We start from the raw sequence: 239,719 nt of genomic DNA on the forward strand, positions 1-239,719 counted from the left end.
CTAAAGACAACCCAATCACTGTGAGGTGGTTTTCTGGGGTTCTGTTTGTTTCAGGGGGGGTTGTTGTTGCTTTTTGGGGTTTTGGTTGCTTGTTTTGGTAGGTTTTTTGCTTGCATGGTTGGTGGGGGTTTTTGAGTAAAACATTCTGAGCCTGTTCTCAGAAGACTCTACTTGTTCTCTTCCTTTATCCTACTTGAAAGAAGGCTCCTATCTAAGGAATTAAAATGCAAACCCAGGAATACATACTTGGCATTTCTTCATGGAGACCAATGCTAGACTGGGTTTTTTTAATGTTCTGCAGGTAGGCAGTACCAGGGCATCAATCTCTGTGTCACTTTCTATATATAGCAACTCCCCAAGTGTGAAACTGTACATGGAATTGTACATGCATTTGGGGGGTGGCAGTATTTATTTGATCTAACACAAATGTCTGCTGTCAATGATGCCAGATTCATACAGTTGCTCCATTAAAAGAAAAGACAACATGTGCTGTTTTCACCTATGGATCTGGCACTATGGAATACTGGAGGAAAAAAAAAAACAAAAACAACAAAACACCCAACCATTTGATGCGGGATACCTCAAAAATTTAGCTAGGATTGGAAGGAATACCTTTCATTATTATTAACTTTAACAGTTTGATTTTGACCATGATTCTTCCAGAACACTGGATGAAGAGGCACCTGGTTAGTAATTCTTCACTTTACCAGGGAAATAAAAGGACACAGTAACATAAAACAGGCCACAGCCAGATAACCAAGATTTCAGAGCACTGGATTCTGTGCAGCACGAGAACAGTAAGCCGAGAGTGTAAGGTACATCCTGCACTTTGATTCAAGTTTTACTTACCCATCAATAATGAGATGTTCATAGGGAGCCTTCTTGTCGCAGACAGGACAAACCCAAGTTGGTTTCTTTTCATTCATTTGAATATACAGAGTGGCATCAAAACACTGCAGGTGTGAACAAGTCAGGGCCCTACATGGTATAGTTAGCCGCATTTTACCCAGCTTTAAGAGAAAAAAAATAAAACAAGATTACATCATCTTGGTAGCCAATTAACAAACAGGGCTTTTCTGTCTGAAAAGAAACAAAGACAGGTTGAGTTTTACCCCAGAAAGAACTGTCACTAATCCGAGTCTTGATTAAGATACATGCCACATACATTGTTCTCTCCTCTGTCATGTGTAGGTTTGATTAGAGAAAAGAGTTACTTAAAAAAAAAAAATCACATTTTTAACTACATTTGATCAAGGAAACTGAAGGCTACACCCTTTCATATTCCTGTAACATGATACAGAGTCCACCTGTAACATACCAGTGTCCTGGAGGAAACATGAAAAGTAATTTTTCTCCTGCCTTAGGATTTAAAAAGTTGATAAACGTGGGTCAGTCTTCTCCTATTCACTCACAGTTAAACTGTGTATTCAAACTGCTGTCCACATTTCAGTCATCAGGGCACTACTAGAACTACTTGCTCAACTTCACAGTCACAGAAGCAAGCATACAGAAATGCGGTTGCAGGATTACAGCTGATTTCCTGACATGTTTCTTTAATTCCACAATTTTCACTTATTTCTTCAAAGAACTGTCAGAAAGTGACCACGCACAAACTAAGTCACACGTGTTAACTATTAAGAAACTATTTTATTCTACTCCTGCTGTGTGTATATACACACACACACACATATAACTACACTATGAATACAGTTGTGAGCTAACCTGGAATGTCACCACCTTTTTCTCACGTAAAATACAAATAGCTGACTACCCCCTGTAATACCATCACATCTTTTCAAGAGCCTGCAAATGTTAATGGAAGATGAGACAGGAGAAAATGAGTTCTAAAGCACACTTTCAGATGGGGACCATCCTTTCCTTCAAGTTTGCAGAAAGGCTAGGACAGCAAGGTCTCGCAGGCTAGTGCAAAGTTCCCACAAGTTTAATACACAAAGCACAGCTGAGTGCTTCAGTGGAGCAGATAACACAAGAGTGCTACACACAGAAGGCATTTAGGCTAAATAGTGGAACAGCAATATCTTGACTTGGATAGATAGATCAACACTAACCCAGACCACACAACATTATCATAGGATTGCATTGAATGCAAAATTGATTTGACAGTGAAAGGCATTTCGTATTAATCTGAAATAAAAAAATTTTCTCTCCTCAAAAAAAACCAAGCAGGTTTTTTCTGGCAAAATGCTTACACTGCAGTTTAGGAGGGGCTTTAACTGACCACACTAAAGGTAAAAAGCAGGAATCTCTCCAAGTCTTGTTTAGACTATTCCCACATTAAAAAACAACAAACCAATTATTTATTAAGAACAACTTACACTGAGCATTTTGAAGATACATATATTTGACTAAAATATACACAATGACTTCATTTGAAAACCTTCAGCCAATTCTACCAGTGCATAGTAGGAGGAACTGTTTTTAGTACGGCTTAAGCAAGCATCGTGGTCATGCATACTGATTCTGAGCAATACAAGATGAGTGCCACAGGATGGCACTCAATCTCAGAGTATCAGAAAACTAAAAACACTATCAAGAACAAAGGCTCTACTCACAAGCCACTACTTCCTCCATGATGCTTGGGGTTTTTTTGTGGGATTTTTTTTTTTTTTTTGCATCCCCCGTAAGCTGAAATCCCTGTGCCCCACTCCCAGCAAATTCAGCTAGACTGTAGGATCTTGCTTGTTTTTCTTCCCTCTGGCTCTCAGTCACTGTCACAAAACTCACCACCAGATGGGAGGGGAGCAGAGAACCCCCAGGGGAGCCCGCAGTAATGGTGGCGGAGAGCTTGGACTGCAGGAGGTGCTGTATATGCCATGTGTTTGGCACCCCCTCCCCCCAAATCCATGACCAAGCACATTATTTCTATCACATAATCAACCCCCAACAAAGCAAGGCCCCCTGATCCATGTGTTATGAATTCTTATCTCCCAGATGGCAGGTCAATGGCTCATCTGTCTTTTGGGCACAATAAGAGTCTCCTAGCTCAGCAAGGATCAAGAGTAAGGGTACCACAGATAAAACCTTCTGTGTGATGCAAAATAAAAATAAGGAAGGTCAAAGACACGTGCTGCCGGAAGACCATAAATACCCACCTCCTGAGTAAAAAAAAAGCATATTTAAACCAGAAACATTTTCACAATCTTTTGGCATAAAAACTGGCCTCTAACTTCTAAGCAGCAGTCAAATTTAACCACAGCCATACGCATGCAGATAGAACCAGCGCACTCAGTGTTAATAAGTTGATGTCTCCTTTCCCATTTTTGGCATTGAACATCTTGGATCAGCTCGGCCATACTGGCCAAGCTGTGTCAGAACTGACAAAGGAGAAGGTCATAAAAGCAGGGATGCATCCCAACTTCTGAGAAACTGTGTTTCCCAGCACTGTTACTGTTTTGATTCCTGCTTGTCGGCAGCCAAAAAAACACTGCATTAATTTCTTTTACAAGCGTACAAAACACTGCTATCTTTTTGTGATAGAAAATACAACCAAAACAAGAGTTAAGGATTTGTAAACAAAGCTGCAAAATCTACAGTAAAATGCGATATTTTGAATTTTTGTTCAGTTACATATTTGGTCCGGCTGCAGAGCCTGAGGATTTATTTGTTTTTATTTCAAGGGAAAAAAAGAACATGAATTCAAGTGTCTTCCTGAAATACAGGCTCAGTCCAGCCCATTTGCCTGCTGTATCTTGGACAGATTCAGCCAATAGTTAAGGACAGCTTTTTCTCTGTACTCCACAGTCTCGGAGGGAGAGCAGGCCTCTGTGCTAAAAAAAGCTCAGCAGCAATCCAAAACAAATTCAGAGGAAGCAGCCTCGCTCTGCACTTTTTTCCAGGGCAAAATAAAGGTTATAAAGTCTAAACCTGCCAACCCCATCCAGATATGCAATTCCATTTATTTTATTGAGGTAGACACACGAGAGAATCACACCCGTAACAAATGAGATGGGAGAACAGCACCCTTACATTAGCAGAGCTAAAGATACATCATTCTTTAATTTTTGGTTCTGCTGTTGGGACACCAAATCAGCATTTTCAATGTGTACTTTGAAAGCATACGCTGTCCACTCAAGCATTAGAAAAGCACAAAATATTTACAAATAAATTCTCCCTGAGCCAAATGTTTACAAATTAGCAAGTAAAAATATGGAGGCTGTAATAAAATTACATTCAGACCCAAGGACAGTCTGAATCATGCTAATAACTTTTCTATTCACAGGACAGGTTGAAAGGTGCAGTCTCTGTCCCAACAAGCTTTTGCAATGATGGATTATTCCAAGAGCTACAGTGAAATCAGCACTGAATGAGGAACATACTCGCAAAGAAGTTAAGTACCTATGTTTTGTAGACATCATTAAAATGCAATAGAAACAAATATGCTCAAAATAATCTGCTATAGTCTTTGCTTTGTATGCCTATCAGAAAAATAGTAAATTTTAAAGAGGAAATATGGACAAAGGTAGGACTTCTGAAGAGCTGCATGCTAATGTCCAATTGTTGTTTTGTTTTTAACCCTGGCAGAACTATGAGAAAGCAAAACAGAATTTGACATCTTTAGGTATTAGCAAACTTGCAGTCCTAAAAGCAATACTGTAGAGGCTATTCTCCTCTAATACTAACTCATCTGAATCGCAGTCATCAAGAAAAAAAAAAATGCATCTACAAGCACTGCAGAAGAACTTTTATCAGTAGTGGAGGCAATCAGGACAAACAGAAGTGTGTTGGAAAACTCCCATGGAATGATCTATAAAGCAGCGTAACTGCCTGAAGTGGCAGTTTTGACAAATCAAGTATGACTGAAGTAAAAATCTGTAATTGCAGAAGATGCATGAAGATTAATTTAAGATAATGAATTACTGCATAGGCATTTCTAAACTCTTACAGCCATTCAATTCCTACTAACGGATTATTATTTTTGTCTGTATTTAAGTGGTAAGAATACCGTGCCTAAAGAATGACAAAAAAACCCAACTGGACTATCATTGTGCTTTCCAGAATAACAAAGTACTAACAGCACAACAAATATTCAACTGTAACAACTCAGCAAAATAAGCTGCCAGGTGTGGATCTGAAATACTTCTGCATTCCATATCTGCAGCAGTTTCGATGTGACATGTAAGTTCATAGGTTTGTAAGATTATAGGTTATGAGGTTCTACGTTTACAGAGCAATTTTATTTTGTAAATGCAATCCCCGTGTCTTTGTTACAGATGAGTTTTATCTTCCTTATAAATGCGTTATTATTTAGTTAGCATCAACACTGATATGGAGAAAGCCTTAAGATTGACGATCATGATAATACCGCATTTAAAAGATTTACAATTATCTAATACATATATAAAAAGGAACCACAATGACAATTGTGCTTTTTATGAAGCAAAGCTTATATATCTAGAAGTCTATCTTTACATTGGTAGAATTTAAGAAGATACGGAATAAGCTTCAATTTTGCAAGAATAAAGTAAGTCAGTTTTCTTAGTCAGATTTCAAAACTGAAAATTCTATGTCAAGCTTGAGCAGACTGAACCAAACCAGGAAAGAGATGTACCCTTAATCTTGAAAAGAAGTTAAGAAGTTATACTGCAATAAAGATAATGTGTCAATCGATACAGACAGGAAGTATTCTGAAGGTGCACAGTACTTGAAACAACAGCACTGAGTCACAAAGATAAAGTGCACACAATATTACTACTGTGCAGTTCAGCCAATGATAACAAAAACCCAGGTATAAACCACTGCTTATCCCTGCAACAAAGTGGTTAAAAACCAATAGGCCAAGATACAGCATGTCTCTGCCACTTCCACATTCACTGGAACTCCATTCTCCCACTTCAAATTTGGAACAAATTCTATTTGAACCACCTCTAGAACACTGCTTCATTTTTAATCTAAGATTATTAAATACTCAAAGTGCACACATGCATATAATCAATTTCAGTTAAAAGACATTCAATTCTTTGGCTGCAGACACTGGCTGAAGAGCTATTTTTAATAGTCAGATTCACCCACCTTACCACTGACGGTGGTTGTATCACAATCAAGGACCCAAACCGCCCACTCAGGTGATCTAGTGACAGATTTAAATGTATGCTTAGGTATAATTTTGAAGAGCGTTTTCAAGTTAATGGAATGCTTGTTTTCTCAGGGGTATATCACATGCTTAAGCACAGTGATGGCTAACTTCAGCACTGGATCCTATCCCCACAAAGTTAACACACAGGTGAACACAAGCTAACCTATACCAAATACATGTCCCAGAACAGCCACATTTTGATCAGAATCAGTTTTGAGGGAATTAAAAAAAAAAACAAAAAAAACCAAAAAAAACTTACTGGACAAAGAAGAGAAACTCTTAAGCTTGTTGTTGCTATTTCACTGTCTGGATCGGCAGTCAGCTTCTCTTTAACTGTTTTTTGAAAGAAAAAAAGGTTTATTTTACAGCTGATTTAACACACAAATGGGATGATAGAGAAATAAAACAAGTCTGAAACTGTGTACTAAACTTTCAGTTTGCCATATCTACTGGAAGGAAGCAGCAGTAACTATTGTTTCAGACTCACACAATGAACATGTAATGTAAGCAGTCTTTACTCTCTAGAAAGACCATAAATGACAAGATTTAAGAATGAGAAAAGCAGGAAAAACTCATATTAAACCAAGATCCCTAGAAAATCTATTTATACAGAGATGATTCTTTTCATATACATGCAACTTTGTACTTGAAAGTTATTTAAAATCTACCAACAAGATGAGCCACATTGACTTGACTGGTAACTTCAAGCACATTAAAAAAAAAACAACAAAAAAAAACCAAGAGGACACATGGACAAGCACCACTGTAAACCTCCGAAATACTCATCAAGCAATCCTGTGATTTAAAATTGAAAAGCAAATTGAGAAATATGAAATCAAAAGTACTCTGACAAAATTCGGGGCTTAAATAGCTGCAGTGAAATATCAGCGCTAGAGAAGTCTTTCATCTCTACCCATCCTCTTCTTTTACTTACAAGGACCGTTCATAAGCAGTCATTGGTTAAAGGAACAAGCCAGTTCCATGTTCTTCCTGCTCTATGAACCATACCTACACACCCTCATTCTCACCTTGTATACAAAGAGCAGTAAGCCACCTGGAAACTCTCTAGATTTTTGTGCATTTAAATCACCACACTGCATTAGCACAAGCTAATGCCCAGCACTATATACCACTGGCTTTGTAGCATTTACTGGTGGACTAATTTCTTCCCTTTGGAGAAGGTCCTGTGCTGCGTACAACACATGTTATCTGAGCATTAAAGAGTATGACCAACAGCTGTCAGGTGTTGGTATTTTCACCCGCTCCCTGAAAAAGAAACATGCAGCAGGTTTTGCTTGCATTTTTATTACACAAACTTATACCAACATCTACTTGTCAGAGAAAAGAATAAAGCAGAAAACCTCACACTTAAATTCGGAAGGGGGCTGGGAGGAGTAGACACTCTCTCTCCAGGAGCTCACTCCACAATACCGTGCCAAAAGAATAAAAAACCGTGTTGATGGAGACTTTCCTCCAGCATGTCAGCATCAAGGTTCAGCATCAGGCACTTAGTTCAGCTTGCTTGAGGTACTGAATTACCAGTTAAGTATATAAATACAGTTGTTCTATTCTGAAGAAACAAAGCCAGTATGGCTGAACTGAAAGAGATTCTCTTGCATTTTTCCCTTCACAGTGTCAACAGGGTTCCTGGACTGGCTCCTAGTACAAACAAAGGCCTCTGAGTCTTTGAATTGGAACTGAATACAAAGAACACCACTATCAGATTCTCAAAACCCAGAGAATTGTAGGAAGTCCAAACCTCGGTTAGTACAGTCCTATTTCAAATCTCCTCTTACAAAAGCTATTTTTCCTTTTTAAACAAGTAGTACATCAGACATACTTAGTGCTCTAGAATGATCAGGGTTCCGTATTCCTTTTGCTCGCAACCTCTGCAGTAACACCGTAGAGGACAGCTGCTTTACAAGATAGACTGCCATGGAATAGTTCTAGAAAACACAACAAAAGATCAAAGTAAAAACTGTTTTAATCAAAAGATAGCTTGTATGTTATACAATGCTTAAGCAATTCTTTATGTGATTACAGGGCACTGTGTTTCTAAAGCAGTTACAAGAGTTTAGATGGCAAAGCTTTCAGACTAGAGAAAACCCATCGTGCTTCAGAAAACTCACAGGGCTGGAGCTTTAGAGGTGCAACAAAAGTGACTTCACGCTTCACTGAGATTAGATTTAGCTGCAAAACGAGCTATTAAAACAGCATTTAGGACACTTCTGGAGTTTTACATCTAACTCGGGGCATGCAGTCTACAGCCCATTTCAGAAAGGCAATTTTACATCAATGTTAGGTACTACAGTTGTGTCAATACATTTAAGGGAAGCTGTCAGGTCAAATATGATCAAAACTTTTTTTTTTTTTTAATAAAAGCTTATTTTGTTTTCAAAATAGGAAAATCAGCAGTGATGCCGCTTCAAAAGCAATACATAAAGAGATACATCACCTGCGGTATTTCTTACTCTGGAAGAACTGTTCAACTTTCTTTTTCTTACCTTCCTTCACTTGCTGTCTATGAAGTGATAACGCTACTTCACTGCCAAAGCTTAAAAGGTGGCAGTTAAAGAGTTCAAGAGTTCAGCGGGACCAAGATGTACTCTAGTGAATCTAGGCGGAATGGGCAAGAAGGCACCGCTCCCAACTGTCTGTCCTTCCCTTCTGGAAGAGGTTGGGTCATTTCCCTGCACCGGTCTCCACAGAACAGACCATGCAAATGTTACTTATGTGACAGCAAAAGTGTCAGCAAAAAGCCAGGGATGCTCACTTCTGCCACTACAGAAGATAATTTGGCACACAAGCAGGTCAGATGCCGACCGAACACCTACCCTGCCAGCTCCCCTGTGAGCAGGGTAAGCCTTCCCTAGAGGGACAGAGCAGGAGTGGCAGGAGGAACGGCTCCTTCTGGCATCGCTAGCTGATTTCAAACCACAGTTTGAGATTCCTGAAGCTCTCATTTTTCTTGTAAACTACTAACAACAGAAGGTAATAACTGTCTTGGTAAAAATGTGATATTGTACTATGCATTCATCAGCAACACCCCTTTCTCCCCCCCGCCCCCCAAAATGGAAAGGACAAAATTTGTGTTCTCATGTTAGGGTACATCAATTACTTTTTGATATAAGCAGCATTTGCTAAACCTGTAGCTGCACACATACACTTTAAATTGAAAAATGAAAGGCTTCCCCCAGCAACTGCCATGTATGTTTCCACTAACAAAACAAAAAAATCCATACAATTATGACATCTACCATCCTTTATTTAGGATGCCACCAGAATCCAAAGATGGGATTTCAGTAATATATCTTACCATAAAATTACACAAATTGAAATAGCATCAGAAACACCACATTTAGAATATTTTATTCTTACAATGAATGCCTCTCACATCGTTAAAAATCACTACTGCTTTAACTTGTTTGTTTAATGCCTCAATTACTATAGAAGTTAGAAAAATGCTAATTAACATCGAGAAATTATTTACCGACAGCTTGAATCTACAAAGCTACGAACTTGCCCAAGGCATCTTGTACAGAAGGCTCTTGAAACAGATTGTGTAAAAATCACAATTATGACTTCAGGAAAGGTAGAGTACACCAGTTGAGACATGCAACTGACTCTTAAGGGAAAGGGAGGAGAGGAATTCAATTTTTGTACTATACAGGCACATCCAAATATAAAATAATTCCTAGCATTTAATTGTCAAGGTTTCAAACAACCACTCTAGGAAGCTTTACATCTCATGAGTGGGGAAGTTCTGACTGGCATCTAATTCTCATGAAATACACTAAGAATTTGCCACTCCAGTTTTGTATTCTATGCTAGAAGTTAGCCAATATGTTTTTTATAACTGAAATACCTACAGAGCCTGAGAAACTAGCCAGTTCACAAGAGACGAGCTTAGAGTTCACACAGACTTGTCACATTTCTTTTCCCTAAATCCTCACTGGTATTCTTAAGCAAAAGTGCAGCACTGTATTCAGAGCAATAACCAGGATTCATCAACTTGCATGCAGGCACTTCTGCAATGTAAACCAAAACAGGTTCATTTTTAAATGCTTATTTCAGATACCTGCAGTTCTCATTAGATAAGAGGAGGTTTTAAAAAAATCATTCAGCCATCATTTATTCTATACTCTGAATGGAGACTGTTTTACGCTCCACAAGAAATCCATCACGAAATACCATCACGATGTTTTATAACTGGCTATTGTGCACGATTGGGCTGTAAGCATTTTTCCATGCTGGTTCAGAAATCCTGGGCTTTGCGCACTGACAAATTCTTGGACAAGGTTTCATCTCAGGACAATTCTCGGGACTTCTAAAAACAGGATGGTTGCAATGGCAAAGCCACCATTTTTCAAGTACATGTTGACTCTGTAATGTGTATCTAGCAGGCTTTTTGCCATCACTGAAAGCAGTACACTAATTCACGGGCTAGTTTATTGAAGTAACTTTTTGCAGCATGTTCCAGATTTAATTAGTCCAGTGGAACATCAGCAATTTTATAATACCAATTGTAACATTCTCCCACAGACACAAAAAAAGTTATAAAAGCATGACGTTTTAAATATTAAGTATAAAGATAGCAGTTGCAAGAACAGAAGTGTAACAAAGACAAATTGAATCTCCTGGGCCGTGCTGAGTTGCTATGCTTTGTGTCCACACAGTTCTAAAAGACCACTCTGTACTGAATGTCACATGTTAGTTACCAGTGGAAGCCAAGGCAAGGTTTGTCAAGTCCCTAAAATAAGGAAGAACTTGCAGTCTGAAGTTAAGACAAATAAACAAAACGGTTTTCTAGGATGTCTTGATCTTATTGTCTAGGCTCTCAATGAGTCACAAAGACAGGTGAGCGGGGGGTGAAGACTGAGAGACCACACCGAAAAATTTGAGGGCTACTGATCTAAGGCAGCATGTCATAGCTGCCTAGCATAAAGCAATGAAATCACAAGAAGGAACAGTCTACTGCTAAACCATGAAGTATTTTCTGCACAATTAAGCTTGCTTATCTTTCAAGTCTTTCAAACAGAGGCCAAAGCAGAAACTAATAAGCTTTAGACAGCATTATGTACCAAAGTTACTTACTCTTCCAATTTCTGCAGTCCATGAAACAACGATTGTGTTTGGTACCGTCGTAGATAATCTGACGAGTGAGGTAATGTTGATTGGTCGGCTAGGTCGCTTTGGTTCAACACCATTTTTGGTTGGTGGAAGATAGCCCTAGAAATCAAAGTATTTTTTCCCCTCAGAAAAAAAAAAATACTGCTTTTGCCTTCTTCCCCTCTCACCACAACTCTGCCCCAATAAAAGCTGTGTATCGCCTGAACCAGGCTCCCTCTCCCATTTAAAGATATATATAGATATATAGAGAGATATATGTATCAGACAATGAAGTATCAGGAGTTTTACAAGCCCTTTCTCCTTACACAGAGCCTCGTACTTTCCGCATCCTAACCCTGCCCACCGGAATATTAAAAGGCACCTTTGCCATCTCTCCTTTCTCAGCAGTCCTATTCAACCTGCCTGGCTAACATTGCCCAGTCTAACCCCGTGCGCTACCCCAGTACTGTAAATAACATCTTACTTACTGGAAGGCTGCATGGTTTCCCATTTACTTTCACACACAGATTGGGTGGGAAGTGATCTTCTTGTGGACAACTGGTTTCTGATAAACAAAACCTAAAAGCAAAGAGCGTCCATCATCTTTCACTTCTAAAGTGATTTAAAGATCACCTCTTCCTAAGAAGGAATTTTTTCTCCCACAGAGTTATGAAAGTATGACAAATCTTGCTAAACACAAATTAGCTGTACAGATCATTAAGCAGGAAAGCCCCCCAAAATTAAAAGTTTGGATCAATGTGGCTGTAGGTTCCTCCTCAGATTTCTTAAATTCCTCAGACTGACTCATTCAGATATGCAGGTTCCTGTTACAAAAGACAGATATCCGAATTTCTTTCCTACCATTTCTCCAGCCTGACCTTTTGATACAAGACCAGGGTTTCACAAAGGACAAAACATACAGTCTCTTCAAGTGTCCCTCCTCCAACTTCAATAAACCAGCTAGCTGCGTAGCCACAGCATCAAACACTAACCTCATGCCTCTGTCAAGCCTCTTACTTAACTTCAGACAGTTTTATTTACTTATGTTCAGATGGGCTTATTTGCTGCTGGCACCAAAATAAGACACACCCTTCCTTGTCCTACGAAATACGTGTAGGCCAAGATCAAGGACAATAGGAATTCAAAGGACCAAAAAGAGCCTCTCAACTCCACTAGCTTTCTTCCAGGGGACCTGCCCCATCCATGCAAATGTACCATCACATCAGGGTACAGTTATTCAACGCAGCTGAGCCAAACAGGCTGCTGCTCTCAAAAAGGGGAAGCTTTCAATCCCAGTTTTCCCTCATGCCCTCCTCATCCTGTTGTCCATTTGACCCCACACCAAGCCAACCGGAGTTGCTGATCAGCAGACTGTATCCTAACAAGTAAGACCCAAAAGCAATCACTTGCTCTCTTGCAAGTTAGCAGCTCACCATGCAAACATGGCCAGGGGGACAAAAGGCAAGAGAGCCATTTTTGACAGCAGCAAGCTCTGCTCACAGCCCTCTGCAGAATTCCAGGGATACACAGGATTTAATCAACTTACAATACATTTGTCAAAACCTCTAAAATAACCAACAGGTTAAGACTCAGTCTGGTGAATCCCGAAGTCTTGCCTCCCATTGCCTAAAGAAAAGTAGACTTTGGGTTGCCATGCCCAGCAAATACTGTGTTTGACATCTCTGCCAGGAAAAATAACCCTCCCTGCATGTATGTTTTGAAGGCCCAGACACTTGGAATCTGACAGATGTGGAGTTAAAGAAAGGAGCCTACGCACAATCTAAAATAACGAATTGAAGAAATCAGCTGGCTATAGCTAAGTACATGCAGTGTTCTGACATGTCAGGTATCGAGCCACCAGCAACTTCAGGAAAACTGCATGTAATAAGGACAAGTCGTTAAGTCTCCCCTTTTCAAAGCAGCCAACGGCAGGCTTTTCTCAAGAAAACAACAGGATAAGACTCTTCTCCACAAAGGAAAGTCTGACCTGCTGGGGAGCATATATCTGATGTATTTAAAAAAACACCAGCATCAAGAGCAGGCAATACAGACACATACCTTAGCTGGACCTGTACTGTGAAGTCACATTTGGTCCCAGAAATATCCCTAGAAACAACAGAACAGAGGTTAAAACATATCGTTTACACAACAGGTTCATCAATATTTTCTCAGAGTTTGCGGTAAGTTCAATGTATGTAAACCACACTTCCCATTATCTATAGCATATACCACACTTCCGTTCTGGTCAGTCAAACCACCACTCTCAATGAGACACACTAAAAGGTACATTTTTTTATTTTTTAAGGTAAATAAACCAACTACAGACTCATCTGACATCTACCATTTCCTTTTTTTCTTCTGCTATAGAGGAAATTCTAATGTATCACTATGAAGCACCATCTTTATATAGTGAATAAACATAGAACTCCACAAAGCATCTGACTGATGGTGAGAAATGGCTGCCAGAAGGAGAGTTATGTATTTGTACAGCACTTAGTACAAGAGAAGACAGCCCAATACTCGCTGGACAGTGGTGGTATTTAATTTTTTCTTCCTCACCCTTTCCCTCTCCATCAGCATATATACAAAGGAGAAAAGAATTCCCCAGAAGAGTATTCTCTGAGGCACTACACACACATCTGTGTTCTTTAAGATCACATTTCAAATGAAAGGTATGGTAAGCCAGTTCCCTTTTTTTTTTTACTTTTATTTATAAATACTGTATTACTGATCAAACTCACTCACATTGAACTGCTGATTTGCTGCACTTGTTGTGGCGTCAGTGCAAATGCAAAGCAGGTTTCTCGAAATCGCTGACTGTTATCTGATGCTAGAAGAAAACAAGAGATCATCACTTTAAAAACAGCAAGTAGAGAATAATTAACAGAACGATCTCCTTTCATTGTTGTGTCCACATATATATACGCACACATTTTTATAGGAAGCCAAAGAGTGTGACACACATCTGTTTCTGTAAACAATTTTAGAGCCAACAAGAAAGTTGCCATTTAAACACTCCTGTAAAGAAAAATACAATAAACAAACTTTATATGCATATAAAGTATACATAAAAAAAGTGATATAGATAACAGCAAAGCTGAGACAAATCAGCTTAAGACTTTCTATCAGTCATGGTAACTTACCACTAAATATTCTTTGATATGAAATTAAAAAAAATTCTTAGGAATTCTCACCAATCACTTTTTTATTTCCTTAACGCACAAGATCATGAATTAGCCTGTGAAAGTATACAGAGTGACTGAAGTACAACACATGCAACTTCTCACATTTCAGTAAGATGCTTTATGGCATTAAATGCACCAAATACATAACATGCAAACAACTCGTGAAAGTATGAAATCTGGTTTTAAAGTCCTTCAACTCTGTGCCATAGTGCTCCATAACAAAATAAACTGTACGTAAGAATTAATGCACCTGCTGAAAAATCAAATAAATGTTAATCGCCTCCAAAACAATGCTTATATCTAAAACACATCCCTTCCCCGGGGCTACAGGCACCACTGCAGTACAGAACTATACATAATGGCAATGAAAACGGCATTTTTAAAAAAAAAAAAAAAAAAAAAGAGAGAAGCCTCTCCCCCAAGAACTGCTCAACATGCTCATCAACACATGTATTGAAGTGAAAGTTGTAAGAAGCTTGCCATTCAATTTTACTATTCTTAATAATTTTATAAGGTTATGAATAACTATATTGTGTATTAAACAGTCGATAAATTTACCATTTTTTGTTTTACTATAAACACTTCCTGACTCATCCTTGAGTGACAGATGAGTGAATACTTCAGATATTTTGTTAAAAACAGCATGTGGTAGGTTGGAACCAACAATAGAATAGACATTGACTTAGTATAAATATTAACAGCAGCAATCTCTCAAAATTACATTTCTATCTTTCTTGTATGACAATGCTGCAAGATTTGTACATTTTATTACATTATATGCAACAACCACCTGCAGTTCATTATCAGTTGCTCTAAAGCTAGATGGGCAAGAATAGGTAATACATACCAAACAGCAACTTCTGTGAAAATACTAGCAACAGCAAATATTTTTAAAAGCATTAAGTTATACAAATAACTTTTTATATTTTTATATGCATATATTTCCTTTTTTGTCAATAATAAGTTCTACAGTAATGTCCGAAAACACCATCTGGGCTAGGTGCAGCACGCAGCCTCAAGTTCATGTTTAGTTAGATGCTCATGCCTACAGTATCCAGCATCTGCTTTTATTTTAATACATTTGCAATTACATTTCTTCAAATGAGAAGCACGCAGGGCTTCAGATGACAGCCAGTCATGTTATCACAATGTAAGAATTTGCCCTAAATATAAACACAATGTACACAATTACCAATGAAAATCAATTACAGAATCACAGAATCACTAGGTTGGAAAGGACCTTCAAGATCATCAAGTCCAACCATTAATCCAGCGCCACCACGTTCCCTAAACCATGTCCTAAAGCGCCACATCCACACGTTTTTTGAACACTTCCAGAGATGGCGACTCCACCACCTCCCTGGGCAGCCTGTTCCAATGCCTGACCACCCTCTCAGTGAAGAAATTTTTCCTAATATCCAATCTAAACCGCCCCTGGCGCAACTTGAGGCCATTTCCTCTTGTCCTATCACTAGTTACTTGGGAGAAAAGGCCAACGCCCTCGTCGCCACAACCCCCTTTCAGGTAGTTGCAGAGAGCGATAAGGTCTCCTCTCAGCCTCCTCTTCTCCAGACTGAACAACCCCAGTTCCCTCAGCTGCTCCTCATAAGACTTGTGCTCCAGACCCCTCACCAGCTTCGTTGCCCTTCTCTGGACACGCTCCAGCACCTCAACATCTTTCTTGTAGTGAGGGGCCCAACACTGAACATAGTATTCAAGCTGCGGCCTCACCAGTGCCGAGTACAGGGGCACGATCACTTCCCTACTCCTGCTGGCCACACTATTCCTGATACAGGCCAGGACGCTGTTGGCCTTCTTGGCCACCTGGGCACACTGCCGGCTCATGTTCAGCCGGCTGTCAACCAGTACCCCCTGGTCCCTTTCCGCCGGGCAGCTCTCCAGCCACTCCTCCCCAAGCCTGGAGCGTTGCATGGGGTTGTTGTGACCCAAGTGCAGGACCCGGCACTTGGCCTTATTAAACCTCATACAGTTGACCTCTGCCCATCGATCCAGCCTGTTCAGATCCCTCTGCAGAGCCCTCCTACCCTCCAGCAGATCAACACTCCCACCCAACTTGGTGTCATCTGCAAACTTACTGAGGGAGCACTCGATTCCCTCATCCAGATCATCGATAAAGATATTGAACAAGACCGGCCCCAGAACCGAGCCCTGAGGAACACCGCTTGTGACCAGCCGCCTTCAATATCATTTTATACCTATTTTTAGTTATAAATGGAAAGATCAGAATTATACACTGTAATCAACAAAAGATGAATTAGCAAAGTTAATGCACTGCACACAAGAGAACTGAATGAACTCAAGTTATTATTTCATATTTTTACATAGTTAAATGTGGCCTTAATCTGTTGGGTTTATTTTCCTCCTGTGTATTATTTGGCTTTGCCCTAGAAATTGTCAGCTCTGGCTTTGTTAGAAAAGTTCTGGAAGGTCTTTGTGAACTTTTGTTGTGAATTCTACACCTTTAATTAAAGGACAAGATGGCTGAACATTTCATTAATGCTACTTTCATTTAAAACTTAATTATCCAAAGAAGTTAAACAGCAGTTACCGAAAGAAAACATCTAAACCCAAATTTCCCAAGCAATCAGAAGATTTTCAAATGCTCCTCTTTTCCCTTGTTTTGGTTTTGCAGCATCCTCAATGTAAAGATAAGAAGCAAGCAGGTAACATGTATTTTTGCAAGCGTTAGAAAGAAGAGGAAAATAACTGTTAGCAAAACAGCCAAGGTTCCAAAATTCAATCCTTTTCCTCTGTCCGTTACTGGCTGGTATTAATGCAAGACTCATTTTTGCTAAACAGTGATATGTGATCTGTGAAAAGTGGGCTTCTAACTTCTATATTCAGTTTCATCATGCTCTTGCATTGGCCAAATTAAAGCATTACAGATTAAAATGGCAGAAAATGAAAAAGCACATTCTTCAGTGCTGACATGGGAGCTTTCATAATGCCAGTTTTCCTCACAAGCTATAGTTCTAGCACATTTCTAAGACAGTAAATAACCTCTGCTTGAATCAATTTTTTTTGCAACAGAAATAGCCACTTCAAACTCATAACCATTACAATATCACAGGAACGTAAGCATTAGGAATAACTGTGTTCTGCACATTGCAGTTAATGAATTTACTCTTAACTAGAATCCACTTGAAATGAAAAAGGCAAGGAGGAAGGCTTTGGGGCTGGTGGGAGGCTCTTAGGTTGGTTTTAACACCGTCAGTTTAGACCAAGAACAAAAAGGCCTCCAACATTTCTTCTTATGCTGGCTATTAACTTCACATGCACTTGCCTTAATAACCGTAAGCAAAAGTCTATGAGCTGATAGATCAATGGTCCCCAGGGACTGGAGATGTACTTCATCACATGCTGCTTGATCTTTTCTTAGCTGTAAAACAGCATTTAATATACACATGCCATGTTTTCAATACATGGCTTTTGTGTACAAGCAATCGTTGTGATTACTGCGGGAGCATGGCCAAATTGCAAAGAAGGAAGAAACAACTTGTTAATTAGGCAAAGATGATCCAAAAGCCAATCAAAAGATTTCAAAACTCTTGACAGATTGAGCAGTACAGACAGAGGAAGACAGACAAGAAGCTATGTTACTGTAAACTAAGAGAGCTACGGTCAGGCTCTTGAACTAGTGTTAGGATACAGCTCTGCCCCTTGGGCTTGTAACTACCAACTGGAAAACAAGCAAATTTAAACACCAGTTGCCCAATTCAGTATGTGCTACCATAAGTGAGTCCAACCTTTAGGAACAGGCACATTTCAGCGAATTATAAAGACAGAATTTGAATCTTTACATTCAGCACAGTATCAGAAAAAAAACCACAATCCGTTCAACCCAGACACAAAAGGACCTGTAAGAGGCCAGGAACGACAGTGAAAATACTGCGCTATCGCATTTGAAAGCACAGTTAAGTTTTACAAGGGCTGTGGAGGTTAAAAGAATTACTTCCATTTTCTAGCTTTCAGTTAAGAACCCACCGTTGCCACTAACACCAACACAACGGGACAACCTCCCGCCCGCCCATGCTGCCGGGAACCCGGCCCCCCGTGCCATAATGGCCTTTGCAGCCAAGGCCACGGAAAGGAAGGTAGGGCAAAATATACCCTCCGGTCACAAAATCATGGGAATTAATGCAACCGCTCGTTTATTTTGCTGCCTCACGTGCTATTGCAAACCAAGGCCGTGAAGAGGATTGTCCTGGAGGGGATGGGGGACACAGAAGGGGCAGGTTAGGGAGCAGGACCTCGTTTGCTGGTCTGGGGCTTGCCTAGGAGGAAGGGGCATATGCAGCAAACAAAACCAAAAACATCCTCTGGAAGGGAGATTAAATACATTTTTTCTTTGTGGTTTTCTCTAATCTTCTCCCATATGTTTTCACGCAGTCTTTTTATATTCATATCTATTATTTCTAGATCTACTTACCCTACCAACAATGCATGAAAATTTCAACAAAGACATTAAATAGAGCTAATTTAGCAGTTTTACTGTTAAATACTAAGTTTCCAAGCTTATCTATAACTGTACAAACTCCTCTATTTCTAATGACTTCAGATTTCTCAAGGAAGAGACATTGGAAATTGGGAATTTAAGAGTGTAAAAAGCTAACAGATTTCTATTAATTCATCTGGTGTATCTGCTGTCTATAGGAACACCAAACAGATCCTGGCAAGTCAAGCACATAATTTACTTTTAAAGTTCTGGAGTATGATTAAAAGCAGAAATATGCAAATACATAGTTTTATACAAGAAAATCATTTTGATGGCTAGAAACATGCCCTGCAAACAACTATTATTATTTAACAAAAGAAAGGCAAAAATAGATCTTCAATTGAAAACCTATGGATTAAAATAGAATTTATAATCTAATAAAGCTGGAATTTAGCCAGGACAACAGAGTTAATAGCAACATTCTTAAGAAAGTTGCCAGAAATTTATTTGGAAGGGTTTTGGGTTGTTTTGTGTGTTTTTTTCATAACTATGGATTATTAAATTTTATAATCTTTTCTTTAGCACTCTTTGAATGGTACAGAGCTTGGAGGATTAGTCAAGAGTGGTTTACAGGCCACATCTCCTTTAAGTCTCAGAAAGGAGGTACAATGCACAACTAATTGACTTTTTTTTATTTTTTACATATAAAGAACAAAGGCACAGTAATTTTAAAAAAATACCATGAATCACAAGCATCGCTCTACCTTGCTGCTAAAAAATTTCCTGAATAATTCAGAAATCTGAAAGGGCAGGTTTTGAAAGTATAATATAAAGCTCTTCAAGCAGACTTATGTAATTAAATGGGTGACAACATGAACAGCTTCAGTCAACCCATATAAAAATCCACTTCTCATCTTAGCAGAATCTCACCATTTTTGAGGGGGTGCTGAAGGGGGTGGGTGGAAGGAAGTATTTACTACTTCTTCATTCATCCATCTTAAATCCATAAAAGACAATGAAAAAATCCACACTTTCTTGTAAACAAGTACACACACTTACGAAGCAGCACAAGCTCAGGTCCCTTGCCTCTGGAAGGTTCCCAACGTTAGTATAACACACTCTAAAATACCTGAAATGTTGCAAAAACATTACAGAGCAGAGCTGCTTCTTCAAAGCTATTCTTTTTACCAATTCACTATCACCACAGTTTCCTGAATTGTTTCATGCTTGCCTCGTTCAAGTAATGATCCAAGCAGCATATGGGACTGGTATGTACTAAGTGAGAGTGACCCAATTATGCCTTGCTGGTTGTATATTTTGTTAAACATTTCACTTGAGTAAAAAGTTCTCAAAATTTGAGCAAAAAATATTTTAATACATGGCAGTATCATTCACAGGACCAAAACTCTTTAAAATTCTGTATGAATGTATATATACGTGTGTATATATATATAGACAAAGAATATATTCATTAAATAAGTAATAATAATGATAAATTTTAAAAAAAATTTTTATTCTTTACTTTGGAAAAAACCCTACCGTGCTAGAGTGAAAAAAAGAACCCAGTCTGAGTGGCTGCATTTTCTACAGCTCTAAAAATATTCTGTTCCACCTCACCAGTACCCACGGCTAAAAATAGCCACACAATCTTTCTGCAGTAAAATACCTCTTGCTGTCTTGAGAAAAAGTCAGTCTCTAAATTACCATTCAAGAACAGATACCTTAAAATCTTTAATGAATCTTATGTTATCACATTGTTGAGGTGGTGATGCTTCCTAATGCAACTGCAGCTAACCATCATACTGCCAACATACTAAGGTTAATCTTTTCCATCTATCATCACCAAGTGCAGCTTATTAAATAGTGAAGGGAATATATTACCTTCTAATACAGAAAGATACTTGGACTAAAATTAAACTTGCACTTTACACTGCATTAATTACCTAAGTTCAGGCCACAAGAAAAGCTATCATTGAATTGGCCTACTAGCAATGATTTCCAATAATAGCCCGTTTATTTCAGAAGGCAAAAATAGTTACGCTAAGTAAGAGTATCAGGACTATAGCAAATTTTTGCTGCATGCTGTAAGATAAACAAGAGATGTCTAATTGATTATTCACTAACCTAATACAGTACAGAATTTTGATCAGTTAAATTTGTCAAAATATTAGCCAGAAACACCTAAACATTGTAGAAGTTGTCAACAAAACACACAAATAATTCTTGCTTATCTTCCCCAGATAGGTAAGATACCTCACTTTGTTGCAGCACAAGCATTTTACTTTTTCTTTTAAGCAACAGAAGGCATTGTATCAATTTATGTTCAATCCTCTTTCAAATATCACTGCTGAAAATTGAAAACACTGCCTCCAAGCAACTCCGAAATTACTGCATTTAGATTAAGGCACAGGAAACGTTTACTTTTTAAAAAGGTAAAATTCAGACAGGCTTTGAATTATGTTCAATTGCAGCAGAAGCCGGGGAAGCCATAACACAATACTACGTACACACAGCTCCTCATGATGTAGTTTGTCCAAAACCTCTTGTATCAATCCTGAACGGAGTTCGTTTATACAGCTGCTTTTGGAGGTGAGATCAAATGCCTGGGCACAGTACATTGCAGTATCTCTAAGTAAGCAGAAACCACGCAGCTACACAGGAGAGAAACGATGAGAGGATACACCTGAATGAGGGATCTACAACACCTCGGGATGCATCATTAGCCCTTTTAAGCCCACCACGATTTATGAAGTTCCTGGGTAACGCAAGTGTTTATACATAAACACTTCCCTTCTATTAACCACAACCTCTTAGCACCAAGCTCCTGCCATCCTCTGGAATCAGACTGCAGTACCTTTTAAACAACTACCCACCATACCCTTAATTTCCTACTCCCCATTAAATGCATTCGTAGCGTGCAACAGCAGGCGTGTCCCAGCTAGCCGCCTCCTCGGACAGCCACGCTCTCCCTGGGAAGGCAGGAAAAGCCTCTTGCTAATCGCTAGAGCCATGTCAGACCGGGCCAAAGCCGGACCCCACGCCCTGACCAGCTGCGTGCCGGGCACCTAAGAGCAGGGCCGAGGGTGGTGCGGAAGCAGGCTTCAGGAGCTCGGCTCACATCCGGCACCAAGAGCAATCCCAGATTCCCCTGTCGGTTTTGTCACTTGCTCGCTGTGACATCTTGGCCATTTTGCTTCATTTCAACCACGTATCACAATGGAGGTTGCGTAACCTTAACATTTCAAAACACTTCAAAACTACTTGGAGGGAAGCATTTTAGTAAATTTACAAATCATTCTTTCCCTGACAGCGGTGACCAGCTCTTAACCCACTTCCACAGGTTACAGTCGCACTACGCGCACGAGTACAGCTGCGTTACTGCAAAGTGACCATGCCACGTTCTTCAGCTTAAAGCAGATGAAAAACCGAACTAGGTTCTGATTAGTCTGCTGCATTTATCATTTATGACCATTTTTAGATTCTGTTTGACTTCAGCTTTTAACAGCTAATACTCTGAAGGAATAGGCAGAGCTACACTGGGGCAGGGAGTAAAGAGACGTGAAGGAACTTATTTGAAATAGTGCCTAAATGTATATATGAAAATAGCCTGGAAATACTCCAAGGGCCACAATTAATTCATAAATATTACGTACTTTGTAACTCTGTGATACGTTGTATAAACAGAATAGATCAGATGGAAACTGTGTGCAATTGGACAGATATTTATGTTTTATTATTTTTTTTAAATCAGTCATGTATTAGAGCATTTCTGAGCAATGAGGACTTCTGAAGACCTACAGTACTTGTTAAGGGACAACTTCAAGCCAACCTTCAGCGCCAGAACTCTCTGCCCTCCCAACCTCCCACTGTGGAGTAAATACCCACCTACTCCAGCCCTCCTCTCGCCACTGCCCCTCCTGGGCCCACAGATCTCCACTGCACATCTGTTCCACCATTTTGCCAGACGGAAGGAACATCACTGGATCCTCCATACTCAAATTAAGTCGCTTGATTTCTTTAGACACCCAAACATATGCCCCAGAACTCAACTGGGACACATTTGGGCTTGCAAATTTTAGCTTGTATTCCTAAGAGCACCGACAGCAGTTAAGCACTTCAAATGAGCGGTACCAAGAAGCAAGCACTGCCACGTCCTTACACAGGCTGTCCTGCTTCTAGTGCATTTTTACTCTCACTGAGAAAGTAGCAAGTTTTATAAACCTTACAGGAAAGGCAAAAATTAAGTTTAAAGTTCACAATTAGATAACAGAGTCCCTAGTAAGCTCTCTACCAGGATTAGAATAACCTGTTATCATCTTTTTCTAAAAGCCATCGCAAGGGGAGATTAAAGTATCTCTAAACGATTCCAAGTCACTGAAGACTTCCAAGTCCCAGCAGCAGTTCCAACAACTAAGTGATCTCAACATCTTGGTTGCAAGGAGGAAATCTTAAAAAATACATATTGCAATAGCACGGCTTCCTCTCTCCTGACAGGCGAGCACCACTGCTAGGCCTCAAGCTCTCCAAGCACTTAAAGGGGATACCACTCCAAGCTTAGATTGGTTCACTGATTATTAATGGATTACTCACATGCTTTGAGTCAACCACGTGGTTTGCCGTAATTCCTTCTATTAAAAGCTTTAATTAGAATCATAGAATATCCTGAGTTGGAAGGAACCCACAAGGATCATCGAGCCCAACTCCTTATCAAATTAACAATTACCAAAAACATATCATCATGGGATCTCGAGGAGCAAAGTGGCTTCCTAGATCCGTTCAAACCAGAGCAGCAGTGTGTGAAAACACCCATATCCTGCAAGGTCTTGGAATTTGGGTGATCTCAGTTCCACACATGAGGAGATTGAGCAATCAGCTAAAGTGAGCAATAATAAATTATAATCCTTCTCTTGTAGCACCAGAGTGGATTGTAACAACCTACCCGGTTGGTTAAAGCTCTCTCATACTTAAAACGAAACATGCTCTAGAGTACGGAAAGATTCTCTATACATGAACTTGAGGCATACCATATGCAAATACAAGTTGAAGCCAAAAAAAGAAACTTAAGTGCTCTGTAGTTCTAGTTCAGCTACAGCACATGAACAAGAGAGAGCTAATATTTCAGCTTGTTCTTGCACAATTAAAAGCTGTAGAGCCGGAAGTCAGAAAGCTCAAGCCCCAGTTGAGAATATAGTGTTTTGTTGAACTTCCTCCCACAAGTATATTTAAAAAAGTAACAAACACAGAACACAGTAAAAGCGTGACTTTCACATAAACCATGATGCTGACTGCACAGAGCAACAGATCAGCTTGCTGATATATGAAAGAGAGAAATACCTGCCAAACAAAACTTACACAGTTTCCAACCTAGATTTCTAAGTGCACTGAATTGTTTCATAGCTGTACCTTGAACTACAGTCACCCTAAAGATTTTAGTCAGATCAGTTGCAAGATCTGTCTTCACGAACACAGCACGTCCAAGTAACCATGATCAATCACAATCAAAAAGAAAATTTCAAGGTAAATGCAAGTCAGAAACACGAACACTGGTTAGTAAGCACATAATTCTTGAGGGCAGGCACCAGGGGTAAAATTCTGTTTATTGGAGAAACCCTATTATTAGAGTCAACAAATTAAGAAATTAAACTAAGACCTAAGCAAATCAAGACAAGCCTCAGTAGAGCCACTGGAAGATCATTTCACCCAATGGAGCCAGTATCTGCAGTCTGGCAGGCAGCATGCAATGCTTTTTGTAAGTGACACTCTGTCTCCGCAAAAACCCTGACGTTTGTCTCCTCCTTCCAGAAGGGTGAGACCTGTAGGTAAAAATCCTGATTTCCATGGCTCAGATCCGAGTTTCAATATTGTGTTCCACATCGCTTAAACCTGAAGCATAGCAAATAAATTGTAGGGTGATCATCCATATGCCATTCATACAGCTTTTAAAAGGGTAGCATAGCCTACAGCCTCTTTAACCCTTTACATCAAGAAGAAAAGGTTAACTTCCCCTTACAGGTCAGTAAAGACCCATAACCTAGTTAAAATGTTTTTTGGAACAAATACACAGCTAAAGCAATTAGGAATTACATATGCTGTAACAAGAAGTATTTTTAAGATGTTGTTTAACTATCTAATGTCCCTTCCATAATAATTTGGCAGAATTTTGGTACTCATTACTCATCTCATAGTAAACACATTTCACCACACAAAAAAGAGATCTTATCTGTGTGTTAGAATTTACTTTTAGAAAATTGGCTCTATGCTTAAAAACTAACCAATTAGCAGTGTCTGTGCACTGGCAGCTGAAAACAAGGAAAAATTAAGTGAAAGCTGCAGCTTCACTTGAGAAACCAGCAACCAAAACTCTCCTATTTAATGGAGTTCGTATAAAAAAAAAAAAACCCAAGAGAGGAGTCACAATAATAAGGCAACTTCCATACATTCCATCAAGGCCAAGTTGGATAGCTTTTCCTCCAAAAAAAACCCCTCATATAATCACATCAAATTGTGGTTAACCATGGGGCAGAGTGCTCAGACTTCTCACTAGCGCTGCAAGAGCTCAGTGTACAGATTCATCCACCAACATACATTCTCAGAATATGGAGCATTCCTGGTTGGAATGTTGTACACAAAAACATCCAATATAGATGCTTTCTCAATTTTGCAATGAGGATGACTAATACAACATGGATAAAATTCAACAGCTCCACTGAACATGGAGAGATATCTCTTCGTCTCAGATAAACAAGCCCACTGACAGTCTTCTTGGGATTGAAGACAATGCTGTCATCCTCCAACAGCACAGCCAGCATAACCGTAATTGTCAGTCTTAGCCACACAGCTCTGAAAGAGCTACGCAGGAGCTACCTACTTCAAACACTCAGAAGGAAGTGAGGGACTCTGCAATCTGAGCAGAGTAACAGCAGAAGAGTCCCACCGCCAGCAGGGCCTAGCTGCCATTTTCAGTTCTTCAAACAAGAGCAGGTTGAGGTAGCATAGGCTGAGTTTACAAGTTCAACTAGCTAGGCGAGTCTGCTCTTCTGCAAGCGTCCTACTCACTACTACAAGTTGTATGGGGGGCTGTAAGCCAGAGAAAGTTAAAAAAAGTTAGCCAACAGCCTTCTAACCTTAGCTTGTCACACATGCTTCAGCCAGCCACACTCACGTAATAGCTGTTGGTGAGAAGGGTACGGATGGATAAAGCACTGCAGTTTTCCCCCTTAGCACGAATCCAGCCCAGCACGCAGTCAGCATGTCGATTTTAATCACAGTTCAGAGCTACATTTTGAGGAAGCAAGTCTAAGAAGGTAACATCCATTTCCTCCTTTTGTTCTTGACATTAAAAATAATAGTTAGCAAAATTAATTTCCTTATCTGTTATTCACATTAGCTTGTGTACTACCCACCTACGTAAAATATTTGGGTACAGAATGCATGTTCAAGTGCGCTGCTGTGCAACTCCCTTCCCTGAGGCTTTGTCAAATTATTGTTTTTCAAATTTATTAATCAAGTCTTGATGGGACAGAAGACTACTATAGCAAACCTTCTGAGCAATTCCACCTAGACTTGGGAAAAAACAGGGAGAATCGCATCTAAAGATGTGCCTTCCCCAACTTCTACGTAATGACTCTCATTTCAGAAGAATCTAAAGATCCTCAAATCAGTGGAGATGGCACGCATTCTCTCTCTTTCTCTCACATGCACATTTTTTTTCTATTCCAGTAGGTTCCATTTTAAGCAGGGACATAGTTACTCAAAACCCCGCATCTGGTCATCAGTTAGTTCTTGTGGTGAAGGGAAACAAGAGTAAATGCAAAAGTTTCTTATCCCTACACCCCATGAGGAATGTGATGGGGAAAAGCAAGCAGGAGATGCTGAAACGCTGGCCAAATGCCAAGGAAAAGTTCTGAGTGTTTGTAATACGTATCTGCTATTTGAAAACAAAGCCAGGGAACCTAGAAATTTGACATTTGAGGAAATCCACATTGTTTGCAGCAGTGAGAAGGATGTCCAAACCATTTGGGGCAAATATTCAACAAATCATTTCAGACTTTTTAGAGTATCAGTAACTGCATAAATGGGGAAAATTAATACAAGTCTGCTCCATGCTTGCATTTAAAACTGCTGAGCTGTATGCACAATTGCTCCAAGTTGTTTTGAAAGTGTATGAAGCTGCATATCACTGGTTATTAATCCAATAGGTTTTGTCATTAACATATGTATTTATTACTCTAAAATACCTTCATGACATTTATAGTTAGCAATTTTACGACCTATAGCAACAATACTTTCCACTACAAAAGGAAACAACCAATCATTTCTCATAGGCATGGACACTGAAGCACTCTCTTCCCCCAAAAGCACAAGAAAAAAAAAGCTTTTTTTAAGCGTATTGCTTCAGACAAACAGGAAGACATCTGCAGACAGGATTCACATGCAAAACAAAAACCCCAAACATACCTTTTTAATTGGAAGGACAGAGGTTGGTTAACTTAAGGGTATCTGGTTGGAATTTTGCCCACTTCCATTTTCTTATCCTGACACTCCACAAAGTCCACAAAGGGGAAAAAAAAAATCCTGTCGTATATAAACTCCTCAAGCAATAAGACATGACAGAGTGTGAATTATGATCTCTTCATTTGGGGTCGGTTTGTCAGACACGAAGCTGACAGAAAAGTGTTCTTACCTCATCAAGGAATAAATGCATACCATAATTCCTGCATTGGAATGTCTTATTGAAATTATAGCATTATTTTTAAGTACTTATAATGTAAAAGTGATGAGACACATACTGAGTACCTAATTATCCTCTACCACCAGCCTTGTCTGGAATGCTTATTCATCAATTAGGTTTTAGATTACAGCTAAATAGATGCAGTATACATCTTAAAAGAATACCTGAACAAGAAGATGAGATTATCAAAAGCTATGTTTTTCCCCTCAATGTCTCAGTTATAACAATTAAAACAAAAAAAAAAAAAGCAAACAACTGTGCAACATACTTTAGAAATCTGCAAACCACCATCACCACTCCCATATCAGGCCTCCTCCTACATCCCTGCAGCTGTTCAGACTGTTAATGTGAAGTACCTGCTCGTTTCTGTTTCAAGGAATCTCCTTCACAAAGGACTCTGGGTTTTTTGGGTGTTTGTTTTTTTTTTTTTACTCACCCAACATCTCCTCATATCTAGTCTCACAAATCTCATCCTTCTACCAGCTATTCTCACAGTAGATCTTTTCCAGGGTTTCAAGACAGCAGAAGGTTCCAATGTGTGAGCAGCCAACATGACTACTGTATTTAAGGACTATTTAAGAATATTAAAAGTTAACGATGCTGTTAAGTGCTACGTGGAGTCAGAGCCAGAAAAATCACACATTGTTATATAATGCTCTGTAAGCATCAGATTATTCTCAGCAGCTACACAAGTGATTTATACCTTAATACAAAAGACAGTTTAAAGAAAAGTAGCCTCAACTGCAAAAGAACCACAAGCTTCCTAAACTCAGACATTCAGGCCGTGATGGATCACAGCAAATATCTATCCTCACATTCTTTCCCAGCACAGATGAGAAGATTTTGTGGGCTTGATGGATCCAGGGGTGTTTTTGGTTTGTTTGGTTTTTTAAATAATTAACCTCTGTGGTTTATAAGAACTACTGAGCACAGGCAAGTTTTTTCCTTTTTCTAAGGTTTTAGTTTGTTTCTTGTCAAACTTACCCCTTAAATATAACGGATCTTTGAACGGTATTTAGTGGCTCAGCTAAAGCAACTAATGAGTGTTACGTAAGAATGTCTCTCCATGTAGAACAATCTGTTCCAAAAGTTACCAAAAATAGCGATTCTCTAAACACTGGTGTGATGCAATGTTTAACCAGTTACTGCATTAGCAGCTGAATTCACCCATTACTATTTTAAAAAAAAAAAAGATACTTCAACTATTATTTGAACATTTGCAACCTTACCTAGGCTGGTAGGTTTTATCAGCTCATCCAACAAGTCATAAAAAGGTAATTTCTGAAGTTTTATGTCAGGATGGACAGGGTGGAGCGCAGATGTAAGATGGGGGAGTTCCAGTTCATGTTTAGGTCCCAGAAGCGAAACGGGAAGCAATGGTGACGTGGCAGGGTGGCCATCATAACTGAGCTGTGGAATGGTAGACGGAGACAAAGTTGCTGGCATGGAGCTCGAGTGTACGCTGGGGATAGATAAGTCTGCAGGTGTCATGATTTTCTGAGGGAACCTTCGCCTATAGAGTTCTTTGATTTTCATTTGTACAGCAGGACTGCAGCCAGCCTTTAACAAATGCAGTGCTTTTGTGAGAAGTTCGTGTTTTCGTCCGTGCTTGTTCCTCCCTGCGTAACCCAGAAGTACTTGCAGTTCAGAAACTCTAAGGCTCATAACCATTTGCTTAAAAGAAACAAAACAAAAAATTAGTATTCAGGTTACATCATCTTAAACACGAAACATTAGAATGTGGCTTAATCCCATTAAGCATACAGTTTTTAAAGGTACACCACCACTGTTCCTCCCCCACTGATTATCCAAAATATAATGTAAAACAGTACTTGTATACATATTTTTCTACTTTGAAAGTCTGTTATAAGCATTTTTTAAAGGGATTGCCATTCGCCAAACACAACTCAGGACAGCAATAACTGTGGGGAAAAAAAGACTGAGAGAAGGACAAGTTGCCAGTACAAAATTTTCTAATCACTGTTCTGCTAGCATCGATAATGTTAACGAACTTTTTGACTTCCAGCTAGATAAATAAGTCACACATTGACAATATCCAAGTCTCCAGTACTTATACTTAAAAGCTGTGCCAGTCCTTAATTCTGGAACCCTACTTCACTTTCAGGTACCTGCCCACTTTTTGCCATGCAGCATAACTAATCCACACAGGTTCAAAGTAAAGAAGTGAGTGATGTTAAAAAGAGAGCAAGGAATTATAATATGTGTTGTGTTCAACTCCATATGACGATTACTGAGTTAAAGGAAACTTCTTCCAATTCAATTTCGTTACTTCTCACGTCACAGCTGCATATTCTGTTCTGGATGGGGGAGTAGGGCTCTGACTTCTATTAATTAGCATCTTCATTTACATAGTCTTTTACTGTCTCCCAATATGGTCTAATGAATCAAACTAGCAAGACTTGTAAACTGTTTTACTTCTTCAGGAACCGAGAAAAACATTATGGAAAGCAGCGAAAACCAGCAATCGCCTGTGCACACTAAGTACTTCCCCGTTGGTCAATCAGAAGTCAGAAAGTCAATTTACGAGCCTACTTTCTATTTAAAAACTTATTTCAGTGCTTGACAGTGGCCTGTTTGTCACCACAAGGCCTGTGACACCAGCTGAAACTATATTGCCGCAGAATTCTGAATTCCCAAGAAATCACAAGAAAGTGAAATGCCTAGAACCCATTGCCATGACTGGCTATCTGGATCTTCTGTATGAAACCACTAAATAACCTGAGTATTTTGTAGTCAATGCCAAAAGATCAAATTTAAAATAATACTTGAAGTATATCTTTGGGACTAAAACAGCTAATTCAGCATATCAAGGTTCTGCAATTTCCCAGACACTGAAGGCTGAATAACCAAACTAGCACTTGCGTTTGCAAACAACAGTTGAAATATGTTCCCAAGTGCTCCCATCCTCTCTAGTTCTTCAAACTGTGCGAAGTATTCAGACACAAACATTACTCAAGCTATTTTCACGTTAATTCTTAAACCTAAAGTGCTAATATTAGAAAGTATGCTATCCCTAGCTCTAGCAAAACCAGCCCAAAACTCCTATCAGTTCCTCAAAGCTCCAGCACCTGCAAGAGATCTTCAATGCACAGGTGTCCACAAGAGGTATTTCCCTATACTGAAATAGGTCGTGTTATTTAAAAGCCCTAAATTAGATGACTCATGTACTTAATGAGGTAAGCACCCAGATAGATTTAACTAAATTTGCCACAAAATTTCTGCTCTGTTGAACCTTGCTGCAAATCTTAGATAAACCTTGCTGGAGATCACCACAAACACTTCGGATATAACAGGAGTTTGCTGGCAATTTTTTCTCTGAATACCCTGAGAACCTACCTCACACTTTTAACTATGGAACTGTCATGGAGCTACAACAGATGAGGTACTTTCTAAGAAACAGACATGTCTTAAAAGAATAAGGCATTTCAGTTACAATCTGAAGTGTTGACAGCTGAAAGGAAAGTGAAACAAATAGATTTGAAACATGGAAAAACACTATTTATAATGCTTTACAAACATTTCTTCAACACAATGAGTAGTTACAGCTGAAGAGGTTTAATGTCTGCTACCATCACCATTAAAAGTCACTTCCTGAAGAGCCAGAACCTCTCAGAGCTTTACTCTGTGCTTGTTCTGAATAAACTCATAGGCCCAGCTTGCAAAAAACACAGAGGATTAAGAAATAATAGAGCTAACAGAGATGCTCCTGCTACATGTTGGATGTTTTCCATTTTTTAAGGTATAGACAAGTTAGAAATAAATATACAGAAAGCAGGGTCCATCCTGTAGCCAGACTCACGAACCAAAACAAATAAAACTCCCCAGATCTTCCCCACCCTGGTGCATTCCTTACAAAGGAGGACAAGTACAATTTTCTTTGCAACGTTAGAAGTACTAACAGATACATCGATTAAAAATGCAGTCACAAAAACAGCAGCAATAAAGGCTTGTGGGTTTATTACAGTTTCATATGTCACAGGAACCTTTCTTACACAAGAAAGAGGAAATGCCTTAAAAGAACCCCCCCCACACACACACACATATCCACAGAGTTTTGCCTGTGGATTGTGTAAATCAGTGGCACAGGGAAGCAGAGCCCGACAGACAGCCGTGCTGGCAAAAGTCTCTCACGTCTCTGCAATATGAATGTGAAAATTCCTCTCCCCTCCTCCAACACAGTTGTGTTTTATTTGAGGACACAACCCAGCTCTACCAGCAGCAGTGCCACTGCCCATACAAGCACTATCCATGCTACAAGCCCTTGGCCCCCACTGGTACCCTAATCTTAGAACAGGCAGGATAATTATAGCAGGGAAACAAACCAAGTGCTGTCAAATGCACAAAGTAAATAGACGCAAAAGCTGCATTTTTTTTTTTTTTTTCTTCCGCTGTCACATCTCACCTCATCACAATTCAAACTCCTTGCTGGCTTAGTCACACCAGCAAAGCTGAAGGGCAAAGACACAAAGCGCTTTGCTTCAGGAAATCTTGCTTTTTTCCCCTGTTGCCTGAAGTAGAGTAGTAAAAAGATCACTCACAGCAGTACAGCTGCATCTGCAGCAAGCTACAAAACCCACCACAAAGAGTCTGTGACAGAAAATATCCACAACACAAATAACTGTCCCTACCTCTGGCTGTTTATCAAAACTGGCAAAATGTTTGGTTTTTTCTTTCCTAACACAAAAGAAAGTAACAAAACAAACAAAAAAGGATATACACAGCTATCAAGGACAGACTGAAGGATAGCTTGCAAACTGCAATTACAGATAACTAGGTGTTTCATTATGTGTTCACGTATAGGTAAACACATGTTCCTGCAAACATCACACTAGTGCACAAGAAATTGATGCTATTTAGCTACAAAAAGGTTGAGCTACTTACCACTTGCCTAACTTCAGCGTGAGAAACACAGCAAGCTGACTGCAAGCCAGTTTCAGATGCAACAAATCCCAGTATCAAACAAACTAGGTGTTCTGATGATGTTGTGCACTTTGGTAGCTGTCATACCTAGACAATATCTAAAATTCAAAGAGAGGGCAAGGACAGTAGAAAAACTGTTCAAAGTGTAAAAGAGTAAGAACAAGCTTTACAGAAACTCGACTTACCTCAGTTTAACAGAGAGTATTTCTATTTTGACTCACTGTGAAGACCTTCACAGAGTTTAGAAGGTAACTCTAATCTATAAACATACATCTGACATTTCCTGCTCGACAACACAACACAAACATGTGTTCCTCCGCAAAAGCTGCATTAGTCATGGGGATTGCCTGGCTCATTATGTATGTTCCCCCTTCAGCCCACGTCCCCTCACCCAAGCCTTGTGACCACAGTCCATCCCTCCCAAAGCCATCAGGGCATTTTTTTGTTTTAAGACAAGTCACCTAATTGTATCAGTCAGGCAGGAAGTCCACAGAAGCAAAGAGGCCAGTTTATTTTCCCACCTCCCAGTTGCTCATTTCCAAGTCTGTGCCACTTTTTTCCTGCCAGATTCCGTGAACCCAACCATTCAATGCAGTTCATGCTGCAGCCACATGAGCAGGTGCATCTCCCTGTTTCTGCATGTTGAGGAAAGATTCTCAAGCTACTCATCCGGAAACAAGGGTGTTTCCTGCTCCACACCTCCTTCAGATAACCAATAAGGTTTGGAAGAAAATAGCTTAAGGATGCAAAAGCAATCCATGGGCGGCATCCTACGTCATCTGCCTACTTCTCTCCTGTGACTATCAACAGGAAAGGATGTTCTACCTCCAGCGTTCTCTCTCAAAAGAGTTACTACGTTTTTTAAAAAGCTATCATATAGTAAAATTATTTAAGTCCCCCAAACCAAAAATTGCATGTAGATACTTACGCAGTAAGGAGGAACAAGGATTTTGTCCAAGACACCCACAAAAGGACTACAAAATAAAAAGCATCAGGCTGCAACATCAGTGCATGTTTTGTAGCTCCTGACTCACCAAGCTCTCTCAGTAACAAGCATGTCTGGTTGAAGAAACACGTCTGTGTCACACAACAGGACCATTTTGCTCTGTGAATGCTGTTTAGGCATTCAGAATAATGACTTTACCAGGAACCTTAACTTCCAACAGAGCAGTCAACGTTAAGAGTCATTTACTTTGATTTCTCTCTGCAAAGAAAATAACTGAGGGAAATTTTTATTTTTAAAGAATGGTTTTCCACATAAGCCCAGTCATCCCACTCATTGAGGAAAGATGCCCAGGCCAGGCAGGTCCCTGACTAGAGAAATCCAACCATTAGCACAGGTTAATAGGTCAGACCAAAGAAAACTGCTTTGAGGAACTTTCCCACTGATCTATGAAGGTTGGGAATTAAGTTTAAAGAAAATAAAATCTAAGTGTTGGTGCTTCTGGATAAGAAATTCCTATGATAACCCTGTGTGGCTGGTCTCACCGGCATGTGATTCAGAGAACTGCAACTAAAAAGACAAGTGGATTCTGGCAGAGAACACTCTTTCTAGACTGGAAAACACACAGGGGCTGAAACATTGGTTTGAAATGCAGGAAGACAAGCTGCAAGTCCTGCTGCTCAAGAAAGGATCAGATATAAGTTATCTGCTGAGATCCAACGCCACAGACTGTGAGCCTTCACATTTTTTCCCTATTTTTTGAAGGGAGGGACTTGCCCAAGAGTTAAAAACCAGGCAACAGTAATTTTTTTTTTTTAATAAATTAAGCAGCGTGCATAAGAAAGCATGATGGACAATGCTGAAAACTGGTCACAAACACCAGCACCACAAGATACTGTCTTGAAAGCAGCATACTCATCCACCAACAGCAGCATTGAGAGTCTCAGCAATTTGATGAATGCTTTCTAGAAAGGGTATTTCTAAGTCTCCAGTAATCAGCCCCGGGATCTATCTGCAGAATTTAACAAGTTATTTCCGGATGTTTATGATAACTAGAAGCTGTGAATAAGCTCCAAAACACATTCAAAAGATTTGCCAGCACAACAAGAAGCATTTGGCTAGGCACCACACCGCATTTTGTGCCTAAAGCTGTACAACAGGACCTCCACATTTCTCTATTAACATGAAAGTTAAAGGGGAAAAAATGAAAGAAAAAAATCACCTCAAACACTAGTCAGAAGATGATAGAAGTAGTAAAAGAAGAAGAAACTAAAAAAAAGGATACCAAATGGGAAGTCACCCATTTATAACCGGCAATTTAAGACAATGACAGTAAGTTTCTTGTGTTACTAGAAACACAGTCATTAACAATAGTTTACGAACAGTCTCTGAAATTAAGAATCATTATTGCAGAGGAGGGCAAGCACTGCAATAAGTCACTGCAAAGGCGAAGTGTAAGACAGAAAACCCTTCTGACTACAGCCCTGTACTCTTCTGAGCACTTCGGCAAAGAAGCCTCCACACTGACACCCCACACAGCACCTTCAGCCCCAGCCCCCAGAGGGGTCAGCTCCGGCTGCACTTTGCACGAACAGCGTGGACACATTCACACTGGCAAAGTTCTAACGCTGCTTTCAAGGCCAAGGCAAAGGGAAATCTCCCCCTTACGAAACAAGGAAACTACTATTCAAGCAATTCTACAAGGCACTTCCAAAAGACAGTTTAAAAAAAAAAAAAAAGTCAAATCAAAATTGTTCTTTTTTCTAATGAAAGCAACTAGGAAGCATTAGATTAGTATGGAAATGGTTTTGAATTAATCTCAGTATGCCTCCAACACCCAGCTGTAAAAACACAGGAGAGTTCGTGCATGCTATGAACAGGCTCTTTAACCCCCGATATAAATCTTCTGGAGAATAAAGCTATACCTGAGCTACATGAGTGCTCTACAGTTACACAGACTAAGCTCTTGGGTTTTTTAACATCTAAGATTTGTGAAAATGGGAGATCATGAAGATAAAAATATTCCCGTCTTTCATGAAGGTACATTCCCTAGTCCTAAATTCTATCTGCAAGACTCACACAAGGAACCTATAGAGGCTAAACTATAAAAATTGAAAACAGTCTACTGAAAATCTGCAAGAGGGAGTGAAACAACCAATTCATGGAAGCTCAAGCACCTCAATGACAGGCTGTAACTTCCTGCATTTGTCTAATGCAACCAAAACACTAAAAGGTTGAAGTCACCGTAATTCAAAATGGAGGGGAGGCAAAAGCACAGAAGAACAGTCATAAATATGCAACATACTACAACTTTTAAGGAGGCTACTGGCTTTCATTATGAAAAACTCAGCTGTCTCCTAGAGCAGTATGTACAATGTTTTGTCAAGCAGGGCAGCACTAAAATAATAGGCACAAACCAATGTCAGGTACAAATATTATTTGCCTTTTGTTACACATGCAAGGAGATAGAATATTTAATCAAAGAAACCCTATATTTACACAGTATATCAGTGCTCATAAAGAACATTTTGCAGTTGTATGACCAAATCTATGCATTCGTCTAGCTGGCGATAAAAATAAATTTTAATCCATTAAAAATGCATCAACAAAATTATGTCCATATATTGTAAATGCCAAAAATAGCCTGGACTGCCCTACTGCTGGTGTCTCCACAGATGTGGGCTTCCTTAAGGTCAAACATCGTATTCATGACTTTCACCAGGTAATGTATTTCTTCCCATGCTACCAGAGAAAGTACACTATAAAGCTTACTTCGTCAGGTGTTATTTACTTTAGCACGCTCACAAACAAGATGCTTCCTTGCAAATGATGTGGTTGCACATCTGTTAATATAAACATTACAAATCTTGAACCAACTCACCTCAATGATGAAGCTCAGATTCAAGCGCCTGCTAACACGAGGAATCTCTGGCAGTGAAGAGAGAATCTAAAAACTGTAGCAGTTCAGCCTGAAGTGCTTCTGGACAGGGAGGTCCTGCAATTTTCTACTGTTATCAGTTCGTAATAATCTATCAAGTACACCATAACCACCTAACTCTTAATTTCACAGATCAAATAGTACAAGGAACATTTTTCTTACCTGCTCCTAGCAAACATTCCTTGTTTGTATCTGTCGTGCTGGAAAAACTTGACTATCTTCAAATTTAGTAAGTTTTAGTAAGGTCAGAGCAATGCTGTTTCGTACACGAACACCAATAAATCTAAGCTCTCCTTCCGGCCCACAGTTCAGAGGCCTCCATCTAATCCTGCATCAGTGACGCTACCAAGTTCTTAGAGATGTCTGTCGCTTACTGGAGCCACGAAAACCCACAGTGATAAAAGCAGCAAAATTCACGGAAGAGTGAAAGGATATTGCAAAAGAAAACAGTAAGACAGATCTAGCCCCACTGAACTGGCTGCTAGTAACAACAAGCAGGCAGAGTTTGGAATTTTTAATATAATCTCCATGTGTTAAAAGTTGCCTTATGTTTTCTGCAGATGCCTGTGGCATTTTGCTATGCTATCATGTAAGTGAAACATCTTTTAAAAGCCTTGACACATATACCCTAGTAAATTAGTCGGGGTGATTGCCCCCCTAAACCTCCACTCCACCCCTTTTCCTATAGGTTTTTTCCTTGGAAAGAGACACTCAGCAGAACAGTGTGTCCATGTCCCCAAAATGCCATTTCAGTGCTTGAGTGCTTAAATCTGGGGGAAATTTTTTTTTTTTTTTAATATGATGGCTTGCAAACCACATCATGCCTTGCCCTGCCTCCCCGGCTGCGCATTAACACTGCCGTAGCAGAGAAATGGGGTGGGCAGCTGGGGCAGTAATTTGCTCAAACTGCAAAAGCTAGATTTGTTGGAGAAAGTCTGCCAAGACTTTAGTCATGTCTAAATTGTAGTTGATTTAAAGTAAGTCACATTTTATCTTAATCCATAACAAAAGTTTTACCATTCTCAATGGATTTTATTCACTAGGTGAACTATATTATTACTTTTGGTATTAAATAAGGTTGCTGACACAGTAGTAATCTTCATTTCAGTTCTTGGAGACTCAAGTTTTTTTCAGCCACACTCAAACTTAATTGTCCTTAGTGTATTTATCTTTGCAGATGGGAATTATTTTTACAGAGCTATGCACTAGCATGATTTTCATGACAAGTAATTGCAGAAATACTAGTTTAGACAGTCTCTAGATACAAAACAATGTGTCTCTCTAAAGACAAACAGCTTACACCTAAGGCTAATAATGAAGACAATTATTTTCAGCTATTTGGGAGAGGGTCATTGCCAGACAAATTTACTTTTTATTAAGAACATTTTTATCCTTAACTAAGCCTTTCAACTGGCTGACAGAGAGCTAATTCCTATGCAATAAGCTTCAGTGGAGCCCAAGCCAGCCGCAGACACAGCTGTCCAAAGAGCTTGCTAAACACAGTATGTCCTATTATAATCCCTCTAACAAATAACACAAAAGGGCTACGTCTGTGTAATGAAAATATAACAACTTATACAGCATTCAATAATAGTCTAAAAGATTGTCCCTTTGTATTTAAAAGGAAAAAAAAAAAAGGACCAAGAAGTCTCAGCTTCTGGAAGCCATACAGCAGGTCACAAACACACATTTATTCCCCCTCGCCCAGTGATTTTAAAAAAGAAAACAGACGTGTATTTTAAAATATGCAACTAAAACACAAAAACATTGGTTATGTAAACAATTCGAGTGATTTGGGATTTACAGGTAGGGAGTCTACTAAATGAGAATCTTTTTAGTGATTATTTTTCAGCAGAACACTAGAGAATGAAGCTCTAGTTACTTTCTAAATATTTAAAATACCTGCATGAAGTACATGTAGCTTTTGGAATCAATTTTGAAGGAAAGCTGGAGAAGAATGTACCTGGAATTCAATGAATGTACTCACATTGCAACATGGATAAAGAGGCAGCTTCCACTAGCAGCTTACAGAACCTCTTAATAGCAAGACCTACAACAATTTCAAGACCTACATTCTTACATTGTGTTTGATGTTTGCTTGCAACAGTTATTTAAATCTCTACTGCATCGATAGACATTATTTCTTTGTGTCAGCCAACTTAAGCATCACTGGATTACAACAAATTATTGCAATAATAGATGCGTATTTTCCTCCAAGATATATATAAAAAAAAATTTTTTATCTCTGTACCTTACAGAACTGCAAAGTGATCTATCCTCCACATGCCATAAGTTCTCACCCAGTGCTGAAGAGTTAGTTGTCCACCATAAACAAACAAACTTTTGCTATTTCATTAGCTTCAGGATATGAGATTATATAGTCAAATATACCCAAACACTTCTAGATAAACTATCAACTTTTTTCCCCCTCATTTGTCCCATTTTCTAGGATGCAGCACAGGAGACAGACTATGTCATCACTGACTACTATTCTGGTACCTCAAAAAGTTTTAATTAACAATCATATTAAATTTGGATACCGACTTGCACAGTACTGAACAGCAGACTGAAGCCAGTATGTAATTGATTCTCATTTCCCTTAAAAGTAACCAATTGCTACGTTAATGCCCCAAGAGAAGAAAAACGAGAAAACTGGAGTTATCTGTTCACAATTCTCACTTAAAAAAAAAAAAAAAAAAAGGCTACAAAATGGCACATGAGAAAATTAGTATTTTCTTGTAGACTTTGAAGTAACCCTTCTCACAAAATTCCATCCTGAGAAGTGTATTCCCAGGCTTTCTGAGTTACACCTAAAAAGAGTGATTCTGAGACACTGAGCTCCGTCACATGAGCAGGATCCGACCACAGAGCTAAGGACAGCGACAGCCATCTCAGGGCCCCAGCCGCCATCGGCCTTGTCACTGGGTACCACGTACCGGTATCACCTTGTTCATTCACCGTCTCACAAGATGCACGAGAATGTTTGGTAGTGCTTTTATCTGTAACCACGGGAATATACAAAAGGCCGCAATAATAGTTAATAACATCTAGAACAAAAACTGGTGAGGAAGGAAGGGAGAAGAATAGGAAAATTGAGGGGTCAGATAAAACGTCAGGTATGGGAAATACTCAGTAATTTATCATTAAAAGATTTCTCTTTCCAAAGGAAGAAACGGAAAACAAACGAAATAAATCTGCTGACAACAAATACGTATGAAATCCACTGGCCAAATACCCCATTCCCTTCTAATACCAGTCCACTGAGAACAATAATTTATTACCACTAACAGTCTTAATTGTTATCGGAGAAATAAGCAAAGGAGCCAAAAGTTCCCACTATGTCAATAAGCCGAAAACAAATATTCCATCAAGCAATCATATTGGCATCTGTATAGTCTTTTTTAACAACAAAAAAAGCTAATCATGCTGCACATAATTTCTTTATTTCATAAGATCTTCAATTCACATATAGAAATTACATAAGGAAGCCAAAGTACACGCTTCTTTTTAAGCGGTTATATAAGCAGTGTGGTGGGTTGACCCTGGCTGGAGGCCAGGTGCCCCCAAAGCTGTTCCGTCACCCCCTCCTCAGCTGGACAGGGGAGAGAAAGTATAACGAGAAGCTCGTGGGTCGAGATAAGGACAGGGAGATCACTCAGCAATTACCATCACAGGCAAAGTAGACTCGACTTGGGGAAAATTAATTTGATTTATTGCCAACCGAATCAGAGTAGGATAATAAGAAATAGAAACTAAATCTTAAAACACCTTCCCCCCACCCCTCCCTTCTTCCCCAGCTCAGCTTCACTCCCCATTTTCTCTCCCTCCTCCCCCGAGCGGTGCAGCGGGACGGGGAATCTCTGCCGCTCCTTCCTCCTCTGGAGAGGACTCCTCACACCCTTCCCCTGCTCCAGCGTGGGGTCCTCCCACACGAGACAGCCCTCCACCAACTTCTCCAACGTGAGTCCTTCCCACGGGCTGCAGTTCTTCACCAACTGCCCCAGCCTGGGTCCCCTGCAGGGTCACAAGTCCTGCCAGCAAACCTGCTCCAGCGTGGAGCTCCGTGGGCTGCAGGGGCACAGCCGGCCTCACCGTGGGCTTCCCCACGGGCTGCCGGGGACCCTCTGCCCTGGCGCCTGGAGCATCTCCTCCCCTCCTTCTGCACTGACCTTGGTGTCTGCAGGGCTGCTCCTCTCACACGTTCTCACTCCTGCCTCTGGCTGCAGTTCCACAGTTGTTGTTTTTCCCCCCCTTCTTAACTCTGCTCTCCCAGAGGTGCTGCCACCGTTGCTGATGGGCTCGTCCTTGGCCAGCGGCAGGTCCATCTCGGAGCCGGCTGGCACTGCCTCTGTCGGACATGGGAGAAGCTTCTGGCAGCTTCTCACAGAAGACACCCCTGTATCCTGCCCCGCTACCAAAACCTTGCCACTCAAACCCAATACAAGCATTAAGTCATCAAGATGAATTAAAAGCTTGAACACTAAGAAATTTTACTTTTATTTTACAGTTCCTCATGAACTGTTCAAATATCTTTGAAATACATCTCCAAATGAAGTATCTTCTCACCAGTTCCACAGAGACTGTCTAACACAGCATGAAACCAGGGGAAGCCCTAAGTTTCATGTATCATTCTCATAAGCACAGATTATTGTACACTGTCCTCTACTTTGATCAAGTATTGATTTCAAGCGTGTTCTAGTGAAGCTCTTCAAAATCATTCCTCTAGTGCATTTCTTCTAAGTCTTCACACAATGCAGACAAGAGAAGCGTTTTCTCTGCTCACGTTTCCTCCTCTTTCACGAGGAGACACCCACTCTCTTGACCTTCCTCTACTTACTTCTGAAGCAAAGCCATCATTATGAAGCAGATGAGATGATCAAAGTTCTTTTCACTCTTCTTGCTTAGCACCCTAGTCCTTCCTAGAAAAAGCTTGTCCTAGATGTTTGCTGGAGACCAAAACAGGACTAACAGTCCATTCTCTGTTCCTTACCTATTAAATATTTTCTTGTTTAAGCATCACCATTTATCTGGGAGCCACTTCTCTATCAATAGTGCAGTGGCCATAAATAATGCAATGATGTAAGAGACACAAGGCTTGAAGAAAAGTAATTCTTTTTATTATATTTAGAGAAAGGACTTGCACATCTGAGATGTTTTTCAACCATACCAGTTAGTCTAAGAATTACTATTCCTTTATATTTTATAGAAACATCTACCTGTGAACTGACTCCAGCACCAGTCTAAAAGCAAGACCAAGAAATAGCACTCACATGTTTACTTTATTCTTCTAGTCCATGACCACTTTCAGCAAGCTAAGAGATAATTGCATATGAAATTCAAAGTTACTAAATGTAAAGTAGTCAAAATTGGAGGAAAACCTGAACTTCTCATGTGTTTTTCTCATTACATAACCAATGGTTCAGGAGAGGAACTTGGGCATCACTACAGACCGCTCTTCATGCAGCTACAAGCCAAATAAGCAGATTTGCAGGGAACTAATAAGCTAGACAACATTGGAAGGTTCTTTCCAACCTCAGATTCTGTGGATGACAGTATTTTTCAGAACTGAAGAAGTCGTCAAAGACGGGAATCAATCCTACCTCATCTTCCCTCTCAACAGGGTATCTAGAATAGATAGTAACCACATAACAGCAAACTGCTAGCAAGAGAACTATGCGTGAACCACTATGCATGTGGCCACCCAGTAATTCAAGAAAAGTCAGTTTTTCAAACTCTGAACAGCTATTGTCTGTCACAGCACAATAGGAAACTGAAATTGTAGGTCTGACTATTTATAGAGCAGTTAAAATGTACACTAAAGCCTAATTCATTCCTAACTGTACAGATGCATGAAAAAATTGATTTATTGCATGCAACAATATGACATAGAATTAATATTTATATCACATATCGAGACAGATCAATTTTTAAGTGCCAAAATACATTTATTTTTATAGAAGAGAAATCAGTAGTTGAATGAAAAAACCTTCTCGTATATCACTTGTCCAAACCCAGGTGAGAATACTGACAGTCAAAAGCTCATCTCCCGTTTCAAAAATCTTACTATGTCAGTACTCAACCTAGTTCCCACCGAGGAGGATTCAGGATCCTAGGTCAAAGTTAATGAGACATGGATGACTTCTTTGGCAGCTACTCATAACACTAAAGCATCAGTAAGACTGTCAAGAGTCACACTGAAGTCATTCCAAGTACCAGCACAGCTTGGAAGGAGAGCTATGGGGCAGCAGCAGTGCCAAACACCGAATTCGTATCCTGGGGAAGGCATCTAAAAGGGGCATGGGGACAAAGAAAGAGAAAGCAGGAAGCTCAGTTTTTCACATCACCCACAACGACTGGTTTCTTCCCACTATGTTAAAATGCAAAAAGATGACAGAATAATAAGAGAGGAAGCAGACCTTCCTGCTTTTCTTGAGCATTCAAAAGAGGATAAAGAAAACAGTTTCAAATGACAACATGCAGCCAGAGACAGACTGAGAAGATGCGTCTTAGGCAAGGCCTAGACTCCGGACAAAGGTGATCCTAAGCCCACAATCCTAGTTCACCCCTCAGAATCTGAGCTACTCTGTCATTCCATCTTCCAGTGCTGTCCACACCAGAGAAATGTATTTTTACATGTATTAAGTGCATCATGTTACCTATAGGCTTGAATTGCTTAAGCATGCAGTACTTAAGAACTCATTCGGTCACAATGATTAATCCCAGGACAAAACATTCAACAGTGCGTTAGAAAGCTAAGAACACATTCTCTATGCGATATTTTCCTGGTCCACATATAGCACAGACAAGACCTATAGAAACATTTCATTCACAGTCACACTGGTGCCTGTTAAGGAGCGATACTAAGGACGCTTGCTCAGGGGGAAAAGGGATATTTCATTTCCCAGTGCCATCAGTCTGACACACTGTCCCCCTCCCCACCACCTCATCCTTCAAGCATTGTATTTTTCTCAGGATCAAAGCAAGACTGAATTCAATTAACCTATTCACACAATAACCCCTGCCCTGCATGGAAACAAACTGCTTGACAGAGGTTTTTATAAGCCAAGTTTCAGCCACACCTATGATTTAAAATACATGAAAACTATTGCAAGTAAACTCCAAAAATGATACTGCATTTAAGTTGGCTTCAGCCACAAGAACAACGAGAATTGAAAGGGCTGCCTAAGAAAACTTTGATAGCAAAGTTAAAACTTTCATGGAAATCCTGACCAAGTGAAAACAGAAAATATGCGGTGTTTCTGCAGTACTGACTGCAGATAAAAAACACTCACTTACTGTTCCTACCCTGCGGTGAGCCGACTCTCCCCGAACTCCCCCCCCACTCGCGGGACAGAGGGAGGATGCTCCCGTCACTGCTCCTTTTCATCTTTACTGTCTAAACTATTGCCCCACCTCATTAACCGCACTCATCCAAATCCCACTCTGAATAGGAATTTGCATATATACAAGCCTTTTGCAACTCATTAATGTAATCTGAATGACTCTCACATGTTCACAAATTTGTAACGCCGCCTGTCCCTTTTTACATTTGTGGGCCAAAGGCATGGGGCAGGGGGGTACATTATTTAGGATCTCAAGACGAAACAAAGCATTTTCTGGGTTTCAGCCTAGCATTTTAGTATGAAGTGTCTTCACCCTTTTGCCTCCTGATACACTCACAGATAACACATAGCTTCTACTTCCAGGTAAGGATGTTGTAAGCATCATAGTACTTCACAGCCTTGCTCAGCCCCTACGTCAAAAGCAAAGGACAGTCTAGTATTGGGGAAAAAATAAAAACAGAAGCATCAAGACATCAGTCATGCACAGGCCCAAAGAACGAAGAAGTCAATGCAGTTAATCAATTAATATTTAGCTCAAACCCTTTACTAAGCTATGTGAATGTACTCTGAAAAACAAAGGCACATTTAAAAAAAAACTTTTCCAGTTAACTGAATGTAGGAAACAAGTTTCAACACATCTCTGCTTCCCCTTAAAACAGCTTGGCACCACTTCAGACTTCTACATATGTTTAAAAACAACAGAATAGTACAGGTCAAAGGAAACTACGAAAATCGTCATACACACAAGCTGGGTATTCTTACAGCATTAATAGTATTTAAAAAAAAAAAAAACAACAAGCAGGTCATAGATCCTTAGGTTGCTATTGAAAGTTCTTCTATTACCAATGTGTCCAAGTTGTTCCAAGATCAAACAATAGAGGAAGGTCATGTGTGGAGTTTTGCAAGGGCCTATGCTGGCACATGTAGCTTAACCTATTAGTTAACGACCTAGAAAATGAAGTGATCAGTGAGGTGACAAAGTTGCTGGCGATACGACCTGGATGTAAGGATGAAGGCAAACTGAGGAATCACTGAAAGATCTCAGTGACAAAGCAATTCAATGTACATAAATGTGAAGTGATGCCCATGGGGAAAAGCAGTCCAGACAGACCTAGCTTTACATACAGTGATGGGCTCTGGGATGACCTTGACCACACTAGAGCAAGCTCCTGGGCCCAAGATAAACAGACATATGAAAACATCAGCTCAGTAGCCATCAGACACACAAATCACTAAAAAAGGAAAAGAGAGCAAATGAAAAATCATTACACACTATATAAAGCCCCGGTTCACCCAGATCTCAAAGTGCGGGTGGTTTTGGTGGTCAAAAAGAAAAAGAGAAGATACATTAGAAGTGGAAATGCTCACAGAAAGATGGCAGAACTCCAGCATGACTTCCTTAAGGAATAACAAAAGCTAAGACTTTTCAACCTAAAAAAATAGAGAACACGGGGACAGATATGATAGCAATCCAGAAAACCATGAGCAGCACAAGGAGAGTGGACACGGATCAGCTGTTCAGTCTCTTTCATTACACAATATAGTAACCAGTCTATTGAGCTCAAAACAAAATGAGAAGGGTCCTCACACAGCAAGCAGCAGAAAAACCGAAATCCCCAGCAAAATACTGTGAGAAAAAGAAATTCATGTAAGTTCAAGAGAAACCTGGACAGGTACTTGGAAAACAGGTTTATTATGGCTTGTCCAGCAAGTAGCCCCCATCGGGTTCAGGGGATTGAGCTGAAAATAGCTGGAGACTAAGAGAATATTGCAGGGAGGCGACATTTATTTCTCATACTTTGTCCTGGATTTGCTTTTCCCTACACACTCACTTCTGGAAGCTGTAGGAGACAATACCAGGCCAGATGGACTCTTGATCTGAACCAGTACTGTTACTTCTACATTCTTAAGATTCAGTTTACAACACATGTTTATTTTTAGCCATTTCCTCAGAAATCCAAGCGACATTGTCAGGGCCTCTAGTAAAAATGTTACTTCTCAACTGAAAGAGTCAAATTTTAAGACCAAAGAGGTAAAAGTGGAAATTAACTGAATGAAAACCTGGGTGTACACCCTTCAGAAAAATATTATCTAAAATACTTGTAATTCAAACCGACAACAGTTCTGACACTTGATTAAAAAAATTTGAAACCCTGCCATCAAGTGGCCTCAGCAGATTCACTGATGAGATACTCCTAAATCCACACGGAACCTATGAAAAACAACAGCTTTGTTTCTGCACAGCTAAAGTTTCATTTCAGTGCAGTACATTTATAGGTGCACTAACAACTCTGTAGATCGTCTGAGCAGAGCTGTCTCTTAATAGATTTTTCAATAAGCTGAAAATATACACAAATACTTGGACTGTTTCAAAGACTCTTATTTTGCACCAGGGGAACAAGATATAACATCTGCACGAAAGTGAGATCATTTTGTCAAGGGAGTCTCGAGAAACAATATGAGGAATGAATGTATCAGAAAACATTCTCTTCTACACAACGTTTCATGACACACTCCCGCAGCTCAGATTATAGATTTTACCTGAACCAAACGCATTATCCCTATTGTATTTGGCCCCTTCTTTTTAAAAAAATATGTAATAGCAAGTTGCACCTACGCTAAATTGCCAAGCAAAACCAGGTTCACTGCTATTTCCATCCTATATTCTATTTTGCACGCTAATGCTAACTAATCACATTTTCAGTTGAAAAGCTGAACAGAGCAGCCTTATTAAGTCCAAACCCTGCTCTACAAAGAGGGCAGGAGAAACATCTTGCAGAAGACTGTAAATGAAGGTAAGCAAGAAGTTTCAGCTCTGAATGAATCTCAACCAACTGTCCCACTTTAAGGGACAGTAAATTTCTTCGTGTGGCTGGGCAGCGAAAGTAAGCTATCTGCTTATACAGCGAACAAGTTGAGAAGCTCTTAAGAAGGAAAACATACTTTCTCAGGAGACAGCTCTGGCACTCTCACATACAACACAAAGCTGGAGGCACCTCGCATAGACAGTAGGCAGGTACACTGATCAGACTACAAATTGCAGAAGGACCAAGATTGGACTAGACCAGTGAAATGACTCTCAGAATTACCAGTCGTTCTGCAGAGATACACAGAGCCAATTTTAATCCCAGAAGCAACTAGGGATAAAATCGCTAAACTCTGTGTTTTGCCTCAGCTGCCAATCTGCTCCCCTTGGTGAGCCTCAAGAACAGAGTAGCAACATCAAGCAAATATATGGTCAGGAGGGCCAAGGCTGAAATCTGATAGACCGAAGGCACTCTACTGCACACCACAGCCCCTGAAAATGTTGCAGATGACAGATCCTACAGCTGCTCAATAGTGAGTTGTACAGTAGGGAAAGGTAAAGCCACAATACTGGCTGGCAGCTTGAGTACGTGCCCAGGGGAAGAACCACTGTGAATACAAACCCCTACAGCTTCAACATAAAATTCTAGTGTACCTAAAGCACTCTGTAGTTTTATACTATGTCACCTCTTTGGAAGAGAACTGATTTTTTTTTCCTAGTATAAATCTAGCTTAGAAAACCCGGCCTTTATTCTCAGCTCTGCCCAAAGACTATGACTTAACTCCTGCCCAACACAAATTTCTGAGAACATTTATCACATACGTTTGCATGCTCAAATGGCTGTGGCCACAAAAGATGAATCTTCAGGAAGTGGAGCCAATGCTGCAACCAAGCAGCAAGGAGACTGAGCTCAGTTTTCCATCTCCTTTATAACCATGCATTTAATGGGAGGGGAGGAAAGACTGGAGAACTTGGTATACCAATTTTCAAAATGGACAAGAATCCTATGGAGCCTCCTGGTGAAGACATGCCTACCTACTGCCTGTCATCTGTCACCATCTCCCCTCAGAAGGTTCACTGCTTTTGAAATCTAATTTTTTGAAGCAACTTCCACCTTTTCCAGCAATACCAGTGGACAGTCTCAGAACTGCTTTTGCACATTTCTGAGATTGTTAAGAATTTTGTAATACATCTCCATTAACAGAAATCCATAGGAGTAAAAACTCCTCAAGAACTACATCTGTGGCATGAAATCATCTGCACAACTCCCATCCCCTAACAAGTCCCTGGTATCTTACTGTCAAAGATGTGAGGTACAGCAAGATGGTCTGGCAACAGGCTGGGGGAACTGGGCTTATTCAGACTGGTGAAGAGAAGGCTTTGGAGGAACCTAATGGCAACCTTCCAACATGTAAAGGAGGTCATCAAGAAAGCAGAGCCATGATCTTCACAGAGGTACACAGCAGAAGAACGTGAGACAGTAGGCACAAGCTGAAATAAGAGGTTCAGGCTGGACATTAAAAAAAAAAAACAAAACTGTTTTCACCATGAGAACAGTTAGGCAGTGGAAGAGGTTGCCCACAGAGGTTGTGCAGTCTCCATTCTTGGAGGTTTTAAAGACCAGACTGGATAAAGTCCCGAGTAACCTGTTCTGGCCTCTTAGCTGATTCTGCTTTGAGCAGGAGGTTGCACTGGAGATTTCCCAAGGTCCTGCCAACCAAAATTACCAAATAACCTATGGTCAGGATCAAGGGAGCAACTAGGTGTCAAACTGAAAACAACACCAAGAAGAGCTAAAAGGAGAGTCCTACTGAACTCTTGGTTTGAAGAATCTAGCATGACAAATCATATCTGGGATGGAAACTGGGGAAAAAGCACTTTTACTTCCACTATAAACATGCAAGGCATAGGAAAGAAAATATGTACAGAGATAAAGGGATGTTTCACAGCTTACTACTCTGGAAAACTACTCTTTGGCTGTGTATCAGCCCCAAAGCAGGGTAGAGACTGAAACTCTTCCTTTCTCACTCTCTCCTCCTGTTAGACAGACGTACTTCTAGGATGGAAACTGGCAACTGAAGCCCATGCAGTCCTGTCAGAAGCAGAAAGGAGGCAGAACTCATACATGTTTATTAGCATGTATCCAGAAAGCTCATTACCATTTCCTAAACAAAACAAGGGAAGTTCACTACAGAGCAATCTTCAGTGATGCACAAGAAGTCAATAACACTTATCTTTCTGTCCTCCATGCTAAATAAACTTTAGCATATCCACAGAGTCTTTGCTCTGCTGCAGAGCCTAGGACTCCATCCTTACCAGGCAAGGGTTTTGAAAGGCTCCTTTCACTTCTCCATTAATTAACATGCCACTTCCTGTATAAACCTCTTCTATATCATTTCCTATAGACATAAAGGTCAAGCTTAGGTTGACCTTTGGTCTAATTGTATACTAGCTTTTCATTTCTTTGTTTCACATATTCTAGACAAGCTCCATAATACCCACCTTCTGCTCATTCCTACTCTCCCCTAGTCTTAGAATACAATGCTTGCTTACAGGGCACTCTGGTATCCCTCCAGTATACGCTAAAGGACAGAATGTAAGAGCAGAGACATGGCAGTACATCTACAGCCATCCCTAATCCCAACAGGAGAATAAGATTAAGCAAATTGCTGACAAACTCCTGGATCAATACAGCTGCCACAGACAGGAATCTCAGCAAAACAATAAGAAAAGAAACAACAATAGAAAGGTCTGTACCATTGCACACAGAGAACAGTAATATAATGTTACTCGGTTTAATTTGGCTCTGGCTGCTATTGAAAATTTGGAAGATCAGAACAAGGCTAGATAAACTAACATCTCCCGTCCCCATCCTGAACTCCATATATTCTCATTTGCAAAGGTTTAACACCATCTACTTTTTGTTGTAGCCCCAAAGCTTCTAATTCACTTTGAAATAACCACATTTTACAGCAGTGACTAGTTGTTCAAAATGGCTTTGATAGCACTGAGTAAAATTACAGAAATAAGCACCCTTTTGTAAGCTACTGGAGCTCCTTTCTTCTCCTCATCCTCCCCCCCCCCCCTTTAACTAGTACAAGAATCTACTTTCAAGAAAGGCATTTGTTTTCATAAACAGACTACTGTTGAAGGTACTACATGCAATTTTTGCATCATAAAATCCAATCATCTTCATTTTAAAAAGTCCAAACCAACACTCTTAGCATTTATTGGCCTACACAGAGCTGGAATAGTGACAGAGCAATGAGACAATCAATACCTGAGCTCGATCAAGAGGATTCCAAAATTTAGCTGTCCGAGCATGTGTCACAGCAGTCACCCAAACAATACATTTCCCCTTTTCTCCCCCCTTAAGGACAGGACAAACGTTTCTCTGCGATTCTTGCAGGCACATTTGTGCATTAACCAGAGGTGAAGTTCCCACTTACAGGGGACAGCACAAGCTGAAGCAGATGGATTGCAAAAGACACAGAAGGTATATACTGACAAGTTTTTACCGTAAAAACCATATTTGCATTCTTCACTGCAACCACGGCTTTCAGAAGGCTTTTGCTACTTTTTATGGAGGGTGATAAAGCAGAGTCTTCCATTAGAAGGGCACCTGTAACATCTTTCATCAAACTACAAGTTTCTAAAGCACAGCAGCAAAAGTCTCAGATGTTTCTGAGACAAGGTTTGTCGGTAGAATTCTTTCCTTGTGGAGCCAAAAGGGCCAAACACCAATATCACCATGGAAGAGAAAAGCTGCAAGAGACACAATCCATTTCCCAACCACAAATCCAAAGCCACAACCCACAGGACACTGGGTGATCCCAAGGCCCCAGAAAGTAACCCTTTCAAAATGTCGATTCCCAGAAAGAAAGGCACTATTACTTCAAATTCAAGTTTCAGCAGAGACCAATGAACCCCATGTTGATGGAGTCCACCAGCCGACTAACCCTGGGGTTCGGCTCCAAACTCACTCATAAGCATTACTACAATCAACACAGGGATTACAAGACACTTCAGAGAAACGACGCAGCTAAGCACTCAGAGGATCAGAGAGGGCAGTGTTGGGAAGTTCTGTTTTGTTTTTCATTATAATGGCACTAAAGAGAAAAATGATCAGATGTTGACTTCTACGAGAATGGATTACAGGAACTAAAACCCACCGTGCCAAACACGTTAGTGGCAAGTCTGCACTTATCTTGGTGCTCTATATGAATGCAAGTCAGTATAAACCATACCAGTCATCTACGCCATAGAATCATTTAGGTTGGAAAAGACCTTTAAGATCATCGAGTCCGACCATAAACCTAACACTGCCAAGTCCACCACTAAACCATGTCCCCAAGTGCCCATCTGCACATCTTTTAAAAACATCCCTATACATAACTTCAGTATCTGAAGATATCTTAACTGCCTACACTCTGCTTCATGGGATGCTTTTAAATACGTCTTGTGTGTCTGATCCATAAACTTTCTTTTCAATGGCCAAGCAGTCCTCAGCCCTTCCCCTCGCTAAAGGTAACACTTTTCTCTTATTCTCACAGAATAAAGCTAAATAAGATGCATCTTCTGCCTGCCTCTTAGCTTCTAAGCCTTTTAACTGTAATTTCTAAATACCTTTATAACCAAAAGAGAAATGAACTGTAAATCCATTAAAAATAACTACTATGAACAACTGGTTCTTATACCATCCTTCCTTCTCAGAAGTGGCAACGAGTAAGAATTTCACTTGCACAGGCCTACAAATACTTCCAGGATGGCCCCTAACGTTTGTGAGGGGTTTATACCAGAACTCTGCCGATGCTGTATTTACGTGTACACAATATGCAATCTGCTTTTTATTGACAATAAAGAAGTGTTATGGATTGGGGCTTTGACAGTTAAGCAGTGATGCACAGCTTCCAGTTTTACTCATCTGATATCTGCAATTCCAGTGGAAGACCAAAAGCTCAAAAAAGATAACTAGACCAAAATACAGTTAAAAATACTATCAGTCTGACATATACCAAATTACAGGCATGAAAATAACGTAATCCGTAGACTCAGATAACAATGAAAAGTGGATTATATTGACTTTAATCACAAAAGCATGCAACCCCAGCAACTTATAAAAGGATTAGGCAAAAATAGCTCATAATACAGAAGAGCAAAATTCTAATTGAACACTGAAATAGGTAGCTTACGCTTATTAGCATTGACAATGCAATTTAACACAACTGCGTTTCCATACCAGAGATCTATTTGTCACTATTACCACCACCACCTGGAAGCCATGCTACTAGCCTCTCCCCCTCAAAAAACTGCTTCACTGTATTCAGGGGAGGGGTATTTCCCAACTGAGTATTTTTAAATGGTTTGTTTTCATCACTATTGTGTGGAAATGCTATTATGAATTTTCATTCAAACTCTTGGCTCACTTTTTTTTTTTTTTTTTTAAGTATAAATTGCGTCTAACAAGAAACACACCAGGGATCTCTTCAATCCCCAAAGGCACTTTCTTAAAAGGAGAGAGAACAAAGGAGAAAACCTCCCAGCATGTGCTTTCCAAACCAGCTTCTTAGGACAGTATCAAGAATGACAATACTAGAACATAAGCTTTTCTTTTTCATTCTTTGATCCATGTATAATTGAATTGATTATTGCAAACTGTGTAATGATTTCCAAAAGACTTGAGTAGAAGGCAAAGATCACGACAATCTAATAACCAATTTAAAGAGATGTAAGAAATATTGAAAGAAAGATTTAATCACTCAAGTATACTCCTTCCAATTAGAAAGAGCTTTAAATAGCTTACCTTGAGATAAATTAAGAGTCTGTATGCAATTATACAGCAATAGTAATTAAGATCAGGAAAATTCACATATGCCTCAGCCTATAGAGTTAGGGAGGTAATCCACAGAACAGACTTTTCAGTTACCTTGTTTCATCAACAGAAGTGAAAGCATACTGGTTCAATTTATCCAAACCTTTGAGAGTACCAAAGAATTCAGTAACCTTACAAGTCTCGGATCTGCAAAGTATGTTTGATCATATCTGATTTTTTTTTTTTTCCCCAATAGGACAAACATTCTCAAATGGGGCAAGAGACTGAAACACTCTTGATCGTGGTAAGAAAATACATTACAGGAAACACTATTCCATGATTTAGAGCTCTGTGAAAAATTATGGCAAGTAAGAATGACCACTGTTTTTCTGCAGGAAGCAAGACCTTTAATTTTACTTTGTGCATTTGGCAATACCACCCATCATACCCCAGTTTACATGTGTGTACATTACCCATGGGTACCCCTATGGCTCTTCACACAGGAAGGCAAGAAAGTTTTAGAAACCTGACTAAGTTTTTCTGGCAAACTTTATCTGACAAGGCAAGTGAGTTACTGCACAACTATGACATTTGATTTTAGTTTTTAAAGGTCACTAAATCTTAAATCAATGCCATTTGCTAATTAATCAGAGGAGAAAGATGAAAAGACTTTACCTAAGAAAATTAAAATAATGAAAGGAGTTCACTGTTCATTCTTCAAATAGCAGTGTCTTAATCACAAACCCTCCCTTAGTTATGTCTCTTTTCAACTTTAAAAGAAAAGAAGGAATTTAAAAGCACGTTTTCTGGGGATGTATTCCTGCTTAAAAATACCCACTGCACCCAGCTACGATATAACAGCTTTCCATTAGCCACATTTTTCCAAGGAGCATTCACCTCATCCAGTACCTAATAACTGAGCTGCACTACTTTTGAAAAACCGCTATGCAACAGCTACAATTCTAAGCAGAAATTTCATGCCCCCCTGTCTTTCCCTCTCCTTCTTGACAGAAGGGACACACCCACACACCTCTTTTTCTTTGTACAGTCTAGAGAGAAAAAAAAAAGTATTGAAAGTCTTCAAAGTAACTTTTTTTCCTTATGTAAACTGCCAAGTCCCCATAGCTACTGAAAAAAAAAACCCAACAACTTTTCACAGAATGCAGTGCTACCATCCTGCAGTCCCAGCTTGCAAGTACCACTCCATATCCTGAGCAGCAAAGTGAAATTGAAAATAAACTAGTCAGTTTGACATTTACCCTTCAGACCCCTGAGGTAGCAGCAGTACTTTTTTTATTAAAAAAAAAAAAAAAAAGTAAAAAAGTCATAATTTCTCTCTACTGGTTCTCAAGAAGCAGGTTTCAGAAAGAGATCAATAAAGAAGTCCGGGATGACAAGCAGACTCAAATATGCTTCTACAAAAGCTCCACCTGCAAAGCTGCAGAGAAAGAAAAAAGGACAGGCCTCTACACTATGCTCACGCAGACCAACGGCACTCCAACACGTGTGTACGTACCCAGAGCCCAGAGGCTCTGCGATGGACAGAGGAGAGGCTTCAGGTTTCAAAGCTCCCAAGATCAATAAATTGTCGATTTTCATAGTAAAATCATGCCTTTTAGCGCTATCCTTGACCACCATCCCACCATCTTAATATACATCAAAAAAAACTTTATTCCCTAGCTCTTGCTTCTTTTCACTCCATTTGAGGCAGTTTTGTTTATAAAGGCATCACATAAACCCAAGCCAGCTACTGTGCACCAAAACCTCCAGAGTCCGTTACCAAAACGCACCACTCCATTTACCATGCTAAGATTAACAGAAGTTTAGCACTGTAATCACATCTTTATCTCATTATCTGGCAGACACAATTTAAAAAAAAAAGGCTTAGGGACAACACAGCTGCAGTAATATACTCTGCAAGATACCCAGAAAAACAAAGGACAGAGGAAGATTTAAAGGAGGATCTATTTATCCTGACCTGGCAGACAGAGACCACCAGCAGACAGAGACCACCAAAAGTGGGAACATGCACAAGGTTTTATACTTCTTTACACCCTGACAGCTCTTTTAAGCATCTAAAAAATTGAAGTGCAAGAAACCTTTGACACACAGAAAACAGACCTACCAAAGCTCTAGCAAAGGACAAAATATTTCCCTACTCGTACTTTAGACACTCTGTAGCTTATGTTATGCGTTTAATATACTTCTGATTTGTCTTTCACTGTATTAACTTTAAAGTACGAGGCAGAAGACCCCCTGATGAATACCGAGCCTGTGACAACCGCAATGAAATTCCCAAACTTTTAAATACACTGCCGTGTGCGCAAGGCAGAGATCGCACCCCACACACACCTCGGCAAAGCGATTAGAAAGTTTTTTTGAGTCTTTTTTTGTCGGATTTCGTGTGTGAGTGTGGTACACTGCGTGGATTCCCCGCCACCCACTTCCACCACTACTATTCCTCAAAATACCCGATGGGAACGCGCTACGCGGAGCTGCTCCCTCTCCTTCAACGCAGGCAGAGTCCCACCTAAGCCCCCCGCCCAGCTCCACCCCCTCGGGGAGCTGTAACTTCGCTCGGGGGTGCCTCAGAGCACCAGGTTTCGATGCGTTTGCAGGATGACAGGGACAACCGCAAGCTTCACCGCTTGTAACTCCTCAACATCTGCTTCTGACGTCCTTTATTTACCGGGCTGGGAGCGGGGCGAGGCAAGCGGGGCTCCCCCGGCGGTGGTGTGTGTGTGTCCCCCGCCCGGCGCCGGGCGGCGAGGGCGCTCCTTCGGAGCCGGCCGCCTGTCAACGGCGGACAGAACCGTTCCTCAGGGCTCCCTCCCCGCCCGCCGCCGCTGGCGGAGTCCCCTGGAAACTTTGCGAGGAGGCCAGGGAACCGTACCCCGCCTCAGGGGCGGCCCAGCCATGCTGCCCAGCGCCGGCAACTCCCGGAGGATCCCCCGGCCGTCGCCGCCGCCCTCACCCCCACGACGGCCCGGCCCGAGCCCAACCGCCCCCTCCGTCGGCGCTGAGGGGAGCCCTCCCCGCTCGTCCCCGCTGCCGTCCCCCGGGCCCGCCGGGGCTGCCCGGCGGCGAGCGGTCGGTCGGGAGGCGAGGGGAGGACAGCTCCGCTCCCCGCCCCGCTCCGTCCCTCAGCCCCCGCTGCCGGCGGGGCGCCGCAGCAGCCGCCCCGGTGAGGCAGCGCCGCGGGACGCCGCGGGGCGCCGGCAGCGGCTCGGCTCGCCCCCAGCGCCGGGGGGAAGCACAGCCCCAGCGGCCCCGAGCACGGCAGCGAGGGGCATCGCGAAGGGAATTGAAGCTGCGCTTTACCTTTAGTTCCGCACTGTCCGCCATCTTGCAACTCCGGGCGCAGGCGCAGTGAACCCCGCCGGGACACCGCCCCCCCCGCAGCCCCCCCGCCGGCACGCAGCGCGCAGCGTTTGAATCGAGGCGCCATTTTGTCCCTTCTCTGCGCTCCGCCGGGCGGGGGGTCTCCGGTGCGGAGCAGTCCGGAGGCTTCTTCCCGAGGGTTTGTGGGGAGCCCCGAGCCATCGGCGGGGGAAATCTCCGATCCGCCTGGGGAGCAACGTGTCGCCGCCGCCCTGCCTGGAAAGTTTCCCCCCTGACAGCGCGGCCCCTTTGGTTCCGCCTTCCCCGCTGCTCACTCCGTGTGAGGGAACGGGGCGCTGAGGGGAGAGCGGGCAGCGCTCCCGAGGCCCGGCCGCTGAGGGTGCCCGTGTCCCGGCTCCCCTCGGCCGCGCCGGCCAGAGCCCCCGGGGTGCCGGGGGCCCTCTCGAATAGGATCGCCAGAGGGAAGAGGTGGATGCGCATTCCTGTAGTAATAAGTTGATTAAAACTGGAATTTGCAGCTCCGCTTCCTGCTGCTTAATCCGCAGCTTTTAAGTGCCTTAGGAGTAAAACAGCACGGGACTAGGCTGGGGTCCCTCAGCGGCTGCCAGGGCTCTCCGCTCTCCCGGCGGCAGTGCCGGCGGTGCGTGCTGGCCGGGCTCCGCCGAGGCCGGGGCGGGCGCCCGCCTCCGGCCGAAGCGCTCTGCAGGGCCGCGGCGGTGGCACCGCGGCTGCGGGAGTAGCTGGGAGAAGGTCCTGCCGTCGGCCGTCCCCTGGCTCCCGAGTTGTACGAACTGGGAAATTATACTTTTATTTCCCTGAGCTACTGGCAGAGGAAGTTCAGGGAATCGACGTGAGCTTGCCCGGGTCTTCCTCTTTCTTAGGAAAAGTGATACAAGCGTTTTTAGGAGGGCCTACAGAACCAGAGCAGAGCTTTTACATCTAAACTTGCTTGTGTCACTTCATTTTTGAGTAAAATGTGGGTTCTTGCCACAGCAGATCAGGTAATGCAGAGGGGAGAAGTACACACCAAAAATGCGACCTGGCAAGATGACTGCATCAGTCGTGAAGTCGGTCAGCTTAAATACCGGCATTTAAGTCACACACCTTAGCTTGATTCAGCTTCCTTTTACCTATGTGTCACTCTGTGATGACAGATCACCACGACACTTTCTCCGCTTGGCCTTTACCTCAGTGCGTGGGATGGAAAAATACTGTTGAACATGGCCGATATTGTACCTCCTTTTAAGTAAGTGAGAGAGGGATAGAAAACTTGCTATTTTTCCACAGCTGCTATAAAATTCACCATCGTACATTCAGAAAGCACTTATATTATCTGCATTGCAAGACAAAAAAGGCATTAATGTCTCCACTCTACAGATTAAAGAAAGCGTGCTTGAGGCCACACAGGGAATTGTCGGTAAAGAGATTACCGCTCATGATTATTACTGAATTATAACTTATGTCTCCCATATGACCTGAATAGTTAGCCACAATTTAAAATTAGGTAGTTTCCATTGAGGGAAAAATGTGATAGCGGTATCAAATATCTTTCTAGTAAGTAGCATTTTGATACCATCCTGTTCATTGGTAAGAGTATATTTGAAGTCCTGATTCTCTGAACAATGGAAAACAACCCATATCTCTTTCCAAACATTTCATTTCAAAGCATTTCACCCAGAAACATTCCCCAGCTTGGTCTCAAAGACTGGATTAACCCAAAACCCAGGTGCATCTTTTGACTCCTCACTGGTACCCCTCTTTCTTCTCCAGGTCATGTGTACACCCCATTTCCATTGCAGATATGCCAAGTAGCCACTGTTCTCACTGATTTCTTTTACAGTTCTCAGCATTCAGCGTCAGCATATCAAATGAAGCATTCAGAAAATGAGGAGCAATTAGAAAAGGCTGATAAGCCGTACTCCGATACTCCGGCTTAATACTGCATGTAATGAAGACTTATCAAAGTGTCTAAAATGCTGGTTTGGGGAGGGGGCAGGGCACTAGGCGAGATATCTAAAAAAATAAAAGTCAGATGACTACCCAGTAACACCCACGTGTACCATAATTAGCTGATCTATTTCAGTGGTCTGAACCAGACCAGTTTAGAATACTTCATTTTAAATGATTGAATATGTTTAATAATCATGATCTAATATGATCTATGAGTTTGTGTCTAGTTTAAAGAATTGGCAAAAAGAGCTATAATCGCATAAAGACAAATCCTTTTTTTAGCTGCTTTTTTTTTTTCCCTCCTGAAAGAGGCTAGTTGCACAGCAAACAGTTTTTCCTCTGCTGCTTCACTTCCTACCAAATTCAGTGGGATGTGGACATGTGCTTAAGTGCTTTGCTAAATCATGGCATAACACTATCAAACCTGACACATGGCCATAAACCACAATGTTCTCTTTCAAAACTTGCTTTAAATAAAACAGGCTGAGAATGTCTTCTGCTATATTAAAATAAGGAAGCAAACTAAGAGGATACTAAGAGAATATGCAATTCAAAACGGTTCACCCTAAATAAGTATTTTTACAGACAAAGCTAGTACAGACCCTTCATTTTTAAGTTTGGACTTCTGATAGTGACTTCTTTCTTAATGCAGTATTTACTTTAGTATGAAGGAGGAACTTAATGTGAAAAGCAATCTGTGCTTCTATTTTTAGACAATTATTTACATGTAATGAAATTTTGTTCCTTTCTATTCCTGAGACTTAGATGATGGTTTCTTTGCCAAGAAAAGACTTTGTCAACACGCAGTAATTTTCAAAGGTGTACTCCATTGCTCCAGCTCTGCTGCAGCTCTGTCAATGATGGCAACACTCAGTTCTGTCACAATTCTGTCTTCATTTCAAAAGGACATGCCCATCAAGTAGTGCAACTGGGGTGCAGGGCCGGTAAGAACAACTTCCAGTTGTCAGCCACCTCTGTTTCTGAGCCAAAATGACAGTATTTTTCTTTTAACCTTTGGAGGGGGGAAGAGAGAAAAATAAAGATCAGGGTTTTCCTCAACCATTCAAAGTTTTCATATTTTCAATTCCCAATTTTCAGAAGTTCATTTCCCCCCTTTTGCCATACTGCAGTAAAATTGCTTCCAGAATCTACCTTCCACTCCCATTTCTTCTATTTTCCTATTCTGTAACCTCCCCAAAAATGTATCATATCACGTAACTCACTTGCTTAAAACAATGTTCAGGCACAATAACATTTTTTAAACAGATATGCATTTTTTCTACTAACATATTGTTTTCATTAGTCCAAGTCTCCAAGACTTTTTCCTCTTTGTCTAATAGTTCAAACTTACTCCCTGCTCAAAAGTGGGGGTGTGTGCATTTTTGATCCTGAATATAACTTTTAAAGTTCCTTAAAGATAGATTCTGAATTACTCTGTTTCTTGATAGAAAAATGTGACCAAGCCATTAAAACCATCTTTTATCCCTGAGATTGTTGGAGGCATACAAAACGTTTAGATGTGTCCCTGAAATAGCCTTTTCTGGGGAAAAAAAAGCCACAGAGGTACATTTTAGTGACATTTACTTGGATGTGTGTGAAGAAAACGGAGTAGCCAGTATATCAGATAAAATAAGCCCATTTAATTCTTTATAAGCAATGTACATGGCATTGCTCAATATGCTGTATAGTAAATTCAGCAATGTTGAGTGATTGAGTCTTGGCTGGTGTACACATCTCCCCCTAAATTCACATCTAAGTGTAATATTATATCATATTATGTTACCATCATCTCTCAAATTTGGCCCAAAACAAGGGCAGCTACTTAGAAAAGAAAGATTCATTACATCTCTGCTGCCTGTGTTATTAATATTTACAGAGGGGGATTTATTCACCCCAAATCCTAAATTAGGGAAAGATACTGGGCCATTTTCTTAATGTCACCTCTTTTGTATCCTTAGATCTCCTGGTACGACAATGTTATTGCAATATGGAAAGCATATGTAAATGAGTTACAATAATCTTTCATTACATATGCAGCGTTGCAGCGTGACACATCCCGGCTTCACTTGCGTATTTCTTGTTTTTTCGGTTCTTAAATATCAACTTGCCTTGTTGCTGTACACGTATGATTGCAGTTTACAAAACCCGAGTACTCAAAGCCTACCATGGCCATGATACAAACTCTTTCCCCATTGCAATTTTTGGAAATCTTTAAAAATTTTAATTGCACCCCCTGATATTTGAATGCCCCGTATATTGTGTTCCCCGCCTGGAATTACGCATTCCAAGTCAAGCTCAGCTCCCTATGTACTTTACTGCTATACAAAGTGTTGCAGCTGCAAGACAATAGTAATGGGCACAACAATTAGCCCATTCTTTAAAACTATTTGCTTAGCCTTTTCCGCTCCAATATCAATGGATGATATGTGCTTGCTCATAGCACTCCGCTAATGTTCTTAAGGCCTGTCCTGCATAATTAAGCTATTCTATATTTGTCATACGTCTTCATTTGTCAAATGAAGTATCGGTCACGTCAAATGGAGACTACATTTTAAGGTGAGGACGAACATAATGCGGTCTCCCAGCGTGGCTCCCCCGGGGATCAGCCCGCCGTGGCTGTCCAACCTCACTGCACTCAGCCTGCAGGTCGCAGCGACTCTTTGCTTTCTGCCCGGTGCCTTTCAGGTTTTGCACCTTTATAGAGCACAGGTGCAGGAAAAGAAAAGTGCCTGAATTACCTCCTAAACAGCCACAGAGGTTTCATGCAAAATGCACTCATACATCCTCATTTAATTTGATACGCAACGACAATAGTCTCAACAGCAAAACTCGTTTACACGAGAGGAGTTTTATGTATAGGGGACTGCTTGCTGTATTGAAATGAGGCGTACATGTTACAGGCACTCCGAGCTACGAAGGTAACAGCATCCTACTGGCCTTGCAGCATTTAGTTTAACTTACCTAAAATTAACTTCTGTAAGTTGTATCCCAGGAAAACTGCCACTGTTGAGCGGATCTAGTTCTGTATGTACTTCTGTTCACTTTTCTCTGGGCTTTTATTTGAATTGTTATCCTTTTTTTTTTTTTTAATTAAACCTATTATAGGTTTTTTCTCTGAGAAGAAATGGTCATTCCTGAGATACTCATCCACACTTGTAAAAGCATTTCCTTTGGCTGAGTTGAATCCATATTTTTTGTCAACAAAATTCCACTTGGCTGAATCACAATCGGGATTTTTTTGTCATTAGCACCCATTTTCATAATGTGTGGATGCACTACAAGAAGAAAGAGGAAAAAGCAACTGCCACAGGCTGTCGCCGATCCACAGTGAGCTGCGAAGAACACGGCGCTGTACCAAAGCCAAGTAATACCTAGAGTGTCAGATTCTTCAGAAGCTTGAAATTGGCCAAGAACTATTCAAACACGAGGACAGAAAACTACAGAAAGCTATATCTGTTTCCAAAACATCTTCAGAGAGGTGAGGCAGACTTTTAATTAAGCTGTACAGACTTAACAACAGCATCAACAAAACCAGGTTTTAACTGCGACAAACTCATTCGAATTAAAAGTGATTTTATGCAAGACTGCAGGGTCCCAGTGCTTAAGAAGTTACCTTCTACAGAAAATAAACAATTCCTAATAATTTCAGTCTCTTTCCTCCTCCCTGTCCTACAATTTCCGTGATGGACTATGCACAGAAGTAACGTAGACAGTATAGGAGTAGATTATGACACATGGAAATAATGTAGACAGTACAGGAGTAGATTATGCTTGTCTTCTCCAGTTCTTTAGCTCTCATCTTTCCTAAAGTGGTTCAGTGTAGAGATAGATAAAATGCTGAATAAAATGTCAGCAGCTAGGCTATGCCCGCTGGCACGGAGACGGTATCTGGCATGAAGTACTCACATCTTTATTTTTTACCTAATCGCTAATTCTAAAGAATCACTTCAGTCATGGGAACGCGGTAAATAAAGCTGAGTTCTAGTAGCAAGTAGAGTTCATTTCAGATGGCTCATATGAAAACAACAGAGCTAATTATACTGTAGTAATTACCTGAAAATTATATGTATGTTGTTTTTCCACCAGTCAATACTGCTATTTTTGAACTTTGCATTGTTCTCATGGATTGCTGGAGTCATGCTGTCTCGAAATGGTCTTCTCGTCCCATCGTTGACTTAGCCTCTGGTTTGGGGAGAGCGTTTTAGAAGTTTCAGCTGCAGCATGTGCTGTTTAGCTCAGATCTTTCGTGCTAACTTGCACTCTCCACCACAATACATCCTCACCTGTGCTGCATTTGAGAAAGCGTTTTCATTTTAATACTCTTTTTGAGTATGGGTTATAAGATTCTAACTCTACAATAGGACTCTAAAACAGCACTCAGTTAAGATTTACTCTTTCACATTAAAAGATACTGAAAATTCACCCTATCCTACTCAGTATGATTAATAACCGTGATGATTCTGATTTTGAAGAGTTTCATTTCCTCACCTGTCCTGGGTGTGGCATGTTATCGTTGCCTTTTTTTTTTGTTTTAAGGGCAACCAATAAAAGCATCTGATGAAGGCGGGCAAGCACCGCACAGGTGAGTGTCACACCCCACTCCCAAGAAGGGAATGCTGTCTAGCAGCAAGAACGGGAGAATGGGAGTCAGGCATTTTTGGATCAGTCCCAAATAGTCTCCTGCCATATTCCCTGATTTTGACCAACTCATGGGGTAAAATGCACTCAGAATGACTCTTTTGTGAAATGGGGATGATAATAATAGGTATCATCTCCCTGGACTGTTGAGAGGAAATTAATTAACATTTGGAAAGTGCTTTGAGATTCTTGGATGAAAGATGATGGAGCTGGAATGCCGGCAACATTAAAATAAGTTGGAATAATCTTAATATTTATTGCATACAGTGCTTTCATCTTCAAAGCTCTTTACTAACATCAATGAATTAACAAAGACAATATTAATAAAGCTCGTATTTACCCATAAAATTATTCTCCCAAAGCATATATAAATAGGTCTGCCTCCAGTTAAAAATATTATTAAAAGAAAATCTAAGCACCAACACCACTATCATGCACTAAATCCCTAGTGGTGCAGTCCATAGCAAACGTACTTTGAACTATGAATTATTAGTTTATAGGTTTAATGAGGATAATTGGACCCTAAGCCTAATCCAGCAGCACTGAAGTCACTGGGAGTGTATCACGGACTATGAGGGGTGAAAAAACCAAGATGGCCAAGGAAGAAGGAAGAGCAATGGTTAGAAAATACCTCTGCTTTGCCAGAGAGGCTGTGCCAGGCCATAGCGAGCAGGAGACGGCATTTCTCTCTGCGGGAGGGTATTGCGTTTAAGTACGGTTTATTGTGTCTTTGGAATAAGCTACAGCAAACTGAGAAACACATTGTACCACCAGGAGAGATACGCAGCAGCCCTAGATATCTCTCGGTCAACGTACAGAATTCAGGGCATCCCAGACTAAACTATCCGAACACTGCTTGCAAGGAATTGCACGCTTCTTTTTTTTTTTCTAAAGTATATTCTTACTGGCACAGACATGACTATCACATTATCGCTGGGAAGCACAGCCCGGCAATTTACTGAAAACCAGTAAACGAGACAGTCCTTCCAAGTGCATTATCTGCATTGATTTCAAACCAGTGCTTAAAGAACAGCAAGGCACCTTCCCCTTTGCGTTTCATTTGCCAGTCACCTTCCCTGTCGCAGTCCCTTCAGCTGTAGAGATAAATAAAACAGAGAAAAAGCATTCTGTTGTTATTTACACACACACCTCCTTTATTTTGAACTAAAACCGTCTCCATAGGTCTGCCTCACTACAGCAAATGCAGAGGGTTGCTGGCACTCTCTACAATGATGGACTCGGATACAGTCCAGAACATAATGGGCTATAATAGACTTTTTAAAAATCTATGGTGCACTTCATAGACTCTGGAGGTCATTTTGGGCAGCCCATCAATGTTCAATATAAATATTTCTGTTCAGCATGTTCTTTGCACACGGATCAGAAATATGCACTTGCCAGATGTGCGTGCCACAAAAACCAAAGCCGTTCTCTATTTTCTCCAGACTTACTGTGAAAAAAACACATTATCTGTGAAGAGTTTTGTAGCCCAGTCTTGTCAAGACTGTTGCTGTTTCTTCAGAGTTGGCTGAAGGCTTTACAAAGTTATTCACAGATTAGACTCTCCCAGTTAATCTGCTATACAACAACGTTCAGGCAGAGCTTCAAATATGTTTGGTTTTGGATGGAAATCAAATGTTACCTTTGGGAAATATGCTTATTATTAGCATTAGACATAGCTTTTGGTTTACTTCCAATAACTTTGTTGAATTATAGGGGGTTTGTTATTGGGTTTTCTTTGTGTCCTGTATTTATGTAACATGGTTGGACATTCTTTTTTAGCATTTACTGTTTCTACTTCACCCAGTGCTACCAGATAGATTTGCAGACATGAATTATTCTGCGTAACGCCCAAAGCATGGCGAGGATCCAGTTAGGAGCATACCACCTCTCTGATGTGGTCTCATGAGGGTGGCACGTTTAGGCACAGGTAGCGTTTCGTAGGCTAGAAAAACACACGTGAGCAGGAGGCAGTATTTCTACTAACAAATATGCCGTAGCTGCAGAAAGCATTTTAATGACAGGCAAGACTGACATCCAGACAAACAGCCAAGGTCTTTTTCTCACCATGTGATCTTTTCATAATCCTCCATTTCTCTCCTAGATCAACAGGTTCCTCTTTATTTGTCATTGTCAGCTCTTAGCACAAAGAGCCTTTTGTCTGTAGCTCTGACCCAAACACACAAGACTTTTTTTTGTCCGTTCTTGGCCATATGCTTTCAAATGACTACTAGGTTTCTAAGCTATAAAGCAGAACCTTGACCCCAGAAGGGGAGATGGTTGTGTGACAACATCTCTCTGTTTTGACATCATAATTTATCCCCACTGCAGCTCTACTGGCAGCACGAACTAGCAAGTAGACAGCACAACCCAGCAAAAATACTTGAACCTGATCCGCTCTGAAGATCGTGCTGCGGATACCGATGCTGGGATCGCAGCAGCAGCAGCCCTGACACCCAGGCTCAGAGCAGAGAAGACCCAAGCCAGTCAATAGCTGTCTCTTGATGTCCTACTTCATTAGCACTGGTGTGATGAAGCTATCATGCCTCCTTCGTAAGGCAGCACAAATCACGCTAGCCATAAAGCCCAGGGGATTCCTGCCAGAGCTCTGCCACAGTTTCCTTGCGTTCTGTTATTTAAAGTCCCGTTATGGATGCAATGCTGCATCCATGGCTGGCATTCTAAAAATGCATTGCTGAGGGAGAAGCTGACAAGAAAACAATAAGAAAAAGTTATCATCTGCCCTGTTTTCTCTATTTACTGGACTACATCACCACCTTGCACAAAGCCTGTCTAATTAAGAAGGGTGGAAAAAGCGACTGATGGCTTGTATGAATCTGGCTGGCAATGTTCTGCAGTAGAACATGGTATGAAAAGAGTTCATACCCTTTAACTGGCACTTGTTCCCAACTATCACAGAAACTCTTTTGTTTTCCAGTAGAAATCGCTCCAGAGCCAAATTCCTACCTGTCTCTTAGAGGGTGTGTCTTTGCCATATCACATAATACAGATTTGCTCAAGGTAAACCTATCCTGGAGCTTCAAGGGTGGCTTCTTAAGAGACGCGGTGGGGTGCTGAGCAGAAGGGGAACCTGCGTTCTAATTTTTTTTTTTTCCCTTATGTCACATCTTTCACCAAAGATTTGTATTTGATGGATCCATCTTCCAGAGACTAGGGCGGGTGTGCGACCCATTTCATTTGGGAGCCACTTTCCCATGTATTTAACAGAGCCTGTGGGATTTTGGGAGCGGAGCCTCACCATTTGCTGGTGCTTCAGATGAGGGAGGAGAAAGAAAAGAACTTCTTATCTCCCCATTCCCTTATCTGAGCCTGCCTGCTGGGTCAGGCTGGGGTGGCGGCAAGGGGGAGGACGGACGACGTCTGCAGGGAAGCAAGCACAAAGCTTACGTGCACATAAAAGAAGGGGGAAACCCGCACCCAAAAGCGCCTCTTATGTTACGAACCGCTCCAGACCCAGCGCTGAGGGGGGAAGAAAGCAGCACTACGTGGCCTAGAGCTGCCGTCGCCTGCGCACAGTCAGCACCAGCAAGCCCTGCAAGGGCGAGAGCCCACCAACGTGGTTTTAAACGACGTATCGGCGACCGAAGTCAGTAGCGTTGTTCGCTGGAGTACGGCCTGGGAGGGTCAAGCCCAAGACAAACAGCGTTGTACCACGCGCTGTCTGGCAGGCTGGGAAACAACAAAGACCAGCCTGTGCTCAGCCGTCCTCCGCAGGGCAGAACGGAGCACGCAGCATCGCCACGCGCTCGCGGCCCGCCAGCTTTGCACGAGCAGAGCAATCTCTCCGAAGCCCCCGGGTTGCAGTTTGCCCTTACCGACACCTCTAACCGCCCTTGACGTTCAGCATCGGCTCCCCCGACGTTCGGGCTTTGACGTTGCGATGTGCATTACCTTGGGCCAGCGCGAGCCAAGGTTACCGAAGATAGAGCCACCATCTCCAAGTTACAAAAACAAGACTTCCATGATTCGTAATAGGTTTTAAAAAAAATTTCAGCCAGAAACGTGATGACAGAATTTCCTTCAGAACCTCCGTTACATGAAAATGAACACTAAAGCTTTTAATTTACCTAAGATTTCCCTCTAAAGAGAAAGATGTACAATTTGTTCAGGACTGGTTGACAGATGGGGAAATTAAGTCCTCCGTTATTGTTCCGTTTGCTGGGTGCGAAAATACTTAATGCTTACAGAGGACTTGGAGGATGGGAAGAGCTACAGAAATAGCAGCTCTCCGGACAAAAATTAGAGACACAAATGTCAGGATCTGATCCTGGAAGATGCTACGTGCTTTCGGCTAGTACAGAAATCAGTCTTTTCCTTAGCAATCCTCAGCGATTTTCCTGTGTAAAGCAAAGGAATAAATGGGTGAATTTAGCATCAGACCTAAAAAGCAGAGTTGCACAAGATCCTTTCAGTTTGATTTCTCCACCCAGCAAACTCTTTCAAAACAGTACGTTCTCTCTTTCAGTTGAAAATTCTTTTTTTTGAAGTTGGAAGCCTTTAACTGAAAGGTCTTTCTTTTCTCTACTAATAAAAATAGGCTATTAATACTATTTTCCCCCTTTTCATTGAAGATGTCCTGCAGTTTTCTTCCATCTGGGAACAAAAATTCTTTAAAATGATACCAAGAAATAATTGGCACCTCTTAGCTAAATCGCTGAGAAACGACCGAGCTGTCAGTCCTGCGCTCACATCTGGGCTCTCTCGATCAATGAATAATGAATTAATGGGACATTACGGAACAGACTTAAGGCCAAACTCAGTGCTGGGAAGCACGGTTATTACAGAGCTGTCGTACCAGGGATGGTCCCGTGTGCCAGCCGAGGCGGGGGCGTGAGCCAATGTAGAAATCAACTGTATAAAAGACTAAGAGCCAGAAAGGGAATTAAAAAAAAAAAAGAAAAAGAAAAAGAAAAAACACAACTATCAGCAATATCCTATTTCTTCTTCCATGCACAGCAGCATGCATTGCCTCACGGTGTAAAGCTCTGGGTCTGGTTTTAAGCGCGCCAAGCTGCGGACTGCCCGTGTTCAGGACACCGTGTACCACAGCAAACAGGAGTGAATTGTCGGTGTTTAATTGGAGCCTGTTCCTCTTTATCAGCCCAGTGGAGTTACAGAGCCTTCGCTTGTGTGCAGATTCTGCTCTGATTACAGGCTGTGAGCGGCAAAGCCTGTTATCAGCAACGCAGCTTCACAAAAGCACGGGAAAAGCCACGTTCCCAGTGCCCGAGACCTCTCCCGTGGAGCAGTGCAAACCCCTCTCTCGTGTGCCGATACCCTGGAAAACTCTGGGGACGGCGAAAGGCTGGAGGGGACGGCCAGGCGCCCGCCTAGATGTTCCCTTGCAGAGGTCCTCACGCATTCACGGTTCTTCTCGGGCTTCCCTTTGGGTGTTGCTGAGGAGTGGTCCTAGAAAGGCAATGGCAATACCCTGTTCTTAATCAGGATGCTGCTTTACCGTCATTCCCTCGGGACACATGTCAGGACAAGACCTCGCTGGCCTGGCTGACGAGAAAAGTCCTGCTGAAGGCAGCAAGAGCCACAGAAGCAGGGCTTGACCCTCCGTCCCCTCCCACACCCTTTGCTGCGCTGCCCTGGAGTTAACGGCCGCTTGCAGATTTCTTTGAGAGAAACCCTCTTTGCACTTTTAGCCTTTTTACTGTTCTTTCAAATACTTCTTTGCCCATGGACATTTTTTTTTGGGGGGGGGGGGAAATCCCAATTTAAATCAACTCCATTGTTTTCACTGAACTGAACTACAAAAAGATTTCAGAATGTGGTTGTGATTTGCCACATCTGTTATTTTTATGCATTGTTTTCATGCCAAGAGTTTCATAAAAGGTGTTATATAACCACGTCGTATCACATAATTCAACATGTTTCCACAATTAGGAGCCCACGTGAGCATTTAAGCAGCGATCTTGCCCGGGTTTTTTATGTTTCTGTACGTCTCTGAGCCCAGCCAGCCTGAGATACAAAGATGAACTGTGACTGTGGTTTCTCATTCCTCCTACAGACTCTGCTGTTGTTTACTGATGGCCAAGTTCATCTGTGATCCGTGCTGCATGGATCACTGCTGCATTTGCATTTAAAAAATAAACATATATCGCCTGAATCCTGTGCACTGTGTAACAGAACAAGCAGAGATTTATCCTATGGTTACATGTAACTGGATCATCTCTCTTCAAGACACTAATAGGTTCATTGTTTTCCGAATATTGCGAGATGATCATTTATCACATGAAAAGAAAAATACATTTGCACTGAAAGCTACTGATGGACAGTTGGATCTAAGACTGGAAAAACAATGGGAGAAAACAATTAACGTGATTAAATATAACACTGCTTTTGCTGTTCACTTGACGAGCGGTTCTCTTATAACACTTAGCGCTGAACCCCAGCTGACTGCACAAACCCAGCCGTCGGGCCTCGTAACGCTCCCGGGGCAGGCAGGGCTCAGCACAGAACCCGCCGCTGCTCTGGATGCCCACTCAGCAATATGGGTTCAGCCCCATTGCCCCCTTTCCCCACCACTTTTCCAGTTAAAAAAAAAAAACGATAATTAATGGTTGGCCACGAAATCAATCCAGAAATATCTGCAAGTCTGTGAAGAGAGATGCCATTTCTGGGAGAATCCCCCAAAGGAGACCCTTCCGTCTGTGAGCGGGGACCAGGAGCTTGGGTCTGATGGAGCTTTGCCACCGAAGGGACGGGTTTATTAGGACGTACTCCACGGTTTTGCCATAGGTGAACCACTGAGAACTTTGGAAATTTCCAGCCTGGCACTGCTTAAAATGAAAAGCTCCATCTTGTTCTCCTGGGTCAGATATTCTACATGCAGTTTCTAATTTGGACCACAGCTCTGGAAAACTTGATTAGAGCTGTGAAAACGGAATTTTTATTAGGGAGAACTGAGCTTTTGCCAAGGTTTATTTTTCAAGGGAGTAGGGCCTAATCCTAGAAGTAGTTCCAGGGCTGTGCTATTCTGGATGCCCTTGCAATGGTTTATGGCAATTATGCAGCCAAACCTGGACCGACTGGTAATGTTTGCTTTGGACAAGTTGCTACAGATGGCAAGCAACTGCAAATGTACTTCTCAGCCTGGTGCAGGCATCCCTGAAAATGCATTTTCTCCAAGTTGCTCTTTTTTTCCCCTTCTCTTTTTTATTTTTCTTCATTTCTACACAATTAATATGTTCCTAAATCCATACTACCTAAAAAAACCTTGAGCATTTAAGGGCACGCAGAGAATAGAGAGTAACGTATCTGTGTTCCAACAGAAACCCGTTAGATATAATCACTGGGCAGATAAATCTCCTTGCCAGCTTTCAAAGCTCAAATTTCTGCAAAATCAAATCCAAACCCCCTCTTTTTAGGTGGGTGCATTTCGGGGAATAGCACATCAGTTTCCTTGAGGGAACCCACAAAGCTTATGGCGTGGAGTGACCCTCTGGAGGGAGTTTTACATCTACCGAGCAAGCAGTAACCAGGCTGAACTGAGCCGTAAATCCAGGAATGCATGGGAAAAGAGCAAATTAAAATGTGCTATACTTGGCAGGTTCCTTTGCAAGCGCAGGACTTGTGAAAGGTGACGTTAATGGTCCTAGCAGCTGAAGGCTGCTCGTTCTTCCAGCGCTGGGGTAGCACAAGCAGGAGCAGCAAAGGCTTCCCAAAACGGCCCTCCCGTCCTCTCCCAAAAGGCCTTTGCCCCGGGTGCGAGAGCTGCTGCGGCGCTGCCCGCCCGCGTCCCGCCGGCTGGCACAGCCGCCCAGAGCTCACCGGTGGCAATTCGGGATGGGGCCGGGATGAGGAACCCACCACCAAGACCCTCCCGTAGGGCACCTCGAGGAGCACGGAGCGGAGCGGGACCAGCGCTCCTGCAGCTCTGCGTGCAAGCGCCGCGCAACGCATCGTGCCCCCGCTCCCCTCCTACGCTACCAATTAACTTAATTGCAATACAGGAGAAGCGGCTCTGGGCAGTCAGACCGCTGGGGCGAGGCTCTTGGGGACCCGTCATCCCATCGCTGCCTCCAACACACGATGGACTGGAAAACGTCCCCTTCTCCAGCACAGGCACCCCCCCACACCCCCCTTCCCAGTTAATCCACAAGCACTGTGGCAATAGCAGCTTAATTCCTCCACAGAAAAATAGTGAGAATTAATTTGTTAGTGTCAAATTATACCTTTGGATGTGCACATTCAGCTCTTACGGACTTCAATGGAAGCCTGGCCTTCACGCAGGCAGACGCGGGCCTTCCGTGTTTGTAGCGCGCTTTGAAGCTGGGCTGGTGCGAGGAGGTGCGAAACACTCGGGAGAGGCGATCGCACCCCACTCGCCGGCTCCGCCACGGTCAGGCAGCGAAGCGAAGCGAAAACAACAGGCGCGATGCGGGAAGTCGGATCCCACAACTTCATTAAGAGTCAGAAAGGAGATCAAAGGAAAGAATTTTCAGCTTTAAAAAAAAAAATAAATAAACAAAACAAAACAAATGGGGGAAAATATGTTTTAAGTTTCCAAGAAAACCACAGCGCTCACTTTGTTACATGAACATAAATAAGTGATTTTGTAAGCCAGGCAGAGCTACCCTGCCGTACGCCCTTCTTTCATCCACGCAGCGCAGAAAGTCTTGTTTGCACCCAAACCTCCATCAATTTAATTAAACCCATGCCTCCTTGCATGCGGACACTCCAGCCTGTTTACAGGACACTCCTGTCCTGTTCACACTTGTCCCTAACACACTCGAATTAAACCCAAAGGAGACCGGCCGTACGCTTCGTTGCACAAATGAAACTAAACTGACTTGCAGAAAACGCTGGGGACGAAGGCAGCCGGAGCCTCCAGCCAGGCAGGGACTGGACACGCACCTCGTCCCCAGCCCCTCGCAGCCGGCCGGATCCCGAAACAGCCGGGACTTTCCCCCTGAGGAAAACCTTTTTGAATTTTCTGAGGTGAGGCCGAGGCCACCAGCAGCTCACGGCACATTTCAGTCACGACTGCAAGTTTCGGGTCCGCTTCAGCCACCGGGACAGACAGATGTCTGTGAGGCCCCGGCAGGCAGCACCCAAGGGACCAGCCAGGGTCACTGTGGGGCCACTCTCGTGATGATGAGACACTCTGATGACCAGGAAAAAGCAAATTATGACACCCAGCGTTGGTCTGGGCAAGGAGGAGGGTCCGGAACGGTGCCGAACAGTTGGCCTCACCAGCATCACCCTGGGAAGGTGACGGAGCAAATCCTGCTGGAAAGTATTTCCAAGAGGCAAAGATGACGGCGGCTGGGAACAGCCAGCGCAGGGTCCCCAGGCACAAACCGTTCCTGGATGCCCTCTGTGACGAAAGGGCTGGCTCTGCGGATGAGGGGAAAGCAAGGGGGTTTGTTTACCTTGACTTTAGCAAGGCCTTTGGCACAGCTTCCCTCAGCATCCTCACAGACAAACTGGCGAGATATGAACTCATCCCTGATAAGCAGACTAGTAGGAAAATTGGCCAGACTGCCAAACGCTGTTTTCGGGGTACAAAGTCCAACTGGCAGCAAATTAGCAGTGCCGTCCCTCAGGATCAATATTGTCCTTATTAACCACCTGGATGGTGGGACAGAGCGTTGGCAGATGACACCAAACTGGAGAGAACATGACTGGGATTCAGAGAGACTGGAGAAAGGACCTTGTGAGGGCAAGTGCCATGTCCTGCCCCTGGGCTGGGATAAGCCCACCCACCAGTGCACGGTGGGGGTGACCAGCCGGAGAGCAGCTTCGCAGGTCCCGATTGACAAAGATGTTTGGGGGCTGGAGCACACGACATATGGGGAGATGCAGACGGAGCTGCATTTGTCCAGCCTGGAGAGAAGGCAAAGGGGATGTCTCGCTGCTGCCTGCAAATCCCAGATGGGAGGGCACAGAGGAGATGGATCCAGGCTCTTCTCAGAGGAGCACAGTGAGAGGCGACGGGAAATATGAGAAATTCTGAGTAGAAGACAGGGAAAACCTTTCTTCTTTTTATCATGAGAGAGGTCAAGCACTGGAAGTGGAGGGAGATCATAGAGCTCCTTCAGATACTCAAGTCCCAGCTGAACACAGCCCTGAGCAACCTGGTGTAGGCGGCCGTGCCTTGAGCAGGGCTTGGGCTAGAGCTCTCTGCAGGTCCCTTCTAGCCTGGATGTGACCTGCTGGTTTCCAGACCCAACCTGGGCTTGGACAGTTCTTGGAAAAGGGAACGTGTTTTTCTCTCTGTCTCTGCACAGTATTCACCAGCCCGCAGTCTGAGATAACACTCACTAGAGAGATAAAACAGCACTCAAAGAGCATGCTCAATGTCAGATGAATCCTACAAACGTTATCTTAGGCAAAGCATGCCATGCTAGCCCAAGACAAGACAACCCGGTTTTCAAAAAGGTTGATCGGGCGATAATTTTTCCTCCCTGTCACTGACAGCAAATAGTCCCTTGAAATCAAAGGGCCATATGAAAAAGTCAACACTTTTTAGATGCTTGCTGGCAAGTTCTTTGTACTTAATGATTAGACCTTCCAAGAAAATGCATCTTTTGATGATACAGTTGGTGGTACCTAAATGATCCTCAAGGAGACAAATTAACGACCACTTTCTTCACTTTTAACTAGACTGTTAGCCTTCCTGTTAGCTTTCCTTGACTGTTACGCACCTGAGTACAGCACTATTTCTCTGATACCTCTACAGAAATCTGGTGAGAGCCTTATGCATTCGCTGAAGAAGAGTCTGTCCTCGCTTTGGGACAGAGAAGCTTGGATTACGTGTAGTGGTACCACTGGTCTAGTCCCCAGAACCAGGTCTGTGGTGACATCCTGTTCAGCCTGGCTTTCTCCTGACACTAGGATTTCATAGGAAAGCTGCTTTACCCCCCTCTCCTGGGTCGTGGGGGTCAGCGAACCTGCAAGGGACACAGGAGCATCGCAGGGCTGCTCCCCACCCAGGGCACCACGCTCCCCGAGCACCCCAGCCCTGCAGCGACGGGACTGACACCCACCCGTTGCTCATTTTCTTCCCCTTAAGTCCTCCAGCAGAATACTGTGCAAGCACATTTGCGCTCGCTGGTGGCCACCGTCCCCCATCGTAGCAGCAACACCCATCGCCCTAAAGCCCACGCGACAGTAAGACCCTTTGCTCTCCCGTCCCCGAAGCGGCAGCTTCAGGAGGGGCTCGAGAGCTTCCCCACTGAGGCGACGGCCCACCGCTGCCCGGCTGGGCTGCTCTGCCTGTGCCCCCCGCCCCAGGCTCGGACTTGCTTTCCCGAGGGGTAAGTTTGGTGGTTTGCGTGGAAGTTGCACCGAACCTCTGTTCAAAACCAGCCAAGCTCCGGCGAGGAGCGCTGCGCAGAGCGGCGCTGGGAACGCCATCTCCTGGCGTCCTCTGAACCTGAGGCAACCCGCAGCCCAGCCGACCCCGCTCCGCAACGGGGTCAACGTCGAAGCTTTGGGGCCTGCCATGCGCCGAGCGAGCGGGTCCCCGCCGTGCCCGGGGCCCGGCGCGTGCCATAGCGGCGCAGTCCCACGCATCCACCCCACAGCGCAAATACCGTGCCTAAACCTGGCAGCTGACGGGTCGGGCGCTTTGCATCGCTGCTCAGGACCCGCCAAAGAGCATCGACCAGCCCCGTGCCCACCCGCGCCCCAGGGCGAGACCCTTCCCGCGGGAGAAGCGCCCGCAATTCAACCCCAACTTCAGCGCGGTGGCTCGAAGCACTTCGCAAAACGGGAGGCCAGGCTCCACCCGGTCGCTGCAATTTTAACGCCCGGGTCTCTGATGTTTGCACCCCCGTGCAGAGGCGAGTTGCTCTGCGAAGGGGACTTTCGGCTCAGAGGCAGCGCGGCAGCGAAACCCAGAGCAGACGCCGCTCCGTCACCGGGAGCCATCACGTCTGCTCGCCTCCAAATAAACAGCCTTGTGTACAAGAGGAAAATAGCATATGGGGAGAAGCCTTGGCAAGGCTGGAGGTCTGGTGATCAGCTCCTTGGAGCTGCTCTGCCACTGGCCTGAAAGAACAACTCCATCAGCTACAGCAAACAGACCTTCTGCTTCCCCCGATTCAGAATTCATCACAGGCTCAAATATAGACACTCCAGGCTTTTTCCTGCTTTAATTATTTAAAAATCCTAACTCTGGTTGTTTATTTTCAGGGGCTATTACCACATTCAACTATTTTAAGACTTAAAAAAAAAAAAAGAAAAAATTTGAAGCCTTTCCCTCATTCTGCTGGTGAAGTTTAATTCACTCTAATTATTTCATATTACTTAGACTATAATAGTTTCATAATTTCTAGTATATTAAGCACTTAATACGTTGTGTCATTTGAAGTCGCATATTAAATTCAGCAAAGTACATTTTAATGAGAGCTAAGTAGTGTGAAAATATTAATACAAGATAATAATTCATCTTTGCACCCGCGCTGGTAAGCGCCGCCACCACGCACGGTGTGCCCGGGCAGGTGAGCGCAGCGGAGGCTGGATGAGCTCGTGGGCCGGAGAGCTGCTGGGGAGAGCACGGCTCCGGCAGCCAGGCACAAGGAAGCAGGAGCTGAGAGCACACCAGAGCCCGGCTGCGGGTCCAGACCAGGGACTGGGGTCAGGAGCAGAGCCCCTCCGAGGTGCGGCAGTGCCAGCGCCCAGGCCAAGCTCCTCCGTGGTTCTCCACAGGGTCACCACTGGCCCACGAGGTGCCAGCAACGACCCCGCCGGAGAGGCACAGAGGAACGTGCGGGGAACGTTGAGCCTCTGCTCAGCTGCTCCCCTACAAGCTCCAAAGAGACCCAACTATTTAATTCCTGCAAGCCACCCACCTCTCACCTTGGAGCCCTCGGCACAGGAGAGACATGGACCTGTTGGAGCGGGGCCAGAGGAGGCCCCAGCAATGCTCTGAGAGCTGGAACAGCTCTGCTGGGAGGACAGGCTGGGAGAGCTGGGGGGGCTCAGCCTGGAGCAGAGAAGGCTCCGGGGAGACCTTCCTGCAGCTGCCGGGGCTGAGAGGGGCTGAGGAGAAAGATGGGGACAGGCTTTTCAGCAGGGCCTGTAGCAATAGGACAAGGGGTAACAGTTTTAAACTAAAAGAGGGGAGATTTAGACTAGGTCTAAGGAAGAAACTCTTCACAATGAAGTTGGTGGAACCCTGGCCCAGGTTGCCCAGAGAGGTGATGGATGCCCGATCCCTGGGTACATCCCAGGCCAGGTTGGACGGGGCTCTGAGCACCCTGCTCTGGTTGAAGGTGTCCCTGCTAATGGTGGGGAGGTTGGACTAGATGGCCTTGAAAGGTCCCTTCCCACCCAACCTGTTCTGTGATTCAGCTCGCAGAACTTTACCTTTTTATTCACCTCTTTGCTATCGCCTCCCTGGTCTATGCACCCCTTCCACGTCCCAGCAAGATGATCCCCCTTCCCCCAGGGCTTACCCGCAGAGAGGTGCCACCAGCAACCCCAGCCCCACGGCTCCCACTCAGGGTCCCGTAGCGCAGACGCCTTCCGCGGCGCTCATGGCACAGAAGGCCGGCCGGCCCCACACAAGCGGCAAGAGCTTTGCCTGGTGCTCCGAGAAGCGAGGGAGAGCCCAGGAGCATGAGCTGCACTTCCACCTCAGGGGTTTTGTAACCCACAGCCCAGAGAGCCGTGTCCACCCGCCCCAGCTCTGGCTCTGATGGTCTTCCTCACCCACAGGTGATGAAGGACTCTGCTCCCACTCCCACACAGCTGACCCACACTGCCTGCCCCGTCCCTGCCGAGGGGAAAAACACGGGCGAGGTGCTGAGGGGGGTGATGGCTAAGGAGACCCACGGGGGGATTTGGGCTGGGAGGCACCTCTGGAGACCCCCCGGCCTGACCAGGCCTCGGTGCGGAGGGGTGCGTGGGGCTGCACCACCGCCTGCGCCCACGCGGTGGCGGCCCAGGCCGCGGAACGGCCGCTGCTCCGCTTAATGAGAAGTCCCCGAAACTAATTACGACAGCTCCCGGGGACGGCTCCCAGCGGGATGGGCAACGCGCAGCCCCTCCAGTGCATCCCCCCCACCTCGATCCCGGTCCCCGGGATGCTCCCGGTGCCCCGAGGGAGCCGCAGAACCCCGGTGCAAGGTGCACCCCACCACCCCCCGCAGCCCCGCCGGTGCGACCTGCGTGTCCCCCCGCCCCCGGTGCATCCCTCCCCCCCGCTCCCCGCAGCCCGCCGAGGTGCCGTGTTAGGTTAATCCTGGGCTGAAACCAGGTATTTAGGGCTAATAGGTGTGCGAGCACCTCCACACCCGCTCTCAGAGCTCATTAGTGCGGTACCTTCATGTGTGAAAGCAGCATAGAAATGGGCATTAATGAGCTCCCGGCTGCGGCGCGGAGGAGGAGGAGGAAGAGGAAGAACAGGGAACTTCGCGGGGAAACGGGCAGCCCCACCCTCACCCGCGGCGTGCCCAGGGGTGGGACCCCCGGGACAGCCCCACGGACCAAGGCGGCTTTCTTAAAGTCGGTTTTTATTAAAGAACCAAAATCACGTACAGAGGGGTCTGTCCCCGGAGCGGGCGAGCGCTTGTTCTGCCTCCGGAGCCGCCCGTTAAAGTGCCGTTACATCCATGAATTTACCGGGGGAGCTGTGAAGGGAGGAGGGGAGCCCGGGGGGGGGGGTGGAGGGAATAAATATACATCAAAAATAAATAAAAATCCAACAAATACTGTACCAAGAGAATCACAGTACATTTATATCCATTGCACATAGCCACTTTTGTTTCCAGTCTGGACGAGGGATGAAGAAGCGGACACACACCGGGGGGGGGGGGGGGCGGAGTGGGGGGCGCGGGGGGCCCCGGGGGCGCGGGAGGGCCCGGGGCCGCTCCCCGCCCTATTGCCGGTCCGAGGAAAGCCGGGCTCCGAGTCCTCTATGTACAAGTGTCTCCTCGTGGAAATGGCTTGTGTGGGCTCTGCCCGCATGGCTTCGGGGGAACTGGGGGGTCCGGGGGGCGCGGGAGGGGCTCACTGGGGCAGCAGCGGCGGTTTGAAGGAGCAGTTCCCCGTGCAGTGCCGCGGGGTCAGCATTTTGCAGGAGAAGTGGTGCAGCGCGTCGTGGGCTTCTGCAAAGCGACGGAGCCGTCACCCCTCCGGCTCCCCTCCACGCGTGTTGGTCCCTCCACCCACCCACCCACGTCCTGCCCCGGTACCTTTCAACTTCTGCTGGATGGCGTAGCGCGCTTTCCTCTCCTGGTCCAGCTCGTTGCACAGCGTGTCTGGGATGAGGGGAGAGCATCACGCCGTGCCGGGGGTCCGGAGAGCATCGCGCTCCTCCGCAGCGTGGGGGGGCACGGGACACACACACACACGGGGGTCGGGTATGGCTTCCCAGGCTTTTTTTTTTTTTTTTTTTTTTTTTTTTTAACGGCTCAGTTTTTAATTTAGCCCGGGTGGAAACTGCTGCGAGAGGGGGAAGGCTGGTTCGCTGCCGGGTAATGATGCCTCGCGATCCCCAGGCTAAGCGGAGTGCGTTAAAGTATCGATTAAACAAACAAAAAGAAAACAAAACAAAAAAAAAGGAACGATATTAAAAAAAAGGGGGGGGGAGAAGAAGAAAAAAAAAACAAAGAAAAAAAAAAAAGGAGACCAAAAAAGAGATGAAAAATAAAAGCTGCGGGCGGGCCGTACCTCGGACGATCTGGAGCTGCTGCACCATCTCCTCCCGGTACGCCAGCTCCCGCTTCATCTGGTCCTGGAAGTTATCTGGGGGGGCAGGGGGGGTCAGCACCGCTCCGCGGCGGGGCCCGCTCCCCGGCGGGGGGACAGCCGGTACCTTTCAGGCTCTGGAAGTCCCTCTCCAGCTTTTTCCTGAGCTCCATTTGCTCCAGGACCAGTTTTTGTAACTCATCTGTTTAAAAATACACGGCGGGGTTGAGGGGAGCCGGCGCTTTTCCATCTGGAGCCGGCTCAGCGCGGCGCTAATCGCATTACCTTACATTAATCACAGGAGTTAATCACTCCTGCAGAAAACACAAATACCTCCCGCCGCGGGGAGAAGCCGGGGGGTCCTGACAGCCTGCCCCCCCCCCCCCCACCGGCGGGGTGCCGACCCCCGCAGCCCCCCGCCTCACCTCGGGCCAAATTTTCGATGTCTTTTTCCAGCAGCTGCGTCCCGGCGACATCCACGCCGAGGCCGTCTTCTGCTGCGGGGGCACAGAGGGCGTCAGCCCCGCCGCGGGGGGCTCCGCGGCCCGCGCATCGCCCAGCGCCCCGCGCCCCGCCCCGCGGAGGGCCCGCAGCGGAGCGCGCAGCGCCGCTTACCTCTGTCGGTATTTACAGGGCTGGGATGCGAGACATTCCTTTGGTCCTGATAGGATTTTCTGGTCTCTAAATCCTCTGCCGCGGAGTGATTGTCTTCTTTATCTTGCTCTTAAAGGTAATAAACCGATTTTCGACCATAAGCAATGAAAGTATAGTCCTGATATATCCTTAATTACATAATTACGGACAAAGCCCTCGTTAAAACCTTCTTAGCGGACATCCTAATCGCTTTGCTATTGGAAAGTAGCTTTGCCCCGCCGTGCCGTGCGCGGCCCCGCCGCACCGGCCCCGTCCGACGGCGGCGTCCCCGGGCGCGGGGGCTCCTGGCTCCGTCCCCCATCCGGAAACCGTTTGCGTTTCTTTCTCTCCCCAAAGCCCCCAAACGAAAGCGGCGGCCCGGTTGCCCTCCTGGGGCTGAGCAGCCGGCGGGGGCGGCGCCCAGGGCCGCACCCTCGATGCGCACCGGCCTCCCGCCGCCTGGCTCCCCCCGGCCCGAGTTACCCTTAGCCTCGGGGGTGCAGAGGTACGCGGCCGGGGCTCCCAGGGAGGCGGCAGTCTTCAGCGGCTGCAGGTGCTCCCCCCGCTCCGGCGCGAACACCTACAAAAGAGCGAGTCAGGGCGGCGGCGGGGACCCCCGAGGGCAGGGCATCCCCCCGCGGGACACCCGAGAGCAGGGCATCCCCTCCCCGGCCCTGCGGGCACCCTTAAGGGCAGAGCATCCCCCCCCCCCGCGCCCAGGACTCCCAAGGGCAGAGCACCCCCCCGGCAGGACCCCCGAGGGCAGGGCATCCCCCCCTGGCCCTGCGGGGACCCCCAAGGGGAGAGCATCCCCCACGCGGGACCCCCGAGGGCAGAGCATCCTCGCCCGGGGCCCCCGAGGGCAGAGCATCCCCCCGCGGGACCCCCGGGCGTAGAGCGTCCGCCAGCCCCGCACCTCGTAAGCGCCCCTGCTGCTGCTCCGTTCAGGGCTGCCGTCGGGCGGCTGCCCGCCCTCCTCCGCTGCTGGCTCGCCCGCCTTCTCCTCGGGCCCGTCCGCCCCGGCGTGCAGCGGCGGCTCCTCGGCACCGGCCAGCAGCCGAGGCGGCGGTGGCTCCCGTCCCTCGGGGGGGGCGGCGGCGTCCTCCTCCTCGTCCTCCGGGAAGCGGTTGGACTCCACGTCCACCTCAGGCTCCTCGGCCGTGTCCCCGCCGGGGGAGAGCGAGCGGTAGCTGGAGCTGCCCTCGCTGAGGAAGTCCGGGGAGAGGTAGCCGGGGCCGCGGGGGGCCGCGCCGCCGAAGGCCTCCCGGGTGCCGTAGAGCTTGGCGATGCTCTCGGCGTCCTTCACCACGGGGCGGAAGGCGGAGAGGTAGCTGCCCTTCCTGGGCAGGGGCAGCGGCGGGAGCAGCGCCTCGTCCCCGGAGCGCTCCTCCTCGCCCGCCGCCCTGGACAGCGCGCTGGGGCAGCGCTCGCCCTCCGCCCCGGCGCCCTCCTGGGGGGTAGCGCTGCTCCTCCCGCTGCCCGACGGCTCCGAGCCCTCCGGCTCGCCGTGCCGGCCCGGCAAGCCCGGCGGCTCGGCCGCCGCCGCCGCGGCCGCCGCGGCCGCTGCCACCACCACGGCAGTGGCCGCCGCCTTGGCCGGGCTCTGCGCCGGGTAGGGCGGCACAGGCAGGCTGCCGGCGGCCGGCCAGAAGACGGGGAAGGAGGGGTAAACGCCGGTGTCCTTGGCGGCCCCGGGCTGGTGGGGCGGCTGGGCCGGCTGGTGCGGGTGAGGGTGCGGGGGTCCCCAGAACATGCCGGGGGGCAGCGCGCCGCCCTTGCCCGCCTCGCCGCCCCCCGCGCCGCCCAGCGCGTCCTCCTGCTTTTTGGGGCAGAGTCCGAAAGCGGCGGCGGGGAAGCCGTAGGGGTGGGGGAAGAGGGGCGGCGGCAGCTTCTGCAGCACCCCGAAGCCTTTGCTGGGCACCGGGATCACCGGGTAGCTGCGCACCGCGCCCGCCCCGCCGTGCGCGCCCGCCGCCCCGCCGTGCGCCGCCGGTAGCCCCCCCAGCGCCCCGCGATCGCCCGCCGGCTCCTGCCCGCTGCAGCGCAGGCTCTTGTGCGCCGGGGCCAGCTCGGGGCCGGCGGGCGGCGGCGGGTGCAGCGCGGCCTTGGCGGCCGGGGAACCGGCGGCGGGCCCGCCGGCGGCCGCCCCTTGCAGAGAGAAGGTCCGCTTGCGGGTGCCGCCGTTGAACATGGCCTTGACATCCTCCCAGGCGTGCGACAGCTCCTCCGTGGCCGTCTTGTCGCTGAGCTTGAGGTGGCGGCGCCAGGAGTTGAAGTTGGCGGCGTCGGGCTGGGTGTACTTGGAGTCCGGGGTGCGGTGGGAGTGGAAGATGAACTTGTTGGGGGAGAAGTACATGCTGCAGTAGCTGCACTTGATGCACTTGGCGCGGGAGCTGTTGTAACGGGCCGGGATGAAGCTGCCCCGGGAGCCCCAGGCGCACTCGTGCACCACGTCGAAGGCGAAGTTCTCGGGTAGCTTGGGCGGCTTGTGCTCGCCCAGGAAGGACTTGCAGAGCCGCTCCGCCTCCCGCTTGGTGATCATGCCGCAGCGGCGGGAGGAGATGGGCATGGCCCCGGCCCGCCGCAGGATCTCCAGCTGCACCGGCGTGCACTGCACGCAGGTGATGCCCAGGGCCACCCGCCGGTTGTGGATCTCATTGTAGCTGTAGTTCTTGAGCAGCGTGTTGGAGATCTGCGCCAGGCACAGCCGCTCCTGCCCGTCGATGACCAGGGACACGATGGGCACGCCGTACAGAGAGGTCTCACCCACTTGGTTGGGCTTGAGGGTATTGGAGCCCTGGTACGGCTGCAGCTCCTGCTTTGAATTTGGGGAGGAGCTTGCATCTCTCCCATTTCCCATCTGACTGGCGATCGCCTCCATTCCCCCTCAAAACGCACCCTGCAAAACAGAACCGGGGAGAGGCGCGGGTGAGGGCCGCTCCCGGGACCCCGCCGCCGCCCGCGGCTCCCCTCTCGGCCCGGAGCCCCCCGGCCGCTGCCGCAGCCCCCCCGCGGCCGGAGGGCTCTGGCCGAGCCTATAGCGCATCCCCCGCGCCGCGGCCGCCGGTACCGAGCCCCGCCGCCGGTAGCGGCGCCGGGCGGCCCCGGGAGCCCGGCGGCAGCGGCCCGGCCCGGTTGACGGCGGGTGTGGGGGATGTGAGGGGGGGACACCCCGCCCGCCCCGGGGGGTGCCGCGTCCCTTCCCTTTGTGCCGGCTCGCCCAGCCGTGCCGGGCCACCCGGGCGGGCTCCAACGAAAGGCACCGGAGGATGCGACCGGCGCGTCCCGCGGCGGCGGGGTCGGGGACAGGGGTCGACGAGCCCCGGGCCGCGGCCGGGCGGACCAAAACTTGCCGGGCGGGGCGGCGCGGGGGGTGGCCGGGAGCCCCTTGTGCCGTGTCCCCGGGAGGCAATCGGGAGCGGGCGGATTAGGGGCTGGGGCGGGCAGGACCCGCAGCACGTAGCAGCAGAAGGGCAGCAGCGAGCCAGGCAAATTGGCTTAGCGGGGAGGGCTGGCGGCAGTAAGCCGCTTCCCTGGCAATTACACGAAATAACGGGGAGCCCCTCCCGAAAACGCGCCCCGACACCCCCCACCCCCGCCCGCCCGCTCCGCACTCACCGCTCGGCGGAGCCCGGCTGGACGTGGAGGCTCTCCCCGGGGCTAAGGGCCGCAGCCCGGGGCCGGGGTCGCCATCAGATGGAGGTGGGGGGCTCGTCCCCACCGACCGCCTTCACGGCGGGCAGCTGCCGGGGCGGGCGGGCAGCGCCGTGCCCTTCACCGACGCCTCGGGGCCGCCGCCCGCCCCGTTGCCGCTTCGTCCTCCCGGGCGAGATGCAACAAGAGCGAGTGACCAACCGCTCCACCGAGGGAGGATCCGGATCCGGACTTGGGAGACGCCGCACGTTGATCCGGTGACAGCTAAAATAACGGGAAGACACACCCACCGGGCGCCCGCGGATTTACATTAACTGCCGCCGGGACCCGCCGCCGTCAATCACCGCCGCGCTCCAGTCAATCACGGCGCGGCTTTAAGGCACGGCAGAACGGGGGAGGGGGCGTGGGGGGGGCGTGGGGGGCCGCCACCCAGCGTGGACCCGCCCGGGCTACCCGAGGTAAGAAGGGGGATCAACCCCGGGCTGCAACTTGCGCGGGGCTGCGCGCCTCTCCGCGCACCCCCCCCCCCCCCCAACATCCCCCCCACACACACCGTGGTGTGGGCATCCCCGCAGGGAGCAATGCTCGTTGAAAGTTTGCGTGGGGAGCGGGTGGCAACGAAAAAAAGAGCTCGGGGGGGGAAGGTGGAGGGACCCCATCGAAATCGGGGGTGGGCTGCTACCGCGCATCGCCCCCCCGCACCTCCACCGGGATGCGCGTTCCGCCGGCGGGAGCGGCACCGGAGCTGGGGGCGGGGGGGCATCGGGGCGGCAACGAAATCGCCGGGAGGCGAAGGCGCGGGGGGGCGCGCCCGTGTTTTTTCGTTTCCCACGGGGGCCCACTCCACGCCGGCAGGACCGCCGGACGCCGGAGCGGGGGGGAACCGGAACGCTCCGGTGTCCGCCGGTCCTGCCGGCGTGGAGTGGGCCCATAGCCGCGTCCCTGCCCTGGTTGGGTTCCCGCATGCAGCGCTCGTCACGGCCACGTTAATTAAACTGTAATTAATCATCGCGTCCGACCGCGATCGGCGCAATTACACTGATCAAACAGAAGTTAATAACGGCGCGGATCGCCCCCAGCTATTACTTTTGTGCGTGTCGTGTGTGTCGTCGTCCCCCCCCCGCCATCTTCCCCGCCATCACCCGCGGCACCGGGAGAATGCGGCTGACCCGGCGCGGAGAGAAACGCAGGTGCGGAGCCACCCATCTCTTCCGCGCTCGCCGGGCCGCCGCGGTAGAACCGCCTTCGGTCCACGCTCCCACGCGGGAAAGCGGCCGCGGTTCCCCCCGGGACGTCCCGTCGAGGCGGACCCCCCCACACACACCCCCCACATCCACCCCCCCATACCGGGTGCTGCTGGCCGGGCCTTGCGGCGCGGCCTTCCCGCAATGATCGCAACCCGAGCCGGTAATTATTGTTCGCCTTTTAATTATTTATCTGCGCCCCCCTCCCCGCTCCCCATCCTCCAGCCGGGCGGGCGCAGCAGCGCGGTCGGATGCGCCCGCCGTGGGGCCAAGCCCCGCTGCCCCTCTCGCCGCCGGGTTTTGGGTGATCCCACGGCGTTAAACGCCTACAAGCGGCTGCGGAACCGGCTGCGAGGCCACGCCGCGCGCCGAGGCACCGGCAGCGGCGCGGACCGAGCCGGTACCCCCCCCACCCCCCCCCGAGGCGGCTCCTGCGGTGGGGCCGGGGAGGGGGCGACTCCGGGAGGGTACGGCTCTGCCCCGGCCCCCTCCGCCGCCCCTTCCCCGGGCCCTGCGGCCGTGCCGGCGCCCGCGGAGCCCCTCCGGAGCGGTGGAGCCGGCCCGCGGCTCGCCCCGACGGCGGTGTCCCGGGGTGGGGACCCGCCGCTCCGGCCCCGCCGCTCCGGCCCCGCCGCCGCCCCGCTCCTCGCAGCCGCCGTTATCTTTTAACAGTCGAATTGACTGCAGTTTTTGTCAGTTAATTAGGTTTAATTTACATAATTAGTACAGTATAAAGAGTATTGGGGATAATCAGGAGGTACGTCTCGCTTACTGTGTAAACACGGATTCGGAATTAAAAATCAGATGTAATTAAGGCGTGTGCGCGCGGCTTTTAATTGTAATGAATTTCTAATTAACGCTCAACGATCGCCGCACGCGAGAGCCGGGACGTTTGCGGGCGCCACCGCCGCCCCGGGAGCCCCCCGGGGGCCGCCGAGCGGACCGGGGTGCGCGGCCGCGGAAGGGGCGCGGGGGGGCGCGGAGCGGCCGCCGGGGAAGGAGGTGGGCAGGACGGTGCGCCCCGACGGGACCCCCGCTCCCTCCCCCCACCCCCGGCCGGTGCCGCCGGCAGGAGAGGCCGGCGGATAATTTAGGTTAAAACTTAGGGAGCCGTGTCACGGGTGTATAAATAAATAATCACGCGGGGACGACGGCGAAAGGCCCCTCTCTCCTGGAGGGCTGTGCCGAGATTGCCACATAAATCACGGCGGTCTAATTCAGTGGAAGTTTAATAAACGCCTCCTATTGGAAATGAATGTTCCCCATTTAAGAGTTGTATCAGCACCATATAAAACCATGACCCCAATAAATTTAATTTTAGAGGCCGATCAATCCGGGCTTCTCTCTATCGATCTGCAGCGGCTCTGCGCCTTTGCAGCCCCTTCCCTTCCTGGGGAGGCGGGGGAAGGAGCCTTTCGATTAGGCTCTTTATTAGGAAAAGATTGCTCCGAGAGGCCTGAAAATTAAACGCTGACATTTTAATTACTGGACATTGACAAAGGGAGCGGGCGGCTGCGCTCTGCAGGCCGGGCACACGCCGCCTGACCCGCCACGCTGAGCGCCCGCGGAGGACGGGCAGGGGCACGGCGGTGGGAGGAGGATCGGGACCCCGGGGCTCCTGCCATGTGACCCCTGGGGAGCCCCCGGGGACCTCTCGGTGCACCCTGGGGCCCTTTCCGAGTGCCCGGGCTGTGCACACCTGCCCTGCACCCCCAGACACCCCCATGTGCCCCCCGGCTCTCCCACTGTGCCCCCAGCACACCCTTGGTCCCCCCAGCACACGCCCTGGCCCTCCCCAACATGCACCCAACTTGATGCACCTCAGGTTCCCCACTGTCCAACGCCCCACAGCTGCTGTCACCTTGGCCCCCGGCCCCCCCTGTGGCAGTGCTGCCCCTCACCTTTCTGGCCGTGCAAGCGCTCCCCGCGCCGTCCCTGCCGGCTCTAAATCTGCCTAATTTCCCTCGGCCGGAGCGGCTGCGGAGGAACGCAACGTACACGATCGATAGACGCGACTTTATTGATGAGGTTAAACCAGCGCCTTCGCGGAGATGGAGCGGGATGAGCCCAGGGCAGCAACCCCCGCTGCCTTCGCCCTGCCAGGACGCGTCGTGCCAGGGACAGCCGGGCACCGCGGCCCTCCAGGACCGAGCCGCACTCACCCATGTGCGCGGCCCGGCCGGCAGCTCTGTCTCGGCTGCAGAGAAGTTTTTTTCCTCCTGCCTGTAAAAACCCCAGACATCCATTTGCCATTAAACATTTCCCGGGCTGACCGGCTACTTATAAACCTTGAACTTTCACTGCAGGACTTGGCGGTGAGAGCAGCCGCAGTGGGGTACCGGCGAAGCAGCGGCCGCTCCTGTAGCCGGTAAGGCTCAATCTATAAATCCTGTCCTTAGTGCACACTTGTAGTTTATGGCCATACCCTTTACTGAAGGTAAAGCAGCCCCGGGTCAGCGCCGCTCCTCGGCAGCCGCACCGCAGCGCTCCCGCTGCAGCTTCCCGCAGGGGAAGGCACAGACCTCTGAGCTTTGCTTTTCTTAAAGCACAACCTTCTTTTTATTCAATGTGACCAAAATACTCTCACATAGTTAGAGATTTTTCTTTTTTTTTTTTCCCTAGTAGGCTTTCCCAGAGCATGCCGGGCAGCCCGGCGGTGCGGTGCTGGTTTTGCTGGGGGAGCAGGGTGAGGCCAGCAAGTTCAGGGGGCAGTCTGATTTCTGCCCCATGGTGCCTGTAAGCCCCCATCCCAGCCTGAGGGGTGCCCCAGGGGAGGCTGAAGATGGGTCACCCTAAAATAACTGCTATAGCTTGGGACCTCACCGTCACGCAATGGGCCCCGGCTGCTGCTCCCCGCCGGGGAAGCCCCTCTGCTCCCCGGGGCCTGGTGCCCACTGCAGGGACATGGCACCCACCGAGCTGTAGCATCCGGGGCTTGGGCTCGTTACTGTCCTCCACAGGGAGCAGCGCGGGGGCTGCCTGCTTCCAACCCCCACGAAGGCGAAGGATTTGCTGCTCCCATTCACTGCCTGAAGAGGCCAAGGGTGTTTCCATGTGCCTGGGACCCCCGCGCTGTGGGGAGCAGCAGAGCAGCCACCGACGGCTTCTCCTTCTGTGCTGGGGACCCCCCTGCAGAGTGGAGCCCCAGCTTGGGGCATCTTGGCTCTTGTAGCCCCCTGACCTGCCTCCTCCCTCTTCTTCCTCACCAGCCAAGGCTGCAGGCTCCCGAGGGGGTCCCAGGTGCAGTTCCCGTGGGGCTGGATGCCGACAGCCGTGCCTGGAGGCAGCGCTGGGCAGAGGGAGCGCAGCCGGAGCCAGAAAGCTGCGTGAAGTGTGTGTCTGCCCCGGAGGCATCGCACCCCTCCCCACCCGCAGCCAAAGTCCCGCTGTCACCAAGCCGCGGCCTTGGCCGTGGGCTCCCAGGGCCGTTGCTCTTCATCAGCGAGTTTTGCTCCCTGCAGCATTAGGGATTTTTTTCCCAGCTAAGACTCAAATTCCTAGGTTTTGCTTCAGATGTTGCCCACGTGCTCCCTGCATCGTAGAGGTGGAGGGTCCTTGCAGGCCATCCCTTTTCCGCTGATGCCTCCAAGTAAACTTTCCTGGCAGGACCACAAAGCTCTGCGAGGCAGGAGAACACACACCCAACTCCCAGATTCAACCCTCCGGTTTGCGTACGCTCTCGGATGTCAAAGGGACGAAACGAAGCTCCTAAGAACTGTTTCTAGTGATTGTTCAATTACTAACATTAGCCCATCGCTGGCCGCTGCCGTCTCTGCTCGACAGACATTAAGCCCGGGGCGGGGGACGGGGCGGGGGACAGGGCGGGGACCCCTCATAGCTCTTGAAGCCGCAGCCCGCTGCAATTCCCCATCTCTGGTTTCGCTGCAATTCCCCATTCCTGGTTTCACCGAATTTCCCCATTTCTGGTTTCTCTGCCAGATTGTGTGCCTGTGGACAGACATGCAGACACATACATGCAGCTTTTCAGGCTGTTATCTGGAAAACAAAGACTGACACTTTGCCTTTGGAAAGCCGACAGCAGGATGCATTTGGCCATGGGATACAAGAAACAAAGTATTTTCTAATTCTGTGCTGCGTTTAAGGGCAAACTACCCTGGGCTCATCTCACAGGATGAGCTTCGCCTGGCAAGGATCACAGGCAGGGATAAGCTGAAAACATGGGAAGTTTTGGCACAGATGGGACAGAGGCAGTTTTTGCCAGAGCCTGCGAGCTCCCGCGTGCACACTCCCATAGGAGACTGGGTCTATCGGTACCACCACGACTGAGGTTACAGGGAGAGGAGCCAGAGAGGTGAGACTGGTGTGGGGCTGCTGGTGGAGTCCCTAAACAAGCTGGCGGGGTGAGAAGTGGGACTGGGGGAAATGGGGGGGTCACTCAGCGCACCTATAGCATCCACTGCTGAATTAACATGCGTGTTATGCACCCCCCTGCCCCATGCCGTCTTCTGAGCAGGACTCAGCTGTAGGGTATAATATTGCTGCGTCTTCTGCAAGTTTTTCAGCCAAGAAACCCCTTGTTTGACTCCGAAAAGTTGCAGCAGGAGAGAGGAAAGAGGGACAATGCTCCCAGGCAGCCCTGGCTCTGGCGCAGCTCCTGCCTGCGGGGAGGGCAGCGCTGCCCGGCCCCTTCGCAGCACCCAGCGCTTCGAGCCCTGCCTGGCAGCCAGGACAATCTCCCTGCCCGTTCGTTTCCCATCCCCGGAGCGGGTTTGGGGGCCGGGATGATGTTACAGGCAAGGCTGGTGGCAGAGCCGGGGCTGGGCTCGCGGTGGCACGCTTCACGTTCCTTGGCGATCTCAAAGTCACCTCTGCGCGCTCACAGCCCCCGTGCCGAGCCAGGATTTCCGTAGCCCAAATGCGGCACGGCAAGACCCCGCTTCACCACGCCACAATCTGGGCGGCACCCCAGGGGACCCCTTCAGCTGGCTTTGGGGGGGACCCTGCACCGCATCGGGGTGCCCCAGGCCAGGCTTGCCCCGGCTCCTGCTGCCCTGCACGGCGCAGGCCTGGGGTCGACACGCACTTGCCGCGGGGCGAGGAGCCCGGGCTGGGTGCAGACCTGCCGGGGAGCTGCTTACTGTGGGTGGGGGCACCCAGCGGCGCTAAATCTGCCCACATCCCGGCCCAATTTTATTGGCTTCCCCCACTCCCTCTTACTTTTGCCCCTTGGTGCTGATGGGTGGTGGCGAGAATCGGGCAGAAGTGCTTGAACTGGGCTGTGCGGGCTCCGGGGCTCTGCACACGCGCGTGCAAAGCAGGGCGAGGACGTGGGTTGGGAGAGCGAGGTGCTGTGGCGGGGGGTCCCAGGAGCCCCCATGCAGCAATGCAGTCTGGGCTGTGGGGTCCAGACCTCCCATGGGGACCCACCACCCAGAGACACCATATCCAAGGCGGGGGGTGGCAGTTTGGGGAGGCGCGACCTCGCTGCCGCTCGACACTCGGCGTGGCACCAAGGCTGCCCCCGCTAAAGAGGAGCCAGGTTTTCCCCAGGCTGCCCGCTCCACTACCCCACCCAGCCCTAATCCTCCCCAAAACGGCGTTAGCCCGGCGCTGGGCACGGAGCGGGGTGGCAGGGGTGCCGCTGAGCAGACCCCTGGCCCCTCGCCCTCCTCCCGTCCCCCGGCTGCGCCGAATTCAAGGACTTGGGGAAGGGAAGGTAAGAGAGGCCCCAAACCTGCCCCCATAGAGCGCTGGATTGATTAAGTATACTGATGAAGACAGCAAGGTTAATACGCATGCCAGTGAATTATAACGCTGTCAGCCTGTTAGCCCGGAGATTTTTCACGTTTCCATCAGCTGGCATCCCACACAGATTTTCAGGGTGACGTCTTCCCCTCCCACCTACCTGCCAGGGAAAGCGAGAGGAAAAGCCTTGGTTCTACTGACTTCTTAACTAAATCCGAGGGAGAGACTTTTTATCCAGAGAAAGCTAATGCAAACTGTTAGAGATAAATAAATGGACGAGCTGCCTATAGTCTGGTTGGCTCACAGGGAAGAAATTTGTCTCACTTTAGAAAAAGGACCTGAAGGTATGGGGGCCGTTGACTCATTCATTGTACTGTTATCTGCCAGGGAGGTTGTGACATCAGAGCAATTAAGACAAACTTTAGTCTATAAGTTCATGCCTGCAACCTCTATACTTCAAAAGAAGACAAATGATCCCTCCAAGGAAGGAAACAAAGTCCTTTCCAGACTACTTCTAAAGTAACATTTCAGATTTGCAGTGGTTCAGGAAGAATTTTTCACCGTGTGGGGTTTTTGTTTTGGGTTTTTTTTTTTTTTTAAGCTGCTGGTATACAATAAATTACCTGAGCTTTTTTTTTTAGCAAAAGTTTATTTCTAATGCAAAAACAAGCAAACAAAAGCCCCAATCTCCTCCCTTGCCCAAATCACATCAGTGCTCAATTCGTTAACCTAAAACTCAGCCCTGCCTTTCATGGCCCTCCTCTCTTCTGTGCTTTTTTAATAAGCGTCTTAACACAAGGACTGATTAAATCTGTGTCAGTCTGTTGTGGAATCGTACACAGAAATTGCAGGAGTAACAAATACACAGCAGAGACATTGCAATCATTCTTCTGTAAACGGTAACAGCAAACCTGGGAGCCTTTGCTTGACCCAGCTGCACCCCTCGTGCAGCGATGCCGACGTGAGAAAAGAAGCGATCGAGGCAGAGCTGAGAAAGGCAAGAGGCTTCCAAGCAAGCCAGGAGCTGCTGTGGTAAGAAGCAAAACCCTGCAGCCTGTTCTCTGGCCGTGAGGGCGAGCGGCACACAGCACGGCCTGAGCCCCCCTGCGCAGGCTCTCTCCCCCCCGAAGCTCGTGGGGTGCTGTGCAAGCCCATGCCGTGGCCCCCAGCTTCCTCGCGTGGCACGGGCAGCACCGCGCACCCTCTGTGCCGCTGCGAACTCCCCGTGCCCACGGCTGCTCTCCCTTTGCGGCCAGAGGCCACCAGCCCACGTCGGCCGTGCGTGGCGCTGGGGCCACCAGCTCTGCCCCGCGCTCTCCCGGCGGCACCTCTCCTCCCCGTTTCGGAGCGCGCTGTCCTCTTCCGCCTCCCTCTCCGCCTCGGCAAAACCTTTCTGCGCTTACGGGCCAGCCCGCGGCGCGCGGGCGTTCGCAGGGAGCGCGTTGCAGATGCTGGCGCGTCGTCTCTGCTGCTTGGCCTTTCCCGAGCCGCGGCAGCGGAGAGGCACCACCGGTCATTTGACGGTACGATGCTGATCTGCCTCCCATGCTTTTACTCTGGAAGGGCAATCCCTCGCCTCCCTGGAGGATGGGCAAGACCAGACACTTCTCTTTTTGTTGGTTGGTTTGTTTGTTTTTGTTTTACATTTAGAACAAGCATTTTGTGGATGTCTGCACTCAAAAGACAGCCAACAACTCCTCAGGACATCCTCTGAACACTCAGCGTGCCATTCCTACGATAGCAAAAGGCTAACAGTTAAAAAATACTCTGGAGCCAGGAAATATACAATACATTCAATAACAAAAAATATAGATATAAAATACTTGCTTTAAGGCTGCGTACAGCTTAACTGTAGATAATCTGAGGACATTAAATTGCTCAGCAACAAAAATGTGGGAAGAAAATTCCTTAATGTGGTGGTAAGGGAAAGGCAGCAACAAAAATCCTGAAAGATTTTGTTGATGCTGCTAGAAAATATTTTTAGTAAAATATGATCCAGAGAGACTGAGAGTCCGAAGCGCGGGGCTGGTGCTGCTAGACCAGGGTGAGCTGCTGTCTTGCGCGGTGCTGTGAGCCAGTCCAGCTCACTGTGGTCCTTGGGTCGACCGCCGCTCCTCAAGCATCCTGCACACCCACATGGACACGACTTCTGCATTCCCATCGTTGTACTGCACGATGAACGGGTGGCCCTGGAAAGCAGGACAGGCAGCGTCAGCCAGGATAAACAGAACCCTTCCCAAGAAAACCCTGAAAGGATTGGTTTTTTTTAATTTTTTTTTTTTTTTAAGTATACTGGAACACCCTGTGGTTACAGTCATAAAAATGCAATAAACCAGCGACTCAAACCCGTGATCTTTCTCTTGGATCTGTATTATCCACGTACATTGTTCATACCAAGAAGGGAGGGTTGGAGGAACCCAGACTCTTCCTGAGGCCTTAGCCTAGCCCTCCTTGAAAACAGATTTTTTTTTTTATGTTTGATTAGCTCATTGCGTTTTGAACCAGCTCCCTCCTAGGACGGCCTGCCAGGCTGCTCAACTTCTCAGTGATGTGTTGGTAAAGAGATATTCTGACAAAACCACTGATCTACTATAGCCTGCTTGTAAAGGTCTGTGATCTGTTAATTTTAAAGTTTCTCTCTTTTATAGCTCCCTTGAGCACCTGTTTCACAATATCCCCGCAAGCGTTAAATTCCTTTTGTTACTTGGTCATGGAGCTCTGTGCCTGCAGATGCAGCAGGACCAGACGCCGCAGCGCTCGCAGCGTCCGCACCGAGAGGCGTTTGTTCATGCACACACACGCTCGTGCATGTCGTTCGGCGTGATCAGTTGATACAGGAATGAAAATACCACCTAAGTATATCTGAAATGGGTCTTCGTGAGAAGCTACCGTGGGAATGAAGTACGAGGGAAAGAGGGATAACTAACGGAATATTCTCGGCCATGAATTATACGGCTACTGCAGACACTGGAAGACTCTCTCTTAGATGCCTTGGAAAATCAGAACAGCATCTCAGGATGAAGCAAAAATATGGCCTGCAATTTCCGCAGCCAGCTTAGGCAGCTCATGTCTCAATCTGGCCACATTCCTAGAGATGGGAACATGCCATCTTCAGATGAATCTCAAATGATGTATAAAAATCCACAGGAAACCAAGTACCGCAATTACATAAATGACTGAAAGAAAGCAATCGCCAGGAGAAACCATCACAGATGATGAAAACCTCCACTCCAAATCACTCAAAAGCAGCTCAGTTTTTGTGCAACACTAAACTTCACAGCTCTTGCAAACAATGCCTGAAAGTAATCAGAGGAGATCTGCCGGGGAGCCTTGGAGGAGGGTGACGTATGTGTGGGAATTACCGGCGCACGCGCAGCCCGACGCCAGCCACAGCAGTGAACGACGGCAATCGGCACACGGAGAGCCAGTGCGGGTCTGACACGGGGCTCGGGAAGCCTGGCGGTCGGCTGGGCTAGGATGGCACCGAGTGGAGCAATGAAACAGCACCGGGCTAAATAGAGCACAATAAATCCTCGCAGCATCACCTCGAAGCAATAAAACGCTCTGCGGGGCCAGGGCCAGCGAACGCAGGAGCCACAGGAGTAAGATACGCATCTACAAGAATTATGGAGGACGTGTGAGATGCTGTTGCTTCAACCCTTCGGGATGGCTGGAATCTCAGCCTAAACCTTTTAGGAAGAAGTCTGAGAGGCGGAGAGCCCTTCTTCAGACCTCCCTTGGACCAGCTCAGTTGCTTTCCCAGTTAACCTCGTAGAGGGAAGATGGAAGGAATATGCTGGCGGAGTGACTTAGTAGAACAAGAGGTCCACCACGAGGAGAACATGACACATCCATGAAGAGCAACAAATGTCTCAAGTGTTTTATTCCACCACACTGGCTTTAGGTGTCTCGAAAGCTGCCTAACAGCCCTGGGCCTGAGTTGCTTCGCAGCACGGGCCCCAGCCTGCCTCAAGCCCAGGATCTGGCAGAGCGGCAGCTTTCCCTCTGGGTGCGTGCATCTGTGGGACACCGGCCGCACCTCCACAGGCTTTTGGGAAAAGGCAACACAGGGAAGGGGCAACGCAAGAGCCATCATGACCCAAGCCTGCACACACGGAGCAGAGCCCATCCCAGATCTTTCCTCCATCTCAGCAACTTCCGAGCACCCAACACCTCAGCTTGAAAAGTTCTGCTGTACTCGCCTGGTGGGGTAAACTGCGGATGTGGCTCCTTCACCATAAAGACGGAGGAAAACCACCATAGCGAAAGGCAAGACAGAGCTAATAAACACGTAAAGGTGAATTCATCAATAGTTGTTGGGAGCCAGTTCTCATTTCCATTCATCTCAAAGGACTAATTCCCACAATAAAACAAGTGAGAGTTGAGGTGATACAGCCCACAGACTTGAGACAAGAAGTGTATTAAGAGGAAAGGATAAGATTAAAACAGAATCACAGAATCATTAAGGTTGGGGGTGGGGAAAGGCCGCAGAAGTGAGAAAAAAGGAAAAAGAAGTTTGCCTGTAAGCTAATAAAGAGGTGGGAGGTGGTAGGAGACACAGCTATACCAGTCAGGATATTTAGAGGCTTAACCTCTCAGTTATGAAACTGATCTTCCTTGGGAACAACTTAAATGAAACCTTTTCCCATCCATTCATCAGAGCGGAAGAGACTGCACAGGCTTATGCTGTGAACCCCACCGCAAGCATGGCCAGGCCTTGGTGGAGAAAAGATCATTTAATGTAAACACAGAATCACAGAATCGTTAAGCTTGGAAAAGACCTTTAAGATCATCAAGTCCAACCATCAATCCAACACCCCCATGCCCTCTGAACCGTGTCCCCAGGTGCCACGTCCACACGTTTTTTGAACACTTCAGTGATGGTGACTCCACCACCTCCCTGGGCAGCCTGTGCCAATGCCTGACACCACTCTCTTGGTAAAGAAATTTTTCCTAATATCCAGGCCAAACCTCACCTGGTACAACTGGAGGCCGTTTCCTCTCGTGCTATTGCTGGTTACTTGGGAGCAGAGACCAACCCCCACCTCACCACAACCCCCTTTCAGGCAGTTGCAGAGAGCGATGAGGGCTCCCCTCAGCCTCCTCTTCTCCAGACTGAACACCCCCAGTTCCCTCAGCCGCTCCCCATCAGACTTGTGCTCCAGACTCCTCCCCAGCTCCGTTGCCCTTCTCTGGACACGCTCCAGCACCTCAATGTCCTTCTTGTTGTGAGGGACCCAAAACTTGGACTTCTTTGTTTACCGGGTGCACACAATACACAGCCTCGGGAACGCCTCACATGCGCACTGCGGGCTCCAACCCGATGGCTGCCCTGCTGCCCCCCGGCCCAAGGAAAGCTTCAGCCTGCTCAGTCAAAAACTCAGATTCGAAATAGTGGGCAAAAAAACAAACCCATGCCAAAAGTCTACAGACTCTACAAGACACCAGAGTGACTAGGGTGAAGCTACAACGGAAATGGCACGGTTGCAGTCTGAAGAAAGCCCATGAGCCCCTTTTTATGAAGGGCCTTTGTGTGAAAGCCCACGTACGTGTGGATGTGCACACCCCACAGAAAACCACCACCGAGATGCCCAAGTCTCCAGATACAAGATCATCCGACTCCTGCAAACTGGAGGCCGCAGCGCGACTTTTGTGTGATTACAGGTTTCCAAAGCAAAGCCAGTTCAAAGAACTCACTTTCCCCTTCTCAGATTTGTCAGTGCTTCCCACCAGGCTCGAGCTGCAAGCCCTTAATTTTATCTCCAGGCCTTTGAAATTGTGGGCAGCTGCTACCTGGCATTGCAATCGACCTTTCTGAGTTTGCTCTTTGCAACTGCTACAGAAATAGATGTTTTCCCCCAATATTCAATTTTTTTAAGCAAATTGCTTCCTTTCAGCCATTTTTAGATCTAGACAGCAACTTTAAATTTGTCAGCAAGCTCTGAATTTCCCATCCAGGCAGACACATGCGTGTTCACACCCAGTTGTTGCTTGGAAAATGGTCCAAGAAGGAAGAACGTAACCAGAGGTACCAGAGTCCATTTGAGAGCTTTGAGGACAGCGGCAGACAGTTCAAAGCTACCAAGAGAAGATGGATGATCTTAAAATGATGCACTTAAGTACACAGATGCTTGTGGCATTAAGCATATGGACAAAGCCTTTTTTCTTTCAACATCTGGCTATTAGAAATCTTTAACTTTGGTCTTGAAAGAAGAAAAGAAAAGACTGCACCCTTTTTTTATCTCCTACTCCAGACGTACCGCATATGTTTGGGTTTCACCATTTTAGTAAAGAAATTCAATCTGAAATATTCCTGTTTCTACCTGATTTCTACCCATGAAAACAGTTCAGGAGAGGGCATGACCAGGAATCCAGAGACAGGGTCCTGCAGGTAATTCTCAAGCTGCCACATACTTTCCAGCGTGACCTTCACAAAGTTGCTTAATCTCTCTCAGCCTCATGGTTAAAAAATGGAATAAATGATTTTGCTCTCTCATGAGAGTGCCGTGAGAATCACTGCTAGGGTGTTTTCTCCAGCACTTCAGTAGTTTTGGGTGCAAATGGTGCAAGAGGTGGTGGTAAATGCTTCTCCTAAGCAAGGTAGCCTAGCAGTAGCTGTTTCGCCTCTTTAAACAAAACAGCAGTCAAGGACAGTAGTCAGAACTAGGCAAAAACAATCAAGAGCCCACAGACAAGGAAGAGCAGATGCATTGGGGCAATTAAAAAGCAGCTATTAAAGCCAGTCCGCTTCTCCCATGAATCTCCTTTACAACAGAGAGACTCCCTGCAGAGGAAGACATCTCACACCCAGTATATCCTTGCATTTAAGCTACTCGCAACATGCAAAAGGAAATTGCAGGCCATGCAAGGCTGAAAATGTCAGCTAGCCATGCTGTTCACCCTATTTGCTTTGTTTTGTGAGGCTATTCCACTGAAGCCTGGGGTTTTACACACTCACTTTTCTCCCTGGGAGTAAGTTTAACTTGAAACTACTGTTTAGCCTTTCCCGGGTTTTAGACTATATCGCTCGAGGAAAGATTCTTCTCAGGCTGAAGAGATGTTTTTACCAGAAGCTGGTTTTCAGAATCTGGTGGTTGTGGTTGTTTGGGTTTTTTAATTATTTTCAGTTTTGTGGGTTTTTTTTTTTTTCCATTTATTTCTTTTTTAATAGAGAATGGGAGAACAGAGATTTCCACCAAAGCTAAGACTACACTGTCAATGAGACCTGTCTTTGCAAACCTTGGTGGACAGCTCATGGCACGTTCAGGTCTGGCACCGAGAGCAAGGAGGTCACAAGTGGACAAGGATCTACAACATTCACAGCTGAAGTCTACGCCAAAGCCACTCTGCTGCTTCTAATACCTGACCTCGCTAGACCACACCTTGCTCAGCACATCTTGCCTGCTGCAGTCATGCCTGCAACTGCAATAAAAACATGCATCAAAAAGCAATATAGAATTGTGGACAATGCAGAGCTCACCAAACTTGCCCTTGGCCTGCTTACAGCAACATTTGAAGTGAAAATGCAGCACAAACTATGTAAGAGGGACTTGCGGTTGGCTTAGCAGCCAGAAATGTCTCAGGGAAAACGCTGAAGACTTCCTCCGTGGTCTCCAGCCACCGCGATTACACCAGCAGCAGTCTCCTCTGCTCTTAGCAACTTCTTCACAAAGTCACCCTGACGGGTTCTCTGCGTTTTGCCACTGTTTGGCATCCAGTCCCCCATTCCCCTCTCTTCAGGCACCCAGAGTACTGCAACCATTAACTCCTGCAGTCCAAAACACACACACCTCAGAAACCCGTGCCTTAAACTGGAGACATCTGTGGAGAGAAGGGGCAGGGAGACTGGACAGGGAGGGAAGGAAGGAACAAGGGAAAAAAAAACAGGTAAAAATGAAAACTGCTAAAGGAGAAATGCAGTTGCACCCTCCAGGTCTAGCGCATGCCCAAGGCTGCAGGATGCAGCTGGGATAAACTGTAACCTTCAAGGAAGAAAAAGATGAAAGTCACAACAGCTTGGACACTGTAAATAAATACCTGTCACTGAGTGCCACAGCCACAAATGAAAGTCCCAGCCCTGACTTCAACGGTGAGCAATACATTCTAAAATCAACACAAGCAACCTGCGGTACTTAAATATTCCCGTATAGATTTATTTTGCTTTGTGAGGTAACACTGGAAAAAAGTTAAACGTGTGGAAGCTTGAAATGCGTTTTCTGTCGCAGCAGCTGGGTTCTCATTGCCCTGGTGAGACGACACTCTCTGCTTGCTGTGGCATGCACACCTTTTTTGCAGCATCCATCCACCCGTTTTTTTGATGGGGGGAAGCGAGCTGGCTTCCAGCAGAGATAGGTCCCACAGGCACAACCCTGGGCGGCAGCAGAGTCCGGGTGCTGCGCTGTACCACGCTAGCGTCAGCGGAGAGCACAGCTCTCTTACACTGGCGCTTGCGGCCATTGACGTGAACTGGCAAATAAAAGGTTGGTATTAAACCTTCCTTAGTAAAACCACTGTGACGGAGACTGTTCATGCCCTACCAGCGATGGTTCAGCCAGCATTTGTGTCTCAGTAACGTGCGAGAGCTCACCACGGCACCGACAGGCGCAGTCACGGAGGGAAGCGCGAAACCGAGGAGAGATGGTCATGAGAGGAGCCCGAAGGTATCACAGGACGTCCCCGTGACAGAGCCGACCCCATCCCTTCGCATTTCACGTTTGCTCAGACTTCTACGCACGTTCGCTATGAAGTGGTAACTGCCTCATGCCAACTCTTAAATACCTGGCCTTAAAAATATGTGGCAACCAGTACGTCCAGCAGACCCAAGCAGCAGAAAATAGGCTGCAAAGTCACCACCAAACCGCTTCCCCGTACTGGCCAGGCACTGGTCTGCCTCACTCCGGGCAGGGGTTCGGCTCAGTAGGGTGCATGGCTGCAGAGTGATTTCTGCAGCCGAGGGGAAGCGGCCGCCAGCGAGCGTGCGGCAGCTTGGAGCCGAAAAGGTCAGGCAGGACAGGGCCAGGGATAGCCCCAGAGTGAGTGTCAGCCAGCCTAATTTTGTGTGTCAACTCCGAAAATTAGATAAACAATGACAAACCAGGCTTTTTAAATGAACTTGTCTTATCTCGTTCTCTTGATAAAGGGTACATTTCTCAAGTTGCGGTGTCCCACCAGACAGGTTAACTCTTTCAAAGGGGAGCGCCTCGCCGAGGGTGATGTAAATGATTTAAATATCTGACATGAAATTAAAAGGGCAGTGCCCCCCTGAACACACAGCCCTGGTAATTCAAACTCATTGCTCACAAACCATCAATCATTTAGCCCAGTCAATTAAATTGCCATTATTCAAGGGTAAAAGTTCCATAATTTTACCCACCCTTAAAATCCAGCAATTTGCTTTCATGGCCTTCTCCTCCAGCCTGAGGAAGCTTCGTTTCTGTTATTAACCCACCCAGAGCTTATCGCAGCAGACTTTACATCGCAGCCTCGGCAGGACTGTGGACCCACGGGCTTTTTCCAGCACCACGTGCCCACACGCAGCTCTGCTCCGGATCTGCTCGCCAGCATCGCTGGTAGGAGTGAGGGTGAACTGTGCAGGGGAGATGAAAGTCGCGCTGGGACACGGCCCTAATACAAGGCCTGTGCATCACCCACAGCCCCAGATCTGGGCTACCCGAATCCTTTCCTCTGTTTAGGCTAACGCATATGTAACAGTTCACACTGCCTCTCCTACACAAGTCCAAGGAAGATGGAAGCTTCACTGCGCTACGAGAGACTACCCCATAAATAGGCTCCTCTGCTACCGACTCAAAAATGCTTGTTTTTGGATTGCACCAAGGAGGTTTAGGCCAACACTGAAGCTCCTAAACACTGCCAAAGGACAGGCAGACAATAAATACCATCCCTGAAGCAATGCTGCTGTAATTTCAGAGGACTTTCCAGGTACAAAACAAATGAGTGTTTATTGTGAGACTGGTTTAAAGAGTCCATGAAATAGGCAGCTACCAACCCTAGCCAGGACGGCGACCAAGTACATTCCCAACATGAAATACTGGTCAGTCACCGATTTCATTGTAAATCTGTGAAAATTACAAGGTAGTGTTTCCTGGGGCAGAGAACAAGAAGGGGACGAGGAGAACGTGGACCGGAACCTTCATCCCAAATGGTGCTCAACGATATTGCTCTTTTTTTGACAGTACATTCAGATGTAACCCACATCTCCTTGTATTTTTTTCACTGGGGCAGCAAGAGGTTAACCAGGGAGGGCAGCACGACCTGGTCCCAGCTCTGCTGGAGAACCTGCCAGGGTGAGTGCTGCCTCACTGCACTGCCCTGGTGGGAAGTGCCCCGGCGCACCTGAGCCTACAGACCAGCATGGAGAGCCGCGTCACTGCAGGAGGACATGAAGGTTAAGGGGAGGAACCTGGGAACCCCATCCCACATCTAAGGGGTGGCTGTGGCCCGAGCAGCAGATGGCACAGGGAGACGAGCAGCGCCGTGGCCTTCCTAGCCGTGCCGCAGCCAGGCTGGAGGGGCTGTGCTTAGGGCCAGGTGCCCCGACGGCACCACCTCGGCACCTCCTGCTACGCTGGCGGCTGCAAAACGCAGCCGTGAGTTCCTGAGGCACTCTTTGCTCCTCTGTGGCAAGAAGAGCCAAGCCCTGACTTTCAATCCCGCACGGCCAAGGCCAGCGTCGGCTGCACCACCGAGGCACCATGTGCCGTACTGTTCACAACGTCTAGTGGAGTGCTACCGCTGCTCCGCCGCCGCGGGCAGGCACAGCCAACACAGGCTACGGCCGCCGCCACCGCACACGCTTGGGGGCTGCCTGTCAACAGGCTGAAAGCCCGTCTCCCCTGCGGCCAGGAGCGAGCTGCAAAGACAGACAGACGTTAGCGTAAACCCTATGAATACAGAGGAGGAAGGAGGGACACCGTTAGAGGGACCAAGGTCTTATGTTAACGACTACATGGCACCCAAATGTAACCGCAACACCCAGCAAATTAGAAATGACAATAAAAGACTTCAGGCTTACGCAGGGTACGTTAGGAAATAAGCAGCGTTGCTGCTGGTTGCAACAGTGCCATCCTTTTAATGTTCTCTTTTACAGGAATCCTCCCAGACTGCGCAGTTAAAGCACTGTGCTCCATTTGTTACAAAGCAGCACAGACAAATTATGCATTTCATTTAAAAATCTGAATTCAGCATAACAAAAACCATAATAAAAAAGATACCAACTGTTGCAGACACAGACTATCAAGACGATGGCAGTGCCCTCAGACAGCATTTCAAATACAGTTTATTAGCGTGTGATATGAAAAGGGTATTTTTATTGCATGATATAATGCAATGGGACCTTGGGCGCTCTGCAGAAGGACCTTGCACTCAGAAGTGTAATGAACCCATAGTCCAAAAAACATTATACTGTACATTAACCTATCATTAATGGCACATTAGGGCTAGGGGCATTGCACGCTTGCTGGTCAGGGCTCCATCAGGACAGTATGGAGGAAACCACAGCCTTCACAGGCTTAAAACAAATAGAGAAAATAAATATTACTGATGGCTAAGGGCTGCTTTAAGGGAAGCTCACTCTCTGCTTAACATGCAATTTTGATGCCATTTTTTAAAGCGGGGAGGGATAAGACAATGTAGCAGTCTATTAGGAAATATTAGAAATGGCACGTCACTGCTTTGCAGCACTGAATGTCTCCGGGGTGCATCAGATGCAACAACACAGAGCTTCTCCTGCACAAAACGCGGCACCTCTGAGCCCTGGGGCACCTTCTAAAAACAAAATGAAAAGTGGAAACCTGCTCCCCTTCCCTGCCATTCCCCAATCCCTGACAACACTGGTAAGGCATCCCTGGCAGCAGGAGCCGAGATCTAGGAAGAGCATCCCCTGATCCAGCTCAGCACAGCCCTGTCGCAGGACACCTGGGACCCGACTGTTTGCATCTGCACCCATTTCCACCCTACCCCTCCACATCTGAGAGCCATTCGGCAGAAGTCCAGCCTGCGTCTGCAGTAACTTGGTGTAAAACGTGACCAAATCACGCCACCTCCTATGCTCCTGAATCGGCTGAGATGCCTCATGCCTTCCTCCACTGGACGTGCTCTCTTTGTTCACAGGCAAGCTTGATCAGAGGGCCGCAGTGCAGATGTTAAATCAGAAAAGCCTGGTTGTAACTCCTCCCTAGCTGGCTGAAGGAGCGCAAGCCCTGCGATTTTGGAAAATAAGAACTTGGCTGTAGAGCAGCGCAACACAGTTATCAGCCCGGCTAATTCTCCCATTGCTACCGATGCGTCTACGTTATTTACAGCTCTTGTAATTAACTGAGGGCACATACTCGAGGGGAACTTCCTGCCCATTCACATGTTTAATGGGAACACAAGTCGGACCTCCAAAAGGACAAATACAAATCTCGGCTCTGAAGCTATACTATCTTGCCAGGACGCCTGGAAACACCGAGTGCTGAGTAACCCAAACTACCCTGGACGGACCCTGCATCCCCCTCTAGTGACCTCAGCACATATAAGGTTTCATCACCCTACCGCTGCCTCCAGTAGTGGAGGATTTTACATCTAGAGCTCCTGCCTCCAAGGACAAGCCAAACTAAATGCTGTTCTAATTATCTGTGCTAGCTATCCACAAGGCCGATTTCTGCTCCCACAGCCAGGAATAGCAGCGAGGAATCCTCAGGCCAATACTCTATTGCTGACTCCCAAAACATTGTTAATTCACAGGCACAGAAGGTGTCAAGAGTCCTCCTCGGGGGCTGCTCCATGCAGCAGGCTTCCCTCCACCGCTCACTTCTAAGGCTTCAGTGGGGTAAAAAAATCTGAAAGGCATCAAACGCTCACATGGATCCACGGAGACACAGAATATACACATGGGTGAAAAGACCCTGCAAGACGCTATTTAAGTGTGATCTGGCAGTTGCATCTCTTGTTTTACTTTTGCAGTTTTAGGATGTGTTTTGACCATGGGAAGTAACCCTTTAAAGAAAAGAGTGAGTGTCTGAAGGGCTTGAAACAGCAGTGACCAGGAGGTTAGCACGTGTGTCTGGAACGCAAGCCCCCAGCGTCCCAAAGCCCCAGCAAGGTCACCCCTTGCTTTGAGAGACACTCTCCTCCAGAAATGAAGCCACCTTGTCTTTTCCATGTGGTACCTGCAGCGATGGGAGTGCGTCTGTCAAATCACAGCAGTTTAACCATTAAGCACCAACTTTTCCTATGTACTTGCATGGCCGTATTTGATCTGCGACCGAGTGTTTACTGGCCCAGTTCTCTCTCCCAGTTCCTACCCTCAGAACAGCGACTATTCAGGGCGAGGACCGCCTCTTGCTGTGCTTGGTGCGGAATTCAGCATCCCCGAGAGCCCGTTCTTAGCTGGCTGCTAGAATGAAGTCTCTGATAGCAGAGGCCAAAGACACAGCACTTCAATAGCCTGCAAAGCTGCGGGTGGCACAGGCAGGCTGAGGGCACAGGAGTCAGAGGACAAAAGCACCCAGAAGATAGTGTTTTCACAGAATTCCCCACCTCCGTGAGGACATCACCTGTAGCCTCTGCCAGCTCAGAGGGCAGAAAGGACCAATTTGTCTCAAGAACGGTGAGGGTAGCAAAGAAGCCAGAAAGCCGCATCGATCGGTGGCGATTCCTGGGCAGAGATGAAGCAGGGACAAGAACACACCCGTAAGCAAAATCAAGTATCATTAGGCTTCGTGAAGGTCCTGCTCTCTTTCCTCGTCCCTTATTCTGCGCAGCTAACAGCACAGCCCCAGTCAGCTGAACAGTTCCACCGGAGTGTGGGGAAGTGCCGAGTTTTGTTTGTTGCGTGGCCTCCCTAACATACACTGTAATTAAAGTGTTGATTACTAAACAGTTTAAATATATGACAGACAATGCAGTTAAAGCCTACAGTTAGGTCAATATGTGATTTAGATTTGCCATTTAAAAACTCTCATTTAAATTTTGCATACATTAATCACTACCATACTTCAATGTTCTGATATCCACCTGACTACACTATTAAAATAAAACTTGCTGCCCCAGGGAAATCCTACTTATTCTTAATTGTTTCGAGGCTTTGATGGGCTTTTAATCTAAGATTAATTTATGCAATTTTAAATAACTCTTCTTATGATTAATAAGCTTGAAAATTAAAAGGAGTCTAAAGCAATTATAATGAGCATTTGGTCATAACCTCATTAGGAGAAGGAGTGAAGGATACAGCTCTGGAATTCTTACAAGACTACAATTTAAGGTTACTTTCAGAGGAGTCAAACATAGTTCTTGAAATTGCAAAGGCAGATTAGCCTAGGTCAGTGTTAGAACTATGGCCATCTAGATTAGCACACTAATGATTTTAGACCTCTGATGATATTTAAGATCGTGAAAAGATTATATCAAAGAAAGATAAACAGATAACACTATTAAGCGGTGAAGTCTTGGAGCTCTAGTTCTTGTTTATCTTTCTTTTGAGAGTTTTTTTTTCCCCCTATTATTCATCTATTCGTAGATTAACTTTTAGCAATGCACCTTTACTTTTTATATGATAAAATTAATTGCAAGTGATTTTCGGCTGGTTTAGTAGTTTTGTGGAGGCACCAAAATTCTGCTGAAATTTACAGAATTTGGCTTTAAAATACTGGCAGTCCCCAAGCATAATGGGTGGACCAAGAGGAAGAACAGCTCAACTTAAACCTGAAAACCTTAACCTGAAGAGGAACTGTCCGCACATCACACCTGAATTTCCATTTTTAAACAGCAATACAGACCCTCCCATTACGATTAAAATCCTTTTTTCAACTTTCTTCTGAAGCTTTGGACATTGGCCATAGCCAAACGATGTGCTGGTGGCCCTAAGAACAGTCCTCAGAGACCCCCTGTGCACCTGACTGATGCGTCCAGGCTGCCAACTCATCACCAGACTCAGGGTCAAGAGGGACTTTTTTTTCAGGTCAGATTAGCAGGAACTAGTGCAGCTCCTCAGACTTCTATAGCGTGGACTTGACTTCAAACAACTCAGCCCCCTCCTCTATTGCAGGACCCCAGGGTGTGCACGGGTGCATACGTGGATGGGTCTGATTTTTTCTATTCTCCTTCTGTGGCACGTACTAGTCTTAAATTTACTACAGAGTTTTGGTTTTGGCTGTGGCGCAGAGGAGTCTACTTGCCCATCTGCAGATCATTCTTTCCACAGCAATTTTGCTTTTGATATTTGCTGTTAAACCAATAACTGTGCTTGGCATGCCTCTTGGTGCTCAGCTAACAAAACGAGCTAACTCCCAGCAAAGGTATTTTTTGTGTGATGACTCTTAAAAAAAACTAAGGCAACCGAAATATAATTGGAGTGTGCTTTTGCAAGTGCTGCCGAGGTTAAGAAGAGCTGTAGAAGAGGAATAGAGAGAGTGGCCCAAGGCTGATAGACTATGTCAACATTAGCAAGCTGTCGACAACAGAAGCAGATCCGCAGAGTGAAACGGTCGGTGCAATGTTTCAGGGATGGAAGAGGTTTTACTTTTGACCAGCTCTGGTCTGGTCTGCGGATATAGTGCCCATTAGTAGCCGGAGCTCATTAGGTGTGTGCCTGGAGCACATCTTCTGGTCTGGTTTCATCTGAAATCGATGCAATACATGAGCTTCAAGACCTGCCTGTGATGAGAATGAAAGAGTGGTAGCTCTGAAAGAGCATGAGATTCACACCGAAAAGGCACGTCTGACCTGAACTCTAGTGTTAACGTAGATGCACCTGCAGAAGTGTCTTCAGCTCATGACTCACCACGAGCACAGGAACGGTCTCGTTGACACCAAACAGAGCGAGTCAGGCATTAAAAGCTGATAGAGTATTTCCTTCAAATGGGGACTAAGTGTTCCCTTGGACTGGGAAAGAAGGGTGGAAAAAACAGGTTTTTTTCTCCAAGTGTTAAGAAACTGGCTTCTACTGACAGGTAAAAAAAGCTGGAGTAAACCGAGACAATCTCCTAATTGTTTTGCACTCAAACCTTAAGAGTAAAAAAATGCTGTGTGCATACACACATGTGCACACACATATACTCTAACAACCACCACCAACAAAACAAACAAAAAAAACACAGAAAATGATCTGGCTGGAAGCAAAAAGGGAGAATGACAGCCCGCGCTTGGCTGGCATTTCTGTGATGAAGTTTCTGCAAATGAACAAGTTGCTTGAAAAAGTACTCCATACAATCCCATTGCATGACATGCCTGCACACCGTCTGCCTCCAGTGCAAAGTAACAGCCCCATGTTTGCCTGGTTTAGTAAAAAGGCTAAATAAAGCAGGTATTAAATCATCAAACATGAACGCACTGCCAAATCACCCGTCTCAGGAGCAGAAAAAGCACAGATATGAAACGCCGTCCAAATAAACGTGTGGTGCCCCGCTGAAAATACAGAGAAGAATGCAAAATATATCACCACTAGTTGGCTTGGGAAGGGGGAAAAAATAAAATTCCTCTGAATCTCTCACAAGGTCACTGAACAAACGACCGAGGCCACGAAAACCATTTCCATTCTCAGACTTGTATTTTAATGCCACCGTTCCCTACCGGGAGCCTTTCCCTGGTGGAAACGCCGGCTCCCTCCAGCCGTGCAGGCAGACGCCGGCAGAGCCATCCCGATTTACACCAGCCGAACGTTTACCCCGGCATCTCCCATTAAATCCGAACAGGCAGATGCACATTTATGGGACAATGAACTTTTCCACGGCTGCGGCTCGTCGTGCTTTGCTATTACGGCCTTAATAAACCTGCGTGTTCCCGTGCTGCGGCAGCTGCCTCGGGTGGGAGCGTGAGCAGCCGGCTCCGGAGAAGAGGCCGCAGCTTAAAAAAAAAAAAAAAAAAAAATCATGTTTAATTTAAAAATTAGAAACTGGAGCAGGCTGTGAGCACAGAGGTTGATTGAAACAAAATTTAAATTCCTGTCAAGCCCATTTAAACACAGGGGCCCTTCATAGACAATTAGCTGCTCCCTGTGAATGCTGAATAAACTCGGGCCTGGTCACTGTTAGAAGAGCGCAGGCCTACTGTGAGGAGCTGGAAAAAAATTAACTAAAATCAGGCTGTATGAAATATTTAGCCTCCCAGTTTATCACAGGGGTTTGGAAGTGTAAACAAGACAAAAATCGATTCCTCGGTGCCCTCCAATCAATCCCCCAAAATGGTTAGGGCATCTGTTTCTGCTAAATTTTGTTTACTCTGGCAGATTTGCCTTAATTGCAGTTGTTTATCTCCCATTGTCCCCGGGGCCCTAATCTCCCGATTACTAATACTTAACACTCATTTCACATCTAAAGCTACTTCTAATCCTCAACAGGTTTCTGGGGCTCTTAAAATTATTGAGACTGCGGAGACGGGAGATACAACCTCTTTGTGAAAGGCCCATTTTCTTATCTACTACCAGCTGGGCCCAATCGTCACCAGGGATGGCTGCAACAAAGGTGCTAAAAGGCTCTTTCACAGGCACTGCTGCTCCGCCGGGGATTCAGCGGATAAAAAAGAGCTTTAATGGAAAAAAAAACCCAACAAAACCCCCCTGAACAAGAGGGCTATAACGGTCCAGCCAAATAAAGTTACTGTCATAATCAAACGCTGTCAATCACAATGAAAATCCAATTAAAAATCTTTCAGCGCGGCCCTCTTAAGTAGAAAAATGTCGCCTATTTATATGCGTTTTTGTCAACCGCACAAATTAGAAAGTAGTATTAATTGATTTTTTACTACTTTAGGCCCTGATCCTCCAGCAGAATTTCTGCGGACGCAAGAATCAACCGGCACAAATCTGATTAAGGGATTTGAGGCATAATGCACCCCGGTCACTAAGAAGCCATATCTGTATCTCCTGCTTTATACTCCGCTTATTCATAGGCAATTACTACTCTTATTTAATACTGCAGGAGCATCTTGAGGTGCTAATCAGAATATGGACCCACAAGTAAGCTGGTACTACACAAATGCCAGCACTCTTAATCCATGTAGGGCCTCTGAATCAATTTAAAATTCCAGTTTTATTCTACAAATAAATATTGTACATGGCTTTCAACAGTTGCTTGTTAGAGCAAGCTCCTTTATGAATCTGGAGCAAACAGGAAGGACAATATTCTGGGAATTAGAGATATGGCTCTTCTTTTGGAACTGTTAAGAGACTTTTTTTTTTTTTTTAAATAAATATGTAGGGAAGACAGCTGACAATTGAAATATTTGCAATCCTGCTACCAAAATGAGCGAGATGTAAATATTTGTCTCTGTGTCTGGAGAACTACCAGAAGTGCCAAATGAAACATTTGCTCAAATTAAACTGCAAAGCCCAGGAGACTCAAGTAACCAAAAATATTAACTGTATCACTCTAAGCCGTTGCCAATTTGTTTTTGTCCAATTTCCTTAGATTTTCAATACTTCTTTGAGCCAACTCAAGTTATTTCTTTTCACATTTCACTGGAAAGTGCTACTGTATTGTGCAGCTTTAGGGCATGTTGGAAAGAGAAAGTCAGATGTTCGCGTTTTCTGTAAAAAGTCAGTGGTCGTATGAGGAATGGGCCTGCAGAAGACAGTGAATTAATCTAACACCTTAAAACTCTAATGCTCACAAGTTAACCTTGTCACAATCTTAGTCTTCTGTAATTGCTGGATTTAGTGACAGCGATAGAACGTATTTCTCCATTTCGATAGCTGATTTCTCAAGTGACACAGAAGAGCAAACCATACCCCTAAGGACAGAGACAGGTTTGGTTTTGGGGTTTTTTTTTTTTTTTTCTTTTTCTTTTTTGAAAGACAGAGGGAAAGAGAGAGGGGGAACGATCCATAACCCACCTTTCCCCATTTCAGCTGAGTGGGGAGTAAGTTGAGCAACACAGCCACCTGAAAGAATACGTATTTTTATTTTGCCAACTCTTGAGCTACCCTGACCAACAAAGATGATGAACACAAGAACATCCTGAGCCCTAGTGCGAAATCCTAGCATCAATGAAGTCGATATAAATGTTGACGTTGCCTCCAACGTATCTGGGATTTGATACAGAACTCCTTGTCTACTGTAATGTCTGAATTGATAGAATGAAGATACAGTTTAATATTTATCATACTTCCAACAGCTAAAATGCTTTTTTTTCCTTGGGAAATCAGGAGAGAGCCCTTTCCTTCACATTTGGCATGTGTTTTGGTGTCTGTCAGAATTTCTGCTTGTCATGGGGTGAATAACCAGGATCATTGCGACAGAGAAGAGCCTAAATGTTTGCAAGCAAAGCTATCCATCACAGGTTCAAGCACGGACAATTTCACGCTGGACAAATCATCGCTGATAGGAGATCCTGCACTGGCTCAGGAAAAAAACCCCTAATGCTTCTAAGTAGCCAAAGAGGGAAAATTCTTGGCTCACTGTGATCCAGCAATGATGTATAAACATCTAGATAGATGCAGACAGAAAACATTTATCTGTAAAGCTGTCTTGAAAAGATTTAGGGGATGCGTTTGTGAAACGCGAAGTGCAGACAGCCCTCTGGTCTTCCTCCAAAGTTAACACCGTCAAAAAACCCAACCTGTACAGCCGTCTCAGCCGCTCAGTGGTGCCGCTGCTGTAACGCAAAGCCAAATGAGCTACTCCTATTTACAAACCTAAGTGGCAGTATTTTATTGGCTTTATTCTGAAGGTTTATATGAAAATCCAGGTAGGATTATGCTGATCCTCCATTTGTTTTAAACCATAAACGTACTTCCTAAGAGCTACAAACAACGGTTTAACACAATGAGCTGCAAACAAGTTCAGCTCTACCTGGTAAAGAAGCGCTACTGTCCAGAGCCTCTAGAATACAGCTACTTAAAACCTAGCTACTTAAAAGGTTCGCCTTTTTAATTTCCTATACTTGTTGGAGATGGGGGATTGCATTTTTGAGAGTCTGTAATACCCTGACACGTATCTTAACACACTTAAATATAGAAACAAATGATCTATCTGGAAAAATGCCCATTGTAGCTAACGAGATCAGGGTGATTGGTCTAAACGCCATTCCTGAAACAGAGAGAGGGATTGCTGAATGCATAGGAATGGGAAATTTCAAAATGGCACTAGGCATTAAAATAAAAAAAAAAAAACAAACCAAAGAACATGTTTTCCAGCAGGTCAGTGGTTTTGACACAGATGATGCGCAATTTACCATACAACCTTCTAAATTAATAAAACACCAACAGAAAAAAGCATCAGTAATTTAAATTTTAAGGAAGGAGAAAAACTAGAAGTTGTGTTTAAAATTTGGAGATTTGAACAAAAATTATTAGACCTGTGCAAAAGTAATTAAGTGCAGAAGGTCACTGTATCCTCAGCCAAATGCACTGCCTCTCCCTGCCCAACACTCTCCTTAAAAAATCCAAGCAGCATCTTAAAGACTGTACTTTTATGCATCCATGGCAAAGCACAACGGAATAATTGCTACATGCCTGACTTTTGGTATTTCAAATACGATCAGTTTTGGCTTCAATAGCCGTACATAGCACGGTAGAGTTCAATGCTGTACTAACAAAAAACTCAACGAGGGACTTCAACAATTCCGCTGGCTTTCTGAAAAGCGCGCACGATCTGCAAAATAAAAGGCCAAGCTTCCAGCTAAAGAAGAGATTTTAAACAATTACCAAAGCGGGATAGTGATATCATAAAGGCAATTTCTGCGCTAGCTTGTTTTCTGAAACTCTCTTTGCCTCTGAACAGCTAGAACAGATAATAACTATTAGTAAATCAAACTCCTGCAATATCCAGCTGTGTCTCACACATTTACATACAGATAGAATGGGTATATGTTTTTAATATGTATGCGATACGTACTTTTACCACAGCTGAAGTGCATGCTACAAAGGAGGAGGAGAATGGGAATGGAATCAGCATGAGATAATAAAGTGGCCTAGATAAAGTATTAGCCAGCGATTGATCTCAAACAGGGGATGTTGCTTCTCTCTGACCTGATTACTTACTATGCATAGATTCCATTAAATAGAGCTTAGAATGGAAAGCTTCTGAAAAATACCGTAAATACAGTCAGATCTACAGCTTCCCGAGCCAAACCAGCCTGCGGATGCCTCCCCATCCATAGACGCGGCACGAGTAGGAGTTTAAACCTTACCCGTACCGCCACGTCCCACTCGTTAAATATACATGTATGTCTGCACTTCCCTGGGCACCAGGCTTGCGATGCCAGAAAACTCCACGTTTTAGATGAAAACAGGAAGTTCACGGGGGGAAAAAAAAAAATCTTTATACAGAAGAATCGTTGAGACTTTCCTTTTCTTGTTGGAAGGGGAGAGAAGAGAGACGGAGGAATACGCTAAGATGTAGTGCAGACTTCTCTGGTGCTGAAACAAGAGTATGTTCAATTTAATGGACTGTACACCTTTCTCTTTTTAAGAGGGAACAAACTCGAGACAAAAGAGCAGATGTTTTAAGAGCACGGTTCAGAATAACCACTGGTGAATTAAAACATTGTTCCTTCCCCAGGATGAACCATTTTGCCACTGCTTGGTGAAATTACAGGGTTTTTTTTTTTAACTCCTGTGGAAAAAGTCTGTTAATTTGAAATACTTCGAAACAATTAAATCGTTGACTACATACACACAGAGAAACTGATGTTATATCCTGTTTTGTGGATGGAAGTGTATAGGGACCGAGTGGAAACATGGGAACCTGATTTACGCCAGCTGTCATGGAAATTTGGTGTTCGCTTGCACAAGAGCATCTATGGTACTAGAAAGCCTGACTTTATCCAGGAATTTCATACAGCCTTGGCTTTGGCCCTATTTTCTGACAAAATGTGCATAGTGACTTTTATAAAAAAGGGCTTCTTGACATGACAGACAGGGCAAATCCATCCCTGATGTAACCCCGTGACTTCGCCGGAGTTGCCAATCTGGCACTCCAGGTATTGTTAGTTGGCTCTTAAAATGCATTTAACAATTCACTGATTATCAGGAGAGTAGAAAAAGATTGATGTTCCGCTCCCTTCATTTTGCTTTCAGTCTTTAATTATACTAAATTGGTTACAAAATAGTGACTTCCAGTACAGCTAATGTCCATAGGGGAGAAAGCCTGCACTCCACTGTTTTGTCTGAAGCTAACGACGATTACACGTTACACCTTTCATCCTTGCGAGTACATTTCTTCTAAATAATAATAATAAAAAACCCCAATGAACAAAGTGAAATCCTGCTCTCATTCACATCCACGGTAAGATGACCTTGGCGAGCCCAGGATTTCACCGACAGCACCTGCATCACTCTGCCCACTCGGATAGTTAACGGGGAGATACCCGTCAGAATTACCACCGAGGTTTGAGAAACGGGTGACCTGGAATTAGAAAGGACATTGCCGTCCGCAATTCTAGAATTCAGAGGATATTTAACAGCTTTTGTTGTTCTGGCCTTGTTTTCCAACAAAGCATGGTCATTTATGCACACACACATATATGTGTATGTACAGATACGCTTGTGGGTGTATAGATATATTACGTGCATGCGCATATGTATACGTGCATATGAGTTTTATAAATAAAGTGCTCCTTGACAAGACTGGTAAGTGCAAGAACGCAAAGGGCTTGATGGAGAGCGACTCCGGAGCTAGCAGCGAGCCTGTTACAGGAGAGCAGAGTACTCCGAGCCCGTCAGGCTGGAGGAGGGAATTTAGGGCAGCTTATGAGGGTCAGCCACGCTGCAGGCAAGGACTGGGTCACTTCTTTATTTCAGCAGCAGTCTACCTCATGCTTTAGTACTTCTTGCAAGTTCGTTTATAATTGAATAGAAAGTAGCATGAGGGGGAAAAACGCATTAACCAAAAGATTTTGTTTAAAAAGTAGGAAGGCTTTTTTTCCCCCCCCTCTTTCCTGAGCTGCTATAATTTTAAAATTCTTTTACAAGATACCTCCTTAAAAGGGGACTAGCACACTCCAGGGCACGTAGTTGTAAAGATAAATCTGTGCACTTCCCTGGTACTGCAGGCACTCACCCTTTGGCCTCATTTTTATGACTCTACACCCTGGAGTGGTGTTATTGCTTACAAACATACATATATACTTATGGGGGTATGTGCGATCTGCAGATGTTTTATTTATAAGTGGCAGGCCTATTGCATCACTGAAACATGCATTTACAAACAGATATAGGTTTTATGAAACCCTATTCTGTTGTTTTAATAGCTAAGCTATCCAGCCATAGCATAATAGTGCACAAGGTAAATGTGTCTGCATCTCTAGAACCTGTTCCAAGTTTTCTCAGATGTGACTAACTGCAAGAATTTTCCAACCATCAAAAGTTAATAAAAAAGACAAAATAAGGCAGCGTAAGCTTTTCGTACGAGACGCACAGCACCACAAAGTGGAGGGGCTCTGATAAACTTTAAGGCCTCGTTTTACCAAGGTATTTAAGCAGGTGCCTAACTTCAAATGCAGATCTACTGAAGTTAATACCCTTAAAATTAGATTCACAGTTAAATACTTTACTAACCAGGATCTAAATTGAGACTAGTCTGGATTGTGAGATATCTGCCCCAGGGCATCTTCAGAGATTAGCCTTTAACTAGAGAACGCCTGCAGCAGCAACACTTGTTTATTCTCCTCGCCGTTCGCAGCATGCAAGCAAGAAATGAGACTATGCAAACGCGCCGTTATCTTGTTAAAATCTGTTAAAATTATTCCTAGATATTTAATGCACAGAAAATAAATGATGATCATTTTACATAAACCTCCAAGTTACAGGAAACACAGCACATAAAGAAAAGTAATGAAACATTTAAAAATCAAAGATACTTGATGGGAGTCAGAGGGGACTACAACTCTTATCTACAATGTAAGTTACTGTAAATATTTGTGATAATTGTTTGATACAGTATTTTTCTAGCTGCTTAAAAACAGTCAAAGCAGCATTCTGCACTCAACGCACAGCCACAAGGGACCAGCCCGAGAGCAGGTACCCTGCTATTGCCTTACTGACATAATGACAATTGCGAGCAAAAGAAGTGGTCAGTGAGCTCCGCTTCCAACACTGCGAGCCCTTCTACGGGCAAACCAAAGCTACATATTAACTCAACCTTCCGTAGCCAATCTAATTTCATTTTACATGAATATTAGTGAAAACAGTAGCTCCTGCATTTCATTAAAAATAATAATATTTTGACCATATCCTCTGTTTTCAATCTAGATTTTGAAAGGTTACGACTGGCAAAGGACGACAAAGACTGGCCTACATTAAGCTGTAATCCCTGGACATACAAACTGAAAAAAATGTGTATTAAGCAGCAAAATGGTTTTGATCGAAACTTGATACCAGCTGTGAAAGTTCTGTATTAACTCCCCAAACCACAACCGAAGCTTTGGCCACGATGAAGCAAAATACCCATTAACTTCAGCGGAATCGTTAATTCCACCTTCGGCTTGTGTGTTCTCCGTAAATACGTTAAGTGCTGCACAAGCCAGAAAGAGTTTAGATTATATTTGTACACATGGAAAAATGCACTAAAAAAAATGGATACACTTCTATATGCATGAGTTAAAAGTATTCACAGACAAATACATGCTGAGGGGCTCTGAAGTTTCACTTACCATTAGATCTTCAGGTGCTGGCCTTTCCTTTGGTTGTTTTTTCATGCTATGTGTCATAAAACAAAACGTTCATATATAAATAACCGCTCATTTATTCTACTTGCTTAAATATTGAAGATACGCTCTTTCAACCCAGACGGAGTGAGGATTTTCAGTGTATTTCTTAACTTTATCATGCGCAGATGGAAGACAGGGTTCCGAACACTGGCCAACGTCTTAATGGATTTCTCCCTTCCCTCCCATCCCTCCCTTACGGGATTTAGTGGTTTACACTGTTTGTAACCGTGCGAGTGTGTAAATACAGAGATCACTGAGAACCGGTCAGCTCAGAAGGCACAGTAAGTTAATTCTCATTTTGCTAGGGATTATTACGTAGCTCTACACAAAGTATTATACAAACAGGTGGGAAATTTAACTGTAACGCTAAACAGCTTCAGGAGAACGCATAATACCCTGGGGTTTCTACCTTAATTTTTTCCCATTTATTTCCATTACACTGCAGGGTGATAGTTCATTACACAGCATTAACCTGTTTATAAGATCATGTTTCTCATCTAAATAGTCCTAGTTTTCTGTGCAACAGGTGCAATTAGCTATTGAAGGCTGTGCTTAGCTGCATGAAGGAACACAATAACATGGCACAGAGGTGACCATCAGGAGCTGCCTACTGACTAATTGGATTACATCCAAACAGCCAGTGTTTATGGCGTAACTGGCATAAAGTCATAAAGTCTGATATGCCGTTTGCTTGACATCTCTCATACTTATCGGGAACCGATTGCTTAAAGAGTACGTAGTTTCTTCTTATTTGCCTTTTTTTTGGCCAGTAACGCCTCCCACTAAAAAACACAGCCAATGTAACACTATATCTAAAATACTAGATGATCTGTGCTGTAAATCGGAGGTATTAACGGTACCGTCTACCTTCCCCACAAATAACTACAAGCCCCTCAAATAACGCAGGCATTTGCAAGTAATGCACGCTTGCCCGACGAGTAGCTTGGTGGCAGTTCTAATCTGACACTCCAAAGTAGCTGCATCCCCAGGGAAAACGAGGCTATTAGCCACCATCAGTTATGCTTCAGTTTGACATCTGTGAAATTTTAACACAGGTTATCCCTCCCTCTGCCTCAATGAGAATCTTTTTAAAACGGTCTGTCATCGGCTTTTTTTGGCAGGGATAAAAAGCACAGACCTCCATGCATGTCCGTTAGTTGCGCTGCCGAATCCTCCAAATAGCACTGCTCTTTGTAAGCTGAAACTATTGAAAACGGAGGCCTATGTCACACAAACTTTAATTATTTAGTTACTTTAATTAACCGATAATCAGACTGCTTTTTGTGCCGGTATCATTTCTTACACGCTACGTCAGTCCTGACAGGTACTGTCTCCTACATTACGTATTCAGAATTCAATTTTATTAGGCAGCGGCGGCCCTGGCATACAGCAGGGACCCTGGAAGCGCTGCGAAGCTCGACCTAAAGACCCGCGCGGGGCCCTGGGCTTCGAGCACCTTGTTTTCGCCGAGGCCGCACCCCTGGGGCAGGACCCCCTCTCGGCCCCGCGGCCGCAGCTCGCGGCGGCGCACGCTGCGATGGCTCCGTCTGCTCTAGCACAGCTGAGCATCCAGCCCGGGAAGCGCGCGTTCGCAGAAGGGATGCTTCTCCGCCAAACACATCGTATTGGTGCAAAATTCAAGCTTGTTTTTTTTCTGCCATACATAAATGACTGCCCCTTTGGGGGTTTTGGGGGTTTTTTTGAGGGGGGGGGACAAGACAGTTAAAAAAAATATTTTCCTTTCGTTTCTTTACGATAGCTTACCCCCAAGATTTCTATTCTCCAGCCACTCAAGGACTGTATTCTTTATTCCACAAATTCCTCCTCTCCCCGATTCTCCTTTAATTTAAAAGGTTTCCAATGAACTATTCAGTTTTAAGGAAAGAAAATATACCCAGCGGTGTGTTTTAAAATACAACTCTCAGTAAAAATTACTTACTGAAAAGCCGATGAATTAATCAAGGCTGCTTGCCTTTCTAAATATTGAGGCAATTTAATAAGTAATATTTTAAAAAGCGCTGAATAATGATATTATCCACCCGAGTCTTTGTGGCCTCTTTACCCCCCAGATAAATTCTTAGGGGTCTCAGCGCGCAAGACCGCACCCACATTCAGGGCAGGTTTATTAAAACAGGAAAAACCCTTGTAAGTAGTTTTACGACCCTTTGTGTAAATAACGTTTACATAATTTAAACAGTTTGCTTAGCTTTGCTGCCCCATCTGCCCAAGGCCCCCAAGTCCCTCTTCTCTCAGAAAGGATGCAAGGAAAGCCATAAGGTCTCGCAGAGCCGCGGAGTTAATGGCATGTATCATTTACATCCAGGGCATGGCATGTTTGCAAACTGAGCTTACCATTGAGTGATGAAGTGTACAAATGGCTCAGAGAACTCCCCGGCTGGAAGGACGGGCGATTCCTGGGATTGGATTGAAACAAGAAGCAGAGTCAGAGGGAGAGAAGGTAATTTTTTTTTTTTTTTAGAGGGAGAGTAATATAACAGCAACAACAACAACAAAAAGGAAAGGGGGGGGAAAAAAAAAGGAAGCGACAAAGCCCCCTTTTCACACACAGAATTTGAGGGAGAAAGGTACAAATTCGTCTGAGAATGTGTTATAAAACACTGAATTTCAACTAATGAGTATTACACAATGGGTAAAAACATGTGGAAAGACACTGAGGGGAGGTGAAAAAAGGACAATGATAGCCACAGGGTAAAAAGGAAGGTAGGGAAAGTGTAAATGAGAAATTAATGATTATTTAAGTAACACACAAATGGTCTTGTAATTAACAAAGAGCTGTGAAATTATTCTTGTGTTGACCTTTGTTTCTTTCACTGCATTTGCTATTTATTTACACTCATGTTTATTTACACTTATTCATTTTAGAGGCTGTCCTCATATGCTGCTGTTCTAGATTTAAAAGGCAAAAGAATTTTTAAGAGGAAAACATGCAGGATTTACCAGTCTAGCGGTAGAAAACAACCACCCGGTATTTATGAAAGAATACAAAAAATAAAAAAAAATTAACAGCGCAAGGAAAAAAAAAATTACAAACAGGGAACAAACAACATCACCATTTGCAAAGAAGGGCTTTACGAATTTAGGAGTTTTTCCAAGAATGACAGAGAGCTCCACTGTGTTTATAGTGTAGCAGCTCAGGATGTAATGAAATTACACTGCAGAGTACTTTAACAGTGTCATCTCATTAGACCTACAGTTGGAACAAGAGAGCCACATAAAACAGGCAGCTGCAAATGACTCCATTCTCATCTATTCTCATTTGCTATTAAAAATACCTTTCGGCGGCTTTTTTCCTCCCTGACATCCCTACACAAAGTACCCTGCAAAGTATGATACATGCACCTATTTAAATTAACAAAGGAATGACTTATTTTAATCTCACTGTGCTTTGGAGTGCTTTGGCCATTTGGATGAGCAATATATCATTACATACAACCTTCCAGCGCTGCAGGCAAGAAACTCAGAGCGTGCAGCATTTGGTGGGAGCCAAACAATTTCTCTAGCACACAACTGTGTCAAATGCATGCATGTATTCATTATTGAGAACGCGAGGAAATAGCTTTGATGTAGTGGAAAAAAGAAGATGATAAAAGCACCTCTGCAATGTGTGTGCCATTATCAATGGTGGCAGATAGGCACAACTGCAGAGCCTCCTATGTGATTAGTAAATATACATATAATTGCTGTGGCCAATTATCAGAAAAATGAGATCGGTAATTACAAGACAGAAAATTAACTAGAACTCTTATTAAGGCTTTGTTTCCAATTCAAACAATTGGAAACTGCTGGAAAATACAATTAAATCAAAAGTAACTGAAGAGTAAAAGGAGAAGCCAAAATTGCTTTACAATTTTCAAAGACTTCTATTAAATACAAGGAGTGTTTGATATAACATGCCCAAATTCTCTTTGAACTTAGACCGGGTGAGGGAGAGGTTATTGTTTCCAAACTTATAAATGACATCAATATAGGAAGGTTTCCACTGGAGAGTGGAAGGAACACAAGGAAATAAGCAGTGCAATTAAACTTTCTCCACTTCAAAGAACTGCGCATGAAAATTATTCATATTAATCCAGAAAATGCAGAGCAAAGTGTCAGGCTTGCTCACACGGCGTGGAGCCCAGCAGGTTTTGCCTCTCCCCATCGTTTTCCCTCATCCAGCCTTCCTTGCACCCGAAGCGGCAAGCGCGGCTTTCCCCGCTGGGGCAGGTAGGAAATACTCCGGGCACACATTACAGATCATTCAAAACACTACCGGGCAAAGTGACCAGCGCCCGCTCCCCAGGGACCCGACTCTGCCCAGCAATCCCCCCGCTCCGCTCTTTATTTTAAGTAAAACGTAAGCGGGGCTGCCAGCTCGGATCAGTCCGTGCTGGGGAACGGGGCAGGCGAACGGCACTTCGCACTAATTCAGTAATCACCAAGAGAAGACGGACCTGTAAGAGAGTGAAACTTCGTTATGGGAGGGGAGGAGAAGGTGACGGACTGCTCTGAAGCCACCAGCGCTTCACTGTGGCCGTCCAAGCTAAGCCAGCATCAGGGCTCATGCAGGCAAGGGAAGAAGTTGCTCCATCAGTATCAACGCCTTGACCATGCGGCTCCTGCACGGCAGCGCAGCCAGAAGACAAGGTGCTCCTGCGCAAGCACGCAAGAAAATTTCACCTGGGTGAAAGTAAATGTTAAACGCTATTTTTTTTTTGGCACATCTTTCTGTACAATGCAGATATTTCATCCCCATCCAAGGCTACTCTCTTCTCTACAGACCTCTCTTGTCATGGCCATGCCTTGGTGGGTTTGCTCCCAGGAGCTCACGAGGAGATTGTGTGTGTGGGTGGAGATGAAGACAACTGGATCTCAGTATGGAAACTCGATGCTTTAACACAGTCTTCCCAAGGATTTTAGGCTGGGCGCCCCACAAATTTACCGGCTATTTGCCTGACAAAGCGCAAGCCTTTTGGGAGAGCACATCAATCTCAAGAAAATACTTGCTGGGAAAGGTGTTTGAGGACAAACAGATCAACGCGGATAAAAACTTTAATCTCGCTCCTGTGCGCATGAGCCAGCTTTTACTTTCCAGCGTAGGGAATATAGGGGAGAAGGAGGCAGGTTTTGGTTTTAACTGAACCAGGAAAGTACAGACCCTCAACTGCTTCCAAAGGTGAACACTGAAAAGCTGCCTCAAATGCTGCATTTTACCTTGGAAGGAGAAAGCACCCATTCGGTTATGGCATCTACCCAGGGAAACCAATGACCGAAATATTTCAATTTCTGATATTCTACGCAAGACCACTGGAGTAGTAGAAAGGTGAGAGTATTTTGTAGTTAGAGCTGTTTCTAATGAGAGAAAGTGTTGCTACTGCTACCTCTGTAACTTGAGCAATTGCAATATTGTTGTATAAAAGCAAAAATTTCCCAAACTACTCAAAATAAACACATCCTACATTGTATCCTGAAGTTCCCTGGACTTCGGCTGAGACTCAAACGGATGGGAATATGAGGAAATAAAGCAAAGCTACATAGGTCTCTACCAAGTCTACGCTGCCTGCGTGATGCAATATGGTCACATTTGATGCAACCACAGGGAATGGTCCAGCTGCACTCCAGCGGCCTGCCTTATTTTACCCACCTGCACACCGAAATCATACTATAGAGGCAAAAAAAAGTAGAAAAACAAGGTTTTAAAGGAGTGAGGAACAGTTATACTCATTTTAAACTAGGAAATGGTTCTTTCATTTTCGTTAAATACCGCATCTTTTAACCAATAGCACAAAGACCTATGTATTGGGGATGCTGCTAAAATGGCAGTAAAGACACAAATGGTTGTAAGGGTCAAGGTACCATGGGACTCTTGCATCCCCAGGCAGTTTATTCCCAAGACTGGCTATTTCCCTAAGCATCCACGCAACATTCCCATAACCGGGATCTGCTGCAGGAGAAGACAAGATCAGCCTCTGATTTCTCAAAACCAGCCGAATTGCGCACATACACTGAGAACGGGGAAGGGCAATAGGAAAAAAGTTTGAGTGATGCCTTTGCCTTGTGAGTAATGAACAGTTCAAGAAGGTCAACCCATTACAACTGAAACCGTTTAATTATTAATTATGCACAATCTATGAGCAAAAGGACAAGTTCAGAATGTTTAATGTGTGGTAACTCCGACTGGACCCTCTCTTGGCATTTTGTTATTAGCACTTGTCAGCAAGGTGCTCAGGCATAAAGAAAAAAGCACAGCAGCAGAAAATCTGAGCTAGCAGGAGGAGCGAGGGCTTTAAACTTCAAACACTGCTCCTAATATTTAATTTATAGAGTGCCAAGGCTCTGGTACAAACCTTATTGACTTCCCTGGAGCTAGGGGAAGTCACATTATCTAAATGAAGACCTGAGAACGAGAATACCTCCCTTTTGGAGGGATTGTCTCTCTTTTGAAGGGAGTGAGAACATCACTATGTGTATCTTCTTTTTTTCAATGATCTGAACAAAGGAAGAGTGAACCACCTAACAGTGTGTCCAGAAGCCAACCAATCCTTTGCAACCTATGCAATAAGAGCTTGAATTACAAGTCCGACCATTATCCTTAACTACTTCTCAAACCTATTATTCAAAATGTCTCCTGATCTGTTTGCACTCACTAAGCAGAGCAGTAGCAGAGATGCTACTGAGACTCCACAAATAAATAATGTCCTGCAAATGCAGAAATAAATATGGATGAGGCACCTTTCCCCTCTTTTCTGTCCAACTTGGAAGTTTACCTGGACGAATTCAAGAAGCAAATTCAAAGATACAGCTCTGAGTTGCTTATTTGCTTTGGAAACACTCCTATGTCAACGAAATTTGGGAATAGTTCTTGACTGGCAAGATAGACCAAAAGCATCCCATGCTTTACACACCTTCAGAGGTCTTAGCCCAACAGACAATTTATTGAGAGTGAAGTATTTTCTCAAAGCAACTGGAAGTCTGAGATTTACCACAAGAGAAAGCCCACAATCTCCCTGTAAGAGGAAAATCAGCAAATACAGCTTTCTACCTAAAACCTTCAGGAAGGCGGTGCCAGCGCCCCCAGCTACGTGTTAAGATCAAACCTGTGTTCCTCCTACGTCCTCCTTTGGGGGAGCAGCCCGAGGGACGGCAGAACGATAGCAGCCTGTTGTCAACACGTCCCCAGAAGAAAGCCAGGCTGCACAGACGTGCAGGCTCCAAGACAAGCTCATCTACATGCTGTGGGCAACAGAGGTTGGTATTCCCAGTGGATGCCCACACTCAGTGCAAATAGATTTTACCCCCCTCTTCTCATCTGTTAACTCCCTCTCTGTGAAGGGTTAAATTTTCCCAGTCCCCACAGCTACTGCTAGTTTGCAATACTCTCTCAGTGTGAACGCTTGTGCAGAAGGAAATGCCATGGTCCTATGGCTCTGTGGCCACAAGAGGGAAGTTAGCAGAGCCGAGCAAACCAAACTTCAGTTCCTCTCTCCTCTGGGTTTCGCCAGCACACCCCGGCTTTGAAATTACCATCTCCTCTGGGCACATACTCCTATTCTGCAACTCGCCCACTGACGCTGAAATGGCAGTATTTAATAAATAGTGCATGTGCTTTACAAAGCATTTTTGGCTTATCACTTCAGCCTAAAAAATCTCTAGGATTACAGAATTTTTATGCGCTCCAGCTTCTCTTTTACTAAAGCTTTCAAAGGATACACATATTTTTATATAGTAGCTGCATTCTACTTTGTGGCCAAATAGTGATTTTTTTTCTTTTTTTTTTTAGACAAACTTCAGTTTTAGATGCACCAGAAATGCTGCCAGGTGCAATTACATGTAATAAATGCACTGCAGGTACCGAGCTGTTTCAACGAGAGCAGCAAATTACAATATTGTACGCATTTAGATTTACTCCTACAAGGACAGCTTTCGTTCACAGCATTCCTAAAGAAAAAAAAAAGAAAAAAAATGCATTTCTGATTTTCTAGCCAATCTACTTCAAAAGCCTTGCACACAAACCTAACGGCAGGTGATCTCCTACAAGTAACAAGTTTGCAGAAGACAGTGATGTCTGGAGGTGGCTCAGGGGCCCCGACTTGAAAGCCTTTCTGGATTGTCCCCATCCCACTCCCACCCCCAGCAGGAAGGTGAAAGATGATTACATCTCTGCGCCAGGTCGCTTCTCGCTCTTTTCTTAGTAGCAGATGCCAAATGTGACAAATTGTACGTGGGGGCATTTTGGTGTGAAGCTTTGTCTGCTGGGATTGGAGTGTCAGCAGTAAACTCATTTATTTCCAGATCTCTGGCTGGACAGGAACCAAGGTCGAAAGGCCAGCGTTTTATCCACCAAAACACTCAGCCTACCTTTAACACCCCAAATCACGTGAGAACCAGCTACCCTCTCAGCAGTGCTACCTGCTCCCCAACTTCTTGAAAACATCAAGAGGTGTTGCCTGCACAACCTCCACTCGTACCGAATGCGTGGAGATGTTTCTGGTTAAATATGTCAGTAGATACTTGGGGCTATTCGGTTGTCACTTCTGCAGCATTTGCTACTGTGGGATATTTTTCAGAGCCCAGAAGAGGGACGGAAAGGAGCGGAAGAGTGTAATTAACATTAGGAATAATCTAGCGTGTACGACATGACATTTTCTACCTCTTGCCAAGCTTTGTACTTGTTAGTGTGGCTCTCTAAAGGGCCTTGCGGATAAGCGTACAGGTAGCTGGAAAAACAGGTTAATCCTTTAACCGTAACTGTAATTGCTTTCTCTCTAAAACAAACATAAGAATTTTTTCCTCTCATTGCTGGTCTCTTGTCGATCATAAGCTAGCAGAGCACAGCAGCGTTTTGGGTAGATACACACACACACGCACATTTCAAATAGCTAAGGCACAGCAGCATGAAACGTAGCCTCTACCTGTTCGCACCGAAGGGACTCAATTGAAAAACTAAAACCATTTATTGTTCCCTTTTTCCTCTGTACACTCCCAATGCATTTTTATTGCTTTTTCATAAAACACTGCTGCAAATAATCAAGCATGACCATTGACATCCACAAGATTGAGTTTTAGGAACCATTAAATGAGCTTGCCCTCTTGGGAAGGTTCTTGCTCAGGTTGGTCTAAAAGTAATTATTCAGCAATTCCTACCTGTGGTTTTACCTTGTTCCTATATAAGTCTCTGAATCTCATACACTAGTAAGGTCACAGTTTCTGTCTCAATAAAAGTATACCCTAAAACAACTTATCCACAGGACAAATTATGGTGGGTTTGTGTACACATGCACATGCACGTGTGTATATCCCAACACCAGCTTTTCTTGCATAGAAATCTTCACAGCTCCAGAAATTTTCAGGGTTAAATATAGCGGTTCATACATTTAAATCAATACATGAGACTCTAAAGAGAAATTCCCAATGAAAAAATAAAGTTTTCTTTAATTCTGAGCCTTTGGAGTTTTCTACTTCATTTATAGAAATAGCAAAATGTAGCACTGATGCAGAAGGTTAAGAAATTCAGCACTCGCAAAGCAACGGTCTTCATTGTGTTATTTGATCAAGCTGAACATCCCGTGAATTTTTAAGGCTATAAATAGAGGGATATATTTAACAAGGTGAAAAAAGAAGGGACTAGAAACAACTATATAGGATACACGTATTAAGTCCAAGTTACTGTTTTCCATGGGAAAATTTCAAACTTTATTGTCACTGAAATGCTTCAGAGCTCAACATTAACACTGCATTAGCATTAACCGATGCTGCTAAATGTTTCTAGAGTACTAATTTAAAAAGAAAAAAAAAAAAAAAAAAAGAGGTCTTTGATTTGTGGAGTTTGTAAAGTCCTTGAGCTAGATTAAACTGCAGTCTTGTGAGACCGAGTATCTCTGTGGGGGCACTTAACAGAAATGCTCAAGAAACTCACGGAAAGCTTCTCACTACTTACTCATGAAGCTATCAGAGTAAGGATTCATGAGTACGACTAATGAATTTTTCTTTCAAGTTTTTTGCCCGACTCGTCAAAATAGGCAGGTTTTTCAGTGCTGCCTCCTATTTGTAAAAATCAGATTTGCTCTCACAAGTCTTCACTCCTCAAGCTTCTAATGAACACGGAACAATATAGTAATGACGGACAATAATTGAGTTCTTTTTCTCCCTAATTCAATACAGTTTAAAAAAAAAACAAACCCAAACCCAACCCCTAAGTCACTATTACACCGAGACAAGCTATGGAAACTTTGAAACCAAAATTAATTTACTTCAGGTTACGAAGAAGAAAGGGTTAGAAACCAGAGCTGATGCTTAACTACAGAGCTTGTGACCACAACTGCTCCAGTACAGCAAAACCCGGTTTACAGCAACCACCCAAGGGGCTGGCAATAATTGCTTTCCTAGAAGGGATACTCCAACTAAATAAAGGTCAAACAAAAGAGCCCTGGAGAGCTTCAGGAAAATTTAAAGGAGTTGCTTAAGTCCGGAGGACTGTCTACTGGATGCATTCCACAGTGCAAGGTTCTACCCAACCTCCTCCGGATGCAGAGCAGGTACCTCCAAAGCCAAGAGCCACGGGATCAAAAGGATGGGAAGCTGACGTGCTGAAAAACTGAGAGCTGTCGGGTTTGGCCTTTTGGGATCTTCATCTACAAGCTGCAATCACCTGGGTGTTTTACTAAATGCTGATCTGACTAGCAATCAGGAAAAGTGACATTTTTAGAAGGTTTTAGAAATACTGCATCTGGAATACAGCCGAGGAAGTAACTAAACGTAATGTCCTACACAATACATTTTGACACCGAGATAACTTGGCAACAAGTAACTACAGGTTGGAAGAATCTTGAAAACAATGCCACTTCTCAACCAACGGCAAGGAATGCAAAAATACGCTGCGACCAGAGCTCTGATTTTCCTGAAAACCTAACCCCACATTTTGCTGCAGAGCTGCAGAGCCCAGTAACCCGCTGCTCACCAAACAGAACATTTAGAGCACCTTTACTTACCTTTTAAACTGAGAATTTTCTAATGTATTAAAAGGAAAATGCACAATTATAATCAAGGCTATGATTCTCATAATCTCTGCTTGGAAACGGAATTCGATTTGGTGAGTGACTCTTGCAGACATCAGCACAGAGAACACGTAACTGGACCATGTAGGTTGTCTGGGAGGTTGCTGGAGATTTGGAGGCTGAACAGGGAACAGTTAAGATTTTTTGTTCAGCTAAAAAAAAAAAACAAACCAATCAATCGTGGGAGGCATTCTGAGACTGTGAGCAGCAATAAAGGGTAAAAAGCACACTGATTTTACTGGCAATCTTTAGGTTTCAGAGTCAACCCACTAAGTGAAATTGGGTGGCCTGCATTTCTCCAATGCATCGTTTCTGGGGTCTGCAACATTAATGGTATTTTTCTGGGGCTCTGTTGTTTGTATTTCTGAATTATCACCTGGAATAGATTCTGATGACAAAACTTTTTTTTTTTTTTTTTTTTTTTTAAAATGCACCTAGCGCTTCCAAAGCACAATCCTGTTGCTGAGTAGACTGCATTGCTAATTCTTTGGCTGCACGATCACAAAACATGGGGCCACATCTAGGACATCTTCCAAGCCAGGCGACTTCCATCTTCCAGCAGGACTCCATTCTCCTTCATGTTGGAGTGTTTCTGGAAAGACTGCACACACAGCAAGCGATGCATGTCCTTCCCAATAGGGATTCATCTGCACTGCTCAGTGCTTTCCATATAACATTTTGGTGAGCTGGAGACAAACTATGTTGAATACTGGAATATTAAATTACTCTCAGCTCCCAAATAACAGCCGACTGCCTTTATTGCTGGCGGTGTTGCAGGATGAACGACATCAACAACTTGTCTAGCCTCATCTTTGGACCAGGAGTCTTACCACGGTGGGAGATGCTGCTACGATTAGGGCTGTTGTTTAAATGAGCATGTCTTATTTGTAGCTGGATCAGATTTCATTATAAGTTACCACATGTTACAAAATAAAGGTCCTGGCAGGCATGTGTCCTGCTCACACAATGCTCCTCGCTAATTTTGCCATTAAAAAAATAACCCCAGAACCAATGCCATTAAAAGCCCAATAACATAATTTAACAAAAAAAACCACCCCTGTCAGGCATAGATTACTGTGATTTGAGAAGAACCACTGTGCGTGATATTTTTTTGTTAAATTATCCTGCTTCTCAAATGACTTATTCATTCTGCAGAGTTTCTGCAAGTAAATTTAAGCCCTAGAAAATGAACAAACAGACTTTTAAAACTGCCAGAGTGACCTGCTCTGTCTCATATATCAACAGAACATTAACTTTTGGATTTCTGCTGTGTTTTGGTGGAACGTGAAACAGTTCTACAAAACCCAATGACTACCAATCTAATGAAGAGTCAGGGTCTCCATTTCGTAATTTTAAAGAACTTCTCCGCTCTCCCGTATCAGGCTTTGGAGTTTTCACCCGGCTCTGGGGGGAAAGACCGGGGTACGCACGCTGCCAGCAAAGACCCAGTTTCAAGAAACGCCCTCTTCCACAGAGGTCTTTAATCACAGCTTCAGGAGCCAGGAGCCCAAACCATTCTCTGTCACACAAAAAGACGTATTAAGGGACTTGAGGAAAAAAGACCCAGAGTTTCCAACGGCAACAACTTCAGGAAATTATTACTATGGCATGAAGCTACCTGGGGACCGAAGATCCTTGAGGCAGCTTGATCCCACCCTTGCAGATCCCATAGCCTATGAAGCTTCGGCTCATCCAGAAGCCGTGCCGTAACGGCAGCGCTGCTGTGCGCTGTTTGGAAGAAAAGACGAGCTACAGATCGTCACTCCTTGCTGTTCTGATCGTCATTAAGGTAGGTGGGGAATTCTGTACCAGCATCTGGGGGCTCCTGTGGGGACGGGCTGTGCGGCTCAGCTGCAGGAGAGGGGCTCTGCTCCTACCTCCTGTGAGTTTTAGGACCTCCTTACAGCCAAGGGGAAAATTTGACCCAAAACAATCAGTCTTACAACACTAAGCTTTTCTAATCCTTAATACTCATGGTAGTAACAGCAGCTGTACAGTACCAGACAGTAAAGAGACTTTCCCTCTCAAAAGGTCCTTGCGTAGAAGGAAAAGTGCGTATCAGCCAAACAAGCAGGTCCCCCTGTTATTCCCCAGGAGGCCCATCTTACAGCAGACAAAGTGAGGAGGAAAAAAAAAGTCACAAGTTAAACACATTTTGCTTTAGGTCTTTGTACGCAGAACAGGGCTGGGGGCAGCAGGAGGATCTGTTAAAGTCAACGCTACCCATGAGCTAGAACAGAAAACCCCTTAATACAAATGTTCTCCAAGACACCGTCATGCCAAGAATTTGCACTTCCAGGTATGGCAGCCACTGTCTAAACGCTATATATCTTATTAAATGACCCCCTAACAATACACATGCACCGAGCAAATAGCACTGTAGAGCCAATCCATTCTCCCCTTCCCCTCAGGCTCTGAACGTTATGACACGCAACTTCCATTTAGACATCGAGTGTGTCGCAGAACAACGGAAGCTGCACGTAGAGAACCTTCAGCCGAGCTATGCTCTGTAACCTGAAGTCTTTACGTGCCCACAGTGCACTGAGAACCACCACCTCAGGAGAATGATGGCTCCGTGGCATACTGTGGAACACAAAATAAGTTAAAAAAAGTAAATACCAAAGCTAGCTCGGCACTCAGATGTTTACAGTGGCACAAAGTTCGTTGGTTAAAGTTTTTGTGAGAAGACTGGAGCAATTCTAATTTTCAGGAAAAGACGGGAAAGCAGTAAGAAGGTCTAATAATACTAATAATCTGCAGCTCTCTAGGGCTGTGTTTTAGAATAGTGATTTTAGATTTAGGCACTAGTACCAGCCCATTTAGAAGTAATTTGGCTAGCAGTAGCAAAACACAGGTAAAAATATGGGCATCTCTAACCGACCTTCTTTAGGATAGAAATGGCCTTTTGCTGATCGTATATATAGCACTGGTGCTTTGGAATTCCCATGCCTCAGGAATAACAATGGACAAAAAAGACGGAATAAACAGGATTGCCCAGAAACCTCCCAAAGAACCAGAACACCGAAAAGAGCCAGGTAAAAGAGGAGAACTTCTTTCCTTCACGCAACGGATAATTGTTCATTTTAATTTAACTGCATCCCTTAAGGGCCAAATGTCACTTTTAAAAAGAAGTTCAGCTAAGCCACTAAGTCAGTCTCTAATAAAAGGACAAAAGTGTTCACCGCAGATAAGAGTGGTGGGTTTAGCAGTTCATACAAGTAGCAGTTACAGATGGAGCTACAACCGAGACAGAGTACTTTGGGCATCGCACTGGCTGTGAGCTTACATCAAGCTAAACAGACATGTTCCATGGGACAGGCTGGAAGTGGCGGAACAGTCTAAATGGACACGTCAACACCGAGCGACCCCAACCTGACGAGCCAGCAACGACGTTCTACTAGAGGCTGATGCAAGTCTTTAAAAAGTTATGGCTTTTTTCTCTCGTTCAAACTTTCTAATGATCATCATCATCGTGATCATATTAAACATTAAAAACAAAGCAAAACTGAGAGCACTCTGCCCTCGGCTATCGCCCTACTGCCAAGAGTTGGGACCCCTGCTTACACCTCAGTTTGGGAAGGGAGACTGGAGCTGCAAAGAAGTGTTCCAATCAAGAAACGCAACGTTAGCCACTGAAATTCAGTCTACTGTTCACACCTGGATCTCCCAGAGCTCGGCTTTTCATTTTTTGTCTTCTGATCAAATAGAAAAACAATTAGATGACTTTCAGATGCTTTCCTGCTTACACTTTGGTTTCCTCTCCTTGTCAAGACACCCTTTTGCCCATCTAAACTGCATTAAATACGCCCGCTATAAAGCGTGTCGCCGCTTGAACGTCTCTGTTCCAATTCATCCGGCAAACGCACGGGATCAACTCGCACGGCGAGGTTGAGGCTTTAGGGCCTAAGCAGCTAAAAGGACTAGCCTTTGAGATGATCGAGTCTTTCAGAGACTCGATATTAAGAGTAGAAAAACAGCATAAAGTGGGACGAGGCCAGTTCATGTTCGACAGCTCCAAGCTGCACAAGGCAACTTGTGCTCTGAGGATGTTGGGCATTGTGCTTCATTAGGAAACAAAATATAAGCTTTCCACTCCATTAGGAATGACTTTAGGAGTGAAAGCACATAAGACGACGACTCACCTCATCAACAATGCACTGCAATAACTGGAGAGGCTGCAATGGAAAGAAGAGAGGGAAAAAGTATTAGCCTATATGCAATATCTTTACAGTGGAGTGGAAAGAAAAAATCATTAATGCAATAAAATATAGCAAGATTAATCAACAGCAGCAAACTCTTATAAAAACATTGATGCTCAGGATGTTCTATTATTTCTAATGGTACCTAATCTAATACAGGCAGTTAAAGGTTTGCATTTTCTTCAAAATGCAATTTGCTAAGTTTAAAACAAGGCATTCAAGCATGCAGAGGAAGCAGCCATCAGGAAAAAGAAAAGTGAATTTTTTTCTGAACTCATAAAGCTTACCATTAAAGATCCCTGGTTTTTCTGAATCTGAAAAAAGGCAATATGTAATTAGCATGTCATAATCAAAATGACTCACTTGGACACATTATGATCACTGAGAGAAAATTATTGCATCGCTGGTGGCAATTTGTGGGCATGTGTTAACACAATTTACATAATGAAAATACACAAATGTTAATAGCTCGCTTCTCATTTATAGGCGAAAGTCAGCAGAATGTTAATTTCACACAACACTTTTTAGTACCCTCCAGGTTGTATTAGAATAGGAAGAAAAACCATAATCCATTTCAAAAGGCTGTTTACGATTCAGATATAAATAATGTTTTATATTGCTAGATTGTGAACACTGGGCTTAATGTTGCAATCATTGCTAATGTTATGAAGCTCACTCTTTTTAAATTAAAAACCGATTTATTTAAAATTGAAATTAAATCATAGTCAGAAATTAGAATTTTGGATTACTGCCAGACTCTGCTCACAATCCCTTTTTTGTGAAGAAAACTTTAATTATGTGGTTGAAGTATCTGCCGCTGCTCAGGAAAGCCTTTAATACTGCACTTTTACCCAAGTTTCTTATCTATTCCAACCCAGTTTTACTTTGACTATAAGTAGAGCATCGCCATCTGCGAGGCTGGAAAGTTGGATGAACTTTGTATTGGTTTAAACGGCAAAGGGAAGACTTGTCAGCAGCCGTCTCTGAGCCCTCCTGAAATTTCTTACCATCAGCTTGGTTGGGAAATTAATTAGTAGTTCGTGGTAACAGACCATTCGATTGCTTACAGAGAGCTACGAAATATCCTGGCCCATATTGGCAAAGCACCTTTTGATTACAAAAAGAAACAAGGGCGGAATTACAATACAAACAATGAAATACAAACCACAGAGCAGGTATGCGACGCAAAACATCTGGCTGAACTTAGGGATGCCGGGATTCTGAAAATCTGTATATGCATACTATTTCTAATGGGTGTGGATAACTAGCGACATATTTTTCGTAAACGGACACAAAGTTGCTTGCAACCCAACATAACCACGATGCAAGGAGAATGCAGTCACCCTTAGTGAAAATGTTGTCTTCTGTTCTAGCCCAGTTTATTTGGCTCGCCCCTTACGTTTCCTATTCTCTGCTGTATAGTGCCACGATGATGAATGTCGCGGGGCTGCCATCAGCTTTGGAAGCGCTCTCCCCCACCACCCAGCCGGAGGCAGGATCCTCTAGTAATACTTTACAGGTAGTAAAGTGTAATATAGAGGAGGTTGAAAACCAGCACCAAGGAAATAGCTGGTATTATGCAGGTGAAGTCTTCCGTTATTGTATTAGTAGGGCACAAATACGCACATAAGGTTTCTGCGTACAACTCAAATTTTTTTCCAAGGAAGAAAAGAAAATAATAAACAGAGAGAAGTAGCCCATTGTATTTTTTAACGGTCAATGTCAATCTACGACAACTCAACAGAACACATGTGCTGTTTTGCGTTATTGCTAATAAGCAAAATACGCTGTGGATGTAAAAAGACTTTTTTCATACTTCACTTCCAGATGCTAAATGGCAAAATAGACTCGGCTTATTCAGTAGGGATGCTTCGGAGCTCCTTTAGGTTAGCGCACGTGAACAGGCGATTCAGTTTTTCATCCAAACACAGCATCAGTCGCATTTCCTTACCGGGAAAACAGGTCTTGTCATGAAAAGGAGCCGAGGTGGCATCATACATAGTAGCCTCAACACAGACACGATTACATCCAATTTCAGAACAAGATTTAAAATATTATTTCTAATAAAAGCGCTCCGTGCTTCTAAAGAAAAATAAAGCAACGCAAATCGATGTATTACAGAATTCTTTCTGTGATATTGCAACTCTCCGCCGGAGCAGCAGGTCGAGCTTCTGCGCGAGGGAGAGACGCGTGCTCGCTCACACATGCATCGTTACTGGGTTTTATTACACAATTTTGATGGCGACATATTATTTTGAGATCATCTTCATAAATTTTGCATTAAGGTAGCTGTGCCAGTACCTGGAATTGATTCAAAATGCTTAAGACACTCAATTACTTTTTAACGCCGTTACCCGATGTAATGACATAGCTGCTATTTCCCTTGCATTTGATGATGCAACATCATTGTAATTGATTCATTTTCTCAATTAAATAAAGCTACTGTGCCTTCCTCTATGCGAATGCCACAGAGACTCGCCCGTTAGATGTATTACCTATTTTCTCTGTCTCAGATATATTGCTTGTAAGGCTGCACTGTGCTCCTCTGTTAACTCCGCTAGAAAATGCAACGTTACAGTCATATTTTTCAAGTTCTGAACAGCAATGAACTGAGCTGTATTTATATTAGGCATATTTTTCACTGTTAAAACGATGTTGTTTACCTTTTCCAAGATCACGTTATTGGGCAGCCTCTGCAACTATAAACCAAACCTAACTAACGACAACTTTACAGCCAGCGCTCCTCCTTTTGCGCACAGTTCATGAAAAAGCGCAGCATCCAGTTTTATAGCACATTAGAACAGTTTTTAAAGTACTCAACATAAAATGTTTTATCTTCCTGTTCACCCACGCTCCTTTTTTTTCCTCCCCTAACCGTCTGGTTTTCGTGCACTACTGGGAGATAAGAAGTTTAGGAGGCAGGTTCGTCTCGAGGGATCCCAGAGCTCAAGAGCTCGAGCGTTTGGGGCGTCGCGCGCGACGCTCAGAGCACTCGGGGATCAGGGAGCAGCCCGGCACTGTCGTGGTTTTGCACCTTCCACGAAGGATTTCAAATAGGGAAAGGGCAACAGCGACACGACTGAAAACGCTGCTTGAAAGCAAGACAAAAACGGGGCGGTGCGCATTTTAAGAGTATCGAGGAACACTTCGACGCGCTCGTCGAAACACCATTCCCATCTTGGAAACAACCACCGACGCGCTCCCTCGGCCGCGCCGCAAGAACACAGGTAAGCCCCTGACCCGCTCAGCGCTGGAAAACCCAGCCGGTCGGAAGGTTTTGTAAGCTTTTCACGTGCAACCAAAATTGTGTGAATTTGCAGAATTAGATCAGCTATTCAACGGTTTTGACTCTGTGCTGTATCTGCTGGGGTTTGACTCACTGCATGTGATATTTATCATTTTCCCTGCTTCTTCAAATTATAAACTAAATCTATCACATTAACAGCCTCTTTCTCAGGTCATCAGAGATCAGTGGTATCTGGATAAACTACTCCATAAAGCACATTCTCCAAATGGCTTTTTTTTTAGGTTGGTTAAAAATGCAAAAGTTTGCCTTCTGCTTCATCTACTATTTAATGGATGCCTCTGGTTATGAAAAGCAACTTTTGACAGACCATCAGGTTATATTTCTGTCTCCATGGAGATAACTTTGGACGGGAAGTGGCTGAGAAGACCTCTACCATCCCTTTCACATTATATTCACAAGCACAATCAATGAAACTCAAATGAATCCACCCCGGGTAACTTAGAGGAGTCACTAGCTATAGCTTTAATTTTCGCTTTTACTCTCTGGAATTAGGACTTGCCCTGGAGCTCTTGTTTGAGAGATTTGCAGGTGACCCAGGGTTAGATCTTCCCGTATCAGTTAACAAATTTTCTCTTTACATATATACTGCTTTTCAAGTGGGTGATTTTTTTTTAAATAGAAAAATACATATACCAACAAATCATACACTTTTGATTTTTATGGGAGGCTTCACAGTAGAACATTTATTTTTCTAATCCAGGGAACTGTGGATTTTAAAAGTACATACAGCATATTTTTAATCTTTAAGAATGAGGGTTAAGTTTTACTGAAGAGCAGAAACTACAAACCTTGTCTCTTATTGACAAATTACCAAGTACATTTGCTTTGTCTCTGCCCTGATACGAATGGAAAAAGAATATGCAAGCGTACTGTACTTCCACGTGGTCTTCACCACCATGGGTTTTAGTCTTCCTCCGGAATGAAAGCATGATCTTCAGACATATTTTACAAAATCTTGCAAAACTGAATGGTTACACTTCTGAAAGAAGTGAGAGCACCACAGTCAGACTGACCTGCCCTAATTTGTTCCCGATATTTTGAACATTTCCCGCAATCCGAATCTGTGGATTTTGCAAATGGCAAACTTCCATCACTGTCACAAAACAGATGACAAAAAAAAAAGGATAAAAATAATTTCAGAATAAAAAAAGACAATTCACAACAACCTTAATATTAAATATATTCTTACAATTATATTACGCTGGTTTTCCCAGAGGTCTACGAACGAATTTATATAAAGAGATTATTTCATCCACCATTGAACTGCAGCCACTTCTCACAGAAATCTGTTTACCAGAGTTTAGTAACACAATTCAACAAAGCGGGCATGAAAAACTACACGCTGTTGAAATCACAGGGGGAGCGTAAGAAGCCAACAATAACTACTACACGGGAGTAGGACCAAGATGCTAATGGTAACACGTTCCTCGATCAGTAGGAATGTGGGACAAGCAAGTCTTAGGAAAGACAGGAAATTCAGCCAACCGCTGTTTAAGTCCTTGTTTTAAGCATCACAAAAAGTGCAGTAGGTAGAACAAAGGGTTGTCAGCCAGAAACCGAATAGGGGTTTAGTTCTAACCAGTTCTTGCTTAATGTCACCCACGCTTATCAAGTTCAGCGAAATAACCACCGTGGTAATAGAGAAGAATACCAGGAGAACCTAGAGGACACCACGGAAGAGGAAAACTGATCACGACTGAGCAGGAATAATGTCATGATGCTACCAAAAAAAAGCCCCCCAAACCCAAAAGGACAAACACCATAGTGGGATGTCCAGGGAGGAGCACAGCCCGAAGACACACAAGGCTCTCCGGTCTTGGTGCAGCACCGGGGTGCTGTGTCTAAGCCCGTGCACCCCCAGAGAGCTGTGGGCCAGCTGGAGAAAGTTCAAAGAGAAACCACAGAACAGCCAGAAACCTGGAAAGGAGAGGCTGAAAGAACTGGGGTCTTTACTCTAAAGACAGAGCAAGGATGACACAACCACCAATGCTCCCGCATCTCTTCTCCACATCCATTACACACAACTACCACTATACCCTGCAGCGAGGAAAGCCAGAGGAACAAGTCACCCAAAGAAACAAGAGCCTCCAATACCAGAAGCGTTGAAGAGCACCGATGAACATCCATCAGGACTGTCCCTTCTCATAAGCACACTGCTGCAAGTCCCTTCCAGCTTGAAAAGAAACAAGTAAAAATATCAATGGTTACAACCTATCGCTGGAAGCCATCTAGAAAAATCCTCAGCTTTCTCCAACGAGCTGCAAAATCAATTGTGATTCCTACACGTGACACAAATCTAGGGACATCTGAAAGGAAATAACCCAAAGTAGTAAAAACTTAGGTATATGAGCGGGGTTTTCTAACTAAACGGAGGTGCTGAGCGTGTTTGGACAACAAAAGGTACGATGCTATGCACCCTCTCCGATGTCATTTGACTGCACACCACAGGTAGAGTAGCACTCCCTTGTGAATTAAACCACTGGGCTGGCAGAAGAACAGCTGCTGTGGAAGGGAAGCATTTGCCTAGACCTTGAAATCATTCACTCTGGCCTTTGGGGCTCCTCACTCCATTGAGCAACCATCACCCAGCAGAGGAGGAGGAGGAGGTCGTGTGTGCTCCTACAGCCCTCAGCCTCTGGCGGAAACCCGGCATTAGTGTCCGTGAACGTAGGGAAGAGCAAACGCTGGGACCACTACGTCCATCTCCAGAAGTGCCTTACAACCTCACAGACCTGCGAGGAGCAGTTACTTTTGCTCTTCAAACAGGCTGAAAGCCAACAGGCATCTGGTGCACCCTTGACTCTGTTCACCTCTGGTTCCTGGGTGACCTGGGAGGAACCACGCCTCCTCCTCATCCCAACAAAGAGACTTGTTCAGAGTGCAGAAGAGATATACATCTTCAGTAAATCCAACATTTGCTGATGGTCAGCAAATGGCCACCTAAAGCAGCCAATCACATGAACCAATCCACCTACTGCTAGCTGTCTTCCCAAGGAGAGCTCATCTCCCAGGTTTTCATTCACGCAATTCGTTCAACGGCATCCCCTTGCGGGAACTGCAGCTGGGAGGGATGCTTCCTTCCGAGCGCTACAGGAACATCTCCCATTCCACAGAAGCACCAACTCATGCAGGAGATCCTTCTGTATTTGCAAAAATCTCTCTGAAGAGATTTCAGTATCTTCTCCTGGTTGGTTCCCCCCTGCCCCATAAGTAACTCTCACGGCAACAAACACCATTTCATTTCCGGATCTCGCTCAACTTCTGCAGTCAAAAAGGTCTCAGGACGGTCAGTCCTGTGCTGCGAAGGCAAGATAACAAGTGCATGGAGCAGCGAAGGGCTCGTTGCACGAAGCCATCTTCTTATTCAGTAGGAACTGTGAAGGGTGACAACGCCATCACTAAGTGGAAAACACAGACTTACACCCTGGCGCAAAGATGCGCCCGTGGGTGGTTATGGGTGTAAGCAGTTAATTTTCCCACTGCGGTTGACTGAACTTTTCAGAGGTTTGAAGCTGATGTCACTGTGGCCAGCTACGAGGTTTTGCACGAGGCAGGGGAAGAGGCACAGAATGTGTCCCGGAGCGCCGGCCACAAAACACAGCCTAACCCCCGGTCCCTCAGACTGCCTGTAACTGTTAGGGTTAGAAAGCAAAAAAATATACATCAGTCTTTCAAGATCGAAAGCTAATAATCCACTCTTAAGACATATTAAGAACATAGAAAAACATGATAAAATCAGGATTTACTAGTTACTTACATTTCCAAGCTTGACCATATTATTCAAACATCAATTTTACATTAAAAAAAAAAAAACCCAAACAGACAGGAAGATCAAAATTTTAAAAAAAAAGTCTTCATACTTCAGATTCCTAACAGGTTTTTTTTTTTTTTTTTGTTCAAGTCTCTCCATTTTCAAGAAAGAAAACACCTCTGGAAAAACTAAAACTAAATTAAAATTCTACACCAAGTTGCTAATAGACAAATAAAATTTAAGTTCAATCTTATTTCTGGCTAAGGAGAAAAAAAATAAAGCAAAATATATTATTTCATGAATGACATATGTAGTGAAATCTATGTTAAGAAATTGGTAAGGGTTTAAAATAATAGCAGATGACTTAAAATATTGTCAGTGATTTCTGGAATATATTATAAAAGCAAAAATATTTGCACAAATCTACCATATTTAAGATATTATACAATAATTTAATTCACTATTTTGGCATTAGCATTTGAACAGTGTTTAATGTCTTTTAAATGGTTAGATATAATGATAGATGTGGAAGAAAAACATTTCTTTCTTACTGGGAAACATGCTGTAACCAACCCTCAATTTATTCTCACAAAATAAATGAATGCTTAAAGGATGTTTCTGTCAATTGAAAAAACAGCAGTAAAATGGCTACTTTCCATGCCAAGTTAAACTAAATATTTTTTTCCTTGACAACCTGCTTACATTTAAATGAAACCAGGCCAAATTTGGTCAATAGTATGGATTACATACAACAAAAAGAATCTTAGACCGTGTTAATACGAGGATCAGAAAGCAGCAACTTCATTTAAAACCATGCAATTATTCAGCAAACTAAGATACAGCAAATAAATTAATCTGTTTTAAATGGAAGCGCTTGCACCGTAGCTTTTTGACCTATAATTAAATCTTACTTGCAGAAATCACAGCAAGGGTAGAATTTGCTGATCGAAGGACAAAAACAAAATCTTGCAAAAAAACCCCCAGCTTTGGTACCAGAAATAAAAAAAAACCCCAAACACATTTGCAAAATCTTTTCCTGCTGAGAACAGAGCCGTGTCCCAAAGCTGGTGTAAGTCTGCATTGTCCCCTGATCTCCCTGGAGCAGAAGTGATCTGCTCCGGCTGAGGATCCGGCCCAGCATACGCAGAAATATTCTGCGTCGTCTCTCCGACGCTTTCCGTAAGCTGGGGTTTGCTGGGAGTACAAACCTTTCCCTCACAGGAGGGGCAAAAAGCAGTTTTCTTTCACTGAGGATTTTTTTTCCTCCTGCATATTTTCTTACAAAGCAAACCAATGCAAGTCTGTAGCGAACGCTTTCCCGGGCTGTAAAATTTCCTGTTATCCACTTCTGTTTTCTTTGCAGTGGGATTTAAGGATTCCTCTTCCTTGAGACGAGTAATATGTCATCATTTCGTTGAACTAACAGGCCTGACAGTCTTGTCTCTCCGAGTTAGAGACACCAGTGCTCTGCGCTCGCATTGCTGGTAAAATGATGGTGAAAAAGCCGGGAGAATTAAATAAAAAAAAAAAAAAAGGGGGGGGGGAGAAATCTAACTATAAGTAAATTCTTTACTAATTCCTTCCCGTTATTTATCGTGCTGCAAAAATAAACTCTTTATATTGAAAAAGAACCCTTAATTTAATGTCTCTCTTGCTTTTGCTACATTTTGAAATAACTTATTTGAATCCTTGGATTATCCATTTTAACAAATCTAATCTTCTGTATTCATCATTTCTCATGTCTTTTTGATCTTTTTTCCCCACTTATCATGTTCTTTATTTGAAACAGATTTTTAACAGATAATCTTGATCGTTATAACAATATCTTGCTTGCATTTTATTCAAATAATTCTTAAAAACAGCTTAAAAAGCCGTTTGGAATAACATCAAGCTCTCCATCAATCAAACGAAAAAATTCCGCTGGCGGTTGTATAAACATCAGATCAACTCTGATGTCTTCAAGGATTTCAGAGCGAACCATAAAAAACTCCATTAACTTCTGACAAAGAATGCAAATTAATCACAACATGGGGTGAAATGAAATTAAAGGCTCTTTTCTAATCAATGACAAGGCAGGATGAAATATTCGTTACTCTCCGCGTTCCGGCTGCCGGGACGCTCGCGCTTTTTCTCCGCGCATCCCGACGGCGAGGCGCGAGCGCGGATTCACGCGGGGTAGCCGTTTCGCCCTCCCCACCCCTACAGCTATCTGCTTACAAGTCGCCCAGATTCACCAAACACACTAATCATCCGAATCTCAGGTGCATCCAATTTGTTATTCGCACTCTCCCGGTGCCAGCGAAAAGCCTGGCGTAGACAGATGCACCGGGAACCTTAAATGACAGTTTTGGCCTCCGGAAGTGCGATCGCTACAGCAAAATCTAGTACAGCCTCCAGGTGAAATGTCTGGAGCTCCATATGGAGCAGGGAAAATTAACAACAAGATGAAAATCGCTGTAGCAGCGGGGAGGCGGAATTTAAAAAAAAAAAAAAAAGGGGGGGAAAAAAAATCTAAAGATGAGGAAAGAGAAGTAATAAATTAATGGGGTGTGAAAACATTCAAAGCTTTACAATACCAGGGGCAGTATTTGCTCAGATTTGGGGGGGAAGCAGTGGGCTGGGAGGGTGTGGAAGGGGGAACAGGATTTTTTTCTTTTTCTTTTTTTTTGTTGTTGTGTTTTGTTTCTCTTTTTTTTTTTTTTTTTTTTAAACTTCAGGTCATTTTCATGTAATTTATTAAGCGAGGCCTGGCATTGCAGGCAAAGGAAGGAAAACATTTCCCTGAATGCAAAAGTATCTTAAATACAGTTGTCGTAACCCGCACTTTCCTATAGCTGATTAAATCCTCGGCAGCCGAGTACTGCCTGTTTCTTTGGAATATTTCCCTAATGGATGCGGTGTCCTTTTAACATCCTGCTTTCTATAAAGTTCGACTACAAGCCGAGAATATTTAGTGGGCAATTCTTTTCATTTCTTCCAAATTGCATTATCATTAAACAATTCATTGCCCCCATCGTGTTTTTATACGACATGCGGCATTTGAATCTACGTGATTAACTGTACGTCGCGCCGTTTGTTCAGCCACGGCACATCTTTGGGGTTCCAACTTAAAATCTAACGTACTGTGAGGTGCCATGGCCTTTTGGTTTTTTTGTTTGTTTGGGGTTTTTTTTCCCCCAGTTCTTTCTGCACAGACACATCAAATCAAAATCACATAAATTAAGGCTAAACTTTTAAAAGAAATTTGAAACTTATTTTCCCTATGTGCCTCCTCCAGATACTTAAAAAGCTGGATGGACTATGGACTAGCAACTGGGTTTGGCGAAAGGGGTTTCCTTCCTTTTTAAAATATTTACATAGGAAAGACCTTTATTCAACAGAGCCTGGGTCTCGTGCGCGCGCAACTTCCCTATAGGTTTTAAGAGAGTTACGCAAAGGCATCGGGGAAGAACGTACCCCTCAGCGCTTCGCCTCCGCGCGAGAGCCGAGGAGCGCCATACCCTGCCACTCCCAGCAGGAGCTTGACTCCACCGCCAGCGCGCCGCAGCTCGTTGCGATACCACGCCAGGAAAACGAACAACAAACCAATGAAGACCGTAACACGTCCAGAAACTCGCTACATTTTAAGGATTAGACTTCCCCATGCAAAAGTTTTTATAGGGGAAAAGCCTGTTCTTTACTATTTGTTGTTCCCTTGCTCAGATTACTGCCTTTGGCAGTCAGCTACAGATTATGAAGTTAGCTGTACATCAAGAAAAAAAGAATTTACAGTAACTCTAAACACACCCATAAGCAACTTTACTTACATGAGTAGTTGCTCGCATGCCTAAGCGCTTTCAAGGTAAGACTTTATTGTGAATGTAAGATTAAATGATGGTCGTGTGATGAATAAGCGTTAGCAAAATAAATACTTATAAAACACGTGAAAAATTAGAAGTGGTAAGTTCTATCATTAAAATATTCTACTAAAGGCCAGAAAAAAAAAATAATCATCCTTTAGTCTTACTGGCATATTGCAGGAGTCCTGAATTTCCACACTGCAATGATTCCCTCTATAAATCTTATTCATTTAAACTGAATTTACACACACCATTTGTCTGTGTCTTAAACATAGAGAAAAAGGAAAAAAAACGTTTTTTTTCCCAAGCTACAGCTGGAGACGAACATTCAGGTGCAGAAAATTTCAGATGTTCTCAAACATGTATTCATACTTTCCACATTCAGAGAGAAGTAACTTCAAGTTATTGAGGGGCAAATTCTGCAAGCGCACCTACGATTAGCTTCATTTGTTTGAATAAGCCCACTGAAGTGAGGAGGATTTACTCATGTGGCTGATTGCAGAATCAGGCCCTTACGTCGGAAGGTAAATGGACATTTAGACATTAAAAAAATCCAACCGACTAATTAGCCCCCTAATCAGAGTGAGTTGCTAAGGGTTCTTGTGACCACCTATGTAAGTACATGTCTAAAATACATATTCTTCACATAAAAATCCTTATGAAAAGCAGTAGCTCGAAAAACTTAATAGCTACATTTTAAAGTTGCACCTCCTCAACTGTTCTACATTAAAAAGTATATACAATTTCACGGGCTACTGACTTGCCAAATATTTCTTTTACAAACCTGATCCGTATTTTAATTAGAACAGCAAAACGGATCTTAAACTAGCAATCATGTTTTGCTCCCAATTCAGAAAACAAATTTTGGTCTAGAATCATACATAATGTATGGACTCTAACTTCTTTCCCCAAGCTCCAACACTTCTGTGAACAGAGGGTTACCCTAAATTGTATCCCACGTCACTTTGATTTAGTGTTATAATACACCATCTACAATGAACACCAAGACGCTTGACGAGCACGAGCGGGTACGCCGATGTATGGACGACACTTCAACACAAGAGCTTCTTTCCCAATCCCTTCTCAAAGGAGATTGTACATTTTAAAATATGGATAAAATATGCAAGGTATGTTCTGCTAACCAGTTACAGCTCTTGCTTTCAGTCGGTGAACATTTTCCATAGGAGACGAGAAACTGAAAAATCAGTATATTTCTACATATGCAAAACCTTCGCAAGTCCATAAAAGTGTCAGGAGAATTTGCTTAAAACAGCTTATAAAAATGGGAGAGAGAATGAGTCCCAGCCTATTATTCAATAACCATGTTTGTGAGGCATCTGCATAATCTAACCATGCATAAATTAGTATGTGTATTACAACAGTTATTTGCATAATAATAGCAAGTTAATAGATGCTTAAAGAGCACAGACCAACACCACCTTTAAATCAGACATGCCTCCAGGCACTCTGATCTGTATAGACCAAGATGCAGAAAACACTGTTCATAAAACATAAGAAAACATAAACCCCACATTCAAATAATTCATTTTAGTCCCCGGACACTTCACTTTTTCCCCTCTCCCAGGAAAGAATAATTTGAGGAACTACGGAATAGTTTGTTGCTATGAATTCTAACATGCATCTTGCAATAAGAATTTAAGGTAATCATGAAACCTATTTCTGAATTGGTTGTTTTGTTCAGAGCTTCATGTTTTTTCAAGCATACAGCCAAAGTAAAATATTACGTGGTAATGCAGTGCTCAGAACTGGCCTAACCATTGCCACTGGAGATGGAAATAGTTTTACCACTGACTTCAATGAAACTGAGTTAGGTCAGTGGGAAGTTAGAAAATGCCAGTATCTAAAGAAAATACTCTTAAAAGGGAGAATCTGGAGCTCACTTAAGTATTCCATTCACATTGTATTTTTGATTTGAGAAGATCTGAGACCATTGTGCCATTATTCAAAACTGAAGTTTACAATGAAAATATAAAAAAGGGGTAGACGCACCTTCCCACTTCAAAAGCACTGTTGTACATACTGGATTATTTTTTAATCTCAAAACAAAACAATCATTAACATCATCATAATTTTCCTTCTCTCCAGGGAAAGAAAATCTAGAGTTTGGAGAAGGGAAAAAGAGGGGGGGGGTGGAAATCAATAGAGACTTCTAAATGACTCCTTCAAGATACCACTTTTCAATTTAACAGGACAGATTTATTTGTATGTGGCTCAAATGTTCACAATTGCTCTCTGCACCTTCATACATAGGAATGAATGTCACAGTGGCAAACAGCAGTAATGAACAATCTTACCTGAGGATATGGAAACCTCCCAAGAGCAAGCTGGGAAAGGAAATAATATTTGTCTAGTTATATAGATTTGCATGGAGGGCACATTTTCTTAAAGAGAGAAAAGTACTCAACTCTTACTATTGTATAAATTGGAAAATGTCAGCAAAAGTAATTCTGAAAACACACAAAGAGCTGTATTTAGAATGGACTCATTCACAACAACTACCCCTTGTTCTACGTTTCTGAGTATTTCTGTATTTCTCAGCCTCTTTTGTCTGTACCACTCAGTAACACTGTTTGATGCCCAAGTTCCTGAGGACTCTCTAAATTAAACCAGTTCAGCCTCAATAGCGAGGCCAACGACACTGACCCTTACTGATAATTATCTGCAATGAACAGGTATTGTAGACGTGCACTGAACTCCCAAAGTCCTTCCTTAACTGGCTCAGAGTAGAATCTGGGTTATACAGCTGAGGTTTGCTTCCTTATCAGTGTCAAACCCAGCAAGGAACCTGTGAGTGGGATCTGGAGAGAGATTATGGCACCCGCAAAAAGATGCCTCATCTTTTCTTCAGATATACTTGCAGTTGCACGCAGTATCAACTGGGTTTGTCGCCCACACTGTTCTAGAAGTCAATTGATGCATCACTAGAGTATCTGCTAGTATCAGTATTAGACCCAACAGCAATACTACTGTTGCCATAGCTAATAAATATTCCATGATAAGTTCTCTGTACAAGACTTTAGGTTCTCCCATTTGGCATCTGAACCTTGGAAACAATTTCAGCAAAATACAGCTAGTTCAAGTTATTTTGTCTACTACTCAGTGAAGGACAAGGGTGTTCAGAGTTAACACAGACTCCTCCAAAAAGGCATTCAGAGCCGCTCTGTTCTGACCTGCTTTCTGGATAAGCCCACCTCCCTCCACGGTTCACAAAAGAGCCGTAGTCCGATGAGCTTCTCTACACTCTGGTTAACCTTCACGAATCCTCCCCTTACCAACCTTCAGAAGGAGGTCTACCAAAAAGGTTATGGATGTGCTACTGTCATTAATTTGTCTGCGTGATAAACTAGGTATATTCACATCAGACTGAGTAACAGCATCAATGCTGAAAGTCTAAGCTGTCGTGCCATGTACGGCAAAGGCTAAACAACACATCGGTGCTGGGCAAAAGCTGTTTCACGGCACCTGTATTGCCACGGATATTTGAGCTCCTCAGCGCTGTGGTTACTTGACCTAGCCAGATTGCAGCTGAGGCAGCTCTGCTAACCTACGATGAAATTTCAGCCTGGCTGGCAGCACAAAACTATCCTAAGTAGGAACAATAAGGCATAAACAGCTGTAGCAAGGTGGGGAACTGATGGGGCAAAGACCAGTCACCATACTGGAGCCTCACCAGTTCAGGAAAAAGGTCATGAGAAGGAAGTAAGAAGAAACTGGCAGCATGAGTGGAAGCAACCAGAAAACAGCAGAGATGGTGCCCTTTCTGCAATTCCAGCTGCCGTCCAAACCTAGTATTGTACCAGCAACCCGGCTGCGAGCCTTCGCAAATACAGTGAACAACTTCCAGATCCTCAGAGGAAAGACATCACAAAAGCAGAGTAGGTCTTGAAGCGTTTGCTTCAAGAGAGGCATGCAAGAGAAACCCAAAGAGATGAAACAAATGTTTTTTTGTGACTAGTCTTAAAAGAAGCTTTTGTAATATTCAGATAGTATCTGTCCTGAAAATCTACAGATATATCGAGTGGGTTCTAGAGGAGCTACTTGATTTGTACAGTATTTTTGAATGCTTACTTAACTGCCCAGTCATCACAGTTACAGGAATCTAAATTTCCATGCATCACTGCAAAATCACCCCAATCTTTCCTAAGTATCTCATCGGTGGGAGTTTGCGTAATGACTGAAGAGGAGCCATTATGGTCTGCTGTAGCACTTTGGTGTTGACCAAGAATCCCTACTAGCAATAACACGTGCAGTTTTTCTGAGATGTTTCTATTGTGCCACTCATCTCTCTGAACATTATAGTCTGCTTGTAGACTTCCATTTGGGGGTCATTATGTTTGCTTGGTTTGTCAGACCAACACCTACAGAATGTAAAAGAAATCAGGCTTACAAGAGACACTGGAACGGGGAACAACATTAAGGTGACAAGACAAGTAAGATCTCTTCAGGTTCTCCAAAGTGATACAATTTAAGCTAGCTTCCTCCTCTGGGTTTCTTCCGTGCTTTGTCTTCCAGGTTTGCCTTTAAGACCCAACTCTGTGGGTGAATCTGCCTTTCAGTCCTGTTTCTGGTGCAGCGCTGAGCGCAGTGCTCTTCTTTGCAGCAAATTCATCCTCCTAATAAACCAACCTGAGCTAAGCAGGCTTGATCGCCATCGTTTCTATCACTTGTGTCTGCTTCACAGCTTCTCCCAGGACAGAGTGCCACTCCAGTCACTCTTGATGGCAGGCTTTGAAATACACTGCTAAATAGTTAAGCAAAGATCCTACGTTTTCTGTTACGCTCAATCTTAAGGACCAGGAGCTACTAAAACATACCCTTTTTCATCTTCTCCTGTTTTGGGAGGACCATCCTTAACTTCCAAGAAGCCGCCTGAGATCCTAAGCAGCACTGCTGCTGTGATAGCCTATACATGCCTAGAAATAAGCCTATAAATGCCAAACACTTTTCCATGAACAGCAAAAGAAATCCTGATTTTTCCAATGACTACTGACTTAAGAATAGTCATTACAATAGCTACAGACTTGTAGGAACGTAACAGTTATCCCACTGTAGAACAAGAAGATAATTACAGCTACATGCACAGGGCATCATTCTGCAGATCTTATTTAAGCAGAAAAACAACCACTGCCTCGATGATGACTTCAAACCAAGCATTTCCATTCTCACTGACAGTTCCTCTCCCTGACCACCACACACCTCAGCAGGGGCTCCAAAGGCAGCAGAGTAATTGGGGAAAGAGCCATTTTCTGCCAGCCGTAAGTACGGGGTGTATAAATGAGCTCTGAAGAATCCAAAATGTGTCAGGAACAAGTTCTTTGGGGGTTGTGAAAAAAGAAACACGTTTCTCAGTGAAGCTGCTCCTTGACTGCGAACGGCACAGCAATACAGCCATGGACAGACTGCATGCCAGTTCAGCATCCCCCTCAACCGCCACTTGATTCATCTAGTCAGAGTTGTTTCCTCCCTGCAAGATTGTCAAGGTATTATAAATTAAGAAACTTAGCAAAGAGTATGTAATCTTCCCTGAAATAGCCTGCAGATATGTCACTGTACTAAATGTGTTTCAGATTTAATGAAGCTTTAATGTCCTTTTTAATTTTGCCTGTTTCTCTATCACCAGGGGTCGAGCAAGGCAATCAGCACTCAAGAGGGTGGTTTGGTTTAAAACTAGGAAAAACTCATTTGCTTATGAGTTGCACTGTATTTTCTTAATTAAATTTACTAAGTAAAATGGTTTAAGTTCAGCCAACCAATGACCTCTCTATGTAGATTTAGATTTATAAATAGCGTCACAGTTAAAGGAAAAAAAAAAAAAACCCAAAACAAACAGATTAGAGCTTCACTAAGGGGATTTTCATACTCTTATCATCTGTCTCAAGGAAGTCACATAAGCATATGCAGCACAGGCCCAGTGCAGGATACAAAAAAAAAGTAAACTACCAAATTAACACACTATCAAAAACTTATCTCCTCCACATTTACATCATGAAACTCAGTAACTTGCAATTTCATTTCTAAGGCATTATAACAAAAATACAGTATTTCCATTCACGGTAGTTAGGTAGGGAACTGATCAGTATTTTACGTAGCTCTGGGTATTAAGGAGGGGAGAAGGGAATGCTTAAACTTCAAGGAGCTGGTTCTCTTTTCCCTATGGGTACCTTCCCACTATACAACTGTAAAAAAAAAAAAAACCCAAACCACCATAATTTCAAAAAGGCCCAGTGTCCAGAGGTCGTGTCCTGAAAAATAATGTGCACTCCCAAGCGCGAGTACCTGGCAGGGTCATTCCCTTAGATGTGGACAGAGGTGCAGATGGAAGTACGGGATGCACCATCAGATTTTAAAACAATAATTGACAAACTACGAAGTCATTCCAAATTATTAATTGCAAGGCAGAGGTACGGAGTGCATGTATGCCGATTTTTATAAAAATATATCAAAATACGCTAAAAAGCCCCCCCAACCTCCGGGAAAGCAAAAAGAACATCAGGCAGGCACCGGGAAGCAACTCTAACCCCTTCTCAAATACGCACATTTAATGGGCGGATGCATGAAGACAAAATTAAAATGACTCGTTGAAATGAGGTAATTAATAATTTTGGAACTGAAAACGGAAATCCCGAAATCCTCACTAACGAAGCGCTTGCTTTACGTTGCTCTTTTTAAATGTTCCTTGCCTGCCTGTATATTGTTAATAAGAATTACAATAGCAACCTGGCCCTTATCCTGTTCAGAAAGTGACTGAGGGAAGGAAGTTGAAAACATATTTTCAGGACACTCAGGCAATAAAGTCTCCCACTTAGATTATTGTCTATGTTGTGCAAGTTGTTTTTTAATTTACAGTTATACTGAAAAGCATGGGATGTTTTTATTCTTAATTTAGACACATTCCATGTTTCTCAGCATAACTGCAAATTGAAAATAAGCACTTACAATATCGCTAGTGATCTAGCTGAAGGAGGACTTTATAGTCTGAAATGTTCTAAAATTTGTTCTTAATTACCTTGTGCACATTTTACACAATTAAATTTCCATCTAAGGATTTTGCATTTAGATTGTGCTCTGCAGTTAAACCCTCATTTTATGGAAAAGCAGCCGCCACTTCGGAACGTTCAGACACAGGAAACTTTAAAAATCAGACTTAACTACTGGATAACATAAAATTCCCTAGGTGAAATTTCATTCCAAGACCAATTTATACACTCCTAGATAGATGGCTTAAAATCACCTGAAAATCTGCAGGGTACGGACCTTAATAAATATTAAATACCTCAAAAACTACTCTAAGATTTTTCTTTCATTCTAGTATCAATTTCACTGTCCTCTTATTGCACAGTTAAAAAAAAAAAAAAAAAAAAATCCAAAAGGATATAACAGCAATTTACCAGCGTTAAAGTGCTTCTGAGGTTAAACTGACAACAAAGAAGAACAGAAACACAAAGCATCTTGAAGTAGGGTTTCAATTAAATGTGCAGGATTTAGTAATGCAGGACGAAAAAAGAGTTACAAATTAATTTAATCTTCTGCCTATAGTTTGCAGCTGCACTCCAAAGTGTCTGGGGCTTAAGAACAAAGCCTTGAAAGGCCTCAGAGTGAGGAAAGCTTCAATTTTTAATGTATAACGCCATTAGCTGATAACTTGTGGAATCTGCGACCCCTGCGGAGGGGCATAAGCGCGGGTAACAGAGACTGATGAAGTGACATATTTGTTCCTGTCTAGGACTAGGAAGAAGACGGTTATTGCTAATACCGTCAGGCCCAACAGAAATACGCCCTAATAACCTTTGGGACATTCCTTGGCTGGAGCAGATGAGTTCGAGATCTCTCTGCATAAAATATATTAAAAATCAAAGCCTAATTCACCTTAATTAAAGATAATTAGTTTCACTTTGACTTCTTTTAAATATGAACTATAGTAAATGCGCTGCAAAGTAAAGACCGCAGACAATCATGCTTAGATGGCATATTTCTTTCTCGCCACAAATCCCTTCTATTACCGGGCTTTTACCGCTGCGTCTTCAAAGGCGTCGCTCAGAATAGCGGCGCCTTTCCTCACGGGAAAAAGGTGGGACACGGGCCTTTCAGGGCCCATCGACGGAAACTGTCAGGCGCAAAATTCACACAAATGGTCCGTAACGATTAGCGGGACTACTTGTCTGAGAGGCTTCCCGCTTACTTGTTTGCTGGATTTAGATTCAACACCTAAAGAAAAAAACCAGTATCAATGTTAAATTCGGTTGCGCTGGCGGAAACGCAGCTCGGCTTCCACGGCAAGGCTGCTCTCCATCTCTGCTGGCACCAGCACATCGGCCATTACAAACCAATTAAATAACAAGGAGAGGCAGACTCGACTGGCAAACATTTCTCAGTTTTTGACTTTTTCGAAGCCGAAACAGCTATTCTACAGAGTGTAAGAACAGGGAACGTAATAATCTACGTTACATAATGCTACGCATTACGTACACAGCACAGCTGACGCTGTCCCTCCATCGTCCGCTCATCCACCTAGCCAGGTAGAGAACGGGGTTATTTATTTCGCGGCCACACGCGCCGCCCGCACGGCCCCAGAGCGACCGCTGAGAAACGCGACACGCTGAGGTCCCAACCCGCGCAAAACTGTACCTAAACTTACACTTTACTGCAGCTTAGATCACAGTCTTCGCCTAACACAGGGTTACATCCCAGCGCAGCGAGCGGATAAATCATCCTGGAATATCACTCTGGCTAAGTTTAGCTGTGAGTGGAGCATATGTGCTTCCGAGTCACTGAAGCAAAGGCCCATAAAATACACTAATTACTGGAAGTTATGGTCACCGAGTGATTGATAGCGCTCTGCGAGGCACCTTCCCCGTTCTCAGCCATTCTGATGGGCCTCCCCCACCACACAGCAATTATTAATTCATGACCCAACCCTCAGGCACTGGTACCTTCACGTCTAATTCCACTACCGCAAAGCTCCTGATGTAGCTGGACATTGTCTGTCTTCAGCCCGGTGGCCGCGGAAGATGGCGGATGAGGAAACGGAGTTAACGGCCACTGCTTGGAGAATACGGCTCGAAATAGCTCAAGGGGGAAAATTAAACCCCCATCTAGGCCAGATTTTTCCAAAGAACAAGTTTCTGAAACGCATCATTTTGTACAGAATGATTAAAACTACATAAATATTCTATGGTAAGAACAATTCAAGTTAACCTTGCAAAATTCTGCACGTGTTACGGCCACGCGCAACGGCCGAGCGAAGCGTGCGAGGATTTGTGCACACAAGTCACAAACACCACGCTCCGTACGGCGCTTAAAAATACGGAGTAACAGGGTGCGGCTCATTGCAAAAAAAAAAAAAAAAAAAAATTTTTTATTTTCTGCTTTCCTTAATCCTAAACGAAAGGTGCCTGTTACCAAACAATCACACCTACGCAATTATCAGTGGTCCAAGCTGCGAGGCCAAAGAGCTCAAGTCGGCTCTCAGCCATATTTCATGAAAGCAGAAAAAGGCCAGAAATGGAACATTTTCTCCATAAAGTCAGTTCCCTTTCAGGAAGGCTCTGGCCGAGGGCTGGGGCCGCAGAAATCAGCGCTGCCCGAGGCCCTGCTATCGGCAGAGCAAAGGTGTCGGCCCACAGAGATGGTAATCCAGCATTTTCAGAAACACATGGGTTAAGTTTTCTCTAATATTAATATTATTTAGAGTGATCTGCAGCAACAAAGTAAACACCCATCACATCCGAGCATCGCCGGTTATTAGATGGCTGCACACAAAAGTGAAGCTTGGAGTTTTTATTAGTTTAGAGAAGGTTGGAATTCAGTAAGGGGCAGGAAAGGGAAAGGGAAAGGGAAAGAAAAGAAGAGAAAGAAAGAGAGAAAGAAAGAGAGAAAGAAAGAGAGAAAGAAAGAGAGAAAGAAAAGAGAAAGAAAGAGAGAAAGAAAGAGAGAAAGAAAGAGAGAAAGAAAGAGAGAAAGAAAGAGAGAAAGAAAGAGAGAAAGAAAGAGAGAAAGAAAGAGAGAAAGAAAAGAATAATTTAAGACACATCATAAGTATCTACTGAAATGTGCCCAGATCCATCCAATGCATTAATTTAAGAACTTCTTGAATTCTCAGTGTAGGAATGGGGAAGTCATACTCTTCACATATTTGCTAAATGATGACCTCATGCCTTCTGCTATGAGCCGTTCCCCGTGGCTCTGCCAGCACCACCATGGCAAGGCCCTTCCCAGTCTCTCCTGTTTGAGCACACCGAACAAAATTCTGCTCATTCCAAGCACACAAAAAGCAAGGACAGGTCCAGGAAGAACCGTCACTTGATCAGAAACACCTCACTTCAGCCATGTATTTTGTTACAATATCAAGACTCCTGCTCCGCATGGAGATTAAATGCAAATTCTTATTTTCCTTTTAAGCTTGACCCTTGCCATCTTCTAACGGGCTATTTTAATTACTATCACTCCTGCTTCTACTCAGCGTAGCTTTTGACACTGGAGGTCACTGCACGGTCCGTGGCTGCTTCCAGCAGTCACACAGACATTCACAGTTGCCCCATTGTGATTGCACCCCTTTCTACCAAACCTTCACCAAGCCTCCAGTGTTGCTATAGAAACTATGCTGTACCACTAAGCTTCGGGTCTCAGATTTCCCCCCGCCTTCTGTCCACCTGTTATAGTTTAGGTAAGGGTGTAAAATTGATGAAAGACCAACCACAATGTCCACACGTAAGTGAAATCCTGCAGAAGACGAAATCGCGGTCTGCGGAACTTCCTGCGTATTGGCTCACAGTCTTGATCTTGAACCAGCATCACTTCAAAGCTGATGATATGTGATGGTCTGATCAGATATTTTAGATTCCTTAGAAAGGATTTTTCTGACATCTCCTCTCCTTGACCAGACACATGAGTCTTTGCATCAGTTTTATGCAGTCCAACATCTTAAAGATTGAAGTGCTTTAAGAGAATCATCTTAAAGCAGAGCTGCATCTCTTGTAGCACCCTCTTCAAACACGTTCCTCCTCTTGGCCTTCATGGTCTGTCTGTGCTCCCAGCCCAAGCGTGTTGAAAAGTCCAAGACTCCTTAATGCTTAACACTGCGCGCAATCAGCGTCAACCCTGCTCAGAAACCTGTGTGTGCCTGAAACACACTACAGAAGGCATGCTTGTTGGATATATACTGGGGCGTTCTGATCTGCGGGAATGCACACAAACTGCTGAAAATCTGCCATATAACTGCTTGAAACACCACTTAAAACATCATCTTAACAGCAATGTCACAAACAACTAGAAACCCTTGAAGGCCCTGGCAAATACATAGGTAACAGAAAACACTAGTGACCGAAGACTCAAAATCTTCATTTTGGGAGTTTTAAGAACTTGATATACAAACTCCCTTTCCCTGAATGAGAGAACACTGATAATCATTGCAAGAAAAATTAATTTTAGGAGGAGGCCTGAAACACAGGAACGCAGCTGCTGTTTTTCTCAGCAGAGGACAGTGGGAAGTAGAATCTAGGATGTGATACAAAAGGAGGCGCAAAAGGTATCGTTAGTCAAACACATGAGCTCGTATTCTACTTCCAACACTTAGTGTGGATAAAATGAGCCCTGGATCTTCTGGCAAAGATCTACAAGTCTATACTCTGCCTCAATGAACAGCTTGGATCACAACTCTATTCCATGCCCTTCCCAAAACTCTCTTCTCCTCACCTACCATTTCTCCTCATGACATGTAGAATCACAGAACAGGTTGGGTGGGAAGGGACCTTTCAAGGCCATCTAGTCCAACCTCCCCGCCATGAGCAGGGACATCTTCAACCAGAGCAGGGTGCTCAGAGCCCCGTCCAACCTGACCTGGGATGTGTCCAGGGATGGGGCATCCACCACCTCTCTGGGCAACCTGGGCCAGGGTTTCATCACCCTCCTTGGGAAAAATGTCTTCCTTAGATCTAGTCTAAATCTTCCCTCTTTTAGTTTAAAACCATCACCCCTTGTCCTATCGCTACAGGCCCTGCTGGGCCCCCATCTTTCTCCTCAGCCCCTCTCAGCCCTGGCAGATGCAGTAAGGTCTCCCCGGAGCCTTCTCTGCTCCAGGCTGAGCCCCCCCAGCTCTCCCAGCCTGTCCTCCCAGCAGAGCTGTTCCAGCCCTCGGAGCGTTGCCGGGGCCTCCTCTGGCCCCGCTCCAGCAGGTCCATGTCTCTCCTGTGCCGAGGGCTCCAGAGCTGGATGGAGCACTCTGATAGGAGACTCTGGTCCTCACTATTGCCTTGAGAACATGCCAGTGCTTCTCAGCAGGCAGCTTTGAGGTAGCAAAATACAGGAGAAAACCAAGAAGCTTCCTCTGTGGAAGCAGGAGGAGCCAGGAACGCACCAGCTCTACAGGGTCCCACCAAACCTCTTCTCACCCACCTTCTTGCCTCCTACCACAGTCTCTTGTCCCAGGAGAAGTGGCTCAGCTGAAGGTGACGTTAGTACACCTATGCCTCAAACATCTCCACAAAAAGGCACCACTGGACAAGAATGCTGCCTATCAAAAACCAACAAGACTTATTCTATTTGTATTTTGGATGCTTTAAAGTTCACTTTCAGAGAGCAGCCATGCAAGGTAGGATTAGAGTCATATTGGAGGGTAAAAATAAATGTTAGGCACTCTCATTTATCCTCCTGTGCAGGGCACGGTTCTGGGAGGGAGACTGAATCGGTTACAGAGAGCACACAGCACTCGGACGCAGCCCAGTCAGCCTGGAGTGTGTTTTATGACTGTGTTATAAACCCTTGAAAACCAGCTTTGATAAATGAAAATGCTGACACAGTCTTCAGTGTAGCGACAGCCATGTCGCTGGTTTAAATTGAACTTGCTTTGTCAACCCAAGAGCACTTAAATAAAACGTCTAAAAACCTCACGAAAACACACAAACTATTTGCGATGAAACACTTTTAAACAGTTTTACAGATTATGTATTAAGCTGAATTAACTTCAAAAAATCCTGAAGAAAGACAAACTCTATAAAAAAGAAAAAAAAAAATAGCTAGCAGCATTTCTTCTTTTTTTATTTTTTTTTTTATTTTTGGCAAAGGGAAGACTGAGCATCCTCAGACATCTCTTACTTCAAAAGGAACAAGGACACTAACCATCTCTCAAAACTTACGTGGTACCCACATCTAATACTTTTTACACTCTGCCAGCAAGTTTTTTGGGGCATTTTTTCCTAACTTTCAAAAGTAACAGTTCGGTTTCCCATTACAATACCTCTGCAGCAAAGAAATTCAAGACAATTCAAAGGCTCAGAAGAGTATTAAAGAAAATGAGAAGATTTACTTAGCTGCTATTTTGTATTATATGTCAGAAGAGCCCTTGCTAATTTGGTGCCACCTGCCATTTCTTTTAAATTAATGTGCTATAACTGTGCTACCTTGAAGTTGTAGGGATTGGAGTATTGCACTACGAAGTGGAGATGATTTTGAAATCCTACAGCAAATGCTAACTTCCCTTTTTAACAGTTCCATCAACAAGAGCCTGGGTGTCTCCACTACCAATCCCCATGTCAATACAGTGTTACTCTAATGACAGTGACCTTGTGTGGCTCTTTGAGCATCTTCTTCACCTTTTTTGAGACATTTTTCTAAGCCACTGTCCTTGCTTTCATCATTTAACACATCACTCAAACCACTTCAATAAAACAGTGATCATGTTGAAGAGAGGTCCCGGAGGACCAGATGACATACCAATTAACAAAGCGTACAAACCAAGTTGTTTTTTGTACATCTGGTTCAGAAGGCATTCGTGGAAAGTGAGAGAGAGGGAAAAACAAAGTTGAGAAGGTTTAAAAGAGGAGAGTAAATGCAAATGAAATGAGTTTTCCTAATGCTGGCTAATATAATGTGAAATTCATCCTTCAAATCAAATTCACGATCAGCCAGGTTACCTACTAGTAATCATAAACTAAATTCCAAATGTCTTAGTCTACGTGGTAAATCATCATATTGCTGCCACTCATCAAAATGCATCTTTTATTCAGCAAAGGAACCAGTAAATTGCTCTATGGGACTTGCCCTGTAGGACTGCTGCATTCACACTGCTCTATTCCACCATGAATCGGGGAGAACACCCCAGTAAAGTCTTAATGTAATACAATCTCATTTTAGCCCTTTGTTGGCTAGATTCATTTACAGAGTGTGTATGTTCTGTATCTCTCCCAAAATTGTGAGGGCTCTCCAGCATCACAAACCATTAAAATTTGCAGTAAAACAAATTAAGAGAACTGCAATCCCTGTGATGCCTTAAAGTGTTATTATAATTCAGAGTTAGCTTCAGCCAGACTCTGGAAAAGATTTACAAGATCTGAACACAATGATTCAGCATTAAGTATTTGCATTTTGGTTAAAACTGATTTGACAATGAATTCATTGTTTGAAAACGTAACCCTAGTCTTGGTTAACTGTCAGGCTACAAAATGTGAAATTTGCCTAGATGCACACCAAGACTACTTAACTTCTATCTAATCTTCTGCTAAAAATATCAGTTGTGCTTCACCAAAAGGTGTATTCAGCTTCACCTTAATGATACTATATTATACCAGAAGAGAAGGGAAGGGCACCTACATTTTTCAGTTAGTCGTATCACGCCTTTGTCAGGCTATGCAAGATGACGCAAGTCATCAGTGGCTTGAATGAACTGTTGCTAAAGGAAGAAACAACTGCTCCAAGCAGGGAGAAGTTCTTTCACAGGACTTGAAAAACTCTCCTGCGAGCTTATTGCTCAAGCTGTCAAGGCTACAAGGGTTTCCAGCTGTAGCTGGCTTGTCTGTGGCCAAGGAAGGCCAGCGTGAACAGGTTACGTGAACCTTTCTGCCACCACCAGACCAGAGCTACCTGTCCCTTCTCCCAGACCAGACCAAGCCAGATCTGATTTTACTGGTCAAGATGTTATCGTAACACAGGCATTTCTACCCAGCTTATGCACTCTAGGTTATCTTTCCTATAAACAATCATCCATTTTGATGAAGTCATTAAATATGTTTCTTAAAACATCCGATGAAACCTAAGCTGGAAAAACCCACCTTTTTCCTGAATCAAAACTGACCTTGTTCCGACTAAACCTGCAGAAAGCATGGCTTCTCCTGCATTTACTGCCACATTCCCTTTGAACTGCTTCATTTTCCCCTGCTTGAACCTATGTTTGTGAGAAATCTTTCTAAAAGCCCCTGTGAACACTTACATTCCAACACTTTATGTAATCACGCAGGGAGAGGCTCATCCCATCGTGCAAGTATTTCTGCAAAAGATTTTGCAAGGCCATTAACCAGCTCAAAACCTTGAATCCGCATAATGCTATTTTAACCCTAATAACAGCCCACTCTACCCTGGCCTGTGAATACAGAAATACCACCATCTTCAAGCCCAGAGGTGTTGAAAGGATGCAGAGCCATCCATGCACCAGGCCCTACTTCTTACTCTCATACGGAGTTTTATTAGAGGGTTTAAGACTGTTACGTGGTTTGCACAGAGGCTTTTTGTATCTAACCAGAATGAACGCAGTAGGAACAAACCCATTCTAAATACAGCCAAGAAATGTAGCTATTGCTAAATTGTTAAAAAGCATGCATATATAAAAGAGTACACAAAGACTACATTAAAATATTTGGATATTTGATTCTTGCAACGTGCACATGAATGACAGATATTTGCATACCTCCATGAAGGAAATCCCTAGACTCCAAACGTCCGAATGAATCCCGTACTGTTCTCCTGAGATCCGCTCAGGCTGCAAAGAGACGGAAAGAAACATCTTCTTGAGCCTAGCAAACACACACACGTACTAGTTCCACAAAAGCTAGCCCAGGGCAAACAAATCAACAGAGAAAATGCAAAGAAGCTTAAAGCTCACCAGCTAACCTGGCAGAGCACAACTCCACTCGTCAAACACGGCTTATTTATTTATTTTTGCCTCTTCTGCAAGAGCAAACGACTCAGTTATGCTCAGACTTGTGGCCACGCATTGCTACGCCCCTTGTAAAGTTGGCCTTGGCGTTTGCGTTCGGGCTGTTCTATCCAACAAAAAAAGTCAATGGCTTGCACATGAGCAGCGAAGCGCAAGGTCAAGCTGTCAGAGTCCAACAGTGCGTACATCCACTGCTAAGCCCAGGCGCGGCAGCAAGGTACGCCAGGAAAACAGGCTCCTAACATTGAGTCAAGGGGCTGGGGAGCAACTACGGTTTAGAAAGCAAAGTTATTGAAGCCAAAAGAATCAATGAAGTCACATGCCAACAATTTTATTTTATATACTTCCTTAATTTCATTTTTGACCTATAGAAAAAAAGATTTCACTCAAAACTATTAATAGCAAGTTTAATGCCTCATGAAATAGAATGCTGTAAAATGTAACTGCTAGTTTTTACTTGAAAGCTACAATTTAAGCATTTCCAAGGTCAAGTACAGCATGAAATGTAACAATAAAAGGCTCCATGAGACTTCTCTCCCCACTGTGCTGTTAATGCACCTGTCTAGCCCAACCACCTACGAAGCACTAGCTGTATTTTTAGTCTTTAATAATCCAGAGACCTTTTTGAGAAAACAAACTCCCAAATTAGTGCCAGTCCAATGTGTTTTCGGATATTTACTCCGCGCTGCTAATCCCAGGTCAAGAGCTTTTATCGCAGCATGAATGTTAAGTAAAAAACACAGTGCTGCCCACATTATCTTTAAGGACAGCCTTCCACAATTGCCATAACCTAAAAAAACATCCCAGAACATAACTGCAACAAAATCTTTTTGACTGAGGCACACTTATTTTAAGCCAAACAGTGATCCAAAAATCTTTTTTTTTTTTTTTTTTTTTTTTTTTTTTAAGATCATTAAGGCAAGCCTTCATTAAGTATAGTTAAGCCTAGGTCAGCATATCTTGGAAATGTTTGCAAGAGCATCATACAGGGATACGATTTTTAAGCATCTTTTTGTACTGACAAAGATACGCAGCCAAAAATGTACATCAACAGATACGTCTGCCTTCGGAACATGCCACCGTATCAGCTCCCCCGGCCAAGCGCGTTTTGTTACTGGCAGACACCGTACCCGGGGCAAGACGAAAACGCTCGCGGATCATTTTAGTGCAGATGAGATGCTGGCCTTTCCTGAGCCGCCAAATTAGACGCGCAGCTCACACTGAGCAATATTAAATTGTTTATTCTTCCGTTATAACAGCTCAGGTGTTACCAGCAAGCTGTATTTAGAAATTATGTATTCACAGAAGATAGCGGCAAGTAAATAATTTGCACGTTTCAACAAAAAATCTAGTTGCATGAATTTAGGAGTCTGGAAAAGAAGATGAGAGTAAGAATAACACATGCATAAAGTAAAGTGTGCAACACAGAGATCATCTTAAGCATACACAGCTCAAAAATATTTTCTTTTAAGAATTTCTAAAACAGGTTACTTTTTTCATCCAAAATTTTTTTCTATATACAGAGGTGATAAAATGATCTTACAGAAAATGTATTTTTGTTGGAAATTTTAATTTCTCAGTCAGAAAGCTTTTTTACTTGTTCATTTTAAACAGAAACCTCGATTTTTTTAATGGTTTCTAATTCACTTACAGTCCGCCAAGTAGGCGGATAAACCAAAGCTTATGACCTTTGTTATTTTTTGATGACTAGACTATAAATTTGATGATGACAAATGACTCAGCAAGCAAAACAATTTTAACACAGGAAATCAGATGAAGTACATTTTGGCTTAAACTTACCCTTTCCAATTAATAGATGAATGCATCACATTCATCCATAAACAATAAGAAAAAAAAGTAATTTATTTAAAGTACACTGCAGAAAGAGAACAGTAGTCTTGATTTGTACACTAAAAGCATAATGCAACTTAATTCTCAGACCTGCTTAAGACCACGCTGAGTAACAGCTGAGTTGGAAAAGTTGATTAATTTGAAGCCGTTTATTTGGCTGAATTGCTGTATTCGAGGTCTTTTAGAAAATGGAGGCACAGAAATCAGCAGGCTTTACTAGCGAAAGTGATAATACGTAAGACCAGATCTTTTTTTCTCTTTTTTTTTTTTTTTTCCCAAAAAACGTTTTTCTGCACATAATACTCTGATGACATAGGATAGCCCAAGTCTTTCTAGGATGGTGACGTGAGTGTTTCAGAAGCCACATAATGAATACACCTTGGCTAGAAAAGCACTTAGCAAATAAATGGACACGCTGGTCTGCTTTCTTCTTAAAAGAAAGTAAGAAAAAACACCTGAAAGCGACTAAAGGTCATGGATTTCTCCTCTTTTCTGAGGTTTGAAAAATACAAGTATCAAGCCCTGTGCATTGTTTACACTTTTGTTTTTGTTCAAACAAGCTGAACACCTATTTTTTCCTCATTAATATTATGGCATAAGGAGTTTGCTAAAAGAATTTTAGTGGCCAAATTTAAAAGACAACAGTTAATATACCGCTCTAAACTGAAGCACTGAAGTTTTTGTACCTCTTAAATGGAGAACTAAGATTATTCACATCGATCACATGGGAAATACACACTAACTTTTGTGGCTTCCTTTCAGACTGGCTCTCGTCACCATATTCACCTCCGTGACATGAACAGCACACGCCAGTTGTCGCGCCAGCTCAAACCGCTAAACCCAAACCTCACCTCCTAGCTAACGTTCCTCCAAATGGTCCACCTCCAGCAACGCGTTACTGTGACCGAAAACTGACGGGAATTTATGCTTTAACGTAGAGAAACAGGACAGAAGTCATCTCGTCATAACAAGCATTCTGGCCAAAATTTATGTAGAAAAGCGAAACGTACCGATGACTTGGTATGTACGGTACGCACCTTACACAACATGCAATTTAACGCCCTAATGTTATTAGTCCAAATATTTTTAGCTTCGAATTTCCATGGCAGCTTCACATGGGAAACACCCGCAGAGGTGTTTAAGTATCAAGAAGTCGACGAGACCTCTGCACAGGTTTAAAAGCTTCGCTGAACTGCAGGCTCGGAGCAGCAGTCCCCAAGCTGTGGACAGTATCGGACCCTCAGCGGTCTGCAAAGAGCCGCCGGCTATCGGTGGAAAACTCTTTTGTTAACGCCGAACCAGCTCTCTTCTTTGTTTCCAGCTGTTACAACGCAGTAAAGGCAACTAAAAATACATGAAAGAAACACTTTTCCAATATCACTCTTCCATATCAGCAAGAAGAGCAGTCGTCAGAGAGCTGGCAGGCGAGCACAGATAGGAGGGGAGCGGGTCTGCGAGGCAGTAAAAGGGAGCTGTTTCCTGGCACACACAATTAAGACACAGCTTATGCTGGGGATGGGGAGAGATGAAGTTTGAGAACTGATTTCGAGTATATCCTGCATTACACAGAACAAGACTGTGAACAAATACTTCTATTTAAACGTTGTTCCTGCATAAATCCACTTACCGCCATATAAGCATTTGTTCCAACATACGTCTTGGCTATAGAATTCACCAGCTATCAGACAAAACAGTCTGTTAGAACAATATAAAGATAATGTGGAAATAAAATGGGCAATTATTCCTCATTTAACCTACAATCATCATTCCTATAAATCAACTAAAAATTATGTAAAAGGGAACAAATTTATCTGCAAAGGCATTAAAAATGATTAAATCTCTCTTTTGTTGGGAATGAGAGCTCCAATTTAAACAAGCGCTACATTACAGTTTATGGCAGATAACCTTAAACAATTCTGTTAAACAGGATGCTTATCGCTTTAGTACCCCAAACTAGTCTGATATAAAAAGTCAATTTGAAGTAGGATTGAACGCACTCATTTTTCAGTCAGCTGGCTCAAGATGTGAATAAAGCCACATTCATCACTTGAATGCAATGAGCACTAAATACGCTGGAGGGACAACAGGCTCTGACAACTTATAATACAAGGCTGACCTTCTCTTTGGTCCTCGTGTTTGGCTGAGAGTAAAGGTGCTGAAATTCAAATCAACATCACAGCAAGCTCATGGGTCACTATCAGAGAAGTTCTCCAGGGAGGCCCAAAATGGAAATTAATTAAAATTTGTGCTGCACATTGTAAAAGCCCACCACTATTGTTACTCCCAATATTAATTTTTATTGTGGGCCAGTTGGGCTCCCCAGACACATCTCTCGTTCTGCCCTCCCTTTTGTCTGGCCAAAACGCTTTCATATCAAAGCTGCATATCAATGAACTTTGCTATTCGTAAGTAGTAATTACAATATCAGCAGTTTTTACTGTCATTAAACAATGAACAATCATATTCAGATGAAGAAAAGTCGCCCAGAGATTAAAAATGAATAGGGCTCTCCCAGCAGAGGGGAGCTGGCTGTGGGGCTGTTTGTCTGGCAGCCGGGTGATCTGGACATCAGAAAGCGCGCGGGCAGATATCTGAAGGGGGAATTACCTGAGTGCTCACCCCGAAGTCACACAGCTTCACCTGGCCTCGCGTGTTCACCAACATATTAGACGGCTTCACATCTGTTGAGAGAACAAAACTGGATTTAAGCTACGTTATCCTAGGGACGCGTCGTACGGACAGAGAGCGTGACGAATATTGGCATGGTGGATTTTAACAGAAAATATTTCAAAGATGTATTTCAAATGCAACCTCTGGCTTGTAACTGTCAGTAGCACAGATGGCATTATACCTGTACCTCTCAAATACTAGTAATCCCTGTTATTAAATCACAGAATCATTTAGGTTGGAAAAGACCCTTAAGATCATCGAGCCCAAATCTGCAGGTGACACCAACCTGGGAGGGACAGCAAGTGCACTGAAGGATAGGACCTAGAATTCAAAGTGATCTTGACAAATTGGAAAATCGGATGGAAAATATCAGATTAAATTCAACAGGGACAAATGGAAGCACTCCGTTTAGACAGGGATTAATCAACTGCATAAATATAGGATGAAACAACTGCCTGGAGCGTAGGCTGGAGCAGGTCTGCAAAAAAGGGTCTGCGGATCACGGCATGATGTGGAAATGACAGAGAGGGAACAAACTCTGCCGCTGGACAATTCAGGAACAAGCCGAAAGCAACGGTGCACAGAGTGAAGCCTGTTTTCGTACCAGGGGATAGCCGGGCTGACCTTTTAAGGTTCATCCCAGCCCCGCGACTTCGTACTCTAACACTGCAATTAACCCTGCCTGCCTCTTCTCCAACAGCCCTCACGTCACTCTGTGCAGCGACAAGGGCAGAATTTAATATTCCATAAAAATCACAAACACAGAGTATCCCATCCAAACACCTGGATATAGGAACACGGGCAAAACACACCGGCACCAGCACATTCGAGCCTCCTGCTGCTGCAGGAGCACGTGCAGTCAGCCTTGCTCTCGCGCACACCGTTGTTCAAAGCTACTGGCTTCCACCGCCACGGCTCCTACTGCGTAAAACGGCTCCGGTCTCACGGCTTCAGAGCTTTTACAGAGGTTAACCGCCAGCAACATCTTAAAATGATTACTAAACCTGCTCCAGCAAATACAACATCTATATACATCGTAAAGGCAGATGGTCAGTGCAAAGGTCTTGATGCTGACCCCCTCTGACGTCAGAAGAAGTCGGTACGCTTCTGCCGCACGCTGCAAAAGCGACGTGTGAATAAACTGCTGCACACCCAGCCTGACTGCAGCGCGGGCAACACTGAGCATCCCTCCGTTCCAGGGACGCCAGTCGGAAAGCGTAACGTGCGCGTTACGGCCTGGCTTAAACTTGGGAAGATTAGAGCACAGTGGCTTTGCCTAATCACTGCTTTCTTCTGTCAAAATGGATTAAAAGCAATAGCTTGTATCTCTGCCTTCTTTAAAAGCGAGCACTAGTTGGGTGCAGATGGATGAAACCCAACTAGAAAAGAAGCTAATTTTGTTTATCGTTAAGTTTGCCTTTGTTTAGCAGATGTTTTCTGGTACCACAGTAGCTTGCTTAATTCGTCTCTGTAAAGCAGAAATGTATAACCTCAATTAACAAGCTGATTAAATGCTTTCCTATATTTGAGCTAAAAATCCCGTTTAAAAAGGGGAAGCATTCAACAGTACATCATACAGCTTAAGTGGATCGGTATGTTTTAAGTTAGGTATCAATACTGCCGATGCATTTTGCAATTTCCCCCCAAAGCCAGAAGAAAAATCCGTCATGAGTGCCTCCATCACGTTACGGCATCGACAGACTCAGTTTGCGTATCGTGATCTCCATTTCACCTTCAGGACTTCAATCCGTGTGCTGCATTTTTGATGGATTTTTACCTGTTTCTACCTAATGGTTAGACTCGATGATCTTAAAGCTCTTTTCCGACCTAAACGATTCTAGGATTCTATTCCCCTGCCTGAGGCGAAGAGACAAAACACCGCTACAGAGCGATCCACGCAGCCACAGAACCTCCCACACACTTCCCAACAACATTTTAGGAATATTTTTTCTAACTAAAACTTCAGGGAGACTCAAATATTTGCTTACGGCAACCCGCTAAGCAGCACACTCCTCTCTGGTGTCCAGTCACTTTGCTAAATCTAAGGCGACATGCCGCGTGCATCAGCAGGCTCTACCCCGAATCCCGAGAAGAACAGCAAGTTGCAGAGTAATCCTGTTTAACCTTCTTTCTAAAAATACGGCAGCCAACAGAGCTACCTCGTTACTAGGCTTGCGCTGAACGGTAATGAACTAAACAGCAGATGCAATTACACAGACAGAAAACACTGAAAATACTCCACAACTCCGGCAGCCGACGGTACTGATTAGAAGAAAACCGCGGTATAACGAGCGGCTCTTGCTTTTAATTGTAAAGGATGTAACAAAAATAAATAATAACCACATGGACAAGAGGAACATTTTGGTGCAGTAGGGCTGGAAATAGGTTTGTGGGATCAGGCCCGGATGAACGCCGTTCTTTTTTAACAAAGCAAAAACCCTTTCACCCCAAGTGAAGGCAGAAAGAAGTTCCAAGCGTGAAATGCTACGACCTCACAGAAAGTGATGATGAGGCAACATGCACATAGCCAAATTTTCTTTCTGTAAGGACTCAACCACGTCTCGAGTTCAGAGGAAGAGGCAGGATGTTCTCCAAGCTCACAAGTCCTCGTTCCCTGAACACGACCCACCGGAGGAAACCGCCACACCACATCTGTCCCCATCCCACCAGGGCCACCCAGCTCCCAGAAAGGAAGAGCCAAGGCTCTATCCAGCCATCACCTCATGTCTCTGGGGATCTGCAGACCTCATCTCCCCTTCCCTGCTACCATGTGGGACGTGACAGTAAGTCGATATAATTAAAAAAAAAACACCTGTCATTCATTAAGCATCGCTTGATCCTGAAATCCTTCCACAAACAGAACTTAAAAAAGAAAAACAAACCACCAAAAAACCCTAGAAGAAAAGCCAGCGGCCAGCAGCCCATTAAGGAAGGGAGGCTTCTGCAGGTTGGGGACTCTACGGAGCAAGCTGCAGCCAAACAAGCACTGCTAAGAACGACTACTATCTGTCCTCACAGCAGAATTTAAATAGCATCGCAAATGGGGGATTTCAGCAAATATTTGCTATGAATGCCAACGGTTGTGCAGATTTCCCCAAGAAAAAAGGAAGTGACAACCCTAGACAAAAACGTCACTTCACAAAACATCTCATGTTGAAAGTGGGGAGAAAAATCACCCAAACAGTAAATTAGCCTTTTCGTTTCATAAACCGCTTCAGTTAATGGGTTAAACATTTTTTGGTTTTGGAAAACAAATGTGCATAAATAATGTTCTGCACCATCTGCCTGTGATTAATATTACTGTTTAGAAGTGAAAGAATTTAAACAAGAGCCAAAAGGGGTCATTATGCTCCCATTACCAGTGCGTGCTTAATACAAATGATTTCTGTGAAGCATCATTATAGAGGATGAACAAGTCCTCTTTATGATATATCCGCCTAAGTCATTTCACCTCTCTGCAAACAAATGGGACCTCCAAGCTCTTATTTACCAGTAAACAGAACTGTCAGAGGTTCAGCTTTTTGAACACCAAACACTTCCGTCATCTTGTTTTATTAAAAAGCAAACAGATTAATGATTGTGGGGGGAAAAAAAAAAAACACACAGATTTTAAAAAGCTGTTTTTAAAAATATACAGCCGCAATACGCCAGGTTCAAGGGAGACAAGAGGTACAAAAGCACAGTTTTAGCTGCAGACATCTCACAGACCATTACTGTTAACAAAGTGAAGCTGCTGGAAGAATCAAAATATTTTCTTGCCATAACGACCTCATCAACATGCTTTTTGCAGAGGCCAGGGTTGTTTTTTTTTTAAATACACTCAAGTGGTCCATGAGTGGGCATGTATGTGTTTAGCTATACATATAGAAACGCAAGCATGTATGTATGTATGTGTATACACACATACACATGCCCTAGTATTTTTGTTCATGCTTCATTATCCATGGCAGTAATGCCGATTAATTCTCACAAAGCTAAAAAAGCAGGGGGGGAAAAGTCAAATACGCTGCTCTGTTCGCCTTTGGTGAAATCCTCAGCAAACTATGGCTCCTGCTGAGAAGATGGGAACGCTCCCCGTCCATATGGCACGAGTGCCTGTCCCTACCAACCAGCACCCCTCTGCTCCAGTTAGCTCGACCTCGCACACCACAAACCAGAAAACACTTCCAAAAACTCTGTCACAAATTTAAAACCTAGTCAGAAACCAAGGTCCCCAAAGAGTGCAATACACGCTGGCCCCCAGTACGCAGTCATGCACACAAATACAGATCAGTACAATTAAACACAAGCGGGTAACATTTATTTCATGCTTTTCCTTTAATAAAGAGGTGCGAACAGAGGAAAACATAGCAGATAAAATTCATACGGTCTATACTTATTCTTGAACTTAACAGATTTTGGTTTGTCTTTACACAAACTTTGACTTTGTACATGATTAGACTTGTTTAATTGCTAATTCTGTTTTAAATCTAAGTTAATTTCTCATTACCCTTCCATTTCTACTTCTTATCCTCTGGGGAAAAGAGCACACTTATCATTGGGACATTCTCACATCTTCCAAAGAAGTGGGGTAGGTGTTAATCTTATGTTTATGTTTGATGTGGGTGTGATGACTACGACTACAGCTTTGGGTTTATTAATATGCACGGCTATCACCTCATTAGTTGCAAGGTTTGTTTTGAAGTTAAGCTGTAATATTTGCTGAAATGTCTGATCTGGAATAAAAGACTTGCTCATTGTTTGTTTCCTTCACTTTAATCCGTGCTCTAGTCACAAACCGTTGTTTGCTGCACTGCCTTACACAGCTTCTTCACGATGATCGCTTCTCCCCCTTCGTTATCACCGCGGCGGAAATTCTTGACTTCTTAGCCTCGGCGAGCTTCCCGCGTGCTCTGCTCTACATCTGACAGCAAGGCAGTCAGGGTTAAATTTTCTTTCATTCACCTCTGATGCATTAAAACCAGTAGACAGCTGAAGGAGATAACTTTGAGAAACAGGCATCTTCCTTGCACTGTATTACCCTGCATCCATTTTTAAGATCGAGAAGTACACACACACGGTCTGTATCTTAAAAATGGGTGCGGAGTAACACTGAAAACCAATCCCTTGAGGAAGCTCTGCTGAAGCCTGGAATGCTAGCTATCCCCTCCGTGGCATTCTGCAGTGCTCTTCTCACCTTGGTCAACCTGGCAACAGGCCAAGGCCAGAAAAACCTGAAGTGTGATGAAAAATCAGTTTCTCCGCTTTTCTTTAGACCATAGCAAGGACCATACATAATTCATCAAAAACTCAGAGCTGCTCTTCAATCAAGGCAATGAAACCCATACAGAAGGGGAGATTTTGTTTTCCTGGCAAAGCAAAAATCAGCCTCAGGTTCCAAATTTACAGCGAACAACAATAAGATGTTACAGTTAGAGTATTTATGTTTGACCACAACGCCCTCTCCAAATCACATTCAGTAGGTGGCCAGAATCTTTAACGAAAAAATTAAAAATGAAAAAAAAAAAAAAAAAAAATTTCAAACCTGCTTTTTCTTTTCAGGTGTTACAAAAGCACGGCAAAGACCGCGTAGCCTATACATAGCAATACCCAGCCATGATGCTCCTGCTGCTTTTTCTTTTGTATTTATTCTGACAATCGCTGTGGCAGCTCTGGTATCCAGACTGCTCATCCTCTCGCTGAGAGCGGACGGAGCTGATAAATCTCTGCATCTGGCAACATTCAGGCTAGTAGGTGAAATGTTTAAACCACCAACAGAAATGAAGCCTCCTTGGTAACCTGCGTCTGCACTGACTTGGTCACAGACTCTGGGTTATTTCTGTTCTTCTAATCCAGCGGCAGCCTCGGTCACACATCAGCAGCCTTAGCGTTTCACTTGTCCTCTAATCAGGGGTGACGAAGCCAAGTCCTTACTTGATCTCTACTCACTCTTCTGGCCACGGCCCTCTTGCTCCCACCCAGGAGAGAGCCCGTGCTCTCACGTCAGAGCCATCGCCCAGGCGCGAGGTGCTGCGAGACCGAGGAGGACTTGAAGCCCGCGCTCCGTTGCGCAGCCGCTCGCTGCGCCGTTCCACAAAGGAAGGCTCGCTCTCCTCCTCCACTACAAGCTCTCCACAAAAGCCTGAGGACAGTCTGAGCCTAGGCTCCAAGGAGGAGCAGGACCTCAATACGTACTGGTAATTAGCGTTTCCTACTGGCTTGTTCTCCCCCCTCAGCGCAGATTTTGCGATGAGTCTCCAGAGGCGCGCGACGCCTCGCGCTGATCACGCCAGGCCACCGGGCGCCCGACCCGGGCGTTTCTCATCCCCTTGCCGGAGCCTCGCAGCTCCTTCTCAGCCACTCCGCAGCCAGAAGAAACCGTCTTACCTATTCGGTTTGCAACTTAGAATTTTCTACGTGCCTCTCTACTTTACGCTGCTCTTTCAATCACAAACGATGCCGGTTACTGCATGCTCCAACTGTGCACACGGGCTGAGTGAGCAGATGGGTTAAATTAAACAGTATTGTTAGCAACATCAGGAACCAGAGCGGTTACTTTCAGACACTTTAGAAACATTATAAATGTAATGAGTTTCTCTCTTTTTGTTTTTTTTTTTTTTTTTGGAGGGGGGTGTGTGGTAGCGGTGGTGTAGGGGGAAGGGCTTCTTTGTTCTTTAAACAGTATTTTCCACTCTTTCCAGAACTGACACTGTTTTTGAAAGTTAATTCTGATATACTAGAACTTACCACGATAGGTAAATTTTAAACAAAATGTAACAACAGCAAAAAGCAAGAAATAAATGAGAAGCTTAAAAAAAATACAGATTAGCTTCAGGAAAGAGAATAAGCAGCAAAACTGGAAAATGCCTTATGTCTAAGCAGGCTTAAGTTTCTTTACTTATTCTTGACCACGTTAGAGGACGGTGGGCCGTAATTTTAGAGATCTGAGACTCTAGCAACGCTTGTGGCTGTCATGTGAGATTTCTGAAGTACACAAGAAAATTCATTATCTATCTTCTCTTTTCAGTACTAGTCAAACATCTGATTTTCCTCACTGATGCTTCTACTGGGCACCTGTTTATAACCGTAAGCATCTAAATCTCTATAAAATTCATTTCTCTCTTTAGGCTTTTTCTTTGTAGGGGAGGAGGGAGGGCAATAAAAGAGAACAGCACTAAAAACATTTTATCAGAAAATCTGCAAGGCTAATGAGTAAGACTCATTCTGCCTTACTCCACTGGAATCAAACCAGATTTTACTATGGTCCTCTGCAGAAAGTGTTGTTAAAATAAAATAACATGGTATTTCATTGGAAAACAGAAAACATCTGTTACTCACCTCTGTGTAAAATCTTTAGACTCCATAAATAGGTAAGGCCTTTCACAACCTGAATTTGAGAGAAAAAGCGACAACACACATTAAAGATCACTGGTAAGAAACGCTACACGTCTCAGCTGGCGCGAGTCGTTAAAGACACGGGTTCCCATGAAGAATGGAGCCGGGACCACGAAAAGGTGAGACAAAGCATCCTTTCCAAAGGGTTGCAGGACATAGACAAACCCCTGCTGCAAACTATGCAGCAACAGGTTCTTTAGGAACACATGAATAAACTTCTTCCCAGGATCTGTATGATGAAGTCAGATGGGCTTATACCGAATCCCTGTAGATATTTCAACGTATTTTTAATTAATCTATCTTTGCTGGGGTGTTAAAAAATCATGAAAGACAAAGTACTTAATGATTTGTCCTCTTGCAACAAAAGCAACCCTGTGAAACTAAAGGCAAGAAGATAAAATCTCTAACTGCTGCTTCTACTTCATCTTCCCTTTCTTTCCATTTGGTGCATCTGTACTTTTTCCACCTTTACTTTCTATGCTTTTACTTACTCAATGCAAATGCTGAACATTTCTTCTTGAGCTATACAATCTGCCTTACTGTTCTGATCACTCATCCTGGACCAAACGCAAGCCTTACTCTATCCCATAGCCCCAGAAAGTACAATTGGGAGCCCTAAAAGATAAGAACTGGGGCAGACTTTGGCCTGCTATTCCTGAATTTGTTCCTTCCACGAGCTAAACCGTTAAAACCAAACTCAAAAACCTGTTAGTCCAGGACTACACTGGAACGCCTTACCTATGAGATGCCTTTTAATGAAAATTCGTAGGACATGCATTTGGACTACGAACGCAGGCATATTTCCAAAGCAACAACCCACGACACGTCCTTACACGGAATACGTACATACGGCTCTTCCAGACCTGACGAGATCATCACCGGATCCAACTGCCCCTCCACCTTCTATATACAGTAGGATTATAATAGCCCCAAATTAAACGAGCCCTTCAGTCAACTCCCTAAGAAAGCACCTGGCTATTACAAGTTATCCTCTCTGCAATTTTTTTTCCTGTAAAGTAATTAAACCCCACTTGTTGCATTTTTAACATTGTAATTTTCCCCCTAGATTTACTACTTCTACAAGCCCAGAGAACTAACAAGAATCAAAAAACATATTTCTACTACTGCTTACTTTTTACCCAAACCACCCCTGCTGTCAGCCAGCTTTTTTAATACGGCAAATATTTTTTTATGAAGTTTCCATCTATGAGACGGCATTTCATTCATTTGCCTGAGACGCCTTCTTTGTGCATCCCCAGAACAACAAAGCATTTCTGACATTTGTAAAGTTGTATGAGTTCTGCAGACAAAACAATTACATTCTTTTCACTGTCCAAGTAGACTGAAATGAAATTACTTCTGTTACAGTGATCATGCAGAAGTGCTAAAAATCCGATACAGCCTCGAAGCAGATAGCTTTGAGCAGATAGCTTTCAGGTACCTGAAAAGCATGATTTTCAGCCTTCCTATTGGATTAGAAAAACTCTTTTAAAAATTTCTTCTGTAACCAAAAATAACGTCAGTGGAATCTGAATCTCTTTTGTAAAGCAAATAATGACCCCAGATCCCCAGAAAATTGCCCTAGGCGGCAATTCCTCAGCGTTAAACTCACACTCCACACTATCTCATGGCCTCAGATGGCAATTACCTGTAACAAAAGGCCTTAGTCAAATTCTGCATGCCCAGCAGTGTGGCCTTGTTCACGTTAGCCTTTCAACAAGCCAAACAGGGGAATTCTACTTACACAGCATTTTGACAGAAGAAAAAGAAAAAAAGAAGTATCGATGCAAAAATGAATAAAGGGAGCGCAACATTTCAAGCTTCCTCCAGTGGTTTAAGTGATTTTGAGAATAGTAAGCTTTGATTATTAAACATATAGACTATTTAAAAATCTTTAAAATACTTATAAAATTATTTCATTTATTTTAAAGCATGTGTTCGCAGAAAGAAAAGGGAACATTTCCTACAGAAAAAAAATCAACAGCTGTGAGTTATTAGACATCTTTATTATGGAACATGTGCTGAATAAGCAGAAGACACAATATTAAACAAACTCCCACACTCCGATTCTCTCAGCATCAGTGTACAAAGGAATGAAAAGAGTTTCTCCCTTTTTCCTGGGCTGCAAATAAGCTCACCGGAGCCCCTCAGATGGGCTAACCTAGCGTGAAGAACTGTTACTCGCTTACCTTACATTTCCCTATTAGGGAAGGACTCTTAAGTATTAAATATTATTCTAAAATGGTGCTGGAACAGAGTATCTTTTGATTGAACACCTAGCAGGAATTATTGGTATTCAGTAAAGCAGGTTTTACAACAATGACTTGACAAAGCCTTGACACAAAAAGTACTTCTACCTGCTGTCAATCACTCGCTCTCTTGACAGTTCAAGTGCACATCCTTTCAGGGAGAACTTCAATCAACATTAGCACTCAAAATACAGTGCACAATGTCACTGCTTCAGAAATTGAAGTGAAAATAAATGCGTGAAGTGGCAAGCAAAGCTAGAACAGATTTTACATCGGCAGACCCAAATAAGTACACACCAGTGTGAAAACGGGAGCGACCACAACGTCACGCTGGCGTTCCCAAGATACACTTCCTTTGGGAAAACACACCGGCCTTTCACACAAATAAGGAACACGAGAAAGAAGAGCGAGGTCTCCTTTGCGTTGACACTGTCTCATACAGGCACGCAGGATGAATTTTATGATGAAGGCAGAGATCCTTCCAGCTTCTCGGGGACTCAAGTCTCAGCAGACTCTACCTCTCTTTTACCAATTTATCCTGCCCCTGAAAAAACAGTGCTTCTCTCCAAGCCCTGGCAAATGCTTTCCTCCTTTAGGGATTTCTTTTCACTGACTTGCTTTATTTTCAGCATTCTGTCTTTCAGCCGCAAACCTCCCCCCCTCTTTGCTCCTCAAAAAAAAATAACCAAGAGTATCACACTCGGCAAAACATTCCTGCTATTTCAGCTTGAAAGATGATTGTCCATCACAATTAATGGTGATCACTTCTTCAATGGGAAACGGGTAAGAAGAATGCAAAAGAACTGTTTACAGACCACATCTATTCTACGTGACTCTCTGATATCCTTCTCAGCAGACAAGGTTCACATCAGAAGAAATAGTGACAGTCGCTATTGCCAGAAGATGTCCGATTGTCTCAGCAGACAAAACTCTCCTCTGGTTCCTGCCAGACCATGAGAAAGGCTGATTGGGAGGGGAGTGTACGAGAAAGCAAGCACCACATGTACCCGCTAAGCAGTGCGTTGCGGGTATCCGCTACGTATTTAGGCGTATTTCAAGGAAATGAGTGAGAAACGAGTAGTAACATCGTCCTATCCTCCTGGCTACAGAAAGTCAGGGTTGTGGAGAAAGGGACGGCTCTCAGGTAGTTCAGTCCCAGCCTGCGGAGAGCAAAGAGTGCAAAGAAATGACCTTGAGTACAACTCAGTGTTTAATTGAGCAAGTGGAGCGCAGGGGCAACCTGCTCCCTTTGCCGTTTTGAGCAGACAGAGATCTTGTTCTAGACCAGCTGGAATTTCCTGCGCCTGTCGTGCTCATTGCTGTGAGTAAGGACAACCGTTTTTAAGGGCTGCCAGTCCACTGCTTTGCATGATGATTAAATTTGTATAACAAGAAAGGAAGCAAGAAAATCATCAAGTTGGAGCGAGAGGAATGCTGGGATGCTGCTAAATGGCTCTACATGCCTGCACCGTTTTCCTCTGGAAATGGTTTCACTAAAAAACTTCTACAAATATAACAAAAGGGTATTCTAATTAACAGATGTGCAGGTCACACATATTATTAAGCAGCTTACAATAGAGTAATGCATTGTACATGTCTCGGGAGAATAAAAGACAAATGACTCTGTGTACACGGTGCGAGGAAGGTAGAAAGAAAACACACAGACCGGGGAGAAAAAAAAAAAAAGACTACAGAAGCTCCAGATTTTGTCCACAGAATCCATCCACGTGAGCTCCAGCTTTTGTTTGACATTCTCCTCCTCATCAGTACATGAACAGAAATCCTCCAGGCTTTGGGTAATCTTCCCAAGCTGTCCGGGGCGGGGATTACGGTGTCTGTGTACAGTACTTGGCAAAAAGGTGCCCCAACCCACAAAATGGGCTGCTGGGCTCTACTGAAACGTCAGACACCGAGATGCAGGGTAGCCATTTGTGTAGACTTAAAGGAGCCATTCCTGCTGCCACTGATAAATTAGAGAGAAAACAAAGGCTTTCGCTGCCTCCTTCCAACACGTCTACTATGGCAATCGAGTGAAAAATCAGCACCAGAGCAGAGGACGCTGCCAGTGCTGGTTCAGTCTCAGTGCACGCCTTCTGTTACGGAGACGCGGGAGGAAGGGGCGAGTTGCTTCTCTGAAGGCACCCGCTCCTTGCTTCACCCCTTTACTGACCCCCTGCACTGCACTGGGCACGGGACAGGCTCCTAAAGCCGCAAATAAAATAACTAGGAAAAGTTAAGTATCAGCACACTGTCCATGTCAGGGAGTCATGCTCACTAACTAACAGATTTGTAAAGAGATGACCCTGCAGGTGAACAAAAAAAAATATATATCAAGACATAAAAGATGAGGCTGAAGCACCACCGTTAGGGATAAGAAAAATTGGAAGAGAACATCTGCAGAATACCAAGCCAGGTGCGCTGAGGAGGATGGGGGAGAGGAGAGACAAAAGCAAGTAAGGAAATTCTAAGGTTAGTGTGGATGTATTAAATGCACAACACGAAGTGAGATAAGAAAAAGGAGGAGGAACAAGCATCTGAAGAAATGCTTGAAGGCCCATCCCCATATTATTACACTATATTATTACACTATACACATCCTATTTAGCGTCAGGAATACAAGGACACCGTGAGCAACTTATCATTCATTGCTCCATAGGGAAGAAGAGATGAAACGTTTTTAGTCTGAACTGAAGGTGAAAAGCATTCAAATTCCTAAGAAACTGCTAGGCTATATAATGAGCGGATTTGAAGCTACTTAGAGGAAACAGCATCAGAGAAGGATGTTCATCACCCTGGGCAGGCCACACAAATTAAGAGAAAGTAGAGCTGTGAATTACAATGAACAGAGACTAAATAGCTGCCTGTGTTGGATTAAAGGATTTAAATTGTCAGCTTGATGTATAATGAATGTGAAAACCCAGCACTTAATTAAATGGCACATGATAGAATAACTTTGTTATGCTTTAAACTGCTTAAGTTATCAAAGTATCCCTTATATTTAGCAATTGTTTAGCAGTATCTCTCTCCCTTGTGAGATCCACTAAGACATTGGTCATCTACCCTGTGTTCAGCTGTGGCAAAATACGGAACTTTTCTTTACTTTTTTTTTTTGTTCTGTAATCCGAGTTTCCGACCATGGCTAGTGGATTTCCAGCACCGCAAAGTCACTGAATGCTGCCAAGACACACGATGGGCTACCAGGTTGCTCCAAGGATCCCACTGTCAACACCTTGCTACCAAACTGAGTAGACACTGGGGATTGATAGTTTCTTCCCAGACCGCAGACCAGCTCCCTGCTCACCATCCCTAAAACGCCTGTTGGGTCTTCAGCCGTGCCTGCTCACGTGTGAAGGGTCCCAGCGCAGGGGTGAGAGAGCAGCCCGTGCCCAGGCAGCCTTTGTCAGGCCTGGCTTGTGCCAGATAAAAACTGCAGCCTCCTCCTTATCTGCCTTAAGGAGCACATCTGCCACAGGGGAAGACAGAAAACGTGTTCTGCCATTGCATTTTGATAACAGGAACTGACAATTTTTCAACCTGGGAAGCAAATCTAATTGAGTTATTTTGTACAGAATGAGGACAGTTAGAATGGAAATTACACAAGAGACTCAGCAGAAGCCAGATGAGGGATCACCACAAGGGCTAGGACAGGGCTTCTGAATCACTTTTTAAAGGAATCGTGTAACACTGAAGGACTCAAAAGCCAAATAAAGGCGATTAAGAGGACTGCTCCCATCCTACAAGGGTTGATATGAAGAAACATGACCACACAGTTCTCCAGCTAATTCATGATCTTCTTTTCTTATCCTAGTCAATTTATCACATCCTTTTACGTTTCTTGAGCCTCTGGCAACTCATGTGCTGGTCATTCAAAAGGAAGGCTTCCTTAACCCCGGTGTCCTTGTGCACACAGGATGGTCAGGAAGAGCACGAGATAGGAAGGACCTTCCCTTTTACGCAGACACGATGAGGACACGGGTCCTGGAGATGACTCAGCGTCCCAGAGGGGCACGTGCACGCTCAAATCAGAGATGTGTTACATGCACAATCAAAAAACTGAAAGAGAAAAAAGTACTTACAGCTACTGCTATTCTTCCGAGTACATGTTCTGGAATTTTTCGATAAACATCCAAAGAACCCCCTGCAGGGACAAACAAAATGTGCTTAGGTAACACAAAATGAAATACTGCCCTAGATTTGAAGTCACAAGGGTTTTCTAGGCCTTGGTTATTAATAAAAACACAATCAATGATATAACAATAACTGTGTCAGAAATAACTGACCTTAAAAACCTACCAAACTCTGAATAAACACATGAAACAGTTCTCAGGTCTCTCTTCACCCACGTTACTTATTTTTCCTTGCAGCTTTAATACCAGAACTCCTTTTAGGTAACCTCCCAGTCACAGGACTGAATATTGGGAGAACTCAAAATCACCAGGCTTGGTGTAACTTCCCAGGAATAACAGAGTCATCCCAAAAAGCAACAGTGGACTTCAAAGTCTGAAGCATCCTAGCCCTTGTCCCCAAAATCCGGTGCTAACATTACATGGTATCTGATACAATGCTTAGATATATGCTTAAAGCTGTTGCCTCCTGATGATCAAACCGGTGAACTTTTGGTTGAGCGTGGCAGTCTGTGTCCACACTGATGTCTGAAAATGGAAGACAAGGAGGTCCTGGGCAAGCAGATAAGTTTTGCCAGTAAATTCCAGCATGGGGCAAAACTTACTGTCTGGCATAACCCCGTCCAGCCAGCATCATACGTTCATGGAAAGAGAGAAACCAAAGTCCTCCTAATCCCCAAGGGATTGGGAAGGACTGTTTCCTTTACCTTCCACACAGGAGACTCATGATCAATCCAGTGTTAAAAATGTCCCCGGAGTGAAATACAAATTCTTGGGCAAGAAAGTAAATTTAAAATTGAGAATTAAAAATATCCAGTTAGAAGGGGGGGGGGGAAGAAAGGACAAGCAAGTTCCAGGCAGAGCATATTACACTTAGCTTGCAAGAGCATGTTGTCTTATTCAAGGCTTGAGGTTCTCAGAAGTGCTCAGCACTGATCTAACTCTGCTCTGTGTAGCATATGGATTTTACTGATGGACACCACTGGGAAAAGAGTTAGGCCAATTCCCAGCAATTAAGAAAACTACACCTTGTACTTTGCTTATGGTTCAGTTTTTAAAAGTAAAAGCCATTCATTCTGAAATGCAGCAATCCAAAGAAGTCACAAGGTCCTTACTCCAGTCTTCAGCCTCAATTACACAATAGTTCTTATTTCCACTATACTCCTTACTCTAATCATTGGGGTTTTGTGGTGGTGGTTGGTTTTTTCCCCTCATTTTCCTCATCACATCTACTGTCAGAAATACAGTATGTGTTTGTCTTTGCTGATGTGGCTTTGATTCCAGATCATTGAAACTACTATTCGTTCATCAAGTTTAATCTTTCAACTTACACTCTCCACACTGCCTGTGGATTATAATGAACCTCAGTTTTAAAAGTAAATGTAAGTACTATTTAATAGAAATAAGAGTATGTAGCGTCACAGATACCTACTGCTCATTACAAAAGCCAAACAGAAGGTGGTGGTAAGGCAGGGAATTCCTGTTAATGCTTATAACTCATCCTTAAATCTTGGACAAAAAAACAAACTGCTACATCTTGCTATTACAGATGTCACTAAAGGTAATACTGTTCGAAAAATTAAGGAAGGTATCTTTTTGCAACCAATCAGGGAAATCTATCATTTTTCCATGGAGAAAAAAATTCTATAGCGGACAACATTTCCAAATCCAAATATATAATGTTAGCTCCCATATCTACGTTAGACATCTAGGGACCGTCTGATAACCTGCACCTCTCGCTGCTTTTAAGGGGAATTTAGCGCGTGTTCCGCAGTTTTAAGGAAAAGAGGCAACAACATAAGTAAAAGGCAACAGTGCATTTTGCCGTCTTTAGAAGAACATCATCGTTATTATAAATGTAAAAGGGCAAAGATTAGAAAGCCTCATTTCACATCTCTGTTGCTCTTTACGATCAATTGGCAGGTGGGAGGGTGATCCAGGTCTATTTGCAGGCTTGGAGTTACTTTCTCCTGCTTGCAGGTGCCAGGAAAGAACCAATACATGCACATTTTCCCTGTGTGTACCCCTCAGTCATGAGTACCCCAAAAGATGCAGATCCACCTGTATCTAGGTAATTCATAAAGGAAAAACCCATGTTTTGCAATATGGTACAGGATACAACCGGGCAAACAAGAGTCACGGGATATGGATTCAGGGAATATTACAAACTGGCCTAAGACAGTCAGAAGGGCTAAAAATTTGTCAAGGTTAAAGCTGTTCATCGGCAGGATGAGAAAGTATTTTTTCGTATCTTTACCTGCATCCTTAGGCATCAAAATTAAAGGTCTGGGGGAAGAAAAAAAGGCAAGGTCCCTTTATTTGCATTTTGTTCTTCCTTTAAATGATTGCTGTTGCTTTCTGCCAGAAGGAGCGCACGACATGAGGCAGATCAGAGGTCATCTCCAGTATAATTCCAAGTAATTTGTGCATGGTCAGTAAACACCATCGTTGTGCAACATCATGAGGGATGCATACCCTAAGGGCTTAAATATTTTCAAACAAGAATTCAGAACTGCAAGCAGTTATGTCCGTCATTTTTAAAAATCTCTGAATTAATAGGAGCATACATACTCTAGGCAGAGGCATGTTTTGGCATGAGCAGACGCTTCCTTACTGCACCGACTCCTGCTTAACCCAGGCTTGCAAGTCTGAGTGCAATTGCAAGGACAGAACAGAGAAATGGCTAATAGTCACACAGCATGAGAACAGCAAAGAATTCAACTTGTGCTTTCTGTTGAATAAATATAATACTTTATGGAAAAATCGGAGAGAATACTCATGCTTGGAAACAGGGCACAATGATCACTGGGACAGAGCCAGTAAGTGTAAAAAGAGAGAAATAGCAGTAATAACAGACCATTTTAACAGGGAGAAAACAAAATGCACCATAAACCCCTAAAGGGTTTTATCCATGGTCCCCGTCAGAAAGAAAGAAGCTACTCAACGATGCTTAATGGTACACAATTTGGCTTTGGAAGTTTTCCTGCCAGAAAGCCTTCCCTCCATAGCAAATTACCTGCGAGATCCTTACTTCTTTATATCCAGTTTAACTGAACGTTTGTGAAAAACCTGGATAGCGCATAAATGCTGGCTCATAAGAAAATCCTGGAGAGAGTAATAGACTATCACTTGTAACAACAGCGCGATGTTCAAAGTTGAACGCTGTGAAGGGGGTTCTTGTGCACAAGACACAAAGGGACTGCATCTGTCGTGAGACACGCTCTCAGGACCGATACGCAAAGGGCAGCAACGATTATAAATTGCTGTAATTAGTACACTTTTCCTGCCTTTTGTCCAGGAATGCCACACAGCACAAGATTTCAAAGCAAAGTACTAATACATCTCCATAATGACAGTAGCATCAGGTTGTGGGGAAGGGGATACTGTTGGTGTGAAGATTCACATTGGGAGAAATAAGAGTACACTCAAAAAGAAACTCAGTGCAGCACCGCTAAACAGCTGCGTTCGAAAATAATTCCTTGTCTTGCAATTAAGAGACTATTTCCACTGAAAACACATAGGACATTGGGTTAATAGATTTCTTTAAAAGAAAATCTGTTTTGGCTATCAAAACAGTAGAAGTGAGGAACAGCTGTTTTGTCAGCGAGGACAGATTGTATGGAAGACTCAAATATCAAACCACAAATTAAGCTAGCATTTATTTCTGTTCTATTTACATTTTCAATAAAAGCAAGTAAAGTTACACTTGGGAAACTACAGCAAACCATGGAGAATATAACACAATCCCAATACTAACCTTTTTTTTTTTTTTTAAATACCCGCAAATTTATTAATACTTTATATTTTCCAGTCATACTACTGCATTTTGCTCCATTCCGGAAAAGCACATCTTTATATGATTTTTCCATTTACATTCTTAGCAATCAGAAGCACACTAGACACACAACTCACCGTCCATGAACTCTGTACACAATGAAATTCTGTTTTCTACAAAAAAAGCACCATAAAATCCTATGATATATGAGGAGTCACACTGGAAAAAGAAAAGAAAAAGAGAAGCCTGTTTTAAAATTTGTTGTAAGAAGATTATATGCAAGAATAATGCAAATGAGAAAATCTGTATACCTTATAAAGAATTTCTAACTCTGACATTATCTGCTTCTGGAGTTCCAGTGTTATATCTAAGGGTATGACCTAAAATATATTAAAAAAAAAAAAAAAAAGGACATATGATCAGAACTGACACAAAAAGCGAGTGATTCAAATTAACTGAAGATCCATGTATTAATTATCCTTATGTGAGAAAAGAAAAGAGAGGAATAGGTGGAAAAACAGAGCGATGAGCAAAGGAAAGAAATGCAGATGAAAGGACAGACCTCTTTACTTTTAAAAGTTAGTTACAAGTGAACTAAGTTGTACATCCAATTTTATCCATGAAATGTCATAAGGTTTGTGGTTTAACCATTTGACCAAGAGACAAGTTAGAGCTTGAGCACAAGCCCCCGTAATGCCGACCGTGTCCATGTTAACTCTAGGGCTAAGTACGTACTGCAGTACTGAAAGTACCTCGGTGGTGCCCTAAAGGAGTGTCTCTTACCACCACTCTTACAGCTTCAGTTTCTTTATTATTTACCCCCTTTTTAATAGTTATTATTACTATTAATAAAAAAAATCTAAATAAATACTATATTTATTTTAATATCAATTTCCTAACAGGGAAAACTGTTAAATATACAGAAGAAATGCAGATGACAGCAGATGGTACAGATGCTTAGGTAAGCATCGACCAAAGCAACCCTCAAACAACTACCACCAGCCCGGCTTTGAGCGCTCAGAGGCTCAAACCAGCCGCTCACTGCCATGCTCCTCTGCTGCTTCCCTCATCCATGCCCTCATTTCTCACCATTTCGAGCCAGGCTGCTCACCAGGACTGAAGTACCAAGCGCTGCAGTGAAGGTGGGATGCACCGTCTGGAGTTACAAGTTTTCGGGACCCTCTTTAATAAGGATGCTGGTGCCGACAGAACCAGCATTGAAAGTCAACTTTACCAAACAGTTCTTTGCCATGATTATGTGAAGACTTGCACACTCAATTATTAAGTACTACTATATAACCCAAAATGGACTCCAAATGCATCTAGCCAGACTCAGTCTGCTACCACACAGTATTTCACAGTTTAATACTTCAAGCTAGAGGGAAACAAAACCTAGGCAATTTGCAGAATTAGCAGAATAAGTATTATAGGCTGCATATACTGCTGACGAAACAAAATATAGAGAGATCGTTTCCAAACACATGCATTTTACAGTATCAAAATCTGTCTAAAAGAAAAAACGATAACCTGTTTCTATCAAGAGTTTGCTTTAGGGTTATTTATAAAAGCTGTCACTAAACTAAATTGTAAGTGTAATACAGGGCTGCCAAGAAACGTTTAACACACTTGTCTAGATCAATAATCATTTGCCAACAATATTCACTTACATTTTTCCAGCGTGAAAAACTTAAAATAATTTGCTGGAATACCATCAGTTTTAACCATTGAATATTAACAGAATTTAATCTTGTCAACAGTCTAAAATTACATTTTCTCTCACTAAATTCTACTCACAGTGAGAAATTTCCCTGCCTCGTTCACCGTGAAGGCTTCACCGACCTGAGCAATGACTAGTTAGCATGATCGGCGTCAAATACATCACTGACATCCAGTCAACCAAGACCTGGCGTGAAGAAAGGTCTCTGGCTGATTTGCATTAACTATAATTACATACAGACCCTGCATTCTAATAGTGAGGCTAACCCGGAAAAGCAGAGCTACCCTATTTACAAGTGTTCAGGCTACTATAGGGTAGGGCACGGACAGAAACGCACTGCAATGGTGTGGCAAGCGTGTATCACCGCAAAGCAAATGAGGAGAGACCACCATCTCACTTTCTCTGCGTAACTATCGTACAGAAGCGTTTTCTTCCATCTAAACACGCTTGACTTACAACACAGGGGATGTCAAGGTTGGAGGAACCTTATGTTATTTACAGCGCTGAAATGGGGGCAGAAAGAGGAAAAGAAAAATACCTACACAGCACCGCCTTCATCCGTGCTCGTGACGTCCATGGTCACAGCCCTTATGTATAAAATCTCCAAGCGTATGTAGAAAATGAAGTTTGTATGGGTGAAACAACTTTTAAGAATATGTGAGCTGGCACTCTTAAGCATGGGCTGGAAGAGCGTTCAAACATGAAAGAAAACCCCAAAACCTCCTCAAACCCATTGCTACCAAGCAAGGAAGAGGCTGTGACTAAGGATTTGGCTGCAATTTCCACAACTGTAATATGGGCAAGCAAATGAGACATAACATTAGACAATAAACTTTTCCAAAACGGCACCTTTGGAAAGAACTTTCTGGCGAAAAATCACCATTATTTTCTTAGAATTATTGAGAGCAGAAAAATGAAACCCAATTCATCAGGCATAAAATAACACGCACTGTGCAACACATGCCGAAGCAGAGTTTCTTAGCAAGTTTGCACCAAAAGCTACCAACGAAAGTCTGAGGAACAGAGGAGCCTGGCAGGTTGCCGCTGCCCAGCGGTCCCCAGCCACGCGCGCTTGCCACGGGGTGACTGAGCCTTGGGGACGTGGATGAACGGGACCCGTCTGGAGTTGGGACCAAGGGTAACCCGGGCTGGCTGGGAAGAGGGGCCGGCAGCCGAGCTCGGAGCTCCAGCGCCCGTCCTGACTTCAAAACTAGTCCAAAAGGGTGCCTCACAGGGAGAGCTGGCGAGGGACACTGGGGGCATTTTTTAAATTTAAATGGCACAGGGGTCCTCTGAGATTCAGCAAGGGGCTCCCCTGCACATCTTCCTTAGCAAGCTCCTGCCTAAAATACAGCAACCTTGGAGCTGCTTAGCACGCTCATAACGTATGTGAACCCAACGTACCTCACGTTTCAAGTGAAAAGGGTTAATTTTTAGAAGAGGAATACCTGAGCGTATTTCCTCTGCTATCCACTACACCTCCAGGACAAATAAGGATGAGTTGTCAAGTTAAATACAAGCAGTCAAGTGACTGAATTATAATTTACTCTGTGCTCAATTTAAATTAGTGTGAGGCTATTAAAATATACAGTATAAATACGGCAATTCATCACAAGCTGTCATGGATGACTTCATCTATTTGCTGGAGTGGCATACGTTCCACTAAAGGGAACGAGAGCAAAATCACAGGTCAAATTAAGCTGCTATTCTGTTTTAATTCACTTATTTAATCTGTGGCGACATAATTGTCTTTTACAGTATGTACAACTCAAAGGAAATTTCGGAGTATTACAGTCAGTATACAAATGATTAATCAAATGGTCCATTTAAATGCTAGCTTAAGAGCAGGAGAAACTAAAAGCAGCTGAAGAATGGCAATCAGACAGTGTAGGCTCAAATTTTTCATTCGGATTTTTCTCTCGAATTAGGAAAGAAGTTATCTTCAGAAAAATCTATTAAATCCTCTGCACATTACCCAGCTGTAAAGTTTATGTAAAACATCTAACGACATAGCTTTGGTCTATAAGATAGGCATTAGCATTGGTTTCTTGTCCCGTTCAATCTATTTGCAAGATTATCTACCAGCTGAGAGCATTTTAATCAACAGGTTTTCAGAATGTCATCTTGTCCTGTCAAACCTGTATATTATCATCAAAAAAAAAAAGCCCCCAAAAATGCAGAGCTCTGCTTTCACAGATCCACCCAGTGATGTCCCCTTTAGCATGGTTAATCTCTCTCAAAACACTTGATCCTTGTGATGATCGTGTCAAGACACTGGCATTACCATCCCCTTTTTATTGCTGGGCATGCTGAGCCATAGATGTGGTAAGTAATTTTCTTGGTAGAGCAAGCTGGCACCATCACCGTCAGAGCAGGTTTCCTGACCTCCTGTTTGCGAGCACGGTATTTTAAACTACGGTAACACACACACGTTGATGCAATATTTCTTCTGAAAACACACTGAAAATACAAAATTGAGAGTGACAGGACCACCATGAGTAGTATCTACCAGAGAACCCAGTTTCCCAAATCTTCGGGATGCTAATTAGCCACGAGGACTAACCAAACCCTTGGACTCTAAGGGAAACGAGGAGGTGAAATTGCTGGGGGAAACGGCTTTTTGCCACAGGGAGGTGATTTCAATTAACCTTGCAAAGGGTGAACTCATTTCCCCTCCTGCCCGAGCGATTTTTCTCTTGCTCCACCTCCTCTCCAGGCAGCTTCCGAGGGCAGCCCCAGCCCCGCAGCAGCACGGGGCAGGCTGGGGAGCAGCGCTGAGCAGAGCTGGCACAGGAGAAGACGCTCTCTGTAGAGCTCGGAAAAGATTATTTGAGGAAGCAAGGTAGTAGGTACGAGGGAAAAGCGGCATCCTCATGCAACCCTGGCATTTAGGGGAAGAGCTTTTTCAGTTCCGCATTCAAAGCTGTAATAAACAATATTTTTGATTATTACGTCTTCCATACTTTTATGCCTATTGCAACTCAGACAATTCCTGTCTTACTCCAACTGCTCATGACACGTTTAGGAATGGTGGATACCACTTGAAAGGACTTTTTCAAAGTGACTTTCTCAAAAAAATGCACCAGTATTAAATAAAGACAGCACAAAAATCCAGAAAGAAGTGAGACAAAAAGCCCATTTTACAGTTTTCTAAGTAATTATTCCGTAAATTAGATTTTTAGAATATACCCTTTTTTTAGATCTCAAACTATTAATTGGAATTGTATGAATGCAGCCATTAATTTGTTTTCCAAAAGTCTCTACTGCTTTGAGTTTTAACAAAAATCGCCAAACTAAAAAAAAAAGAAAGTTTGATATATTAAATAAGGATGTATTTTAATTTTTTAAAATAAATTAACTAATAATTCAGTTTAACAAATTACGTACAAGAGTTGGCGTACTGTTGTCAAGAGTTGCGCCATTAGTTTACCAGAGCTTTAATGGAACTTTCAGAGCAGGCTGGTATTTATCTGACCACATAACACTGCAGTACAGAGTTTCACTGCAAAGAACGCACAAGAAAAAAATAAAAAAGCCAAATCAGTCGGATAAAAAAAGAATCAGGGTGGGGGCAGGACATTAAAATTAATAACCAAACCTGTTAAAACCACAAAATCTCCTAGGGAAACAGAACATTATCCCCAAAAAACAGGGAAATTCTTTTTTATTTGAAAATGAGGTTGCAGGGACCACTCAAGAATATGCCCTTGAGGACGGTCTGGCATCAGCGGAGAAAGGCAGAGGCTGACATCCCGTGACCTCTCCATCACGCCTGTAACGCCGGGGTTCAGGACGGCGAAGCAGCGTCTCTGCCCGGCGCCGGCGAGGCGAAACCACAGCTGCCCTCGGACACATCCCCGTAACCCCGCGGGAAGACGCCGTGGTACCTACGCACGGTGCCAAGCAATTCCCGGCGGGTGAAAACTGGATTTCTGGGAACTCTGTGCTCATTGGGACTCACTAAATTTACGGACTGGAGTTTTCCTGCATAAGCAACGTGGAGTTTAATGCAATAAAACAAATTGAGATCTAACAATCTGAGGGAGGGGAGGGAAACCAAGGTCAAGAAAGAATGGAGAGAAAGACAGAGAGAAAGAAAATTACTGTAATATCTTACCTTTACTGCGAGTATTTTTCCACTAGGGACATGATATGCCCTGCATGAGGGAAAAAATTAAATAACTTGAGATCACATAAAATTACCTCTATACATATGTGCAACATGTATACACTAATTTCACAGAAAAATGACTTGGAGCTAATACGTTTTACGATAAACCAATTTTATACAGCATTTCTAAGGAAAGACTGATGAAAACAATTGATCAAAAGAATATACTTACAATGAAACCATTTAGCAGGTTTTTACATCTGCATGTTTTATATAAAATCTGCACATTGAAGACTTTCATACCGTGTAATAGCAAACTTATAAGCACGAATTTATCCTCTTTCACATTTTCTTTTAATGCAATAAAATTATGATGTATCCATTACTCAGAATCTTCACATAAAACAAGGTTTATCATGCAAGTTTGCCAATTTTAAGGGTATTTTCAGTGGTAAGACAGTGAGATACACAGCTATATCGATTAAAGTGAAGTAAAACAGGTAAGGACTCATTCTTTATCCTAACCTAAGGACCCACAGAAGATACTGGTGAAATGAACTTTCTGCATTTGTATTTAAGATTAGCGTGTGTGTGCACGTATAAGGCGTTATTGTTAATGCTCACATGTATCCACAATAATCTCCCACAATATTTCAGGAGCAGTTTGCCCTCATTTCTGAAGCCAAACATTTATAATTGGCCATTTCACAATCGCTTGTGTATTCCTAACCATGAACTCGTGAGAAAATAAAAAGGTAGGCGAAAAAGAATGTCTACTAAAAATCCGATATAATTTTGTATGAAAACAAAACCATTAAAGGTTTTCCTCTTCACTAGCTTTATTGTCTCATACTGATTTATGACACTGTGCACAGTAACGCCATATATGTGGCACTAACTTTAAAGAATTATATTTTACCACTATATACCTCTAACAGTTATTACTGAAGAAGAAAAGCTTTAATAGTTTTTTTTTGCATGCAAAAATCACACATAGTACAGGGCGAGACCGTTGTTTAATCTTATTTATAACCCTGAGTACTTATATAATTTCTTTCAATAGCTTGGAAGTTTCTAAGAACTTCACCTTCATTTAATAACTCATGGATAAACACTTCTGTAACCGGCTGGCATTAGCTTTTTGGAACAAACACAGTTTAAAACGGCACACCAAAAATCAGCATTATTTAGTATCAGTACAACAGGCAAAACCAAGATCATCAGACGAAGCTCTGACAGACTGGTAGCTGAACGCATAACCAACGAGACCAAGGGGGTAAACGAACTCTGCTGTAACTATGGATGAATCAACAGTGGCAAAACATTATGGACTTAAGATCAGCAGAAACGATAAGAAAATGAACAGGTTGAGATAGCATGCCTAACGTCTGTTAGCTTAATCTGTACTGTGCTGGACAGTTTGGCAACTTAATTAGCTTGTCAAGAAAGCTGATCTTTTTTCCATAAGAGAGATCTCCTGTTTCCAAGTGAATTAAAAGGGAAGACTTGATTATTTAATTATGATGCATGCTAATTCATCCGTGGAAGTTTGGGTTAAATTTCCAGCAGAGGGCAGATACCTGGTTTGGTTTACAGAGCACTGACAGTACCAATTTAACATTTAATTATCGCTGAGAATTGGATCACAAAGGGGATACCATGCCCGTGGTACAGCGTGTCCGGTGGCTTTGCAAACGGCATGCTACCTGGGAGGAAAGGAATTTGCTTACTCCGGGCTGATCCGGCATCTCCATTGTCCTGACCTTCCTCAGCACAATAACTGTAAAGTGATTAATGAAGTTTGAATAGGAGCTTTGGTTACACCAAAAGACAACCGTACACCTCCGTAGTGTTTTAATTAACAGCTAACACTTCAAATTAGTCTGTAGTTGCTACAGTAATTACCCGTTCCAATGAGTGTGTAGGGAAAACGTTTTTGTTAGATATTATGTAGAACTGGAGGTTGGTATTAAGCATTTTGGTTACCGTCAGCACAGCTAAAGCCTGAAGATTTCCTACCTTTATGTAGCTTCAGAAGGATGCACTAAAAAAAAAAAATCCCAGAGAATAACGTGCACAGCGTGAAGAAAAACATAGTTTTGGGGCATACTGCACTCATCAGTAAGTCTATGGATGCCTACGAGGAGACTGAACTAATATTCATGCCCTATAAATAATGTGAAGTCTCATCTCAAGGGTCAATTGTCACAAATTTCAGTGTCACCTCCAAAAGTAAGTAAACAAACTCATCACTGTAGAACCAGATCATTAGACGAAGCAACGCAGCAAAATGCAAAAGGTTCCTCAGCAATGCTGTACATTTCGGTGAACACGCAAAAATCTTCCAGGATGGCAGGCAAATGATGTCGCCTGACAAACAGCTACGACGACAGCTCCTCTTGCTAGGAACGCATTTGAGCAGTGCCTAACGGGAGAGGCCAGTGGATGCTCAAGACGAGTGAGAACAGTTGATAAACAGCTGCTGAACTACTTGAAGACAAACGTAAAGAGCAGGAATTAAATGCATTGAAATACAAAATATTCAAGGAAAACGCTGTTTTGACGTTTGCAAAATTTCATCCCTTGGAGAAACCAGCTCTGGGAAAACAAGTTCCTTTTTCTGCTCTTTTTTGTTGGGGTTTGTTTTTGGTTTGCTTTTCACCCACTGCAAAAGCTATAAGGGATGACTGAGAATAGGTGGCTATAAATTATTTATTGTTAAGGAGAAATCAGAGAGACATGGAGAGCCACCCTCTGCAATCAGGAGTTTAAAAAGTCATTCTGAACACTTACGGTCAGTGTCAACTATTGAAAATATAAAAGTTGTTATTATTAAAGTTTTGTTGCAGTTTGCCAGCTGCAGGAAGCCGGTTCCGATGCGCATTTCTCCCCTTCCTGCTCTGCCTCTTAGTTAAACCGGGCATTTAGAAGACAAATGCCATGGCACGGACCGCTCTTTTTCCTCTCTGGAGAGGAAACTCCTAACAGATATTAGGACAAATCAAGAATATATTCTTATGCAGGGCCTGATCTAGATCCCATCCAGGTTAGTTGGAGAATTGCATCTACCACAAACTTGATGTTTTATTATTTTAAGTGCAAACGAATGGAAATGCTATGAGATTAATGACCATTTTAGTAACAACTTTCTCCACTACTAAAAATACATTTTAGGTATATACATTGAAAAGTATTGGCACAGTATTTATTAAAATAGTAGAAAAAAAACCACAACAGCAATCAGAGAATTCATTTGGTGCCCAATTTCTGCACATGAGACTGTAATTCCAACATCTTGCATCCAACTGATTTTTTATTGTATTTTATAATAGTCAGTTGTTAGTTATTGTAGTCACAGCATTTGTTAGGCTGAGGCGAATGATTAAAGTTATTTAAAAAAAGCCCACAAAACAGAGTTCAGAAATCCATTTTGGGATACCAATCTTACAAGATGATGCATTCTTTTCGAATTCACCAAAGCCTGACTGGAAGTAGTTGCTGTGCCTCTGTAAGAAGACAGATAGCACAAAAAGTTGTAGGTATTTTAAGCTGATCTCCACTGACATCTCCAAAGTGAACAGTAAAGGCTAGCGGTTGAAAATTGCATCTTAGCTTCAGAATATATATGGGATACAAGAAAATAATTCATACTAATTTTCTCCAGAAAATGACAACTCTTCATGCAACCAAAATGTTCTTGCTTGATGCTCAGAAGTAGACTTTAGTTCCTATGCCCAGTACAGGTACGGGACAACCTCTGCTCTCGATTCAGTCACCAACTGAATAATCGCCAGATGAGGAGAAAGGTGATGGAGAGTATGTAGAAAGAAGCAGACCCCTTAATATTAGCAGTACCTGGTACAGGGACCAAGTTAAGAGATTGTTGTTGAATTAATACTGAGTTTTAATAGCGCAGACTGATAACTCCCTCAACAGAATTTTTATAGTGTTCACAAAGAAGGAATAAATCTTCAGGGGGGATGGAGAAAAGAGAGTACCCACTTTCAGACCTCCTCAGAAAATGTATGTTACAGCAGCAGAGGCAGTGGGGTAGAAAGCACTGCACGAGCTCTGAGAAAGAGGGGAAAAACAGCGTGAGAAAGCTGGAAGCTGGACAGGGTGAGTTTTGGGGGTCTTCCCCCTGCCCAAGCACACCGGGGTAACGCGAGACGGAGGATGCAGCTGACCTCCCCCTTCGGAGGGTTCTCCACGCACCGCACGCCCTGCGGAGAGGGTGGCTTAAAGCTGCCGCACGTCGTACACAAGAAGGACGGGCAGACTTCAACCACCGCGTCTTCTGAAACGTTCCCACCGGGGGAAAGAAATTTAAATCTCTTCCTGCACGTTCTCACTAGAGTTCGTTATTCTGACCCCCTACGTCCATTACAATGAACAGCTTCTAAGCAAGACTGGCACACTTGTGTCAAATATTTTATTAACCTTGACTATTAACCATATCCCTAGGCATTTAAAGCCCTGAAGGGACCCACGCGAGCCAAGTCCTTTAGCATAACTTTGTCTCCTCTGCTCTGAAAACCAAGCGTGCCCCTCAGGGAGCGCTGCGAAGGCAGCTTGCCCAGCTCCGTGGAAAAAGCTGGGTTATTTTGAGGAATAAGAAAGACGGCGTGAGCAAGCGTGCACTCTGCTTGAGCAAAGCCCTCCAGCTAAGCCGGAAAAACTTCTGATGGACTGTGGAGTATGGCGTGAGCATCCCTTGTGCTCCAGAAAATAAAAATCAGTATCACGGATACCAGAATAGGGCTTTGGGGGAACTGCCAACTCCTCAGCACCTCTCCCCCATATATAAGAGGTATTTCTACAGGAAAACAAATTAAAAAATTGAAGTGTCAGAAGCAGCTGGTTTCTGTTTTAAAAAGAAAAAAAAAAAAAAAAAAAGGTAGCTGAATTTCACATTGCCTGCTTTGTTCTTCCGGTCGTCTACTGCAAAGAAAACCAGAAGAGATGTTTGGCTCAAGCCTCTTTATGGAATAAACCTCAGCCCATCCTAATAATTAACGCTAAAACTTTCATACACTGAATATAGTGCGTCTCTACTCAGTTCAAAAATAAAACAAACAAAATCAACTAAACAGAACATGCACAAGCTTCTTAATAAATAGCTCACATGTCAAACAAACAAAAAAAATTCTCCCTCTTTTAACTTGCTAAGACTAACAATTTTATATTCTCCCTGTGAGAAATTTTACCTATAAGCACAGTGGGGAGCTGCATTACTTGCTGTGACTGTGGTATAATTTCTTCCAGGGCAAGCAAAGAACTAACTTCAGGTTTCAACATGCAGGCACCCAAGAGAAACAGCAATTTTCAATTTATTTTCTAATTTTTAATTGTAAAGCATTTGCCAACATACGAGTGACTCCGGGATGGTCACATCAGAAGCACAGACCGAGTATGCAAAGATCACCGAGCTTTCTCTAATAGCTTTTCCTAACATATATAATAACTTTCTACTACAATCCTATTATTACTATTATCTGAAAACTCATAATTAATGCACTCTCCTCCCAGAAGCAAACATTCATTAAAATTACTACATCATGCTGCTGATGCAAAAAAGCCCTGAAGAAGCCTGCAGCAGCCCACCACGTCGCAGATCCTGCTTCCCATCTGTTCATCTGGCCACCAGGACATATTTTTCTATTGCCCCCCTCCCAATAGCCACGGAAACCATTTCTAATCAATAAGATATTCCTTGGCAAGACCGAACGATTCAAGGGAAAGCCATGACCCGTCTGCTATGCCAATGAGTTAGTCCCTTCCCAGAAATATAACTAACATCAGCAAATACGACAAAATGATATACTGACAGCACCGCTGCGTTAGCGATGTGACTGCAGGACGCAGGGATGCAACGCTCCCCTCCAGTCCAAGTACCAGAGCAGCTTATGGCCAACGCCACAAACTCAGATCTGCTGCAGCTCTACTGGCTAAAAGAAAGCGTCATTCTGCTAAAGGATGCTTTTAGTAGATGAAGGGGTGGTTGAAAGGGCCCTCGGCACAGCACTTGATCCAACCTCCCTCCTGAAGCGGGACTGTGGCAGTGGATGAGCTCAGCCGTGGCTTTGGCCAGCTCAGTGCTGGCAGCCCCAAGGATGGAGATCCCCTGCCTCTCTCACGCCCCGTTACAGCGCTGCGCCGTCTTACCTGCAAAGAGCTTTCCCCTAATGTCCACCCTGAACTTCCCAAACTGGCAACCTGAGGCCACAAAGTAAAAATAAAAGTATTTCAGGTCCTTACTCCCAGATACGCTTCCTCCTGCTTCACAGCTTGGTATGCATTCATTATACACATTTATTAAAAACCTCAAGACATCGTTTCGCTCAACAAGAATTGCAGATACTGTCCCGCTTCCCTGCATCTGTGCCAGCTCACCCGTAGCACTGCGCTGACGAACCGCTCCAGGCCTCCTCCCCACTCGACGACAGAGTAACGCGCACAAAAGGTCTCTGGGACCGAGGCAGCGTATTTCCAAACAGAAATGAACAGGCACATTGAAGCCCTAGGTTTCTTATTGCAAATAAAAAAATGCACACAAAAAGCTATGGTTGTAGCAAGCAGCACCTTCAGATGCAAGGGCACCGAACGAAGTCAAACTGAACATTTTCCTGCCCTATGAGAAATAACCTAGAGCAAAACGACTGTCAGTGTCGCACAAGATGAATATAATTCTCTAAGTGTTACGCATTGCAGAATAACACGCCAGTCACCAGCTGCAAACTATATGCAGCAAATCACCCACAGATTTGGTTTGCTGTTAATTTTTTCTTTTTTTCCCCCCCTCTTTTTTTTCCTAGTACTGCCACTGTCTGTCGTGCTCCTGGTCAGACTCTGGCAGTCTAATGATAGAATTGTCACGTACTCTGATGGCCATCTAAAGAAACGGATTCAAATTGTTTCTAGGAAATAAACACTTTGACAGTTGTTGCCTTCTGCAATAGACAAACACATTAGCCTGACTCTCTGGCTGTTAAAACAGGAAATCCAAAGTGCACAGCAGTTGTAAAAAGGAGCTTTTATGGGGACTGTGCTAGTTCAAACAGCAATCTACGCCAACCTCCCCTCTATCTAAAATCCCATTACAGATGCTTGAGTACTGATTGCAAAATGATTTGTTGTTAAACTAGAAAACAAACAAAAAAATACTTGAATCCAAAATTTAAACTTTTCAAAAGAGCAAAACTGGCACTAGAAGCTGCATAAAGAAAATGCCAAAGAGCAAAATGTCTCACTTAACCCATCTCTGTAGGAAAGAGCCTGTTTTGGCATTCAAGCCTAAGCACAGCAGAATAAATCCCTCACCTCTTTTATGCTGTAACCTACTACTATTTCCATCTGTTACCACTTATATGAGTCTTCCTTCTCCACTGCAGCCAAAGATCCAGGGTCAGCCTTTGAAAACTGGATGACACGTCTTTCTCCTTGTACCCATCCCATTGCAATTCCGTCCCCATTCCTTACAGAGACCGGTACAGACAGGGTCAGGGACGGAGACAGCTCAGCCTTGACACCGCTTGTGGAGGCTGTGGTGCCACCATCACCAATACCAGGTCACTCACTACCGCAGGACCAACGCAGATCAGATGCAGGCACAGTAATGTTCTTCAGCTGCCGGCACTAACCTAGCTGATCGGACAAAAGACAGCAGAGCAGTCATAAGCTGAGGCTGCCATGGACAGACGTTATCTGACACAGCATAAAGCCTGCCAGTACAAAGTAAGCCCATCACGATTTTAGGAAGAAATTTGAAGCAACAAAGCGAGCCAAAAAGTATGTCACATCCTATGGTGACGGCAATTCAGATGCTAACATGTCTCCACAAGGAGACCTAAAGCTGGATTTTCTGCGTTATCAAGCCATTTGTTCACAAGAGCTGTGTTCAGGACACTCACAGCATAACAATTAAGGAAAACCAGAGCTGTTCAGTAATTCGGTAACAGCCAGTCGTAGACAAGAGAACCGTGCCAAGAAGCGAAAGTTTTCTAGGTATTCGCTGTAATAGCTGAAAGACCGTTTCCTTCTAATCATGGTTCAGTGTCAAGTAGAAAGCTTGCTCTTCCCCAGGAGCAGGTTGCGAACACGAACACCATGAGGTTAGCCACACTGCTCAGTCACTACTGGATTGCACCGAGATACCACGCTAGAAACAATTTTGGCATTGCTCCTCTCGAACCGCTCCTGGCCATCGTCACTGCAACAGCCGTGTGACGTAGAGAAGCGGCGGTGATCCACCAGAGCTGCGTACGGCTGGCTAATCCTTACCATGATCAGTGCCTACCTGAGCAGTTAATTTTTAGCATTTTGAGTGAGCATTTTCAAAGAATCTCAGGTGAAAAGAAATGGAAAAACCAAGGTCAACCTCGCTGGTGTCGTTACACCCACTTCACAGCGACAAACAGAGGTTAAGGAGAGAGTCTGAAATGCAACGCTGGCAGCACAAGGGCAAAAAAAGATTCCTACATAAATACACGTTCTTCTGCCCCTTATCATCTCACATTCGCTTCTGTGAGCAAAAGCGTTGCTTAAAAAAGTATTCTGTGCTAGGGAAGAGTCAGCGCCGATAAGCTCGGCATAGCTTGGCTGTGGCAAATTCCACCAATTCTCTACTATGCGGAGTGTGGTTTGTAACCAAGAAACAGATTATATCCCCCACATTGGGGCAAGCTGCAAAGAAAGCTGCACTACGCTCACACACCACCTCGCTCATCGGTAACAAGAACAAACTCAAATTTTCAGGATTACTATTCTCTTAATCTTCCAGGCCACGGGCATACAATGCAAACAAAACAACTTTAATTTAAGAATCATCCAGTTTCTAATTAAACAGCCATAGGCAGCTGGCTGGATACATTTTAATCAGTTTCAATAACCTATTGATCGTATACTGAAGCTTAAAAATTAAAAGTAAAAAGATGACCGGGGAATTGTCCCATCTCAGAACAGCCGTAGAACCCTCTGTAAATAACTCCTCTTTTAACCATCAGCTAAATGAACACTTCAATACCGCAGTACAAAGTCTTCTGCAAAATTACTTTAACTAACAAGCAGAAATTTATCAGCTTCAGCCAAAATCAATGCTGAAATCAATTTGAACACTGGTTGTGTCTAAAGGGGCTCATTGGCAATTTAGGGAAATTACACCATGTAAATGCCTGTGCTTTAATTGAACAGTTTCATCAACTAGGCTGTGATTGCTGTCCATTCATTTATTTACTTTCACTGCAGCTACCATTCTGCAAAGGAATGGTTTTTGTCAGACTTGAAGGAGGTACTTTATCTTCATTTTATACACTTTTGTGCATAACAGATTTTATGAGACAGGAAAGTGATAGCTGGGGTCAAAAGAAACAAGTGAACAGCAACCACTGGTCAGTCTTGTTTAAACTGCGATGATAATATGCAGGAATTTGGTGGGGTATTTCTAACTTAGTCCAGCTATTATTGTTCCAACGCTTTTCAGTGTGACTAAAAATAAAACAAAACAAGAGAAACAGAAAATTAATGCATCCTGGGAAAGGAAATAAAGGAAAGTGCCTCCACAACAGCAACGTAAGAACGCAGGGAGACGCAATCCGCAGACTTCACACGGCCGCAGGTTTGCCTGGATGCCAAACAAAACATGGAACCTGCCTGTCCTTCCTTTCTTCAGCGCCGCATCGAGCGCCAGGCTGGGACGAGACCGAGCATAAAACGGAGCGAGAACCTCCCCCGGACAGTGCACCGGCCGGGAGGCCGCGCGGGTCGGCCGGCAGCGCTGCGGGCTGGCAACCTGCCGCGACGGGCTCCGTTCCTGCTGTCGCTGCTTTGCTACCTTGGGAAAATGACCTCCCTCTCCGTCTCCGCTCACCCCCTGCCACGCGCAGAGGATGACACCAGCCTCCTTCGCGAAAGGGCCAAAATAATCTGTGAATTAAAGTACTTTAAAGAGGAGCGAATTACTGCTGTTGTATTGCGTATCCACACAGAAAGCCAGAAGTGAACGGACGAGGAGAGCAACAGCTCTGCTTAGATGCAGCCTGGCTTCCCGCGACATCTGAGGCGCACGCTGGTTCCTGCTTTTGAAGGACGAACGGGCATTACGGGGACCCTCTCGAGGGAGCTCCTTCATGACAGCACCAGTGTCCTGCACTACAAGCCACGGGACAAGCCAGAAGGAGCAAACCTCGCTGAGCCAAAGCTCCTCAAGGCAACGGTAAACTCCGGCTACTCCACCATCATTCCAGCGAAGGGAGCTAAATCGCCTCCAGCTTCCTGGCTCCAGAACTGAAAACGCTTTTTTCTTCCCTCACGGCGCAGCAGACCTGCCGTACCCTCGCCAGGCGCAGTCTGCAGGCTGTCTGGCAAGAGACAGCAACCTCCCAGTTGCTCTGCCACGCGCTGCGGCTGATGTGCTAATGGGGCACCCCAAGGTGGGTCGAGATAGAGAATAAAGAAATGGGGCATATGCTGGAATGTACAACTCAACCGAACAGCAAAATTGCTCAAGTAAATTGCTTAAACAAATTAAGCCTCCGCATTTATCCGTGTTTTCCCTAGCTACACAAGTCTTCCGGGTGGTACATCATCAACAGCCACTTCTCTCCCAATTACTCAACTTAGAGTGAAGCCGTCTGGTTTAACAGCATTTTGCCAAGATGATAACCAATTCTCCCTTTTCTTCCCTCTCTCCCAGATAATAGGTAACTTCACAAATTAATTACGGCATCATTGGGACTTTATGTTTATTTCGGTACACAGAGCATTACAGCTTGCTGCTGCTGAAGGCTCCTCAAACAGAATCCAAAGGTTTACAAACCATACACAGCACACATTTTAAAAATATCCCAGTCACACAGAAGGCTATACCATCCCCTAGGGTTCCTTGAACATCTCGCTTCTCGTGAGCTACAATTGCAAAACAAAAAATGAGAAAACATGAAATAAGAGAAAAAAATTCTTTTTGCCTGGAAAAGTATTTTTCCTTCCGAGGAAGGAAATAGTAATACTTTACATATGCCATGAGAGCGAGACTTCACAGAGTACTTATTTGCCAGAGATAAATACCTCTGCTTTGTAATAGTTAGGTTCAAAATATGCACAACTAAGGATCTTCGGTCTAAATAATTTAATGTGGCTACTCCTGAGACTGGCTGGCAGAGTGTATACATCCCATTACAAAACAAAACATTAACCTTCTTTCACTGAAGTAAAAAGGAGCAATCTTATCAAAACAGTCTCTCAGAGCTCCGCAGCCAATGGTGGAGCTCAAAGATGCAGCACAGAAACACATACTTTAAATGTCTTCTGGACCTACCAGTGAATGATTTTTTCCAAAAAAGCAATTTCAGTAAATATAATAGATGTACTTGTATACAGATATTTTCTTTTGCTGTGAAGCAGCCCAAACTGTCCATTCTCCATCCTACCAGCTTCTATAAAATAGTTGATAAAAAGTTAGAAAGTCTCTTGCAGAGCTGGAAGGTCGTACATCTACCAGCGTTAACAGTCTTAGGGCCCTCTTGTCAAGAAAGGTGCAAGTCTCCATGAAATAATGGCAGCTCAGAGTTTCCAAAAATTCATAGAATTGGACTTACAATACTCCATGGAAAGCGGAAAACCCAGTTAATGATGTAAACTACCTACAGCAACTGGCAAACAGAAGCGAAAGACTCTAGAGTGCTTTCAGTCTTCGTTACGGAAGATTTCATCACTTTTTTGACAATCTTTACCCAAGACAGGGTACACGCTGCCGACTATGCATCAGTGGAAGAATTCTTGCTTTGATTGCCTGTATATTCAAAGATACCTTCTGAAGACGCAGTTTGGGATCATTTGTAGGTTCTCATATATTTTTGAATATACAAGCAATCAAAAAGCAAGAACAATTAACTGGTTTTGCCATATCTAACTCTATAATTGTTATCGTTCCTCAATTAAGAAAATAGTGGATCAAAAAGTAGGGGGAAAAATAGAACGTCAAAAAACTATAAAATATCTTCTTTTTAGAACGGGAAAAACATTTAGATTCAGCAAGTTCTCACTAGAAATATTGCTATAAAGTATTGATTTTTTACCAGACTCAATTGACTGAAAAGTTGTTTGTATAGCAATATTGGCCAAGCCAATATACTGGAACAATTTTGCTACACACAGTAATCAAGTGTATTTCTAAAGTATAATTATACTGTCATAAAAATAAAGCTAAGATACCTCTTCTCCAAGCAATAAAACAGTTTCAGCTGTAAAGAACCCAAATAAATGAAATACATTTTCTAACTAAACATAGTGTCTTCGAAACAGAACAAAAACACCTCCCCTCTCCCCCTTAAGCCAAGGTTAGCATGAAAAGTGATCAATACTTCAATCTCAATAAACTATTTCAATAGTAGTTAATTCACATGGAAAGAGAGGCTGAAAATTTTTGCTCAGCGACCTGAGACACGCTATCTTGTTTGCTGAATGCTGATAATATATCATTGCCATAATGGATATGACTTAGTATAAAGAGCTAGAAAGAAAGAAAAAAAAAGATACCACATAGACACGCTCATTCTTTAGATTCAGATCAATACTACACACAGCCTCTTCTGAAACAAACCAACAGCACGGAATGCTGGAGGAGGAAAACGTTTGCAATTAATTTTATTTGACAAATGTTCATTGATTTACTGGAATAAAATATATGTGGGCTGCTATCTATGACTAGTGCAATCCAGCTACCTGTAAGTATTCCATTTGGCAATTTCTTATTGGCTTGGGCAGCACAGATGCTCCTTTGGCGAGGGAGAACAGGCTCCCCTTTACGAACGGGTGACTGTTCCAAGATGGGAAGTTCTGTGTGCTTTATCCAAAGCACATCACCATGGCACGGAAACCGCCAACTCCCTGCAACAATGACACCGAGGGTCATCTTTCAGGGATGAAAGAGTGAATTGGTACAACTCTTCATTCCAACGCACCAAGAAACAAATTCGGGAAGACCCGAGAGGAACACAAAGCTTAGAAGCCAGGTTTTGGGCAGAAACCATATTTCGTATTTATATTCTGCTATTGTTTGCATTGCACAGAAAGTCAAACTTCTGGAGTGTGTAAAACATACACACGTGAAAATGCTGCACATTCCCTGGAGCGGTGCAGAATGACACCCGCACTAGAGAAAAAAAACTGTGAAGTCACTGCAACTGCTAATTTAAAAAACAAATGCAATAAAAAAGAAAAAGAAAGGTAGAAATACTTCCCTGGTACAGAAGAGGGCTCATGTTTTTACAGCTAAAATTTTTTACTTTCCCAAATTGCAGGCAAATGCAACACTCAACCGTTTAACGAAGCGGATCGCAGCATCAGCCCACACAATGCAGCGAGTCAACGCAGAAGAAGTGCCAGTAGTATTATGCATTCCCTCCTGTGCTGTTATGCTCTGTGCCTTGAATGTTCACATCTCTGTTCCTTCATCACTCCTGCAGGCTCTTACTAAAGTAGTAGTCATCACAAGAGAAAGACATTTTTGCAAAAATATTAAATAAAAAGCAGGCACGTAACTATACCACCCTTCAGAAATACAAAGAGAAGTAAAAAGGTGCAAGTTTGGCTTTATGTAGCATTTTATCCAAATTTCCCATATGAATTTTAAGAAACATGGAATACATACTGATGCACATACCAACATTATAAAATAACGAGACATTTCTATACTGCCTTCTGCACCTAGAAGCACTGTGTCATTGCACAGACTATGCACACACAGCAAATGCAGAATAGCACCGTTTCTTTTGAGTGGGGCAGACGCAAGCTGGCAAACAGACATTGAGTTCGACAGGTCCTCAGGGCAAAAAGATCAGCGAAGCACACGTTCACTTGCCTCACGTTTACATTCCTCAGACTTTGCCCACTATTAGACACAGGACGAAGGAGAGAGACTTTTGGTAACGACCTGGTATGGCCATTCTTATGCTGCCCACGATGTCGCATTGTTAGCTCCTTCCTTCAGCTACTTGTCTAAAGAAAATGACCCAGAACTGGGTAACAATGACACACGTGGGTTCCCTCACTTGTTCCTTATCCCTAACCGTGCCCCAAGTGCCTTCCACAGGAACCAGGGCACGTGGCCCTCCTTTGCGATGCTTCTCCCGCCTACATCCATTCCCAGCACCTCCGTCGGTACGCAGGGAAGGGAAGCAACCTTCTCTAAATCAGAAAACACCAAGAAGTCACTGACTGACCTGTAAAGTTCAACACTCTCTCTCAAATCTTGCCTATTATTAAGTAAGAAAGAACACTGTTTCTGCAAGTTTCTTGATCTTGGAATATCTTTCTAGAAGAGAAAGTCAATGAGATTTCTGAACTACGTTCCATCTACAAGACGAAGCCGATTTCTGAAGGGTCCATTCAAAGACTGGATTTGTTCCTTCAAGGTTTTGGAAGACCATTTTCATTAAACCTTCTGCAAGGAGAGTCGTTTTGCAATGTTGGCAGCCAATTAGAAACTAAACTAAATGCACCGTAGCTTTGAAAAAATCTAAAAAAAATGTTAATATCAAAGTTAAAATGTCTAAGGTATAAACAAAATCATAATGGGATGCTGGGTTACTGTATATGGTAAATAGCTCTCTGGAGGAAACCTTTATTACTCCCTCAGGGCTTTCTTACAAAGTATGGATTTCTTAATTCCTACTGGAATATTTTTCATACACCACTGCAGACTATTAAGTACCAGATATTACATTATGTAGTTTAAACTTTGCACTATGCATGAGAAAGACTTTCCTGTCGAGAAAACTATATCTCTGCTATTATAATCTTTACAATATTAAAATTAATACTGGCTGCAGGGTATAAGCTTCACTACCAAAATTTGGGGGAGTTTATCATTTAATATATTCATCGGCCTGTGTGTGAAGCTGCTCGTAAGGGAGGGAAGTCACTGCAACAGTGAAAGGGCTATAAACTAATTTTGAATTGTTAGAGAAAGGCAGAGCAATGGTGTCATCACATCCCACCGGTGTAATTCTCAGCACTGGGCTAGCAAAGGGCGTGGTGAGCCAGCAAGAATAATGGCATTGCAAATACGAAGGCAATTCATTATGCTTCAGGACATTTCAAGTTCCACTTGTGAACCATTAACTTGTTACCCAGGAGGGATTCAAAGCTAAGTATTAAAAAGATAATAAAAATGCACCAGCCCTCACAGCACCCAAGAGCAGATACCTTGTAAATATGTAAAGAGAATTCTTAAAAAGTTTATATTAAGAATTTCTTTTATAATCTTTTCTGCATAGCAGCAACGGCCCACCTACATCTCACGACAAATATGAAGGGTAAAAAAAAACAGAGCGCTGTTTAAATTTTATTTTCAGAAATTTTAAGTGAAATTCAACACTCACTTGTAGACTGTGCCTCCATTGCCATGACCGAGGATGTCTCGATACCGTATGTCTTGTTCATTCATCTCCACAAGAAAGAAAGAAAAACAAAAGAGATGTCATGCTGTGGATGGAAATGTCAAGGAAAAGCAACTCTAGGCCATAAACAACAAGCAGTCTGGGTCATTTCAAGTTCAGCTGCAAGAACGAGAAGATCAATACAACATTTGCTGTCCAATTTATAAAAGACGATACCAAGGGACAAAGTGATGGAAAGTTTAATGACAATTTGTTTGCCTGGGTCATTTCATTAAAGTTTGATAAAAGGTGTCAAAATGGAATGATATAATATAGCTCAAGAGGGTCAGGTCACAGATACTGATAGGAAAAGGGTCTCCAGAACAGCACATAACCAAAGCCAAAGTTGGAGGTGAATGGAAACAATCCAACAGAAAGCTGTCATCTTAAGTATGGCTAGAGAAGTTTATGATTTATTCTGGAATCTGCATAATTGATACTAATTGAGTGACAGTTCTGTCAGTAGCATTGCTTCGTAGTGCTTAATTTATATACCTTTTAACTAGAAGTAGTACTCTGAAAAAAAAACCAGTCTTGAACGGCTACCAATAAAAATAATTTTCCTTGAAATACACAACTAATTGCTTGCCTCAATCTTTCTGCTCACTGGGACAACTCTCCATGTATGATGATATCCTCAGACGTTCAAGCAGAAGCCTGATACAAGCACTGTACATTGCAAATGCGGGAATTTGGGATCTTTCTGATATGGATTTTATAAAAGGTTATTACACATCACCTTGCTGGATGAGCAATTCAAATGTAAAATTACAATTCAACCTCCTCCTGTACAAATACAGTTAAACTGACCTTCCTGCTAAACTGCCTATTAAAAAAACAGTAAAATCACTACAGACATTTTTGGAATGCACATTCATACTTGAAATTAAGTATTTTAATGAGAGTAAATTCTGGGCTGCACGTATTTGCTATTCCAGAAAGATCTCCACTGCCTGATCTCTCTAAGTAGTAAATGTCTGGGCAAATCCCATTTTTAGAAGATATTTTCATAGGAATTTGTTACCAAATCATTAACTTGTTTTTATTAACTATTTATATTTGATGGGATACCAAGTGAAACATTTCACATGAGTTGGCATGGCTGCTTTAAAGACTGTCATTTTTGTATGTTAAAAGGCATCAAGAAAACCTTAATGATACGTCTGGTCTGCTATCACTGATGTGATTAGAGATCATGTAAGCACATCTGAGATAGCTTCAAATTAGCTGTTTCAAGTGCCACTAGCACCACGGGGAAAGCCATGGCGAGCTCGCCATAAGCTAACTACCCATATTTATCCAACTTCTGAAATGGCTTTTAAAATTCGGTGGGGACATGTGCCCTTCAGTTACCAAGCCATGTTTAAGCATCCACTTTCACATGTTGTCAGCGAAGACTAGAGGAACTTTGCCCCTGCCTTCAACTGGAACATGTAAGTGATGGTAACAAGCCGAAATGCCCTGAAGAGTCAATACTCAGCGTGTCGTACGAACAGAAAATAGAATATTCAATTGATCTAAACCAGTATGTTTTAAGGACAGAAATAATGAACCCCAAAATTTGTGTTCTTTCCTTTCACTACCTGAATAAAAAGCATGCTTGTTTCTCACAGGAAATACTTCTCTTACGCATTTCTTCCAGTGAGGTCAAAATCTCTGAGTTCCGAGAAAATTCAAAATGCCTCAAAGCAGAAGTTGACTCTACATTATTTTCTATTTGTAGTTAAACCGGGGCCAGATATCTTAAGAGGGCATGAAATGGCCAATTCAAGTATCAAGGTTTATGATGAAAATGAAAATTTATTTTATTACTGAAAGCTATCTTGCTTATTGCATCAATCAGAAAATGCAAATAAAGAGGGGAAAAAAAGACACTTCATAAGGAACAATAATTCATGAATGGGTTTTGAAATACGTGAAGCATCTATATGGGATCCCTTGCTCTAAACATAATTTCTCTCAGACTGCAATACTTGTTAATTTAAAGCACATACTGTGTTTAAGGAGTTCTGCTCTTCGAAGCTGAAGGACTTTAATTCTCCAGTCTTTGAGGTAACAACAAACATCACTTTCTACATTCCCAGCAATGTTCTTATCAACAAAACTCTTAAGAGAAATCGAAAGAATCCACAAAGCTACGAACATATTTGTATCTTTGCTTCTTGGGGGGAAAAAAGAATTTTTTTTGTAGTTACACAAGTTATAAGCAACAAACTGAGCAGAAGCAGAGCCATACGGCATTTTCTCTTTTCTCCCGCTTTTTTTTTTTTTTGCTAACTGGTAAAAGGAGAGTATGTTCTTCACAGCATTCCCTAAAAGCCAGCGATAGGAGCAGCTCCATCCTGGGATGCCGCGCTGCTCGTGCCTGCTGCCAACCCAGCACCATTTCTTGTCTCTACTCACAAAGAGCAACCAGAATCCCAGGGTAAAATAAAGAGCAACCAGAATCCCAGGGTAAAATAAAGAGCAACCAGAATCCCAGGGTAAAATAGGAAGACTCGGGGGGAGCAAGGGTCCGCCAGCAACCGATAGAGAGATAAAGTGTGATTTACTGGCTCAAATAAAGATGCCAAAAACATGTGGCGATTTATTTATTTTACTGGGAAAACTGGATTCTCAATCATAAAATGATAACATCATAACAATGAACTCAACAGTATGGACTGGAATATTAAACCTGCACAACTGGGTTTGATTGGATGCCAATAGTAACAGAATTAATGAAAAAGCAAAACGGACTTCAATTACGGATCAGCAAACAAAACATCCCTTGCTTATACCTGCTGTTTTGGAAAGGAATCAGCGTCTATCTCTTGTAAATCATTAAAACCAAAATGCTCAATTAATCCTTATTTTATATGTAAGGCCTGGCAGAGGCAAAGTCCTATAGCCATGCCTTTGCTTTACGAATCGAAGCAATAACGGTTTCAGAAAGCAGTCACACTCTACGAGCAGACAATTGAAGAGATTTAGTAAATCCCACTTTATAGAGCAGAGACTAATCGGAAAACACAAGCCAGTCAAATGTTTCTTATGAACTGTTGACACTATATCAATGCTGAATCAATTGGTGGCATTTACTCTGAGTGACAGAAAAGAAATAAATATTTATATCACATCACCTATATCAATGAACCTAGGCAGAAAGCTATTTCTAACTTGTCAATATTTGATTATCTTGAAGAATCATGTCCCCTTCTTTTAATGATTAATATGAATTCCTTATTAAACCTAAATGGAAACTACTAGAGGAATAGCATTATGAATGCCTGAAAGCATAAATTGCCAAAAAATAATAAAAAATAATAACCCAACCCATATTTAAGTAACAATAAGTGTGACGTAATCCCCCAAAAGGGGGAAAAGGTAAAGTTACAACTGGAAACCTATTTCCAGTTATGGATCTGTGACCAAATTTTGCAGAACACAATGCAGCATAACAAAAAGCATTTTCTCTTGACAGAAAGCACTGTAACTCCTATCAGAGTAGGGTGAATAAAAGGTACTATTAAAACTTATTCTGAATTTTCTCTTTTTTAAAATGGGTTTAAGTAACATTTTTTAATATCATAATAAGAATTTTGGTTTCTGTATACCTTTCTAAAATTCTACTATGCAGGAAAGAAATCTGTAACAATCTATTGCAGGACATACAAAATACTAATTTCCATTACTTAGGACAAATAAAATGCCAAATACAGCTTATGGACTCAGTCACAGAAAGAGGGCTACTCACATTCAGTAAATTCTACTTTAAAAAAAAATTAGCAGTATTGGAGTAATTATCAACTTCACCTTAAAAGTTTAGAAGCGTGCTGCTGGTACTTACATCATTTTAAGTTATCCAAAGCAATATATTGTTTAGCTATAATTTTGGAACATTAACAAATCTACCTGGGAGGAATCTGCAAATATTAAACTACATCTGCACGTAAGACGTGCTGACAAGCTTAAAAATACATTTCCAAGCTGTATTCAAAGGATTCGGTGCCAAACAGGCAAGGCTGCAATACCGGGCTGTTTGACTCGCGCTGTAGAGGGGAGCTCTCATCTATTAGACCACAACGTTACAGGTGATACCGAAGGACAAGCATGAAGACCAGCCTTTATCTTCTTGACACGCTCAACTACAACTACTTGATTCATGAAATGCCAATGAGGCTTGGAGAGGTCATTGTGTGAAGGCACTGAATACGCATCTGAGATAATTAAGATTTCAGCCTTCGAAACATGGAGGGGAAGTGAACAGCAGTTAAGAAAATCAATAAGAGTCTTTTATTTGCGGTGACACAGATGTCTCAGTCAATAGAGCCTAATAGGCAAGCTTGATCGCAACGGACAGGTGCCTGCCTCCAAGGCTATCAAAGGACTTTCAGGATGACAAACGTTAAAATATATTTATGTTGCCGCTGAAGAACCCAGGATTCTTTCAAGGTGGTTTAATTTAACGGTGTATATTTGATGTCATTACGCTACTGTAAGCCTGCCCATACATTCAGCTCAAAACGGGTACGAAATGATCGCTCCGTTTGTCGCGGACAGCCACTTGTCCATCAATTGTTACATTAAACCTTTCACTTCTGGGTGCCAGAATCCAGCTGCCTGGAGCAGGAAGAGAAAGTAACAAGAAAGCTTTCTACAACTTTGGGTGGTTTTTTTGGTTCAGTTTGTTTTGTTGGTTTGTGTTTTGGGGTTTTTTTTTTTTTCAAGAAGCTACAACATAAGGTGATTCCAAACATTACAGAGCAGTTCCTTGCAAGAACCTGCTAAATATTTAAGCATCTACTGCCCTAAAAAATCCGAAGGTCATTCTAACCGAGCAGTTGACTTAGTTATTCAAAATTGATTAACTTTCTTCCCTGAAATTGTGGCAGCAGTGCAACATGTGTGAGGTACTTCAATCTATTTGGAGCTAAATCTGATTAGCACATTTTGAGAAATGGGAAGCAAATTGCTATGCCAATCAAAGTAAATCAGGACACATAACTCATTCATATCATGAAGGTTTTCATGGTCCCTCCAGTCCTGTATTAAAAGAACACATTACAACTAAATGCGCAGTAAGCATCTCTCCACCTATTTGTGGTACGCCAGTCACTGCAGTATTAGGCAGTAACGGCACGTGCATGTAACCAAGGCTCGATCCAGTGCACCTACCTGGCCATTTGCAAGTATCTTCTTCAGCTCTGCAGAAGACTTTTTTAAGCTGAAAAAATAAGAGGCAATTATTTTTAATTACTGGGCCATTTCACTCTATAAAACAAAGTGAAACCATAAGAAATAACAAACCATCAGGTTAAGTTCACAGTTAGATATTCTGAATACATTTAACTTTAGCAACAGACTGATGTTCAGTACAGCTACTCCTCAAACTGCAGGCAGCAGAAATGGAGAAGCAACGGACATTTAAGACAATATTTTTTTCACCTTTGCAAACTAGCTTTTTTAGATACCTCACTATACTATCCTTTGAGATAGAACCTATTTTTTGCCAGTTTGAAGAAGAAAAATTTAAAAAGATACCCTCACACACTAGGTGTTTCAAAAAACGACAGGAAAATGAGATTCACACCTAGTTTTCAGGTGCCTTATCTTGTTTGAAAACCCCTTAAGGCATTATCCCTCAATAATTTCTATAAATCTGCAGCAGAAGGGTGTGCCATCAATGATGCCTCACTACCTCGGTTGACTGCAGACTGGAGCATGGTGAGCAGGTGAGTACAACTCCTGGTTTAGGCATCTTTGGGACATGCCTAAATTGAGGTGGATGAGCCCAGATCGCTGTGTGCACCCACTCCAGGTCTCCTTGCTGCTGCAGTCCCTGTGCTTTTTCAGGAGAAATTCCTCCTGTGTCGGTCGGTAGTCTTACATTATACAAAAGGACGCATATTATTTTCTTCTAGTAAGAGAACTTTAACAAACCCCAACTATCAGCTTGGTGTGTTTTGTAGGTAAAACTATTAATGGCTTCAAAGTATGTCCACCCACGCGCAAAATACTGCTTCACCTCCTTTCCTGACAAACTCTGTGCCTACAGAGTTGTTCAACACAACAAACTGCCTGGGGAGCAACATGTCTGCAAAAACTTAAGCTCAAAGAGACATTCTGCTCTTATAACTGAAGTTAAAAAAAAAAGTACAAAATAATATATTCTTGAAAGGCATGTGCACGTGTCTTGATCACAGATCATTATTAACAAGAACAGTGAAAACACAGATTTCATATTTGGTGGCTTTGTTCTTTAATAGGCCTCTTGTTCCCACGACTACTTTAAAGAAAAATTAAGTTTTCCAAGGAAACATAAGTTGATCTTGTCATCTTTCATGACTAACAATTTGTGAACATGAAACAAAGAGAGACTTTCAATTACTTCAAAAACAAAACTCATAGTGCAGAGGGTTTTGGAAAAGGAATGGCAATTAACCACCAAATAAGGTGACAAGAATCTTCTAGAAGCCTCATTTTCAATGCACTTTAAGAACAAGCTCAAAGAACAGGAAGTACTGAAAGCCAAAGCACAGCAGCAACAGAAAGCAGCTTTATTTAGTTCAGTGGTATGATGGATTGGGAGGACGACTGCAGTTTATAAAGACATTCAGATTTATTTTCTTTGAAGAGTCTTGGATAGGATCTTCACCAATGCGATACGGAGCAAATCTTACCCACGGGACAGGGCAAACTTTGCCAGAGGAGACTGACACAGGGTATTCGCTTTCTATTTTTTATCTCTACAATTAGCAAAGCCACTAAAGGGAAAATCAAAACTGGTGGTAGTGGTACTCGAATGGGGCTACCCGCCGCATCACAACTCCAGCGCTGCTGCCAACCATGCGCGGTGGCATCCTCCTCATCAACGGGGAACCGCGTTGCATCACTCCCACTGCGCAAAGACAGGGCTCGTGGGACAGTCCCACTACCGCAGCACTTTGCGGTGCCTGCCAGAACGGGTACCAACACCTCACCGACAGAACATACAGTATGACTCTGTCTTTGATCATGTTCATCTGTCAAATTTCTTGGTTCCGCCCCCCCCCAAAATGCTCCTGGAGAGAAAAGGGAGCAGCATGCTGATGCATGGATAAATGTAATATGATATGCTTATTAGAATAATAGAATAATTTAGATTGAAAGGGACCTCCAGAGATTTCTATTCCAACGTTTCAGATACGCTCTTATATGAAGAGGATGGAACCAGACTTTTCTATTAAGAATACACAAGCTTATTTTGTGGGTTTTTTTTGGTTTGTTTTAACATTAGCATGGAGTATAAAAACTTCATGTAATAGTTCATGTAATAAAAGGGAGTTTATGCTCCAGTATTTAAAAGCAGATCTCCAGGAAAAAAGAGAAAGAGTCCTCTTACATTTTAAGATCTTAATATGGGTTTTGAAATTAGGGCTGGAATCTAAAAGGAAAGATAAGGGAGACGGACTCGAAAACTTTGCTGAAGCTGCATGAAACAGGGCACCTCAACTGTTCAGGTTTTTCAAAAATCTTACTCCACAATAATAAACCTTCTGAATTAGGTATCAAATTTTAAAATCAACAAATCCTGGAATGAGACAAGCAAGAAAGATCTGAACATACAGACCTTGCCATAGACAGTGATGATTAGCTAGACGAAAACAAATTAGCTCACCCACAAACAGGATTTCAATGCTTTACAAAGGACAAAGCCACCTGAAATACCCAGAAAAGACTTATTTCTTTCAGGAGAAAATACTTCTCCTGAACAACCAGCAGTACGAGTCTAACAAGATCCATGAATCAAGGTAATTTTGTCTTCCCCGCTTCACTCCTGCGTGCCCAGTAGTCATATTGAAAAAGTTATTCAACATCAGGCTTATCGTTGGAAACTGCCACACACAAGGTTCCATTTTGTTTTAAGAAAAGAAAAGAAAACAAAACATATGCTCCCGTTCTTGACTCTTACCTATTGCTTGGAAGGGAATCCGAGACTGCTGCACTGCTATTATTAGCAGACCCTGCTCGCGTATTTACCTGCAGGCAGGGAAAGGATCTTTATCAGTCGTTTGTGTTCAGAGGACACTATTCTAATTAACCTGTAATTTGCCACGAATTTCTCATTTCACTACGAAGGTTAATTAGCTTGTTGCTAGGCATGCCGATGGTTGAGGTCTGGCCTGTATGTAGGTTAGCAGGCTACATAATTCATGGATTACAATATACTATCTTTACATCTTAAACACTTAGTTAAACAATACCAAAAAAGGGATGATATGTCCACCATTTATTCCCGTTTTAAAAACTAAACAATCATTTAATATATTCGTAGTCTTCTGCACTTCAGAAGGGGTCTGACTGCAGAAGCAATAAACATACCCGAATGAATCAAACAACCTAAACTGATTTCATTGCAGTGTCTTCCACACTGAGACAAATCACTGAAATCAAATGAATACGGTGGGGGTCTTTAAACTCCTTGAAGTAGTAGCAGACATTAGTTGATAAACTGAATATTAAGATTTAGGAACCTTATTAACAGAGGTTAAAAACAGAAAGAAAGGCAATTCCATTTTTAATAAAACTGTATAGACAGGTAACGCAGCCAACACCCAGCAGATGAATCCTTCTCCCACCCTCACGAAAAAAAAAAAAAAAATTAAAAAACCCCAAACAATCTGCTTGTCAGAGCTCAAGAAAGTGCAGTTTTATTTGACATTTCAATAAGTGGAACACAGCATTACAAATCCATCTAACTTTACTGAAACAATTATTGAAATTCGTACCTTCAGGCCATGTATGTTCCGTTTCCCAGGAGGCTTGCAGGCTGAAACAGTAATTGACTAAATTGTAGAACACATCAGGGCCATTTACAAATTTGCTCAAAATGAATCTTTTAAAAAGAAATGAGGGTGACACCAAAATTAGCAGAGAGAAATGATTGAAAAGTGCCTCACAAGACCCAGAGTGGGAATTATGAACCAGGATTTTTAACTTGCAGGAGTGAGCATTTATAAATGCTAAGAGCTTTCTGACACCATGTAATATAAATTCTAATTTCTGCTTAAAACACATCAAGAGAACTGCTGGCTTAAATTATCAGATTCTCTTTGTAATTCAAATTAAAATCAATATCTTATGTCACTATATTTTCACACGCTGTGTTTTTTCTGGCATTTAACAGAAATATTTGCAAGATGTATTTTAAAGGAAACGGCTACCACACACCACGAATTAGTCAGATTGTCAAACGCAGACAGTTTGTTTTAAATGGGGAAAAAACACGTCAGGGGCAGCAGCAGTGAGTCTCAAGAAACCAAATACCGGATAAATGCAATACAAAATGCCACATTTTGGACACAGATGTACAAATGGGGCAGCTTATTACCATGTCTAGGTTTACAGAGGGACATGCTGCTTGAGGAGAAAGTATTTTCCTAAAGTCTCTCGAACTATATATTGCCTTGTTCCTCCATTTGGTGAATGTGCTTTTGTCAAATGTTAAAGCCACAAAGGCTTCTAGCTACATGTTACAGACAGTTCCCATTTTAAAACTACAGTGCCCTACAAATTGTATGTTAAAGGGCCTGTCACTTTTGATTGATTGTCTGAGGAGGGATGAATTTGATTTTTCTCTTTCTCCGATGCACATGCATTTCACTTCAATTTTTGACAGCAGGAAACAGAACTATTTATTAGTCAGAAGGACACAGATGATAGTTATTAAACACATCAGGTAGGGCCAGGCCATGTGCCTTTAAATGACATTAGAAATTACCATGTGCATCTTAAAGAAGAAAAAATATTACGATAAAATGGGCATTAAAAAAAAAAGAACACAATAAACTATTCTAAAATACATATAAGCACATTATATTTTTTCAAATTAAAATAAACATTTTGAACAAGATATGAAAAGAATAATATTTTTTATGATATATATTTGAGTGGTATATTCACCTTGCATTCCACAGATGTGATACATGTAATGTAGACAGGACATATATGTGTGTGTATGCACATCCACACTCTTGTTTATGCATACGCATACACACAGGTTTATTTTCAGTATAAAAAAATAACTCTGGCTCTCACTACCCAGACAGCAACAAAGGATTTTTTTTAAAATTACACAAAATACCAGTTTTCCCCCATAAAGATCTTTAAATTATCAAAAGAAAACAGCACAGCCAAGGTAACAGTGGTGGCACATGGACATTTACGACTGGCAGGCATTATGGAAGACATGACTTTTTGGAAGCTGACTGGAGACAGCAACTGGGACCCTTCCTCAAAAGTATGAGAGGCAGAAAGGGAAAAGGACTCAAGGGAAGACGAGACATGCAAGAAAGCTCTTAAAAAGGGAGAACCTTAAATTACAGGCAGAAAAGCTGCGTGTTACTGATAGAGCTTTAAACTGCAGTACGTAGAGAGACATGGCCAAAAGGGCACGAAAGCAAACTGCTTGTGCTAACAAAATTTGCGACGTTCGTTAGAGAGGCAGGACTAGAACTTTAAATGCCAGAAGACAGAAAAAGAAATGCAGGAAGGTGCACTTTGTTCGATATTGCAGAAACACGTCAGCAGAACTTGGTGGCAGTCTGAGCATGAAGGGAGCTTTAAAGCTGCAACCCAGAAAGATCAGGGGTTTTAAGAAGGTGATTTGGAAAGATGGAGCAGCAACTCACTGAAGCGACGCAGAGCAAGGGGCAAGCCACCTACGAGGCAATACCCAGCAGACACGTGCGTAGCTGAGCCAACGGTGAAAAAGTGGCTATGAGCCCCATGTATTATCTCCTCCGCAGCACGGAGGCGAATTCAGAATCTGTACAAAGATGACTATCTTTGGATGTAAAGCAAATAGAAAAGAAGCCAGCAGCAGGAGCTGGAACTCACCTGGCTGGTTCTTCAGGAATGACCCAAAAGGAGACTCTAGAAGAGGTTAAGCCTGACTTGTAAGCACAAAACGTCCCTTTAAACACTCAGGCATGCCAGCTACAGAGCACCTCCTCCACAACCGACTTGAACTGTTTGCTTAAGGGGAAAGATACCCAATTGCTTTGCCTTTCCGAGAAGGGTTCCCTACCTGCTACCATCATCCACCCTACCAGCTTCTCTGAGCCACGTGAAAGCCTTAGCGTTTTATTCCTTGCAAGTGGCGGTCAGTGTTTTCAGACAGAGTGTGTGTCGGTAGTTAAATTGCCTTCCACAGGAGGAGGTTCAGGAGAAAGGCTGAGACCCTTGTACCTCAGCCTGGGAAGAGGCAGGAGATAGCTTCCCCCTTTGTAGCTGTCCTTGCACTCATCTCATGAGAACGCATCTCAACTGCTGCCTGCTCCGCAGTCCTGCAGCTCGAATATCTGAAGTCCCCCCTCAACCAGATCCTGTTAGCCTGAGCCTTAAAATAAATAAGAAATGAAAATCTTCATATTCCCCTTGAATTCAAGTTTCTTTTCCACAGGAGCGTACTAAACTACCAGGAAACCCAGCCTCCTTTCGAGACCTTATTAGCATGTGCTTGAGAAGACTGTTGGTTAATTGCCCAATTCAAACTTCAGAGAGTTGTAAGTAATGGAAGTCTAGAATGTTTAATTGGGAAACTCATAGTATGATTATTTGTATAATATCAGTTAAGTGAGAAGAGTTTAATTTTTAATTATTTCAATTAATTTATTGCTGGGAGATTTACTTGGAGAATTTAAACCTTATCTGTTTCATCAATTAAGAATCAGAGATTCAAAGACTGAATAGTGAGAGCATCTGAATGAATCAGCAGAATTATGTAATGTATTAGTCTTTTTTTAACCATTATTTGATTTCAGAGAGTGTGGTGCATTCCAAAAAACCTAATGAGCTGCCTACAGATTTTTGTTCAGGATGTAGATGACCTATTTTTTAACTGCCTCAGCCCACATAATTGATTATATATTTCCCTGCTCAGAAGAACTATTAAAGTACCTGTGATCGTTCTTGATACAACTGCTAAGTGCCCAAATCTCAAATAAAATGTCACAGATAGAGCTTCTGTGACAGACATGTTCCCATTTTCAAAATGAACAATGACAGTCACGTTCCCCAAGTCTGTCAGACTGATTAACGATATTAAAAAAATCTTAACAAATCCAAATTTTCATAAGTATCCAAAACTTAAGTTATTCATCTGCTTTGGTTTCAATACAATGAATTCAACCAATTAGTTTTTTAAATGTACATAAATATGTACTATGCAAACTGAATCTTGTTAGTTTAATTTACTCCAGTAAATTAGCTATTTTATATGCAATAAATGTAGTTTTCACTACGCTCCCCACAATAATGAATTCTTCTATCCAAATTAAGAGGTAAACATCATGTTATGTGCATTTAAACCTCCCAAAAACATAACTGTTGATGAAACAGTTTACTGATATCATCATTGTTGATTAGAATTTGTTAAGCATTACCTCTTGGATATATCTGTAGAGGCTCTATTAACTGTCCATTTACTTGCTGTTCCATTACAGTGGAGTAATACTGCAAAGAGATTAAAGAAAGAGATTACTCAGTAATGTACGAATAGTAGTAAGAACACTTACGGATTGTTCGATTCAATGAATTTTTTTTTTTTTTTTTTTTTTAAATTGCTGTAGTACATATCAGCCTTTAGAACGCTTTCACTCAGCAAAGCAGCACGGGAGGAACATAAGCAAGAGGCTGCCAGCCCCAGCACGGTACTGACTCCGGCACAGGGATCTATTATTGGCTCAACTCCACAAATTTCAGGCCCACCTGAAACCTGGGAATGCTTCAAAAGACTGAGCAAATGAAACATTTACAGCAAAAACAGCAGCTGCCACACCTGGAGAAGCCAGGAAAACCAGTCAAATGTGGAAACAAAGAAAAGCTGTAAATATAGTCAAAAACCGTGCAATTAGGAAAACTCCAAGGGAGAAAAGAATCTGGAAACTATCCAAGAATTTGCAGTGATGAAGCGCAGTCAGGGCAGTTGGGGCCACATCCCACGTAAGCGGAGATGTCGTGCGTTCCCTTAGCGTACAAATTTAATGCACAGTAGGGTATGCAAAAGTGTTACCAGAAAGCCACTGCAAACATACTGAGACTTTGGACCACGGCACCTGGACTCCACAGGAGCTGCTAGGACTGATCCAGGGGGGAAGGTTATTGCTAAAGAAAGGCTAAGAATGGACAAAAAGGGATGCAAAAGTATCTGAGAACATCAAAATCCCAAAAGCCAGAACATATGTAACGTGGAATGAGGAAGCCTGGGAAGTGGCATGAGGATGAAGAGCGGCCTTAAATGAAGAAATAAACATTTGGATTACATAAATTGAAATCTTTATTAGCCTTTTTTAATTGACCCTCCCTCCTGAGGAGGGGCGAACACTCACCAGACAGGACGTTTAACATTACGACCAGACAATCCCAGGGCAGGAGACAGACCTTGCTGTGAGTTTACTGTCTATAACCCGCACATCTCTCATCACGATGTGTTAAATATTGAAAGCACATCACAAAGCACGTTCCTTTTGCAAATCGCCGAACGTCTTTGAAGCAAACACGCTGGCTGTGGGCCAGATCTTCATGGCATAAATCAGTGTAGCTCCACTGACTTTCATGCTAATTCTCACCAGCCGAGTGTGGTCTAAGACTTCAGCATGTCACTGTTACCAGCGTTTTGTGATACTATTACTCAAACTGGCAAGAATAGATGTCAACAAGGAAAAAAATTATAGGTCTCCATGGAATCAAACACATGTATTTCACTCAGGCCAATGGTTTCCCATAACGCAAGCATTTTCTACTTATGCAACTTAAAAGAGACAAAAGTTTATTAGCTACCTGATGTTACAAAACATTTTTCTTTCCTCTTAAAATGGGATTAAAGATGTGAACTATAGTAAGCAAATGTTAGGTGGACAAAGTCAATTTATATGCGAAAGTTTAGTGCTTCTCTTTCACATTCATTTCAAGACACAGGAAGAAGTTTCCTTTTTGTGAAAAAAATTGTTATGAAGAAAACTGATGAGGGTTTATGGATCCGTCCAGCCCCGTCGCCTGTGTGTACATCTCGTACGATGTCTGCTGCTAAAAGCATTTCCCCCATTAAAATATCGCCGCAAGATTTTTGAGGGGAGCATCTCATTCATCCTAGCGTACAAACATATAAATCTACACCTACAATAACCGTGTAACGCATCATTATCCTGTGCTTACACAGAGCAAAGCTATTAACTACAGAAGCCCACTCTTTTGAAATGGTCAAGAAGTTCTTCAGGAGTCAGGACTACCCCCCAGACTTATTTTGTATCATGAATGACATGGCAAATCCTCTCCCACATCCCCATATCCCTTCATAAAAATGTGTCACCAGTACCTAATAGTTATGGAGCTGTGAAAGAATCTCCTGCTCCACTGTGGACCAAAATCACTTAAGAAAAACAAACTTTCTCATTACCATTTTAGTAGTGGCATTCTATGACCTGGAGACATATATATCACACACTATAAACATACAATACATACTCTCTAGAACAATAAACTAAAATAAACATGCATGAGACTGTTTCCTACAAAAAAACCCCCACACCAAAAAAACCAAAACAGAGGGGGAGAGAGAGAAAAAAACCACGTCCCTCTCCATTACTCAAACAGTGATGACAAGTAAATGAAATATCAATCATGTAAGCTGTCAACCTTTTGGGACAGCAATAACTGTTAACAAGTAGTCTGGAAAAATTGTCTGAAAATGACTTGTCCTCCACACATGAGCATTTGAGGTTTCCATGGAAAATTAAGATGCCAGTGGCTATTTGGAACATTGTTCAGGTATTCTTTTTAATGGAAAATTTGCCAGTTATTGATCCAGAGCATGTACCCCTTGCTTTCAGAAAGCTGCAAGCAACTTTCCAATCAGTGGCTGTCAAAAAAATTACTGCCTTTTTATACTGATACAAGACAACAGCTAAAGTGCAACTCCACTGCTACTCAATGTCTGTCTTTAATTAACTGCAGTGCACAACAGAAAAATAATTTTACTTACCATTCCACAATATTTACATAGGCATAATGCAAAATTTTTTTGCATACTCTCAAATAATTCCAGAACTGCATGAAATCAAAGAACCTAAAGATAAGAGGTCATGTAAAATTCAAAACATATTCCCCAATTATAGTGTCATACCTGCACAAAACAGATCTGTATTCTCAGGGAATTATTTTTTTTGTTCTTAAACTGAAAGAAAACCCTTCACTTTTGCTTTGAAGAATATTAGCAGAACTGGAGGCAAACTGCACCATGTCAAAATTGCTGGAAATATTTTAGCAGCTGTTCAATCCTCCAAATATTTGTTGCAGGCCTCAAAATACTCAAAAATGAGTATTTTTCTTCCCCGGTATTTCTTCAAGATTACAATAGATTCATTCCTTCTCCCGTAGGCTAAGAACATTTGTTGTCTTATAAACATACCCCAAAATGACACCTAGACGATGTTAGAAAGTTAAACCATCAATGCAACACAAATAGAAAACAAGTTTAAAACTGAAGGGAAAATTTTCAGAGAAGAAAAGCTGCTGAAGCGGAAAGAAGTCATTTACAGACATCCCATAATTTTTAAGGGAAAGCAGAGAGTTGAGCAATCATAACTCTAATGTACTGAAACTTTAACAGTAAGCTTGGAAGCATAGCAAGAAGATGACCTTACAAAGGCATGATTAATCGTAAGACTGTGCCACGGAAAATTCAAGTTTTTCAGTTTAACAGCAAAAATGGCAGACAGTTTAGAAGAAAAAAAATAATAGTCAAGAAACACAAGGAAGTCCAGTGGGGAAGCATCACCAGTGATCTAGTTGTATGAGACAAAACAAAAAAACCCCTCAAACAAGCACAAAACCCCGTCGACTGCAAGATTTTTGCTTCTTCATTTCACACAACTGTCTTACTCTCTTCAATATCAAACTTGTAATACAATGGTTTCACCTCCTCTGGAAAGAAAACTGCACATAAAAGGGGCTTATTTAATAAATCCCTTGAAAGCGTTTCGCAGAGATCAACCTCCAGCATCTGGAACCTGCACTTCTTCCACCCCAGGACTAAGTCACAGGCAATGACTGACGTCTCTTTGAACCAGGGTCTGCTAACAGACTTCCAGTAAACGAACGTGCATCCCAGCCTTTGCAAGACAAGAAACAGTACAATCTCTGCAGGCATCAAGAGGATCAGAATTTCACTGTGGAAGCCTAGAAAACATGAGATCTCTTCACAGAATCACAAAGGTTGGAAAGGACCTTCAAGATCATCAAGCCCAACCATTAATCTAGCACCGCCATGTCCCCTAAACCATGTTCTGAAGCGCCACATCCACATGTTTTTTGAACACTTCCAGAGATGGTGACTCCACCACCTCCCTGGGCAGCCTGTGCCAATGCTTGACCACTCTCTCAGTACAGAAATTTTTCCTAATATCCTATCTAAACCTTCCCTGGCGCAACTTGAGGCCATTTCCTCTTGTCCTGTTGCTGGTTACTTGGGAGAAGAGACCAACACCCTCGTCGCCACAACCCCCTTTCAGGCAGTTGCAGAGAGCGATGAGGGCTCCCCTCAGCCTCCTCTTCTCCAGCCTGAACACCCCCAGTTCCCTCAGCCGCTCCCCATCAGACTTGTGCTCCAGACCCCTCCCCAGCTCCATTGCCCTTCTCTGGACACACTCCAGCACCTCAACGTCCTTCTTGTCGTGAGGGGCCCAACACTGAACACAGGATTCGAGGTGCGACCTCCCTGGGGCCGAGCACAGAGGCACTGAAACATGGATCGTTTGTGCTAAGTTCACAACGAAACTACACGGGTTTTGTCAAATGCTAGAGAACACGTGCCCAAAAGCAACCCATTAAGCAGAGACTCAAGCAAGACATAGAGGATCCAAGCATGTCTCTGCTCTGCTTCCTCTGCGACAGGGAACTGGTGAGGAGGACTACACTGAACCAAGTCATTAAGTCCCACCAAAACCACCTATGAACAGCACTAGACAGGGCTTGTTCGTGGTGTGTTCAGAGTTAAGGCACCAGCACAGCGAGAAGAGCACTTTATAAGGAACTAGCATTCCACCCGGCTTAGACAGAAAATACCCATTTGTTATTTTCTTGGTTATCAATTTAATTTGAAGGGAAATGTTAAATGGGTTTTTTTCCACTTACATCTGCAGCATGAAAGATACACTGCAACTATATTCAAAATTATTTTGTTTCAATAAGTAACTGCGTACTTTATTTCTGTAGACAGATTTTACATTTATAGGTGTCTAGATAGAGATTCTACACAAATCTATGTATACAAAGGCACACACAGACACACATATATCTTATATTAAAAAACAGAAAATACGTCTTTAAATCCTCTATGAATATTGAGCCTGCAGCTACAATGAAACTCTTCTGTTAGGAGGGGTGAAACAGTCTCCAGATGAAAGTAGATTTTGAAAAATTTTTAGAGCCCAGGGGTTCATTTTTAATGAGCCGTTACTTTAAGTACTGCATAAAAAATACAAGAAATTGATAGTCCATTTAGCCTGCACTATACCTAATGCAAAAGTCATTAAGATGCATTATTCTTAATGTTTATGATATGATCAGTAAGTGTACAAGTCCCTTTTTTTTTTTTTAAAAGTCAAGCTTGCCCATGTATCTCATGTGATACAGTTTTTAAACACCTACACTTAATAGTGGAATATTGTACTGTGAACACTGCAGCTTATACCAACGCTTTGATACAAGCAAAAATACACAAACAGACACCGAAGAACACAGAAAATATCAGCATTTGTTATACTATACCTACATAGGACAGCATGGCTTTCATTTCTTCATCGCTTCTAACAGTAATCCGATCGCCATCCTCATCTTCATCTAACAAAGAAATACATTCATGAACAATGGAAGAAGGATATTTACAATTTTAATACGTTTTTACCTGGGCTTTTAGAAGCAAATAAAAACATGAAGACTCTATAAGCCAACGACACAGGTAACCATGTACTCTGAATAACAACATACAATGACTGCAAACACTAATTAACAAAGACTACAATTACATCTAGAAAGGAGGCATGAACAAAGTGCTCAGAACTGCTCACAACAGCTCTTTTACTGCCAGAACCTCTCCAGAAGCCGAGCACCTTACACACGCTGTAATAACCCCTGCTGAAACCCATCACGGTATCCTTCCGACGCAGCAAACAGACAGTAAAATCTCTGAGTGCGCTCCCATCCTCCCAGAGGGAGCTAAGTTGTGGCAGTTTCTTTCATTGGAATTACTAGAAATTTTAAAAAAATAATGATTAAATTTTCCTCCCACTAAAACCTTCTGGTCTTACCGTCAACCCTACCTCCGCTCACCCGCCCTGCCTCAAGTTCCTCCCGCCCCTCTGCCCCGTGACAAAAGCACGGGCACCTCTGCTTCTTCGCGACGCTGCCTTAAAAACCGCGATTTAGAAGCGGCCACGAACCCGCAGTGTTTCTACAGAGAGGTTTAGACGGAGACGGGAGTTTGTGCGGAAGCGGCAGCGGCCGGTGTCCCTGTTCCAGGGCAGCTGGGGGTGAAGGAGGCACGAGCAGCACTACCAGGCAGTCGCGGTTTGGCGACGACGCGCTCTGGGCCTAAGGCAAGAGGCTGCTGTCAGAACAGAACCAGAGGAGAGGGAGCGAGACTGGGAAAGGCTCCAGCAGAGCAAGGCGTTCAGAAAGAGTTATTAATACGAAGATCTGAAGGAGGAATAGGCTTTCCAAAGACATATGGCAGGATTCAGCAGGTGCAGGTTTACCAGGGGGCTCAATCCCCGCCATTAGCAGCAGCTGGTGCAACAACACGCTCCGGTGTCACAGCCGCAGTTGCCGAGACGCCCCGTGCGGTGCCTCCACTCCGACAGGAGCGGTGGCCACCCCGTCCCCTCCTGCCCCGGCCCTCGCGGAAAGCTCGGGCGCCTTCACCGATGGGAGAGCCGCACCGGTCGCCAGATGAACGGAACAGACCCTCCCCTCCAAGCCAGTTACCAAATGTTAATTTCTTTTTATTGCTGTAGCTTTGGGGGAGAAAGGAGGGGTTAATGATCTGTCTCCAATTTTTGCCTGCTGCAATTTAAATATCTTTCTTAGATACTTATTAAAAAAACCTAAAAAACCAAAGCACACTGGTGTATAGCCCAGTTTTACATTTGTTTTTCCCCTTTGGACAGGGAGCTCTTTGAAAATAAAACAACAACAAAACATCCAACTGATACCAAAGAATGGCTGACAAATTCACGTGCCTTTTTGGCCAGAAAACATCCGTTGTGAGGAATCTCAAGCATGCGGGGCCCATTTGAGTTGGGATATCTAAGAGGCCCAAGACACCCACCTGTTCCCAAAAGCTGCCGGGGCTCAGTGTGTCAGGACGCATCCACGCACACGAGGACGGACAGACCAGAACAATTCTGCTCGCGCTCCAAGTTGCGAGCAAGCCGGTCAGAAAGCCGTACGGTTACAAAGGAAAAGCACCCTGCACCAGGAAATCAAGGAGCAACATACGCACCGTATTTCAAACACCTGTTAAATACCAAAGAGTGAGGAGACGGAGATTGAGCGAGTGCATTTACTCCTCAGATTTGGTCAGATTTGCTCCTGAGCAGCTTGGGATGCAAGCAGAGGCTGGGGCAGTCTGTCTGTCTGTCCCCGCATCTGTAGGCATGCTCCGATACACATGCTCTCTACAACCACGGCCCCTACGTATTATATCAACATAAAAAAGTGCCATTACGTCCCTGGATGGAAACCCAGGCTTGCTCCTAGTTCTGCAAAGAATCTGGCAACAAATCTGAGCCAACAAATTAAAATTACCCAAGAAAAGGACTTTGTTAATTTTGCCTCTGAAAACCTAGCAGATAATTCTGGGGCTATAATGAAAAAGAGCAAAACAACGCAGGAAAGAGAGCAAAACAAGAAGAGACCGGGGGGGGGCGGGAAAAGAGCATAAAAACCTTAGAATTATACTTTGAAGATGTATTGGAAGAGAGCTACGAGACACTGAAAACATGAACGCTGGAAGAGGAACTAGACAGCACAACAAAGTCCTACAAGAGCCTTGTCTCATGGAAGTTTAACTGGTGAATTGCCAGATTGCTAAAGCTACTTGCTAGGGTTACCAGCCTGCAGCGAGCCACGAATGATGGAAAGATGAAGAAGAGTTAGCGAGTTGAAACCGAATGCTTCCTGGCCTGGAAACATTTTAGGCAGAAAGGAGGAGGAGTTGTAAAACTGCTACCTGGCCGAAACCCAAGTCCCAGTCGCAGTGTGTGACGGAATAAGAAAGGCTGAAGAAGCAGCTGCTGGAATAGTGAACACAATGAACACCATGCATCAACAAGAAGGGATCAGAGGAAAATGCAGAAGAGGGGAAACCTGGCAGAGACGAATATACGGAGATAAAAGCGGTTAAGCAGGCCTGGCTTGAGGGACCAAACTGAGCTGGGACAACCAAAAAAAAGAAAAAAAAAACCCTGGAAAACTCTTGAAGTCCACTTGCAAAATGTTTATTAAAAAAAAAAAATTAAAAAAATCACACATTATTCATTTCAAACTATTAAGAAATTAATTCCAAAGTTCTCAGAACTGCAGAATTCCCGATGGTGGTACAAAGAGAATAAATTAAAAACATGTTGATGAAAAGGCAGAAAATGTTACCTGGCATTAAAAAAGCCAAATCTAAAATAGCCAGGAAATGCTTGTAAAGAGAAAAACCAGAAAAAAATATATTTCTCGTATCTGTGCAGAGATCCTTTGCCATCCTACCATGACATTTAAGCGGGCACAGCCTAAAAAACAGCTAGATATGACACATGGGTTCAGAAAGATTTCCAGGCTTCTCTACTTGCCTAGAGCACAGCAATATGATTTTCCAGCACATTAGGGAAGCAAAAGTAGAACCAAAAAATCCTACGTACTGGCTGGATTTCGCTAATGTCACTTAAAATGGAGGAAGAAATCCTCACAAGATACCAAATAGAGTGCAGCAGATGGTAAACAAATATTATGAAGCAATCTTCACAAAATCTGCAGTGTGTCACAAATATACAAAATGGCAGAGTTTGGATGAAAGGATCATAACAGGCCATATGTTGTTAGTGATTTTATTTGTAGCGATGTGTAATACAATGGTGAAATCCACATAAAGGTCCAACAGTAGGAGAAGTGCAGCCCCAGGTAGGAGCCCCAACGGATGGTACGCTGTAGATAACAATAACTAAACAAACAGTAGAGGAGCCTGCACTGGATGGCAATTATCCACATCTGAAGAAGCAATGAAGCAGGTGAGAACAGAGCTTGAGCCGGTAAAAATCTAGGCATTTGATATGGAAAAAGTAACCAGAAAAATCACGCATCAATATACATAACATATTTTAGATGCCAGTTAAATGGCAGGGGAAATGGTTTTGTGCAGATGTAAATGACAGACTAGAGACATGAACTGAAAGCACAGAAGCAGATGTTAGAAGACACAACGAAATAAGTATTTCCAGGAAAGTTCTACACATGGTACCATTAATATGGGCTAGTGCCCTGATTGCAGCGACTGCTACTGGTGCATGAAGTTCAAACAAAGCTAATGTGTGATGTGGGAGGTATATAAAAAAATATTAACAAATCATAAAAAAAGACAAGGTCTGGAGCCTGGTTTTGCTCAGGTCTCTTTAAAAAGTCTTGTTTTAAAAAGCAGGGCAGTAGTAGTGTTGAGGCTACGGAAAAATAACTTATAATCTCCATTCTTATGTTTCTGGTGGTTTAGGAGAAGAAAATACAAACATAAGAAGAGAAAAATAAAAAGCACTAAATAGTACTTGAAGGACCATAAAACAATATTTCCTTTGATTATCTACACAATTATCCATAAAGGTCTAAAAAGGGGAGAAATGCTAATAAGAACGCAAGGCCCTATCTTCTTTTATCTGCTCTCTCACCTTCAGCATCACTACCTTACTCATGTAACACTTCTAACCCCCTCCAGCTCCTTCTTGCTATTTCACCTCTATCAAAGGAAAACAGAGAGTTACACAGGAAAAATAAAATACAATGAGCATTAAAAGGGAATAGCAGGAGCCCTCTGAACTTGGAAGAAAACTCTAGCTCCAGATCTTATCCCCTAAGACACAGACGTTTGACTCCCCTTTGCAGCTTATTGCTCTCCAGATAGGACAACCCCCCAAGAATCCCTCCAAAAATGAAAATAAACAGGGTTCAAAGAATAGAGCTGAAATAGCTATTAACAGATACAGCTCTAAATCTGCACTAACGTACTCAGCGAGAGCATTCCTAACTTGGCAGAAGCATAACACAACCACCTTCACGAGGTGCAAGTGCCGTTATGGACAACCCCAACCTCCAGCTTCCTCAGACCCTACACAGAAACTATTTTTCCCAGCCCCTCAACCAGACCCACACGCCCTTTTAGCAGATATTACTACTGCCCAAGCCTAACCAGGCAGCATTTTCCTGCAGCTCTCATACCTCCTCCAGGAGCTGAAGCTGAGTAACTACCCACACTCCTGCTCTCGCACAGGAGACAGAGAAGATGGTGCATTTAGCTTGAGCCCAGCAGAAGGAAAAAAGAAAACTAAACCCACCGCAGTCCTTCTAGCAAAACACAGACGTTTGTTCCAGTGAAAGGAAACACTCATTTCTAACGCTGCTATACTTGGTACAAAATCTCTATGTTGTACTGTATTTCTGTAAAAGCAGCTGCACTTTTAGTTTCTTCCAATGCAGGATTAAAAATTTAAACTTAGACCTACAGGTACTTTATACTTTTCATTTAATACAAGCAATAGAATTGCAAAGAGGAGTAAGAGCATGGTAAGGTCATGCTGGTAATTAAAGCTATATTGTAGAAATATGCTCATTCAAGATGTGATTAAATAATAAAATATTGCTTAGTTCAGTATCATCATTAAACTTGCATTAATGCATAAATATTTAACTGTAACATATAATGAACGTAAACATTATTTATTTAAAAAATGACAGCCCTATAATGTGACAAAGGAAACAGTTTATACAAGTCATACTTACACTCAAATGCTGTTGTTGTTGCATCTGGCAAAACTTGACCAATGACATCCTAAAACATAAAGAAGAATTAGCTATATATGAAATTGGAAATGCCTGAGACAATTTAGAGTAAATCACCTTAACTGGTCCCCAGCTGCAGGCAGAAGGCTTAAAGTCCTGCTACTCACCACTGCCCCAAAATTACAAACTTTTTAGCACACAACACAAATCAGTACAAATCATGGTGCTCTTCTCCTTCCTCTCCAAGCTACCTTGAGGAAAACCGTTTTCTTTTTAAATAACTCAATCATAATTGCAAACGAGTCAGTGTTGTCCGTTCTTGCTGTTTAAAGAAGCGATTTTGCCTGTAGGTATAGAAAAGTTTACATCTAACTCATCGAGGCAAGTCATAAAAACAGAGGTTTATGAATGGCTTTTTACTTAAGAAAGCACATTCTCTCTCTCAGTCCTTCTGCTTACATCGCCTTGATTCCTTCTCTCCACCTCGGAACAACTGCCTTGGTCCTCCCTGCCCCCGTAAGGCTGGTGGTAGTGGTGATGTGATGTGGTTCTCCCTCCCACATCACACGGCTCCATCTCCCGTCCTGCCTGCAGCCCAGGAACAACAGGGTAATAAACAGCTCTGGATGGGTCTGGGGTTGCCGTCGTGAATTCAAACGATAGCTGTGAAACAATGCATTTTTGTTGCTTTCACTCCACAACTGCCCGGAGAAGCGGCAGGACCGAGCAGCTGTGCCGAGCTGCCTTGCTGCGTCTCAAGATGCTCTCCACGCCACGCGAGCCGGAAAGTTTGGAGGGCTCTTTGTCACTCTTAATTGGAATTTAAACTTTTTCAAAACTTGGGAGAAAGATTCAAATATGCTGGCTGCCCTGGTTGAAATACCTCAAGCAGCGGAGGTACTAACCTAGAAGGCAAGCTTCAGCCTCGGCGTTATGATGATGCCACGCAATCCCTTTCTTAAGGGGGATGTGAGTGTCACACACACAAGCCCATCACAAAACACACTGAACGTTTCCAAGTGTTTCAAAACTTTAAAAGCATTTTTATGCTAATACAAGCCTCTCCTGTACAACTAAACCGAGAGGAGGAGAGCTGAGGTTTTTTAAATTTGTTTTTTTAGCCTTTACATACGGCATTCACTCAAAATTCAGTGAAAAATATCTGCTCAGGCTGAAGTCATCCTGTTTGTGCTGTTGTCAGCCTTTGCAAGGCTGCAATATGTCATGTCAGGGCACAGCATAAATGCACAGCATGGTTTTTTCCTTCCTGCTGACTGATTTTTCATGTCAGACAACCTCGCCACTGACAGTGTCACAAAGTGATTAGAAATTAATGAACAACAATATTTACTGTAGTACGTACACTGTGAGCATCTTGGGGTGCTAAGCACCCCCCCATATCAAAGCTTCAGTGATCACCGTCCTGTCACTTCTGTGTTCTCTGGTTTTTTGTTTAGTCTAAACCCAGGAAATTAAACGTTGTGTACAATGTCAAAAAGACACAATTAACACAATGAGAAAGCAGCAAAAGCAGCCTAAAGATTTCCACAGAGCTAACCGAAGCACACAGTATTTCTAAAATTTTGTCATGTTGTCTTTTCATTTAGATGCTAAAATAACTCAATAGTACATAATTTAAGCTATTAATTGTATATAAAAAGACAAAAGATGTGCAATACAGCTTATCTAATGACGTAGGCTAAAAATTTGTGGAGCCAAAAAAGGAAAAAAAACCCCCAACAAAACAAAACCCAAACATTGCCACATTAACATAAATTCTTTCATTTAAACATTTCTACAGGGTTTGACAGCTCTGCTAGTCCTCTGCCAAAAGCCAGCCAAGCTGTACCCTCTGTCCCTAACAAGAAATTAAAGTCTTATCTAAACAGAAGACTGTGCTGTTCACTAATTATTTCTAAATCAATTTAGTTAAACATTGAAAATTCCTCAGCAAACACGCTTTAATTGTGTCAGATTTAAGCCACTTGTGAAACGTTCTTATGTGGGCACACAGATGCTTCCACTAAATGGATTTAAAAATCATTATCAGAAAAGGACTCCAGTTCTGGGGTATTTACAAACTGTATTTAAGAGGTGTGCGAGGATGCCACTGAGACAGAGACAGTTCTGACAGCCCCAAATGTCTGCTAGGATAGCCCTAAGGCTCCCAAAGCTGCAACAGCACTGAAACGGCAATAGTAAATTCTTTTATATTTTTTTTCCTATTCAGAATAACTTTTTCTAAATATTGGGATTCTTTAAGATGAGTAATAACTAAGTACATGAATTTAAGAACTATTGTGTAAGACAGTTATGGTGTAAATAGTTCAAAAGAAAATCCTACTACAGCCACAAAAACTTTGCTCTAGTCTACTTTCTGTACTTCTATTTAACAGATGCACTTGAGGCAAAACTAGCCTTGCAGGAGGTGGGAGGCAGGGAAAAATCACACCGTCACTCTGTTGTTACCATAGTATTATCAGCTACACAAGAATTCCATGCCCAAACATTCAGGAGACCTCTCAGTGACATGAGCTTACAGGATTACTCTACATTTCAACAGATTATGCATGATGATCTTCCACTATCACAACGGGGATCACAAGCAATAAAATACTATGACTTTTAGACACCGTCCAAGTGGGCTCACATACACGATAGCTTCTATTTTATCTTACAACACTGAAAAGCCTCTAACAATGAAGAGAAAAATCAGGAAACGGCAGCTGAAGCAAGAATTCCATCAAATCTGCTCTGTAAGAGGTGTGGAGCACTTATCTCTTGGGTGAGAAAGCAGAAAACGCGAAAGCACTCCTTTAAACAACAGCATAAATATTGAAACCATGGCCCTCACTCCCGTTTTATCTCAGTATGACATCATGAAGTTATCCTGAATTAACACCAAGTGCTTAAATACTCCAGTGACAGCGAGGGCGAATGAATCTAGACAGCCTGATGAAAAAAAAAGAAAGCTTATTGTAATTCATTTAGTGGTGCCTTTAAAAGAAATCTGTTTAGTGGTAACTTACAGGTCTGCAAAGCCGATATACACAGAACATATTTAAAGTGACATTATGAAGAACAGCTCTTAGCACCCAGTTTAGGAAAGTAATTAGGAAAATGCCTAATCTAAAGCAATGGCGCTTCCACAGGTCAAGCACCAACCTATTGAGTCAAGGCCAAGCACCAGCACCAACCTGAAGGTATCAGATTTTCCAGTTTGAATATATAGGTTAGTACCTGTAAAGGCTCCTCCAAGAGGCAGAATCAGAGCAGTTGAAATTTAAAAGCTTTATCATTTAATGTGTACGGTGTTGCACTATCAGATCCCTGGACTCCAACAGGTTGTCCTATGGCTACAGATAGGATATTTGGTGACTCTACTACCAAGCTGCTACCGCAGGTTCTTCTCTGAAATCCTGCACGGCTACAGTCATTTGTATTTGCGATGCTGTTCGCACATCCAGGATGCTAAATTAACAAAAATAATGCTTAAAGAAATCTTGTTCTCAAAGATAATTTTTATGGGGCTTTCTTAATACAAAGCAGAACATGGGATCTACTTTAGAAGAACGAACAGCCTTACTACAGAGCTAATTCAATACTCTCCCAAGCCCCCAGTTCCCACCGACGCTACGCATCTGGAGGTAGGCCCCTGGTTTTTGGAACTGGCTAGCAAACGTGCTTCTGCAGGTCCAGGCAAGATGGGAGCAGGCTCGAGTCTGGTGTGCTCTGGACAACACCACACGGAGAGATGGATCAGTCCTAAACAGGGCAAACTATGGGAATTACTCAGAGATTGATTGTGCCCCAAACAGTAAGAACTGAGAAAAAAAGGGATACCTCGCATTCCTGTGTCTTCAATTTAGAGAGATATGGACAACAAGGGAAACAGCGAGGTCTGACTGGATTATTACTGTTCAGTAATCTACCTTTGTAGGGATGGTCTCAATTCTCCACACCATCTTTAACTGACATCCTAACACATAGGCCCTCTGTAATTGCCTCCCACCTGAGTGGAAACTGCAGTGAAGGCAGAAGAACAGCAGCAGACTGGGTCACAGAATCACAGAAGGCTTTGGGTTGGAAGGGACCTTTCAAGGCCATCTAGGCCAACCCCCCTGCCATGAGCAGGGACATCCCCAACCAGAGCAGGGTGCTCAGAGCCCCATCCAGCCTGGCCTGGGATGTGTCCAGGGATGGGGCATCCACCACCTCTCTGGGCAACCTGGGCCAGGGTTTCATCACCCTCCTTGGGAAAAATGTCTTCCTTAGATCTAGTCTAAATCTTCCCTCTTTTAGTTTAAAACCATCCTTGTCCTATCGCTACAGGCCCTGCTGGGCCCCCATCTTTCTCCTCAGCCCCTCTCAGCCCTGGCAGATGCAGTAAGGTCTCCCCGGAGCCTTCTCTGCTCCAGGCTGAGCCCCCCCAGCTCTCCCAGCCTGTCCTCCCAGCAGAGCTGTTCCAGCCCTCGGAGCATTGCTGGGGCCTCCTCTGGCCCCGCTCCAGCAGGTCCATGTCTCTCCTGTGCCGAGGGCTCCAGAGCTGGACGCAGCACTGCAGGGGGGTCTCCCCAGAGCAGAGGTGCAGAATCCCCTCCCACGCCCGGCTGGCCACGTGGCTTTGGGGGCAGCCCAGGACACGGTTGGCTTCTGGGTCGGCCCCATCCTGCCCTCCCCACCAATTTCAGCGCTCCCCCCAGCCACACGTGGTGCCAGATCTACCACGCTTTAGTGTACGGAGCCTCACTTCATTTAATTTCTGTAGTTATCAGATAAATTAAGTGCATGTGCATACTCTGATGACACCTCCTGAAACGCAATCAGTTAGGCAAATGGGGGCTTTGAGACAGTTCAGATCTTATTAAACATCTTCCTTTTTCTCTTAAGGTTTCAGAGTCCAGAAGAGAGGGGTTTTGACATGAAAACAACAATCATCGAATGGTACTACTGCACGGCTGCACTCCCAGCTGAATGCTGTCATTACACCTATCATTCCCACATCCCAGACTTCCACTGACGGCGAGAAATGTGTCATCACCTACCAACTCACCATACGTAATCCAACACTTCCAGTTAGGACAGAGGTACTGCTGTCCCCGTTACCCTCAACGCAATAGCCTAACAGCAGGTAACTGAAAATATCATCACCAAACACAGATGTGACCTGATGCAGAAGTCTATCTGCTTCCACTCAACTGGGATGTTTCAACCCAGGAACCATTCAGATTCTTCTGTCAGTGGGTGGAAATAATTCAGTGTGCAGATGGCTAGAGACAGACCTGCGTCTGCAGAGGAGCTGGGTGAAGAGAACCGCAGGCGATCTGCTGCGGCTGCACCTTCTCAGAATATTGTTAACGCAGTGATCTCAACCTGCACTGCGTAGAAGAGTGAACAGCATGTGTGGCCACCTGCCTGGTGCAGTTCTCCATAGTGAAGAGTGTGCTAAGTGAAACAATGGCATAAGGGTACACTCCTCACCTCATCTGTTGTGCCTGGCTGGGGCAGAAGTGCCTACAGCATAGGCAATGGTCATCACCAAATGTTTCGTGGCTGCCTCAATGTACAGAGCTTCCTGCACACACATCGCAGAAGAACATGAGTGATCACTGAATGTGAGTACAACCACAGAAACTGGGATTTTGTAAGAAAACTAGCTATGTATGCTACTGTCATGTTTCACCATGACCTGCTGACTGGAGGAACTACCACCTATGCCATAAAACAGGAAGCTCAACCTGCTCATAACTGGCAAAATACATTTGTATAAGTTGAGTACATCTGCTAGACAACTACAAACAAACAACTAAGATGAGCATCAAAATCACGTGCAGAGGGGGAAGAATCAAAAGCCTTCTCTTTTCTCAATGACTTCAAGAGTGATGCAGAACAAGACGAGCGTTGCATTAGCCAAGCCTGCCTGCAGTTCTTGGCCTTTGAGTGGGGATGATTTGCCAAAGTAAACTCAAGGCTTGCTGACCACGGGAACTGCCCATCTAGTGGTAGGAAGAACGCTCTGCGTGACCTGTTATATCACAGTCCATCCACTTTGATTTGTCATGCCTATTCTATGACAGATCCCCTACATAACTGCCTCCCTAAACATACTAGCTGTGAAAAACAGAGTCCTCACCAACCTGAGATGTGCCAAGATGAAGATTTGCCTGACGTGTCCTCCCTCACTCATTCACTTCTTCCACACGTAGAGTGGCTACAGCTCTCGGGAAGCATCAGTTCCACGTGACTGGAGGTTGCTGCAGGTGTTGACGGCTTCAGGTGCTCCTCAAGGTCCCATGTTGTCCATCGATCACTTCAGATGTCAAGGGCTCTGTCAGACTCTCTGCTCAGCATGCTGGAAGCAACTACTTAAACTCCTTGCAGCAGAGCATGGTACGGGTATCTCGCTAGACTCGAGTTCAGTACTTTGCCCCAACACAACTAACAAATCAATGCAGGTAAAGCCTGTCAGAGCTACTTCAACAGCTGTACTGTTATACTTCTGCTTATTTGAGATCTGGCTCCAAAAGGCATGCTGTCTGTTAGTACAGTATCATAACTCAACACACAGGTTCATTCAACAGCAACCGCAGGTGCAGAGTCTCACATGTAAGATATGGTCTGACCACTGAGTTACAGCTGTGCTGCCTGAAGCCCTCTCTACCTTCAGACACAGGTCCCCATACCTCACTGCTGCCCCAGATGAAGCCTCCTGGAGCACCCGTAGGGCCAGCACCCCTGTAGGGCCACAGGCTCAGAGTAAACCATAGGCTCCGGTTCCTACTGCATACGCAGTTTAAGCTTCACCAGCACTTTTTTTCCAACCTACTTGCTAAACAGACTACACAGCTCCAGTTTAAGGCCCACACACCCCCAGCTGCTTTTATGCTGAAGCAACAAGGATGAAAACTAAAATGCAAAATGGTTTTGCAAAGCCACACCCTCAACCTGACAACATTTCTCTATTTACTTATGAGTAATACAACCAAACTTAAATTTCCAATAATTCTAAAATGCAAATGGATAGCCCAAGCATCAGTGATTATCTCACTTTATGTGGGAAAAAAATGGAAAACACGAAGCAGAATGTGGAATAAATCTGGCTCAGATTTGTACCACTTGTCTTTGAAGGGGAGAGTGGGTTCTCCCAGGCTTGCTGGAAACTCACAGCAATTTCCAACTGGAAACTGCTCCTCCCAAAAATCTCACCGATCTGTCAAAAGTTCTGCTCCCTCTCCTCCATCTACAGAAAGTCTTGGATAATGCCAAACATTAGCGAAAAGGAAACCTGGAACATCTGCAATCTGCTCCAGTTACCTCTGCAATCTTCTATGGGCCCAACATCGAACGTTTTCCAGCAAATCAGCCCCTTAATCCCCACATGTCTTCTCAGTAAAATGCAACACGTTGAAAGAGGTCTGCAGAATCTCTCTCCAATATTAATAACAACAAAAAAAATTAAATATGCACATGACCTGTGGTATGGGAAGCGTTTGTTAGAGAAATAGGGGCACACAGAGTCTCTAGCAGAGATGCATTACATAGGAAAGATGAGGGCATCCTGAAGAAAATAAGTATGACCTGCACACAAGGGTTAGACTTCTCTTTGAGCGAAGGATGCCATAAAGAAGAACCAATAAGTGTGACAAACACCCACTACCACGTCTGAGCAAACAGAGGATCCCTGTATGCATGATGTGCAGACGGGGAGAAAATAAGGCAGGCAGGGGTCGAGGGCAGTTCAGGGCAAAGGAGATGCTGCAAATCCACTGTGCGGCAATGGGCAATACCATCGAACGGAGGACGGCTACAGCCCATGCGCAGAGTGCACAGTCCCCATGCCTGAGCCAGGCAGGCACTAATTTCCAAAAGATAACTCTTTATATCACTCTGAAGCGATGCCTTGCAACCACTCCATCGCGCCAAGGTGCGCGGGCACGGGGACGCTGCACGCCTGCCATTGCTAACCCCTGGGAGGAACCAACGCTCCAGAGGGCCTGGGACCACTGCACCGTAAGCAAATCCTTCTGTGCCCCCGAGAGCAACCCCCCGTACTGCCGCACCCGCACCACCGCCCCTAAGGCGGGGGGGGACGACACACAGACGCTGCCCCAGGCCCCTGATTTTTGTCAGTCTCTACCAGAACCACTTTCTCATTAAAAACTTTCAGCTACAGACACGGGGCAGCAAAAAAGCCCATCCCTGTAAAACACTTTTCAGGGTTTTTTTTGTTATCACTTTTCCCACCCGACCTGGGTGACCGGTCGGCGCTCACGCACCGCGGACCCCGCGCCCCGGCCGGAGCGCCGCGACCTGCCGGCCGGTCCCCGGCCCACCCTCGCCTCCCGGGCCGCGGGAGGGGGTCGTCCCGGGCCTGCCGCCCCCGCTGGGACTCACCAGCACGTCCCTGAAGAGGAGCTGAGGCGCCGAGTGAACGGTCCAGTCGACGGCCCCGCCGTCGGGGATCTTGATCCGGATGACCAGCGCCTGGCTCTCCATGGCGCGGGAGGGGCCGCAGAGCAGCCAGAGCATCCCCGCCCCGCCGGGCTCACATGCTGCGGCGGGCCGCGGGGCCGCGAGCGGGGCCGAGCCTGCACCGCCCCGAGCCTGCGCCGCCCCGCCCGCAGGAAGAACTCGCTGCCCCGGAACCAAAACGGAGGGGACCGGGAGGAGGGTCAAACGGAGAAGGAGGAGGAAGAGGAGGCGGCGCCATGTTGTGGGGAGGAGGCGGCCCTCAGCGCCCCGGCAGCCCACTCCGGGGAGCGAGAGAGCAGGACTCGCTCCAGAAGGCGGGGAGGCACCGATTTACATTTACACTTACACACTTTTACACACACACACACACCCCCGATTATACCCTCTGCTTTTAACAGGCAGCCCGCTGCTGAGACAGCAATCGGGGTCAGGCTCGGACTCCCGCCTTAGTTAAAAAGTGCAGAAAGTGCCCAAAGGCTGCCAATCTTCAAAATTCAGAGTAATGCACTGGCATCCCCACCAGTGACAGCTCTTCCTTAACAACTCGTGGGGCTTTTATCTTCAGGTTATTCAACCTAACACACGCGCACACACACGCAAAGGAAAACCTGTGCGCGTGGCCAACTCGCCCAGTCCGTAGGTCGCTGCTCTCGGCCTTGGTGCGCGGTCCCCACTCTCGACCGGTACGGTCGGACCAGAACGCGGCTGGCAACGGGACCGCGCAGTGCTCATTACTGTAATACCCAAATACCCATACTGAAGTGCTGTAGGCAGTTTTGCCAATAGCCGCCACATACTTGGCTCTTTCTCCAAATTACAGAACGCTCGGCTAAGAATCTCCTATAGTGACGTCCGGGTAAAATTTTTTCATCAAAGAATTTTTCCACATCTGTTCAGTGGTGCAGCTGAAAACAGTCCATTTCAAACCACGGTCCACATTAAAGCATAGCTCTGACAAAAGAAAATCCCCGTTAAAAGCTTATGTCCAGCTTCCTCAGCAGCAGGAAAGAATCGTTACGTGTTTGAGCGTGACAGCTATGTCATCTCCCTACCACAATCACAAGCCACAATATATTATATACAGTGCTTTAAAAAACCTGCTTTTTGCCTGAGAGAAGTTAGAGGGAAGGCTCTCCGCTCCGTCCAGCTCTGTGGCACAAAACCTTCTGGTTCTTTTCAGTGGGAGAAGAGCGCTGATCTCAATTGTAGGCTATAGATCTGTTCATTTTATCACAATCTATCTCTCACATTACCATGTATGACAAACTGAACTACCTGAGTTATCATTTAGAGGGGGGAAAAAATGGAAGGTGTATTTTATTTAATTCCTGAAACATCTTCAAGCTTCCTCATATTAGAATTCTACATCGTTTGAGCTTTAGGAAAAAAAGGATCTTTCAATGGCCATTAGCAGAGATAAATTCTCTCTCTGTTCAGTAACTTTATAATTTAGTTCCTACACTAGAAATTAATAGAGCCCCGACTCCTAAGTATCTAAGGGATTGGTGCTGCCCATACAGATGTCTTCCTGTTCAAATGAACCTTTTACCTACAGTCCCTGTATACCTTTCAGTCAGGTTCATTTCAATCAGATTAATTTTCTATTAAGTTTTAAAGAATAGGATACAAAATCATAGAATTTCTATAGAACTGCAATTTTTCTGAAATGTCTTTTTCATTTACAAGACTATGGGGAAAACCAACTCAATTTGCCAAATTTGCATAAAAATTATGTAGTTTTTCCAGGGCTAATCATAACCTTAATCCTCCATTCTGATTTGTGTTGATGCAGCTGTAATCAAACTTCAACGTTTTTTGCATCTTAGGAATTAACGCACATCAAGCATACGTTTCTTGATACAGGTTTGGTTTTGCCACATATTTCTTTAAAATCCACCTTTCATATGAAATTTTCATTCAAACTACACCAACATTTGAAACAAATAGTTAAAATTTATTTCATCATCCTGCAGACTTTCTGCTATGAGAACAGAATCTCACCAAGATCTATTTTTATATTTTCCCTCAATGTTGGGGGAAAATTTGCGTAGCAAGAACACAGATATTTTTTAATACCTAGAATAAAATATTCTTAAAGTTCAGTATTTGACTGCCCCAAGAATCTCCTCTTAAAAAGTTTCTAACACAGGAAGTTCAAGAATTCCAGAAAGTCACAGAAAAAAATAGTTAAGCAGTCTGATTTTCTCCACCAAATGCAGATGATACGCTGTCAGCAAGAAATATGCATGGATTTCCTATTTGTAATTACGTATCCACAGTTATTGTCTACCCACAATGACATAACATTCAAAATCTGCAAAGGAACAATATATCAGTTCTTCAATTACCAAAGGATCATGAAGCCCGTGACTTCTATAAATTCTACTTTTTATTTGTGTGTGGGAAACATCCTCTATCAGTGCCACAGACTTCCAGGCTGGTTTTGTGCTACAAGCTCAAGAACAACCGTCTCATTGCAGTCTACTGCTGCTCTCTGCTGCTTTCCATTGCAGTTAGAGAGGACAGAGCAGATATGGAGATGGCCACGTAAAGAAAATAAATGTTTGAAGGAAAAGCAGAATGCTGACACAGAAGAACACTAAATTATTAGATTTGCCATGCTGCAGAATCTCAGAGGAGTATCGGTGAGTGGTATGGAAAAACTGCTGTACCACACTGATTGCCTGGAACATGGTTATCATAATTTGCAAGGCCCTCAGAAAGGAAGGAAATAAGTTATTACTTGTTTCCCTCTCTAATTCCCACTGCAAAGGAAGTTATCTAACACAAGTAATTTTCTGCCTTTTCACTACCACAGACATCATATAATGAAGTTTTGAGTCCCTCTACCAAACCTCCATAAAAAGAAGAGGGAGGAAGAAAGAGCTGACTCCCCTGGCCCTATTCTTGAATATTCCTGTTCCAGGACCTGTTTCTAGGAGGTTTTCCTTGCCGTTGGTGGAAGGATGTGTGAGCTCAGTCTCAGGAGCGCATCAGGCCAATGCAGGTGAGGAATGCAGGTGAGGAATGCAGTGAACTTACACAGTCCTCTTTACACAGCATTTCTTGACGGACATGCTACATGCTGTTTTTATAAAAACCCTTACAATATGCCCATTGTAAATATTCAGTGGAAACTAAAGCAGATAAATGATGCCCATTGCACTAGGCTGTATCAGGAGTTGACGTGCACTACAACCAGGATTATGACCCAAAACTAATTCCCTCAAGTCCTGTGCTCAGACTGTTGGGCAGAAGGAAATAAGGCACAGGGAGGAAGCTGAGGATAGAGTCAGAAAGTCCTACCCTTGCATTATAGCTCCTACTGAGCGTCTCTGGGACATTTTAACCTCACTACTCATAGAATTTGCCCAGCTATGACATAGGAATAGCATGCATTACCATGTAACAGACGAAATAGTTAAATTTGTTAACAACGTGCATTAAATGTTATTCAACATTTTAACTATTAAAAACGTCTTGGAATACCGTATTACGAGTACTGTACTATATTACATGTAATTCAGATACAGTATATAAAACAGACTCAGAGGAAGCAGAATCTAAATGCTAGTCCTTGGTTCACTAAATTCAATTTATCATCTCTGCTTCCCCCCTGCACCAGTTTCTAGATAGGTATTATGCATAACAAAGGATAAGCTCTTAATTTCCTAGAGAAAATGGCACCTGATCGTTGCTTTTGTCACATACATTTTCATGTCTTTTTTTTTTAAGATAGATTAATACATAACTTTATATGTTGATAAAATAATGTATCGCGGTGAAATTCACCTTTTTTTCCTTCCCGTATCTTCAGATTGCCAGTGAGTGCAGCAAACTGAATTCCCTTAGGCTTATGGAAAAATAGGTCAACAGTGTCCAGGCTTTCTAAACATATTCTTCTCTAAACTGTGTCTCCCAGGAAAGAATCACCCAAGTGTACCAGCTTGATCAATACATGTATATATTAAGATGCCTTCAAACCTGCATTAAAACTTGCAGAAAACTAGCTACTTCCTTCCATGCCTTCCCTCTACCCCTTGCAGTCACTTTGCACAGGCTCTCTGGAATAAGAGGCAAATGACTGTGAACCAAGGATCAGAAAATAAATTGATCTTACTTTCAATTCAGTGGGAGGAGAATCTGGCCTCAAATAGATCTTTTAAAGTTCTGTCTCATAGTAACTCATCTTGAACTGAAAAAAACCCAAAAAACCAGAAGTAACCTTGATTTAGGCTCAATTATTAAATGTTTAGTTCTTCCTTTAAATGATGAACATATTTTGAAATAAAGCATATTACAGGCATGTTTTACGTATATTTTAAAGGCTAGATATGATACACAGTTACTGAAAAATTACAACTTAAACTATACCAGTTGGATTGAGCAAAAATGGCTGTGTATCGTCAATGATGTTACTGTACCCCATCAGACCAACTTCAGGGGCTGCATAATTTTTTTTCTGTCAACCTGTAAATTCTTGAGTAACAACAAAATTATTGTGATTTTTCTTACTAAATAATTCATATATCACAAAGCATGTATATAACTAGGCCCATGAATCACTAAGCATGTAACAATCATATCTAATGGCATTTCTTCTTATAAGAATAAAAATAGGTTTAACTTTGCACTATTTTATAATCTTGTTAAAAAATGTCAAGTGTTCTTTAAAAGTAGTCTATTTTGAAATTTACATTTTAAACTTGAAAGTTTCCTTGATCAAATTTTTTGTCTGAAGGATTGCTTTTAATCGTGTTTTACAGTTTCAATTCTGTTAGGATTATTAATATCTCTGAAAATAATAAATTGGTTTTATAATGAACTAGAACAGAACTCATAAACTGTGCTTAAAGTGATGCAACTGCTATTAACATCACTCTAAGCCATATGTACTCTACCTTACCAAGCAAACAGCAACCATAATGTATCCAAACTGGCTAAATTCGAAGAGAGTATTCCACCATTTCAAACCTTAGTGGCTTCCTCTGTATTTTTTTAAATGCTGAATAGATATATATTTGGCTTTTCTATAAGACAACATTGTCACGGAAAATGTTAATAATCTGGATCATTTATAACTTGAACTCAGACGGAAATCACCTCTTACAGTCTGCTGCAGAAAGCTCTCATGCTACATGGACATCATTACTTTATAAGAACATACCACAGTGCATTTACTAGAACATTATGATGTATTAGCACAAATAATTAAGGTTAAACTCCACTCATCTATGAGTAATACATACTTTGTGATACATTAGCCCTCTTCATTTCAGCTGCATTTATTCACTTACTAATTCACAAAGGTCAGTAACTGACACTGAGCATCCCAATCATTAATGCAAATTTTTATGTCCTACTGCACACATGCTTTATTTAAAAGACTTAAATGCAAACACAGAAATAAGCTCTTATTATTTTCTAGAAATAAAAAAAATCTTTTAAATAAACTTGGCGTATATTAGTGACAACTTTTATTCTATGGTCCCCTTGCTGTAATGACAAAGCTGACACTTTTTCTTAGGTGCATTTAAAAGAACAATACAGACCACAAAAAGTGTAACATGACATCTACTTCCATAAATATGTATATTTTGGGGTAAAATCAAGTCAACTCTCAGAAATATTAACTTACTTCTCTATAGTGAACATGATTAAGGAGTTACAGCAAAAGCCAATTTAAATTAAATGGCCAAAGTAAATAATATATGAAGCAAAATCTCCTTTGTTTCAGGCAAAGTTGGTCTAAACCAGAGGCCTAAGGGCATTAAACTATGAAGAAATAACTAAGTTTCATTCAATAATAATGTGCATCAGGGAGATCTACAATGATGATTTGCAAAGAGATTTAGGCATCAAGGATCTTCTCACTGCTATTAGATTCTTAGTCAGCTCACACTTTTCTACTTTGTTTTTCTTGCCTATAGAATGATTCCAATAAATTCTGTTTCATCAGAGATTTTAAACCTGTCCATGACAAAAAGCAGTAACACTTCCGAGTGCTGGAAGAATGAACTCTGGATCCCTGTCCTCCTTTTCCAGAAAGTATTAGTAATGGAAGGAGTATCAATAGGTTTGAGAATACCTACAGCTGAAGAGTACAGGGCTGAGGCAAGCAACTTCTTAAAACCTATCATTTTTTTGCTCATTCTCAGTCCCATTCTAGACATCCTTCCTACCAAATCCATCCCTCTCCACCTGAACCCCACCCCTGCTATTCCACTGAGGCTAAAGCCTCTCATTTGCTTAGTACATTTGTCCTCTCCATTTTCCTGTGGGAGCTCCAGAAGTTCCACATCGTTGATCCCTTTCGCTTCTCCAACTTCTAATCTCAGCAGTTCAAAAAACAAAGGAAAAAAAAAAGTAGCCTTTGTCTCTGTTGATGAGTAATTAATCTGCCTTCCTACTCCACGCTACCGAGTTGGAACTGCTTTGAATAAGGAAATGAGCTGATACCAGCCTACTTTCCCATAAGAGTTCAGAAAGGACTGACAGTTTCTCTCAAATGACCGACTTAAATTAAGGCGAAGGTTACGGATGTAGTTATCATATTACAGATTTTCAATATTCATACTGTTCGTTGAGCACAAGCGAACCTGGCAAGCCTCAGCAAGCACACCTGGGAGCTCAGGTGCACACACAAACACAGGTACATCGCTTTGTCAGGCAGGTCTGTGGTTAAATTTGGGATACTACTGCTCTACTTCGCAGCAGTCTTGAGAAACTGAGCTGTGTTGATGCTTGTGCCAACTTCTGCATGCAGAGCAAGCACAAAGATGTAAAAACAAAGATCAAAGAAAATCCCTGAAAGATTCTACCTAATGCTGCAACGTGGCAGAATTACAGTAGGTCAACCACAGAAAGCAAGTTGAGGACAGATCTAACCTCTGCTTGTGTCAACGAAAGGTCAGTTGGCTCCAGGTTTCTCAAGACTGGAGAAAAGCACTGGATCTCGCTCCAGGGAAAGAAAGGGGATCAACAAGGGGACTCAGCAACTTATTTTTGAGACAGTGTGAGGGTACTAACCATAAACAATTGGGAATATCAGTCCTTACTACTATCTGCATCTAGTATTAATTTACATTGGAAAAAAGGGTAAGAACTTGAAGTCCCTGTGTCCACCTGGAGGTTAGCAACTAGCACGTCTTCTAGTGGTAAGGGGAGTGCTATTGTATGTAAAAATTATATTTAAGTACAATGAGCTGCCTAGAACATTTGCATTACTAGTCACAAAACCTCATTAAAACAAACATAAAAACACCTATGTGTATTAATTTGGAGGAGTAGACAACAGAAAATGGTATTTCTTGGGGTACTATCATTAGTGCTACACAGTCTCTAGTGAAACATTTGTCAAACATACAAAAAGGTATAAAAGTGAAATATAGTAATTAAGACCTGGGTTTTATCGATTGTGTGGCTTAAGTAATTTTTCACAACAAACATAAGATTTAATAAGTATAAGTAGTTAAAGATCCTGACTTGGCTGTAGTCATTAGCATGTAATTGAACTGGTAAAAAAGATCAGTTAAACCTATGTTGATTACCACCTTATCTTTGAAAGGCAATTAAGGACCTCAATCATTGCAACAAGATTTGATTGTGCAGCCTTTATTGGACATTGATCTTTCAGCAAAGCGCAGTTACATTTTCCATTAATTTACAGTAACACAGTTTAACTCAGATACCCGAGATCATTGACCTAGGTAAGATGTAATGCTAAGCACTCGTTTAGGTTAAGATGCCCCCAATAGTCATTACTGTTTAAAAAGACTGCTACAAGAAGTAGCTACCTGATCCTCTGCGTTTAGAATAAAGTTTCATTTATCTGAAGTAGTTAAGTGAGGTGAAACAAAGCTCTCTGTCTTTTTATGTCATCTCTCACTCATTTAAACATCATTCTTGAATACAGTAAAGAGATAATTAAGACAAGACTTACAAGATAAACTATACTTTATTTCAAATGGAAATGCTGCAGATCAAATCCATAAAAAGTTAGATGGGTCATTTTGTATTTCAACCATCTATAAAAAAATACGTCAGCATTAGTATATGTTGCATACACAACATACACATAGTATAATATATACAAAAAGGAAGCTGCTAATTAAAACAATTACAAATTTACGTTGGACCAGAGGAATTAACGTTTGGTTCCCTACAAGTTTGTCTTTCAAAGCAACAGGGTTACCAGACAACCCAGAAGGACCTTACTGGCCATAGAGAGCAGTTAGGTGCTATGCATGCAAATAACCCACCTTTGAACAATCTTTAAAAGCCCACTTCAGGGACACTCTTTAGTTCAAGTATTCCGACGTCTCCTCAGCAGGAGGCCCTGCTCTCCTCATACTGGATTGTCTCTTTAGGTGGCAACAGCTAAAAGGCAAGAGTTTATGGCGATGGGGATAAGGAAGGTAAAGCAGCAAAGGTTCAGCTGAGAACTAAACAGTGCATGCTCATCCTTGATTGCCATTCCCACGTTCCTCCAAGCCTTACAGAGATTTTTGAGACAAGATGGTATGAATCTTCTTGGCCCTCAACACTTCCATCTTGCATTCAGGCCAAAACTTAAGGCAAGTGATAAAAAAAGATACTAAGAACTAGGTATGTATAGCAAAAAGAGAGAGACAGATGAAGTATTTTACCTTTGGGTAAAAAAATATTTTTGTCATGATTTAATAACTCAAGTGTTATCCCTTATAAATAGCATATTTTCCCTCAAGTACTATAACAGGTCACACACAAGCTTTACTGAAATGAATGAATGATACTATATTTGCACTCTGCCCTCAGACATCATCTAGTTCATCCTTTAGCATGATCAACTTCATAAGAGCAAGAGGTCTATTGATTTTCATGTAATACAAGAAAATATTACATTTGCTTAATTGTTACACAGTGAGATCATTGAACAAGAAATCAAGTCTCTATTTAATGCTGCAAGCAGCACAG

The 239,719-nt window shown here is 43.6% G+C and overlaps 3 protein-coding genes across 4 annotated transcripts in view; all 3 read right to left on the reverse strand.

The window, feature by feature from the left end:
• Positions 1 to 55,806, reverse strand: part of PIAS1 (protein inhibitor of activated STAT 1) — a gene marked incomplete at its 5' end in the record, with an annotated part of 62,633 nt that extends 6,827 nt beyond the window's left edge. Inside the window, 10 exon segments of the mRNA XM_082005022.1 lie at positions 850 to 1,010; positions 6,354 to 6,427; positions 7,935 to 8,040; positions 11,189 to 11,323; positions 11,692 to 11,782; positions 13,262 to 13,309; positions 13,949 to 14,033; positions 28,805 to 29,249; positions 55,680 to 55,754; positions 55,756 to 55,806. Of these exon segments, the coding sequence (XP_081861148.1) occupies positions 850 to 1,010; positions 6,354 to 6,427; positions 7,935 to 8,040; positions 11,189 to 11,323; positions 11,692 to 11,782; positions 13,262 to 13,309; positions 13,949 to 14,033; positions 28,805 to 29,249; positions 55,680 to 55,754; positions 55,756 to 55,806 (1,271 nt within the window).
• A 21,154-nt stretch (positions 55,807 to 76,960) lies between these two features.
• SKOR1 (SKI family transcriptional corepressor 1) lies at positions 76,961 to 81,474 on the reverse strand (the record flags this gene model as incomplete). Its single annotated transcript, XM_082004871.1, has 8 exons — positions 76,961 to 77,377; positions 77,465 to 77,530; positions 77,943 to 78,017; positions 78,088 to 78,162; positions 78,386 to 78,457; positions 78,576 to 78,683; positions 79,077 to 79,173; positions 79,510 to 81,474. 8 exons carry the CDS (start codon positions 81,472 to 81,474, stop codon positions 77,280 to 77,282), a joined length of 2,556 nt encoding a protein of 851 aa, XP_081860997.1. The 3' UTR covers positions 76,961 to 77,279.
• A 9,597-nt stretch (positions 81,475 to 91,071) lies between these two features.
• On the reverse strand, positions 91,072 to 230,887 carry MAP2K5 (mitogen-activated protein kinase kinase 5). Of its 2 annotated transcripts, XM_082005336.1 has the most exons (22): positions 230,687 to 230,887; positions 222,293 to 222,341; positions 217,035 to 217,102; positions 211,648 to 211,717; positions 207,991 to 208,031; positions 207,174 to 207,241; positions 204,398 to 204,446; positions 199,184 to 199,248; positions 183,813 to 183,852; positions 178,290 to 178,358; positions 178,116 to 178,197; positions 174,156 to 174,217; positions 167,774 to 167,822; positions 160,394 to 160,467; positions 159,414 to 159,464; positions 155,687 to 155,758; positions 142,308 to 142,337; positions 129,383 to 129,409; positions 129,039 to 129,071; positions 116,195 to 116,256; positions 113,786 to 113,831; positions 91,072 to 91,386 (listed from the first exon to the last, which is right to left on the reverse strand). In XM_082005336.1, the coding sequence occupies exons 1-22, from the start codon at positions 230,819 to 230,821 to the stop codon at positions 91,282 to 91,284; spliced, it is 1,347 nt and encodes a 448-aa protein (XP_081861462.1). In that variant the 5' UTR covers positions 230,822 to 230,887; the 3' UTR covers positions 91,072 to 91,281. The 2 variants fall into 2 exon arrangements, with proteins under 2 accessions (XP_081861462.1, XP_081861463.1); XM_082005337.1 differs by lacking the exon at positions 142,308 to 142,337.
• Between the last annotated feature and the right edge of the window lie 8,832 nt (positions 230,888 to 239,719).

Source organism: Phaethon aethereus, assembly GCF_964289735.1.
Source record: "Phaethon aethereus genome assembly, chromosome: 12".
NCBI classification, from domain to species: Eukaryota; Metazoa; Chordata; class Aves; order Phaethontiformes; family Phaethontidae; genus Phaethon; species Phaethon aethereus.

What these genes read in the sequence shown, in the direction of transcription:
- MAP2K5 (XM_082005336.1), bottom strand. Translation starts at nt 230,821, where the DNA reads ATGCTCTGGCTGCTCTGCGGCCCCTCCCGCGCCATGGAGAGCCAGGCG. An exon ending in AGATACTTGCAAATGGCCAG is followed by an intron (nt 199,249 to 204,397) that starts GTAGGTGCACTG and finishes TTTCTTGTGGAG; the next exon opens with ATGAATGAACAAGACATACG. An exon ending in GTGTACAGAGTTCATGGACG is followed by an intron (nt 174,218 to 178,115) that starts GTGAGTTGTGTG and finishes TTGTCCCTGCAG; the next exon opens with GGGGTTCTTTGGATGTTTAT.